We start from the raw sequence: 288358 nt of genomic DNA on the forward strand, positions 1-288358 counted from the left end.
AACCCTTATTCCTTCTAGGTAAACTAGGCCTTGGAGACCTGATATGTGTGTATTCGTTTTGAAGCGAATGTCACGCTGAACAATAAAATGGATATTCCCAATCTTTAAACAGTAGAGATCCAGAGATATGAATATGTATCATAAAGTGTACCTGGGACATGGTCATGAGTGTAGACACCTCCCAGCAACCAACCCCTAAACAAGATGACCCAACGATTGGTCACTGGTCACTTTCAACACCCCATTGATCTGAAAGAAAAGAGGAGATTCCAAGACAATGGTCAGTTCTCCTTTTACCATCCAAGTAGGGAAATCTGCCAAGTTTGAGAACTGATTAAACAGCTCATCAATCAAACTCTGATACCCTCGGACATTAATTTCAAGTATTCTTCTTCCCCGATTCTATCTTATTTCTTTGTGGCTGTCATTATCTCTTTGAAACATCTTTTTTCTGTAAATATTTTATTTGCATCAACTTTGACCTTTTTATTATTAAACCCTTATGTTGAAAAGTGTTAACCTTATCTCTAAAGCTCTTAATGCAAGCTATAAACAAACCTACCTCTTGAAGAGCACTAATGTTGTAGAGTAAGGCCTCTGAGCAGACATGTCTGTGGTGGCAGCGTGTGTTGCAGATGCTTATTCTAAAATCATAATTGGTTTTGCTAAAACCACAAGTCTCCCCGGGGAATGGTCTAAATGAGGGTGGTGGCAGTTAAAGGGTTAATTGCATAATTAGCCCAATGACCATCGCTAGCAGGCTGCTAGAACCTAGATTGTGGTCCTACAAGCTAGAAAATCTTTTTGCTGGGTGCAGCTGAGAGTGGCATTGTTACGTAAGTGACAGCGTGGTGTGAGGTTGGTCGGTCCATCGTTGTGAGTTAGCGAGAAGGGCAGGGATCTGACACCCGCGTTTGTCACCGCAGTCCTCTGCCAGGCTCCATCAAGAACAAGCAGCAAATGGCAGTCAAATGACTGTTTTATAAGCGATCATCAGATCACTGCATCACTTCCCCACCGTCCCAACAGAAAGCTCTGCACCTTACATGGAGCTGCAGCTAACAGCCAAACCACTTGCCTACATAAGTACTCACCTCTCCAGTGAGCTATGTAAATTCCAGCGTATTTCTCCTGTCTGGGAAGCCAAGACACAGCCACCCATACACAAGAATGGCTGTGCACAGCTGTATACTCGGGTATACACCAGCACACGCATAAACACTTGCCAAATGAAACTTTTCTATTCTTGTGATAAGCCTGTAGACAATACAAGTGTTTTTGTGTATTATCATATACCCTAATGCAGCTTTGTGCAGCCATTGATGTATATGGGCAGCTGTACACAGCACCTCGGCTTCCCAGGCAGGGGAAATTGGAATTTACATTGCACAGACTCAGCGTGCCCATGTGCAAGAGCCCTATATCCATTTGCTAGCTGCTGCATCACTAGAGGACATGGCAAGGACACAGTGACCAGTGGGTGAAACTACGGAGCGCAGAAGGGGACCAGGCACCCAACTCACCTGGAATTGAGTAAGGTTTGAAGATCTGCCTTCACCTCTCCATCTAATCCAATCATAGAACGCTTTGTATTCATTAAGAAAGTGCAAAGCATTCTCTGAATGGTGCCTGTGTCAAGCGTATGACCTCTTGTGTTTAGAATGCAGCAAGGTAGCTGCTTGGCATGGGACCTGGAAATTACAGGAGATCACTGAAACAGTGGTGTCTGCTTTATTAGTTTGCACTTTCTACAGGCATCAATCATGTGTGGTACATGCATAGTTACATTTGTCCAAGCTGGACCTATGTAACTACAGTATGTATAAAATATCCATACCTGAGATTACTCTTTAAGGTACTTTATATAAAGCTTGCCATTACCATACCTCCCAACTTTTTGAGATGGAAACAAGGGACGCTTATTAGCAAAAGTATGTAGGCATAGGACACCCCCCATCATGTCCTCTTAACCACATCATATGACATCCTCCCAGAAATGCACCCGCTGCAGAATGCACCCGACACATCCTGTGGACACAGCTGACCACAGATCGGGGTAAAGAGTCAATCTCAGGGCTCTTTACCACATGATTAGCTGTGTCCAATTACAGCTGATCATGACATAAACATTTGCTGGTTATCAGTATTCCTTTTCTCACACTGACACAGCGTGAGGAGAGGAGAGAGATGGTACCCGGCAAGTGTGAAAGGGGACATTTGCACTGATAATCAAGGCACCGATCATCAATGTCCTGATTATCAGTGCAGCCCCAACATTGCCCATCAGTGATGTCAATCAGTGCCCATCAGTGCTGCCAATCAATGCCAATTAGTGTTTCCTTATCAGTGTCACCTCTTAGTGCCTATCAGTGCCACTTATCAGAGCCCATCAGTGCCACCTATTAGTGCCCATCAGTGCCACCTATTAGTACTCCTCAGTGCTGCCTATTAGTGCCTATCAGTGCCGTATATACATGCAGTCTCATCAGTGCCCATCCGTGCCACCTATCAGTGCCCATCAGTGCCGCCTATTAATGGCCTTCAGTGCTACCTATTAGTAAGAAACCAAATGAAAGGCAGCGAAAAGTCAGGAATATTTCATTTCTATTATTAGGGAAACAGGGATCCTTTGCCTTTATTGTTGATTTAGCATTTTCTTTTAAATTTCTGTAGATGCAGGGTGTTCTTGTTTTCTGCATTTAAACTCATGTTATTCCCCTATGGAAGTCAATAGGAATTCAGTGCGAATGCATATGTAGTGGCGGCTCCTGAAGAGCACACGCTATGGGTTTTTCTAAAATTAAAGTTGCCTAAACTGCAGTTTGGTTTGGGTGTAATTATCTAAATTGGGCCTCAGCATCAGTCTGACTGGACTGGGAGATGTTCAGCCTGGCCACAGGGGGCACTATCTCTTCTAGCAGGCATGGAACTGTGGTCTGGTCAGGCGCTTAAGTTACTCTCTCTCGGAGCCCGCCCCAGTGGGAGTGCCGCTCTCGCTGTGCTTCTGGGAGAGGGTACTTAAGATGAGGACGTCACGTGGTCCGGGGTTCCGGTCCAGTATGATGTGCTGACTACATGGTCCTGGTCCTCCTGACCAGCCCCCAGGAAGGCTATGGCCTGGGGTGTGGATCCACCTGACTTTGATGTCTTGGGGCTGGCTAGCCCAAGGCAAGGAAACGAAAGGAGGATTCTGAGGTGGTTGGGTGCCGTTTCCGGTTCGGGAGAGACCCAGTGTACTTCAAGCATTCCAGGGGAAGACTCTTCAGAAGAACACCACGTACGGGTTGGTTTTCTTAGCAAGAGCCTGGAAGGGCTGAAGTAACCGAAAGAATCCAGTCTTGTGGATATCACCAATCAGGCTGAAAGATCCAAGTATCCTACAAGTGTTCTAAAGCTTAGTTTTCAGACGGGTTTTACAACGTCTGTGGCAGAGACATTATCTTGTACATTTCTACAATGTCTGTGGCAAAGACTTGTCCAACCTGAGTGATCATCCAGCTGCGAGTGGCTATTCTCTGGATGCAATCAAAGTAAGCAAGTTCTTCAATGTGTTTTTGACTTTGATACTAATGCCGCGTACACACGATCGGAATTCCGGCCAGAAAAAGACAGATGAGAGCTTTTCATCGCAAAATGCGACCGTGTGTATGCTCCATCGGAATTTAGGTGTCCGAATTTCCGGCAGCCAAAAATTTATAGCATGTTCTCAATTTTCCCGACGGAAAAACTTTCTATCGGTAATTCCGATCGTGTGTATGCAATGCCAACACGCCAAAAATCACACATGCTCAGATTCAACTTCGAGACAGAAGCTATTGGTTACTGGCTATTGAACTTCCTTTTTCTAGTCCCGCCGTACGTGTTGTACCTCACCGCAGTATAAACGATCGGAATTTGATGTGACCGTGTGTAGGCAAGACAGCTTGAGCCGAATTCCATCGGAATTCCGTCAGGAAAACCATCAGAGCTTTTTCCGACGAGAATTCCGATCGTGTGTACGTGGCATTAGAGTACCGGAACTTCCCTTCCAACCCTCTGAACCCAAGTTGAAAGACTGTTCAATTGTCTGAGTTTTGCAAATAAAATCCATTCAAGTGGATCTATTGTCAGTCTCAAGTTACTGGGCCATCTACCACGGGACATCCCCTAGATGTGCAACAAGGAGAAAGGAGGGTAACGGTAAGCCCAAAAACAACCAGCAGCTCCTTCGGGGGTTAGTGCTACACATAGTTGATGCAGGATCTTGCCTTCTTGTGGCTACATCTGATTTGCTTCCAAGTTTGATGCTTGTGTACACAAATGATAACTATTTTCTGGATTTCCATGTCAGAATAACGCACAACTTTTAGAGTTAAAGTTTCATATACCTCTCCTTTACTCAAATGGTCAGGGGAGGGTTGTAGTAGGTGACTGCATGCATCACTTCTGCTTTTTCTTTTTCTTTTATGTATTCACAAGGAGAAATGTTGATTGTTGGAAAGCACTCAAGCAGTGTTAATCAATAATGCTAATTATTAATATGTCACAATTTTATGGCACGCAATTATCCAGTTTAGTCAATGGAGTGATGCCTGCTGTAAAATATTTGTCTTGCTTAGACTTAGTGGATTTAAACCTTCTAATTTCACTTGCGGGATAAACATGAATTTGTTTAATATGACGGAAAAACAATTTAAGTATTTAATTAATCCACAGACTTTGGTCAAAATAAATTGCAAAAATCAACAAAGTGCTACATATAATAGTTTTGAAATGGTTATGAAATGAACTTTAATCGGGGGCGCATTCGCGCGAAGCTGACTGAGCAGGACATGTCCGCTTAGCTCTCCGCACACCGACCGGGACCCGTCTGGCAGATATTAACGAATTCCATCAGTCCTTAACCCCCCCACAGTGCCTGTCACATATCTGTGACTCCCAGGCACATTCTGACAGGATGCACAGTGTGAGGAAAATGAAGCTGAAATCACACCAAGACTCAGGAATCGCTGACTAAAACCGCAGCTAAAATGGCGGCATCAGCATCCCCTCATACCGTACACTCACATCCACAGCTGAAGCTCTGGTGTCCTTCTTCCCTGTGAAAAGGTGAGCCCCTTTCTGACATTGGGGTGACCCCCACAGATATACAGAATGTTACAAATGGCTCTGACTTATTAAATCAATTTGAAAGAATTCTCCATAGAGCCTTACAGAATACCTCAGATAATATCACAGACAAACTGACAAAATAAATTTGTGAGGTGGGCCGCCGCACCACTATCCTTGAACAAAGGATGGATGAGATAGATGTCAATACCTCTAACCAGAACTAGAATCCCTCAAAGATGAATATTCTCCACTTCAAAACCACATTGAAGACTTTGAGAACATGGCCAGGGGGTCCAACCTACGGATAAGCGGTATCCCTGAGGTAATTGAGGATCTTCAATCAACAGTTACAGCACTTTTTCAGGAACTTGCTCCATTTATTCCCATAGAACGCTTAGAAATGGATAGAATACATAGATCCCTGTTCCTCCGCAAGGATTCTGGACCACCCAGAGACATAATCATAAAGTTTCATTATTTACAGGAGCAAGGAGCATTTATTGGAAACTGCTTGCAATAAAGAATCCCTTACATTCCAGGGTCATAAATACCAAATTTTCCAAAATCTGTCTCAACAAACACTTATTAAACATAAAGCAATGAAACCACATCTACAAGTGCTCCAGCATCACCGCATATCTCATAGATGGGGGTTTTCCTTTGTTGTCCACTTTTCTTATAAAGGAACTTCATATGCCTGCAAAACAACTGATGACCTAATAAACATCATACAAGATCTTTGCCTGTCAACAACTGGAGCACCAATAGAAGACCCCAGATGCCAAGTGCCCTATGGCCCTCCTCAGAATTTACAAGACTCCCCTGATCATCAACCCCCCTCCAAGAAAAGTCGCATCGCTTCAACGCCCATTGAAGAAGGAGATCTAATGGACTGAAATATCAATAAACTGATGAATGCTGTATAGGTGATATATTCTATTAAGGGCTTACCCCTTTGACACCTAAAATACTATATCCCTTTGACAACATCTTCAAGGTTCATACTTTATACTTCCTCTATTAGTAAGTTTAACAATAACTAAAATTACTGATTGGGTTCTCTATATACTAAGTGTACCTCCTAGTTATTTGGTTCTTTCTGTTATATAGTTTCCCTGAAATCAAATGTAACCGGTATATCGAAATTAATTTATAAAACCTCTGATTTACTACTTTAGTTATGACAATCTTACTCTACATTATAACTTCCTTCCTGAAAGTTATTTCAAATGATATTAAAATGAGAGAATTGAGATTCGTTAGGCTTCTAACCTATTATATGTATAATTTATTTGTTGGCTGTCGTAGACCCGGAGCTAGCCACTGCGCCTCCGCAGTTTGCTCGAGTGCCCAACTGTCAGGGCTGGGCTCAGCCCTTCCTTCTCAAAGCTGGCCGCTCAGCTGTCGGATAATTCCTATCTCTCCACAGTGACCCACCTGTTGCTGATATCCTGCTCATCAGTCCTGCCTACTTAAGACGTCCAGCCCAGATGATCTCTGCCTTCGCCTTGGTCACATATCTAGAGACGCTCTCCTCTGTTATTCCTGTTAAAGACTTGCTTGGCTGACATTCCTTCTGACTCCAGATACTGCTTGCTGTTCTACTATGCTCATCTCTGGCTCCCTGACATTTTGGCTTGTTTTACAATCCGTTCCGGTTCCTGAACTCTGGCTATGTTTTGACTACGTTTACTCTGTTTACTTTTTTTTATTATCATTAAACAAGTGTGAATTAACTGTACTTCTGTCTCAGTCTGATTCATGGTTTCTGACAGTAGGTGAAGGCCATGAATTCAGAAGATGCAGAGAATCCACTTGTTGAGAAGGATCACCGCATGGATCAATTTGCCATAGCGTTACAAACGATCCTCAGTCGCTCGGCCAACTTGGAATTTCCCACTGTGACTGCTCCGGTACAACCTGTATTGCAGGCCGTCCCTGCTGCTGCTCCAGTCTCTGTGCAGGCAACTGCCTCAAGTATTACCTCTATTAGAAGTATGTCTGGTTCCACTCTGCTTCCCCAGCAATTTGGGGGTCATCTAGTCCAATGCAGAGGGTTTCTCAACCAGGTTGATATATACTCTGAGATGCTGCCCCAGGCATTTCCCACGGACAGAAGCAAAGTAGGTTTTGTGATATTTTTGCTTTCTGAGAGAGCCTTGGCCTGGGCAAACCCTCTACCGGAGACGCAAAAACCTGTTGTCTTGAGTTACCCTGAGTTTGTGATTTCTTTTAAAAAGGTATTTGATGTTCCCGCACTCTCCGCTTCTGCTGCCAAGTGCCTCATGTCCATCAAACAGAGTACAAGAGCTGTTGCTGATTATGTCATTGAATTCTGTACTCTGGCAGCAGAGGTTGCTTGGAACAATGAGGCCCTCTTTTTCTCATGGTCTCTCGGATACCATCAAGGATGAGATAGCAGCCCAAGATATACCCACTGAGCTGGAGAGGTTGATCACGTTTGCCAACCTCATTGACTCCAGACTCAGAGAAACACTCCCTTTTAGGGAGCGTTTGCGGAAGATTCCTGTACATTTGTCTCCAAATTTTGCAGTCCCACCCTTGCCTTCCTCACCTCCCATGCCTCCTGGTACAGAGTCAGTCTGTGAAGATGAACCTATGCACTTGGGCTTCACGTGTCTCTCTGCGGATGAGAGAACCCTTAGGAGGAAGGAGAGATTGTGCCTTTATTGTGGCCAGGCAGGTCACTTTTTGAAATCTTGTCCTACCTGTCCAGGGAACGCCCGAACCTTGAGGTCCTGTCACAGACAGACCTTAGGCGGCATTGTTTCGTCTCCAGTTATCCAGAAGGATAAGCCCCTGGTTTTGCTTACCGCTCCTTGGGCTGAGTCGCCCATCGAGATAAAGGCTCTAATTGACTCTGGGGCTGCAGGCCTGTTCATTGATGATGCCTTTGTATCAAAGCACTCGATTCTGCTGCAGCTGCATGACACTCCACTTGCCATTGAGGCTCTCGATGGAAGACCTCTACAGCCTGCCCATGTGACTCATGAGACTGTTCCATTGTCCATGGCTGTAGGGGCTCTTCACCATGAGATAATCCAATTCCAAGTTACCGTATTTCCTCACCTAAGTTTCCGGTGGTTATTGGTTGTCCTTGGTTACAGAGGCACAACCCATCTTTTGATTGGCTTCATGCTGAGATTCTCTCCTGGTCACCACAATGCAGTAAGACATGCTTCCAGAAGGTAAGCCAAGGTCCTGTGCTTCCAGCCAGAGGAGTACTGTGATTTTAGAGATGTCTTTGACAAAAGTCAAGCTGGTAGTTTGCCTCCACACCAATCATATGATTGCGCAATTGACCTTCAACCTGGTGCCATACCCCCTTGTGGCCGGGTTTACCCTTTGTCGGTCTTGGAGAATAAGGTCATGGAGGAGTATGTTGCAGACGCACTTTCTTGAGGTTTCATCTGCAAATCCTCGTCTCCTGCTGGTGCTGGTTTCTTCTTTGTGAAGAAAAAGAGTGGTGAACTGAGACCTTGTATTGATTATAGGGGTCTCAATAGTTCATGTTTAAATATGCCTATCCAATTCCATTGATTACGGAGTTACTTGACCACCTCAAGGGAGCAACAGTTTTCATGAAGCTTGATTTGAGGGGCATACAATCTTGTGAGGATTACGGAAGGCAACAAGTGGAAAACTGCTTTTAATACCAGAACAGGACATTATAAGTACCTTGTAATGCCTTTTTGCCTTTGTAATGCCCCGGCAGTTTTCCAGGAATTTATTAACGATGTCCTCTGAGATTTGTAGCAGTTATGTGTGGTGGTTTATCTCAATGATATCCTCATATTTTCCAAGTCCCTGGAGAGCCACCACACAGATGTCTGTTGTGTGCTTTAGAAACAAAGAGAGAACAATCTCTATTGTAAATTGGAGAAGTGCGAATTCCATTGTGAACAGGTTAAATTCCTGGGTTATGTCATTTGCACTGCTGGTTTTTCGATGGATCCAGATAAACTTTCAGCAGTCCTACAGTGGCCTGTGGGTTTATGTCCTCCGCAGCATTTTCTTGGCTTTGCCAACTATTTTATTCATAATTTCTCGTCTCTGGTCAAGCCCCTGACTGATATGACCAAAAAGGATGGTAACCTACAGAGTTGGTCTCCGGAGTCCATTAAGGCCTTTGAGAGTCTCAAAGCTGCCTTTGTTTCTGCTCCTGTGTTGGCACATCCTGATCCTATGTTTCCTTTTATACTTGAGGTTAATGGTTCTGAGACTGGAGTTGGCACCCTTCTGTCTTAACGTCCTACGGATGAGAGCACTATGCATCCTTGTAGCTACTTTTCCAAGAAATTGTCAGCTGCGGAGTGCAATTACTAGATTGGTGACAAAGAAATGTTAGCAATCATTTTAGCCCTGAAAGAATGGAGACATCTCTTCAAAGGTACCCCTGTGCCGGTTCTCATTCTTACTGACCATAAGAATGTCACATTCATGTCTGAGGCTAAACGCCTCTCTCCCAGAAGGGCGCAATTTTGTCTAGTTTCAATTACATTGTCTCATTCTTACCTGGTACTAAGAATGTAAGGACTGACACTTTGTCATGACAATTTTCCTCCACTTACAAGATGGAGTCGGTTCTGGTTCTTGTGATTCCTCCTGATCGTATTCTGGCTATGGTTCGCACCAGTCTCACTTCTCCTTTGGCTGACAAATTCTTCCTCCTCAGGTCCATGTTCCTCCTAAGAAACCTTGTGACCGCTGCTTTGTCTCAGAGAGTCTCCGTACTGCCGTGCTCCAGACTTACCATTCTCCCAAGGCTGCTGGCCACCCTGGGAAGAATCAACTCTTTTGGGCCATTTCCCAACAATTCTGGTGGCCTAGTCTACGTGCTGATGTAACCTCCTTCGTAGCTGCCTGTTCCGTGTCTTTGTTCCGTTATCAAAGACTCCTTAACCAATACCCTCTCTAAGACAAATGGAGAGAACATAATCCAGCCAGAAGACAATATACATATTATTCCCATCCCCACAAACAGTTTTACAGAATAGACCACCTTTTGGTGAACATTAGTACTGATTCTTAACTCAATTATTATGCCTTGTTCCTGGTCAGATCCTAATGCAGTTATAACAACTCTTTCTTCTTTGGTTCCCTGATCGAACCTCCACACTTGGTACATAAACTATAGTTTATTGACAAAACCCATGTATCGATTACAGATAGAAACAGCTATACAAGATTATCTTATGAATAACAGTACTACTGTTACAGACCCTCTAACCCGCTGGAAGCCCTCAAAACATATATTAGAGGGGTCTGCATTAGCCAAGCCTCTCACCAGTGTAAGATAAAACGTCAACTCCATAAACAATTAGAAGTCTATAAAACCTCTGAGAATTTCCAAATAACACCTTCTCCAAACAAATTAAACTATAACAAAGCATGTTAAGAACTAGATCTTTTATTGACAGAATCAGCAGAAAATATTCGTTGTAAATCCAAATATTCCTTTTATATGAAGGCAAACAAACCAGACCCATTTTTGCCCTAGCACTCCGAAAACTTGATCATACTCCCAAACCTATTTGATTAAAACTAACAAAAGATGACTATACCAGCAATAAATCAAAATTTCGAACGAATTCCGTGGAAAATTTGTCACGCTATACAAAAGTATAAATACATTTGATCAATCTCATTTGACCACACTGTTATCCTATATTAACCTTCCTTCCCTCTGGATCTATCCCTTTCAGACAAACTGGTGACAATATTTGCCGAGCTACATACACATACAGCCGGCTCTCGTCCTATCCCTACCTGTTTCCTCTCATTAGATATACGAAAAGCTTTCACTCGCTATCTTGGCCTTATCTACATACAATTCTCCAGCTCTGGGGATTCGGAGCAAGTTTCTTGCATTGGATTGATACTAGGGGTGCACCGAATGGCTTTTTTGGTGCCGAAACCGATACTGAAAATGAAAAATGCACTAGGCCAAAAACCGATACCGAAAATGGCCGATACCGAAAATGACTGTTTTTAAAAAATATTTTTATACAGGAAATGGTCAGAGACTGGGAATACAGGATATTTCTTGATAAAGCCAAGCCAAAAGAAGGAACTTGGCCCGGGTTTAGCCTCATTTATTCCCCCAGCTATTCTACAACACATTAACTTTATAGGTTCATTCACTTCTATTCTCTTTATAGATGACATGATTATATTATTTCAATCAACTTAATTTCTCAATTATTTGTTGTCAAATAGTTGCCATGAAGCTATGATTATGACACTTCATGTTACGTAATCTTATCCTACAACTCACTATGTTATCTATTTTCATTTACCTTTATAAGAGTTACTTTCCTGAACGATTACGCCTCTTTCTACTATACTATTGTATATGCTCTGTTAATGTAATGTCTAATCCTATTATATTACTGTACATGCTCTGGAATTTAAAAATTCAATACAGAAATTAACTTTAATCACAACTGATATTTTTACATTTGCTTAGTCACCTGTGAAGCTGAATGGCGTCCCTACTTGTTAAACAGATAACCCCTCCAAAACCACTAGTACTGCCCAAATGTGGTGGCCTTACAAAGTCAAATACTTCAGTAGGGATGAACCGAACACCCCCCCATTCGGTTCGCACCAGAACATGCGAGCAGGCAAAGAATTTGTTTGAACACGAGATCACCGTTAAAGTCTATGGGACACGAACATGAATATAGTAGTATGCCTGTAAAGGGGCGCATGTTTCCCATGTTTAGAACAGTCTGACAGCAAAATGACATTTCTAAAGGAAAAAAAAAGTAATTTAAAACTATTTGCGAGTATAATGAATTGTCGGTCCGCAATACACATAAAAGTTCATAGATAAAAACAGCATGGGGATTTCCCCACAGGGGAACCCCCGAATTTAAAAAAAAAATGCCAGGGGGTCCCCCTAATTTCCATGGATATTAAGGGGAACCCCACGCCAAAATTTTAAAAAAATATGTCATGGGGTCCCACCAAAAATCCATATCAGACCCTTATCCAAGCATGCAACCTGCAGGAAAAGAGGGGGGATAAGAGAGCGCCCCCCCTGCTGAACTGTACCAGGCCACATGCCTTCAACATTGGGAGGGTGCTTTGAGGTAGCCCCTCAAAGCACCTTGTCCCCATGTTGATGGGGAGAAGGGCCTCATCTCCACAACCCTTGCTCGGTGGTTGTGGGGGTCTGTGGGCAGGGGGGCTTATCGGGATCTGGAAGCCCCCTTTAACAAGTGGACCCCCAGATCCCACCCCCCCCCTGTGTGAATTGGTAATGGGGTACAAATGTACCCCTGCCATTTCACCAAAAAAGTGACAAAAAAGTTAAAAAAGACAAAAGACAGTTTTTGACAAGTCCTTTATTAAATTCTTCTTCTCTGCGCTTCTACTGGTCTTCCTTCGGTGTTGTTCTTCTTCTCCATCTTCTTTTTCATCTTCTTCTTCCTCCGCTCTTCTCATCCCGCATCTTGCTCCGTTCGCACGATCTGCCTCTGTGGGAGTCTTCAGCAGTGTGACATTCCTCTTCTTCTGACAGTTCTTAAATAACGGTGGACAAGGACTTCCCTATGGCTTTACGTAAACCACCATGACCCCGCCCCCCTCTGACATCACAGGGAAAGCCATAGGGAAGTCCGTTATTTAAGAACTGTCAGAAGAAGCGAAGCGTCACACTGCTGAAGACTCACACAGAGGCGGATCGTGCGGACAGTGTGGGCAAGAAGCTGGAGCAAGGTGCGGGACGAGATGAAAACTGTCTTTTGTCTTTTTTAACCCTTTTGTCACTTTTTTTGTGAAATGGTGGGGGTATGTTTGTCCCCATTACCAATTCACACGGGGGGGCATGATCTGGGGATCCCCTTAAAGGGGGCTTCCAGATTCCGATAAGCCCCCCGCCCGCAGACCCCCACAACCACTGGGCAAGGACTGTGGGGATGAGGCCATTCTCCTCATCAACATGGGGACAAGGTGCTTTGAGGGGCTATTTTTGGGGGGACCCCACGCCATTTAAAAAAAAAAATTGGTGTGGGTTCCCCTTAATATCCATACCAGACCTGAAGGGCCTGGTATGGAATTTAGGAGGACCCCCACTTTTTTTTTTTGGTTCGGGGTTCCCCTGTGGGGAAATCCCCATGCCGTTTTTATCAATGAACTTTTATGTGTATTGCGGAACGACAATTCATTATAGCCACAAGTAGTTTTGAATTACTTTTTTTTTCCTTTAGAAATGTCATTTTTCTGTCAGACTGTTCTAAACATGGGAAACATGCACCCCTTTACAGGCATACTATAGACAGCCCCCAGGTACGAAATTGAAAGGAATATTACACTTTTATTGTTTCACTTTAAGCATTATTAAAATCACTGCTCCCAAAAAAACATAAGTTTTAAAACTTTTTTGCACCGATACATATCCCCTGGGGCAGGGCTTAGGTCCCCAAACACTTTTTATGGCAATACCATGCATATAAGCCTTTAAAATTAGCACTTTTGATTTCTCCCATAGACTTTTAAAGGATGGTCCACAGCTTTCGAATTTGCTGTGAACACCCAAAATTGTTCGCTGTTCAGCGAACTGGGGAACAGCCAATGTTCGAGTCGAACATGAGTTTGACTCAAACATAAAGCTCATCCCTATACTTCAGTCAATTTTTTTATTCTGTTTTTCTACCCCCCCCCCCCTCTTCTGTGAAAGTTAAACAGGAAAGTTAGTGAAGCACTACTTACCTTCTTTACAGCATTGACCTCCATGTCCTCCTCTGATCCTGTTGGCTGGCCAGTTCTCTTCCCAGCATTATTCTATGCTCTTCCCGTGAGCCCAGTCTGTCAATCACACAACCACTTGAGGTCATACATGGCTTGAATTTCGGATACTTCCTGTTAATTGGCTGAAATTTAAGCCATGGGTGGCCCTGTCAACAGCACAAGGCTCGACAAATTTGAGAAATTGAAGGAGCTGAGCGTGAAATGGTCTAAATTGTCAGCCTGGCAATGTCTGCTCAAAACTGGAACATATAAAAGTCTTTTAACCGCCCCGGACCATTTTGCAGCTAAAGGACCAGGCCCCTTTTTGCGATTCGGCACTGCGTCGCTTTAACTGACAATTGCGCGGTCGTTCGACGTGGCTCCCAAACAAAATTGATGTCCCTTTTCCCCACAAATAGAGCTTTCTTTTGGTGGTATTTGATCACCTCTGCAGTTTTTATTTTTTGCGCTATAAACAAACATAGAGCGACAATTTAGAAAAAAAATGCAATATTTTTAACTTTTTGCTATAATAAATATCCCCCAAAAATATATAAAAAAAACAATTTTTTTTCCTCAGTTTAGGCCGATACGTATTCTTCTACATATTTTTGGTAAAAAAAAATCGCAATAAGCGTTTATTGATTGGTTTGCGCAAAAGTTATAGCGTCTACAAAATAGGGGATAGTTTTATGGCATTTTTATTAATAATCTTTTTTTACTATTAATGGCGGCGATCAGCGATTTTTATTGTGACTGCAACATTATGGCCCACCCGTCGGACAATTTTGACACATTTTTGGGACCATGGCATTAATACAGCGATCAGTGCGATTAAAAGTGCATTGATTACTGTAAAAATGTCACTGGCAGTGAAAGAGTTAATACTAGGGGGCAGTGTAGGGGTTAAGTGTGACCTAATGTGTGTTTTTTTTACTGTAGGGGGCGTGGCTTGGCGTGTGACATCACTGATCGTCGTTCCCTATGACAGGGAACAGACCATCAGTGACAAGCTCACTAGGAAGCAAGGGGAGAGGTACCTGTACGTGTTTGTGCCCAGCCGTGCCATTCTGCCAATGTATATTAGCGTGAGGCAGTCCTTAAGTGATTAATATTTACTTGTCCTATAGGATGCACTGCTTAGTTTCACATAGTGGCTGGTCATATGGCCATGTACCCAGTTTTTCGATCTTAGCTCCCTGGTGCCCAATCTGTGGCCCAAGGCCTTCATGTGCCCCTTAGTACTTATTGTGTGATTTTTGGGCCCCATTCAGTTTAGGGAGTGTTTGAGTACAAGTGTACAAATGTTTGTTTGAAAATGTATTAGTGTATGGTCAGTTTAAAGTAACATCAAAATTAAAATAACAAACACGGTATACTTACCTGATCTATGCAATGGGTTTGCACTGAGCAGCCCAGATCCTCTTCTTCTGGGGTCCGCCGTCAATGCCCCGAGCCTCTCCTGTTCGGCAAGTGCCCCCATGCAAAGCAGCCCTGTCTGCCTTGCTCCAAAGCTGCCCTGTCTACATCTATTGACACATAGCAGGTGACTAGGCCCTGCTTGCCCGGCACAGCATTTGATTGTGTGTTAGCAGGACGATGAAAAAAGTCCTGCTAGCCGCATCTTTGGAGTGGTGAAGGAGTGGTGTATTCACTGCTCCTAAACTGCTCCTACCCATTGAAATCAATGGGGCAGCGTGGCTATACCACCGGCAAAGTGCCACTGCAGCGGTGCTTTGCGGGGCAGTTTTAACCCTTTTTCGGCCGTTAACGGGGGTTAAAACCGACCCGCTAGCGGCTGCATACCGCCGCTAAAACAACGGTAAAGAGCCACTAGACATGTGCATTCGTTTTCGTCCGAATGCATTTTCGTCCAAATTTCAGCTATTTTCGTTTTCGTTTTGACAAACGATAACGAAAGCACAAAATCCGAAAAACGAAAGATCCGACATAAATAAATGCTTTATTTTCGTTTTCATTGTTACAACAGTTCGATATAGAATAGGAGATTCGACATGACTCTGACAACAATCTGTGTCTATAGAACCTGTGTTCGAATGTGCCTAACCTTACCTCTATTAGTCCAAGATTATATAGAGAAAATATTCGACAGAGAAAAAAGATTTGACAGAGAGAAAAGATTCTGCAAGATACTGTCCTAAAAAGTGTTTGGGGACCCGGGTCCTGCCCCAGGGGACATGTATCAATGCAAAAAAAAGTTTTAAAAACGGCCGTTTTTTCGGGAGCAGTGATTTTAATAATGATTAATGTGAAACAATAAAAGTGTAATATTCCTTTAAATTTCGTAGGGGGGGGTTGTCTATAGTATGCCTGTGAAGGGGCGCATGTTTCCCGTGCTTAGAATTGTCCCTGCACAAAGTGTCATTTATGCAGGAAAAAAAGTCCTTTAAAATCACTCGCAGCTATTATGAATTGTCGGCTCCGTAATACAGAGAACACTCATTGAAAGTCATTGATAAAAAAATAAATAAATAAATAAAAATAAAAAAGCGTGGGGGTCCCCCAAATTCAATTACCAGGCCCTTCAGGTCTGGTATGGATATTAAGGGGAACCCTGCCTCAAATTTAAGAAAAAATTTGACGTGGGGTTCCCCCTAAATATCCATAACCAGACCCTTCAGGTCTGGTATGGATATTAAGGGGAACCCCGCGTCAAATTCAAAAAAAAATTGACGTGGGGTTCCCCCTAAAAATCCATACCAGACCCTTTATCCGAGCACGCGACCTGGCAGGCCGCAGGAAAAGAGGGGGGGACGAGAGAGCGGCCCCCCCTCCCTCCTGAACCGTACCAGGCCACATGCCCTCAACATTGGGAGGATGCTTTGGGGGTCTGTGACCCCTCAAAGCACCTTGTCCCCATGTTGATGAGGACAAGGGCCTCATCCCCACAACCCTGGCCGGTGGTTGTGGAGGTCTGCGGGCGGGGGGCTTATCAGAATCTGGAAGCCCCCTTTAATAAGGGGACCCCCAGATCCCGGCCCCCCCCCTGTTTGAAATGGTAAGGGGGTACAAAAGTACCCCTACCATTTCACAAAGAAAGTGTAAAAAATGTTTAAATAAAACAAACACACTTTTGAAAAATTCCTTTATTAAAAATAAAAAAATAAAAAAAAGATTCCAGCGGCGGTAATCCACTCTTGCTATCCATCGACGGACGGTCATATCTCCAGCGATGTCTAATATCATCCAGCGCAGCGCAGCATCCTTCTTCTGTCTCCGTGGAGGAGACACTACAGGCATTCCGGCGGCTGACGTTTGTTATATACGGAGGGCGGGGCCACCCGTCACCTGACCCCGCCCCCCTCTGACGCAAGGGGAAACCCGGGGTTCCCTGTGACGTAGGGGTGACCCGCACCCCTCTGATGTAACACAGGCAGGTTTCCGTTACATCAGAGGGGGGCGGGGTCACCCCTACGTCACGGGGAACCCCGGGTTTCCCCTTGCGTCAGAGGGGGGCGGGGTCAGGTGACGGGTGGCCCCGCCCTCCGTATATAACAAACGTCAGCCGCCGGAATGTCTGTAGTGTCTCCTCCACGGAGACAGAAGAAGGATGCTGCGCTGCGCTGGATGATATTAGACATCGCTGGAGATATGACCGTCCGTCGATGGATAGCAAGAGTGGATTACCGCCGCTGGAATCTTTTTTTTATTTTTTTATTTTTAATAAAGGAATTTTTCAAAAGTGTGTTTGTTTTATTTAAACATTTTTTACACTTTCTTTGTGAAATGGTAGGGGTACTTTTGTACCCCCTTACCATTTCAAACAGGGGGGGGGTCGGGATCTGGGGGTCCCCTTATTAAAGGGGGCTTCCAGATTCTGATAAGCCCCCCGCCCGCAGACCTCCACAACCACCGGCCAGGGTTGTGGGGATGAGGCCCTTGTCCTCATCAACATGGGGACAAGGTGCTTTGAGGGGTCACAGACCCCCAAAGCATCCTCCCAATGTTGAGGGCATGTGGCCTGGTACGGTTCAGGAGGGAGGGGGGGCCGCTCTCTCGCCCCCCCCTCTTTTCCTGCGGCCTGCCAGGTTGCGTGCTCGGATAAAGGGTCTGGTATGGATTTTTAGGGGGAACCCCACGTCAATTTTTTTTTAAATTTGACGCGGGGTTCCCCTTAATATCCATACCAGACCTGAAGGGTCTGGTTATGGATATTTAGGGGGAACCCCACGTCAAATTTTTTCTTAAATTTGAGGCAGGGTTCCCCTTAATATCCATACCAGACCTGAAGGGCCTGGTAATTGAATTTGGGGGACCCCCACGCTTTTTTTTTATTTATTTATTTATTTTTTTATCAATGACTTTCAATGAGTGTTCTCTGTATTACGGGAGCCGACAATTCATAATAGCTGCGAGTGATTTTAAAGGACTTTTTTTCCTGCATAAATGACACTTTGTGCAGGGACAATTCTAAGCACGGGAAACATGCGCCCCTTCACAGGCATACTATAGACAACACCCCCCTACGAAATTTAAAGGAATATTACACTTTTATTGTTTCACTTTAATCATTATTAAAATCACTGCTCCCGAAAAAACGGCCGTTTTTAAAACTTTTTTTTGCATTGATCCATGTCCCCTGGGGCAGGACCCGGGTCCCCAAACACTTTTTAGGACAGTAACTTGCAAATTAGCCTTTAAAATGAGCACTTTAGATTTTGAACGTTGGAGTCCCATAGACTTTAATAGGGTTCTAAAGTATGCTATATACTAGCTCCGTCGAATCTTCTTTATACATTCGACAGACACCATAAGCCTTCAAAGACAGATTCGACCGTGATTCATGTGGATTTTCGGACGAATGCAATTTTTGAACGAAAAATGAAATAAATAAAAACGAATTTCGGGAGTAACTAAATAAATTAAGTTTTCAGACGAAAACGAAATTCCGAAACGAAATATTTTACTCTGCACATGTCTAAGAGCCACTAAAAATAGCGGCGCTTTACCGCCGACGCCTACACCACCCCAGTGTGAAAGGGGCCTTAAGCTTTTTTTTCCTTTAAATTTTGTATAGAGTTGGAAATTTTTAAAACCCCTGCCAGTTTCTTTTTTTTGCCATTTGCCATTACAGTGATTTGCCTTCAATTAGCAGCAACACTGTCAGCCTTCAAGTTGAGCATTGACTTCTTATCAGGTTTATCAGATAAGCAGCCCAAAGGTCAACTTAACAAGCGTGCACGGCAGGCTGGCAACTCTGCTGCCAATTGTGAGGCAGTGGTTTTATGTTTTCAGCCTGCAACAGGAAGTGCTGTTACTGGCAGGATTTCCAGGCAAGAAACTTTGCAACAAATCTACAAAAAATATTTAAAATACAAGTTCGCCTCCTCACAAAAAATGAAAAGGTGAACTAATACTGTGCACCCTTTCCCCCCTCTCCTATCCCCAGTGCACTTACCTCAGTAGTTTATTAGCTGCCGTTGCCCACTCATCCGGTGTAGTGGTCCAGGGAATTGAAAGCTGTGGGCTTCTTCCACTTCTTTTCTTAACCACTTGACCACTGGGCACTTAAACACCCTTAATAACCAGACCAATTTTCAGCTTTCGGTGCTCTCGCATTTTGAATGACAATTACTCAGTCATGCAACACTGGACCTATATGAAATTTTTGTTTTTTTTTTCACACAAATAGAGCTTTCTTTTGGTGGTATTTAATCACCGCTGGGTTTTTTTTTTTTTGTGCTATAAAAGAAAAAATACCGAAAATTCTGTAAAAAAACGAATTTTTCTTTGTTTCTGTTAGAAAATTTAGCAGATTAGAAATTTTTTCTTCATAAATTTTGGCCAAAATTTATACTACTACATATCTTTGGTAAAAATAAGTACAAATTGGTGGATATTATTTGGTCTTTGTGAAAGTTATAGAGTCCACAAGCTATGGTGCCAATATCTGAAAATTGATCACACCTGAAGGACTGACGGCCTATTTCAATTCTTGAGACCCTAACATGCCAGAAAAGTACAAATACCCCCCAAATGACCCCTTTTTGGAAAGAAGACATTCCAATGTATTTAGTAAGAGGCATGATGAGTTTTTTGAAGTTGTCATTTTTTCCCACAATTCTTTGCAAAATCAAGATTCTTTTTACTTTTTTTTTTTTTTTCACAAAATTGTCATATTATCAGGTTATTTCTCACACACAGCATATGCATACCACAAATTACACCCCAAAACACATTCTGCTATTACTCCCGAGTATGGTGATACCACATGTGTGAGACTTTTACACAGCGTGGCCACATACAGAGGCCCAACATGCAGGGAGCGCCATCAGGCGTTCTGGAGCACCCAGGACAATTCTGACATTTCTCTCCTACATGTAAAAATCATCATTTATTTGCTAGAAAATTACATAGAACTCCAAAACATTATATATGTTTTTTTAGCAAACACCCTGGAGAATACAATGGTGGTCTTTGCAACTTTTTATCTCGCACGGTATTTGCGCAGTAATTTTTCGAATGCTTTTTTTTGGAAAAAAAACTGTTTTGTGCTTAAAAAAAAAAAAACACAGTAAAGTTAGCCCAATTTTTGCATAATGTGAAAGATGAAGTTACGCTGAGTAAATAGATACCTAATATGTCACTCTTCAAAATTGCACACGCTCGTGGAATGGCGGCAAACGTCGCTACTTAAAAATCCCCATAGGCGACTATTTACATTTTTTTTACTGGTTATATGTTTTGAGTTACAGAGGAGGTCTAGGGCTAGAATTATTTCTCTCGCTCTAACGTTCACAGCGATACCTCACATGTGTGGTTTGAACACCGTTTTCATATGTGGGCGGGACTTACGCATGCGTTCGCTTCTGCATGCGAGCACATGGGGACAGGGGCGCTTTAAAAAAACATTTTTTTTTTATTGTTCATTTTACTTTATTTATTTTAGTTTGACATTTTTTTCCCCAAAAATAATTTTTTTGATCACTTTTATTCCTATTACAAGGAATGTAAACATCCCTTGTAATAGGAATATGGCATGACAGGTCCTCTTTACAGTGAGATGTGGGGTCAATAAGACCCACATCTCACCTCTAAGCTGGGAAGCCTGAAAAAAAAAAAGATTCTGGCTTTGATCGTATTAGCGATTCGGTAGAAGCACCGGAGGGCGGAGGGCGGCGGGAGATGTCTATGGCTGGGTATTGCAGGGTATCACCGACTATGGCTGGGTATCTCAGAGCATGGTGTTGCAGAGTACTGCGTTGCAGAGCATTGCAGGGTATTGGCGGGTGTTGCAGAGCATTGCAGAGTGTTGCAGGGTATTGGCGGGTGTTGCAGAGCATTGCAGAGTGTTGCAGGGTATCGGCGGGGGTTGCAGAGCATTGCAGAGTGTTGCAGGGTATCGGCGGGGGTTGCAGAGCATTGCAGAGTGTTGCAGGGTATCGGCGGGGGTTGCAGAGCATTGCAGAGTGTTGCAGGGTATTGGCGGGTGTTGCAGAGTGTTGCAGGGTATTGCAGAGCGTTGCGGAGTGTTGCAGGGCATTGCGGAGTGTTGCAGGGCATTGCAGAGTGTTGCAGGGCATTGCAGAGTGTTGCAGGGCATTGCGGAGTGTTGCAGGGCATTGCGGAGTGTTGCAGGGCATTGCGGAGTGTTGCAGGGCATTGCGGAGTGTTGCAGGGCAATGCAGAGTGTTGCAGGGCAATGCAGAGTGTTGCAGGGCATTGCAGAGTATTTGCAGGGAATTGCAGAGTAATGCAGAGTATTTGCAGGGAATTGCAGAGTAATGCAGAGTATTTGCAGGGAATTGCAGAGTAATGCAGAGTATTTGCAGGGAATTGCAGAGTAATGCAGAGTATTTGCAGGGAATTGCAGAGTAATGCAGAGTATTTGCAGGGAATTGCAGAGTAATGCAGAGTATTTGCAGGGAATTGCAGAGTAATGCAGAGTATTTGTAGGGAATTGCAGAGTAATGCAGAGTATTTGCAGGGATTTGAGGGGTTAATTTTCGGTGAGCAGCGATGTGGGCACTGCAGATGCAGCCCACATCGCTGCTGACACCGATCTCTTCCCCCTCCGCTGTACCGATCGGTACAGAGAGGGGGAGGGAGGAACCGGCGTCATAACATGACGCCGGCTTGTTTACAAGTGATCACTCCGTCATTTGACGGAGCGATCACGTGGTAAACGGCCGCGATGAGCGGCCGTTTACCGTGATTCGTGATGCGCCGGGTCCACTGGACCCAGCGGTCACGGATGCTCTCGTGTGCGCGCCCCAGGGGGGCGCGCGAGAGCAGAATTCTAGGAGGCCGTTAATTAACGGCCTCTTAGAGTTAAACAACCGCCCTGATGCCGTTAATCGGCAATGGGCGGTTGTTAAGTGGTTAAAGGGATAGTTCACGTTTACCACAAAACTGCCTATACAGATAAGGGATGTCTGTAGATAAAAACAAACTGTGCAGCTCTGACTAAAGTTGAATAATGCCCTTCCTATAGGTGTAGGCCTTTTACATACCTTATGAAGTCTGGCTAGAATACTCCCAGGACGTTGCTAAGTACTCCCAGGACGTTTCTAAGTGAGGCCTAGTCGTCGCTGCTCGCCTTCACCATCACAGGAGCAAACTCTCAAATGCTGAGCTCAGAGCTACCACATCAGGGCATAGAGAGAGTATGTGAGGGGGTTTGAATCAGGGAAAGAGCTCAGTTCTGTGATGGTGAAGGTGATGACTAGGCCTCACTTAGAAATGTCCTGGGAGCACTTAGCAATGAAGTCAGGATTCATAAGGTATGTAAATGGCCTACACCTATAGCAAGGGTATTATTCATCTTTAGTCAGAGCTGCACAGTAATAGTAGTAAGTAATGACATTAAAATATATGTATGAGGTTACAGAAATATAGTATTTTATTGTGTTCATTATGTGTATCAAAAAAACAGCAGTTAGAGCAACACGTTGAGGCATAGCATGGAGAAATATAAGACCCTCACATTTCAAAGGAGAAGATTACATGTAAACCTTGTGTATTACTACATTCACAGCTTGTTTTATTTCTACAAATATACTGTACATGCATAGGCAGGTTTTTTGTAAAGGTGAACCACCCTTTTAATATATCCGAGTGATTCTTGTTGGTCAAAGTGGTTACGTGCCAGTACATGACCAATCAGAATCCTTCTGATATATCCCAGAAGAAGACCCTGGCTTTCAAATCCCCAGACCCCTGCACCGTTTGCATGGGTGGTGAAAGTTAATCATCCACGGAGGTAGGCGCAGCAGGGACTGGGAAAGTTGAGTGTTAGTTCACCTTTTTATTTTTGTGAAGGGGTCAACTTACACTTTAAGAAAACTGTAAACAGTGAGACATGATGCTAAATAGGAGGGGCCAGTGACGTCACCTTCAGTGTTTCACTATACAACGTGTAATGAGGAGGAAAGCTGCGTGCACCACTGATCGTTTTAAGAGCATTTTTGAACTTAAAGAGGGATTTCACTGTGAAAAAAAATATTAAAAGCCAGCAGCTGGGGGCGTGGCCTAGCAGCGGAGGAAGATGGCAGCTTAGAACGAGAGCTCCTCCATCCAGACCTCCTATTTCGCCTTAATCAGCGGGAAGATTACCCCTTTCTGGCAGAAACGATGGCTGGGAGAAGCTCCTCTGTCTCCCGGTCAGCGCAGGACTCGTCCACGCAGCTCAGCCGCAACATCCCGGCGATGTTCCGCTCCCAAGCGGCAGACGTGCAGGCCGCATCTCAGACCTCGGACCACAGTACATCCGCAACCCCGTCGGATCTCCAGGGAGCCTCCGCGGTGTCAGGTACGCACCGTTCGAACGTCCCTCCCCCTCTGAATTTGGCAGACTTACACTTGGTGGCCACAGACATAAAGAACACCCTATTTGCTGCCATAGCAGACCTCAGAGCAGACATTAGGGCAGTTGCATCCAGAGTGGAGGCCGCAGCCATGACACATGGGGCAGCCATTCAACAGGTGCAGCAGGTCTCCAGTGTACACGGCCAGCATCTCCTGGATATGCATAGACACATGGAGGACCTGGATAACAGGGGGCGAAGGCGCAATCTTAGGGTACGCGGCATCCCGGAAACGGTGGCAGGTCCCCAACTACAAACTGCAATTTGGGCTATTTTTAATACGCTGTTGGGTAGACCTCCAGACGCGCCGGTGGAGATGGAGCGATGTCACAGAGCTTTAAGGCCCAGGGGCAGGGATACTGACCCCCCCCGGGATGCGGTGTGCTGCCTGGTAAGCTTTACTCAAAAAGAAGAAATTCTGAGGCTCGCGCGCAATCATGACCGCCTGGAGTATGAAGGGGCGCGTATCCAACTGTTCCAAGACCTATCTGCCATTACGCTACAGCACAGACGCGACCTTAGACCCCTGCTACAAGTTTTATGAGACCGGCGTATTCCCTACAGGTGGAAGTTTCCTTTTTGCCTGCAGGCCTCAGCTGGAAACCGTACGGCGCACTTGAGAGTTCCGGCTGACTTGAGACCCTTTTGTGATACCCTGGACATTCCATATGTTGAGGTACCTGACTGGTACAGTGCCTTCTTGCGACCAGACCCCTGGATTCCCACCCAGCCTGACTCTACGCCGCGATCACACAGGCACCGGCCAAGGAGAAGGAGGAATTCTACTACCTCTCCGCCTAGGAGTCGAGGCGACATGGAAACGGAAGATAGTCCACGGGCTTCCCCCTCATCTGTTCGTCGCCGAACCGACCAATGACTAGTTACTTGGGTGGGTGAGTAGTGTCTTGCCACCCCTTTGGCTGTTATCCTGATTTGTGTACTTGCACCTATATATGGCCATCCCGGAGGGCCCTCTGGGTGGTATCCCCTCAAACAGCCTATCTTGACAGTAAACTGGCAAAGTGGCGCTACTTGCATGTAAGGCAAAAGCAGCAGCAGCAGACTGTAAGTATTTTCCCCAGGCTTGGGGCTGAGAACTGCTATAATGCATTGTGTCTATTAGGGCAACTATGGGACTTTTCGCCTAGCATGGCCGGACAGAGCCCCTGACTTTTGGTTTTGCTCTCAAGGCAATTACAGGGGAAACTACTCTCTGGTTGGGGTTCAAATTTAACTTCACATGGATTGCTCACTGGTGCTATTGAACACTCTCCTTGTATGCCACTGTGTGCCCCCTCGGCGGAATGGGGGCCCTAGCACTGCCCCTCCAGTTGAGTGTATGGGCTACCTTGCCTACTACGGGACGCATGCCCTATTACTTTCTCCCTATAGTCTTACCCTTAGTTTCTGCTGCTGGGACTGATGCCTTTGCTCGCCACACTCCGCAAGGCGCATGATCTGACTTCAACCTCAGTGACTGTCACCATCCTTATACGCCTGCTGTTTGGGATGATTGCAATAATTGCTTTGGCTCAATATTCGATTGGGTGCCTCTTTTCAACATGCTGCTGTTCCCCGATAGGGGATAGTTACTGTTTGATTTATGAATGTAATGTTTGATGGTCATTTTCACATGTTTAATGTTGGGGCCTAAAACAATTTGTTGGGTAAGGATGCCTGGACGTTTTGCCCGGGCATTTTCGGTACTACCTTAGCTGCTCTTGGCCGCATGGAAGCATCGCTGCAGTATGGGGCGCTTCGCTTATCTGTCCCGCTCTTCCGGTCTCTGGCGATTGGACCGGAGGCGTCGCAGTTTCTGCGGCGGCTGGAGACGCGGAAGATTCTGCCTCGCTGCTCCATAGTGGCCAGGGTCATCGGGTAGGGGACCCTATAAATGGATCCATCTGATGTGAAGCCTACTGTTTGCCTACTAATGGGTATAAGTTATAGGTTGTTTTTTGGGTGCAGAATGGTACATTGTTCTTTAGATGCCGGCAGTACTCTTTTTTCACTCTATAATAGGGGTGCAGGCCGGATCAGGGTCCCTTAGGGACGTAGTTAAGGGGCGATGTGTGGGGTGGATGGTTCCCCAACAGATCTAACCCTTTAGAAAGGGGGTTCTTCCCATATTATGCGAGCTAGACAGGGAGTCACCTGGGTGGAGTTAGCTGTGTGTCTCCCTCTATTGCTCGGCTTCGTTCTCACATCAAGAAGGCAGGTTCCCATCTTGACCATACCCGGAATTGGTTGTTCCGTTTTCCCCTCCTTTTTTTTTTTTTTTTTTTTCTTTTTCTTTTTGTTATTGTAGGGCGACTAGGTGGGGTAGCAGGCCTATACTCACCTCTGGTTGATTTTCCCCTGGGACACCCCCAGGATACACACAGTACATTCAGTGGTAGCCCCGGCAACGGCTGGGATTCCCACTGGGGATTGATAGATAGCGGTTCCCCTCCTTCCCCCCCCTACCCCCCCCCTTTTTTTTTTTTGTTGTTATCCTCTTCTCTCCCTCACCACCCTCCTTCTCTTCAGTTCCCTCCCTCTCCCTTCCACCTTCTCCTTCTTTGTTGCCCCTTCTTTTTTCTTCCTCTCCAGACTCACCCTCTCCGTCCCGTTGTTGCGGGGCGTGGACTAAGGCGTATATCAAGTTAGTGTTGTGACCACTGTCTTTTGCCCACACTTTGTCTCTGCCACTGATCATGTCATCTGTGAAGCATGTCTCAGCTCCTCTATCGCTTAAAGTTTTCTCCCTGAATGCTAAAGGTCTCAATGTGCCGGAAAAACGGAGCAGTGTTCTGGCAGAAGCCCACAGACATAGGGCGCAAATTCTCTTTTTTCAAGAAACGCATTTCAAAACTGGCTCAATTCCCCGCTTGTCGGACAAGCATTTTCCGACAGTATTTCACGCAACCTCCCCTGACTCCAAGGCTAAGGGTGTCTCCATCTTGCTAGCCAAATCTCTCCCGTTTGTTCTGACTGATCAACTAGTTGACCCAGAAGGCAGGTACCTCTTTTTGAAAGGGACCTGGAAAGACAAACATATAACTCTAGCGAATGTGTACTGTCCCAATACTAATAGAATCCCATTTTTGAAAACCGTTCTATTGAAACTCACTACTTTCCAAACTGGCCTCCTTATTTTAGGAGGGGATCTCAACCTAGCGCTGGATCCCTTGTTGGATACTTCGTCTGGAACGTCTTCACTTCCTTTTTCGGCGCTACGGCAAGTCAAACTCCAACTTGCTTCTCTTGCGCTTCATGACACCTGGTGTACGCTCCACCCTAGTGAGAAGGACTACACCTTCTTTTCACATCCACACAATCGTTACTCGAGGCTGGACTACCTTTTCATACGACAGGCAGATTTGTCCCATCTAACTGACGCCTCTATAGAAGCTATGACACTCTCAGATCATCATCCCGTCACACTGACTTTGCAATTCCCACAGAGGGAGAGGCTGACCAGAATGTGGAGGCTAGATGCGTCCACTCTGTCAGACCCCGAGGATTCCACCCGCATAGAACAGGCCATAAGGGACTACTTTGCCACGAATGATACGCCGGATGTTTCTCCTATGATGCAATGGGAGGCACATAAGTGTGTGATTCGGGGGCACCTTCTGGCAATCGCAGCTAGGAAAAAGAGGGAAAGGCAGGAACTGATATCGAATCTTATACAGGAGATTACTAAACTAGAATTACAACACAAACGTACTAAAGCCACTCAAGTGGCGCAGCGATTGGCGGATGTCCGGGCCCAATTGGTAGAGGAATTGTTTCGCCGGGCGCGTAAACGCCATATGCTATCACAAAAGTTGTTCTACGAGCAGGGCAATAAACCTGGAAAATTACTAGCTCGCTGTTTACAAAAGCGTACTCTTGCCACGACGGTTCATCATCTGTCAGACGATGCCGGACGCTCCTTCTCAAAAAATGAGGATATTGCACAGCAATTTCTTCATTACTATAGTAAGTTATATAATTTAGATGAAGGCGGTCGTACCCCCGCGGAGGATGGGGCTCGCTCGCGATTGATTGGGGAGTTTCTGGGCAAATATAGCCCCAAAGCTTTGTCGGTTGCCGAGCGTGTTGGCCTGGAAGCCCCCTTGTCCTCTGAGGAATGGGAGGCGGCCTTGAAGTCGATGAAGCCGGGTAAAAGCCCGGGTCCAGACGGCTTCTCAGTACAGTACTACAAAATCTACGGGGCTTTATTGGTACCGCGATTTCGTCAAGCCTTTAACTCACTGGCTAAGGCCCCCCAAACCCCAGATACGCTTTTAGAAGCGTATATTACAGTGTTACCCAAAGACGGCAAGGATCCCACTGACGTTAAGAATTATCGCCCGATCTCGCTTTTAAACGTAGATCTGAAGCTGTTTGCGAAGATCATTGCGAACCGTCTGGCATTTTACGTCCCTGCCTTGGTGGGGAAGGATCAAGTAGGCTTCGTGCGGGGGAGGGAAGCGAGGGACAACACGATTAAGGCCTTAAATCTTCATCATTGGCTGACCTCCTCCCAACAGGAGGGTTTTTTTCTGGCCATGGATGCGGAGAAGGCGTTCGACAGGGTGGCCTGGGACTATTTACAAGCGGTGCTTCAGGCCCTGGGCCTGGGCAGCAATATGTGTAGCTTAATTGGAGCTTTATACTCTAACCCCAGGGCCAGGGTCAAGGTTAATGGTCACCTGTCGGACGCCTTCCCCATCCGAAATGGCACTAGGCAAGGATGCCCTCTCTCTCCTCTTCTGTACGTCCTCACCCTGGAACCCCTTTTGCGCTGCATTAGGCTTCACCCGGATATCAAGGGTATAACAGTGCGCCATAAGGAATACAAAGTCGCGGCTTTTGCAGACGACATCCTGCTTTTCCTCACATCTCCATTAACGTCCCTGCCAAATCTAATGCCACTCCTGGAGCAATTTAAACGTATAGCCAACCTAAAGCTTAATTACTCTAAATCGTTCGCGCTGAATGTTTCCCTGCCACATGGTCTCGCCCAACAATGCCAAGCCAACTTTCCTTTTAAATGGAGCTCAGATGCTATTACATACCTAGGCATACAGTTGCCTGGCGAGCTGAGTTCCCTTTACGAGAGGAATTTTCTCCCCGAGCTTAAATCTATTCAACAGGACCTGCAGAAGTGGGATGTCCCGACTTTATCGTGGTTTGGGCGAGCGGCTGCTCTTAAAATGACTGTGCTTCCACGACTTCTCTATAAAATGCAGACAATCCCCATACGTCTCCCTCCCGCCTTTTTCACAACTTTTAAAAGACTTTGTAGATCCTTCCTCTGGGGCTCTAAATCGCCTCGCATCGGGTGGGAAACCCTGGTTCGCCCCAAAGCTAAGGGTGGAATTGGCCTACCCGACCTTAAACGTTATTATTGGGCAGTACACATGGCCAGAGTAGTAGACTGGAAGATACATACGCGTTGCAAGGACTGGACAGAGCTTGAAAAGCTCATTGTCGGTCATGATCTGCAAGCACTGCCTTGGAGCACTAAACAGCCCACGGGGCACCAGCTATCGGCACACCCTCTTGTTGGGGCGACCCTACAGGAATTCACCAGGGCCTGCAAAGCCATGGCGCTTTCCCACACAGAGAGTCCGATTACTCCTATTAGGGGTAATCCTGACTTCCCACCAGGCCTGTCCGCTAGCTTCCTAGCTCAAGAATGGCCGTCTACGGAGATGGTGGCGAAGCAGTTTTTTAGGAGGGGCAGATTCTTGAGTCACCAAGACCTGGCTACGCTATCTGACACCAAGACGTTCCCGTACTGGCCCTACATACAGCTGAAACATTTCTTAGATGACCCAGGGAGGAGAGTGGGATACCTGACAGAGCCTACGGTTTTTGAAGCTCTGTGCTCCAGCAGGACCCCCCAGAATCACGTGATCTCGGCTTTGTATGCTTCTATGTTTAAAACTCAGCACCCAAGCAGGAGTCCGGATCGGGTCTTCTGGGGGTCTGTGCTGGATCGGGAGATAACGGATACAGAGTGGGACCGTATACTTCTATATATTCATAAGGGGTCCCAAAATGTACACACGCAGGAAAGTGGTTATAAATTAAAGATGAGATGGTATAGAACCCCGGACTTGCTTCATAAGATCTTCCCGACGGTCACTGATCGATGTTGGAGATGCGGACGTGAGTTAGGTACCCTTCTTCATGTTTGGTGGGGCTGTCCCCTGATTCAACCCTACTGGAGAGAGGTGCATAAGGTAATTTCGGAGGTTTCACCCTTGGCTTTGGAGTTTACCCCTGCACAATATTTACTGCATTTATCGAATATTCCCCAGAAGAAATATTGTAAATCTTTGGCGATACACATGATCAACGCTGCTAGGCTTTGTATCCCGGTACTTTGGAGATCTGTGTCCCCTCCCTCGATTAAAAGCTGGTTTCTTCGCATTAATCGTATAGAAGCGATGGAGGAGCTGATTCATACAGCGCAGGATAGGATTGATCGCTTTTCTGCAGTTTGGGGAGAATGGCGGACATTTAAACTTTCCCAGAGCTATCTTACACGGATGCAATCTTAGGAGACAGTGATACACTACAAGTGGGAATCTTCTCAACTGGCACTTTCCACGTGGGTAGTGCTTACAGCACGGTCTATCTGGACTTAGCTACAGTTCTGGAGTATAATGGTACCTTCCACTGTTGTTGGCTTCACCGGGACGGAGAGGGTAGCTGGTGGTTAACCCACCCCCAATCCGTTCAAAGGCTTATCTGAGCTTTATTCACTCCCTCCTTTCTCATTGTTCTTCCTCTTTCAGTCACGGCTGGCTTCCCCTCTTACACCCCCCCCCCCCCCCTTTTTTTTTTTTTTTTTTTTCTCCTTTCCCCTTCCCCTCCCGCTACCTTCTAGGAACTATTGGCGGTCTTTGCGCCATGGCCGTCAGTATTGCAACAGTTAATGGTGTCCAGGGGGCATGAGGCCACTTTGAACAAGATTGAATGTAGACAGGACTCTGCATGCTATGGGGTTTTTCCTTGGCAACTTAGTGTCTGCAATGTGCTTTTCTTGATTATTACAACTGCTGTTTATGGATGTTTATATGCAAAGTTGTATAGTTGGTTACCGAGACACTGTACGGTTTACTGTCCCTTCTTCTTTTCTCTTTTTCTGTAATCCTGTTTTTGCTTATTGTTATCTTGAAAATATAATAAAAAATTTTAAAGTTAAAAAAAAAAAAAAGCCAGCAGCTACAAATACTGAGGCTGCTGACTTTTAATAAATGGACACTCACCTGTCCCAGGACCCAGCGATGTCGGCACCCGAGGCCGATCGATCGCTCGGCTCTCGGCTGCTTCTGCCATTCTAGGTGAGGGAATCAGGAAGTGAAGCGTTGCGGCTTCACTTCCCGGTTCCCTACTGCGCATGCGTGAGTCACGGAGTGCAATGGGAATTGTCTGCGCTGTCTCTGGGACCTGTGTGTGTCCCAGCAGACAGCATGCAGGGACAGCAAGAGGCATAGACTCCCATGGGAGTCTATGCCCGGAAGTGGGTGCAAATACCTGTCTTTGACAGGTATCTGCACTCCCCTCCCCCCTGAAAGGTGCCAATTGTGACACCGGAGGGGGGGAGGGTTCCGATGAGCAGAAGTTCCACTTTAGGGTGGAACCCCGTTTTAACCAAATAAATCATCAACTTTGGAAGAAAAACAGACCATTTGAACCACTGGAATCCATAAACTCATCAGAGTGGGGATCCATGATCTGGAGAGTGTTATTTGATGCAGGTTTTTGATTTATCTATTCTCTGAAGGTGAATAAGAACTTTTCCTCCAGGTGGTGGTTCATCTCTGCTGGGACTTTCTCTCCATATATTTTATATTTTATTAGTATTGTATGCATATTTGGATTTTATTTCTTATCACAGAAAAAGGAGCACTAGTAATTGTTTATGGATTATAATTTTGGAGTATTGGATATTATATTGTTGGGCGGTACTTATTATTAGTTATATTTTTGTTAAACGCACTATTATTTCTATTTCTATTGTATGATGCTAAATATAATGAGTAGTAGATGTAGTGTTTACATATACATAATGGTTTTGCAATTGGGCCTACGACCAGCTCCAGGGGGGTGCGGGGGCTTCTGACTGGTTGCTAAGGGGAACTGCACTTTGCACACAATTGTTGTCATTTTGACCACCATACATGTTCACTAAACATTATTGCCACCCATAACAGATGATTTATATATCAATTGTTTAGTTATTATTTTCATTTTCTAAAACGGGTTTTATTACAAAAGGAAAAATATCAAATGACACTATACTAACACAGTTTGTGATCATTTTTCTAATTCGCCGCCAATCTTGACGAAATCTTGGCGAAAGCGGCATTAACATTTAAATCACAAGACCAACAAAAATCTGTTTAAAAAAAATGTTTGAAAAACTAAGACTAATACATCTCAAATTAGTCTCAGAAGAATTAAGTGTAATTAAGTCTAATGTAAACCGCTGCCACGTGGGACTACGGCTACCCGGGTTTGTTTTACCATTAATAATCCTTAAACACATGGCAAATAGCTATTAGGACGCCGTATTACTTAGAGCAAGTAAAAGTAGCCGGCGCTATGGTAATACAAGACAATTTATTTTTAAACGTAAACAAATTATACTTGTATTAACATGCTGTTATCGCTACCTTGTTAATTACTGGACCGGTAAAGGATAAAATTGTTTTGCTTTCTGCTTTCTGATTAAAAAAAAAAAAAAAATGCAACACATAAGTAGTTTAATAGGGAACTAATTATGCAAAAAATGTAGATGCCGAAAATGTGTTTGTACTATAATTACATAAAATGGAGTTCTGTTTAAATATTGGAAGGCCAGTTAATTGGAGGCTAGTGTGCGATTTGAATATTGCAAATCAATGACTCTTCGAAACAAGCGGATAGATCATTTCATAGTCGCCCGCGTGCATCCGAAGCGTGACGGGAATATTTAATTAGCCCGCGGAAGAGTTACTGGGAGTTTCACACAAGTAGAAAATAATGACATAGACATGCTTTAGATAGGATTGCCTCTCTTTTTTTTTTTTTTTTTTTTTTTTAATCTGATATAATATTGAGACGGATAGCTGAAAATTAAATTAAACCAGGTAGAGCAAGTTGGATGATATAGGAATTAGAATACTTTATACATTTCTATTTTCCTTCCCACAATAATTTACTATTCAAAGAAAAATTCCTGATATAAAATTTTTAATTTCTGTGTTAGCCTTAATACAATTTAATGTTATTTAAATTTAGTTTACCATTCAAACCTGTGGCTGTTTTATTTTATAAATGCAAAAAAAAACTCACTGCCTGTCTTGGAAGTCTTTGCAGAACTGGTATATCTAAAATGGCCCCTCTCATCCAAATCATACTCTCCTCTCCAGAGCTCCCCCACCTCTCATGCACAAAATTGCCAATGCTTTCTGGTATAGGAGAGCATTTGACCTTCTCCCATGTGCAGGGCTTTTTTCAGCAGGAACACAGGGGACCGCGGTTCAGGCACCTAAAGCACTGAATGTATGCAAGGGGTGTCGTGGTGTGCCAAAGGGTCTACTGATGCTGGCTCCTGGGGGACCTATTGTAGCTGGAGGGGATCTAGTTTTACATGGGGGATTCTATTGTTGCTGGGGAAGTCTATTGTTACTGTTGGGGGATCAATTGTTGTTGGGGAGCAGGTCTTATGTTGCTGGGGGGTCAGTTGTTCCTTGGAGAGATCTACGTTTGACAAAGGGTGTCTATTGTTGTTGGCTGCTGGAGGGTCTATGGATGCTGGCTGCGGGGAGATCAGTTATTGTTGCTGGAAGTCAAATGCTTGATGTGGGATGTTTTGCTGTGGGTGATCCACTGTTGTTGGGGGGATATATTGCTGCTGGAGGTTCTATTGTTGATGGTTGCAGGGAATCTATTTTACAGTTTTTTTTTGTTATCATTAACAAATTCCATACCAAGTACTTGGCACCAAAAAATTATGCTTGGTTCTGTAGTCTCTATAAAGGACAGTGCTGGGAGGTGGTCAGGGGGTGGAACCAAGGAACAGTCTTCTGAGGTGGGTAGGGGCAGAGAAAAGGAGTGATTCAGAAAGGGGGCGTTTCTGCAGCTATTCTTTGAGAAAAAAAAAGTTTGAAGGAGTAATGGTGATTTTTAAAAACACTTTCCCATAATTGGGCAAAGTGAACATGTCTTTTAAAGCAAAGGTCTGCCCCCCTGATGGGAAAACCCCTCCCTTGAGTGGATACTGTAGGTGGGACTAGTTTTGTCCCTTATATTCTAGGGACAGAAGAATAGAGGTCAGAGGTTGATATGAAAAGATGGCCTACAGAAGCTAGCATGTATAGTTACAGTTCCAGGAAGAAGCTTGAGGGGTGGTCCCAACAAAGGCCCTGTTGGAGAACCCATCAAAAAGGAAACCTTCAGTGAGGTCTGGAAGAGCTGGTAGGCATCCCTATTTTAAAGTTGAAACTGTGCAGTGTCATTGATGCTGGATATAAAGGGGCAGAAGTGAAGTTCTTTGAAGGCAAATAATGCTACATTGTGTGTTATTGTTACAACATTAAAGTGGTTGTAAATCCTTACAACACACTTTGACCTACAGGTAAGCCTAGATTAAGGCTTACCTGTAGGTCCAAGAAATATCACCTAAACCTACACGGTTTAGGAGATATTTGCCGAAAGACAGGCACGCAGGCACACTGAGCATGCCTCCGTCAACGGCGATATGCCGCGCGTGGCGGCTCCCGTGCGCACGCACGGGAGTGACGTCATGACAGCGGCGGAGCAGCGAGACCCACCGAGAAGATGGATGAAGCCGGACTACAGGGGACATCAGTGACTTCGCTGGCTCCTGTGTCAGGTAAGTGACACATAATGGACTACTATGCGATGCATAGTAGTCCATTATGCTTTACCTTTGCAGGGAATGAAAGAGGAAGTAAACTCATCAGGGTTTACTTCCTCTTTAAAAGGGCTGAACTTGTGGAAATGTATTTATTTCTGGTAGTGGGCCTCAGGCTAGGAAAATTCAAGTGACCGAATTCAAGTCCCTCAATATAAAGGTGTGTAGTACCCAATCTCCTTCTTGGCGCAGGAGGATGGTGGGAGTTTCCCTTGGCCAGCATAACTGTTGCTGGCAGCGAATCAGGGTCCTTCTAACAAGCTCAATATACTGAATGTGGAATCCGGCAATATATTTAGGTTTACTCCACTGGGAGTTTGATCTTTGAAGACAACATTTTCATGGGTTGCTAAACATCTACAAGGAGGCTATGGGAGTATACATTTGTAATGGATGTAGGTGCTCCCCTTCAGCACTAATATGAACAGTATGTGGACTGATGTGAGCCATCTATATACACATAAGAGATTAAGTTTAGCAATAGGGTGGGCTAAAATCCTTTAACACATTGTATACGGCTAATTGCTCTTATTTCTTAAAAACAGATGTTTGTTCTTTTAGGTTCTGTGTTGATGGGGTTTGGGCTTGTGTGTTGATGGAATCAGTTTGAAATCAGATTGAGATGCTTCTGAGGTCATTCAGAACTCATTGATTGTTGCATATGACTTACAGCTGACCGCTTTCTGATTTGCATTTGATCAGATATAAGCAGGTTTTGCATGGCCATAGACCTGCATGGTAAACCCCTTTGAAGATAACAAAAGCTTTTTGATGCACACCCTTAATTGTTTGCAAAAATGTATGCAAATATAACATGTCGCCATTTTGCTTTTTCCTGCAGCCTTTTGAACTCTGTAGAGAGGTGTCCCTTCTTTTCCCTGATAAAGCTCCCTGGAGGCTGATGCAAATACCAGGGCTTCTGCTATGTCGAAGAAGGTATCTCCATGATTACTTTAGAAGTGCATATTGCCAAGCCAATCTCACTATTGAGCAGCATGGATTTACATGGATCATGCTCATCTAAAGGATTGCTTGGGAGGGGAGGGGGGCTTTCTTTTATATAATACATTAGTTAAATGAAAGCACAACATTTATGGTAATACCATTTTTTTGACTAACTCACTAAAATATGATTCTTCAAAACACATTAAAGAGGAAGTAAACCCTTCCAAACAACTTGGACCTATAGGTAAGCCTAGATTAAGGCTTACCTGTAGGTCCAAGCAATATCTCCTAAACCTATATGGTTTAGGAGATATTTGCCCGAAAATGGGCACCGCTGTCTACGGCGCATGCGCCGTAGACAGCGGCGCGCAGGCGCACTAAATGCGGCAAATCCAAGAATGGATTTGCCTAATTTGTCGACTCCCGTGCGCATGCGCGGGAGTGACGTCATCGCGGCTTCGCCGTATGGCAGCGGCGGAGCTGCGAGACGCGACTCCCGTGCGCATGCGCGGGAGTGACGTCATCGCGGCTGCGCCGCTGTGATTCGTCGGAGCTGCGAGACGCCACCAGCAACATGGATGCGGCGGACTACAGGGGACAGCGGCGACTTCGCTGGCTCCTGTGTCAGGTAAGTGACACATAATGAGCTACTATGCGATGCATAGTAGTCCATTATGCTTTACCTTTGCAGGGAAAAAAAGAGGAAGTAAACCCATCAGGGTTTACTTCCTCTTTAAGTTTTTTTGTTAGGCTTTATTATGTTTTCAAAGCTTGTTTTTCTGTCTATTGGGTTAATCAATCCACACTACACAAGGGAAAAAAAAACTGCAGTCACTGTCTGCATATCTTTCTCTTGCAGAGGAGCCTTGGGACCATCCTAAATTTTATTAAACAGAATTCTGACTTCCAACATCACAATTCTGAGATTAAAAGTCAGAATTCTGAGTTTCAAAGTCAGATTTCTGAGATTAAAAATCTGAATTCTGACATTTAGGCTCCATTCACAAATGCCGCAGCTCCCAGATTAGTGTCCGGTCCATCCCTGTTCACCTATTCAGGTGCAAATCAGGTCGGAATTTTTACCTGAATTCGCACCTGAATCAGACCAGAAGATGCACAGAACCCTTTCCAAATGCGGACCGCGACCTCCCTTGAGAGCTGGTCCCACTCTTCTGCCAATTCTTATATACAGTATGTGAACCCAGCCTTAAAGTCTGAATTCTGAAATTAAAAGTCAGAACCCTGAGGCTAAAAGTCTGAATTCTGAGACTAAAAGTCAGAATTCTGAGTTTCATGTCAGAATGCTGACATTTAAAATCAGAATTTTAAGTTTCAACATCAGAATTCAGCTTAGGATGGACCCAAGGCTCTTCCATATCCCCTCAATGCATTTCTGCTTGTATGTGCTTCAGGACATATCACTGAAGGCACATCATGTATAGAAATCCTTATTTTGAAAAGAGGCAAAGTCCTCCTAAAGGCCCGTACACACGGTCAGACTTTTTGACAACAAACATGCAAATTAGCTGTTTTGGAGCAACATCCGACTGTGTGTACGCTCCATCGGACAAACTTTTTCTGTTTTCATCGGACTTTTGTTGGCTGTGCGAACGGACAAACTTTCTGGCAACAAAAGTCTGATGGAGCAAAGTCCGACCGTGTGTACGCAAAAGCATCGGACTTTTGTACAAGGTACAAACACGCATGCTCAGAACCTATGCAAACGATCAGACTACAATACAGAAGTTGACCAAAGGTGGCGCTGGAGTCATTGAACGTCCTCTTTTGAAGTGGCGTCCGTACGTTGTGACGTCACCACGTTCGTGTTTGTTGTCAAAAAGTCCGACCGTGTGTATGCAATACAAACTTGTGGACCACGCCCTTTGTACAAAAGTCCACGGAAAAGTTTGTACAAGTCCGACCGTGTGTACAGGCCTTAACTTTCACACCTGCAACAATGACTTTCTGCAGCTGCAGCAATCTGCATCGTTATGATAAGCAGTAAGAGGCTCACGGGGAAGAACTAGCATAGGGTGGTGTGAAGACCAAAGGTTAACCCCAAAGCTCTGGCTTTGAAGACTCAAATTTTTTGAATTATAGAGAGAGTTACAGTAGCGTTTGGAGTAAGGGGAGCAACCATTAGGGTTTAGACTAAAGGGAAGGTTAGTGTTAGGTTTGAACCACAGGGAGGATTAGTGTTATGCCCTGTACACACGGTCGGACATTCCGACGACAAAAATCTGTATAATTTTTTCCGACGGATTTTGGTCCAAACTTGTCTTGCATACACACGGTCACACAAAGTTGTTGGAAAATCCGATCGTTCAGAATGAGGTGATGTAGAACACGTACAACGGGACTATAAAGAGGCCAGTAACCAATAGCTTTCGTCTCATAATTTATTCTGAGCATGCGTGGCACTTTGTGCGTCAGAATTGTCTACACACGATTTGGAGTATATATGACAAATTAAACAATGTGCACTGCTACTTATAAATAGTAAATGGGTGTGCTACCTAAGGGGAAAAGCATAGCAGCAAACTACTACGATAGACAAATGTATAATAAAAGCACTACCACAGCAAAATTCATAAACAGGAAGGTACATATTTAAAGAGGAACTGCAGTCTGCTCACATAATTTGTAATAAAAACATCTTTGCCATTCTGAAGCTTCCCTCCAACCACTTTGCATATTATTTTATATATATTGTGATTCTGAACTTGCCAAATATGCTGCAGAAATCTCCCTCCACTAAGTCTGGCAGCATCCATCTTAACTGTGGGCAGCTGAAGCTGCTGGCTGTTCACTTCCTAGATTTACACCGACACACAGAGGCACACCTCCATCTCTACAGCCCTGCAGCTCTCATTGGCCCTCTTATGACTCATACCCCCTCCCTTCCTGGTAAACTCTCACAAGAGTGAGAGAGAGAGCTGTGCATGATGTCATAAGCCTAATGACCAGACAAGAAATAGGAAGTTGGCTGTATAAGGTATTTATTGGCAGAAAAAAATGTTTTACTATCAAAGTTAAAACAACAACTAGGGCAGAAGATTTAATAGATGGAAAGTTGAAAAATAGATTGAAGGTCCTCTTTAATGAACAGAATATGTCCAAAATGTCAAGCCTAAAAATATCCCACCCTACAAGAAATGTATCATAAGGTCCCGTTATCAGCTATGAGAACACAACAAAAAAGAGGGTAATTTTAATAAGGTCACTTATTCCTACATCTGCAATCCATCAAAGTCTCAGCCCTGTGAAGTTTCCTATTTTCCCAATATACATATTAATATCCTTATGTGTGAAAACTAATGCAAAGTACGGTGTCAGTTTTGTTTTATGCCACCAATAATAAGAGTTTTAATTACTGCATCCACGATTAATTCCATTGTATCGCTAGGACTGAAATACGTGATAGATGCTGTTTACAGTCACCCCAGCCCGACTCTTAATTACAAAGTGATATTAATGAATGGGTCAATGGGTGGACCTGTTCCAATAGAAGATTTTCAGTACACTCCCACCAAGATGGCTCTTATGTTTTCTGAAATAACATCATATGTTTCCTAGGGTGCCAGAAAGACAACAGATGTCCTCATACATGATCTTGTACTGCGGGCGCTGTTCTGTTGGTACTTAAAGGAAAACTCCACTCTTGTTTTAAAAAAATGATTTAACATATACAGTAAATGCTACAGCAAACAAATACAAAAGTGCAAATCTAATTCTGGCTGTATGATAATGATTAATCACAGGCTCTTGGTTTCATTAAAGTGGTTCTAAAGGCTTAAGGTTGTTTACCTTATAGGGGTTGCAAACCCTCTTTTATTTTTAACCAGTTCTGGACCAGCCGCCGCAGTTGTACTGCGGCAGGTTGGCTCGGCTGGGTGAATAGACGTTACCTTACGCCGGTCACGTGGCTGCCTAGGGGGCGCCCGGTCCCTAGGCGGTTGTGACGATCAGATTTGCTTCAGAACCGATCAGTCTCCGGGCCCAGGCAAATGATTTCTGGCCTTGACCTGGTGATCTGGCAAATGAAATCCTTCCCCTGCCTGTGTAAGTGTAAACACAGGCAGTTATGTCATCTCCCCTCGTGGAACTCTTTTCCGCTCCAGAGAAAGGAGAGAAGACACCTCAAAGTAAATTGCACCAACACTACACTGACACAGTACACATAGGCACACTTATCACCCCCTGATCACCCCTCGATCGCGCCCCCCCCCCAGTTAACCCCTTCACTCCTTGTCACTGTGTCACCCAGTGCAGTGTTCATATTTTTCTTTGATCACTGTACTGGTGTCATTTGTGACAATAATCAGTGTTAGGGTACTTAGTAGTAGGCCCAGATAGGTCTAGGGACCCCCTAAACTCCCCTAATAAAGGTATAACCCTTGATCACCCCCTGTCACCAGTGATTATTATTAGTGTCACGGGTGACGCTGGTTAGTTTGTTTTTATAGCGCCAGGGCACCCACTGTATATTACCTAAATAAAGGTTTACCCCCGATCACCTGGCGGGTGATATCAGTTAGGTTTTAGCGTCAGTCCAGGTCTGCGTTGCCCTAGGCAGGGTCAGATTAGTGCCAGTAGCGTTAACACCCACGCAAGCACCATACACCTCACTTAGTAGTATCATTTCTGAACAGATCAATATCTTTGATCTGATCAGAACTATATTGGCATCCTCAATAGTTTAGGGTTCCCCTAAATGCAGTGTTAGCAGGATCAGCCCAGATACCTGCTAGCACCTGCGTTTAGCTCCTCTGCCCAGCCCAGCCCAACCCACCCAAGTGCAGTATCAATCTATTACTGTCACTTACAAAACACTGAACACACTGAACACATAACTGCAGCATTCGCAGAGTCAGGCCTGATCCCTGCGAACACTAAAAGTTTTTTTGGTAGCATTTGAAGCAGTCGCTGACAGTCAGGTGCTCTTTTTTCCTGTGAGTCTAACTAGTGTACCAGTAAATTTAGAGCCCAAAATGTCCAATCAAAGGTATAGTAGTGAAAAGGTCTACACGTTTCTGAGCCTGACAAATGAGAGTGAAGAGGAAGTCACCCATCTGTCCGATTCTGGCTCAGAATACGAACCAGTAGACAGCAGCAGCACCCTGACAGATAGCTCTGACCAGGGTCAGATTAAGAACATCATGGACCTGGTGCTAAGGATTTTGGTGGGGCTTTTTATAGAATAAATAAATAAAAATGTAAAAAAAAGAAAGTGGGAGGATGAGAGAGAGAGAGAGAAAGGGGATGAGGGAGGGTGACGGGTACGGGAGGGAGGCTGAGAGAGAGAGGATGTGCATAAGTGTGGGAGTGACAGCAACACAGCCTGGCCAAGGTAAGGCACACAACCCGGAAGGAAGACTGGGTGAAGATGGAAGCACCTGGGACCCGCCGGATTCATCATAGCACAGCGTTGAAGGGCTCAGTGTGACAGGTAAGTGTACCCTAATATGCTGTGCATACTAGTGCATTATGGCATAACCTACCTCAGGGCCTCCAAAAAGTAGTACAGTTAGCAATGTTTACTACCGCTTTAATATCACAGGATCCCAGGAGCCTCTCATGGTTCCCCCTACTGACACATTGGCCCTTGAGCAGTGCCCAAGTGCATAGTTGCCAACATTTCAAAAATATTTTCAGGGGCACTTTTTTTACCAGTGGTATATTTAGAGTAGCTGACATCCCCTATGTTCCTGTATACATCACAGTAGTAATCAAAAAAATAAATGAGTATTAATAATGGGCAGAGCAAATATGAGGACTGAGAAGATTTCCTTTAGTTGAACAAACAAAAGTGTGTCCACTCTAGAGCTGGTAACATTGAGGATATTCAATATAATTTTAAAGAACTGTTTTTGTGGGTAAGAGGCATAGGGGAGGAGTGTGGATGGTATAAAAGTGGGAAGTATGTGCAGGTGAGAGAGAGGAATGTGGAGGGTACAACAGTGGGCACTATGTACAATAGAGGAGTGTGGAGGGAATGGCAGTGGACACTATGTACAGGAGAGGAGTGTGAGGGGTATGACAATGGGCAGTATGCACAGCAGAGGAGTGTGGTGGGTTGACAGTGGTAGTTTCTTGTGATGTGACCAAGGCGAAGGCAGAGCTCCCCTGGACTGGACAGCTTAAGTAGGCAGGACTGACCAGCAGGATCATCAACAACTGGGTAACTGTGGAGAGAGATGGGAGCTGGCAATTAACTGACAGCTGAGCGGCCAGCTCAGAGAAGGAAGGGCTGAGCCCAGCCCTGACAGTATGACTGGGAGCACTATGTATAGGAGAGAAGTGTGGAGGGTATGACAGTGGGCACTATGTATAGAAGAGAAGTGTGGAGGGTATGACAGTGGGCCCTATGTACAGGAGAGGAGTGTGGAGGATATGACAGTGGGCACTATGTACAGGTGAGGAGGATGAAGGAATCTGGGAAGGAAAAATGTAAAGGTTTGTGGAAGGATGTTTAGGGACTGCATAATGGTTAGGCGGGCTATGCATGGATTGAAAGCAGAGGCCAGCCATAGTCGATCTATGTATGGGCTAGCTGGTTGTACGAAAGTCAATCTATTAATTGAGTACAATCAGCCTGTCAGGTTTTTCCCAAAACAATCAGTGCTGCCAGCTATAGTTAGCAACACTGATCATTGTATTGTGTGGGTAGGGAAGGTTCCCCACTGGCAATAACACTGCGGAGTGATTCCCCCATCCACAGGTCAGCAGGTGAGAGGGTGTGTGGGGACAGGCTGGGGAGAGAGATCTGTCAGCAGGGGGGTGTGATGTGGTCATGGAGGGATATCAATCAGCGGGTGGGGGGAGTAACTGGGAGTGATATCTTTTGGAGTAGGGTCTGTCATCTGCAGGTTGGGAAATGGTCACCTGTGATATAAGTTAAAGGGAGGTGGCTCACATGGGAAGTGGCTGGGGAGTGACTTGGTTGGTGGGGAGTGTGAAATGGGCATTAAAATGGAAAAAAAAGTGTTTTTTTCCCAAAAAATTGTGTTCGAAAAATCGCTGCACAAATACTGTGTGAAAAAAAAAAATTAAACACCCACCATTTTAATCTGTAGGGCCTTTGCTTTAAAAATATATATAATGTGTGGGGTTTCAACGTAATTTTCTAGGGAGAAAAAAAATTTTTTTTTCATGTAAGAACAAAATTTCAGAAAGAGCTTTGTCTTCAAGTGTTTAGAAGAGTGGGTGATGTGTGACATAAGCTTCTAACGTTGTGCATAAAATGCCAGGATAGTTCAAACCCCCCCCCCCCAAATGACCCCTTTTTGGAAAGTAGACAGCCCAAGGTGTTTGCTGAGAGGCATGTTGAGACCATGGAATATTTTATATTTTGGCACAAGTTTCGGGAATATTACAAACTTTTTTTTTTTTTTGCACAAAGTTGTCACTAAATGATATATTGCTCACACATGCTATGGGCATATGTGAAATTACACCCCAAAATACATTCTGCTGCTTCTCCTGAGTATGGGGATACCACGTGTGAGACTTTTTGGGAGCTCAGCCTTGTACAGGACCCCGAAAACCAATCACCACCTTTAGGCTTTCTAATGCCGCGTACACACGATCAAACAAGCGGGTGGAAAAGTCCGGCAAACTTAAGTCCGCCGGACAATCCCCCCGTGTGTAGCCTCCGGCATACTTTTTTGACCCGAAAGTACGGCGGACTTAGAAAGTAGTTTTGCACTCCAATCTTCCCGCCGGACTCGCATTTCGGCGGACAATCCAGCCATGTGTGTGCCAGTCCGCCCTACTTTTGAAATGAGCAGACTTTTCCCGCCCGGAGAAAAGTCCGCTCATTTCGAGCGCGTCTCCAGGTAGACGGGGCCCGCGAAGGAGACGTCGCTGGCCCCGCAACCTGGTATGGACTTAAAGGGGAACCCCAACGCCGAAAAAAAATCGGCGTGGGGGTCCCCCCAGGTCCACATCAGACCCTTGTCCGAGCACGCTACCCGGCCGGACAGGAAAGGGGGGGACGAGCGAGCGCCCCCCCCTCCTGAGCCGTACCAGGCCGCGTGCCCTCAACATGGGGGGGTGCCTTGGGGAAGGGGGGCCGTGCGGCCCCCCCCCACCCCAAAGCACCTTGTCCCCATGTTGATGAGGACAAGGGCCTCTTCCCGACAACCCTGGCCGTTGGTTGTCGGGGTCTGCAGACGAGGGGCTTATCGGAATCTGGGAGCCCCCCTTTAATAAGGGGGCCCCGGATACCGGCCCCCCACCCTATGTGAATGAGTATGGGGTACAATGTACCCCTACCCATTCACCTGTAAAATAAAGTACAAAAAAAACCACAACACACAAGATAAAATAGTTTATTGCACAGCTCCGGGGATCTTCCGTCTTCGGGTGTCTTCTCACAAAAAGTGCCGTGTGTGGGCAAGTAGCCCGTTCGGAAAGTCCGACGGACAGTCTGGCGGGAAGTCCGCCAGACTAAGTCCGTCGGATAGTCCGCTACGTGTGTACGCGGCATAAGGGTGTAAAATGGTGATTTCACTTCCTCGCTACTTATCACACTTACGGAGGCCATGAAATGCCCAGATAGCACAACCCCCCCAAATGACCCCATTTTAGAAAGTAGACACCCCAAGGTATTTGCTAAGAGGCATGGTGAGTATTTTGCAGCCCTCATTTGTTTTTTTTTAAATGAAGAAAGAAAAGAAAAATGTTTTTTTTTCTTTTTAAAATTTTCAAAATTTTGTGACAAAAAGCGAGATCTGCAAAATACTCAACATGCTTCTCAGCAAATAGCTTGGGGTGTCTACTTTAAAAAATGGGGTCATTTGGGGGGTTTGTGCTATCTTGGCATTTTATGGCCTTCTAAACTGTGATAGATAGTGAGGAGTAAAATCAAAAAGTCCCACACATGTGGTATCCCTGTACTGGAGAAGCAGCAGAATGTATTTTGGGGTGTAATTTCACATATGCCCATGGCATGTTTGAGCATTTAGTGACTTTGTGAAAAAAAAAAAAGAATGTATTGTCATTTTTTCAGAAACTTGTGGAAAAATATAAACTATTCCATGGACTCAACATACCTCTCAGCAAATAGCTTGGGGTGTCTACTTTCCAAAATGGGGTCATTTGTTTGTTTGTTTTTTTGCTATCTGGGCATTTCATGGCCTCCGAAACTGTGATAGATAGTGAGGAGTGAAATCAAAATGTATCCCCTTAGAAAGCCCGAAGGCAGTGATTGGATTTCGGGGCACCGTACACGGCTAGGCTCCCAAGAAGTCGCACACATGTGGTATCCCCGTACTCAGGAGAAGCAGCAGAATGTATTTTGGGGTGTAATTTCACATATGCCCATAGCATGTGTGAGCAATATATCATTTAGTGACAATTTTGTGAAAAAAAGTTTGTAATTTTCCGGCAACTTGTGGCAAAATATAAAATATTCCATGGACTCAACATGCCTCTCAGCAAATAGCATGGGGTGTCTACTTTCCAAAATTGGGTAATTTGGGTGGGGGGGGGGGGGGGGGGGTTGTGCTATCTTGGCATTTTTTGGCCTTTGAAACTGTGATAGGTAGTTAGGCGTGAAAACAAAAATTTACACCCTTAGAAATCCTGAAGGCGGTGCTTGGTTTTAGGGGTCCTGTATGCGGCTAGACTCCCAAAAAACCTCACACATGTATCCTGCGTATCTCCATACTCAGTAGAAGCAGCAGAATGTATTTTGGGGTGTAATTCCACATAAAACCATGGCATGTGTGAGCCATATATCATCGACAACTTTGTATCATTTCTTTTTTTTTTCATTTTTCAATCACTTGTGACAAAAAATGTAATATTCAATGGGCTCAACATGCCTCTCAGCAATTTCCTTGGGGTGTCTATTTTCCAAAATGGGGTCATTTGGGGTGGGGGGGGTCTGTACTGCCCTGCCATTTTAGCACCTCAAGAAATGAGATAGGCAGTCATAAAGCTGCGTGAAATCCCAGAAAATGTACTCTAGTTTGTAGACGCTATAACTTTTTTTCAAATCAATAAATATACGCTTATTGACATTTTTTTTACCAAAGACATGTGGCTGAATACATGTTCGTTGAAATATATGACTAAAATTGAGTTTATTGGATTTTTTTATAACAAAAAGTAGAAAATATTTTTTTTTATATCACGAAAAAAAAAATTGCAGAGGCAATCAAATAACTTGAGAAGAAAGCTCTATTTGTGGGAAAAAAGGACACAAATTTAGTTTGTGTACAGCATTGTATGACCGCACAATTACCAGTTAAAGCAGTGCAGGGCCAAATTGTAAAAAGTGCTCTGGTCATTGAGCAGCCAAATCTTCCGGGACTGAAGTGGTTAAATAAAAATAACAAACATGCCTGTACTTACCTGCTCTGTGCAATTGTTTTGCATAGAGCTGCTTGGATCCTCTTCTTCTGGGGTACCCCACCAGCGCTCCTGGCCCCTCCTCTTCATTAGGTGTCCCCACGGAAAGCCACTGTCAGGATTCCAGGAAAAGGCCGATTGTTGAGAGGGCGCCCCTTGCGGCTAAGTGCAGTGTGTCCTTGGAAGTGATACAGGGAGAGCAGTGCCCAAAGGTGCACGGTTTGCCAGGTGTTTGCTTGTGATGAGCCGGCCACTGCGAGAGAACTGAGAGTCGCTGGGATGATCCATAGGGCCACTGAGAGCTTGGTGCAGATATGTATCTCCAGTAGGGCAAACTGGGAACAGAAGATGAAGACAAGCCAAGGGTCATACACGTGAGATCAGTCCACAAGTATCAGATGCAAAGTACAGGTGAGGGAGCAGACAAGAGCATAGTCGGTGGGGCAAGCCAGGGGTTAATCAGGAGAGGATTTGAAGATGATTTCAGATCAAGCTGGGTCGGTAACGGGGAATCAGAATCATGAAAACACAGAAGCTCAGGAAACACTGGAAAACTAACAATAATCCAGCAAGGGGCAGCTCCCACAGGAGGCTTAAATAGACCCGAAAGTACTGCCCACATCAGTCACACTGTGTGCCGTGGCGGCCATGATTGTCTTGGGCGTGATTGCCAGTCCTTCTGCCATTTCCCTGACAGACACTTTCCCTGGGGGCACTTTGCATGCTCGCTCCCGAGTCCTGCTGTCGCGTTTTTTGACACAGACAGTGGGATTCGGCCCGCCCCCCGTGTCATGGATTTGAGTGACAATGGCTCCTGCTGCTATCAGTCTGTCCAGTGAGGAGAAAGACAGCAGCTGGAGCTGCCGTGCTCGTGCACATCGCTGGATTGGGTAGGGCTCAGGTAAGAAAAAGGGGGGTTTGGGAGGGGAGAGCTGCAGCACAGAAGGTTTTTTTCACATTAATGCATAGAATGCATTAAGGTGATAAACCTTGAGGCTTTATAACCACTTAAATGCATTCTCTGCATTAAGGTAAAAAACCTTCTTTGAAAAGATTCCCCTTGCCCAGCCCCCTCAAATACTTACTTGAGCCCGATCTTGAACCTGTGCTTTGCCCAAGCGCAGTGGCTCTCCCCTCACAGCTTGCAAGGTATATAACATATGAGGCAGGTAGGAGTATATTCGTTGTTAAAAGGTACCACATATCTGGAAATATATCGAGTGGTTAAAACTAGTAACTCTATATAATAGCAATATTGTAGCAATATTCAAACCCTCATGTATAGAAATCATGGGGGATTGAGACATATATACAAAATGGTAGTAATTTAACTCACCCCAATACCAAGCAGGTGAAGGAAGGCTAGTAGAGTATCATGATGATGGGGACATGGTTCTAATCCTGCCTAGAGCCATATACTGTATCGGGATACAAGGTATATGCCTCATAGTTAAAAGTTGGTACCTTTTAACAACTACTATACTCCTACCCACCCTGCATGTTATATACCAGGGATATGCAATTAGCGGACCTCCAGCTGTTGCAAAACTACAAGTCCCATCATGCCTCTGCCTCTGGGTGTCATGCTTGTGGCTGTCAGAGTCTTGCTATGCCTCATGGGACTTGTTGTTCTGCAACAGCTGGAGGTCCGCTAATTGCATATCCCTGTTATATACCTTGGTAAGGGATTGCTCCTATCCATTGATGTTCAGCACTACTGCATCTATTTCACTACTGTTAGAACTGGAACCAACTCTATTTTCTAACTCTACTGTGCTGGTATATAGAACTGACATTTTAGTCCTTATTAGTTAATACTCTTTGTAAAATTCACAGGCTTTATTTGTATATATTTTTTCATGATTAATGGACTATACATATTTACATATACATATATACTTATGATGGCACAGTCCCAGAGGATGCTGGGACTGTGACATCATAATGGGCAGGGACATCACCCGGCGATGTCCCTATATAAGTCGCCGCATACCGCGTCCCTGTCATTGCGGCCAGAGAGAGCGACAAGTCAACATCTCAAGGAACAAGAAGAAGAAGAGAAGGTGGCGGCGATAGAAGACTGGGCCATCTATTGTAAAAGAGCTGGAAGAAGGCGCAGAGGCCCGGCAAGAAGAACCGAAAAGGGGGACAAGACCCTGGACGAGGAGGACAAGACCCCCGAAGTCGGAAGAAGACCCCTGGGCGGCGGCGAAGAAGAAATCCGGGCTCCTCCTCTAGCAAAAGAGCTAGCAGAAGATAGCGGAGAAGTCTGGCGAGAAGACCCCCAAAGACGGAAGAAGACCCCCGGAGCTGTGCAATAAATTATTTTTAACCATTGTGTGTTGTGTTTTATTTACATTTTTTTCGCAGGTGAATGGGTAGGGTTACATTGTACCCCATTCTCATTCACATAGGGTGGGGGGCTGGTATATGGGGGCCCCCTTATTAAAGGGGGCTCCCGGATTCCGATAAGCCCCCCGTCTGCAGACCCCGCCAACCAATAGCCAGGGTTGTCGGGAAGAGGCCCTTGTCCTCATCAACATGGGGACAAGGTGCTTTGGGGTGGGGGGCTGCGCGGTCCACCTTTCCCCAAAGCACCCCCCATGTTGAGGGCACGCAGCCTGGTACGGCTCAGGAGGGGGGGGGGGGCGCTTGCTCGTCCCCACGCCCTTTCATGACCGGCCGGCCTGCGTGCTCGGATAGAGGGAAAATCTGTCAATGGGGACACCTGTAATGTGTCACCTGTCTAAGAGGGGATTTCACAGTAATATTTGCGAGAAATGTAAAAAAATCGTCCTACTGAAACACAAACGACGAAACTAAAAAAAAGTTGGCTTTTAGATATAATGTAGCCATTACAAAGTCTTTCCAATTTTTTTATTTTTTTTACGTTTTAGCTCTAGCTATACTAAGACGTCAAATGCCATACACAAATAAACTGATAATTGTTTTTTACCAAGCTGATGTTTTCAAGACATTCCTCACCCAAATCTAAAATCTAAACTCAGGGTTAAACAAAACCTACTTTAGCCACTTGGATTGGAGATGTAAAAGCCTCTCTACTTTATTATCATACTGTAGATGTAAACCCTGCCATTATTCGTTAATCTCATATAAGCATTAACAAGTTTAAGTTTAGGTATGACAATGTCCAGCCTGGACAAGTGTAAGTATGTATGTATCTCACAAAAGTGAGTACACCCCTCAAATTTTTGTAAAAATTTTGTTAAATTTTTTCGTGTGACAACACTGAAGAAATGACACTTTGCTACAATGTAGAGTAGTGAGTGTACAGCTTGTATAACAGTGTAAATTTGCTGTCCCCTCAAAATAACTCAACACACAGTCATTAATGTTTAAACCGCTGGCAACAAAAGTGAATGCACCCCTAAGTGAAAATGTCCAAATTGGGCAATTTTCCCTCTCCGATGTCATGTGACTCATTAGTGTTACGAGGTCTCAGGTGTGAATGGGAGTCAGGTGTGTTAAATTTGGTGTTATCGCTCTCACTCTCTCATACTGGTCACTGGAAGTTCAACACGGCCCCTCATGGCAAAGAACTCTCTGAGGATCTGAAAACAAGAATTGTTGCTCTACATAAAGATGGCCTATTCTATAAGAAGATTGCCAAGACCCTAAAACTGAGCTGCAGCACGGTGGCCAATACCATACAGCGGTTTAACAGGCCAGAACAGGCCTCGCCATGGTCGATCAAAGAAGTTAATTGCACTTGCTCAGCGTCATATCCAGAGGTTGTGTTTGGAAAATAGATGTATGAGTGCTGCCAGCATTACTGCAGAGGTTGAAGGGGTGGGGGGGTCAGCCTGTCAGTGCTCAGACTATACGCCGCCCACTGCATCAAATTGGTCTGCATGGCTGTCGTCCAGAAGGAAGCCTCTTATGCACAAGAAAGCCCGTAAACAGTTTGCTGAAAACAAGCAGACTAAGGACATGGATTACTGGAACCATGTCGTGTGGTCTGATGAGACCAAGATAAACTTATTTGGTTCAGATGGTGTCAAGCGTGTGTAGCAGCAACCAGGTGAGGAGTACAAAGACAAGTGTGTCTTGCCTACAGTCAAGCATGGTGGTGGGAATGTCATGGTCTGAGGCTGCATGAGTGCTGCCGGCACTGGGGAGCTACAGTTCATTGAGGGAACCATGAATGCCAACATGTACTGTGACATACTGAGGTAGAGCATGATCCCCTCCCTTCGGAGACTGGGTTGCAGGGCAGTATTCCAACATGATAATGACCCCAAACAGAGGTGATGGACTGGCCAAGCATGTCTCCAGACCTAAACCTCATTGAGCATCTGTGGGGCATCCCCAAACGGAAGGTGGTGGAGTGGAAGGTCTCTAACATCCACCAGCTTTGTGATGTCATCATGGAGGAGTGGAAGAAGACTCCAGTGGCAACTGGTGAAGCTCTGGTGAACTCCATGCCCAAGAGGATTAAGGCAATAGTGCCCCATCATTGGTATTAGTGGGGACAATAGTCTTCCATTGTTGGTATCAGTGGAAGGAATGGTGCCTCATATCGGTGGTAGTACATACTGTAGTTAGTCTGGTTTAAAAAAAAGACACAAGTCTGTCTAGTTCAACCAATAAGTGGCAATAACAATGCCCCAAGAGCAGAATAAAGGCAAGAAAAGAATCACATGAGGCACAGTGTGCAGACCACTGTGTTAGGCTTTTCATGTATTGTAAAGTTTGCGCTCATCTTACTTTTGTATAGTGGCCTTCAGATCATTTCTGAAAACACCTCCACCACCACCAGGTGCCTTTTCACATTCCTAGGTTATCATATTTATTGTTATGCAATTATCATCCACGATTTCTGTAATCAAACTCTGGCCTGCCTGACACCACACCACTGTATTGACCAATGAGGCAGCTATTGGCATCTGACCAAGAAAAAGCAACAAAGGAGGAAAGAGGCAGGTCACAGCTTGCTTGGCTACAATAGGCAGTTCAAAGAGCAATGATTTTAGCATCCTGTACTAACATCATTTTAGAGATTTATTTTGATCTTTTTTTTTTTGCTTGTATAAAATAAGTCTATGTTAGCCATCCATCATAGCTGAATACATCTATGATATATATGTGCAGAATGGCATATTCTGTTATATTGTATTCTACAAAACCAATATATTCTCGTCTAGCCAAACATAATTGCGTTACCATATCATGTTGACTTGCAGCCTAAGCTCCATCTGGCTGCACATTCTGCAGAAATCTTTTGTGTTTTTTTCTGACTTTGTAATTTAATGTATTTCCAGCAGCATATGCAGAAGAGCATAAATGTATGTATAAAATGTGACTATTTTGTATGTCCTATAGGCTGGAATCCAGAGAGAAGAAAGCCTAGTTTGTGTAAGGAAAAAAATTTGAAATGCACCCTTTAAAGTGCAACTGCAACCAAAAACATTTTTTAAGCTATGGATGAAGAGACAATAAAACACCAGATTCATCCTCTCTTTTTGTCCTAGTGACCAATATTACCAAAAGCAAATGTGGAGGAAAATCACAAATTTTGAGTTGTAACAAGTACAGGAATGGCAGAGATGTCTTCCAAATCTTCTGATAATAACAGTCTAAGCCCTTGTACACACGGTCGGAGATTCCGACGGAATGTGTCCTATCGGACCGTTTTGTCGGATATTCCGACTGTGTGTGGTCTGTATCGGACTGTTTCCGTCGGAATATCTGACGGACCAAGTTTTCCAACTTGCCGGTAAAATTCTCAGACAAAATGCTCCTATCGGACATACTCCGATCATGTGTAGCCTACTCCGACGGACAAAATGCCACGCATGCTCAGATCAAATTCCTAGACCAAAGCTATTGGCTACTAGCCTGAATGTAGTCCCGTCTAACGAAATTACGTCATCACATTATGTACAATCGGATTTTCCGACAACTTAGTCCAACCGCGTGTATACGACATCACTTCTGGACCTCTTCCGGAATTAATCCGTCGGAATTACTCCGACGGATTTGGTAGTCGGAATCTCCGACTGTGTGTACAAGGGCTAAGAGAGGATTTCCTGGTTATGGTACAGAAAGTGAAGGAAAATCTCCCTACTCAGAGATGGTAAAACAAAACAAAATGATAGGATTTATAATTCTCCCCTACTATATCCAAAATGAAATGAAATTGGAATTAGTTCTACTTTGGGTTCTTTGGCTGTGCTGAAAATGCGAGGGCAGATATATACTTATGCTGCGTACACACGATCTGAATTTTGGTCGGAAAAAGCTCTGATGGTTTTTCCTGATGGAATTCTGATGGGATTTCGCTCAAGCCGTCTTGCATACACACCAAATTCCGACCGTCGATGCGGTGACGTACAACACGTATAACGGGACTAGAAAAAGGAAGTTCAATAGTCAGTAGCCAATAGCTTCTGTCTCGTAGTCGAATCTCAGCATGCGTGAGTTTTTCCGCGTCAGAATTGCATTTTCGGATAGGAACTTTTTCCGACCGAAAAATTGAGAACATGCTCTCAATCTTTTGCTGGCCGAAATTCAGCCATCAAAAGACAGATGGAGAATCGAACTGTATATGTTACATGTGCTATGAGACAAACGTCTCTGTTCAACATTTGTTTGTAATGAAAATCTTTAATAAAAATTTATTGAGAAAAAAAAAAAAAAGACAGATGGAGTATACACACAATCAAATTTTCCGACCAAAAGCTACATATGTATGTATGTATGTGTATGTAAATCCTAGATTACTGTCACCGTTAGCACATGGCTAGGCCTCACTCTGAATAAGTCCTAACATAATTCCTAACATTTTTCAAGTAGCCATTTTCAGGCAGGAGTGCAGTCCCCTCTGTGGTAGCAACCATTTTAGATGATAAAAATAGTTGGGCTAACTGAAACTTGGTGGACTACTGATCCCAGAAAGTCCGGTGCAAATCCTGCCAGCCCTCCTGGCTGCAGCAACTTGACTTCATCAACACCACAGTCTCTCCTTCTGGCTCCACATCCAACCCTGGCAGTGGCATGTCTCTCCCAGAGCATGTCACTGTGCTTCTCACTCACCGACCCCGACACGGATCCCTCCTGAATGACTTTCCTGGCAGTGCTTCCCACTGTCTTTATCCTGCTCCTGTTTCAGGACACCTCTCAATGACCTTGTAAAGAGAGGCTCCCTCCCAGCTCCTGAGCTCGAGGTACGAGGTCACCCCCCCAGAAAGGGATTCCCTCAAAGGCCACCTTAGGCCAAAGACTCCATCATCTCAGTTCTTCCACCCAAGAGCTCCACCCACAGCAGGCTGACCATGAGCATATACAAGAGGCCTTCCCCCTGCCAATCCAAGTTGGGGATTGGTCAGGGCTCCCAGATACACTCCATATCACTCTCACTTTTGGCCCTGCCTCTTTTCCAGAACCCTCTGGAAACAAAGGAGACGCCAGAGAGACAAAGTACATGTCAGTCACCTGCTCAAAACCCCACAGATCAAAAAGAAAGCCTACCAGCTCACAGGTAGGCTTGCCTAAATTTACCTGCACTGCCTGAAAAAAAACACAAACATGACTCTAGAACCTACCTACCTAGGGTAGAGGGTGCTTCACTTGTTTAGCTCATTACATGAAAATAAGGTTAATAATGTAACTTAGATTACAAAATCTTCAGTTTTACTCAAATTAGTTAATGCAAAAATTAATACACCCCACAGCAAAAACTACTACATCTAGTATTTTGTATGACCTCCATGATTTGTCAGGACAGTACCATGCCTTTAGGCATGGAATGAACAAGTTGGCAACATATTGCATAATCTATCTTTTTCCATTCTTCAAGAACGACCTATTTTAGAGCCTGGATGCTGGCTGGAGAGTGGTGCTCCTCTTGACTCTTCAGAATTCCCTATAGGTGTTCGACTAGGTTCATATCAGGAGACATATCCACTGAATCACTTTCACCCTGTTCTTCTTCAGAAATGGAACAGTGGCCTTATGCCCCATACACACAGATTTTCTGCTGTTTTTTTCCTTCAGGTTTACCAAAACCATGTAGTGCAAGGGCTTGCCTGATTGCATACAAATTGAAACTCCTAAGGTTTGACCTCATATTATATGGTTTTGGTAAATTTGAAGGAAAAACTCAGCAGAAAAAAAAACTGATAGTGTGTATGGGGCTTTAGATGTGTGTTTTGGATCATTTTCACGTTGGAAAAGTGCACTGCGACCAAGGGCATGGAGTGATGGTAGCATTTTATCTTTCAATATAGAGCAGTACATCTATGAATTCATGATACCATCAATAAAATGCAGCTGACACCCAGCAGCACTCATGCAGCCCCATAGAAGGACACTGCCATCACCATGTTTCACTGTAGGCACCATGCATTTTTCTTTTTACTCCTCACCTTTGCAACGCCATACAGTTTTGAAGCCATCAGTTCCAAATACATTTATATTGGTCTCATCACTCCAAAGTACAGAGTCCCAGTAGTCATCTTCTTTTTCAGCATGGGCCCTGGCAATTCTAGCTTCCTTTGTGGACGACACCCATGCATGACATTTCCCTGCAGTGTACGCAATATTGTGTAACGGGACACAATCACCCCAGTTTGGCTTTATACTTCTAGCTAACTGCAGTGAACTTGCATTTCAATTTTCTTCAACCCTTCCCATCAAAAGACGCTCCTGATGAGGTGTTAACATCTGTGGACAGCCTGCACTTCCACCATTGTTAAATTTTTTTATCACTTTTGCTACAGTATTCTGACTGCTAAGTGAAGCTATACTGATCTACTTGTAGCCTTCACCTTTCTTGTGTAAATAAATTATTTTCTTTCTCAGGCCTTGTGACAATTTTCTCCCATGTGGTGCCATTGCTGACAGCATGAAATGGGAAGGTATTTTCTTTGTTAAGTAACGCCCTTTTATAATCAACTGTCTGCTGGACACCTGTTTATTTGAATAATTAGGGCCACCCATAGTTCTTGTTAATTAGGATTTTGTTGTCTAAAATTTAGCTTTGCTCCTAATGCCGCGTACACACAATCGGACTATCCGGTGGACTAGGACTAGGAAATGAATGGACTTGCCCACACACGGAGAAAAGTCTGTTCATTTTGAACGTGGCTCCAGGTAGACGGGACTAGCGAAGGAAGTCAATGTTGCCGCCTCCATCGGTGAGATTGACACCTCGTTAGCCCCGTCACCTGGTATGGATTTAAAGGGGAAGCCCTATGCTGAAAAACGGCGCGGGGGTTCCCCCAAAGTCCATAGCAGCCCTTATCTGAGCACGCAGCCCGGCCAGTCAGGAAAGGGGGTGGGGATGAGAGAGAGCCCCCTCCCTCCTGAGCCATACCAGGCCAGGTGCCCTCAACATGAGGGGGTGCTTTGAACCTTGTCCCCATGTTGATGAGGACAAGGGCCTCTTCCCGACAACCCTGGCCAATGTTGGGGTCTGTGGGCAGGGGGCTTATCAGAATCCGGGAGCCCCCTTTAATAAGGGGGCCCCCAGATTCTGTCCCCCTACCCTATCTGAATGAGTATGGTGTACATTGTACCCCTACACATTCACCTTGTGAAAAAAAGCGTACAGAAAAAAATACAACACAGTTTTTTAAAATATTAGACAGCTCCGGTGGTCTTCTCTTCTTCCGTGTTCGGGGGTCTTCTCGCCAGACTCCTCCGCTATATTCTGCTCTTTTACTAGCAGAGGAGCCCGGCTTTCTCCTTCATTGCCGCCTCCATCCGGGGGTCTTCTTCCGACTTCGGGGGTCTTGTCCCACTCTTCGGGGGTCTTGTCCCACTCTTCGGTTCTTCTTGCCGGGCCTCCACTTTCTTCTTCCAGCTCTTTTACTAGCGTTGGCCTGGTCTTCTGTCACCGCCGCTGCCGCCTTCTGCTTCATCTTTTCTTCTTCTTCTTCCTGGTGACCCTGCCCCTTATGATGTCACAGTCCCAGAGGATGCTGGGACTGTGACATCATAAGGGGTGGGGTCACCATGTGACATCACCCGGTGACCCCGCCCCTTGTCCCTATATAAGTCACTGCACAGTGCGTTCCTGCCATTATGGCCAGAGAGAGCGTCGTGTCAACATCGGAAGAAGGAAGAAGAAGAAGTAGAGAAGAAGAAGCAGACGGCAGCGGCGGCTGGAAGAAGAAAGTGGAGGCCCGGCAAGAACAACCGAAGAGGGTGCAAGACCCCCGAAGAGCGGGGCAAGACCCCCGAAGTCGGAAGAAGACCCCCGGATGGCGGCGGCGACGAAGGAGAAAGCCGGGCTCATCCAGTAGTAAAAGCTAGCAAAAGAGCAGAAGATAGCGGAGGAGTCTGGCGAGAAGACCCCCGAAGACGGAAGAGAAGACTACCGGAGCTGTCTAAGCCCACGTACACACGGTCGGAGATTTTGCCAACCAAATCCGTCGGATTTTGCCCGTCGGATTTAGTCAGACGGATTGTGTCCGAAACTGTTGCATACACACGGTCGGGCCAAGTTGGCGAAAAATCCGATCTTTCAGAACGTGATGACGTGATTTCATTGGGACTACATTCAGGCTAGTAGCCAATAGCTTTGATGTAGGAATTTGATCTGAGCATGTGTGGCACTTGGTCCGATGAAAATGCTCTACACATGATTGGATTAGGTCCGTCCGGCCCAGTTGGTCAGGAAATCTTTCCAACATGTTGGAAAATTGGGTCGGACGGAGATTCGGACGGAATCAGTTCGATGCATACCACACACAGTCGGATTATCCGACGACACGGTCCGATAAGACTCATTCCGACAGATTCTCCGACCGTGTGTACAAGGGCTAATAAAGTATTTTTAAAAACTGTGTTTTGTTTTTTTCTGTACACTTTTTCTCACCAGGTGAATGGGTATGGGTACAATGTACCCCATACTCATTCACATAGGGTAGGGGGCCGGAATCTGGGGGCCCTCTTATTAAAGGGGGCTCCCGGATTTTGATAAGCCCCCCGCCCACAGACCCTGACAACCAACGGCCAGGGTTGTCGGGCAAGAGGCCCTTGTCTTCATCAGCATGGTGCTTTGGGGTGGGGGGCCACAGTGCCCCCTTTCCCCAAAGCACCCCCCCATGTTGAGGGCACGCGGCTTGGTACGGCTCAGGGGGGGGGGGCGCTCGCTCGTCTCCACCCCCCTTTCCTGACCGAGCTGCGTGCTCGGATAAGGGTCTGCTATGGACTTTGGGGGGACACCCACGCCGTTTTTTTGAAGTAGGGCTTCCTCTTTAAATCCATACCAGGTGACGGGGCTAGCCAGGTGTCAATCTCACCGATGGAGGCAGCGACATTGACTTCCTTCGCTAGTGCTGTCTACCTGGAGCCACGTTCAAAATGAACTGACTTTTCTCCGTGTGTGGTCCGTTCATTTCAAAAGTCCGCCGGACTAGCACATAGACGGGCACTTTCTAAGTGCGCCGGACTTTTGGGAAGAAAAAGTCCGCCGGAGCCCACAGATAATTCGATTGTGTGTATGCAGCATAAGGACTCATGCACATGAGCGGTTTTGCAGCCGCTTTTAGGGGTGTTTTTTTACAGCTTAAAAACACTTCTCCATGTTATATAATGGCCTCATACACACACACACACACACAGGCATTTTTGAGCTGTAAGTTACATAGGCGTTTTTAAGCTCCAAAAAAATCCCAGGCGCATTCTGAGGCTCCAGCTTTAGAGCTGTAAAAACGCCAGACGCAGGTTAAAGTTGTTAAACGTGGTTTAATGCTGCATACATGTCGTTAAGCCTCCTCAGGCATTTTTCTGCCTATATTCAAATCAATGGTTCCCTATGGGAGCCCATTGATTTGAATAGAAGTTGCACAAGAAGTCGGATCATGATGATCTGACTAGCGGTGTGACTTGTGTGCTGAGGATCTTGAAGGGAAACCCCCCAAAATCCATAGCAAAGGGATGGATGAACGAGCGCCCCCCCCCGGACCATACCCAGGCCACATGCCCTCAAAATGGGGGGGGGGTGGGTTCTTTGGGGCAGGGGGGCTGTGCGCCCCCACACCAAAGCAACTTGTCCCCATGTTGATGAGGACAAGGGCCTCTTCCCGACAACCCTGGCCAATGGTTGCTGGGGTTTGCGGATGGGGGCTTATCAGAATATGGAAGCCCCCTTTAACAAGGGGGCCCCCAGATTCCAGCCCCCCACTCTATGTGAATGACTATGAGGTACATCATACCACTACCCATTCACCTAAAAGAAAGTGTCAAAAATAAACACAGTTTAAGGCAACTCTGGCGTCTCTTCTGATATCTTCTCCCCTCTCCGGCTCTTCTCCCTCTTCTGGTGAAATTTTCTCTGCCGGGTCTTCTCTCTCTGCTGATTTCTTGCTCTTTTGCCGGGTCTTCTCCCTCTGTTCTTCATCTAATGTTGACTCAACACAATCTCTCGGTGTAATGCTGGGTCTGCCGTGTGCCATTGGCAGGGGGCGAGGCCACCCGCTAACATCATCCAGAGGCCCGACCCCCTTGTGACTTCACCACCCGCTCGTCCCCCCCTTTCCTGACCTGCCAGGCTGCCTGCTTGGATTCGGTCTGGTATGGATCTTGGGGGGGGACCCCCACGCAAATTTTTTTCATTTTGGCAGGGGGTTTCCCTTCAAAATCCTCAGCACACAAGTCGCACCGCAAGTCGGATCATCAAGATCCGACTTCTGATGCGACTTTTATTCAAATCAATGGGCTCCCATAGGGAACCATTGATTTTGAATAGAGGCAGAGAAACACTGCTAAAAGCTAGCGCGTCTAAACGTGCATTGATGTCAATGCAAAACTCTGATAAACGCTGCTTCTTTCCTGGTGTCGGTACTAGCTTTACATCTCATTTTTATAATGCCCGTGTGCATGAGGCCTAAGACTTTCATTGGGGTGTATTTATTTTTGCAACATGGTCTTGAATGAATCTGTTAGGAAAAATACTTTGTTTCATGCGCAAATGAACAAATCTTGGTTGCAATCAATGACCCGCATTTGTGGGAGTATTTTGTAGTACAGTGTCCCATAGAAAATGTTGATTCTGAAAGGAAAGGAAAGATTTTTTGACAAATCTGGGAGCACTCTAAGTAATAGGGGACTGTGCTGCTTGACAGGTAATGAGAGACATAAATAGGACATTGTGTGACCAATAAAATAACTGTACTGACCCAGGGCAAATATAGGAGTCTTAACTGAGCCCCATCATCAGTAGCCCAGTATCGTACAAAGCAGTCAAAAGTTAGAAAACCAAAAGTGGCTACATAGTGTGGGTTAAACAGGCCAATACTAAGCAAAGGGAAAGTTGTAGTAACGCATAGGACAAACAGCATAGCCTACAAAAGAAAACATTTTAAGAATCCTCGAGTGGTCGAAGAAAAAAAATCTCCAGAATGGATATGACCCAATCAGCAGTTAGTCCTCATGATATTGCAACTGGCAGGACACTTTATTCTCTGGATGGGCACTTTACAGTATTTGCTCACAGTAGGGTAGCTGCATGGTCTCTTTACACATGAGTAATGTCTGCAAGGGCGCTGTAGCACACCTTAGGGCTGCCCTTGACACAATCCTAAGACACAGTTGACATTCTAGCGAGCGACTTCCCATACTCAACCCACCCAGGAAGGGTTACCCTTGCTCAGCCTCTCACTGTTGTTAGTTAGACGACTATGCAAGAGCTGAAAAATACTTACCATATTTATCGGCGTATAACACGCACCCCAAGTTTAAGAGGGAATATTAAGGAAAAAAACTTTTAGGAGGGAAGTTTAAGGAAAAAAACTTAAGTTTAAATGCCCATCAATCCAGCCTTATCAGTGTCCATCTGCAGCCTTGTCCATCATTGCAGCCTTGTCCAGTGTCCATCTGCAGCCTTGCCCAGTGCCTTTGCAGCCATGCCCAGTGCAGCCATGCCCAGTGCAGCCTTGCCCAGTGCAGCCTTGCCCAGTGCACCCTTGCCCAGTCCCTTTGCAACATTTCTAGATTTAAAATTGGCGCGGACTGAGCGGAGAGGAGCGAGCGCCGACAACGTACAGAAAGCCGAGTGTACTTCGGCTAGTCTCGGCTCCTCGCGCAGTCCCACCCACCTCCATTGATTGCGAGAGAAGCAAGCGCCGACAACATACAGAAAGCAGAGTGTACTTCGGCTAGTCTTGGCTCTTCTCGCAATCAGTAGAGGTGGGCGGGACTGCGAGAAGAGCCGAGTAAAGACGAAGTACGCGGCTTTTTGTATGTCGGCTCCTTTCTTCAGAATCAGCAGGAGATCGGCGGGGATCGGTGTATAACACGCACCCACGATTTTCCCCTGATTTTCAGGGGGAAAAAGTGCATTTTATACGCTGATAAATACGGTATCTGAACTAAGGTACATTCAACCTCCTCAACAAAGGGTTTCTACACTCTACAGATGGCCTCCTAATATATTTTCTGAGCCACTTCTCCTTCATGAAGCCAGCACGTTCATTGTCTTGGAATGCCACATAATGTTGCTTCCTACCACTAATCTGCACATTTCCTCACACTTAAACCAACCTATAGGCCAGGCCCCATGCCCAAAAGACTTTTGCATAGATTGTCACCCATAATGAGTTTCTCCCTACTGTTGGCCCACACTAAACACCCACCAGTTACATATCTTGTAAAGTGGCCTTGCACCCTGAATATTCACCTTCAATCTGAAGCTGTCCTCAGAGTGCCTCTTCTAGCCCAGAAGATGTCCTTAGTCTTCTGGGTTGAATGATACCCAGGGTCACTTTCCCTGAAAAACCAAGAACTTTACTGTGAATGCACGGTGTCATGGGTCTGCCCACTGGGGGGAGCACCCTTCATTAAAATTGTATTAGTTTAGAAAGAAGCACTGACATCATCACATCTGCTCTTTAACATAGTTACATGGTTAGTTTGGCTGAAAAAAAAGACACAAGTCAATCTAGTTCCTTTCTGTATTTGGAGATTACATCTCTTTTCCTCCAAAATGTAAAGAGTGCCCCCTTGTCCTCTGTGATGACCTTAAAGTGAATAACACACCAAATTCACTATATGAACCATGTATGTATTTATGCATGTTGATCATATCCCCCCTTAATCTCCTCTTCTCAAGTGAGAATAAATTCTGTTCCTCCAACCTTTCCTCATAGCTGAGCTCCTCCATGCCTCTTATCAGTTTGGTTGCTCTTCTCTGCACTTTCTCCAGTTCCCCGATATCTTTTTTTTGAGCTGGTGTCCAAAACTGAACTGCATATTCCAGAAGAGGTCTTACTAATGATTTGTACAGGGGCAAAATTATATCTCTATCTCTGGAGTCCATACCTCTTTTAATATAAAAAGGACTTTGCTCACTTTGGAAACAGCAGCTTGGCATTGCATGCCATTTTTCGAAGCTTATGATCTACCAAAATACCCAGATCCTTCTCTACCATTGATTGGTACTTTTAATCCCAGACCCTATATCATTTATAAAGATATTAAAATGTAAGAGTCCCCACACTGAACCTTGGGGTACACCAAGAAATCAGATTTGCTTGACAACTTCTATCGTTTATAAATCCATGCTCTCTGTTGCTTAAAATATTTTGTTCCAGCAAGAACTCATCTATACGGTCTTTTGTTAAACTCTCCAGTATCTTCCCGACTTTAGAAGTTAAACTAATGCCCTCTACACATGACTGGTTTTCCCCACTGAATAAACTCTGAAGGTTTTTCTGATGGACTTCCGACAGAATTCTGATGAAGCTGCCTTGCGTACACATGATCACACCAAATTCTGACCATCAAGAACGTGGTGACGTACAACACGTATGATGGGACTAGAAAAAGGAAGTTCAATAGCCAGTAGCCAATAGCTTCCGTCTTGTACTTGCTTCAGAGCATGCATAGTTTTTGGTACATTGGAACAGCATACAGATGAGCAGTTTTCTTGATAGGAATTGGTTCAGTCGGAAAAATATAGAACATGTTCTCTTTCTAGGTCCATCAGAATTTTCTGACCTAAAAAGTCAGATGGGGCATACACACGATCGGAATATAAAAAGCTCCCATCTTTTTCTGTCGGAAATTTCTGCTCGTGTGCACGGGGCATAACAGTTACTTGGTAAAGACTTTGATCCTTTTTTAAGTATAGGCACCACATTGGCCCTATGCCAATCCAGTGGTATTCCAGTCATTAAAGAGTTCATAAAAATGATAAATAATGGCTTTGAAATGACAGAGCTCAATTCCTTAAGGATCCGTGAGTGAATGCCATCTGGTCCAGGTATTTTATTCATCTTTATTCTATCAAAATATTTCTGGAACATATCAATTTTCTGTCTAAATATTTCTGGAACATATCAATTTTGAGCCATTGTGGATCATTTGCACGTGTAAGTGCAATACTTTAATAAATGCAACCCCTAAGAGGTTTTACACTATCTAGCATTCTGTTTTATTTTGATCTGGCTATATGGTCACTGTTTGGGTGGAGTTCCCTGGATACTCCGAAGCTGTTCCTGGCATGGTTCCTTTACACATCCCCTGTTGATGTTCTCCACCGGGATATATACACAACAAGCCTGTTTGACCCTTGGTAATAAAGGGTCCAGGCTCTTTGGTAAGAGTCCAACTGATAGTGGTGGTGACATATTCACTTGGTGAAGGGATTGGAGACACCTTATCTACAGTCAAATCACAGAGTTTGCTTTTTGACCACTATGGTCCACTTGAGAGACCGACCCCCTTCTTTTTGGACTATTTATTCTTTTGCATATTTTTTTATTTTTGATATATTAAAGTGGAAGTCCACCCTAAAGCCTCGTAGACATAATCAATTTTTCGGCAGGGAGTTGTGTGATGACAGACTGTTGGCCTAAAATCCCACTGTTAGTATGCTCCATCAGACAATTGTTGTCCAACTTTCCACCAACGAATGTTGGATGGCAGGCTAGTAAATTTTCGGCGGACAGCGGTCTGTTGTCAGATTTTCCTATCATCTGTACACAAGTCCGTCACTCAGAAGTTGAAAGTACAAACACGCATGCTCGGAATTAATGCTCACCAAATGCGACATTAGCAGAAGGTGCCTAAAAGGTAGCCCTCATGAGCTGAAATTCCTCGTATGTACGTCACTACGTTCGTGTTTGTTGGCCGACAATTGTGTACCATTTGTATGCAAGGCAAGTTCCTGGCACACGTCCTTCAGACAAAAGTCTGCCGTTTTGTTGGCCAACAATTCGATGGTGTTTACGAGGCTTAACACTTAAATTCTCACCTGCAATCATTAATGTGAGCTAAGTTCAGCTTTATGTCTCAAAATTAAAAAGATCCCAGTTTTTCAAGCTTTATTTTGCAGAATCCAGAGCCGACACATAACTTCAATTTTACTTCCTTCTGAGCCTAAAAGCAGCCAATGGTTGTGGTTACTGAAAGCTAGTGACATAACTTCCAGGGAGGGCCACTGTTCCAGTGTAGCCAGTGGGTGTGGTTACTGAAAGCTAGTGATATCACTTCCAGGGAGGGACACTGTTCCACTGTAGCTAGTGGGTGTATACAGGATGGGAGAAGCTCATCATAGGTTCCCGTCCATTGTTCTCTCATCAGTAAGGACGCATTGTACATCCTAATTCATGAGAAAATTAAGAAATAAAAAGCCCCATCCACACAGGACACAGGGGAGAGGTGTGGTGCACATATACAGGATAGCTGTGCTGGGCTTTGAGTGAAGAATATAACAGGATAAGGGGGACTGTCAGTGTAGCTGGAAGTGCTCTGGGGTCTCAGCTCACAGTCTACAGTGATCATAGTGCAGGCAACCACACTAAGGCTCTGTTTCCACTAGTGCGACTTATCATGCGACTTTGGAAACATAAAGCCTCGTGACAAGTCACAGCCCATTGATTTCAATGGCACCCGTTCCCATCTACAGTAGGTGACTTTGAAAACCAGCGACTTTGAAAAGGTACCTGCAATGCTTTGATGCAACTATGATCCAAAGAGTGTAAAGTTGGATCAAAGCTGCACTCAAAGTTGCAGAAAAGTCGCACTCCAAAGTCACACTGTAGCCTTAGGCTACGTTTCCACTAGTGCGACTCCAAAGCTGTGGGATTTAAAGTGCGACTTTGAGTGCAGCTTTGATCCAACTTTACACTATGGATCAAAGTCACATCAAAAGTTGCATCAAAGTAGTGTAGGCCCCTTATCAAAGTCGCTGATTTTTAAAGGCGCATAGATGGGGAAAAAAATACATTTTTGACTGGACTTCCACTTGAAAGTTGAAGCCATATAACGGTTTGTAAGAAGTGTGTGTGTGTGTCTCTGTGTGTGCCACATGCTGCAGTGAGCAGAACATACTTACCAGGCTTGCCTGTTCTGCCTCTCTCAGGCAGCTAGGTACCAAAATGAGGCTGTGAAGACAGGAAGTTCTCCGTCTCTGTCTGACTTTTGATAGGATAGATGGTGGCAGGGGCGGGGCAAGACAGGAGTGGTTAGAATGAACAGTAGGCATGCTTAGGTAGGAGAGAAGGACAGTGTTTTTTAGGAAGTGAGGCGTCAGCATGCAGAATTCATATAAAGGGAAATAAGGTTGTCCCTGAACAATAGGAAGAAGCTGATTATCTGGCTTTGAGACTTTCAAAGCTTGGCAATCAGCTACACAGAAAATGAATAATGTCAAAGATTAAGATATTTTACTTATAATTAATAGAAAATGTTTCCTTTTTGATGGACTTCCAATTTAATCACTGTAGCGCAATACACATTTTTTCTTATGATAAATATGATTAGCATCAGCATGTGCAAATAAACTATTTCATATGCATCCAAGGAAAATCAATTAAAGAATAAAAAATTCACAGTGCAAAACAATCCATCAGTGCAGACAGTCCATCAATAAATGAATGTGTCGGCTAAATCCAGTAATTCTGTATAAATATACACCACTCCACACCCTGGTGCTCACCCCACTCACAAGCTGCTCACCAACAGGTGAGACCTCAAAGATGGAGGTCTGGCTGCACTTTTTTGAGAGAAATGCCCACTGGGATGGATGGATGGATGGCACAATCCAGGACTCAGGAAAGGGGTTTTCAAATTAACCAGAGAAGTCCACAAAGGGATACATGTAAAAGAGGGACTCATTGTGTAGTAGTATAAAATTCCACCATTTATTAAGATAAAAAAAAAAAAAATACTCACATAAGGCAGGTAGAAAATTGCATGTAAAACAGACATGATCAGCACCCCGGTGGGCGTGACTAAGACACTACTGTAGTTCTACCTGACACGTTTCATCCAATAGGACGTTATCTAGGTGTTTGGGAGTAAAGTGGTGATAATATTCCACAGTGTGTCCTCTCGCCCTAGGCGGCCCCTACCTGCCAGCAAACTTCTGGGACACATCACAGGTTCCAGAATATTGCCTGGCCAATAGCAGAGCGCAGACGGTGTCACGGAGAGGAGGGGGAGAGGAGCGAGGCTCCGTGCGCCCGCATCGCTGGACCGTGGGACAGTTAAGGGTATGTTTATTAAAAGTCAGCAGCTACACTTTATGTAGCTGCTGACCTCTAATAAATATAAAACGGGTGGAACTCTGCTTTAAAGACTAGTAAGGTACTGTTACTTTTGCAGTATGATTATTAATGCAGTGTGTAATATTTTATTTATGCTAATAATTTTCATTCTGAAATTTCTAGCACAAAAATGACATTGCTAAAAAATAAACAAGACAATTTCAGAAAGCCAAAAACAAAAAAATAGAACAACCTTTATATGTATATGTGTGCATTTATTGTCTCTAGATTTATTTGTGTATAATAATTAATATTATTACTTAAAAAAATTATATATTGACAAAGCTGGATTGCACACCAATGAAACATTGGATATAACAAACCCCTCTTGTATGGACATGTTCACCAGTATATATATATATATATATATATATATATATATATATATACACATATATATATATATATATATATATATATATATATATATATATATATATATATTGTTAACCAGTATATATATTATACTTTGTGTATATATATATATATATATATATATATATATATATAGATAGATAGATAGATAGATAGATAGATAGATAAATAGATAGATATAGATATATAGATATAAATATATGTAGCAGCGGCTCCTGAAAAGCACGCGCTATGCGTTTTTCCAAAGTTAAAGTTTTGCCTAAACTGCAGTTTGGTTTGGGTACAATTGTCTAAATTAGACTTCAGCATCAATCTGACTGGACCGTAAGATGTTCAGCCTGGCCACAGGGGGCACTGTCTCTTCTGGCAGGCATGGAACTATGGTCTGGTTAGGTGCTTAAATTACGCTTTCTCGGAGCCTGCCCAGTGGGATTGGCACTCTCGCTGTGCTTTCTGGGAGGGGGTACTTAAGATTCGGACGGGGTTCTGGTCCGAAATGATGTATTGACTTTATGGTCCTGGTCCTCCTGACCAGCCCCCAGGAAGTCCTCCTGACTAGCCTCCTGACCAGCCCGCCTGGGGTGCGGATCCACCCGACTTTAATGTCACGGGGCTAGCTAGCCTGAGGCAAGGAAACTAAAACAAGGATTCTGAGGTGGTTGGGTGCCGTCTTCGGTTCGGGAGAGACCCAGTAACTTCAAGCATTTCAGGGGAGAACTCTTCAGAGGAAGACCACGTACGGGTTGGCTTCTTAGTAAGAGCCTGGAAGGGCTGAAGTAACCGAGAGAATCCAGTTTTGTGGATATCGCCAAGCTGGCTGAAAGATCCAGGTATCCTACAAGTGTTTCAAGTTTAGTTTTCCTTCATATTCTACAATAACGTCTGTGGCAGATGCATTATCTTGTATGTTCTACAACAACGTCTGTGGCAGAGACTTGTTCCTGAGTTAAGCACCTTGTTGGCTGCTAGGCCTTGTGAGAGAAGGACTGTCCAACCTGAGTGATCATCCAGTTGCGAATGGCTATTCTCTGGATGCAGTCAAAGTAAGCAAGTTCTTCAACAAATTTGACTTTGACACTAAGAGTACCTGAATTGCCTTTCCAACCCTCTGATCCCAATTCAAGACACTGTTTCATTGCCTACTTTACTGCAAATAAAATCCATTCAAGTGGATCTGTTGTCAGTCTCTAAGTTACTGGGCCATCTACCCTGGGAACCCCTAGACGTACAACAAGGAAAACAGGAGGTAACAGTAAGCCCAAAACTAACCAGCAGCTCCTTCGGGGGTTAGTGCTACATATATATATATATCTTTCTTTCTTTATTTTTTATAATTTTTTTTATTAATATTAAATATTGATATTTTACATACCGTATGTTGTGTGTGTGTATTTATTTATATATATATATATATATATATATATATATATATGTATATATATATATATATATATATATTATTTTTTTTAAATTAAAAACAGGTACAGATTGCACACCAATGAAACACTGGATATAACGTATGCTTTATACAGTATTATATATATATATATATATTATACTGTGTGTATATGTGTGTATATATATATATATATATATATATATATATATATATATACACAATATACTGTATATAAAATATCTAGATTTAATATTAATAAAATAAATATAAATATAAATATATATATATATATATATATATATATATATATATATATATATATATATATATATATATATATATATATATATATTTTTTTTTTTAATTAAAAACAGGTACAGATTGCACACCAATGAAACACTGGATATAACGTATGCTTTATACAGTAATATATATATATATATATATATATATATATATATATATATATATATATATATATATATATATATATATATATATAATACTGTGTGTATATGTGTATATATATATATATATATATATATATATTTATTTTATTAATATTAAATATAGATGTTTTACATACAGCATATTGTGTGTATATATATATGTATATATATATATATACACACAATATACTGTATGTAAAATATCTAGATTTAATATTAATAAAAAAAAAAAATATGTATATATATATATATATATATATATATATATATATATATATATATATATATATATATTATTTTTTATTTTTTTATTAAAAACATGTACACAGTATGTACATATATTTATACTGCATATATAATTTACACAGACAAGTAATGCTCACAGATTGCAAAATCTCTAAATGAATAAAGGCGTAATATAATATGTCTAAATAACTTATAAAAAAATAGTAAATAAAATTTAAATTCCACGGACACAATTTTAATTGTTCATAGAAGCCTCTGAGCAGGTGGTGGGAGTAACTGTACACCAAGGAATTTGTGCACAGTGCGAGCTTAATGCTGCTCTTCTAGAATTCAACTTCCCTTTTCATTTAGAAAAAAAAAAAAGGAACAGCTTAAACCAAAACATCCAACAATGCAGGAAGGCTATACTGTCGCTTTAAAAAAAAGAAAAAAAAAACCTTAAATATGAATTAGAAAAAAAAAACCTTGCCATTTCCATCCTGGGCTTGATTAATGATTTTTCTGTCTAATAAAAGGTTCACAAACCATCTGTTTTTCTCCCTAATGCCTTGCCCAAAGGTTTTCCGTTCCTATTTTGGGCTCCCGGCCAACTGACATTCCTCTCTCTCTCTTTTTTTTTCCTAGGCCTTGTAAACAAACCCTTCTCTCTTTTTAATCTTCCAGTGCTGCGTCTTACCCATCGTTATACATATTCATTGCAAGTAAACAGTTTTAGTGTCTACACTTAATCTCTTCCACTGGCAATTACTGTTCTATGCTGTTTTGTAATGCAGAAGGGCCTAGGCTTTCGCTTCTAATAACAGCTGGGCCACAGATGGGGCCCGCAGTCATTGTAGAAAATAAAAATTTACAAGATGTCACTGAAATTTATTTCGGTTTTATGGAGTCACAAGAGGAACCTTTCTGTTATCTGCCTTCAGTGAAAATTTGCAGGCGAGCACCAAGCTCCTGACATTTAATCAAAGGGGGGGTCAGGTGGGGTCGCCAGCGCGACTCGCGGGAAGGCAGGTGGACGGCATTAGGCAGTGCCATGGTTAATTTATTTAAAAGTGATCGGTTTAGAGGCGGGCAGCGACTATCTGGCGTGTTTGGATATACCTTGCTAGGAAGGCCGCATTAAAAAAAAAAATGCTCCTGACGCTACAGTCCAAGTTATTAATTTGACGGCGGACCAGGGCAGGTGTTTCCTTTCTGCGGCGGTGGCTAAATCAGTTTGTGTGTTCCAGTAAAAGCACGATGTTTTCTCTGTAAATTATTAATTTGCGGGGAAGCTTGGTGAATTCTAAATAACTGGCAAATTTCGAATTTCTTGGCTTGAATGGCTTTGTTATTTTTGCAGCGTTAAAATGAAACCCTACTTTGGAAAATAATAATAAAAATAAAATAAAACCAATAAAAATGTTAAAGCTGAACTCTAGGCAACCGCTTAAAAATACAGAGTAAATACATACATGTGAGCTGTTTTACCTGCCACATAATTTTGTATTTATTTCCATTAAATTCTGAGATTAGCACAGTCCTATTAAGCAAGTCAGGATATCAGATTTTTTTTCTTTCTTTTTTTTTTTTGTCAATACATTTTTATTGGGTTTTTACATTTAACACATGTATATAAATACGGTTAATGCAAGAGTAAAAGAGTAAGAAAACATTTGTTCTTCGAAAGGCGGTAAAACAACGCCTTGTGCTAGTTTTGAGAAAGGTGATTTTTTTTTCGTAATATTTATAGTTCTTGGCCTTTGATTGGCTTGTGAAAAGATAAAAAGAAAACTGATTTCATCTCTCTATCATCTCTCTATCACTCTTACTAGAACTCACTTTCTCCTACTGTCAGCATGGTCCTTGCACGTTACAACAGCCAATTGGCTCCTTGTGCTTCTTCTCTCTCCCCCAGTCTGAGCGCTGCTTGTAGGGAGGTCCCTGGTTGGCCCTGGGTACCTCCCTTCATCTTCCTGAAAAGGAACAAGGTGGGGCACCAAACACCTGAATTATGGGGGAATTCCACCATCTTGGTTACTCACATACTCCTGGCCCGAGGAATACTTCCAATACTTTTAGCATCCTGTCAATAAACAATTGTCCACATGGTCAGACTTTTCAGATGTCTTACTAGAAAACAAAAGGGTGTAACAACGATACAAATCGAATCCAATATTTTTTCCTTCCACTGCTTCATAAACGTTGGTAACTTTTAGAATCAACCAGGGGAAACCATTCAGCCTGCCAAATTCAATACTAAAGGAATGTCCATAGTTCAGACCCACCTTTTTTATAAGTGTCCTGAGGTCTATGCCAGAGGTGGTATCTCCCCAAGTTTTTGTCCCTGCACATATTGGTAGCGACAGGTCACCAAACTTTATATCTGACCTACTTCCTATCTTAGAGGAACAATATACACTACATTGTCAAAAGTATTCTTATACCTGCCTTTAGATGCACATGAACTTTAATGGCATCCCAGTCTTAGTCTGTAGGGTTCAGTATTGAGTTGGCCCATCCTCTGCAGCTATAACAGCTTCAACTCTAGTGGGAAGGCTATCCACAATGTTTAGAAGTGTGTCTATGGGAATATTTGACCATTCTTCGTTGCCCTCACAAATGCTCTTCTGGAAGAATAGTCAAACATTCCCATAGACACACTCCTAAACCTTGTGGACAGCCTTCCCAGAAGAGTTGAAGCTGTTATAGCTGCAAAGGATGGGCCAACGCAATATTGAACCATACGGACTAAGACTGGGATGCCGTTAAAGGTCAAGTGCGTGTAAAGTCAGGTGTTCCAATACTTTTGACAATATATAGTAAATTTTTCCTCCAAGATAGTGTATAAGCAAAAAGGTGACCCAACCCCTGAAACCATTTCCAGGGGTGGGACTTTCATATAAAGGGCTTTAAACCCCTATCTGACATGCTGTGTACTGGTCTGCATGAGGCTGATGCCTAGTCAAATTCAAGCAGTCATTCTGCTTGCATAAAAATAAAAAATAAAATAAAGCCCAGCGCTGAGCTTGTTAGTCTATCCGTTCCCAAGTGCCCTTTCCTCCCTTTGGAGCACTCTTGTAGCATTAGGAAAGACAATCTCTATTCATACCTTTGTTGTAGCAATCTTTTATCTGGCCTGGTGATGTCACATGGCCTCTTTGAAGAAGGGTTAAGGCATTTCCTAGCAAAAACTACACATCTTAACATGTGAGAATATAGGACTATAAAGAGATAAAAGGATGTACAGCAACTGTGGTGTAGAACAGTGCTTCTCAACCTTTTTTCAGTCAAGGCACTCTTTAAAATTCCGCACGAGACACCCCACTCTAAATGTTAAAAACAAAACAAATAGTTTACATAAGGCAGCAACAACCACACATGTAGGATGCCCAGCGCTAGAGGAGATTATCCTTCCAAAGGACACACACCTTTGCACACTGGTATTGATTAGTATTCCAATGTTTCTCTTCCCCACTCAGCTAATGTGACGCTAGAGCTGATGGAGAGGGGCAGAGGAGGGGCAAACAAGGATGCTTTGCAAGTGCCTAACATCCTCCTTATCAACCGATGATGTCATTGGTTGTTAGGACACTGGCGGCTGGAAGGTTCAGGTTGTAATGGTCCACAATGAAAACTTGTGGAATTAGGTAACTAATATGCAGGCTTGATCTGCCCACTGCCTTGTAACCAATTTTTGGGCAATTTCTGGGCACTTTGTCAAGGCATCCCTGAAGACACCTGAAGGCACCCCAGGGTGGTTGAAAAAGGGTGGTGTAGTGAGCAAGGCATAGATATAATACTGTAACTGTGTTTAGATTTTGTATCCTCTTATAGCAGATGTTCACTATCTGCTCCCTGGTACCTGATCTATTATCTAAAGCTATTGATCTTGGTGCTGATTAGGGATGAGCCGAACACCCCCCGGTTCGGTTCGCACCAGAACTTGCGAACGGCCCCCGCGTTCGTTACGAACGTTAGAACCCCATTGAAGTCTATGGGACTCGAACGTTCGAAATGGAAAGTGCTAATTTTAACAGCTAATATGCAAGATACTGTCCTAAAAAGGGTTTGGGGACCTGACTCCTGCCTCAGGGGACATGGGTCAATGCAAAAAAAAGTTTTAAAAACGCCGTTTTGGCGGGAGCACTGATTTTAATGACGATTAAAGTGAAAAAAAAAAGTGAAATATTACTTTAAATATGGTGCCTGGGGGGTGTCTGTAGTATGCCTGTGAAATGCCACATGTTTCCCGTGTTTAGAACAGTCCCTGCACAAAATGACATTTAACGGAAATAACACCATTTAAAACTGCTTGCGGTTTTAATGTTATATCTGGTTCCTGCAATATGGTTGAAAATCATTCAGAAAAATGGCATGGGTAGCCCTCCCTGCCCATTACCAGCCTATTTGGGTCTTGTACGCATATTAAGGGGAACCCTGTACCCATATTAAAAAAAGGAAATGCGTGTGGCCCCCAGGCCCTATATACTCAGAACAGCAGTATACAGGCGGTGCAAACAAGACAGGGACTGTGTAGGTTTGTTGTGTTAAGTTGAATCTGTTTGTAATTTTCAACTGGTACATTTTTAAAGTGTAGCTCCAGTCAAAAAAAATATTTTTAAGCTTTTTGGAAAACATAGGGAAGGGTTATCACCCCTGTATAATTTGTTTTGCCATCCATCTTTTTTCATCTCACTTGCTGCTGTCTCCTTCCGTTTGCAAGTAGGAGATGTTTTTAAGTTGGATGTTTGAAAGTAGGGGCCTGCCCTATATTATAGCGGTATGTACTGGGTACAGAGCACGCAGACAGCACGCACTATCTCCTAACACTACTGACTGCAAGCTCTATTATTAACCACTTGACCACTGGGCACTTAAACACCCTTAATAACCAGACCAATTTTCAGCTTTTGGTGCTCTCACATTTTGAATGTCAATTACTCAGTCATGCAACACTGGACCTATATGAAATGTTTGTCCTTTTTTTCACACAAATAGAGCTTTCTTTTGGTGGTATTTAATCACCTCTCAGTTTTTTTATTTTTTGTGCTATAAAAGAAAAAAGACCGGAAATTCTGCGAAAAAATGAATTTTTCTTTGTTTCTGTTATAAAATTTAGCAGATTAGTAATTTTTTCTTCATAATTTTTTTTTTACTGGTTACATGTTTTGAGTTGCAGAGGAGGTCTAGGACTAGAATTATTGCTCTCGCTCTAACGTTCTCGGCGATACCTCACATGTGTGGTTTGAACACCGTTTTCATATGTGGGCGGGGCTTACGCATGCGTTCGCTTCTGCATGCGAGCACATGGGGACATGGGCGCTTTAATTTTTTTTTTTATTATTGTTCATTTTACTTTATTTATTTTAGTTTGACATTTTTTTCCCCAAAAATATATTTTTGATCACTTTTATTCCTATTACAAGGAATGTAAACATCCCTTGTAATAGGAATATGGGGTGACAGGTCCTCTTTACAGTGAAATCTGGGGGTCAATATGACCCCACATCTCACCTCTAGGCTGGGAAGCCTGAAATAAAAAATAAAAAAAAGATTCTGGCTTTGATCGTACTGGCGAGTTGGTAGAAGCACCGGAGGGCGGTGAGGGGTGGGGGGCGTCTATGGCTGGGTATTTCAGGGTATCACCGAGTATGGCTGGGTATCTCCGAGTATGGCTGGGTATGGCAATTTATGGCAGGGTATTGCAGAGTATTGGCGGGGTATTGGCGGGGTACTACAGAGTAATAGCAGGGTACTGCAGAGTATTGGGGAGTACTACAGAGTAATGGCAGGGTACTGCAGAGTAAAGGCAGGGTACTGCAGAGTAATGGGGGGTACTGCAGAGTAATGGCAGGGTACTGCAGAGTATGCACTGGTATTGCAGAGTATTGGCGGGGTATTGGCGGGGTACTACAGAGTAATAGCAGGGTACTGCAGAGTATTGGGGAGTACTACAGAGTAATGGCAGGGTACTGCAGAGTAAAGGCAGGGTACTGCAGAGTAATGGCAGGGTACTGCAGAGTAATGGCAGGGTACTGCACTGCAGAGTAATGGCGGGGTACTGCAGAGTAATGGCGGGTACTGCAGAGTATTGGGGGGTACTGCAGAGTAATGGCAGGGTACTGCAGAGTAATGGGGGTTACTGCAGAGTAATGGGGGGTACTGCAGAGTAAAGGCAGGGTACTGCAGAGTAATGGGGGGTACTGCAGAGTAATGGCAGGGTACTGCAGAGTATGCACTGGTATTGCAGAGTATTGGCAGGGAATTGAGGGGCTAAATTCAGTGAGCAGCAATGTGGGCACTGCAGATGCAGCCCACATCGCTGCTGACACCGATCTCTTTCCCCTCCGCTGTACCGATCGGTACAGAGAGGGGAGGGAGGAACCGGCGTCATAACATGATGCCGGTTTGTTTACAAGTGATCACTCCGTCATTTGACGGAGCGATCACGTGGTAAACGGCTGCAATGGGCGGTTGTTAAGTGGTTAAAGATAGATCACTAGCTAGCTATATAGGTGAGGTGAATATAGTGTAGTGGTGTATACTGCGGTCAGGGCACAGACAATAACCACTACACAAGAGCAAGATAGGAAATCAGCCAAAAACTATTGGTGTGTAACTGTGTTGAAGGTACACAGAACACCCACTGCTTCAGATTCAAACACACTACACGAGGCCGCATCAAAGGCGGCCTTATATAGTGTGGGGCGTGCACTAGACAGCCTGAGCTATGATTGGCCACAGGCAGGATGCCTGTGGCCAATCATGGCTCTCCTCGCTGCTGGCGCTGCGATTGGCCAAGCATGCGGGGTCACAGTGCATGCTTGGCCAATCATGAGCCAGCAATGCACTGCGCCATCGCAGTGCATTGTGGTCCGCGCGCGCCATACGAATTTTGACGCGAACGGACCAAGAGTTCGGGTTTCGCCGAACGCCCGAACAGCCAATGTTCGAGTCGAACGTACGTTCGACTCGGACACGAAGCTCATCCCTAGTACTGATGATCGTGATGATGTTTAAAGGGGAACTAATGTCAAAATATTTTCTTTTTTTCATTTTGGACAAACTGCAGAAAGAGTAGAACCTCTGTCATGATTTACTGCTGTATATCTCCAGTTTGCAAGATTTCCTCTCATTTCTTGTTTGGTCACCGGGACAGGATGTGAAGGGAAATCTCTCCAAGAGGGCCTTACAGAGCAGTTTGCAATTTTATGGTAGAGTGGAGAAGGGTCAGAACTTCTGCCAGATCAATATTGCTATCTGTGCCTGTGCTGGAAGGATTTCCTCTTAGGCCGCGTACACACGCGGGGACTGTTCGCTCAACTTTGTCCGCTGAACAGTGTTTCGGCGGACAGTCCGCTCGTGTGTGGGCTTTCAGCGGACAGTTTCAGCGAACAGTCTGCTGAACAAAGTTTTTCGGAATTTCTGAAAAACTGTCCGCTGAAACTTTGTTTGAGCGGACAGTCCGCCCGTGTGTAGGCTTGTTCATCAAACTAAGTTCCGCGCATACTCAGAAAGAATTTACAGGGCGGAAGCGCTCGGTCTTGTAAAACTAGTGTTCGCATTGAAGCTAGCATATTCGTCATGCTGCTAATTTTGTGTTTTTTTAATATAGCCCGTTCTTTTCTTCTTCGTAATGCAAGAAAAGTGAAGTAGCATTGCTGCTTATATTCACACAGAGTTATACTACATGTTTTTATTCATCCTCATCCTATGATTAATCTTCCAATTATAGAAAAAATATATTCCAAATTAAAAAACAAAACATAAAAAAACCCTCTAAAAAAAAAGAAAGAAAAAAAAATTATATATATATATATATATATATATATATATATATATATATATATATATATATATATATATATATATATATATATATATATATATGTATGTGTGTCTATCTTAAAAAAAAAAATATATAAAATAAAAAAAAAAAAAAAAATGTATATATATATTTTTATTTCTGAAAAAAAAAATATATAGAATTTATCTATTACTATATATTTTTGGAACTACTATTGTCATATATTTTTTTTTTTTTTTTTTTTTTTGGGGGGGGGTTTGAAACAAGATGGACTTGCATTTTTTTTTGGGCCAAGCAGGACTATGCAAGTAGAGATAGATAGATAGATAGATAGATAGATAGATAGATAGATAGATAGATAGATAGATAGATAGATAGACAGATAGATAGATAGATAGATAGATAGATAGATAGATAGATAGATAGAACTGGGAAACATTTAGTGTAGTTTGGGACATCATAGAACATTTTTTGACATAATCACACACAGGTACTCCAGGGGATGATTCGAGTGTGTCCGTCTGTGAAACTTGGACAAAAGATATACAGTATCACAGTTTGGTTAAAGGCTAGGTTCACATTGCTGCAATGTACGAGATCAAATGTGATTTGCACCGCACTGCAGTGCAAATCACATGTGATCTCTGTGTGATGCGATTTCAGCCATACATATAGTATGGCTGAATTTGCATCGCATCCGGCCCAAACTTGTACATGGCCCTTTTTTTAGTCCACAGCCGAATCGGATCACATGGGTATTCACACCATGTGGTCCGATTCCTGTCCGAGTTTAAAGATTGCACTGTGAAATGAGAACTAATTCGGAGGTGTCAATAAAACTTTACACTGATACTCCCAGCAGGTCACATAGGGCAGTGCGAACTGCGCATTCGATGCGTGAAACCACAGTAGATTTGCTGCGTTCGCACATCGCACCAATCTGAACACAGCCTAACTAAAAAAAAAAGTCATTTTAAGGATGTATTAAACTAGGATCTTGTAATAACCAGCTAATAATTGTACACCACTTCAAACCAATGTTTCATATTCAAATTTCTGAACTCAAATATCACTATGCTTAAAAGTATCTTTTATTTTATTTTTATTTTTTCTTTTCATTCTCATAGGGGAACAAAGACTCAGACAAGAGGCGGAGCAGCCCATGACCCCCCGACCTCGCCAGCCTGATTGGGCACTTAGCCCCAGCCCTGCGTCGGTATTGGAGCTGCCCAGTCCTGTGTCTGCGAGGGAGCAGCCAAGCTCGGTATCCTCCGCTGGACCAAGCTCCGTAGCTCCACTGGATGAGCCGAGCCCAGGGCTAGATGTGGAGGAGGAAGAGCAGGTGGAGTTACACACCCCACAAAGTGAGTGTCTGACAACCCAGCTTAAGGTAAACAATTAATGGCTGTATATTTTAACCAATTTTTTATCTACACATGTTTTTAGGTGATCTGGTTGTGGTAGAACAAGTCGCGGACCCATTTACCAGTGATAGTGCCCAGAGGATGATTGGTGACATCATGGCCTGGAATGGCCAGATTGATCGGATGGAGAACCAGATTCTAAACATCCAAAGAGAACTGGTCACTATGAGGCAGGGAATGAAGAACATGATCGATGTTTTAGGGAGAATCTAAGCCCCTTTTCCCTAAAACCCAATCGATCATGTTCTTCATTCCCTTTGAAAAAAGTTTTTAATGTTTTTACATCCTTGTTTTTAGAGGCCAAATTTTGAAGATGCACACGGTGTGTCAACATGTGCTATGTGCCATCAGAGGATCGCAATGTATGCATTTGGTGTTTGCAAACCCTTCCTCATTCTAGTATGTGAGAGGAAGGGATTGCACACACCAAACACGTCCATTGATTACTCATGATGGTACATAGCACATGTTGACATTACCATTTTTTGGTGTGCATCTTCAAAATTTGGCTTTACCCCTTGTTTTATGTAAATAGTTAAAAATCTGATTTTATTTTTTTTATTTTTGTGATAATTGTATTTTAGATATTTCTATATATTTCTATGTTTACAAAAAAAAAAAAAAAAAAAAAAAAAAAGAAAAAAAAAAATAAATTCCAAAAAAACAAAAAACAAAAAAAACAAACGATTTCCAAAAAATAAATAAATAACAAAAAAACACAAAAAAAAATATCTAAAACAGAGGCACTAGTTGGCATGTGCACTATTAAAAAATCAAAAAAAAGATGTGTGTGTGTGTCTACTTCTTTCAATACTCAATACCAGTTTGGGAAGTCATTTTGTGTTTTCTGTCACAAAGGGCCTTATTTCCTATTGTCAAAAACCACTTTGCAATACAAATGCACTAGGACAGAAATATGCAATTAGTGGAAATCCAGCTGTTGCAGAACTACAAGTCCCATGAAGCATAGCAAGACTGACAGCCACAAGCATGAGACCCAGAGGCATGATTGACTTGTAGTTTTGCACCAGCTGGAGGTTGGCCAATTGCATATCCCTGAATTAGGACAATGTAGGAGACAAGCAACGTGAAAAGCAAACAAGAACCAAACTTAAAAATTTGAACAGACAAGATATATTTCAAGAAAAATACATTTTTATTGCTCAGCTGGCATTGGAATAGCCCCCCTACCATTAAAATAGCTGACATAGCGGTCACGCACCTCACGTGCTGTTTGGGGGGCTAAGCCAGGAAGGGCATGATCCAGCCCTGTCAGTTCTGGAAATATGAGTCCGGCCTCAGGCCCAATAGGCTGCAGGTACTGGTTACCTGAACATTTACGTAGACAATTGTGCAGAATGCAGCAGCACAGAATCACATAGTTCAGTTTATATTCTGAAAGGTTGATGGCTGTCAGTAACAGACGGAACCGGCTGGCCATAATGCCAAAGGCACTCTCCACAACCCTTCTTGCTCTGGCCAGCCGGTAATTAAAAACCCTCCTCTCCGGGGTGAGGGTCCTTTGGGGGAAGGGTTTCATAAGATGTTCACTCAGACCGAACGCTTCATCAGCCAGAAACACAAACGGTAGACCCTCCACATTCTCGGCATCTGGTGGCAAGTCCAGGCCACCAGTGATGAGACGGTGGCAGAACTCGGTCTGCCTAAAGACTCCTCCGTCAGACATCCGGCCGTTCTTCCCCACATCCACATAAAGAAAGTCACATTGTGCCGACACCACCGCCATTAGCACCACACTATGGAACCCCTTATAGTTCCAATAGTAGGACCCCGAATAGGGTGGGGGCACAATCCTCACATGTTTCCCGTTGATCGCCCCTCCGCAGTTGGGAAAGTCCCAACGGGCAGCGAATTGGGAAGCCACAGTCTGCCATTCCTGTGGCGTGGAAGGACACTGGGGAGTCAAACACAGGGGGAAAAAAATAAAATAAAAAATAGTCATTAAATAAAAACAATTCATAACAACTAAAACACCAAGCCCCAATATAGCACGAACTCGTTCCCGAGTACGTCCACTCTCCATGGCTTTGAAACGGTCGGCTGGACAGACAAGCCCAACTGAACGCACTGAAGAACAGCCAGACCTATGAAGAACGACCTGAAACACAGAAACGAGCGGACCAGAAGCGCCTAATAACAGGTACAACTGATCCACGCGTACCGAAAGGCAGATATAAACCTCACAGGTAGACTGCGCCGCAGTGAACGGACAAATTAAGCTGAAGTCTAAAAAGCGCGAATCGTCTCTAACCAAACTTCTACTAACGCAAAGTCAGCAGAAGGAGCCCAAAGGGTACTTTGCTGTGTCTTGTACTTCCTGTTTCTAGTTCCGTCGTACGTGACGTACGTCATCGCGCACGGTTTCAGCGGACTGTTCGTTCGTCGTGTGTGGCCATGTCCGTCCATGCTAATTTTGAGCGGACTGTCCGCTGAAACTGTTTGACGAACAAAGTTGAGCGAACAGTCCCCGCGTGTGTACGCGGCCTTACTTATTTTGTGGTCATTGAGGCAACAAATGGGATTAAACCTTCCCACAATATCCAAAACTACAAAGATTTTTGGATGACGTGAACTATCTTGTTATGAAAAGTTGAAATAGATAATCCAGATAATTTTATAATACAGGACAGTACACATGGAATGACTGCATGGCTCAAAACTGTAACTAGGATTTAAAGTACCTTGAAAAAGGATTCATACCCCTTGACATTTTTCACATTTTGTCATGTTACAACCAAAAACGTAAACGTATTTAAGTGGCACAAAGTGGCACATAATCGTGAAGTGGAAGGAAAATTATAAATGGTTTTCAAAATTGTTTACCAATAAATATCTGAAAAGTGTGGCGTGCATTTGTATTCAGCCCCCTTTACTCTGATTCCCCTAACTAAAATCTAATCGAACCGATTGCCTTCAGAAGTCAGCTAATAATAGAGTCCACCTGTGTGTCATTTGACCTCAGTATAAATACAGCTGTTCTGTGATGCCCTCGGAGGTTTGTTAGAGAATCTCTTATCTTATCTCTTATCTTATCTTATAGAGAATCTTATACACACGACCGGACTTTTCGTCAGACTAGGTCCAACGGAGTTTCAACGGACTTTCCGAACAAACGGACTTGGCCACACACAAGCACTTCAAAGTCCGACCGAATTAGAATGTGATGACGTACAACTGGACTAGAATAAGGAAGTTCATAGCCAGTAGCCAATATCTGCCCTAGCGTCGGTTTTCATCCATCTGACTAGCATACAGACGAATTGATTTTGCAACCGGACTCGAGTCCGTTGGAAAGATTTGAAACATGTTTTAAATCTAAAGTCCGTCTGATTTTTAGACAGCAAAGGTCCGGTGAAGCCCACACATGATCAAATTGTCCGACGGATTCGTTCCGTCTGACCTAGTCCGTCGAAATGTCCAGTCGTGTGTACGTGGCATGAGTGAACAAATAGCATTATGAAGGCCAAGGAACACACCAGACAGGTCATGGACAAAGTTGTGGAGAAGTTTAAAGCAGGGTTAGATTATAAAAGAGAATCCCAAGCTTTGAGCATCTCACAGAGCACTGTTCAATGCATCATCCAAAAATGGAAAGAGTATGGCACAACTACAAACCTACCAAGACATGGTCATCCACCTAAACTGACAGGCCGGCCAGGGAGAGCATTAATCAGAGAATTAGCCAAGAGGCCCATAGTATCTCTGGAGGAGCTGCAGATATCCACAGCTCAGGTGGGAGAATCTGTCTACAAGACAACTATAATGCCCCGTACACACGATCGGACTTTCCGCCAACAAAACCGTGGATTTTTGCTTTGAGGGTTGTTGGCTCAAACTTGTCTTGCATACACACGGTCACACAAATATTGGCCAACAATTCTGAATGTGTGAACGAGGTGACGTACAAGACATACGACGAGACAAGAAAAAGGAAGTTCAATAGCCAGTGCGGCACCTTCTGCTTTATTCGGAGCATGTGTGAACTTTTGTGCGTCAGACTTGCGTCCACACGATCTGACTTTCCGACAACAAAGTTTTGTTGGCGGAAAATTTGAGAACCTGCTAGCAAACATTTGTTGGCGGAAAGTCCGACAGCAAATGTTCAATGGAGCATACACACGGTTGGACTTTCTGACAACAAGCTCAGATCCAACATTTTCCATCAGAAAATACGACCGTGTGTATGCGGCAATAGTCGTGCACTCCACAAATCTGGCCTTTGTGGAAGAGTGGCAAGAAGGAAGCCATTGTTGAAAGAAAGCCATAAGAAGCCCAGTTTGCAGTTTGCGAGAAGCCATGTGGGGGACACAGCAAACATGTGGAAGAAGGTGCTCTGGTCAGATGAGCCCAAAATTGAACTTTTTGGCCTAAACGGAAAATGCTATGTGTGACGAAAAACTAACACTGCGCATCATCCTGAACACACCAACCCCATCGCGAAACATGGTGGTGGCCGCATCATGTTGTGGGGATGCTTTTCTTCAGCTGGGACAGAAAGCTGGTCAGAGTTGATGGGAAAATGCATGGAGCCAAATACAGGGCAATCTTAGAAGAAAACCTGCTAGAGTCTGCAAAAGACTTGAGACTGGGGCGGAGGTTCATCTTCCAGCATGATAATGACCCTAAACATACAGCCAGAGCTACAATGGAATGGTTTAGATGAAAGCATATTCATGCGTTAGAATGGCCAAATCAAAGTCCAGAACTAAATCCAACTGAGAATCTGTGGCAAGACTTGAAAAATGTTGTTCACAGATGCTCTCCATCCAATCTGACTGAGCTTGAGCTATTTTGCAAAGAAGAATGGGCAAGAAATGTCACTCTCTAGCTGTGCAAAGCTGGTAGAGACATACCCAACAAGACTTGCAACTGTAATTGCAGTGAAAGGTGGTTCTACAAAGTATACAAATGCATTCCACAATTTTCTGATTTTTATTTGTAAAAAAAAATGAAAATCATTCATCATTTTACTTCTACTTCACAATTATGTGCCACTTTGTGTTGGTCTATCACATAAAATCCCAATAAAATACATTTATGTTATTGGTTGTAACATGTGGAATGTGGAAAATTTCAAGGGGTATGAATACTTTTTCAAGGCGCTGTATCTGTATCCAGTGCAAAGAGATTTCCAATACTACATGCTGTTTGAATTGCTATCATTAATGTCCTCCTTATCTTGGTTGCAACCCATATTCTTCAAGTCAGAAGCAGTTTTACATACAAGAATATTGTAAATGTATAGAGGTTGACAGTTTGAGAAACACATACCGTACATTGACCTTATTGCCAGTGACTTAGCATTAGTGGTCACAGTTGTAGATGGCAGTTGGAGTAACATTAAAGCTTTTGATATAATCACTGCCATACATTCTAGTGTCACTGATTGCCATGCCAACATAAGGGCTTTTGAAGACGGGCTTTGCTGGCAAGCACTGGCTTTTACATTGCAGGCAATGCAGCTCAAACATGTGAATTTGAATGCAAAATGCAGCTGACCTGCTTTGCTGGCATTGCAAAAACATCTCCAAATGAACCTGCTGCGTTAAATGAAAGCAGCAGAAGGCAGTCTCAGAACTCTCATCCATGCTGTAGAATTGGGGTAATTGGAGTAGTTCCTTTTTCAATGCATGTAAACCACATCTGCATACAAAAGTTCTAAGCCCTTGTACAGACGGTCGGAGATTCCGACGGAATGTGTCCTATCGGACCGTTTTGTCGGATAATCTGACTGTGTGTGGTCTCCATCGGACTGTTTCCATCGGAGTATCCGACGGACCAAGTTTTCTAACTTGTCCATAAAATTTTCCGACAAAATGCTCCGATCAGACATACTCCGATCATGTGTAGCCTACTCCGACGGACAAAGTGCCACGCATGCTCAGATCAAATTCCTAGACCAAAGCTATTGGCTACTAGTCTGAACTTAGTCCCGTCGTAATGAAATAACGTCATCACGTTATGTACAATCGGATTTTCCGACAACTTTGTCCGACCGTGTGTATGCAACAGTTTCGGACAAAATCCATGGGACAAAATCCGTCGGACAAAATCCAACGGATTTGGTTGTCAGAATGTCCGACCATGTGTACAAGGGCTAACAGTGCTTCGTCCATCCACTCAGCATCCAATGCACCATGTCATAACCATTGACCCTGAATCCAAGGAAAACGGTAAACTGAACCCTTTGCTTTGTTGATGCAGGGAAAGCCTACAGCAAGGATTTAAGGCAACCTATAGTGGAGGCTCCCTTTCACAAGTCAAAACTTTTCACTAAAATGTTAGAAAAAACTGCGCAAAATAAGTTTATAAACTTACCTTACAATAGGCTTCTCCAGTGCAGGAGGTGACATCCAGTACTAGGAAAAGTGTACATGTTCTGTATTAGAAAAACATATTGTCGACATTAATATCAACTTTTTTAGCCTCTGTAATATGGCAAAAAATTGTTTAGATCAATCAAAGTTACATTGTAGATCAGGGCATAGATCCAAAACCTCTGAACTTTTTGGCACAGTCAACATCTGTGGAACATGTTCCCTAGACTGAACACACTCAAAAATGTTAAATTATAAAAGATACAACCTTCAACAGCAGTCTAAAATTGTAAAGGCTTATGTGAAAATGAACCTGGTTCCTTTGGTGTAAAGTCTTTGATGACCTGACATATAGGTCTTTATAGGTTTGTGGAAAATTAGTTTTTTGGAAAATGATGGTCAGTATGTGTCAACCATCTATTATTCCCTGTACACACGGTCGGACATTCCGACCACAAAATCCGTCAGAATTTTTCCGACGGATTTTGGCCGAAACTTAAAGCATAAAGTTGTTGGAAAATCAGATCGTTCTGAACGAGATGACGTCAAACGCATACGTTGGGACTATAAACGGGCCAGTAGCCAATAGCTTTCGTCTCTTAGTTTATTCTGAGCATGCGTGGCACTTTCTCCGTCGGAATTGTCTACACGCGATCGGAATTTATGCGGATCGGATTTTGTTGTCGGAATATTTTAGATCCTGTTCTCAAACTTGCGTTAGAAAATCCAACGAAAAAAAGTCAGATGGAGCCCACACACGGTCAGATTTACCAACAACATGATCCGATCGCACATTTTCCGTCGGAAAATCCGACCGTGTGTACAGGGCATAACAGTTTTAAAAACAGACATTTAATTATATATTTAGATGACAGTCTGCATGGATTGAGAGTCTGATTAACTAAGACAATGAGGATCACTGGACATGCAACATCCCTAAATAATTATTGTCCTCATATGGTATGTATACTGTATCTACTTTTTGTCTAATAACCTAATAATCACATTTGAAATGGTTGCATTCATTTTTTCTAGACCTCAGCTGATATGATAAGATGATTGGGTAATCTCTTTTTTGGTTTTGGTGGAGCTTTGGACAGTATTACCAGAGACTTCCTGGGTTGTAGTATCCACTGGCTTCTCGTCATATCTTTGGAGAACCTCAGAATTAAAGTGATTGCAATAGTTGTCTTATTTCATAGAGCAGCACAAACCTCCTCTTCTCTGGACTTCCGCTGGCACTGCTGGCTCCTCCCCTCTGTTCAGTGCCCCCACGGGAAGCCTCTTCCCATGGGGGCACTCATGCCCCCCCCCCCGCTGTTGCGTCTATTGACACAGACTCGCTCCATCGTCACTAGCTTTGATTGACAACACTAGGAGCCAATGCTCCCATTGCCCCAGCAAAGCCAGGAGCTGGCTCCTCCTCTCTGTCCAGTGCCCCCACGGGAAGCCGCTTCCCATGGGGACACTCATGCCCACCCTCCGCTGTTGCGTCTATTGACACAGACTCACTCCTTTGTCACTAGCTTTGATTTGCCAACACTGGGAGCCAATGCTTTCATTGCCCCAGCAAAGCCAAGGAGACCAGGAAGTGAGGGGGGAGAAGAGATGCAAACGTGTATGGCGCTGGATCAAATGAGGGCTCAGGTAAGTATTGGGGGGTGGATGAATGGCAAAATCAATACCTAAACATTTTTTACTTTAAAGCAGAGTTCCGCCCTACCCACCAAAGATTGAAAGTCAGCTGCTACAAATACTGTAGCTGCTGACTTTTACAATTAGGGCACTTAACTGTCCAGGCACCCAGTGGTCCCCTCACCCGAGCTGATTCTTGATGCTGCCACCTCAGCTAAGGGAAACTGGCAGAGAAACCGCTGGTTTCCGACTGCACATGCGCAAATCACGCAAATTCACTCTGTGAATGGGCCGGCTGCAAAGGGAAGGAGCCGGGGGCTGAACTTTCAGCTCACTTCACTTTAGCAAACTCAGTCAAAAGTGGGAGTGGGAGCAGGTACAAAACCAGGAACATGGTTCCCCCCCCCCCCCCACGAGGTATTAAATGTGGCAGCGGAGGGGGGGAAGCAGATGAGCGGAGCTTCCCCCTTTGGTTGGAGCTCCACTTCAATGCAAGGAATCCATTAAGGTAAAAAATGTTTAGAACCACTTTAAGATTTTCTTGCTGGAGTTGGAAGTGAGGGAATAGCTTAATCAGGGACTACAGTAGCTACAGGTATAAGGTTTGAAGTTGAAAGTCATGAAGAATGATCAATAACTCAGCGGCCAAGGGTCAGCACACAAGTAGTAGTAAATAAAGACAAAGATGTAGCAAAAGCAAGAAGAACAAGATACTGGCAAAAGCACAATAATCTGGCTAACAGGAGGTGCAGAGGGATGGTTTAAAAAGTAAATTCAGGGGAGCCGCAAGGACTTCAGCAAGAAACTGGGTATTAAAGAAGAATGACCAAGAGTACAAGCAAGGAGCTATCCAGATTTTCTGGTAACTCAATAGGAAGAGTCACCACCAGGCACAAAAGAGACCCTAAGTTTGGATCCCAATAGACTTTTTTTCCTCCACTGTCAGAATTAATCTGCCATTTAAAGTCTAAATAGAATTAAAATGAGGATAGATTACCCTTCATGTACTGTAATTTTTCATTGTTATTTATTATGTTACAATTATTCACCCCACCATTCTTTGAAATACCTGGAATAGGTTGGTGCCAAGTGATAAGTAATTATTAGGTAATACCTTATGCGTCAGTGATGTCACAAGTTCATAGGGACACAGTAGACTTTATCCCTAAGAAAACTGATATGTAAAATACCATTGTACACAGAAGACAGACACACACTTTAAACAGACCTACCTAACGACCTCAAATGCCCTCCAGCATCACATCACATTCTGTCTCCTGATCAGCCCAGAAATTCTGCCATTCATTTGGGCACATTTCTAATTACTATCTAAATGAGAGATGTAATGGCTTAGGAAACTCCATCTGGCAGACTAGTGTTCTTTCACAGAAAGCTTGCGAGGACAGTGATTTTAATTAATGGTATTAATAATTAAATGGTTAATTCTGTAGAAACCAATTCACTTTCTACTTAAAATGCAGACTAACAATGTATCCAACAATTTCCCATGTACCGGTTCTCAGGGATTGTTTTTGCACTCAGTCAGCTCTTACCGTCTAAACAAGAGTAATTGTGAGGTTATTTTAGTCCTGTTGGTTGAGTTTTTATAAATTAAAAAAAAAGAACAATGAAAACTATGTTTCTTTGAGCAGAAATTAGTTTGACTTTTTTTTTTAATTACTCTGAATTGAAGTCAGGATTGTGAATTGAAGGGAAACCCTGACCAGGGAAAATATTATGCTCCACTAAGTCTGCTTAGCGCCTGCTATATAGGTGTTGTTTTTGTATGCCAATGTCCCAACTATTGTGGTGACGTCTGGCATGCAATAGTGTTCATGATCACACACCCGCATACCACACTGAAAGGCATTATTGACTCACCTGTTCCATGCTCCAGAGCTGGGTCATTCCCTCTGCATGCAATTGTCAACACTCAGCCAATCACAGAGGGGCAATATCTTAAAAGGCTAGAATGTGGCTTGCTCAGTATTTGAGCAATGTCCCTACATGCTATCAGCCAGACCCCTGTGTTCCCCAGTGTTTTATACAGTGTTTTCCCAGTGCTTCCCTGTATTGACATTCAGATGGTAGGGTTAGAATTTAGCATAAACAACATGAAAGCATGGATCCATCCTTCCTTGCATCAGCGGTTCAGGCTGGTGGTGTAATATGTGTGTGGGATATTTTATTTTCTTGGTACACTTTACATAGTTGCATAGTTAGGTTGAAAAAAAGACAAAAGTCCATCCAGTTCAACCTTAAAAACAATAAATAAATAAAATATCGTACAATCCAATATACCCAATTTTATACCCACAGTTGATCCAGAGGAAGGCAAAAAACCCTAGCAGAGCATGCTCCAATTTGCTACAGGAGGGGAAAAAAAACTCCTTCCTGATCCACCAAGAGGCAATCGGATTTTCCCTGGATCAACTTTACCTATAAAATGTTAGTACCCAGTTATATTATGTTCATTCTTTTCCTCTAGACGTAAAGATTGCCCCCTTGTCCTCTGGGTTGACTGTAAAGAGAATAACTCAACACCAAGTTCACTATATGGACCCCTTATATATTTGAACATGTTGATCATATCCCCCCTTATTCTCCTATTATCAAGAGAGAATAAACTCAGCTCCTCCATGCCTCTTATCAGTTTGGTTGCCCTTCTCTGCACTTTCTCCAGTTCCCGATATCCTTTTTGAGAACTGGTGTACAAAACTGAACTGCATATTCCAGGTGAGGTCTTACTAATGATTTGAACAGGGGCAAAATGATCTCTCTCTCTCTCTCTCTCTCTCTCTCTCTCTCTCTCTCTCTCTCTCTGGAGTCCATACCTCTCTTAATATAAGAAAGGACTTTGCTCGCTTTAGAAACCGCAGCTTGGCATTGCATGCTATTATTGAGCTTATGATCTACCAAAACCCCCAGATCCTTCTCCACTATGGATCCCCCCAGTTGTTCTCCCCCTAGCATATATGATGCATACATATTCTTAGCCCCCAAGTGCATAACTTTACATTTCTCAACATTAAACCTAATCTGACACATAGTTGCACAATTAGACAGAGCATTGAGGTTGGCTTGTAAATTGGAGACATCTTGTAAGGACGTTATTTCACTGCATAACTTGGTTTCATCTGCAAAGACAGAAATGTTACTTGGGGCCCCTTAGTACCAAATGAGCATTGTTTAAATGCCACGGCCTACCTGAGTATTGTTGTTGACCGTGTCCATCCCTTTATGACTACAATGTACCCATCTTTTTATGGCTACTTCCAGTAGGATAATGCACCATGTTACACAGCTCAAATCATCTCACCACTGGTTTCATGACCATGACAATGAGGTCACTGTACTCCAATGGCCTCCACAGTCACCAGACTCAAACCAACAGAGCACCTTTGGGATGTGGTGGAACAGAAGATTCACATCATGGTTGTGCAGCTGACAAATCTACAACAACGGTTCGGTACTATCATGACCAAAATCTCTGAGGAATGTTTCCAACACCGTGTTGAATCTATGCCATGAAGAATTAAGACAGTTCTGATCCTAACACTGAAAAGTGGATGTGCCAACTGCCATCTGATACTATCCACCCAAACTTGCCATAGTGTTTTGTTTTAGATAAACTGAAATTGTTTAGCTGTTGCAAGCCAAACAATGATGAGGCTTACTATTTTCCCGCTTTACAGGGAATATACTGTTCACACAAGATGAGAGACAGGAGATACCAGCCCTACATTGAACTCTGTACCATGGCTGTAAAAACACAAAAACCTCACCTAGCAACTATGTTTGGCCCTCAACATACTACATTCAACCGTGCGGATCTCATGTAGGATCTGATCATCAACAACCACTGCCACATACACTAGACTGGATATCCTTGAAATTCCAACCCCATATCATTAACCAGGCACTAAGGGCGTTATCACACCACCTGAATGCAAAAAGGACTACTATGCTCATATGCTGAAAGACACTCCTTCTTCTCAACCAGCAATACTGATACTGTGAATATGAATCAACTCATTGTATTTTTTCATCCTTAGGGGTTATACAATCTGGAAGACTCACAGGTTCTATCATCAAGTACCACTGAAGTAGCATAGTAATTTGTATTTACTGCTAACTCTCCACCATGAGACAAGGTAATACCTGCTCCATTTATGCCCTAATGGATACACACACACTATGCCTCTATACCATTCCAATCCCGAGACGGCAACTCTTATTATGTTACATATGGCATACTGGTAAGTAGACTTGTGCACAATGGAAAATTTCGTTTAGTTTCGGTTAGTTGTCATTCGTAAAATACATAATTTCGTTCTGTTATATTCGTTATGTTACGTTAATACGTTTTCGGATAATTCGTTATTATTCGTAGAGTGTCGAATTCATTCGTTCGTATTCGTTGAAATTCGCTATTTATGTATGTATAGACATTCGTGATAATGATTCGTAGTTTGGAAAGTCGTTTGTTTATTGAATCTTTTAACACACACAATGACAACATCTCTTCTCCTCGGCTCAAATACAATACAACACCCTTCTAACTCAGTTCTCAGGAATGCACTTTGCCAGTAATCCAACCTCTGACACAAAATTAATTAGCTGATTGGACTATAAGATTTACTTTGAGCTGACCTTTTGTTTCATTAGATCTTTAAAGAATTACCAAGTTCATTTGAATTCATTCAAATTCATTCATATTCGTTGTTATTCGTTATTTTTTTATTCGTACATTCGGATGCATCGATTCGTAGTTTGGAAAGTCGTTTGTTTATTGAATCTTTTAACACACACAATGACAACGTCTCTTCTCCTCGGCTCAAATACAATACAACACCCTTCTAACTCAGTTCTCAGGAATGCACTTTGCCAGTAATCCAACCTCTGACACAAAATAAATTAGCTGATTGGACTATAAGATTTACTTTGAGCTGACCTTTTTCTTTCATTAGATCTTTAAAGAATTACCAAATTCATTTGAATTCATTTGAATTCATTCGAATTAATTCGTTATATTTCTTTCGTATTCGTTGTTATTCGTTATTTTTTTATTCGGACATTCGGATGCATCCGAATGTCCGAAAGATGCAAAATTCGGCCGAATTTAGATTCGTTACGAAACGAATTGCACAAGCCTACTGGTAAGCAAAACCCCCGTATGAACCTGTGAACCATCCCTGAAGCTATACCCTAATAAAGAATACCCAGCTCAACTTAGAAGCGGACCTGGAAGAGGGCGCATTCTTAGACCCCTCTACCCAAAGAAGTCTGGGATGACAAGTAACCATTCCAAGGCCTGGGATCTAAATGTTCAGAACCCGAATGTTACTCAATTTAGCATTGTATGTTTGCACTAGACATGTGCATTCGTTTTCGTCTGAATGCATTTTCGTCCGAATTTCAGCTATTTTCGTTTTCGTTTTGACAAACGATAACGAAAGCACAGAATCCGAAAAACGAAAGATCCGACATAAATAAATGCTTTATTTTCGTTTTAGTTGTTACAACAGTTCGATATAGAATAGGAGATTCGACGTGACTCTGACAATAACAATCTGTGTCTATAGAACCTGTGGTCAAATGTGCCTAACCTTACCTCTATTAGTCCAAGATTATATAGAGAAAATATTCGACAGAGAAAAAAAGATTTGACAGAGAGAAAAGATTCTGCAAGTTACTGTCCTAAAAAGTGTTTGGGGACCCGGGTCCTGCCCCAGGGGACATGAATCAATGCAAAAAAAAGTTTTAAAAACGGATGTTTTTTCAGGAGCAGTGATTTTAATAATGATTAAAGTGAAACAATAAAAGTGTAATATTTATTTAAATTTCGTAAAGGGGGGTGTCTATAGTATGCCTGTGAAGAGGCGCATGTTTCTGGTGCTTAGAACTGTCCCTGCACAAAGTGTCATTTATGCAGGAAAAAAAGTCCTTTAAAATCACTCGCAGCTATTATGAAGTCGGCTCCGTAATACAGAGAAAACTCATTGAAAGTCATTGATAAAATAAATAAATAAATAAATAAAGCGTGGGGGTTCCCCTAAATTCAATTACCAGGCCCTTCAGGTCTGGTATGGATATTAAGGGGAACCCCCGCGTTAAATTAAAAAAAAAATTGACATGGGGGTCCCCTTAAAAATCCATACCAGACCCTTTATCCGAGCACGCAACCTGGCAGGCTGCAGGAAAAGAGGGGGGACGAGAGAGCGCCCCCCCTCCCTCCTGAACCGTACCATGCCACATGCCCTCAACATTGGGAGGATGCTTTGGGGGTCTGTGACCCCCAAAGCAGACCCCCACAACCACCGGCCACGGTTGTGGGGATGAGGCCCTTCTCCGCATCAACATGGGGACAAGGTGCTTTGAGGGGTTACAGACCCCCAAAGCATCCTCCCAATGTTGAGGGCATGTGGCCTGGTACGGTTCAGGAGGGAGGGGGGGCCGCTCTCTTGTCCCCCCCTCTTATCCTGCGGCCTACCAGGTTGCATGCTTGGATAAAGGGTCTGGTATGGATTTTTAGGGGGACCCCACGTCAATTTTTTTTTAAATTTGACGCAGGGTTCCCCTTAATATCCATACCAGACCTGAAGGGCCTGGTAATTGAATTTGGGGGACCCCCCACGCTTTTTTTTTTTATTTATTATTTTTTTTTTTTATCAATGACTTTCAATGAGTGTTCTCTGTATTACGGAGCCGACAATTCATAATAGCTGCGAGTGATTTTAAAGGACTTTTTATCCTGCATAAATGACACTTTGTGCAGGGATAGTTCTAAGCACCAGAAACATGCGCCCCTTCACAGGCATACTATAGACACCCCCCCCCCCCAACTACGAAATTTAAAGGAATATCACACTTTTATTGTTTCACTTTAATCATTATTAAAATCACTGCTCCAGAAAAAACGTCCGTTTTTAAAACTTTTTTTTGCATTGATACATGTCCCCTGGGGCAGGACCCGGGTCCCCAAACACTTTTTAGGACAGTAACTTGCATATTAGCCTTTAAAATTAGTACTTTAGATTTTGAACGTTGGAGTCCCATAGACTTTAATAGGGTTCTAAAGTTCACACGAAGTATGCTATATACTAGCTCCGTTGAATCTTCTTTAAACATTCGACAGACACCATAAGCCTTCAAAGACAGATTTGACCGTAATTCATGTGGATTTTCAGACGAATGCAATTTTTGAACGAAAAACGTAATAAATAAAAACGAATTTCGGGAGTAACTAAATAAATTAATTTTTCGGACGAAAACTAAATTCTGAAACGAAATATTTTACTCTGCACATGTCTAGTTTGCACTATAGCATATTCCTATTATATGTAACCTTAACACCTGCCAACTAACCCACAATGTCATCACAAATTTTAACATTATATGAGCTCCCCTCTACCCCTTCAGAGGTGGCACTTACTGAACTACAAATCTAACAGCCATTTGCTTCTAGGGGATTATACCCCCTATCATGGAAATGATTCTCTATGCATACCAACCTTTATGGCTTTAATGTACTCACCATAACAGTGCTTACCGGAAAGAGTTTAAACATATTGAAGACTAAACTTCCTACCATAACTTTGGTTAACTCACTCTAGAATGCTTCCTCAACCTCACCCTTTCACAGAAGCACAGTAATACCTAGAAACCTCTCTTTAAAAATGCATAGAACTTAAAGAATGGAAGTTTGCTTACTCCCACATGACACTTGGCGCACTATGAATCTAAACACTAGTGACTATACCTATTTTTCAGCTCCACACCAATGGTACAAGAGACTCGACTATCTCTTTATCTCTCAGAAAGACTTGCCAATGATTACACCAACATCCATTGACCCATTGTTTCTATCAGACCACCATCCCATAACATTGTCCTGAGAAATCCCGGAAACCACCGCCCGCCCTTCAATATGGTGCTTGGATCCATTTTTATGTTTGTTCTTTTGATCAGATCATTAGGCAAGCACAAATTGCTTTACACCTTAATCCACCTCAATCAACCTTGGGTGGGGGTGGCAGCCATGCCCGAAGGTGATTATTGGCTATGCCCCCACCTGGACACGGTTTGTTCCCAATAGGGGTGTCCAGGTGGACTGGTGGTAGGTCTGATATCACCAGTGGACACAGATCAACCAATACACAATATTAATAAGGTTTTACCTATACTGCTTCTGTCATATCAACGTTGAATATGTTAAGTCACACTCATATGAACATATCCATGTAAGAACAGAAAAATGGACAAATGTTTTATGTAAATGTGTGAATGACTGTAACTCTTATCTTAATCTTCAATAAAAAAGAATTAAGGCGGTTCTGAATTCAAAAGTGGTCCAATGTGGTACTTGCAAGGTGTACCTAAAAAAGTGGCCGGGGAGTATATATTATATATACTGTATATGTACTATATATAACACGTGAGGTGCATGTCTTGCAAAACATGTTCAAGCTGGCCAACTGCATTAATTCAGGACCTACACATGAGTGCTCGTTCACATAGGAAATCTAGGCATAGGCAATCTAGGGTGCATAGGTTGCTGAGTTCAGAGGTGAAAAAATACTGCAACTGCCCAGCAACACTCTGTGCAACTGGCAAATTAGCTGTGGCCAGAGTCTCTAATAACATTGGTACCTGGCATTGATTGGTACAGGCAGCTCACCACTGCTGTTTGTGCTGTTTGCGAGTGGATGTTTCTCCACTGGCCCTCCATAAAAATTCAGCCCTAATCTCCCGAGAAGCAGCATCATTATCTGATGGATAGGCTTAATTTGTTCTTTGGTTACAATGAACACTGACTTTATTTTGCAAAAAGTAATTTGGGACACAGTTGGAACAGTCATTGCTGTGTCATATAATGCTGCAGTTGATTAATATGGCAGTGCCATCCCATTTTCAGCTTGAATGTTATAAAAACAGGCACAGTAACTTCAACTATTACAGCTGGGATCCATTTTGGACAGACCTTGTAATTCCTGGCATACATAAGAGCATCTAGAATAAAAAAATGGAAGCTCTTGGAGGATCAACACTGAATCCAGGGTCTGTTTTTGCTTTTATTCCAATTCTTGCATGAAGGCAGACAAGACGAGTTTTAGGTTGGTCTCCTATAAGGAGCTCAGCATAACTGATGTCAGGCTAGGGGTAACACACTGATATAAAACAAAATATGCAATTCTTGTTATTCATCACTCATCCTTTTCTGTGTATCTTTAGCTGTCTGAGCCTGTCTGCTTATCTGTTACCTCGGGGGTGACGTGCCCAAATGATTTGATTAAGTTATTATTGAAACTCTTGGATTTCTCAGAAGTAAAAGCAAACCCATTGTCAGATACAATAACACCTGAAATTCCTGATGATGCAAACAGTTGTCAAAGGGCTGCAATAGTCATAATAGATGTCTGAGATGAGACAATGAATACCTTTTCCTATTCTGTGTAAGAGTCCTCTACTATGACAGTAGGTCTTTCCTTGTAGAACTAATTAAGTCAAATAACCTACGTGTAGAGAAGCTCCCTTTTAATGTGCCTCCTCCCCTTGGGAGAAGGTTAGGAGTTTAAGCAGGGCCAGGGATGGAGATAGGTCAGACTGGAGAGAAAGAAGAAGAGGCAACATCTAGTAGCTGTTGCCCTGCTCTTCCCACTTCGGGGGGGAGGACAGGGTGCCCCAGGATTCCCCACCGTAGCCCCCAAGGAGAGCTCCAGTGGGTCAATTCAGGTCCAAAGGACGACTGTGGAAGTTGGTCCACCCTTGTGTACTACTGTAACCTGATGTAGCAAACTCAATCTCCACTTCTTCAGACTATTCCTATTTCCCCCCAGTGCTGGATTCAGATCAGTTGTATCACACTCCTGAGCCAGTAAAGGTGAGCATTGTGGGAATTGTAGTCCTCTGTGCAGCCATCACTGTACTGCTGAATCCTTAGCAGACTACATCCCCTAACAATCCACCCACTCCAAGGGAGAATTATGGGAGAAGCTATAAGAGGAACCTCCCAGCAGGCCCACGCTCTCTTCTTCCCGGGGCCCATAGTGGGAGCACTGGTCTCGCCACCCCGCTGTGGGATTGCAGCTTACCACAGCATCAGAGGTCACCGCTGTTTCTGTTCACACAGATCTGCTGTGTAGCACCATGCTGAAGAATTCCTGCGACTTCTGCCAGTGACAGGAAGACAACGTAGCGGGTGACAGCCTAGACCGCTGAATCCACCCGATCCAGCTCCTGCTGATCGGTGTACAGACTTTGCATCGCTTCCTGTGTGTGTATCAGCCAACCCCAGGATCCGGTGAGCGGGTTCATGCCCAAATAATCTATAGTCTGTCAGTAACTAGCAACATATGGACACTGCATGCAGACAACATAACCTGGATTACTAAGGGATTTGACACAGTGCCATACCTAGCATTCCTCTGCTGTTTATTAACCCCCCTTATATTACACATTGAGGATTCCCTGTTCACATCTAAGCTCCAATGCTGCCGGTGAAGACAACCCTCATGCCTAACATTTGGACTATTTTCACTGTCTTGCTTACAAAGGGTAGAGTGACTGGTTCCATTATAGCTCAAGAGTCCTTTTAGGTGGACCCTTTCCCTTTTAGTGGTAGCATAATCAGCTAAAGTCACTCTGATAATCTCATTGCTAAGTGTCTTTATTGCTTTGTACATTGGAGTTTTTCTGTCATCCACTGTCATTGTTATTTATACATAACAGACTGCTGAGTGTTCAATTCAACCAGATTTTGGGGTTCTTTCCCAGGATTTGGCTGATTGACGCTCTTATACACCCCCTTTTTGGAGTTTTTCTGTCATCCACTGTTATTGCTATTTGTACATATCAGACTGCTGAGTGTTCAATTCAGCTGAATTTTGGGGTGCTTTCCCAGGATTTAGCTGATTAACCCTCTTATACACCCTCTTTTTGCCGTCTGTTTAATACAAGTACTGTTGCATTGTGTCTGTGTTTTGTTTAAAAAGGTATACACTATGTCAGAACCTAAATTGTCAGATAAGCTGGGAAGTTCCCAGGGTTAAGGCAGCACAGGAGTACAAGAAATATATAGCGGCCCCCACAGGGGTGGCGCTACACTTGGATTCCTTCCCTCCTAGCCCAAGTGGAGAAGAGTAGCAGAGCTACAGGAAGTGAGTGCCCTTAGCAGAAGATGCAAGCAGCCTCAGGCAGGGCTTAATGTCAACTGTTCCTCACATTTTGCCTATAGAACTGTATTGGGGTCTGTGACCCAGGAAGAGCCATGTATTGCCTGAGGCTTTTCAGTAAAAGCACTTTAACCGCATCCAGCCTTGTGGTGCCTTTATTTGGATGTCATTCTGCTCTGAAGAGAGAGAGAGTGCTGCTGGTGTCCCCTGGCTGTAAGGCCTGGAAAGATAGGCCAGCAACTGGAACCCCTGGGAGTGAGGGGGTGAAGCTGTGCAACAAGGAGAGTGGAAAGGGGGTCAGTTCCAGCCCACCATCCACCCATCAGCGGTAGTCAAGGGCAAAGGTATCATATTGCCCTGAAGTTCACTTTATGTTGGGGGTTAGCTCAGCTGCTCAATATGGCCATGGATGAGGAAGCCTGCCACCCATCAGCATATGGATCTCTTTCTGGCATGTTCAAAATGTATTCAGCAATACAACTCCACAAAAAAATGGAGATCACACTCCTTAAAAATCACACAGCCAAAATATTATTGAAAGAATCCATAGACTGACTGCTTTTCAAATGTCTCTTTAGTAAACTGCATTTATGTTACTGCTGTTTCACATCCATCTGTAACCATGTTCACATTATTGCGATGTTTATTTTGTTTAAGTCTTACCTAAATTATGGGTCCCCTTATCTTTACAATTCTGGCCTTTTGGTCCTCTTGCAGTTTGACTGTGGTGTGAAAATAGGACAGTCCCTTTCCTTTTTATTCCCCCCCCCCCTTTTTTTTCTCACTATTCATCCTTATCGTTCTCATTTTCTTCCTCCCCTCCTCATTTTTCCATCCCTGCCCTTTTTTCCCTTCCCTCTGCCCTTTTCCCTTCCTCCGCCTCCACTTGGCCTTGATTGTCCCTAACGTTTCATTGAGTACACTTTGTAATAATACAGGAGGGAACTTCCCCATTACGGTACTTTATTCGTTCCATATATATTATTATTAATTTATCTTTTTGGCACCATAAAAGTCCCCTTCTCCATTTTTATACCAATTTCCTATTTGGGATGAGGCTGCTTTGATCTTTTTAGGTAGTGTTCTCATCTCAATTCTCTCTTATTTTCAATCTACACCTAGCATCGTATACTAGCACATTATGAAATACTTAACTTAGAACTAAGCCCTGCAGCGGTGTCTGATCACTACTGAGGGAGCTGACATGTTCCCTCTGCATTTCTTCCAGGATCTCTGGCTCCGGCGCTGTGAGTGGCCGGAGCCGCGATTATGTCACTCTCGCACAAGCGCGCGGGAGCCCTCCTTTTCGGCAAGATCTGCCAGGATACGCCGGACCTGCAGAGCACATGCGCCACTGACATCAGGGGTTGCTTGCAGGGTCAATATCTCCTAAACCATGCAGGTTTTGTAGATACTCTTTTATTATAGGCTTACCTGTAGTTAAAGATGTCCAAGCAAACAATACAACCAGTTTAAGTGTATGTACTATGTCTTATAAAACTTTGGGTACAGTTTCAGAATTAACCACTTGCTCTCTAATTGCCAAACAATTTTTGAGAGCTTGTTGGTGATCAGCAAATGGTCTAAATTGGTCGAGTCATTTTGCAGTTGGCCATTCCCTCCACATACAGTTAGGATCACATGACAACACTGAATCTACTGCAGGAATTTTAATATGCAACTAGTGATGGATCAGGAAGGTACACTAAAGCCGCATACACACGGGCGGATTGTATGGCCTACTTAGTCCGCCGAAACACATTTCAGCAGACAGTCCGCTCGTGTGTGGGCTTCAGCTGACTTTTTCAGCGTGCAGTCTGGCGTACTAAGTATTTCGGATTTTTCTAAATACTGTCCGTCATACTTTGGTTTCAGCGGACAATCCGCTCGTGAGTAGGCTAGTTCGACGGACTAAGAATGGCGCATGCTCAGAAAGGATTTACCCGGCGGAAGGTTGCATTGCTGTGTATTGGACGTCCTATTTCTAGTCCCGTCGTACGTGCTGTACACGTCATCGCGCAAGTTTTCGACGGACTGTTTGTGCATCCGTGTGTGGTCAAGTCCGTTCATTCGAAAGTAGGACGGACTGTCCGTCGGATTGTATGACGGACTAAGTAGGCCATACAATCCGCCCGTGTGTACGCGGCTTAACATTGGAGCTTAAAATAAGGTTGGTACTTGGCAGTCTGGAACTTGCCAAGTCACAAGGCTCAGAGCACCCTGGTTTATAAAGAACGGTGTAATCCTAAGTACTCAATGTGACACTTTTACAAATCATGTAAAAAAAGACAACAGTCTAATAAGGATTATTTTTGAATAGCGATTCCAAAAGTAGCTTATTATTATTATAATACAGGATTTATATAGTGCCAACAGTTTGATCAGCGCTTTAAAATATAAAGGGAGACAATACAGCAACAATACAATTCAATACAAGAGGTTTAGGAGGGTCCTGCTCCTGCAAGCTTACAGTCTAATAGCGAGGGTCTGGTGAAACAAAAGGTAGTAACTGCAAGGGATAAACTGATGAGGGAAGTAGAAGATTTGGTTGTTAACTGAAGGCAGGATAGGCCTCCCTGAAAGATGCGTTTTCAGGGATTGTCTAAAAGTGGACAGAGTAGGAGATAACCAGACAGATTGGGGTAGTGAGTTCCAATGGATGGGAGATGCTCTGGATAAGTCCTGGAGATGAGCATGGGCAGAGGAGACAAGGGAGCTAGAGAGCAGGAGGTCTTGGGGAGAGTGGAGAGGACAATTTGGATGATATTTGGAGATAAGATTGGTGATATAGCTCGGGGCAGAGTTGTGAATGGCTTTGTATGTTATTGTTAGTGTTTTGAATTTTATTCATTGGGCAACAGGAAGCCAGTGAAGGGAATGGCAGAAAGATGTGGGGGACACTGGACAGTTGGTAAGGTGGATGAGTCTGGCAGCAGCATTCATGATAGACTGAAGAGAGGATAGCTTGCAGAGTGTTAAGCCAATGAGGAGGGAGTCACAATAGTCAAGGAAAAAGGTAACAAGAGAGTGAATAAGTTGCTTAGTGGTTTCAACGGTTAGAAAGGGGTGTATTTTGAAGATGTTACAGAGGTGAAGTCTGCAAGATCTGGACAGCGATTGAATATGGGGCTGAAAGGACAGGTCAGAGTTCAGGATTACACCTAGTACCCTGGCATGAGGCAAGGGACTGATGGTTTTATTATTGATCTTGATGGAGAAGTCGGGGGGGCATGGGCCAGAAAAGTTATGAACATGAAATGTTTTAGAAAGATTGAGTTGGAGGAAGTAGTGTGACATCCATGCTGATATGCTTATGATTTATATGAATTTAAAATATGCATCCATTCTGAAGTTCCTCTAAACCAAGTCCTGACCACAGCTCCTCTCCTGACAGCTGATAGTACATGCTCACTTGTCGCAGAGATGGGGATGAATGGGATGCTTTGTGTTGATATGACTGCATATAAATAATCAAAATAAGTGTATTTATGTGGTATATTTATCAAATTCAAGCACAGCCTGACAGCACAGTTTAGGAGGTGGCATTTTGGCATTTAGTAAGTGCGGCCATGCCTTCTAATTTATTGGTCAATCGTCATCATAATTGACAAGCAGTAAGTGTGGTCAGTAACTGTTTAACTTTTTGGAAAATCTGAGAATTATTTGAAATCCTGTCTATTGAACCCTGTTGCAGGCAATGAAGAGTTTCTGAAATGTTTGTCTTGTGGGTAAGAGGAAGTGCTAAAACCGATAAAGATAATACATATTCAGATATCTTAATGGGACTTGGCTCAGAAGCACAGTGAATAGTTTTTCACTTTGCCTTCTCTTAAACAATATTTGGCACCAATAACATATCCTAAGAAAGTTACATCGTTAAATCTCAACTCACACTTTTTCAATTCATCTCAATGCCTGCCAAGTGTTCAGCAAGCATATTCTCACATTAGCCCATAATAAGGATGCTCTCAAACAATGCTACAACACCAGAAATCAGAGTTTTCATGCATTGCTGAAATATGCCACCTGAGGGCATTTGAATTGAATTGCACCCCGATGAGTGATAATTATCTGAGCTTCTACAGCACCATAATTCGGAATCAGCTGCTATGATGGGCAACAAAAATGTATTACCAACGTTCAATAGCAAAAATGACCAAATGGATAAATGCAATTTACTGCTAACTGTTGCAATTGATTTAATTCAATGATGTTAAGTGTTGGTAGTAGGCTGCCTCGATCCATTTGGTTGGTTTTGGAATTTAAAGCTGGCTAAATTGGCCTGACAATTACCCAGTGTGTGAGATCAGTACTAGGGTGCTATCTGAGAGCATTTCTTACAGCAGGGGTGCTCAACCTTTTGAAGAGTGTGCGCCACTTAAGTAATTTGGTAACAAGTCGCAATGAAATCAAACAACAATTAGGGTCATCTTTTTTTGTGGGATAAATCCCTGTTGGATGTTTACCCACTGTTTATTTGCAATCACAAAACTCAAATTTTTTATTAAGGGACAGTTGCCGTGGCTGACCATGGATATATACCTATCAAGTAGATTGATCCTCTACTAGTTTCGCGGATTGAAATCGCTTCTTCAGGAGGAACTGTCTTTAAAGCAGAAAATACAGTAAAATATACAATAATTACATCATCAAAAGCATAATTAAACAGCAAACATTATATTTAGAAGATCTGCTCACCCAGAAGTTCATACATCGATACGTAACCAAAGTTCCTCCTGAAGAAGCGGTTTCAATCTGCAAAACTAGTAGAGGATCAAATTGTCCATATCCCACATCAACCCAGGGGGTCAGCCACAATAGCAGCTTGTGTATAACAGCCACCAAGATTACGGAGGCCTGGCAATCATTCAGTAGTACAACATGCATCCAAAGGAGGATGTGTGGGTTGCCATATCTATGAGGTCACAGGCCACGGGTTGAGCATGCCTGGCTTACAGTATACTGTATTTATAACCTCTGACTTTAGGGGACACTCAAACTACCTGTGCAGTCATTACTTTAAATAGTGTGCGTACATTGGTGTCAGGTACATGAATTTCTTCAGCACATAACTATGTTAATTATTATTTGGGGTAAAGCTAGTAAAAGTGGTGTATTATTTGCATTTTAGTACTTTGATTTTCTGTTATTTTTTAATCTGTGTTGTTTATTCTATGTTGTATTTTAATTGTATGGGTGGTTTATTATAGTATAGTATAGTATCGTTTTAACCACTTAAGCCCTGGACCAATTTGCAGCCAAAGGACCAGGCCCCTTTTTTGGCGATTCGGCACTGCGTCATTTTAACTGACAATTGCGTGGTCGGGCGACGTGGCTCCAAAACAAAATTGGCGTCCTTTTTTTCCCACACATAGAGCTTTATTTTGGTGGTATTTGATCACCTCTGCGGTTTTTATTTTTTGCGCTATAAACAAAAATAGAGCGGCAATTTTGAAAAAAATGCAATATTTTTTACTTTTTGCTATAATAAATACCCCCCAAAACATATATAAAAAATTGTTTTTCCTCAGTTTAGGCTGATACGTATTCTTCTACATATTTTTTGTAAAAAAAAATCGCAATTAGCGATTATTGATTGGTTTGCGCAAAAGTTATACCGTTTAATACACTATAAGCCCTGCCACAGGCCAATGATAATGATACTTCTCTCCCGGATGCACTCAACCATTTTTATGCATGGTTGAGATGCAGAACCAAATACCTTCACAAAAACTACTCATATCCCAAAATGACCAGGCGCTCTGCTTTTTTCCAGCCGACGTAAGGAAGACACTGTTCAGGATCAACCGTCAGAAGGCTACTGGCCCTGATGACATACCTGGACATGTGCTGAGAGACTGTGCTGTACAGCTGACAGATGTCCTTACAGATATCTTTAACATTTCGCTGAGTCAGGTGGTTGTCCCTATGTGTCTTAAATCCACCATCATAATTCCAGTGCTAAAAAAGACACCTGTGTCCTGTTTGAATGACTATCTTCCCATAGCACTAACTCCAATAATGATGAAGTGCTTTGAGAGGTTAGTCATGCATCACATTAAGTTCAATCTTTCAAACACGCTGGACCCATATCAGTTTGCATACCGTTCAAACCGTTCCACGGAAGATGCAGTATCTTCTACTCTTCACTTGGCCTTTACCCACTTAGAACAGAAAGACTCTTATGTTAGAATGCTGTTCATTGACTTTAGCTCAGCATTTAATACAATAATTCCTCAGAAACGTATCACTAAACTGAACTCGCTGGGCCTCAACCTGTCCCTCTGTAATTGGATCCTGGATTTTTTAATCGGAAGACCTCAGTTCGTGTTGGCTGCAGCACGTCGAGCACTACCACACAGCACGGGTGTCCCACAGGGATGTGTGCTCAGTCCACTTCTCTTCACACTGCTGACCTACGACTGTACTGCCAAGTTCAGTTCCAACCATATCATCAAGTTTGCTTATGACACAACTGTGGTAGGTCTCATCAGCAACAATGATGAAACGCTCTACAGAGAGGAAGTGAAACAACTGGTTAAATGGTGTAGTACAAACAACCTGTAAACAAAACAAAGGAGATTGTGATGGATTTCAGGAGAAATTCTGTTGATCACTCCCCATTGACCATAGACAACTTGACTGTGGAGAGAGAAAGCAGTATTAAATTCCTGGGAGTGCACATATCAGAGAATCTTACCTGGACAACTAACATCACGTCACTAACTAAGAAGGCACAACAGCCCCTATATTTTCTCCGCCGCCTTACTACATTCTATAGGGGAACCATTGAAAGAGTGCTGACCAGCTACATCATTGTCTGGTATGGGAACTGCAGTTCTGCTGACCGCAAAACCCTTCAGCGGCTAGTGAAGATGGCAGAAAAGATTATTGGTGTCTCTCTCCCCTCCATCCTGGACATTTTCCATACATGTTGCTCCAGCAAAGCTATCAGTATTGTAAGGGATCCTACCCATCCCTCCCACAGTCTCTTTCAGCTCTTGCCATCAGGTAGAAGGTACCGGAGTATCAAAACCAGGACTGTGAGACTGCTCAACAGTTCTTTCCCCCAGGCTGTGAGAGCCCTCAACTCCAATCCTCTTTGAAACCTCTTCTACAACCTATAAATTGTGACCAGGAACGTCTCACGTCCCCTCCTTTTTATTCTTGAATATGCACTAGACACTTTTATAAAAACTTGCTGCTACAAAGACTGGTGGAAACATATAGTATAAGTACAGTTATGCAGTTCCCAGATGTGTATGGGTTTTCTTTTATTGGTGTTTTTTTTATTTTCTGTTTATTTATTTATAATTATGTTTAATTTGTATGTAGCAGCGTGGTCCTGTGAGATACGACATTTCGTTCTACTGTATGTTCTTATGTATAGTAGAATGACAATAAAGTTTGACTTGACTTGACTTACAAAATAGGTGATAGTTTTATAGCATTTTTATTAATATTTTTTTTTTACTAGTAATGGTGGCGATCAGCGATTTTTATTGTGACTGCGACATTATGGCAGACACATCGGACATTTCTGACACATTTTTGGGACCATTGTCATTTATACAGCAATCAGTGCTATCTAAATGCACTGATTCCTGTGTAAATGACACTGGCAGTGAAGGAGTTAACCACTAGGGGGCGAGGAGGGGTTATGTGTGACGTTATGTTTTTTTTTAATTGTAGGGGGCGTGGCCTGGCATGTGACATCACTGATCGTCTTTCCCTATAACAGGGAACAGACTATCAGTGACAGGCTCAGTAGGAAGCATGAGGAGAGGTTTGTTTACACATACCTCTCCTTGTTCTTCAGCTCTGTGACCCGATTGTGGGACACCAGCGGTGATCGGGTCCGCGGGTCCCGCGGCCATGGTCACGGAGCTCAGGACCAGGCCACGGCTGGGTACTTAAAGAGCCACGTACAGGTACGTGATTGTGCCCAGCCGTGCCATTCTGCCGACGTATATGTGCAGGAGGTGGTCCTTAAGGGGTTAAAGTGATTGTAAAGTCTAGTTTTTCTTTTCAATAAAAATAACAAACCTATCATACTTACCTGCTCTGTGCAGTGGATTTGCATAGAGCAGCCCAGATCCTCCTCTTCTCAGGTTCCTCTTCTGTGGTCCTGGCCCCTCCCTCCTGTTGAGTGCACCCAAAGCAAGCAGCTTGCTATGGGGGCACCCGAGCTGAGTCACAGCTCCGTGTGTTTATTCAGACACGGAGCTGCAGCCCGACCCGGCTCCCCCTCTCTCTCCTGATTGGCTGACTGACTTTGATTGACAGCAGCAGGAACCAATGGCGATGCAATGCTGTTGTGTCTCAGCCAATGAGGAGGGAGAGTTTTGGACTTCCAAGACACCCGTGGACATCGCTGGACAGGGATGTGGCTCAGGTAAGTATAGGGGGGGGGGGACGAGGGACGCTGCTGCACACAGAAGGCTTTTTATCTTAATTTATAGAATGCATTACGATAAAAAAAAACTTGTGACTTTACAACTCCTTTAATTTGTTTTATGGGTGCTAATCGGTGCTATTGATAATTTTGTTGTGTCATTGTGTTTTGTTCTGTTCATTTTTGGGATCTTGGGTTTGTCTTTGTTAAGTGTGGCTGTGGTGCACTAATTTACTGTACCTTTGGGATTTACAAAGTATTCTGATTTCGAAGAGTGTTGTTGTTGGTGCTAAGGCCTTTTCCTATGCCATTATATTAAGAATAGGCTTAACAAGCTAGCCTTGTATAACCACATTAGGAACACCGCAGATGACTTTGTCTGCCAACATTTTATTTGAGAATTCTCTAAAAACTTCTGTACTCTCTGCACTTCTAAATGCCTCACTCCTGCCATACATGTAGATATTGATTCATTTGCACATTGCTTTCTTTTGAGGAACTGAAATCACTGTATAACAGCTAAAGGTGTTGGAGAAAATGTGCCTTTAACATATCTAGTAACACCTGATAACTTTTGGTTTTGGAACGAGCTGAAGCAGTGAGGAATAATTGCAAACATTTTAGCACCATAGTTTGTCAGCAGTACTCCCTATTTCTGTTCAGGGTCATCAGTTTGGTTTGCTCCTAAAATCTTCTGAATATGAATTCCAGAAAGCAGGATCATATACCGTATGGTAAATTTTATTATGTGTCTCAGGGCAGCTCATTATCATTTGCTCCAAACTACTTTTTGTTGCTTCCCATCTTTTTCCTCACAAAAGTATTGGGTACTCCGTGGAACCCATGAAAGAACTTCAGACACTGCTTAATTGGAGAACATACGAGGTGTGACCATTTAATTCCTGGAATGCCAGCGTTATAGCACTACCGAGCCATTGTGTTCCGACATGTTCTAACTTGCACTCTCCTGGGTTGCAGACCAGGTGACCTAGTCTTTACAGAGTAGTAGAAGAAATAACACTTAAGTGCATTGTGCTGTTGGTGGAAAATGAGCAACAGGAACCTGGAGCAGCAGATTAAGTTAAAATTTTGTGTGAAAATTTGGCAAAAGTGCGAGTTAAACTTAATTCTGTTACAACAGGCTTATGGTGAACATTCCATGAAGAGATCCAGTGTTTTTAAATGGCATAGGTGGTTTAAGGAGGGGCTGGAAGATGTCCACGACGATGCAAAAAGTGGGCAACCGAAAACACAAAGAATGGATGCAAATGTGGACAGAGTGCAAACCCTCATATGCTCAGATTGAAGAAGATTGAGTGTGTGAATAATGGCAGAATAATTGAACATGAAAGGGAAACAGTATGGCAGATTGTAAGGGAGGATTTGGGAATAAGAGAGATTTCCTCAAAGATGGTGTCTCGATTCTTGACAAAAGATGAGAAAGAACATCATCTTCAAATTTCATCCAATCTTTTGAAGAATACAGATTTTTTTATAGTTTTAATTCTAAGATTTAAATTGTCATATCTCGTACATAAATCTCCCTAACCACTTTTTTCATTATTTTTTCAAGACTGAACATAGCTGCAGATTTCCTACTGCCTATGCTACAGTATACCGGCCTTTCTCAAACAAGGTTCCATGGGACCGTTGGGATCCTTTCAGAGACTGCTAGGAGTTGCTGGAGCAGTGAGCAGTGGTGGATTGACTTCTCATCTGATGGCGCGTGCATCATTCTAGTCGCAAGATAGCTCAACAGAAGGTGATACACTGATCAGGACTGTTTTTTAGGCAGGGCAAAAGGGCAGCTGCCTTGGGCCCCATCATTGTTGTGGGGCCCTAAGCAGCTGCCTCATACTTGCTTAAATTTCCTTTTTCTCCTAAAGATTTAGTCCCGTGCTGTGTCTCAATAGCTCAGTGTGACGTTCTGTTACTAATGCTGCTCAATTCTGTCCTATTGCTGTGTACAGATGACTCACCTGCAGATCCTGAGACTACATATAAATAACCTGCATTAATATGTAAAAACAAGGAGGTGACATTGATATGTAAATAGCCCCCTCAGGTCATATTCCCCATCACTTCTGCTGAATGCTGCTTACTGGGGAGGTAAAGGGACATGCTGGAAAGTCTTGCCTACAACTGTGCTCATTAAGCCTAACATCAGCCTTTTTTTAAATAACGTGGTGCCACAGCAACCTGAATTTTGGTGTATGTGAATATGCACATCTAAGCAGAAGCGTGAGGGTGTCATTAACAATTAATGGCACTGCTGTGTATCTGCTAAAGGGCACCACATTTCTGTGGTGTCAGGAAATGAATTTTGCATGCTTTCCCGTTACATTGGGGCTTGATGTACAATCCTTTCATTCACACTAGTGGCCAGTGTGAAGGTCCCCCCTTACACTGGTGGTCAGTGTAAATCCCTCTTTACATTGGTGGTTACTGTGAATGCTTCTATTACATTAGTGGGCAGCGTAGAAACTCCTCTTTATATTGGTAATTGGTAAAAAAAAATCCAAACTTGCATTTGTGGTTTAACCTCCCTGGCAGTATGATTATTTCAGATTTTAGATGCTGAAAGAGGTACAATTATTTTGCATGGAAATTTGGTGTTTTATATTGTAGGCCTGTAATTCTTAGAAATAACTCACTTAAATCTGTCCAAACAAGAGTCTAGTAGACATCCCAGGTATTATAAAGTTTGAAACACAAAATCATAAATAATAATATAATAAATAACTATAAATAATTATAACAAATAATAATATAATAATTATTATTATTCAATAATGTAATCAAATCAAAAACACTGACATTTTATCAGTTGCAGAATTGTCGCTGTCATTACTTTCAGTGTTTGATAACGGATTTCCCCTCAACTCACTATCGCTCAATTCTGCAAGTGATTTTAATTTATTATCGTTGTTTTCTAGCTGGTCTAAAACCACTTTTGACGTAAAGGGACGCTTTTTGGTTGCTATGGAGGAAGAAAGAACAGTATTTATAATTAAAAAAAAGAGCATGCAGGGCATTGGACAGACCGCTAGGGACAAAAGGGAGGTGAAATAAATTGATACAGTAATGTTACCTGTAAGATTACAGTGTACTGTATATGTATTGTGTTTTTTACTTTTTGAATTTGGCACAGTTCTCCGTGCGTCCATACGGAGCTTGGCACTGTAATAGATCCAGCGGATGACACGGCTCGCACACAGAGCGGGGAGACATCGCAGGATCCTGGGGACAAGATAAGTAACTTTGCCTGGATCCTGCAATGTGATCCCAAGGGTGGCTCGGGGTTACCGCTTTTGGTATTGAAAATTCACCCCGAGCCACACACGGGAATACCACCAAGGAGGTTAAAATCCTTCCTTACATTGGTGGGCCATGTAGAAGCCCCTTTTAAATTGGTGGTGAGTGTACATTAGTCGTCAGTGTAAATTCTTCATTACATTGGGGATCAGTGTACATTTTCCTTCACATTGGTGGTAAGTGTAAATCCCTTATTATATTGGTGGTCATTGTAAATTCCCCCTAACATTGGAGGTCAATTGGAGATCATTGTATATTCCTCCTTACACTGGTGGTTGGTGTAAATGCTCCTATTACATTGGTGTCAGTGTAGAAATCCCTCTTTAGATTAATGGGTAGTGTAAAATTAGCCATTACATCGGTGGCCAGTGTAGAATCCCCCACTGCAGTATATACTGTACTTGCTAAAAACAGGTGGAACACGTAACATGTTCCCATAGGTGAACTTATCCTTTAAGTGGAGCGGAGGAGTGATACTGTAGATCTATGATAGGTGTGCGTCAAGTATGAAGACTCATCAAAAAATCGAACAAACAGGTCGATTTTTTAACCTCTTTTTTAACTAAAGGGGTCATGGCTAGCTAATGATTGTCATTCCAATAGGGCACATCGGGGGAAAATGAAATTGGTGATCATGATATAAACGTTATTTTCATTAAGAAGCTTTTTATTTAGAAGAACACTTATTAACTTTATTTGAAACTCATCAATTTTTTTGGCACAATTGTTTCCTGATTTTCTGTTGTTTCATATTCACTTTGCATTTTAAAATTAATTAACACTGGACTTTTATCAAACACCTTTATAACACTTTTAATCTATTTTTAGTCACTGTTTGGAGTATTGATTTGAGTTTAGCGCTCCCACATTAAAATTTTTAATGCATAGTGATTTTTCATACTTTGGAGTAGCAGCTTTACCACTAAAATTATTATTGAGGTTTAATTCACTTAAAGTGTAAGTAAACCCCCCCCCCCCCCCATTCGTTTTCAGCCAAGGAAGCTGCCATCTTTACCTTTGTTTAATCTACAACTGCCAGGATGCTGCACATGTGATCAGTTATGGTACCAGCCATTGGATAGTTTGCAGTTTGGTTAAGTGCACAACCAATGGGAGTGTTACATTTCCAGCATGTGCCGTTAATTTCACATTGTTTAAAGTGATTATAAATGATCACCTTGTAAAACAACCCATACAGTTTAAAATAGAAATGAAAGGAAAACCATTTTTGTATAGATACAGTGGTGTGAAAAAGTGTTTGCCCCCTTCCTCATTTCCTGTTCCTTTGCATGTTTGTCACACTTAGGTGTTTCGGAACATCAAACCAATTTAAACAATAGTCAAGGACAACACAAGTAAACACAAAATGCAATTTGTAAATGAAGGTGTTTATTATTAAAGGTGAAAAAAAATCCAAACCATCATGGCCCTGTGTGAAAAAGTGATTGCCCCCCTTGTTAAAACATATTATAACTGTGGTTGTCCACACCTGAGTTCAATTTCTCTAGCCACACCCAGGCCTGATTATTGCCACACCTGTTCACAATCAAGGCATCACTTAAATAGGAGCTGCTTGACACAGTAAGGTCCACCAGAAGATCCTTAAAAGCTACACATCATGCCGAGACCCAAAGAAATTCAGGAACAATTGAGAAAGAAAGTAATTGAGATCTATCAGTCTGGAAAGGGTTATAAAGCCATTTCCAAAGCTTTGGGAATCCAGCGAACCACAGTGAGAGCCATTATCCACAAATGGCGAAGACATGGAACAGTGGTGAACCTTCCCAGGAGTGGCCGGCCAACCAAAATTACCCCAAGAGCGCAGCGACGACTCATCCAAGAGGTCACAAAAGACCCCACAACAACGTCCAAGGAACTGCAGGCCTCACTTGCGTCAGTTAAGGTCAGTGTTCATGCCTCCACCATCAGGAAAAGACTGGGCAAAAATGGCTTGCATGGCAGAGTTCCAAGGAGAAAACCACTGCTGAGCAAAAAGAACATCAAAGCTCGTCTCAATTTCTCCACAACACATCTTGATGATCCCCAAGACTTTTGGGACAACATTCTGTGGACCGATGAGACAAAAGTGGAACTCTTTGGAAGGTGTGTGTCCAAGTATATCTGGCGTAGAAGGAACACTGCATTTCATAAAAAGAACATTATACCAACAGTAAAATATGGTGGTGGTAGTGTGATGGTCTGGGGCTGTTTTGCTGCTTCAGGACCTGGAAGACTTGCCGTGATAAAAGGAACTATGAATTCTGCTGTCTACCAAGAGATCCTGAAGGAGAATGTCCGACCATCTGTTCGTGTACTCAAGCTGAAACGAACTTGGGTTCTGCAGCAGGACAATGATCCTAAACACACCAGCAAGTCCACCACCGAATGGCTGAAGAAAAACAAAATGAAGACTTTGGAGTGGCCTAGCCAAATTCCTGACCTGAATCCTATTGAGATGTTGTGGTATGACCTTAAAAAGGCCGTTCATGCTCGAAAACCCTCTAATGTAACTGAATTAGGACAATTCTGCAAAGATGAGTGGGCCAAAATTCCTCCAGAACGCTGTAAAAGCCTCATTGCACGTTATCGCAAACGCTTGGTTGCAGTTGTTACTGCTAAGGGTGGCCCAACCAGTTATTAGGTTTAGGGGGCAATCACTTTTTCACACAGGGCCATGATGGTTTGGATTTTTTTTCACCTTTAATAATAAACACCTTCATTTACAAATTGCATTTTGTGTTTACTTGTGTTGTCCTTGACTATTGTTTAAATTGGTTTGATGTTCCGAAACACTTAAGTGTGACAAACATGCAAAGGAACAGGAAATGAGGAAGGGGGCAAACACTTTTTCACACCACTGTATAAAAAAACATTATAAATACCTTTTTTTCCCCAGGCTAAACAATAGGTGCATATGGTTAAAGACCAACAAGACTAATTTAAAGGTATATGGTCAGGTTGGATGTATTATTCCTCAGAGATCTCTATTGATTAAATGCCATAATCGTACATTACCCCAATAGTGTATGCATTACCGCATATTTCCCTCACAGATGCACCTACTATTGCCAAGAACTGATTTTACTTCTTTGCTTTTGTTTTCTCTCCGTCCATGATGTATAGTAAACCGTGAGACATGTTTGTTAATTATTTGCTTTCCATATTTCTCAGGCAGGTGTAGAACCATGTACAAATTAATTTCTTAGGTGGTATTCTGGGTAGTACTCGCCTGCCCTGCCGCACCCGTGTTGATGATGGTGCCGGGTCGGGCGGGGTGCAAAGGCATCCCTCCATTGAATGGCTCCTACTTACCTTACCTACCTGGAATTTTTGTATTGACTTAGCACCAATATTTAAAAAAGGGCCAAGTTACATCCCTGGGAATTACAGACAAGTTAGCCCAATATCAATTGTATGCAAGCTCTTGGAGGGGATGATAAGGATTTATATACAAGATTTTAGTAATGACAACTGTATCATTAGCAGTAGTCATCATGGATTCATGAAGAATCGTTCATGCCAAAATCTTTTAATACTCTATGAGGAGGTGAGCTGCCATCCTTATAATGGAAGGCCTGTAGACGTGGTGTATCTGGATTTTGCAAAAGCACTTGATACAGTTCCCCGTAAACGTTTACTGTGCAAAGTAAGGTCCATTGGCATGGACCATAGGTTGAGTACATGGATTGAAAACTGTCTACAAGGGCGAGTTCAGAGGGTGGTGATAAATGGGGAGTACTCAGAATGGTCCAGGATGGATTTTGGGGTCCCCCAGGGTTCTGTGCTGGGACCAATCCTATTTAATTTATTCATAAACAGGATGTGGAAACCTTGCAAGAAGATCTGAACAAATGAATGGGGTGGGCAACTACATGGCAAATGAGGTTTAATGTAGAAAAATGTAAAAAATAATGCATTTGGATGGCAAAAATATGAATGCAATCTATACACTGGGGGGAGAACCTCTGGTGGAATCTAGGATGGAAAAGGGCCTGGGGGTCCTAGTAGATGATAGACTCAGCAAAGGCATGCAATGCCAAGCTGATGCAAGCAAAGCAAACAGAATATTGGCATGCAGTTAAAAGGGGAATCAACTCCAGAGATAAAACAATAATTATCCTGCTCTACAAGACTCTGGTCCAGCCACACCTGGAATATACTTTCCAGTTCTGGGCACCAGTACTCAGGAAGGATGTGCTGGAACTGGAGAGAGTCCAGAGAAGGGCAAAAAAACAAATAAAGGGACTGGAAGGCCTTAGTTATGAGGAAAGGTTTTTGAGCACTGAACTTATTCTCTCTGGAGAAGAGATGCTTGAGAGGGGATATGATTTCAATGTACAAATACCGTACTGGTGACGCCACAATGGGGATAAAACTTATCCATGAAAGGGAATTTAATAAGACACAAGGCCATTCACTAAAACTAGAAGAATAGCGGTTTAACCTTAAACTGCGTAGAGGGTCCTTTACTGTAAGAGCGGTTAGGATGTGGATAAGCACCTGAACGTCCACAACATACAGGGATATACAATGTAATATTGACACATAATCACACACAAGGTTGGACTTGATGGACTTGTGTCTTTTTTCAACCTCACCTACTATGTAACTCTGTAACTATGTTTGTCTTCAAGATGTAATCTCAATTTTACTTGTAAGCTCTTGCTTATGGACAACTTTTGTTATGTTCATTACATATGCCTTTTTTCGGTACTCTTTTGTACCCCTTTTTCTCCTTGTATACTTCAATAAGAATGTAACTATACATGATCACATTTCCTTTGTTCTCAGCTGCATAAGCGCTGGGGGGGGGGGGAGGAGAAGCAGCAGCAGCAAACTAAGCTTCCCAGTGAATGGCTGTGCAGCGGGGGGCGTGTCAGGACAAGTCTGACTATTGGAGGAGAGCACACTGAGTTCCCAGCATAACTACAGAAGTGACCACGATGTGCTCTCCTGCTTAGTGCACTTAGTGTGGTCAGATTTTTTTTATAGGAAAGCAAGAGGACTAGAAGGAACACCAAGGATTTCACATAAAGGAAGCAATACAAAGAGAACATAAATACATGGTACAGCAGGCACATATCAGGAATATGAAGTGTTTGGGTAACAAACACTTTAATGATAAATGTGGTCTAATGTAAATATACAAATAATAACAATCTCAGGGAAGTATTTTAAAACAAATCTATTATGGGGACAGGAGGTAGGAAATTGGGGGGGGGGGGGGGCTAGTAAAACCATGGCTTGACCACCTTTTTTAAGGGTCCTATCCGAACCGAAAGCGTATTGAGCTCTAACAACCCGCTGGTTTAAACTTCCATTGTTTTTCTCCCCACGATTTTCCCATAAAAGCAAGAACAAAGTGCTGTGTTCTAAACAAGCAATACAGAACTGCTTTTCAAAGCCATAAAGCTTAGAATTATTCCATTCATGATCTGCTCTGTTTACTCTGGCAAAAATAAACAGCAAGTAGTGAGAGAGAGGTGATCCAAGTTTCTACATGTGTTTTATATTCCAGAGGAAGTTTCTATATCCCTGAGAGAGGGCCGAATATGTTAATGGAGCAGAGGGTGAGGGTGTGGACAGGAAGAAACAACCAAACTCGTTTATTGAGCTTACGATGTGAGGTTTTTACTTATTTACCCTTTTAATTGATCAATTAAAAATATATATTTTTTATATAAAGATTGCTTTAAGTCTCCCTGAGGAACACCTGTAAATGTGATTTAATAAGCAAAAGGAAAATATGTAAAAGCATTATAAAAACCAAGTTTAATTTTAACAGATGTGCGCTTGCTCGTACGCAAATCCTGAACAAACAATTAATAAAAAAAAAAATAGGCTTTAACCCATACGTTTCTCTTTTTCTCAGGTTGAATGTTAAGTCAGGTGCAAGCCCGCCTTGGACAATAATTTCCATGGTGTTGTTGATTGAATGAACTTGACTTAATAAAGTTTCAGAATTGATCATGCGCATGTAGCCACAATGTCATCAGATCTCTAGTAAATTTAGCTTTACTGGGTAGTGGTTTGAACAGGCCAATATGTAGCTTTTATCACTTGGTTTCTCCTCTAGGTTGAGGGTTTTTACTGTTCCCTGGTGCCGCCACTCTGTGCCATTGGCACCTAGGGCTATAGTCAAGGGGGCAGTAACAATCTTGAGTTTTTTATCATTTATGTCCTTTATAGGAACCACAAAGAGGTTCATTGACAGTGTTGCATGCTGGAGAAGGGATAAATGTTTGGGAAGTGGCCTGGTGAGCCCTCTTTTACCTCAGGGCTGTAGCCTGGTGTGCAGTGGTTTGTGCTATGTAGGCTGGTTGAGGCCTAGCCCAAGATTCCTCAAGCTGCCCTGCCTGGTTGAGGAGGGTACAGCACATAAGGTGGGTGATCCAGAGGATGACTGAAAGACACAAACATTTGTGCTTGTGCTCAAGAGTTAAAAATATAAAATATGAAGGTAATAAATGTAGCGGGTGCGGCTCAGCCCTCCCGCGGCCCCACACCTCCCGCTTGCCGCCACCGGGATGCTCACACTGCCTGGCTCTGAGGGACACAGTAGCCTGTCCTTCTCCCAATGAATAGTGTGTGAGCGGCACTTGCACAGACCCAGCCGTCTGCTCTATTACCTCACCTGCTTCCTCATTGGAAGTGGGAGGGAACCAATAGGATTCCAGCACAAAAGCAGGGGATCATGGGGCATGTAGTCTCCAACACAGACGACCCCAATGTAAACTCCTTGAGGGAAAACTACACAGGCCAGCATGCTCTGGGAGGAGAGAGAAGTAGGACACCAAGAGGCTGCTTGGAAGTGGGGCAGGAGACCCCGAGATGAAGAGGCACCAGCCATCCTGAGTTGGTGTAACTGTTCCTGCCACAGCTCCAAGGTCGGTGATGGATATTCCGCCAGAAGGAGGACCCCGGGTGCATCTCCAGGCATTCCTGAAGGCGTGAGGCGCTCCAGTTTGTGAGGTAGCCAGTCGGGCCACCAAAAGAACCTGCATGCAAGGACATCCCCTTTTGGTCACAGGATTGATGAGACCTTAAAGACACTGCATGCAGACAATGTTGCCTTACCTGTGCCTACACCTGTAGAACCTGTGTTGCATTTACACCCTGCTAAGCAGTCACAGTATCTAGCTTACTTACCAGGACACTGCCAGCATAATCTCCATCACTTTTGTCCACCAGGATATCTCATCCTGCCAAACAGGACACCAAGTGCACCAACGCAGAGCTAGCTATAGATACCAGACATTTCCATTGAAAGGACTTTGCCATTTCTTCTTCATTTAGCAGTGACTCAGTGGTCATAGTTATACTCATTAAGCAGGAACTCTAACCTTAAGCCTGAAGTTGATAATTCATATTATTGCCTGTTGCATCACGTGTTTACTGCCTGGACCTGTGATTTCAAGATTTTAGGGAAATAGACCTACTGTCAACATGTCAGTACTGTTTCCCTTCATGCCTGAGCACATAGGCCACCATTAGAACCATTTAAGTTGTTTTAACTGTGCTATTTGAAATCCGCAGGAAGCCCTGTGCTATACTGTTATCAATCAGAGTTTTGCCGTTTCTGACTACTGGGTTTGTTGATGGTGGATAGTCTCCTAGTAAACAAACTATCTTGTTCACCACAGTTTGTGTCTATTTACTACCGTGCTTGCACTAACACTGTTTACTAGGTGTGCCAGAGGGGCTGGGACTGTTCTTGGGGTTGAGAGGCAGAGAACAGAACCAAATATATTGAAGCAGCTCCTTCAGGGGTGGCGCTACATAAATAAAAAGCGGCTAGCACAATATGTAGGCAAAACACTTCATATGAAATATAATAACAGTGTTATCAGTATAGAGATGGAAAAATTAATAAGCACATACAGTATCTCACAAAAGTGAGTACACCCCTCAAATTTTGTAAATATTTTATTATATCTTTTCATGTGACAAAGCTGAAGAAATGACACTTTGGTACAATGTAAAGTAGTGAGTGTACAGCTTGTATAACAGTGTAAATTTGCTGTCGCCTTAAAATAACTTAACACACAACTATTAATGAAAAAAGGGGAAAAAACTGCGCTACGGAATACAAATGGTATTGAACGGAAGCTGCAATTCAAAATGTACACCAAAAATACACCAAACAGAAATAGACCATTTTGTATGGAAACGAGGTATGGTCTACAATCATAGGACGTTCGTTGCAGACACGTACATCTGACGTTCGTGATTGATAGTGAGGCTTGGCCCATGGTCATTGATTCCTAATGCTTAAGTGATATCTAAGATGGCCGCTGACCCAAAGCGAGGCTTGGTTAAGTTGATTGTTATAAAAGGGGTGACGTCGCACGCCGCCCGTGCCCCTGGACGACGTAAATTATTACGAAACGCGTAGGGCGGTGCGAACGTGTCGACGTCACCCCAGTCGTGTTCGTGCTTTTTGGACCAGGAAGGACGGGTCGGTCTCTGCGTTGGCGTGCATCCGGCCGGTGCACGCTTCTGTTTTGAACCTGCTTTTAAAGTCTTTTATGTAAGTGTACACGTTCGTTTTTGCAAATTAAAGTCTTTTGGTTTTACACTATCTGGAGCCTATGTTTTTCCCTATGTGATACCACGTTGAGTTGGGAGTGATATGTGGAATAACAGCCATAACCCTACCGCGTGAAAGATCCAGGATCGCTTGAGGAGGAATCGCTATCCGGATACTCTTTGACTATTGTCGCCTGTGGTGACCCTCTGTAACGGGGGGTCGCTTGGATCTGGTAAGAAGCCAATTCACTCATTCGGTGTTGGGAAAAGCACAATACATCTTTGGAGAAGATTTCATTTTGTGTACTTATAACTCAGTTGTTTGAAGTTTGCCCTTCACTGCTGCACTCCACTTCAAGCTTTACTTCACTGGTGTTTGTTTACTATATGGACATTTTATTATTACCCCTTGTTTTTTTGACATATAACTATATGGACATTATATAGGGTGTCTCTAAATATAATTTTTTTCTTGATATTTCATTTATGTAAAAAAATTGCAAATATTTTTTTCATATTCTATTCTATTTTTTAATTTTTTATTTTTAGAGGTATATGCACTGAGTTTGATTTACTCATACTGTGTTTGGGGAACTCACACTTTTGACACGTAGTTATGGTTTGTTTTTGCATTTAAATTGCACTTATTCGCATATGGTTTTCATTATACTTTGGCAGGTGGTCTTGGAGATATTAAGACACTAAGACCCATATCGTGGGTCTGGCACATATACATACCCTACTCACATTTGGGTATTCGTGGTTAGCGCAGTTCTTTCTTTTTTCTACACAACTATTAATGTCTAAACTGCTGGCAACAAAAGTGAGTACATCCCTAAGTGAAAATGTCCAAATTGGGCCCAATTAGCCATTTTTCCTCCCTGGTGTTTAGTGGCTTGTTAGTGTTACAAAGTCTCAAGTGTCAATGGGGAGCAGGGGTGTTAAATTTGGTGTTATCACTCTCACTCTCTCATACTGGTCACTGGAAGTTCAACATGGCACCTCATGGCAAAGAACTCTCTAAAGGATTGGAAAAAAATGAATTGTTGCTGTACATAAAGATGGGCTATAAAAAAAATTGCTAAGACAATGAAACTGAACTGCAGCATGGTGGCCAAGACCATACAGCAGTTTAACAGGACAGGTTCCACTCAGAACAATCCTCGCCACGGTTGACAAAAGAAGTTGAGCGCACATGCTCAGAGTCATATCCAGAGGTTGTCTTTGGGAAATAGATGTATGAGTGCTGCCAGCATTGCTGCAGAGGGTGAAGGGATGGGGAGTCAGCCTGTCAGTGCTCAGACCATACACTGCACACTGCATCAAATTGGGCTGTATGGCTATCATCCCAGAAGGAAGCCTCTTCTAAAGATGATGCACAGGAAAGCCCACAAACAGTTTGCTGAAGACAAGCAGACTAAGGACATGGATTACTGGAACCATGTCCTGTGGTCTGATGAGACCAATATAAACTTGGTGAAATGCTGTAATGACATCTCAAAGGTGTGTAAAAGTGCAAACAAATAAAAACAAATTATTAACAAAAGTCCATGCAAATGGTCATAGATCCATAGGGACTGGTGCTTAAAAGGTGAGACCAAGATTAACCCCTTTGCAACCAAGGATAAAAAAAATCTTAATGCCTAAGCACAATTTTGCAACTTTGACATGTGTTAGTAAAACTGTACATATCATCACAACTGCTTTGCGCATCCAGGTGGATTTTACCTTTTTTTTTTTCAGGACAAATTTGCCATTGGTCGTAAATGGTAATGGATATTACCATATTCTATTTTTTATTTAATATCAAAGGGAAACTGGCCCAAAGTAGTAAAAAAAAAAATGTTTACATATTTTAATTTAGCTGTATATTAACCTTCCACCAAAGAACAACCCAAATTAAATTCTCCTGCTTCTGATGATCGCAGTGATACCACATATGTGTATGTTAGTTGCCCGTAGTACATCCCAAAAACAATAGTGCACATGGTACTTTTTTTTATCCTACCTAATGCCGCCTACACACGATCAAACAAGCGGGTGGAAAAGTCCGGCAAACTCAAGTCCGCCAAACAATCCCCCCGTATGTAGCCTCCGGCATACTTTTTTGACCCGAAAGTAAGGCGGACTTAGAATGTAGTTTTGCACTCCAACCTTCCCGCCGGACTCGCATTTCGGCGGACATTCCGGCCGTGTGTATGCCTGTCCTCCGTACTTTTGAAATAAACGGACTTTTCCCGCCCGGAGAAAAGTCCGCTCATTTCGAGCGGGTCTCCAGGTAGGCGGGGCCCGCGAAGGAGACGTCGCTGGCCCCGCCACCTGGTATGGACTTAAAGGGGAACCCCAACGCTGAAAAAAATCGGCGTGGGGGTTCCCCAAAGTCCACAACAGACCCTTGTCCGCGCACGCTACCCAGCCGGCCAGGAAAGGAGGGGCGAGCGAGCGCCCCCCTCCTGAGCTGTACCAGGCCGCGTGCCCTCAACCTGGGGGGTGCCCACCCCAAAGCACCTTGTCCCCATGTTGATGAGGACAAGGGCATCTTCCCGACAACCCTGGCCGTTGGTTGTCGGGGTCTGCGGGCGGGGGGCTTATCGGAATCCGGGAGCCCCCTTCAATAAGGGGGCCCCCGGATACCGGCCCCCCACCCTATGTGAATGAGTATGGGGTACAATGTACCCCTACCCATTCACCTGTAAAATAAAGTACAAAAAAAACACAACACACAAGATAAAATAATTTATTGCACAGCTCCGGGGGTCTTCCGTCTTCGGTGGCCCGGTCTTCTGTCGCCGTCGCCGCCACCGCCTTCCATTCTTCTTCTTCTTCTTCTCCTGGAGATGTTGACTCGACGCTCTCTCCGGCTGCAATGACAGGGACGCGCTGCGACTTATATAGGGACAAGGGGCGGTGTCACATGGGTTGGTCACATGGGTTGATGTCACATGGCGACAGTCCCAGCATCCTCCGGGACTGTGACATTGTAAGGGGGCGGGGTCACCATGTGACACCAACCCATGTGACATCAACCCATGTGACACCGCCCCTTGTCACTATATAAGTCGCAGCGCAGCGCGTCCCTGGCATTGCGGCCGGAGAGAACGTCGAGTCAACATCTCCAGGAGAAGAAGAAGAAGAAGAAGAACGTAAGGCGGCGGCGGCGACAGAAGACCGGGCCACCGCCTGTAAAAGAGCTATAAGAAGGCGCGGTGGCCCGGCAGAAGAACCGAAGAGGGGGGACAAGACCCCCGAAGTCGGAAGAAGAGGGCGGCGGTGAGGAAGAAAGCCGGACTCCTCCGCTAGTAAAAGAGCTACAAGAAGATAGCGGAGGAGTCCGGCGAGAAGACCCCCGAAGACGGAAGACCCCCGGAGCTGTGCAATAAACTATTTTATCTTGTGTGTTGTGTTTTTTTTGTACTTTATTTTACAGGTGAATGGGTAGGGGTACATTGTACCCCATACTCATTCACATAGGGTGGGGGGCCGGTATCCGGGGGCCCCCTTATTAAAGGGGGCTCCCGGATTCCGATAAGCCCCTCGCCCGCAGACCCCGACAACCAACGGCCAGGGTTGTCGGGAAGAGGCCCTTGTCCTCATCAACATGGGGACAAGGTGCTTTGGGGTGGGGGGCTGCGCGGTCCACCTTTCCCCAAAGCACCCCCCATGTTGAGGGCACGCAGCCTGGTACGGCTCAGGAGGGGGGGCGCTCGCTCGCCCCTCCTTTCCTGGCCGGCCGGGTAGCGTGCTCGGACAAGGGTCTGTTGTGGACTTTGGGGGGACCCCCACACCGATTTTTTTCGGCGTTGGGGTTCCCCTTTAAGTCCATACCAGGTGGCGGGGCCAGCGACATCTCCTTCGCAAGCCCCGTCTACCTGGAGACGCGCTCGAAATGAGCGGACTTTCCTCCGCGTGCGTGGGCAAGTCCGTTCAATAGGGCGGATAGTACGGCGGACTTAGTACGCCGTATTAGTCCGCTGAAAAAGTGCCGTGTGTGGGCAAGTAGCCCGTTCGGAAAGTCCGATGGACAGTCTGGCGGGAAGTCCGCCAGACTAAGTACGTCGGATAGACAGCTCTAAGTACGTCGGACAGACGGCTACGTGTGTACGCAGCTTTAAGCACACCGGCACTGACACTAACTGACAAAAAAAAAAACCTGTCCAAAAAAATACTGACCCTGACCTTTGACCCTAACCTTGACCCAAATACTAACCTTAGCACTGACCTATATCAAACCTTGATCTAGGTATTTTTTTATTTAATTTTTTCATTATCATTATTTTTATTTGTTTTAAATTTTTTACACACACTTTTTTGTTTCTCTGTGAGGAGAGAAAGAGATACAATGTATCTCTCTCCTCCATTCACAGAGAGAGAAAACACAGGGGTGGGCTTCATATTGACTGATCACTGTGATAGTCAATCACAGGCTATCACAGCGATCAGATGACCCGAAATCGGGAGCTTGGGGCTTGGGTCTCTCGGTCAGACCCTGGTCTCTGTGCTGGGAGATACGCAAATATGCGGCCCCACGGAAAAAATCCCAGTCCAGTTTGACCTCATGTTTGCGTACGTTCAGCGTGAAGGGGTTAAGAAAGTCCAACCTCACCGTCACCTCAATAATGCTGCTTCTTACCGTAAGGATTTAATCATCCCAAAGAATGGTCAAATAGTGCAGCTTTAAACTTCCAGATAAGCGTTATCGATTGGTTCTCTTTGTATACGCTACTGTTTCCAGATCCAAAAATAGGAAAGCCAGATCTCTTTCAAAAAAAAAAAAAGCATTAAAAAGAGAACATGATCATCTCATAGTGTAGTAATAACCGCAAAGAGATAATTTATTGAAATTATTCCACTTACAAACATCAGTAAAAAAGGCAGCATATACAATAGGGGTATTAAACCATCAAGATGGTGCCATGCCAATGCGCGTTGATGTTATGCGCCATGCCTCCCCTCACCAGAGAATGTTAGTCCTGCTAGAGGGAGATCTGTGTCTGACCTCATAGGACCCAGACACTCTCTTGAATGGAGGAGAAGCTGGTGGAGCCTGGCGCTCTGTTGCTGGAGAAGGCCTGCACCCTAATTCTCCCTCTCCCTGTGAGCTGGGGCAAATAAATCTTTGAAAAGACTAAAGTAACTTGCACCCATCATTGTTATGACTATCTCCACTGCAGCCATGGATCTACCCTGGGGTAATGTAAGCCCGCCTCTGCTCTTGGGGTCTATTACGTACCTGGTAACAGAGCCTGAGATCATGAGGAATACCTCTGACTATGGGCCCCTTATACTGTACACAGGAGAAGCAAGAGCACAGAGTGGCATGAGTGCCTGTAGGTCTTGCTAGCAGCAGGGCAGGTGTTCAGGCTGCACAGGAAAAGTCATCAGATGGCTTCAGCAAGCAGGCAGGCTGTTGGTACTGGCGACAGTAGATAAAGTAGCAGAGTCAGGCAGGCCAGAACATTCACAGATGGCATGGATCAGGTACAGGAGCTGATCAGTGAAGCAGGAACGAAAGGAGCACACAGAAGCAGAGATAGGGGACAAGCCGAGGTTGATGCACGTGGAGTTCAGAGAATGGTCAAGACAAGCTGGGTCAGCAACTGGAAGCAGGGTACAGATTCACAGGAACAGCGCGTTTGGTGTAGTCTGTCACAGGTGCACGCAAGCTCATGCGTGTGAGTTTGCCCATGCCCATATGCATTAACCAGTGCCCAGACTTGTGAGCATGAAAAGGAATATTTGTTAGCCTGTGCACAGAAGTCTGTCTACTGGCATGTCCATCCTGACAAGTTCACTCTCCTTTTCTCAGTCGGGGAAGGGGCCGCTCCCAAGCCGCGCTCTATGTCTCCATTGACATACAGAGCTCAGCTCGACCCAGCCCCCTGCTTCCTCCTTACTGACTGTGATTGAAAGCAGTGGGAGCCTATGACTGGATCAAGATCAGGCAAGTATGGGGGGGGGGGTGGGGAGCTGCACTGGGAAGGTTTTTTATTTTAATGGAGAGACTGCATTAGGGTAAAAAAAAAGTACTGTCACTCAGCCTTTAGAACCACTTTAATTCTACATTCATGCCAATTGTAGTATTGCTGTTGCTGTCCTGGACCAAATATGCAGATCAGTCAAAGAAAAGTCAGAAGTCCTCAATCTGCATACATGTTTCAGTGCAGTGACTCAAAGTACTGAATCCAGCAGTCCAGCATTGCTAGACACCTAGCATTTTGAGAAGGGGTCAGCAATGGCAGCCTCCATACTTCTTACATGATTAGTTACCTTTAAGTGCCATCTTCTTTGAAATGATAGGTGCAATTTTGTTCTTCAGAAGAAAAACATGCAGCTTTGAATCCACTGTTGTTATATTATGGGTAGAATTGAAAATGTCTACTCGTTCATATCTAAATGTGACTGAATTTTATTTGGATGATCAAGCATTTTTCCATACGTTTTTATGAATTGAACATTTACGGCATAATTCTCTAAAATACTGACGATGTAATCAGCAACTTGAAATCATTAAGCAATCAGCGCCTTTAAACATGAATGCCGTTTGCAACTTCACCAATCACATCATTTAAAACAAGTGTACAATCAGCATTTCAAAGTCATTACCCAATCAGAGGAGTGGTTGCAGGGAGCCTTTTTTTGGTTACTGCTGCTGTGACACTTCTAAAGAGATACTTAATGGAAGAGTTAATGCTAAATTCCAAAAATTGCAGCCACTTTGTAAAATGGACAGGTATGATATGAGTTAAGTCCAAGGAGGTGCATGATCTCTATTATTTATGTCTGACAGGTTTATGGCTCTGCTGGAGCATACACTGACACTTGTGAGAGAGGAGAGGGAGGCATACAGAGCAGCTATGCCTGCCCCTCCGCTAGAGAGAAGAGGGAGGCACACAGAGCAGCTATGCCCGCCCCCTCCACTCTGCTGTCCATTCAGAGAAGCCTTTTTTATTTTGTGAATGAGTTCACAAAGTGCAAAGGCTTTTGTGATTGGGCAGGAGGAGGGTAAGGGGAGGGACAGGCATAGCAGCTTCTCCAACTCCAAAGTTGAAGATACTTGGGCCTGAAGCATCAGCAGCGGGCTCTCGGAAATACAGCGATAGCCATCTTCCGGTAGTGCACTAAAACTGTTAGATGTAAATAATAGAGGTACGCTAAGGAGATGTCATGCAGCTCTTTGGACTTAACTCATAGTGTGCCTTCACATTTTACAAAGGAGCTGAATTCCTGGAATTCAGCTTTAAAGAAAGAGGTCCTTACAAATAAAGATTCTTGGTGGTGTGATTTGGACTTTGCTAATGACTTAATAAAATAAAAAAACAGTTTCAGCTATTATTATTAGGTGCTGTCAAGTTGATTTGGACAAATTTTTCTCAAAATTTTTCTGTTTGGGTCTTAAGTCTTCGAAACATCAAGCTTGAAATCGTGAGTGCATGCTTTCTCATCAACGGAAATGTTGGATGTGAGCTTGTTGGTGGTAAGTCCAACCATGTGTATGCTCCATCGGACATTTGTTGTCAGACTTTCTGCCAACAAATGTTGGCTAGCATGCACTCAAATTTTCCGCCAACAAATGTGTGTTGTCGGACTTTCCAATCGTGTGTACACAAGTCCGCCTGACAAAAGTCCAAAGTACAAACACGCATGCTCGGAATCAAGGACAAGTCATAAGCTCTCTGTCTTGTAAAACTAGCATTCGTAATGGAGATATCGCATGACTGTTGAACTTCCTTTTTATTGGCTCGCCGTACGTTTTGTATTTCACTACGTACATAATTGTTGGCCAACATTTCTGTGACCGTGTGTAGGCAAGACAAGTTGGAGCCAACAACCTTCGAACAAAATTCCATGGTTTTGTTGTCGGAAAGTCAGATCGTGTGTACAGGGCATAAGTCTGAATGTAGTTTCTGTTCAGATATATATATTCATTTAGGTCTGCACACAATTTTAAGGACTTTCAAACAAAATTAGTTGACTCAATGATGGCATGAACTTTTTTCAGAATTTCTGTAGGCAGATTAGAATGCAATTCTACTGGTGTATGGGCAGCTTAAGAGAAAATGCCATAGCCTGGACAATTCTGACCTTTGTAGTTGAAGACATATCAGTTTTTTTGGAGAACTTTCCTCGCTCTACCAAAAGTCAGTCTGTGTTTTTTTCTTGACTGTTGACATTTTTGTTGTTATTATAGATCCAAGGAGACAAAAGCTATACTATAGCTAAATTAGTCATTACCTTTAGGCCGCGTACACACGCGGGGACTGTTCGCTGAAACTGTCCGCTGAAACCAAGTTTCAGCGGACAGTCCGCTCGTGTGTGGGCTTTCAGCGGACAGTTTCAGCGAACAGTCCGCTGAACAAGGTTTTTCGGAAATTCCGAAAAACTGTCCGCTGAAACCTTGTTTCAGCGGACAGTCCCCGCGTGTGTAGGCTTGTTCGTCAAACAAAGTTGCGCGCATGCTCAGAAAGGATTTTCACGCCGAAAGTTATAATGCAGTGTATAGGACGTCGTATTTTTCGTCCCGTCGTACGTGCCGTTCACGTCATCGCGCACGGTTTCAGCAAACTGTTCGTCCGTCGTGTGTGGCCATGTCCGTCCATGCTAATTTTGAGCGGACTGTTTGCCGAAACTGTTTGACGGACAAAGTTGGGCGAACAGTCCCCGCGTGTGTACGCGGCCTTAGGCTGTGTTCACACCTATGCAAATTGGATGCGGGTTTCCCCTCTCTATGGAGCCGGTTCACATATCTCCGCTGTGGTTCCGGTGCAAATTTGCACAGGGGTCCTGTGCATCTTTTGGTCTGCTTCAGGTCCGAATTCAGCCCAAAAATTCAGCTGAAATCAGACCTGAAATGGTGAACGGGGACTCACTGGACCCCTGCTGTGAGCTACATGTGGCATAGTTTGAACCCAACCTTAAAGTGTACCTTCACCCAAACATCAAAGTGTACTTATTAGCAAGGTGTACCTAATGGCTGGTGAGTTTATATTTAAACAGGTAGCATCACTGCATTGATCCAATTACCATGGAAAGGCAGATGTTGTTACTAAGGATAGGTTGAGAAGTGTGAAACATGTGGAATCACCCAGTTCTAGTGACATCATTTCATTCTTGGTGTCAGGAAGGCTTCATACTGTAAATGTAATTCTTTGATTTACATCTACCTTTCAATGGTAATTGGATGAAGGTATCTGTGACACTTGTTTGTATATACATGTGTATCTTCCTGGCACTCACTAGAACTGAAAAAGTTGCTTGCAGAAGCTATGAAACATCTTCATCATTACAGAACAAGCCCAGTTGAATGTGACTAACTACTACTAAGCATGCTGCCGGAGCTACCCAACCACCCTGTTCTCCCATTTACACCATATGTCTTTAATTGGTCAGTCTCCCTAACTATAGAAGTGCCTTGAAAGTAGGCATACAGGTAAAGCCTGCTAAAGTAAGTCCAAGTCCATTTACAACTAATCAAAGTCCTGTGTCACCACAGGGTGTCTTCTACTACCTTAGCCAAAAAGTGTTACTTTAAGTGTTTCTCTAAAACTAGTTGTGCTTTGCTACTAAGAAAATGATTGTTAAACCTCTCCAACTACCATCCACTTCCACAATGAGGGTGCCTCACTGTCGAATAAGGACTGCCAGATGTTGGGGTCTAGAGCTAAAGTCAGGTAGGTCAGCACCTGTGAACAAATAGAAACTATTTTTACAAGGCATATAGAACTTTCTACCCATTAAAGGTAAGAGCAGACATTTTGTGGGTTTAACCGCAAAATATATCTATTTCAATTATTGTTTTAAATAGAATACAGCATGAGTAGAACCATTGTGAAGTTATGTATGCTCTCTGTATTCAACTAAGGAGATACAGTATTCTTTCATGCCCTGTGCCCATAGATGGAACAGGAAGTGAAAGAAAATTACTGCAAAGTTAGGGGAATCCCCTTTTAGAGAGTTGTCTTGTTAGGGTCCTTTCACATGGGCTTTCCAGTCGGGTCCGTCTGTCAGTTTTTTAGGTGGAAATGATTGGACCCTCCAGTCTCCCCTATGGAGCGGCTATTGTTGGCAGACAGATGTCTGCTGCTACCCGCCGCCATCAGATACAATGCTGCCTGCAAAATCCAGAAGGATGGTGGTCCTTGTTTCCATCCATCTGCTGAATCGGATCAGATAAAAAAGGACAGGTGGTTAGTTTCTACCCGATTTCCCTATAGAGGAGAGCAGGACGGTGTCCACTCTGCACAGCAGAGCAGACAGGACCCGTCAGCCGCCTGCTCAGCAGGAATCAGCAGAGCGATCCCCCACTGAGCAAGCGGAATCCGAAAGACGGAGGCGCCCGTGTGAAAGGGGCCTAACAGTTCCCTTCACCTCCTGTTCTGACAACTGTGAAATGTTTGATTCCCTATCACTTTATTTTTGATTACAGACAAACAGAGGTTGAATCTAAAAAAAAAAAAACTGGGGTTCCGATTGTTTTCTTTAAATATTTAAATTGGATGGTGGGTTTATGTTAAATGGTTAGTGGTTGTTCTCTAGCATCTGTGGCTACAAAGCTTTATAGAGACCATACCATTAGCTAATGATTCACCTTATTGAGATGCCAAGACATTGCTGCTATGAATTTCTGTTTGTACAGCTTCATAGTAAGTTTAACAATTTTCTATACTGCAACCTTTTCAACCAGGGTGCCCAGGCACAGCAAAACTGGAAAGCAAGGAATAAAGAAGATGTTTTATTCAGATTTTATTACCGCTTCATTGGAGAAGCTATAACAGGTATTTGGACATGAATGTATACACCTCTATTTTATTTTTTAATGCTCTGAGAGCTCTTCTTTTTTTTCAATCAAATTTTTTTTTTTATTGTTTTTGCAAAAAACGCAACAGAGAAAAACACACCCACTCACATAACATTTCCCAATTTCCCACTTATTCCCCCACCCAAATAAACAACCCTAAAAAAAAAAAAAAAAAAAAAAAAAAAAGGAAAGAGTCTATCTCCTCATTTGCACTCACCAGTTTATGTTTCCTTCTCTACTCGAATACCCTCCATCACAATATTAAAAAATAAAATAAAATCCTGTCTCATTATTGATTTTCCTTAGTATCATTAGTATTCTCAGCTGGTTGCTCAGATAAATTAGAAACCAGCCAACAATGCCAAATTTTTACAAATTTTTTAGGACTCCTCCTATTTATATTCTAATTTCTCTCGTCTTAAATTAAGATGAATTGCTTTAATCCATTGATCTATCGTTGGCAGGCATTTTGATATCCATTTTTGCAATATGAGTTTACGTGCCATATACATAGTTTTCAACTACACCACATGCATTTCATCTGGGAGGGTATCTTCTAGTATAATCCCTAACAATGCTATTTTTGGATCAAAATGAACCCACGTAGAGCTTAAGGCATTTAGGGTATCAAATACAACCTCCCAATAACAATGCAATTTAGGACGTCGCCACAACATATGTATAATGCCACGTACACATGACTGGACTTTCCGGGAAGACTAAGTCCGATGGTCTTCTTCGGTGTTCCGACAGACTTTCCTGGACGAACAGACTTGGCCACACACGAACGGACTAAGTCCGTTTGAAACTCTGTTCATTTTGAACGTGATGGGACTAAACAAGAAAGTTCAATAGCGTGCAGCCGATAGCTTCCCTTGCGTCGTATTTGGTCCGTCGGACCAGCACACAGACGAACGGTTTTCCCAATTTCAGTCTGTTGGAATTGAGGCTGTCGGGTAGATTTGAAACATGTTATATTTATAGGTCTGTCTGATTTTTTTTTTTCGAAAAACCTTCGGACTAGCCCACACACGATCGGATTGTGTTAGTTATAAACCTTGGACAATTTCATGTATCTGTTTTTCCCCAGGAATATAACTTTGATGGAGTATAATGGACTCTGTGAATGATAACTAACTGAGTCAAACATTGTGAGGAGGATAGGGATACCTCAAAAAAAATGTTAAGGCTTGTTCCCACTCCTCATCACTAAGTGGCTCTAAGTTTCTACACCACCGCCCAAAATGTCCTTCTTGTGGGTTAGTTCTAACTGTTGTTTGTAGAGAAGAGTATATACTCCCTATAAGTCCCTGTTTTGAGATTTTTTTTTACAGTTACTGCCAAGGCTAAAATTGATGAAGGATTATATTTTAACAGGAAAGTCCTTGCTTGGCTCTGCAAAGCAGGATCCTTGCTTGGCTCTGCAAATATTGAAAAAAAATATTTATTAGGCAAATAGTAACTCTCTGCCAATTTATCAAATGGATGCAAACCCTCATTATCGAAAAGTTGACAAAGAAGCTGAATGCCAGCCTTCTTCCATAGATCAACATTTGCATGCTTTGCCACCTCAGGTAATTGCAAATGTCTATTTCATGTAGACATATATTGAGTATATACCTCATATTGGGTATCTTTTTGAATAGCTGTCCAAATCTTATATATTAAATTAAATGTGGGATAACTACGCTTGCTATGAAAATGATGGGCTACTATAAGCTGTACCTGTGGATCTATAGGCAATTGAGAAAATATAATTTGCTGTATGAGATCCTCACAATCTATAACATTCCAACCGTATAATTGCTGAAGTTGGGATGCCAGATAATACAATCTGGCATTAGGGATAGCCAAGCCTCCTTCATCTTTAGGCAACTGTAATATTTCAATCTAATCTGAGGGTGTTTATATTTCCAAATAAAAGCTCTCAACAGAGTGTATATTTGTTTAAAAAAAATTCAGTGATAGCCATACTGGGCAATTATGCAACAAATATAATTATGGCATCCATATCATCTTTACCAGATTGGCTCTACCCATTATTGTTAAAGGCAATTTACTCCAAATTTTCCCCAATTGTTTAACCACTTCAGCTCCGGACCAATAAACACCTTAAGGCCCAGAGGTCTTTTTGCAATTTCGCACTGCGCTGCTTTAACTGGTAATTGCGCGGTCATGCAATATTGCACCCAAATGAAATTTGCGTCCTTTTCTTCCCACAAATAGAGCTTTCTTTTGATGGTATTTGATTGCCTCTGCGATTTTTTTTTTTTGCGATATAAATGGAAAAAGAGCGAAAATTTTGAAAAAAAAAGATATTTTCTTCTTTTTGTTATAAGAAAAATCGAATAAACTAAATTTTAGTCATACATTGAGGGCAAAATTTATTCAGCCACATGTCTTTAGTAAAAAAAATGTCAATAAGCGTATATTTTTTGGTTTGCGCAAAAGTTATAGCGTCTACAAACTAGAGTATATTTTCTGGAATTTACACAGCTTTTAATTTATGACTGCCGATCTCATTTCTTGAGGTGCTAAAATGGCAGGGCAGTACAAATCCCCCCCAAATGACCCCATTTTGGAAAGTAGACACCCCAAGGAAATTGCTGATGGGTATGTTGAGCCCATTGAATATTTATTTTTTTTGTCCTAAGGGATTGAATAATGACAAAAAAAAAAAATATATATTTTTTTTACAAAAAGTTGTCACTAAATGATATATTGCTCACACATGCCATGGTTATATGTGGAATTGCACCCCAAAATATATTCCGCTACTTCTCCCGAGTATGGCGATACCACGTGTGTGGGACTTTTTGGGAGTCTAGTCGCGCAGGGCACCCCGAAAACCAATCACCACCTTCAGGATTTCTAAGGGTGCAAATTTTTGATTTAACTCCTCACTACCTATCACAGTTTCGAAGGCCATAAAATGCCAAAATAGCACAAAACCCCCCAAAATGACCCCATTTTGGAAAGTAGACACCCCAAGCTATTTACTGAGAGGCATGTTGAGTCCATGGAATATTTTATATTTTGCCACAAGTTGCGGGAATATTACAAACTTTTTTTTTTTTGCACCAAGTTGTCACTAAATGATATATTGCTCACACATGCTATGGGCATATGTGAAATGACACCCCAAAATACATTCTGCTGCTTCTCCCGAGTACGGGGATACCACATGTGTGGGACTTTTTGGGAGTCTAGTCGCGCACGGCACCCCGAAAACCAATCACCACCTTCAGGATTTCTAAGGGTGCAAATTTTTGATTTAACTCCTCACTACCTATCACAGTTTCGAAGGCCATAAAATGCCAAAATAGCACAAAACCCCCCTAAATGACCCCATTTTGGAAAGTAGACACCCCAAGCTATTTACTGAGAGGCATGTTGAGTCCATGGAATATTTTATATTTTGCCAAAAGTTGCGGGAATATTACAAACTTTTTTTTTTTTTGCACAAAGTTGTCACTAAATGATATATTGCTCACACATGCTATGTGCAGAAGTCAAATTACACCCCAAAATAAATTCTGCTGCTTCTCCCGAGTACGGGGATACCACATGTGGGGGACTTTTTGGGAGCCTAGCCACGTACGGGACCCCGAAAACCAAGCACTGCCTTCCGGATTTGAATATAAAATGCTATAAAAAACAAACTAACCAGAGTCACCCGTAACACTTATACGGTGATCAGTGGTGAAAGGGTTAACTAGGGGCAATCAGGGGGTTCAAATTTTTATTAGGTAGTATATGGGGGTCCCTGGCGCTATATAAAAACCTGACGGGGAACCTAAATAACTAACTGGCTAACCAGCGTCACCAGTGACACTTATACTGTGATCGCTGGTGAAAGGGGGTGAAAGGGTTAACTAGCAGCAATCAGGGGGTTAAAGCCATTATTGGGTAGTATATCGGGGTACCTAGCGCTATAAAAACCTGGCGGTGAACCTAAAAAAATAACTAGCTACCTAGCGACACTAGCGACACTGATGCAGCGTTCAGAAAAATTATCGCTTAGTGACACTGGCAAAAGGGGGTGAAAGGGTTAACTAGCGGAAATCAGGGGGTTAAAACCATTATTGGGTAGTATATCGGGGTACCTAGCGCTATAAAAACCTGGCGGTGAACCTAAAAAAATAACTAGCTACCTAGCGACTGTAGCGACACTAATGCAGCGATCAGAAAAACGATCGCTTAGTGACACTGGCAAAAGGGGGTGAAAGGGTTAACTAGCGGCAATCAGGGGGTTAAAACCATTATTGGGTAGTATATCGGGGTACCTAGCGATATAAAAACCTGGCGGTGAACCTAAAAAAATAACTAGCTACCTAGCGACACATGCAGCGATCAGAAAAATGATCGCTTAGTGACACTGGCAAAAGGGGGTGAAAGGGTTAACTAGCGGCAATCAGGGGGTTAAAAACATTATTGGGTAGTATATCGGGGTACCTAGCGCTATAAAAACCTGGCGGTGAACCTAAAAAAATAACTAGCTACCTAGCGACTGTAGCGACACTAATGCAGCGATCAGAAAAACGATCGCTTAGTGACACTGGCAAAAGGGGGTGAAAGGGTTAACTAGCGGCAATCAGGGGGTTAAAAACATTATTGGGTAGTATATCGGGGTACCTAGCGCTATAAAAACCTGGCGGTGAACCTAAAAAAATAACTAGCTACCTAGCGACACTAGCGACACATGCAGCGATCAGAAAAATGATCGCTTAGTGACACTGGCAAAAGGGGGTGAAAGGGTTAACTCTAGGGGCAATCAGGGGGTTAAATCTTTATTGGGGGGTGATAGGGGGCTACCCTGGACCTAACACTAACTGTCCTGACAGTTTTTACTGTCACAACTGACACTGAATGCATTGATCAGTAAAGAAATGATCAATGCAATCAGTGACACTGTGACTGGGGGGGGAGGGGGGGCGGGGGGGGGATCGGGGGGCGATCGGGGGGGGTTTGTGTGCCTGTGTGTACCTACATGTCAGTGTAGTGTTGGTGCACACTTACTTTTACTGTTCTCCTCGTAGTCCGGTCAAAAAGACCGCCCCGAGGAGAATGACATCACTTCCTCCTTCCTGTGTAAACAATACACAGGGGAGGAAGCTTCTCATTGGCCAGGAGCGATCCAGAGGGGGTGGCCGAAAACCAACGGCCATCCCCTCATCACGGAGCGCTCCTGGACCGAATCGGACCGCCGTATCCAGCGGGAGGGGGTCCGATCGGACCCCCCACCCGCTGGAAGGCAATCACGTAGATGTACGTGATTATGCCTGCCTGTGCCATTGTGCTGACGTACAATGGCAATACGGCGGTCCTCAAGTGGTTAAACCATTTAAATAGTGGACTTAAATTCCACTCCACATATGTATTCACTTGTGATGTAACTTATACAGCTAAATAGTTAAACACAGAAACCACATCTATCTGTGAGGCAGATGTTGGCAGATTGGCCACCAAGGGGTCCACAGGTAAAAGAACCCGACTTATCCCAATTAATTTTAAATCCTGAGAAAGAGCCATACATATTAATTAAAGACATCACTGCCCTTTAAAGAAGATGATGTATCTCCCAAAAATAACAATGTATTGTCAGCATATAAAGTAATCTTATCCTCTCCAACGAAATCCAACAATATTAGAGGATTGACTAACAGCTGCAGCTAACGGTTCCAGAGCTAAAGCAAAAAGTCAAGGTGATAATGGACATCCTTGTCTTGTTCCTGTTTGCAGTGAGAAAGGTGCCGATATAAGCCCATTTACCTGCACCCGTGCCACCGGGGGAGCGTAAATGAGTTGTATCCATCTTATAAACTGGGATCCAAAACCAAATTTTTTGAAACAATGCCATAAATAGTCTCATTCTATGCTATTAAACACTTTTGTCGCATCCAGCGAAAATATAGCCCTATTACCCAAGTTTTCAGATGGGTCCTGCAAATTAAGAAATAGGCACTTTGAATTCACTGCAGTAGATGTTTCTGGTATACAACCAGACTGATCTATATGCACTGGATTGATCTATATATCTTGGATATTACTTTCGTTAATCTATTGGCTAACACCTTTGCCAATAACTTCACATCCAATGCAAGTAATAATATTGGGCGGTATGATTCAGGGTTATTCAGAGTTTTATCTGGTTTTAACAAAACTATAATAATTTCTTCATTCATAGTAGGTGGAAGATGACCACATTCCATTGCTGTATTAAATACCTCCAATAATTCAGAGCTTTTCTCGAAAGTGTATGTTACCCTAAGGTAAGGAAGATTATTTCTGAAACTAAGAAAAAACTGTCATGGTGCCTACATAGCTATAGCTGTATTAGAATGTGTCTATAACATTGTATGTTCACAATTACTTTAAAGTGTTACTAAACCCAGGACCCTGCATTCACTATATCTGGTCTCCTATAGTACACAGAACATGTAAATGCAATTATTTTAGTAAATATAAACTGCTAAATACCTTTTCTCATCAGCTGTATATAGCAGTCTTGTGACTTCTTTCAGTGTCCAGTCAAGCACTGGTTAAAGCTTGTAGGAGGGGTTTTCTGTCTGTCCTATGAGACTGCAAGGCCCCTGACTCTCTGTGTGGACAGTGCTGATTGGCCCTGTGCTCATCACATGCGCTCTCCTAAGAAAAAAAAAAAACTTCTCTAGCAATACACACCAAACTGAGTATGTGCAGCCTGACTCCATAGACTCTGTGTTATCAGGAAATTATTAGGGGACAGTGGAAGAAGGAAAGGATCAGGTAAGACAGGATCTAACAGCCTTTTTACACAATGCGGAGAATTAACCCCTTAGGTTCCACAGTGAGTATAACAAGCATGCTTTACTGCATATACAGACTGATTTTACTGTTGAGTGTTAACAAGTCACACACGGCAAGGTAGGCTAACATGTTCAGAGCTTCAATTACTGAACAGTAAAAAAAAAAACATGCAGCTAACAGCAGTTCTTTTTAGAATTTCGGGATATAATTATACTTTTGTTTGTTTAATTTAATTCATGACTGTAAACCTCCCAGTGCTACAGCATTCTTCTCGCATGCAGCTCTTCCAAAGTGTAAGACAAATACACAACACTCATTTTTATCTTTTTAATCAATACAAAGAAGTGTGCAGGCTTCACAGTGAACCTTGTTGTGTGCTTCATGAGATATGTTAGGTTCGGAAAATATGTCTTAGTGGTAAACATAAGTGGGAGGACAGCTGTTACATTTTGCAGCCAAAGGAAGAGAGGAGACCATAGCTCTTCACTTCATGTGGCGTTTTTACTGAAGCCAGGCCAGAAAAAACTGCAAATATTTCTATGAGGAGATGAATGGGAAATGCTAGAAATGAAGACATGTAGTATCATTCAGCTTTGTAATAATTCGGATTCCGGAAATCTTTTTTAAATGACGGCTACAGCCAAACAGCTAAATAAACAGTTGAAACAGATAAACAGGAATCTCCTAATCTGCCAAAAGATTACATAAATTTAGCATCGGTATGGTAAACGATTTTCTGAGTTTTCTATTCCCCATGCTCTGAATCACTCCTATCTGAAACACTAACGGACATTAGATATGAATACCCCAAATATCTAAGGGTAACAGTGCTACCTTCCCTTCTCCAATGTGTATCAAAAATATAACCATACAAATACAAAATAACCACACAAATAATTCAGAACATATAAATAAAGTCCACCTAATATTGTCCATGCTTTGTGACAGTTCCAAACAATGACACACAATGCCTCTTTAGGATCAAAAGGTGCTCCAGAGTATTGACCCTCCAAGAAAGACAGACCACATGGATTTCACCACACACTCACCAGGTGGTTTTGACCCCTTAGCAAGTGATTCACAATGGCATGTATACACATGACCAAGGTATTACAGCTTTAGTTTTCCCATAAAACTTCCTCCAGCTCTTCAAAATGAATACAGGATCTCCCCTATATGCAGCTCATCGTTATTAGTCCACCTAATAGTGCACATGCTTCATAACAGTTCCAAACAATGACACACAATGGCACTAGGAACAAAAGGTGCCCCAAAGTATTGATCCTCCAAGAAAGACAGGCCACATGGATTTCACTCCACACTTACCAGATGGTTTGGACCTCTTGTGTTAGCAAGTGAGTTAAAACGGCATGTATATACAGGACCAAGGTATTGCAGCTTTAGTTTTCCCATATAACTTCCTCTCCAGCATTTTAAAATTAATTTATGATCTTCCCTATATGCAGCTCAAAGTTATTCAATAGTGTCCATGCTTCATAACAGCTCCAAGCAATGACACACAATAGTGCTTCAACAACAAAAGGTGATCCAAAGTATTGATCCCCCAAGAAAGACAGACCACATGGATTTCACCCCACACTTACCAGAGGGTTTTGACCCCTTGTGTTAGCAACTGAGTCAAAAAGGCATGAACATACAGAACCAAGGTATTGCAGCTTCAGTTTTCCCATAGATCTTCCTCCAGTACTTTAAAATGAATGCAGGATCTCCCCAATATGCAGCTCAAAGTTTGTCCTCCATATATGTGCAGAAGGATGAAGAGAAATCCCACATAGTGAAAGTACCATTCTTTCCTTAAATACAAATGTATAAATTATACTGATGCCGTGTACACATGACCGGACTTTCTCCGGCAGACTAGGTCCGATGGTCTTCCTGACGGACTTTCGACTGACTTTCCGAACAAACGGACTTGGCCACATACAATCACACCAAAGTCTGACAGATTCGAACGTGATGACGTATGACCAGACTAGAATAAGGAAGTTCATAGCCAGTAGCCAATAGCTGCCCTAGCGTCGGTTTTCGCCCATTGGACTAGCATACAGACGAACTGATTTTTCTACCAGACTCCGGAAAGATTTGAAACTTGTTCTAAATCTGATTCAGTCCATCTGATTTTTCGACAGCAAAGGTCCGATGAAGCCCACACATGGTCGAATTGTCCGGTGGATTCGTTCCATCGGACCTTTGCTGTTGAAAAATCTTGCTGTGTGTACACGGCATTACACTAATAAAAACATGCATCTGCCTTATAAAACTTGGAAAGCATCCTCATCAAAGATGGCCTCTGTGTGCTTCTGGTTGTGACGTCAGCTGGAAGTTTCATCCTACGCGTTTCATCATCAAAAGTTGATGGCCTCAGGAGCTAGCTGTGGAAAGGTAATTTAAGCATTTACATTACCTGAAAAGAATAAATACAATTGAATGAATACAATAGAATGAATAAAACATTTGAATTTTGAAGAATGATATTGTAATTTTTTTTTTTTTCCATTTCTACATTTAATCTAAATGTAGTATTTAATGTTGCATAGTTACAGGGATATTTATAGCCCTTTTACACTGGCCATGTCCTTTTCAATCAGCAGGGGATCTGGGAACAGATCCCCTGCCTAATCAGAGCCAAATGGTATGGATGTCAGCCATTCATGATATGGACTGCACAAAACCCCCATATTAGATCTATGGGCAGGGGGATAAAAAGGGAAATGCTTCCATTTACATCCGCACATGTCTGATCTGTCACATTTATGTCTGAAAAAATAGAAAAGGATGCAGACTTTTCTGGGGGGGGGTTTCTGGACCTAGACGGACTTGTAGGTAATCAAATGTAAATGGGCACATGCCAAATTACATCTCCCTACCCATATATTTAACATGGAGCTTTCATTAAGATCCACTTGGAAAACTGGCAGTTGGATCTGAGTGGAAGACCCATGAGAAAGCAGCTTTAAACAAAAACAAGGGTCCACCGCGTTCAGTTTTTCGAAGAGATAGCCGAATACTTTAGAAGGAGGAATGAGGGTGAGCTGAGCTGCTGAGAGAATTACTTGAGCAAGAACTTGGGATACACCACCTGCTTTGGAATTTTTCCTGGAACTTCTTCATGCAGAGTAACATATCCTAAACAGCAGATAAATAAATACTTTCAAAACATTAAAGCTGAACTCAATAAGCAAATATTGTCTAAATATAAGTGTCATATGTATTCTTCTTTGAATCTTGATGTGCTTTGTGTATTTTTTCCAGATCTGTGCAGTAATCAAGTGTGCGGAAATTTCCTTTTCCTAAGACAGGTCACTTCTGTTCTCTTCTTGTGCAGAGGGACTGGTCTTGTATGTGCCTCCTCCTGTAGTTAGGTCACCTAACAGGTATATATGGATGCAAAGGTGCACAGATGCTAACGGCAGACATGTTGATTGACTATAGTAGACTGAATGGCAGTGACTGCAGCAGACTGGAGTCTGTAGCAGGTTGGGTAAACTGTAGCAGGCAGGTTGGATTGGGCAGACTGCAGCAGGCAGGCAAACTGGGGGAGTTGGGTGCACTAACCACTGTCAGACTCAATGCTTGAGTTTAAACAGACTTCCTGGTCATGTGACATGTGGCGGTGGTCCTCAGGGTTCACGTGGGGTAGAGCTGAGGGAGTAGGACAAACCAAGGTATCTACTGAAACAATAAGAGGAGAAACAGGAGAGCCCCTATAGAGTAGTATGTAGAGCTGATAGTTACGATAATAGTGATTTATAAGTATTCAAAATGTCCATTTACCTTTGGTGAGGTTGTGGTGACTCTGTCGGGTAAAACATGCAACCTTCCTGGTCCCAAGTAGGGAATATCTCTGTCCCTATGCAGGATAAGGCTGGTCGCTCTCTGTGCCTCAGGTCCCAGTCTTAGGTCCTTAAAGGGGGCATTGGGGGGAGATATCTGGCTTGTTTGAGAAGAAACAAAAACCCATCCATAGATCAAATGGCAGAGGTGCCCACAGGAATGTATGGTGTGGTATGTCTAGAAATGGATTAAGGTCAGTGTGTTGAATAAATATCAAATTTCTTTATGTCAGCAAAGATATGTTTTGTGGCTCACACTTACCACATGAGTCGAGGGGTTACCAGCACTGGAGAATGGAAGGTAGCTTACCGTGACAGTGGCTTTATTTCTTCTGTGGTTATGGAAAAATAGCTTTGCCAGTCTCTGGTTAGAGCAGGCCTTGATATCTTGCAATATAGTATAAGCTATATTAAGGAACTTTAGGAAGAATCACGAGACAGGGTGACTTGACACTGTTTTGATATTGTAGAAAACAACTCAATAGACTGAATAGTTTCACACAGGGGCAACACGACTTTCAACACGACTTTTGGAGGCAACTTGGACGTGACTTGGACGCGACTTGGATGCGACTTGGACGTGACTTGGACAGACTTGGACACGACTTACAACACTACTTAGTCGCCCCAGGCCAGGTGACTTGCCGTGGCCAATCAGAGAATGAGCTCTCGGGGGGGACTCCTTTTGAGAGCTGATAATTCTCTGAGAGTCGCCTCCGTATAGACGGAGACCCGACTTGGAGGCGGCCTCCATTGAAATCAATGGGTACCAGTCACCTACAAGTCGGATTGAAGTAGTACAGGAACCTTTTCTGAAGTCGGAGCGACTTCAGTAGTGTGCATTAAGACAGCTCTCATTCACTTACATTGATTTCTACATGTTGTGCGACCTGAGGTGACTTGGGGCAACTTGAAGTCGGATCTGAGTCGCCCCTGTGTGAACCGGCTCTTAGGCTCGGTTCACACAGGGGCGACTGCGATCGGACTTCAGGTCGCCCCTAGTCGCCTCAGGTCGGACAACATTTAAAAATCAATGTAAGTGAATGAGAGCCGTCTTAATGCACGCTACTGACAGTCGCTCCGACTTCAAAAGAAGTTCCTGTACTACTTGAATCCGACTTGTAGGCAACTTGTACCCATTGATTTCAATGGAGGTCGCCTCCAAGTCGGATCTCTGTCTATACGGAGGCGACTTTAACAGAATTATTAGCTCAGAAGGGGGAACTCCACGCCAAATTTCTGAAAAAAAATTGGCGTGGGTCCCCCCTCCGAGAGCACACCAGGCCCTTAGGTCTGGTATGGATTCCGAAGGGGAACCCCCTACGCCGAAAAAACGGTGTGGGGGTCCCCCCAGATCCACACCAGACCCTTATCCGAGCACGCTACCCGGCCGGCCAGGAAAGGGGGTGGGGACGAGCGGGCGCCCCCCCCTCCTGAGCCGTACCAGGCCGCGTGCCCTCAACATGGGGGGTGCCTTGGGGGAGGGGGGGGTGCGGCCCCCCCACCCCAAAGCACCTTGTTGATGAGGACAAGGGCCTCTTCCTGACAACCCTGGCCGTTGGTTGTCGGGGTCTGCGGACGGGGGGCTTATCGGAATCCGGGAGCCCCCTTTAATAAGGGGGCCCCCGGATACCGGCCCCCCACCCTATGTGAATGAGTATGGGGTACAATGTACCCCTACCCATTCACCTGTAAAATAAAGTACAAAAAAAAACACAACACACAAGATAAAATAGTTTATTGCACAGCTCCGGGGGTCTTCCGTCTTCGGGGGTCTTCTCGCCGGACTCCTCCGCTATCTTCTTGTAGCTCTTTTACTAGCGGAGGAGCCCGGCTTTCTTCCTCGCCGCCGCCCTCTTCTTCCGACTTTGGGGGTCTTGTCCCCCTCTTCGGTTCTTCTGCCGGGCCACCGCGCCTTCTTATAGCTCTTTTACAGGTGGTGGCCCGGTCTTCTATCGCCGCCGCCTTCCATTCTTCTTCTTCTTCTTCTCCTGGAGATGTTGACTCGACGCTCTCTCCGGCCGCAATGCCAGGGACGTGCTGCGCGGCGACTTATATAAGGACAAGGGGCGGGGTCATGGGTTGATGTCACATGGGTTGATGTCACATGGCGACAGTCCCAGCATCCTCCGGGACTGTGACATCGTAAGGGGACGGGGTCACCATGTGACATCAACCCCATGTGACATCAACCGATGACCCCGCCCCGTGTCCCTATATAAGTCGCTGCGCAGCGCGCCCCTGGCATTGCGGCCGGAGAGAGCGTTGAGTCAACATCTACAGGAGAAGAAGAAGAAGAAGAACGGAAGGCGGCGGCGGCGATAGAAGACCGGGCCACCGCCTGTAAAAGAGCTATAAGAAGGCGCGATGGCCCGGCAGAAGAACCGAAGAGGGGGACAAGACCCCCGAAGTTGGAAGAAGAGGGCGTCGGCGAGGAAGAAAGCCGGGCTCCTACGCTAGTAAAAGAGCTACAAGAAGATAGCGGAGGAGTCCGGCGAGAAGACCCGCGAAGACGGAAGACCCCCCGGAGCTGTGCAATAAACTATTTTATCTTGTGTGTTGTGTTTTTTTTTGTACTTTATTTTACAGGTGAATGGGTAGGGGTACATTGTACCCCATACTCATTCACATAGGGTGGGGGGCCGGTATCCGGGGGCCCCCTTATTAAAGGGGGCTCCTGGATTTCGATAAGCCCCCCGCCCGCAGACCCCGACAACCAACGGCCAGGGTTGTCGGGAAGAGGCCCTTGTCCTCATCAACATGGGGACAAGGTGCTTTGGGGTGGGGGGGCCGCACGCCCCCCTCCCCCAAGGCACCCCCCCATGTTGAGGGCACGCGACCTGGTACAGCTCAGGAGGGGGGGCGCCCGCTCGTCCCCACCCCCTTTCCTGGCCGGCCGGGTAGCGTGCTCGGATAAGGGTCTGGTGTGGATATGGGGGGACCCCCATGCCGTTTTTTTCGGCGTAGGGAGTTCCCCTTGGAATCCATACCAGACCTAAGGGCCTGGTATGCTCTCGGAGGGGGAACCCACGCCAAATTTTTTTCAGAAATTTGGTGTGGAGTTCCCCCTTCAGAGCTCATTGGCCACGGCAAAAGTCGCCTGGCCTGGGGCGACTTGTAAGTCACCCCAGGTCATGTCTAAAAGTCGTGTTCAAGTCGTCTCCAAGTTGCCTCACAAAGTCGTCCTGAAGTCGTGTCGCCCCTGTGTGAACCGAGCCTTAGGGTATAGGAGTCCACTATAGCATTGACACCACATTAGCCATGAATTATAACATGTCTTTAGCTGCAGAATACTGGTAGTGTAGACTTGATTGAGTAGTCCAAAAAAAAATCCACTTACATTGTCACAGTGCCTGAGAAGTCCTCCATTTGACATTTGGTGCTAATGTTACACTGGATTCTATTAGGCCTTCTCAGTATATGACAGTCAGATCGGCATCGATGCAACGGAAACACCCTGAAAAGGAAACCTGCACATTCCTACTCGTCCACAACCTCTCCCTGCACATTCGCCTGCGCCTTCCCTAACCAGTGGGGCTTTTTCCCTACCTTCTGCCTGGCACACCAAGTGGCATCATCCCCTACACCTATGCGGACTGTTCTCCCCAAGATGGCAAGCTGGAGCCAATGAAGGTAGGTATGTTCTCTCCATCAAACCTCTGCCAACATGAAAGAGCACACAGTGCCACTTTCAGACTGAATGACATACTGCATCCTGTCCCTGCCTACATGTTAATTGCAATGACCATCAAAAATGTCAAAGTCCTATGTAATTTAGCCAGCTAGTTTCTGAGTTGTTAAAAAAGATAAGGAACTCCAGTTTGGGGCTTTTCAACCACTCACCGACCGCCCTATAGCTACAGGGTGGCTGTGCAGCGCAGGATCACATTTACACGACTGATCCTGAACTTCTGGGTATCAGACGAGTGAGTGCACAAACAAGGCCCATAAAGACATGGATGGGCGAATTTAGGGTGGAGGAACTTGACTGGCCTGACCTCAACCCGATAGAACACCTTTGGGATAAATTAGAGTGGAGACTGCGGGCCAGGCCTTCTTGTCCACATCAGTGCCTGACCTCACAAATGCGTTTCTAGAAGAATGGTCAAACATTCCCATCGACACACTCCTAAACCTTCTGGACAGCCTTCCCAGAAGAGTTGAAGCTGTTATAACTGCAAAGGGTGGGCCAACTCAATATTGAACCCTATGGACTAAGACTGGGATGCCATTGAAGTTCATGTGCATGTAAAGGAAGGTGTCCCAATACTTTTGGTAATATAGTGTACATACCTTTTGTAGTCAAAAACAAACAAGATGAAACCAACTGGATGACAACACATTACCAAGTATAGGACTATTCTAGTAACACATTTTACACCCTCTCTTCATTTCTCAGTTTGTTTAAATTCATAACTGTACTTTTTCGAAAAAAAAATGATTTGTTGTCGATGATCACAGCTCTCATCTCTATTTTTCAATTACGACATTTCACAAACAGAAAAAATTTAAAAAGAAAAATGAGAAAAAACATTATCAAAATGACTCCGATCATGTAGAAAGCATGAATTCAATAATAACAGACAAACAGGAATGAAAGAAAAATAAATAAATAAATAAATCAAAATAAAATAGAGGGCGAACATATAGCTATTCAGAACGTTGTTGAGTGAGTGAGTGAGTGACTTGTATAGCGCTACCTATGCGAACTGAATCGCCTCAGGGCGCTTTTTCTTGCCACCATCTGCGGCTTTGCGTTGTCCTTTTACCCCGTAAGGTCCTGACATGCTTACAAATACATACAACATTGACATACACATACACATATTAAGGCCAATTTTTTTTTAGACAAGGTCTAATTAACCTACCAGCATGTCTTTGGAGTGTGGGAGGAAACCGGAGTACCCGGAGGAAACCCACGCAGGCACAGGGAGAACATGCAAACTCCAGGCAGATGGTGTCGTGGTCAGGATTTAAACCAGCGACCCTATTGCTGCTAGGTGAAAGTGCTAACCACTACACTACTGTGCTGCCCTGTTATACATATAATGCTTGCAAAAAAAGTTTTATATTGAACTTTTACTATAGTAACTGGAACTTTTGTAACATAGTTTATATTATGCACTATTGTCACTTTACTCTATTTGAAACCCATATAGATATGGATAATTTTGCAAGCACATTTATGTTATGGGTGTCTGGAGGAGGGCATGGCAGAGGTTACCTCTGAAATGGCATCTACCTTGGAGGTACACATTCACATGAGCTCTCCACTCTTCCCAAGACCTCCTACTCTCAAGCTCTCTCGTCTCCTCATCTCCCATGCTCGTCTCCAGGATTTCTCCAAAGCCTCTCCCATCCTCTGGAACTCGCTACCTCAACCTGTCCAATCTCCTACTCTTGTTATCCCTGAAAACTCATCTCTTCAGGGAAGCCTATCAGGTCTCCAACTAATCTTTTTGCCACTTCCATCAGCTCATTCCCCACAGCTACAAGCTTTTGTACCACCTGCCCCACCCTATTAATTGTAAGCTCTTCTGAGCAGGGCCCTCTTAACCACTTAAGAACCAAGCTTCTTTCTGAGATGTGATGTTTACAAGTTAAAAACAGGTTGTTGTTTTTTGCTAGAAAATTACTTAGAACCCCTAAACATTATACATTCTTTTTCTACCGTCCTAGAGAATAAAATTGCGGTTGGTGCAATACTTTCTATCACATTATATTTGCGCAGCGATCTTACAAGCGCACTTTTTTTGGAAAAAATAAATGTTTTTAATTATGAATTAAGACAACAGTAAAGTTAGCCCAATTTTTTTTTATATTGTGAAAGATAATGTTATGCCAAGTAAATTGATACCCTACATGTCACGCTTCAAAATTGTGCCCGCTCGTGGCAAGGCAATAAACTTTTGCCCTTAAAAATCTCGTTAGGCGACGTATATAAAAAAATTCTACAGGTTGCCTATTTTGCATTACAGAGGAGGTCTAGGGCTAGAATTATTGCTCTCACTCTACCGATCATGGCGAAAATTCACATGTGTGGTTTGAACATATGCGAGCTCTACTCACATATGCATTTGCTTCTGCACGCGAGCTCGCCAGGACTGGGCAAGTTTAAAAAAAACATTTATTTTTCTTATTTATTTTACCTTTTATTTTTTATTTTTACACTGTTTTAAAAATAAAATAAAAAATTGTGTCCCTTTTATTCCTATTACAAGGATGTAAACATCCCTTGTAATAGAAAAAAAGGCATGACAGGACCTCTTAAATATGAGATCTGGGGTCAAAAAGACCTCAGATCTCATATTTACACTAAAATGCAATAAAAAAAAAAATGTTGTCAATGTTGTCATTAAAAAAAAAAAAAAAGGTCTTTTAAGAGCTATGGGCGCAAGTGAAGTTTTGACATCGCTTCTGCCTTGCATTGTTATGGAGAAGGGTGGGGGCCATCTTCCCCTCAATTCCTCTCCATGCCCAGCAAGGAAAAAGATCCAATCGCCTCTCCCGCCGCCGATAAAAGCGATCTTGCGGTGAATCCACCGCAGAGACCACAGCTATCTGAAACCGGACAGCTCACTGAAGAAGAGGATACCGGGGTTATGGCAGCTAGCTGCTGCTATAACAACGATACTCCTCTTCAAAGTTCCGCCGTATAATGACGGTGGCCGGTCCGGAAGTGGTTAATCTTCTTGTATTTATTGTATTATAACTGTATTGTCTCCCTTTTATATTGTAAAGCGCTGCGTAAACTGTTGGCGCTATATAAATCCTATATTATAATAATAATAATAAAGGAGGTATTTCAATGGATGTTGACACATTGAATGCATGATGAGAGATTTTCGAGACATTGCAGACAGGAATTTTGACCACAGATGTGGAAACCCTCGATACACGGGATTTAATAGTGTTAAAAGATCTAGAAATGTTATGAACAGAAGCTTCCATTACAGATGTACAGCTGGTCTCTGGTTCCGAAGTTTAGGATTAAAACAGGAAAAATGTCCAGTGGAGAGGAGGGGGGGGGGGGGGGGGCGGGGGGCTTTAGATGAGTTTCATAAGCCTACTGAGATCTTTTGAATTTGGCCAGGAATACAGAACAGGACATTTCCCTAAGAAATGAAAAATTAGCCGGACGTGAGAAGAAAGCTTTAGCATATGTAAAACGTAACCCTAGTATAGCCCAAAAAAATAAAAAATTGGCAAAGGAGGTGCAATCATGGTTTTGGAAACAAATAAGTATTATGATGAGGCCATGAGACAGCTGAATAATGAGAGAACTTATCAGTGTATTTGTTCTGATATGATATGAGTTTTATAAAAGATAATTAAATAACTTTATCTCCTGTACAAACTTATTAGGAGATTTAAGAAAAATATTACATGGAAAATATTGTTTCAAAGCATCCAGTCATTTCAATCCATCAGAATAGAATATAGAGCAAAGAACTGGCCACCCAACTGAGGCCAATATAGGGCCATAAAAGTGTTACTAAACCCAGGAGCCTGCATTCACTATATCTGGTCTCCCACAGCACACAGAACATGGAAATGGAATTATTTTAGTAAATATCAACTGCTAAATATTTTAGTAAATATAAACTGCTAAATATCCTTTCTTCTGATTCAGCAGTATATAGCAGTCTTGTAACTTCTATCAGTGTCTGGTTAAAACCTGTAGGAGGAGTTTTCATTCTACTCTGACTGTCTTAAGAGGTTGCAGGACCCCTGACCCTCTGTCAGGACAGTGCTGATTGGCCCTGTGCTGATCACATGCACCTTCCCAAGAAAAAAAAAACTTTCTAGCAATACACACTAAACTGAGCATGTGCAGAGAGACTCCAGGGGCTCTTTCTTTTCAAATATAAATTTTGATTAACTTAAAAATTTGAAGATTGTCATCATTGAAAGTAATATTTTCATTGCACACACATATACCAGCAGAATAACATTTTTAATTGGATGTATCCCATTCTATAATTGTTTTTTCTGATCGCAATTAATATTTTGTAATTAGTTTATTAATGAATTATGATATTTGAAATCTAAAAATGAATGCTTTAGTTGAAGTTTAAAATACGCTTCATTCAGTTTTTTTGATATCTAAAAAATCATATGTAACAATTGTATCTGTATTTATATATGTATATATATATAACAATTGTATCTGTATTTATATATGTATATATATATATATATAACAATTGTATCTGTATGTATATATGTATATATGTATATATATATATATATATATATATATATATATATATATATATATATATATATATATATATATATATATATATATATATATATATATTGACACATCTGTACATGCATATTTTTTTTTAAATGTCATTGAAGAATAGGGGCAGGGAAGGTCATTTAAGAACTGTTTGAGAAAAAGTTCCTTTTTAAGCACTGCTTTTTAATGATACAAGGTTGAGATTCAGGCCTTATTCGCACTGTTGCAATTTCAGATGCGATTTGGGTCACACTGAATCGCATGACAATGGAAATAACATTTTTTGCAATGTTGCCCATTTGCATCAATGCAGCGCAGTTGCAATGCGACTGTGGGGAGGGGTACTGTGCTACTTTGTTGCAATTCAATGTGACTTTGTGGTCCACAGACTTCAATGGAAATGTACCAAAATCGTATCTACACATGCTTTTTATGTGTTATTGTGTGTGATTTGTGCTGGTTGTTAGGAGCCCGCACCCATCAGCATCCTAACAACCAGTGACTTATTTCTGCTGTCAGTAGCAGGGATGAGTCATTGGTTGTTAAGGAGCTGGCACCCGCCAGCATCCTAACAATGATCCCTGTTGTCAGCAAGTCTGGTATGCATTTTAAGGGGGACCATACCCTAAAAAAGAAATGCATGGGGTGCCAGCTCCTTATCAACCAATGACTCAGCAGCAGGGATGAGTCATTGATTGATACGGAGCCAGCACCCGCCAGCATCCTAACAATGATCCCTGTTGTCAGCAGGCCTAGTATGCATTTTAAGGAGGACCCCACCCTAAAAAAGATGCATGGGGTGCCAGCTCCTTATCAACCATTGACTCAGAAGCAGGGATGAGTCGTAGTAAAACATGCATTTAAAAAGTATGAAAAATGCACCAAGTCGCACTGCAGCTGCAGTACAGAATCGCATCAAAATCAGATCAAGATCGCACTGCCCTAGTGTGAACCTAGCATTAAAAATAAAATAAAAAATCTGCTGTCACAGTATATCATGATACATCAGGAATTTATTGATGCACACTTATCAAATGATCCACTTTAATAGCAGATAACATTTTAGGAAAAAGTAACCTCTTGAAGGTTGATTTAAGACAGATACTAAACAATAAAGATCAGCAGGTAAAGGTCCACTTCAACAGTCAGGGTAGTTTTACAAGATCAACAATGAAATAGGTTTTTCATGTGAAAAACAAAAACAAACAAAATAATAATTTTCAGAAGTCCAGAATATGACCATCTGAAAACCACATAGAATACCATTAAAATAGAACGTGATAAATGTAAAATAAATTATTAAACATCAGACAGAACAGTGCATATCAAACGGTCGTCATGTGAATGTCTGATAATGGGTCAGGAAAGGTGACAACAATCCTTCAGGTCCCACTGGGTGCCTAAGGAACAAATGAATTATCAGGCAAATTACCATAAACATTTATGTCAAGAACTAATTGGAGCAATAATTGTTTAACCACTTGCTGAACGGGCCTTTTTCTGAAATCTGTTGCTTACAAGTTAAAATCAGTAGTTTTTGCTGGACAATTAATTAAAAGACCCCAAATATTTTATATATATATATATATATATATATATATATATATATATATATATTTTTTTTTTTAGCAGAGACTCTACAGAATAAAATTGCAGGGGGTTGACATTTTTCATGTCACACGGTTATTGCGTAGCAGTTTTTCAAATGCAATTTTTGGGGAAAAAAATAACTTGAATAAAAAAAAAACCCAGTTAGCCCATTTTTGCTTTTTTTTTTTTTTTTTTTTTTTTTTATTACAGGTTACTGTAGCAGTTTAGAGTTACAGAGGAGGCTAGAAGTATTGCTCCCACTCAGATGTTACCTCACATGTGTGGTGCAAACACGATTTACATATGTGGGCGTTACCTACGTATGCATTCACTACTGCGTGTGAGCATGCAGGGATGGGGGTGCTTTTAAAAAAAAAAATGTATTTCAACACTGTAAGTCCTTGACTATTCATTTGCCAGAAGCACACCAAAATGACATGTAGTCCCGTATTTAAAAATTTTCCTCACCCAAGATGGCCGCCAAAGTCTCTCAACAGTTTTGTGTCCAGTCAGACTACTTTCCAATCTCAAGGCATTGGATGGGATTTCTAAGGGACCAATTCCCTTACGAGGCTCCCCTTTCCGTGCAACAATGGCACTAGGTCAACTACAGGTAGGAAGGCTAACTGCACTTGCCCACATGCAGTGAATAGAGTTGAAAGAAAAAAGAAACAGCACAATGTGTAGTATCAACTCATTGTACCATACCATACAATGGACTCTAGTATGTATGCATTACACAGAGCATAACGTATCTCCACTGGTGTGACCGGGCCCCCAATGTCCATGGAAGATGTCCACCCAAGATGGCCACCAAAGTCTTTCAACAGTTTTGCATCCAGTCAAATTGCTTTTTTGTCTCAAGGCACTGAACGGAATCTCTAAGGGACCATTCCCCTTAAGAGGCTCCCCTTCCCATGCAACACTGGCACTAGGTCACTTACAGGTGGGAAGGCTATCTGCACCTGCCTACAAGTGGTGTATAGAGTTACAAAAAAAAAAGAAACAGAGCAACGTGTAGTAACAATTCATTGTAACATACCATACAATGCACTCCAGTGGGTATGCATTATACAGAGCATAAAATATGCCTACTGGTGTAAATGGGCCCCCAATGTCCATGGAAGATGTCCACCCAAGATAATTATCAAAAGACTCTCGAGAGTTTTGTGTCCAGTCAGACTACTTTCCAATCTCAAGGCATTGGATGGAATTTCTAAGGGACCAATTCCCTTACAAGGCTCCCTTTTCTGTGTAACAATGGCACTGGGTCAACTAGAGGTTGGTAGGCTAACTGCACTTGCCCACATGCAGTGCATAAAGTTGAAAGAAAAAAGAAACAATGTGTAAAACTGACTCATTGAACCATCCAATACCATGCACTCTAATAGGTATGCATTATACAGAGCATACAATATGCCCACTGATGTAAACGAGCCCCCAATATCCATGGAAGATTTCCACCCAAGATAACCACCAAAGTCTCTCAAGAGTTTTGTGTCCAGTCAGACGACTTTCCAATCTCGAGGCATTGGAAACATGCCAACTGGTGTGAATGGGCCCCCAATGTCCATGGAAGATGTCCACCCAAGATAACCACCAAAGTCTCTGGAGAGTTTTGTGTCCAGTCAGACTACTCTCCAATCTCAAGGCATTGGATTGAATTTCTAAGGGACTAATTCCCTTACGAGGCTCCCCTTTCTGTGTAACAATGCCACTAGGTCAACTACAGGTCGGAAAAGGCTAACTGAACTTGCCCATATGCAGTGCATAAAGTTGAAAGAAAAAAGAAACAATGCAATATGTAAAAACGACTCATTGAACCATCGTATACCATGTACTCCAGTAGGTATGCATTATACAGAGCATAACATATTCCCATTGGTGTAAATGGGCCCCCGATGTCCATGGAAGGTCTACTTTAAGATAAACAAACAAGAGACAACCTGTTGCCTGCCTCCACACTCCAACCCGAAATGTTGTTACCATCGGCCACAGCTTTCCACCAAACCAGGCCAGATTGACACTTTCTATAAGTGAACCTTATTGCATTAGTAACATATTTATAACTTTTCCGCAGCAAATTCGCAACTGACATCTCAATCTTTGTTGCATTGTGGAACTCCAGAACTCCAGTGATTTATCACCGAAAACATCTGAGACAGAAGCATGTTCAGCTCCTCCGACAAGGTAATGATCTATTGATTTACACATTAAGGGATTCAAGGAGGCTCAGGACGAAAGTATATTCAGTGGAATAGGATTGTCTAAATCAAAGGTCACGATCCGGATGTTGAGAGAGCAGAAAATTAGGTGGAAATATAACCGCTGCAGGACGCAGTGTCTGTCATCAGGAATGGCGGAAGGTAATTCTCCTAAGACATCCAACATTAAAGTATATAAAAATATACCAACCCAAAAAATTATAAATAGCCACATCCATCAAACACAATTATTAACGCAGCCGAGTGAAAATCGTAAGGGATAAAACAAGAGCAGGGCAGCAACAGGAAATTTAAGCTACAGAAAGTAAAACATTTATTGGTGACCGGTTAAAATGCGTAAATAGACAAAATAAAATATAATATAAAAAAAAAATATATATATATATATATATATATATATATTTTATAAATTGTAAATAAGTAAAAATAATTAAAAAAAATCATAAATAAAATGATATAATACAAAATAATATATATATATATATATATATATATATATATATATATATATATATACACACATTGTAAATAAATAAAAATAATAAAAAAATGTAATCATAAATGAAATGACATGCACATTTAAAATACAAATCTGCCACAAAGCACAGCCCTGCCCAGTAAGGCAGTAGAGCTGATTTTTCTATGCTGCAGTTCAGTAACACAGATCTCCTCCTCCTCACACCCACCATGTGACTGGACAGTGAAGCAGCAGACTGATGAGCTCATCTCCCTGTCACTCTGCTCTCTCCTCCTATCAGCGTATTTCTTGTACTGCAGCACAACCAATTGGCATTTTTTTTGCTGTTGCTGCTTTTCCATCCCCTGCCAGGTAACTTAGCCACATTGGTTACCTGACTTTTCACTACTGTAGTTAGGCAATATCACCTCCTCATCCCCAAGCTGTGATTGGGCAGCAGACTGATGAGCTCATCTTTTTAGATAAGGAAATTAAAATGATATTAAAGTCATATTTCATTTTTTTATATACAATCTTTATTTTTGGTAACAATATAACCAATTTGCACGAAGTCACATATTTTAAAACTAAAAAAAGAGGTTTACACTTACAATGGTATTGCATAGAACGGTCCCATATGTCTTTTTTTTACGGATCCCCCTTAAGCACTGTCTCCTCTTCCTCTTCTCTGAGTACCCCCTCAACAAGCCATGAGCTACGTATGGGGGCAATCGTGCAGGCTTGATCCTGAGCCAGACTGTGTGTGTCCATAGATACGCACAGCACTGCTCAGCCCCACCCCCTGCTTCCTTCTGACAGAATTTGACTGACAGCAGCAGGAGCCAATGGCTCTACTGCTCTCAGTGAGACCAGAAAGAAGAGAGGAGAGTCGGGACAGTGCTGGATCTTGAGTGATTTCAGGTAAGTTTTTAGGGCAGGGGGAAGGAAAGAAGTGCTATGGGAAATTTTTTTTAAACACTTGACCGTAGGAAAATGTATCCCCCTCCCCCCTCCATGACCAGGCCATTTTTTGCAACACGGCACTGTGTTACTTTAACATACAATTGTACGGTTGTGCGACGCTGTAGCCAAATAAAATGTATGTCATTTTTGTCCCCACAAATAGAGCTTTCTTTTGGTGGTATTTGATTACGTCTGTTTTTTTTTTATTTTTTTGCACTATAAACAAAAAAAGAGTGACAATTTTGAAAAAAAATATATATATTTTTTTTTTACTTTCTGCTGTAACACTTACCACATTCATATAAAACATATCCAATAAAAAAATTAAAAAAATCAAATTTTTTGATCAATTTAGGCCAATATGTATTCTGCTACATAATTTTGGTTAAAAAAACAAAAAACAATAAGCATATATTGATTGGTTTGCACAAAAGTCATAGCATCTACAAACTATGGCATATATTTTTTATTTTTTTTACTAGTAATGGAAACAATCAGCAACTTATAGCAGGACTTCGATATTCCGGCAGACAAATCAAGCATTGATTGACACTCTTGACACTTTTTGGGGACCAGTGACATTAATACAGTGATCAGTGCTAAAAATATGCACTGTCAATGTACTAATGTGACTTTCAGGGAAGAGGTTAACATCAGGGGTGATCAAAGATTTAAAAATCCCCATAGGCGACAATTTAAACTTTTTTAGTGGTTACATGTTTTGAGTTACAGAAGGAGGTCTAGGGCTAGAATTATTGCTCTCACCCCAATTTTTGTGGCGATACCTCACATGTGTGGTTTGAGGACCGTTTTGGAGGAGAAATTTTTCAGGCACCATTACATGCAACCTTTGATCTGTAGATGAAGAAACAGAAAGATACAAAAAGAAACAATGTTTATTTTTATTTTAGTGTTTCAGCGGATTGCTTTTTTTTATTTATTTTTTGACAGCTCCAATTATGGACTTCTTTAGCTGTCAACAGGGGAGACCCACTGACAGCCAAAATGTTAAAAAACAAATGACAATTATCAGTAGTTAAAGATTAGGGCCGCTGCGTCCTTAACAACTAATGACTCATTCAGCTGTCAGTGGGATTGCCTTAGATCTGCAGATGAAGTCAGTTTTAACTGGTTCCCAACCAGCGCACGCCGATGTACGTCGGCTGAATGGCACGGGCAGGCATATTGGCGTACAGGTACGTCCAATCTCTAATGCCGCCCTGCCATCGCGAGCGTAAATGTGTGCCTAAAGGGTCCCCAGTAGAGCTGAGGAAATTAATCACATAATATGTATTCAAATAGGCTGTTTCTAAGTGTATCATTTTATATTAAATTTCCCATACAGTACCTTAGAGTCCTGCTTGATAAAATAGACTTTATATTCCGAATCCTGATAATCCAAAAAGGACATGACAAGGACACTCATTTCAAAAATCCAATACTTCCAGAACTAAATAGATCAGTGTCTACATAAAAAAAAATAAAAAAAAATAATATATATATATATATATATATATATATATATATATGTATATATATATAGATATATATTAGCGTCGCACAATACCGGTATCAGTGCCGATACTAAGCATTTGCACGAGTGCTTGTACTCGTGCAAATGGTCCGATACTAAAACCGATACTTTCAAGTGTGCAGACTGTAAGACCGGGTTCACATATATGTGGGGTTGGTTTCAGTGAGACTTGTAAAAAAAAGTCCAGTGTGATTTCTTTCGGGTGCGGTTCAGGTGCAAATTTTTAAAGTGTGGGACTTTAAAAAATCGTACCCGACTCTTTTACAAATCGCACTGCAGCCGACCCACACATATGAACTGGCTCAGTAGAATGCTGGTTTGGTTCATGTGTCATGCAAAGCGAATGCGCCTCAAAAGGCATTCGATTCGCATATAGGTGAACCAGGGCTAACTGCCCTCTTAAGTAATAATTTTTCATTAGTGTGAAAAACTGTCACACGACACAAAAAATTGGTATTGGTAATTGATGATGGCGACTACTTGAGAAAAAGAATTGGTACCCATACACGGCCTTAAAAAATTGGTATTGGTGCATCCCTAATATAGCTATCTATCTAGATCGATCTATCTATCTATCTATCTATAGATAGATAAAAAGATATGCACACACCAACCAACCCCCCCACTATTTCTCTCTCTTCGTGCCTTTAGGTAGGAAATCCCATTTTTCCACTTGTAATCACCTCTCAATGGGTCCGCTTATCCACTCAGAACAAATTGCATGTAAGTGGTTCCAATAATGAAGTTGCTGTTTGCCAAGAGACTATATATAGAGGTAGAACACTTAAACAATGTGACATTAATTGCAAATTATAAAGTCGCTAAACCATTCACACCCAACTTCCACCCAGTCTCCGTGGTCCTGCATGTCCGAGTGGAGGGGGAGGTCACATACGGCACAGTCATATCCAGCTCCAGGACATCCCGGGTACCAGAGATACGCAGCATGCTGTATGGACATATGGGCCCATCCGGATGTATGGGCCTGTCCGTATGCATGAAGCCATAAATATATGTATGTATATAGAGAATAGAGTATATATATATATATATATATATATATATATATATATATATATATATATACACAACGCACAGTATCTCACAAAAGTGAGTACACCACTCACATTTTTGTAAATATTTTATTATCTCTTTTCATGTGACAACACTGAAGAAATGACACTTTGCTACAATGTAAAGTAGTGAGTGTACAGTTTGTATAACAGTGTAAATTTGCTGTCCCCTCAAAATAACTCAACACACAGCCATTAATATCTAAACCGCTGGCAACAAAAGTGAGTACACCCCTAAGTCAAAATGTCCGAATTGGGCCCAATTAGCCATTTTCCCTCCCCGGTGTCATGTGACTTACAAGGTCTCAGGTGTGAATGGGGAGCAGGTGTGTTCAACGTGCCAACTCATGGCAGAGAACTCTCTGAGGATCTGAAAAAAAGAATTGTTACTCTACATAAAGATGGTAAAGGCTTTATGAAGATTACCAAGACCCTGAAACTGAGCTGCAGCACGGTGGCCAAGACCATACAGCAGTTTAACAGGACAGGTTCCACTCAGAACAGGCCTCACCATGGTCGACCAAAGAAGTTGAATGTACATGCTCAGCGTCATATGCAGAGGTTATCTTTGGGAAATAGACGGATGAGTGCTGCCAGCATTGCTGCAGAGGTTGAAGGGGTGGGGGGGTCAGCCTGTCAGTGCTCAGACCATACACCGCACACTGCATCAAATTGGTCTCCATGGCTGTCATCACAGAAGGAAGTCTCTTCTAAAGATGATACACAAGAAAGCTCAAAAACAGTTTGCTGAAGACAAGCAGACCAAGGACATGGATTACTGGAACCATGTCCTGTGGTCTGATGAGACCAAGATAAACTTATTTGGTTCAGATGGTATCAAGCGTGTGTGGCGGCAACCAGGTGAGGAGTACAAAGACAAGTGTGTCTTGCCTACAGTCAAGCATGGTGGTGGGAGTGTCATGGTCTGGGGCTACATGAGTGCTGCCGGCACTGGGGAGTTACAGTTCATTGAGGGAGCCATGAATGCCAACATGTACTGTGACATACTGAAGCAGAGCTTCAATACCTTCTCTATTTGATCAAGCATACAGATTAGATAAATCAAAGTTAAATCCCTCTCCTTCCAAAACATTTATTAGTTATGGATGTGACCATAAACGGTTATAACTTCTGTCAGATTTTTGTTATAATTTGTGCCTTTATTATGAAGACAAAATCAAAACATACATTACAGTAAAACCTTGAATTGTGAGCATAATTAGTTCTGTTCAGCTTGTAAAACACACTTGTAATTTCCCCATAAGAAATAATGGAAACTCAGATGATTCGTTCCACAACCAGGAGAAGTGCTCTCCCTGGGGGTTACCCTGCAGGCGTGCTCCCGAGTCCAGAATTTACGTCCATAGACAAAGAATGCCAGACTCCCCCCCCCCCCCTAGCGCCCGTGTCATTGGATTTGATTGACAGCAGCAGGAGCCAATGGCTACGCTGCTATCAATCTATCCAGTCAAGAGCCGAGAACCCAGAGGAGAGAGCTAGAGCGCGTCTCTGCTGAGGGAACGAACTGGCTCAGGTGCTGGGGGGGCTGGTCAATGACAGAGGTTTTTTCACCTTAACACAAGGTTTTACAACCCCTTTAACTTCTTGATGCCAGTCGCGCATATACGGATCTGTAAAAACAACTCACTGCACTGAGAGCGCGCTCCCTGCATGGTAGCTGGTGGGGACTGATAAGCTCTGATGCATACTTGCGATTGGGAGCTTTCCTATCATATGATCGTTCTAACAGCCAATCACAGCAGTCACATGACCCGAAATGCCTGCCTCTGCCTCCCAGCTTTTATAACTCTTAACGGGCCAAAGGCCAGTCGGCGCGAAATAGTTAAAAAACACTGCTTATACAAAAGTTGATCTTTTTTTCAGCACCTCTTAGTAAACCTATGTGTGCACGCACACTAGATGCATAAAACATGTATGTATAAATGCATTCCAGTGCCTAGGATAAATTAATATTCTGGCTAGTGGAATGCATTAATGCTCAAATGCTAGACACACATAAAAGCATGTGCAACACACAGCTTTTAGTGCATATTTTAATGCATGGAATGCATTAAGATTAAAAGAAACCTTCTGCCTTTACAACCACTTTAAATACTTTGGCGCTCAGAGGTTTAAATGACGAAATAGAAGTTTGTTGTTTATTAATTAAGGCAAAAAATGAAGATGTTTTTTGTTTCTTAATTCACATGATGAAGTGGGGCACTGTGTCACGGGCAGTAGAGAGGTCATCTAGGAGTAAAAGTACGAAATAGTGCTCATTGGCTTAAGCCCTTAGCAGATCGTTAGTGAGTTTTATATATAAATATATCAACAGGGCTAAGAGAGTTCAGTTGCAAACAGGTGAGGGTAATGTCAGTGACAGTAAGACGATTAAGCACAAAGTCAAGATTGAGGATAATTAACGGGGTCAATAAACCACTCACCAGCTAAACTGGGCCATAAAAGCAGGCTTCCTTTCGTTGCTTGGGGGCCCCAACGTGGTGTTGTCTCCCAGGCAAATTCCTGTATCAATCTGAAAACAGATGGATTCTGCGATGCAGCAGGCAAACCTAGTTAGCCAATCTGAGTGCCATGTCCTGGATCCACTGGCGGCACAAACAATAGGTCTCACTGCTGAACTTGTCCACATTAAGTAGTAACAGATGAATACCCCAATGCTCTGGAGCTGAAAGGTCCTACCAACATAGCAGCTCCAGGCCTCTAGTCAATCTAATTAGGTTTCTCTTTACACATACAGGATCTTTACTTCCTCTCAATGCAGTGGCTCTCTCCCAACTGCCCAAAGCTTTCCCGGGCTTTTCCTTTACCTGGCCCCTCCTGCTCTCAAGTGTTCATGGACATTGTAGTTTATTTTGCTTGCAATGACATTGGCATCTATTCTGGCCCAGACTACATCTCTCAGCATTCAGTGCCCCTTAAAAGAATCGAAAGCTTGTAGTCTGAAGAAGCTCCATGCAGTGGCGAGAAAAGGGAACTACATTCAGGAAATATTTACCAAAATAATGCATTATAAGGCCTGCACATTCCAGTAACATTGATTCTAGCTCCCTGAACACTCATGGTCGCCCACAGAGAGTCCCAAGACTTGCACATACTGGTGCACATCAGCACACATCGGTGCATACTGATGCACATCGGGGCACGTTGGCACATCGGAGCACATTGGCACATACTGGTGTGCATCTGCGCACATCGGTGCATACTGATGCGCATCGGCGCTCATTGGGGCATACTCGTGTGCATCAGCGCGCATTGGTGCACAGTGATGCGCATCGGCGCACACTATACGCAATACTGCGTGTGCGCAACGGCACACATCTGGCGTGACTAACGCTGGCGCCAGTGGCCCTATTTAAGCCAGCCTGCAACTACAGGACCTTGCTGGATTATCTCCTCAGCTGCCTTGTGTACCTTGACCTTGATTCCTGATCTGTAACACTCGTTGTGACCCAGCTTGCCTTTGACCTTGCTTCATGATCTCCTAGTCTGACCCTTGGCCTGTTCCTGGATTCCACTTTTGCTTCCTGATCTCCCGGCTTGACCTTTGGCTTGCATCTGAACCCTGCCTGTGTTTGACCTTGGCTCGCCCCTGAGTATTCTTTGGACTGATCTATCCGTGCATGACTTTTGGCCTGGCTCCTGATTTCCCTGTTCATCTGAACACAACAAATTCAGCTCCACCTGCTTCATCCACCCTGCAGCAGCCAAGCTCATCTAACTACAATCAAGCACCCGACCACCCGTGCTTCTTCGGGCACCGCGCTTCCTGTTGCCAACTTCAGGAGCGCGCTGCACCTAGCCGCAAGGAGAGCCCTCTTAGCATCTTGATCTCCATACACGTTCCTGACAGTTACATTGGTGGTCATTGGGAAGAATGCTCCTTACATTGGTGATCAGTGGGAAGAATGCTCCTTACATTGGTGATCAGTGGGAAGAATGCTCCTTACATTGGTGTTCAGTAGGAATAAAGCTCCTTACATTGGTGATCAGTGGGTAGAATGCTCTTTACATTGGTGATCAGTGGGAAGAATGCTCCCTACATTATTGATCAGTGGGAAGTATTCTCCTTACACTGGTGGTCAGTGGGAAGAATGCTCCTTACAGTGGTGACCAGTGGGAAGAACGGTCCTTACATTGGTGATCAGTGGAAAAAATGCACCTGATATTGGTGATCAGTGGGAAGAATGGTCCTTACATTGGTGACCAGTGGGAAGAATCCGCTCCTTACATTGGTAATCAGTGGGAAGAATGCACCTTACATTGAAGGTTATTGGGAAGAATGCTCCTTACACTGCTGGTCACTGGGAAAAATGCTCCCTACATTATTAAACAGTGGGAAGTATTCTCCTTACACTGTTGGTCAGTGGGAAGAATGCTCCTTACATTAGAAGTCACTGGGAAGAACATTCATTTAGTTGGAGATCAGTGGGAAGAATGCTTCTTACCTTGGTCGTCAGTTGGAAAAATGCTCCTTTCATCGGCAGACAGTGGGAAAAATGTTCCTTACATTAATGGTCAGTAACAAAAATTTCCTCTTACAAATAGTTAAAATTATTATTGATGTTAGTAGTTACTTACTTGAGAGGCAGAAATTAGTGATAATAGTGATATTAAAGCTTCTGTTTTTTGTTTTTTTTCTTAAAATAAGAAACATGTCATACTTACCTGTTTTGTACAATGGTTGTGCACAGAGAAGCCCCTCATAGAAATCTGCTTTTTGTGGGGACACTCCTGCTGGCTCACACCTGAGCTGACCTGTTTGCGTCTATTATATTAGCACAGACAGTGTGTTTTGATCCAGGCTGGGAGTGGCTCAGGGTAGTGCTGGATAGCATCACTAGGACCTTCCACTTATTTCTAGAACGTTCGAGTATTTTCTAGAAAGAGAGGCTGGAGGAGAGGTGGAGCCACCTGGGGTGTTCTAAGGAGCCCTGACCAATCCCCAACTTGTATTGGCAGGGGGCAGGTTTCCTTAACCCTTTCATGCCTAATGCCGCGTACACACGAGCGGATTGTATGGCGTACTTAGTCCGTCGAAACACATTTCAGCGGACAATCCGCTCGTGTGTGGGCTTCAGCGGACTTTTTCAGCGCGCAGTCCGGAGTACTAAGAATTTCGGTTTTTTCGAAATTCTGTCCGTCGTACTTTGGTTTCAGCGGACAATACGGTCGTCAGTATGCTAGTTCGACGGACTAAGAATGGCGCATGCCCAGAAAGGATTTACACGGCGGAAGGGTGCTTTGCTGTGTCTTGGACTTCCTATTTCTAGTCCCGTCGTACGTGCTGTACACGTCATCGCGCAAGCTTTCGACGGACTGTTTGTGTATCCGTGTGTGGTCAAGTCCGTTCAGTGGAAACTACGACGGATTGTCCGTCGGATTGTATGACGGACTAAGTACGCCATACAATCCGCTCGTGTGTACGCGGCATAAGCCTATTTCTGATATTTGTTGCTTTCAAGTTAAAATCCATATTTTTTGCTAGAAAATTACATAGAACCCCCAAACATTTTATATATATTTTTTAGCAGAGACCCTAGAGAATAAAATGGTGATTGTTGCAATATTTTATGTCACACGGTATTTGTGCAGTGGTCTTTTAAATGCAATTTTTGGGGAAAAAATACACTTTCATGAATTAAAATTAAACAGTAAAGTTAGCCCAATTTTTTTATATAACGTGAAAGATGATGTTACGCCAAGTAAATAAATACCTAACATGTGATGCTTTGAAATTGTGCACACTCATGGAATGGCGGCAAACTATGGTACCTAAAAATCTCGTCGGATCGTGGATCGGGTCTTCCGGTAGGACGGGAAGCCCGGGAAGAGTGGCGGAAGGCGGCGGGAGGAGTGTAAAAAGTGTGTGCCTGGCTGGGCAGGGTGACAGGTGGACTACTATATTCAGCTGCCACTACACCTTAATGTATAGAATTCTCGTTTCGTTTGGCTGTACTTCTTCTGTGGATCACAGAAGTGACGTTCGTTCTGCACTCCTTTGACCCGTTTTCAGCAGACAGTGGGCTGACGTCACAGAGCTGGTCCAGGCTGGGGCAAGAACACAACAATATGGTCGGGATCTGCTCACAACCCTGGACCGGCACCTGGCTCACCCATTCAGCGAGCTGGTGAGAGCCTGAGCCAGCCGGTCCCTCCACAGCCCAGTGCTCAAGGAATCGCGGCTCTCTGCTCATGGAGCTCTGAGAACCAAGAGATCAGTCTTTGTAAGAGTTTTGAAAAAAAAATCCTCATCAACTTCTCTTTTAAGGAAAAAATCTTAAGGCTTTAGAACCACTTTAAGTGTTCAAGGGACCCCTAGCATTATCTAGAGGATTCCTAGGATTTCGCAGAACCCTGGTTGAGAATGACAGCTCTAGGCTATTGTGGAATATATTTAAACTAAAGATTTGTGAGCCAAGAATTCAGCTTTAAAATTGATAAAAACACATACAACTCAAAACAAAGTCCACCAGCCAAAGATATTTTCTATCTGAAATGCCTCTTGAAGTGATAGTAAAATTGTAGGTAATTTATAGCACACAAACGAAACGTGTTTGTAAAAAGTAGTCTCCATTTATAAGTTAATAGCCAATTTACCTTCTCTCCAGGACAGAACACCGTACAGTGGAGAGGACGCTGTTTGATGTGGGGGTTTCTTTGTTGAGTGCTGATGCTCTCATGTAGTCCCTTTGAAATATGCATTTGTTAGATGTTTGTACACAATAAGTCACTATGGAAACAGGCTGCTTATTTTTAGATTGAACTTGAAATTATTATATTTTTATAGATACTTCACGATCAAAGCCTGAAGTTCACTTTTAAGGCCTTTTTTCTAAAGGAAGATGGTTTAAGATGCAAAAGTGGTTATCGAAATGTTGAATTGTTCTCCAGAAGTGAGTTTTACTCGCATAAGTTTCCTAACTCAATTTGGAAAAAACTGCTGAATGGCTAAAGGGGCTTTCCATTATCATTATACAGCATTTATGTGTATAGCACCCATAGATTATCCAATGCTACAGAGTAAATGATCCCTATAAAATTTAAAGATTGATTAGCCCAACTTTGTGCACAGCCAGTGAAAGTGACACCTGAGAGGCATTGCCCATAGAAGGAAAACATTTACATTTAACAACTTCCCGACCAGCATGCACCAATGTATATCAGCAGAATGGCACGGGCAGGCATATTGGCGTACAGGTACGTCCAATCTTAAATGCCGCCCTGCCATCGTGAGCGCGCCACCGCGTGCTGGTCACGGGTCCCGCGGACTTGATCGCCGCGGGCATACCCACGGTTGTCTCACTGGACGGCTGAACTGGGAGATGCCGTTGTAAACAGCATCTCCCCGTTCTGCCTAGCATTAAGTGACGCTGATCTCTGCTCCATGTGATTGGAACAGAGATTAGTGTTCACTAAAAGAAAGCACAGCCCCCAACAGTTAGTAACACACCCCTAGGAACACTTAACCCCTACACTGCCACCCACTGGTTAACACCTTCACTGCCAGTGATTGCTGTATAAATGACAATGGTCCCAAAAATGTGTCAAAAATTTCCCAGTCACAATAAAAATCGCTGATCGCCGCCATTACTAGTAAAAAAAAAAATTATTAATAAAAATGCCATAAAACTATCCCCTATTTTGTAAACGCTATAACTTTTGCGCAAACCAATCAATAATCACTTATTGTGATTTTTTTTTACCAAAAATATGTAGAAGAATACATATCAGCCTAAACTGAGGGGAAAAAAATGTTTTTTTATATATTTTTGGGGGATATTTATTATAACAAAAAGTAAAAAATAATGTGTTTTTTTCAAAATTGTCGCTCTATTTTTGTTTAAAAAAATAAAAACCGCAGGGGTGATCAAATACCACCAAAAGAAAGCTCTATTTGTGGGAAAAAAAGGACGTCAATTTTGTTTGGGAACCACGTCGCATGACCACGCAATTGTCAGTTAAAGCAACGCAGTCTTGAATCACAAAAAGTGGTCTGGTCTTTGGCCAGCAAAATGGTCTGGGGCTGAAGTGGTTAATGTAAGGCGATATATGGCAAACTAAGTATCCTCAGAAATGACAATATTCTTGCTTTTCAAGTTCCTACCTCACTCTGTCTAGAATTGACATGTCCCTAGTTAACAGTGAAGCATCAGTACTGCTAAGGAACATAGAGTATGGTCCAAAAGGAGTTTCCCCACTTGCGCTGACAATAAATGCAGGGGGTAAAGCCCAGCCAAGAGAATGGAAAATAATACTTGCTGGTTGGAACTGATTGGTAACACTGGAGAAGTGGAGGCCAAATTAAATGAATTTATTCAAATAAATACAGGTACGGCACCATCTGGAGTGGTCTGGGACTCCTTGAAGGCCTACCTTAGAGGACTTCTGATCCAACAGGTGGCAATGGTCAAGGGGAAATCTAGAAACTGGGAAATGGAAATTAGAAAGAGAGATGATATATAGAAGACCAAGCCCCAGGTAGACAGAGGGAATGGTTAGAAAAGCAACAAGCTTATAAAATAACCACTATGAGAAATATAGAGAACAGACGAATATTCCAGAGACAGTGCCAATTTGGATAAGGTGAGAGAGTTGGCCGTATGTTATCCCTATTGACTAGATCTAAAACACTCCCCTCTACTGTCTCGTTGGTCAGAGATTTCTCCTGAGAGATTTCTACCGAGGTAACTGTCAGGGCTGGCTTAGCCCTTCCTTCTCTGGGCTGGCTGCTCAGCTGTCAGCTAATTGCTAGCTCTCTCCACAGTTACCCAGCTGTTCCTGATCATGCTCGTCTGACCTGCCTACTTAAAGCTGTCCAGCTGACTTCATCTCTGCCTTCATCTTGGTCACATCACAAGAAACTATCTCCTGCGTAAAGACTGGCTTGCTGACATCCCTTCTGGCTCCTTATCCTGTTTGCTGTTGCTCCACTTGGATCCCTGACTTCTGGCCTGGCTGATTACCCGATCTGGTTATTGAACTCTGGACTGGCTGACTACTCTATCCGGTTACTTGACTCTGGCTATGCTTTGACTACGCTTACTCTATTTACCTTTTTATTTATTTTTAATAAACAAGTGTGATTTAATTGTACTTCTGTCTCGGTCTGATTCATGGTTTCTGACAGTAACAGAGATAATACATACATTCAGTGAATATTATAGGTCCCTTTTATAAGTCTAATAGGGGAAGTGGGAGGGATAAAATGGATGATTTCTTGCAGGAAATAATAATTCCAACTTTGACAGAAAAGGACAAAATGGAGATAGATACCCAGTGACCTTGGACGAAGTGCGGCAAGCAGTAGCCGAGAATCATAAGTCGCCAGGCCCAGATGGGCTTCCAATAGAAATTTATAAACAATATGGAGAGGTATTGCTCCCGGAGTTGCTGAAGACATTGGGATGGGCATCAACCAACAGGAGATTGACCACTTCAATGTCGGAAGCTACTATCGTTGTAATACACAAGAAGGGGAAAGTCCAACTGGATGCCGACTCTTATCGCCCAATTTCATTACTATGCACGGATGTAAAAATCTTGGACAGAGTACTAGCAACTCGTCTAAATAGATGTATTCAAAATCTTATACACCCTGACCAGTCAGGGTTTATCCCAAATAGGTCAACTAGTATCAATATTAGAAGAGTCCTTTTGAATATGCAGATTCCAACAGACAATCGGGGCTCTAGGGCCATATTGGCCCTGGATGCAGCCAAGGCCTTTGATAGCTTGGAATGGGACTACCTATGGAGAGTGTTATGCCACGTACACACGATCAGACTATCCGGCGGACCAGAGTCCGCCGGACAATCCGCCCATGTGTGGTCTCCGGCGGACTTTTTCTTTCCAAAAGTCCGGCGGACTTAGAAAGAAGTTTTGACTCAAAATTGTCCGCCATACTCGGCAGTCCGGCGGACAATCCGGCCGTCTGTGTGCTAGTCCGCCGGACTTTTGAAATGAACGGACTTGCCCACACAAATTCTGTTCATTTTGAACCTGGCTCCAGGTAGACGGGACTAGTGAAGGAAGTCAATGTCGCCACCTTCAGCGGCGAGATTGACACCTCGCTGACCCCGTCACCTGGTATGTACTTAAAGGGGAAGCTGGTGTGGTGTGGGGGTCCCCCCAAAGTCCATATCAGACCCTTATCCGAGCACGCAGCCCGGCCGGTCAGGAAAGGGGGTGGGGATGAGCGAGCGCCCCCCCCTTCTGAGCCGTACCAGGCCGCATGCCCTCAACATGGGGGTGCTTTGGGGAAGGGGGGCCTCCCCACCCCACAGCACCTTGTCCCCATGTTGATGAGGACAAGGGCCTCTTCCTGACAACCCTGGCCGTTGGTCTGTGGGCGGAGGGCTTATCGGAATCTGGGAGCCCCCCTTAATAAGGGGGCCCCAGATACCGGCCCCCCACCCTATGTGAATGAGTATTGGGGTACCATGTACCCCTACCCATTCACCTGGTGAAAAAAGTGTAAAGAAAAAAAACACAACACATGTTTTTAAAATAATTTATTGCACAGCTCCAGGGGTCTTCTTCCATCTTGGGGGGTCTTCTTGCCGGACTCCTCCACTATCTTCTGCTAGCTCTTTTACTAGCGGAGGAGCCTGGCTTTCTTCTTCGTCACCACCACCATCCGGGGGTCTTCTTCCGACTTCGGGGGTCTTGTCCCCCTCTTCGGGTCTTCTTCCCGGGCCCTCCGCTTTCTTCTTCCAGCTCTTTTACTAGCGGTGGCCCGGTCTTCTATCGCTGCCGCCGCCTCTTCTTCCGACTTTGGGGGTCTTGTCCCCCTCTTCGGTTCTTCTTGCCGGGCCTCTGCTTTCTTCTTCCAGCTCTTTTACTAGCGGTGGCCAGGTCTTCTGTCGCCGCTGTCGCCGCCTTCTCTTGTACAAGGATTTCGGAAGTGGACAGAAGAAAATAGGATTGCACTGTTCGCAGACAACTTCGTTAAAGGCAGTGATACAAATTGCTGGGGAGTTCGGACGATTTTCTGGTCTGGTTATCAACTGGGACAAATCCACTTTGCTACTTGGTAACCAGACACCGTCTGGAGCCCCCAACCTAAAAATAGTTGGAAAACTGAAATATCTGGGCGTTTGGTTCGCTAATGACATAAACCTATACTTTAATGATAACCTAGCTCCACTATTACTCAAGTTATAGCAAAAAAGGAGATATTTGGCGCCGACTTCCATTGTCTGTAGCAGGACGCTGCAATTTAATAAAGATGATATGGTTACCCCAGATACTATATCTCTTCCATAACTCCCCAATCTGGATAGGCCAAAAGTGGTTTAAAAGAATAGAATCCCTGTTTAGGGACCTAATCTGGAAAAAGGGCCAATCTAGAATTAGTCTGCAAACTATGCAGTTACCGATTAAAGAAGGAGGCATGGCGGTTCCACACCCGAGGTCATACTTTCTTGCATCTCAGCTTCAACCTCTAGGGGGCTGTGGAGCTCTTGGAGGAGGGAACTCCAGCGGTAGGATGATGAGACTGGGGGCCCCGCATAGCACACTAAAAGAGGATTTATCCATAGATGCCGTTGATAAAACAAATTGGTAAAGTATGGCAGACAACAAAAGCACTGCTGGGGTATAGAGGGATATCAGAATATGCTCCTCTAAGGAACAATAGAAACCTAGTGGAAGTAAGGGATATAGAGAGGAATAGGAGAGACAAGGCATCAACCGTCTAAGCTAATTATATGGGGGCAATGTCATGAAAACATTCTTATGCCGCGTACACACGATCGGAATTCCGGACAGAAAAAGACCGATGAGAGCTTTTCATCTGAAAATGCGACCGTGTGTATGCTCCATCAGAATTTAGCTGTCCGAATTTCCGCCAGCCAAAAATTGATAGCATGTTCTCAATTTTCCAGACGGAAAAACTTTCTATCGGAAATTCCGATCGTGTGTGTGCAATTCCGACACGCCAAAAATCACACATGCTCAGATTCAACTACGAGACAGAAGCTATTGGCTACTGGCTACTGAACTTCCTTTTTCTAGTCCCGTCGTACGTGTTGTACGTCACCGCATTCTAAACTATCGGAATTTGGTGTGACCGTGTGTAGGCAAAACAGCTTGAGCGGAAATCCATCGGAATTCCATCGGGAAAACAATCAGAGCTTCTTCTGACGATAATTCCGATCGTGTATACGCGGCATTAGACTTATAATGGGAATTCAATATACCAAATAATTCATTCTATAAATACCTCCAAATTAGACACGTTATCCAGGCTCAGATTAGATTGAATGGACCCAGATCTCCACTCTCACAAAAATAAATAATTCAGACACATCTAAAGGACTAATCTCTGAGATATATACTAGACTGGAATCTAAAATAATAAACAGAGCAGGTCCTTCTAAGAGTAGAGAGGGATGGGAGAGAGATGTGGGGTCAATGACCACAGAACAATGGGATAGGATCTTGCAACAAGGAACACTGGTTTCGATCTCCCCCTCACAGAAGGTATCCCACCTGTTCCTTAAACATAGGGTATATTATACCCCTAAAAAATGTTTAAATTAGGGTGGAGACAAAATGATCAGTGCCCCAGGTGCAGTGCATCAGGGGACTTTATCCATATGGTATGGAAATGCCCGAAGCTATTCAGGTACTGGGTAGAGATAGTAGATAGGATAAATAAAATCTTTAAGACAGCAATAGAATTGACAGCCAAGACCTGTCTACTGGGGGGCACGGAGGGGGGTAGAGTCTTGAATGATAACACCGAAGTGGTGTTAAGATGCCTATTCCAGGCGAGAAAACTAACTGCATAAAAATGGCAGGCACACAACCCCCTGTCTGTGGAGAACTGGGTCGAGACCATTAACTCAATAGTTAATTGTAGTTAACCATTAACTCAATAGTTAATGGCAGGGTACTGCAGAGTAATGGGGGGTACTGCAGAGTAATGGCAGTGTACTGCAGAGTAATGGCAGGGTATTGCAGAGTAATGGGGGTTACTGCAGAGTAATGGCAGGGTACTGCAGAGTATTGCAGGGTATTGCAGAGTAATGGCAGGGTATTGCAGAGTAATGGGGGTTACTGCAGAGTAATGGCAGGGTACTGCAGAGTATTGCAGGGTATTGCAGAGTAATGGCAGGGAATTGAGGGGTTAAATTCGGTGAGCAGCGATGTGGGCACTGCAGATGCAGCCCACAGCGCTGCTGACACCGATCTCTTTCCCCTCCGCTGTAACGCCGGTTTGTTTACAAGTGATCACTCCGTCATTTGACGGAGCAATCACGTGGTAAATGGCCGCAACGAGCGGCTGTTTACCGTGATCCGTGATGATGATGGTCACGGATGATCTCGTGTGCGCGCGAGAGCAGAATTCTGGGAGGCAGTTAATCAACGGCCTCTCAGAGTTAAACAACCGCCCTGAAGCCGTTAATCGGCAATGGGCGGTTGTTAAGTGGTTAAAAGAATGTGAAGACCTTGGCTGGATGAGATAGGGCAGTGATGGCGAACCTTGGCACCCCAGATGTTTTGGAACTACATTTCCCATGATGCTCAACTACACCGCAGACTGCATGAGCATCATGGGAAATGTAGTTCCAAAACATCTGGGGTGCCAAGGTTCGCCATCACTGAGATAGGGTATCCTCTATAGGGGGAGGTTAGCGAACGAATAGAGACTTTCCCCACTTTTTTTTCCTTTTTCTTGTTTTTTTTTTCTTTTCCTTTTTTTTATCACCTTTTTACTCATCTCTTGTTGTTCTCTTGTTGAGGACTTTGAAGGCTTCTTGCTCAGGTACTTTTCTCTCTGATTCTTTGTAGTGCTTTTTACCCATTTCTCCATACTTCTTGATGGTTTTGTTATCAATAGAATGTATATATAGCTAGAGACTGGGTTGTGTGAGTGAAAGGGTGGGTGATGGGTTGGGAGGGGGGAAGGGGGTAGGTAAAATAGTAACAGCACTACGCACGACAAACGGACCAACTAAGATTGACTGTCTTCTGAAATGATTCAGTGTGTGTTTCTCTCTCGTAAGTGAAAGTAAGTTGGCTGTACGTGTGTACTTAGTTCTAGCTATGTTACCGCTCCTCTTCTTTGGTTACAATCAGCCAATAACATTCATCATCATCATTATATTTATTTTACTTCCACCACCCGATTCTAGCAGAGATCTTTTCTCTCTCTGTCGAATCTTTTCTCTCTCTGTCGAATCTTTTCTCTCTATTTCGAATCTTTTCTCTCTGTGTAGAATAATCTTGGACTAATAGAGTTAAGGTTAGACACATTCGACCACAGGTTAGATAGACACAGATTGTTATTGTCAGCATCATGTCGAATCCCCCATCTATATTGAACTGTTGTCACAATGAAAATGAAAATAAAGCATTTATTTATGTCGGATCTTTTGTTTTTTGGATTCTGCACTTTCGTTATCGTTTGTTAAAACGATAACGAAAATACCTGAAATTCGGACGAAAATGCATTCGGATGAAAATGAATGCACATGTCTAATAAATAGCAGTAGGAGTTAAGCCCCATACACACTATCAGATTGTCTGCTGATTTTTTCCTTCAGGTTTACCAAAACCATGTAGTACAAGGGCCTGCCTGATTGCATACACATTGAAACCCCCAAGGTTTGACCTCATATTATATGGTTTTGTTAAATCTGATGGAAAAAATCAGCAGACAATCTGATAGTGTGTATGGGGCTTTATGCATACAGCATACGGTTGCAGCCAATAATAATGCATCCCACAGCCGTGCTTTCCTTTCTGACACTGTAGGTTGTGCTGTAGGCTGTAGTTTCATGGGAGGTGAGGGTGCTCATAGAAAAGCAGATGCCTTCTCCAGTGGTGGGGAGATGACTACCTGCTCTCATTCATGTCAACACCCACTGAGCTTTGTCTTCTGATTCAGCTAACAGACAAATGCAGCATATGCATATAGCTGGAAGAAAGAAAGATTAACCATGTTCTATGTTGTGCGATGACCGCCAGACACCCGCGATTACTGGTAACAGAGCGAGAGAGCGGAGAGGAGAGAGATCGTGTGTTCATACTAAGTATGAACACCGAGCTGTCATATCCCCTAGCCAGTCCCACCCCCTCCACAGTTAGAACACACCCAAGGAACACACTTAACCCCCTAATCACCCCCTAGTGTTAACCCCTTCCCTGACAGTGACATTTATACAGTAATCAGTGCATTTTTATAGCACTGATCGCTGTATAGTTGTCACTGGTCCCAAAAATTTGTCAAAAGTGTCCGATGTGTCTGCCGGAATATCGCAGTCCTGATAAAAATTACTGATCACTAAGGACAAGCTTCGTGTTTGAGTCAAACCCATGTTCGACTCGAACATCGGCAGTTTGACCGTTCGCCGAATTGCAAATATTATGGGCTGTTCGCGACAAATTCCAGTGGAGCGTCATGGCCCATAATTCACTGCGGCATCGCAGTGCATTGCTGGATGATGATTGGCCAAGCATGCACTATGACCCACATGCTTGGCCAATCACAGCGCCGTCTGTCTAGCGAGCTGTAATTGGCCAAAGCCATTACAGCCATAATGTCAGTGTCTGGTGGGCTCTGTAACATGCCCACCAGGTGGAACTCAGCGTTGGCCATGCTGCAGTGGCTGCACACGCAGAAGAGGGCCATCAATGAGTACCTGTGCGACTATGACACCAGGACAGGGTCAGTGGAGCTTGTTTTTTTCCCCATGCCAGTAGGCCATGATCAGGGATGCATGCACTGTCCTGTCACCATTTGAGGAGGCCACGAGGATGGTGAGCAGTGACAGTGCATGCATCAGTGATACAGTCCCTCTTGTCCACCTGTTGGAGCACACGCTGTGTGGAATAATGGACAGGGCACTTGAGGCAGAACAAAGGCCCCCTTTATCCAGACAATGTTCCTGCTGCCCTGCCGATCACACAGAAAGAGGATGAGGAGGAGGAGGATTGTGTCAGCATGGAGGTGGAGCCTGGCACTCAGCATCAACAGCAGCCTTTTAGGGATCTTTTTTACAGTCCCAAGAAACCCGTGGACTTTTACGTGGCTGGGAGGAGGTGGCTGTAGATTATATCATCCTAAAGCCCCGTACACACTATCAGATTGTCTGCTGAGTTTTTCCTTCAGATTTACCAAAACCATATAATATGAGGTCAAACCTTAGGTCAATATTAGGTCAATGTGTATGCAATCAGGCAGGCCCTTCTTCTACATGGTTTTGGTAAATCTGAAGGAAAAACTCAGCAGACAATCTGATAGTGTGTACGGGGCTTTAGTGACCCTGAGGACTCCAGACCGAATGCCTCCGCTAACCTACGCTGCATGGCCTCCCTGATCCTGCAAAGCCTGCGGAAGGATCCTTGTATTTGTTGGATCAAAGAGAGAGATCATTACTGGCTGGCAACCCTCCTTGATCCACGTCACAAGGGTAAGGTTGCAGAGGGAGCAGAGGATGAAACATCTTCAGGAGGCCTTTCAGAAAGGTCTGTGCAACGCGTTCCCAGAGACTGGGAGGTTACAAATTCCTGGTCCTGGACAACGTGTTACCGAGGGTTTCAGTTAGTCACAGAAGGAGCGGTGGAGAAGGTGGACATCTGACCGATGCATTCAGACGATTTTTTAGTGCACAGCCCCAAGGTATGATCGCTTCCAGCAACCATCGCCAGTGTCTGATTTACAAGGTGCAGGAATAACTAGGGGCAAGATCAGACTTGGACACCTTTCCCCCCGAAAATCATCTGGGTTACTGAGTCTTGAGGATGGATCACTGGCCAGAGCTTGCACATTATGCAATTGAGCTACTGGCCTGTCCTGCATCCAGTGTTCTTTCGGAACGCACATTCAGTGCTGCTGGAGGCTTTGTAACCAATCACAGGTTATGCCTGTCCACTGACTTGGTTGATCAACTGATCTTCGTAAAAAATGAATCAGTCTTGGATCACCACCAGCTACCAAGCACCTAATGCTGATGTAACCAAATTATTTTTTTTTAAATGTCAGATCCCTTCAAGACTGCCTATGCTGAGTGACTAACCTCTTCCTCCTCAATGATCATGCTGATAGCTTTTAAGAACATTTTTGGTTCTGGGCGCCACCACTAGTGGCTAAGGCCCAATTTTTCAGGGATGAGCAATTACATAGTTACATAGTTAGTAAGGTTGAATAAAGACACCAGTGCATTCAGTTCAACCTAAGTGAGTTTCTACAATTGTCCCTATCCCTGTACATTGCACACTCACATCAGTCCCTACCCTCAAGGAGCCCACAATCCAAAGTCCCCATTCATATACTAGGGTCAATTTCGGACAGAAGCCAATTAACCTACCTGCATGTCTTTGGAATGTGGGAGGAAACCGGAGTACCTGGAGGAAACCCATGCAGGCACAGGGAGAACATGCAAACTCCAGGCAGGTAGTGTCGCGGTTGGGATTTGAACCAGTGACCCTTCTTACTGCTAGGTGAGAGTGCTAACCACTACACCACTGTGCCGCCCTTATTACAATTTTTGATGCAATACTTTGCAGCAGGTCTCATTCCTGCCCTCCAACTAGAGTATCTGTGACGGGTTGCAGTGTTGTGGCACCAGCACCAGTGCCTAAGGCCCAATTTTTCAGTCCCTGTTCAACAGGGGCGTGTAATTCCAATTTTGGTGCAATACTTTGCAGCAGGGCTCATTCCTGCGCTGCAAATAGAGTATCTGTGACGGATTGCAGTGTTGTGGCACCAGCACCAGTGCCTAAGGCCCAATTTTTCAGCCCCTGTTTAACAGGGGCATGTAATTAAAAATGTTGATGTGATACTTTGCAGCAGGGCTCATTCCTGCACTCCAACTAGAGTATTTGTGAATGGTTGCAGTGTTGTGGCACCAGCAACAGTGCCTAAGGCCCAATTTTTCAGCCCCTGTTTAACAGGGGCATGCAATTACAATTTCTGATCCAATACTTTGCAGCAGGGCTCATTCCTGGGCTCCAACTTGAGTTTCTGTGAGGTTTTGCAGTGTTGTTGCACCAGTTGGAAAAAAGAGAGAAACTGCGCTATTCAAAGAAAACTACCTGCTAAGCGGCAACTCAAATCGTTTTACTAACGACAATCAAAATTTGTATACAATGGGGAGCTGCGCTAAATGTGTACAAAATAATTAAAATGTGACCCCAAAATATTAATGCACCAAAAAATATATTAATATATTTTTTGTTAAAAACCCAACACTAAAAAATAGATCAAAGTGAATTAAATAAATATAAATAAAGTATAATAATTTAGTGTAAAAAAATAATGTGTCCTATAAATAAACAAACATCAATTGATATGTGAAAAAATAAACCCAAATTGCACTAACATAATATTATCACACATACGTGAAATAAATATACATAAATAGTACATAAGAAACCACTTCACTAAATAAATAAATAAATATAAATAAATAAAGATGTATTTACAAAATTAAATTCCATGCAGTGTATATAACGTAAATATCAAGTGAATACAAAATAGTCCACATAAATCCCAAAAGGTTTGTTCTTATTAAGCGAACCAACGTGCAGTAAGACGTGACACCAATGAGAAATCGTGTGACCAGGATTCCACTGAAGCACCTCCACCAATAGGTAATATGGGCCCCTTACCAGAGCATAAGATCTCAGTATTAAGTGAGATCAGAAACGCATTTGCAGGTACTCAAGATAGACAGTCCTGGAAACCACAGCGAACCTCTCTCTCCAGACACTCCACCAGTTAGGACTAGGGATGAGCTTTGAGTTCGAGTCGAACTCATGTTCGACTCGAACATTGCCTGTTCGCCTATTCAGCGAACAGTGAACAATTTGGGCTGTTCGCAGCAAATTCGAAAAGCCGGGACACCCTGTACAAGTCTATGGGAGAAATCTAAAATGCTCATTTTAAAGGGTAATATGCAGGTTACTGTCCTAAAAAGTGTTTGGGGACCCGGGTCCTGCCCCAGGGGACATGGATCAATGCAAAAAAAAGTTTTAAAAACTGACGTTTTTTCAGGAGCAGTGATTTTAATAATGATTAAAGTGAAACAATAAAAGTGTAATATTCCTTTAAATTTCGTAGCTGGGGGGTATCTATAGTATGCCTGTGAAGGGGCGCATGTTTCCGGTGCTTAGAACTGTCCATGCACAAAGTGTCAACAGGGGCGTCTAATTACAATTTTGATGCAATACTTTGCAGCAGGGCTCATTCCTGCGCTCCAAATAGAGTATCTGTGATGGATTGCAGTGTTGTGGCACCAGTGCCTAAGGCCCAATTTTTATGCCCCTGTTCAACAGGGACATGTAATTACAATTCTTGATCTAATATTTCCCAGCAGGGCCCATTCCTGCGCCCACCAAGAGTAACTGTGAGGGCTTACAGTGTTGTGGCAACACCACCACCACCACCATAGGCCCAATTTTTCTGCCCCTGTTCAACAGGGGCATATAATTACAATTCTTGATATAATATATCACAGCAGGCCCGTTCCAGCGCCCACCAAGAGTAACTGTGAGGACTTACAGTGTTGTGGCACCAACACCACCACCAAAGGCACAATTTTTCTACCACTGTTTAACAATGGCATGTAATTACAATTCTTGATATAATAATTCACAGCAGGGCGTACCAGCGCCCACCAAGAGTAACTTTGAGGGCTTACAGTGTTGTGGCAACACCAACACCTTAGGCCCAAATTTCTGCAGAACATATAGGGCAGGCCCCTACTTTCAAACATCCAACTTACAAACGTCTCCTTCTTGCAAACGGAAGGAGACAACAGGAAGAGAGATAAAATCTACCCCTAGGAAGAGAAATTCTCTCCTGTAAGAGTTGATATGGGAAAAACGTGTCTCCTCTCCACTGATGCTTTATCACCAATCCTTGTTTCACTAAAACCCCCAAATTTTCAAAAAACATTTGTCATTGGGACAGAAAGTGATGTGAAATCTTCTGAAGAGGTGCACAGACAGCAAAAAAATTTTTACAGGGGTGATAAGCCTTCCCTATGTTTTCCAAAAATCTTAAAAATAGTTTTTTTGACTGGAGCTACACTTTAAAAATGTACCAGTTCAAAATTATAAACAGATTCTACTTAACAACAAACCTACAGTCCCTGTCTTATTTTCACCACCTGTATACTGCTGTTCGGAGTATATAGGGCCTGGGGGCCCCACGCCTTTCCTTTTTTTCATTTGAGTGCAGGGTTCCCCTTAATAGCCATAATTGTCTCACTGATTTTCTTCCATATTGCCTGGACCAGACATTACATTAAGGCTGGGTTCACACTGCTGCGGGGGGAGATCCGGATGTGATTCGCACCGCAAATCACATCCGATCTCCGTAGCGATGCGAGTTCAGCCATACAGATAGTATGGCTGAATTCGCATCGCTCCCGCAGCAAACTCGCACGGGACCCTTTTTTTGGTCCGCAACAGAATCGGATCGCATGGGGGTTCACACCATGCGATCCGATTCCTGTGCGAGTCGGCAGATCGCACTGCGATATGCGGACGGATCTGGGGGTGTCATTAACATATCATTGACACTCCCAGCCGTCCGCATAGGGCAGTGTGAACTGCCGGCGGGAGTAATGCGATGTGGGAAAACGCCGCGGATTCACGGCGTTCCCGCATCGCAGCGGTGTGAACCCGGCCTAAAGCCGCAAGCAGTTTTAGATGACTTTTATTCCTTTAAAAATGTCATTTTTTGCAGGGACTGTTCTAAGCACAGGAAACACGTGCCACTTTACAGGCATACTTTAGACATGCCCATCCACAATAATTAAAGGAATATTTCACTTTTTTTTCACTTTAAGCATCATTAAAACCACTACTCCCAAAAAAACTGCAGTTTTTAACACTTTTTTTTACAGACAGAACCCTGGGGCAGGAGCCTGGTCCCCAAACCCTTTTTAGGGTAATAACTTGCATATTAACCTTTAAAATTAGCACTTTTGATTTCGAAAATTCGAGTCCCATAGACTTTAATGGGGTTCTAAAGTTCACACGAATTTTCAGTCCGTTCGCAGGTTCTGGTGCAAACCGAACCGGGGGGTGTTCGACTCATCCCTACTGATCACCACCAATACTAGTAAAAAAATATATAATAATAAAAATGCCATAAATCTATCCCCTATTTTCAAGATTTAATTTTTGCGCAAACCAATCAATATACACTTATTGCGATTTTCTTTTACCAAAAATATGTAGAAGAATACATATCGGCCTAAACTGAGGAAAAAATGGGTTTTGTTTTTTTACATTTGGGATATTTTTTATAGCAAAAGGTAAACGATATTGGGGTTGATTTACAAGGCAAATTCACTTTGCACTGCAAGTGCTCTTGGAAGTGCAGTCGCTGTGAATCTGAGAGGAAGATCTGAAATGAGGGGAAACTGCTGATTTTATCATCCAATCATGTACAAGCAAAAATGCTGTTTTTTTTTTCCTTGCATGTCCCCCTCAGATCTACAGCGCCTGCACTTCAAAGTGCACTTATAGTGCAAAGTGGAGTTGCCTTTAGTAAATAAACTCCATTACGTTTTTTTTTTTAAATTGTCGCTCTTTTTTTGTTTAAAACGCAAAAAATAAAAACCGCAGATGAGATGATCAAATACCACCAAAAGAAAGCTCTATATGTGGGAAAATAAATATGTAAATTTTGCTTGGTTACACAGCCGCGCAATTGGCAGTTAAAACAACGCAGTGCTGTATCGCGAAAAATGGCCTGGTCATTGAGCAGCCAAATCTTCCGGGGGTGAAGTGGTTAAAAGTTTTTCTCTGTTGACATTAAAGTTAGATTACTCAAAAATGTTTGTACGCTTGGGATCCCCTGTTTCATTCTTTCTCAACCAGGGTTCAGTGAAACCTGATGCCCTGTACACACAGTCGGACATTCCGACTACAAAATCCAGATTTTGGTGCAAACATGTCTTACATACACACGGTCGCACAAAGTTGTCGGAAAATCAGATCGTTCAGAACGCGGTGACGTAGAACACGTAGGACAGGACTATAAAGAGGGCAGTAGCCAATAGCTTTCGTCTTGTAATTTATTCTGAGCATGTGGGGCACTTTGTCCGTCGGAATTGTCTACACACAATCGGAATTTAAACGATCGGATTTTGTTGTCGGAAAATTTTAGATCCAGCTCTCAAACTCTGTGTGTCGGAAATTCCGACGGAAAAAGTCAGATGGAGCCCACACACGATCAGATTCTCTGACAACACGATCCGATCGCACATTTTCCATCACAAAGTCCGACCGTGTGTACAGGGCATTAGGGTTTCTCCAGAGGTTGCTTGGAGTTACCTTCGGATAAGTTCCCACTGACGACAATGATTTCAGCTATCTGAAGGGGAATTCCTTCCACTGAATAAAAATGAAGGAACATTCTTCCCAGTGGCCATCATACTAATATACAGTGAGTCGTAGATTTATGATTATAAGCATGGGTTTTCTGAAACTAGAAAGTTAAAGAAATGGTTCCTCTGTTTTAAAAAAAGATTTTTGAGGAAAGCTGCCCTATGCATTTTATGTTCTACCTGAAAACTGCCCTCTGTCTCAGCAGTAGCTCTAAGCCCTTGTACACACGGTCGGACATTCCGACAACCAAATCCGTCGGATTTCATCTGTCGGATTTTGTCCGACGGATTTTGTCCGAAACTGTTGTATATACACGGTCGGACGAAGTTGTCGGAAAATCCGATCGTTTAGAACGTGATGGCGTTATTTCGTTACGACGGGACTACGTTCAGGCTAGTAGCCAATAGCTTTGATGTAGGAATTTGATCTGAGCATGCGTGGCACTTTGTCCGATCGGAATTCTCTACACATGATCGAAGTAAGTCCGATCGGAGCATTTTGTCGGAAAATGTTACCAACAAGTTGGAAAACTTGGTCCGTCGGATGCTCCGACGGAAACAGTCCGATGGAGACCACACACAGTCAGAATATCCGACAAAACGGTCCGATAGGACACATTCCGTCGGAATCTCCGACCGTGTGTACAAGGGCTTAGCCTATCTAGGCCACCACGAACTAACCTTTTCTGCTTGACAGGTGATATAAATTCTGGATTGAAATGCTCCCTACAGGACTTACTTAACTGCTCCGATGACAGCCCTGCTAAAAACAACGCAAATCATCACCCAGGTGTAGCATCAGGACCTTCAAATTCATTTCAGGACTGGACAGTTTATGACCACCATAAGGGTCTGAGAATCACAAAGATGTCCTTGAATGCTCCTCAGAAGTTCTTGTAAATGACAAAAATGAAAATCTCCCACAACGGAGGAAGCGACGATAAATAATAAATAACAACCTCTTATCCGCGGCAGATAAAAATAGTACATCTCACAACGCATTATCAACAGGCACGCTGATGTTTAAAACTACATGTAGACTAAAGATTTGCATATAAAAATTATTTTATTTTTTTGGGGAAAAAAAAAAGATCCAATTATAAAGGCAGGAAAGCAGTGAACAGACGGGATATACATACTCAGAGGAATAAGGTTTTATGCCAAACATCAATCAATCCCCGCTTTAGAGGACTATTTATAATACTGTGGGGGTTCTGTCCGTGAGCATTTCACACTGCGAGGATCAGTCCATGACATTATCTTTGTGACAATTGAAGTCTATACCAATAATTAAAGCCGTGTTTGAAAATGTGTGTTATCATCAGCTGTTTTCATTCCTGAACATATATTGAAATGTCAGCATTGCAAGTGACTGTCAGACAGGTTTTTTAATAGCTGTAAATGATATGATGTCATGTAAGCGATACAACGTTCAGTTACATGTAGGGGTGAGGATAATGTGCCTAATATTTCAGGAGGTCTGGTGATTTCCAACAGACCGTAGGAAATTCTACTGTACTGATTTGGTTGATAAATGACAATCTGTAGTAATACAACATATTGTTACTATCTGCCGTATTTATTTATTTTTTATTCAGTTAAATTTTTTTTTTTTTACAAATTTTTATCTTTCTTTTATTTATGATTTTTATATAGATAATATTATGTTCATAAGAAAATTGTTTTTTTTTGTTTTTTAAAAGAAAAAGAAAAAAAAAAAGAAGGGAAAAAATAAGCAAATTGTTGCTATTTTCTTATTACTGATCATTTTTCTTTTCATCTTGCTTTTTTTCTTTTTTCTTTTTTAATTGAATGTATGATATTGGACTCTTCACAAAAGCACCTTGCATGCAGTATCTAAGTGTCCAGACACATTTTCCCTAAATATCACACTCCATCCCATCCTAAAAACTGTAAATTCACTATACCATTTTTGCAGAATTTACCACAAAAAAGCTCAAAACTTTCAGTAAATACCACATGAAAAAGGGTTAAAGTCAATTCACATAAGGAAATAAATAATTAAATGCATGCGGTAATTAAGTAGTGGTCAAGGCATGCGGTATTTAAGGAATTTAAAAAATATAATCGCCAATTTTAGATCAGTTCTCTCAACAGTAATGTATAGAGACCTAAATATTCATTTATAACTAAAGGAAAAACATATTGTTATTATCTGCCATATTTTTCTAAAATTCAGTTTCATTTTTTTTTTTTTTTATTTACAAATTTGTATCTTTCTTTTATTTATGATTTTTATGTAGATATGGTTATGTTCATAAGCAAATTGTTTTTTTTGTTGTTTTTTTTTAAAAAGAAGAAAAAAGAAAAAAAGGGAAAAAAATAAGCAAATTGTTGCTATTGTTTATTACTGTTCATTTTTCTTTTTATCTTGCTTTTTTTTAATTTATTTAATATATTATATTGGACTCCAATCACAAAAGCACCTTGCATGCAGTATTTAGGTGTCTGGACACATTTTCCCTAAATAGCACACAGAAACTGTAAATTCACTACACCATTTTTGCTGTGTTTACCGCAAAAAAAGCTCAAAACTTTCAGTAAATAACACACGAAAAGGGGTTAAAGTCAATTTGCAGAAGGAAATAAATAATTAAATAAATGCGGTAATCAAGTAGTGGTCCAGGCATGCGGTATTTAAGGAATGTAAAAATATAACCGCCAACTTTAGACCAGTTCTCTCAACAGTAATGCAGAGAAACATAAATATTCCTTTATAACTAATGGAAAAACATATTGTTACTATCTGCTGTATTTTTCTACAATTCAGTTGAATTTTTCTTTTATTTATGATTTTTATATAGATACTGTTACGTAAGTTCATAAGCAAATTGTTGCTATTGTCTTATTATTGTTCATCATTTTTTTTATTTAGCCTTTCTTGTTATTTTTTTTTTATTTAATATATGACAGTGGGCTCCATATTCACAAAAGCATCTCGCATGTATTTAGGTGTCTGGATACATTTTCCCTAAATATCATATGCGATCCTGAAACTGTCAATTCACTGTACTGTTTTTGCTAAAAACTCTCAAAACTGTCAGTAAATAACACATGAAAGATAGTTATAGTCAATTCACAGAAGGAAATAGATACCTAAATGCATGCGATATTATTTTTTATTTATTGATATTATTTATTTATTTATTTATTTTTATGGTTGAAGTAGATTTTTTTTCAACATGATTAACTAGGCAACTATATGATAATTAGGTAGTGGTCCAGGCATTCAGTATTATTATTTATTATATTATACAAAATCTAAAGTGGAGTTCCGGCGAAAAATTTTTTTTTTAAAGTCAGCAGCTACAAAAATTATTAATCGGACACTCACCTGTCCCGCGGTCCAGCGATGCAGGCAGACAAACCCCAGCTCCTTTCCCCCTCCTCTCCACGGCGCTGGCATTCTTACTGTGGGCACCCGGCCGTGGCTTCATAGCCGGGCACACACTGCGCATGCGCGAGCCGCTCTGCGCATGCTGGAGCCGCGTGTGTGTGTGCTGTGAATTGCCGGAGGCAATCTTCCGGGACCTGTGATGTGTCCTAGAAGATTGCAGGGAGGGAGGGCGAAGAGGCAATCTTCCTTTCCGGCGCTGTGGAGCCCCGGGAGGAAGTGGGAGCCGGATGTCTCTAAAAAGAGGGTATCTGCCCCCCCCCCAAAACAAATGACATGCCAAATGTGGCATGTCAGGGGGTCACCGTCACTTAAAGCGGAAGTTCCATTTTTGGGAATGTAAAAATATAATTGCCAATTTTGAGTAGCCTCTGTCTGTTTGGATCAGTTCTTTCAACAGTAATCAAATAAAAAAAGAGCGCAGCAGTAAAAAACGTAAAAAAAAAAAAAACTCAACTCTCAACAGTAATGCATAGAAACTTAAATATGGAAATCATTGAGGTTGATTTACTTAAAGTATAACTAAAGGAAAAACTTTTTATTTAGAGGTGGATTAGAACACCTGTCAGGTTTTTATTGCTGTCTATGCCCCATTAGGTAGATTTACCCTCTCTATTCGTCCTGTTTCCATTATCATGGAAAGTGAAAGTAAAATGGGAAATCACAAATTTTGGGTTGTCCGCAGAAAAGTAATAGAGAGAAAATCTTCTAATGGAAAATAGCAAAAAAACAAAACAAAAAAAAACTGACAGGGGGTATAACCCTCCCTTATTCTATCCAAAATAAAAAAAGATGTGTCTATAGTTCTACTTTAAAGTAAATAGACTGAGACTTTTGCAAGCTGCTACAGAGCATAACCTCCCTGGCGGTATGATTATGTCAGATTTTTGCGTCTCAAAGCAGTACATTGTTTTGCATAGAAATTTGGCGTTTTATATTGTAGGCCTGTAATTCTTAGCAATAACACTTAAATCTGTCCAAACAAGAGCCTAGTAGACATCCCGGGTATGATAACGTTTGAAACACAAAATCATAAATTATAATATAATAAATAACTATAAATAATTATAAAAAATAATAATATAATAATAATAAAATTAATTTCCCCACAATTCACTATCGCTCAATTCTGTAAGTGATTCTAATTTACTATCACTGTTTTCTAGCTGGTCTAAAACCACTTTTGATGTAAAGGGACACTTTTTGGTTGCTATGGAATATGTCTAGTTTCCAGGCAGAAAGAACGGTATATATAATATAAAACTGCATGCAGGGCATTGGACAAAGCACTAGGGACAAAAGGGATGTGAAATTATTTCATACATTAATGTAATCTGTAAGATTACAGTGTACTGTATGTGTTATGAATTTTCACATTTTTGAATTTGCCACTGTGCTCCGCCCCATGCGTTGCGACGCTCACAGGGAACGGAGCCCAGAGGTTACCAGAGGAAAATGGTATCAAAATGTACACACATAAATACATACTCTTCTTCCATCAATAAAAAAGACAATGTTGTATTTTATATTGGTGGAAGGAGTGTATATATAATGCCATTTTTCATACTATTTTCATTCAATATTTGACATTTGACTCATATTTGCCATCCCACTGGATATCGCATGAAATAAAATACAGAATGGTTTTAAGAGATAAATACCGCGTATTTCAAACGAAATAAATACCATATGCGTTATTTTAGTAGTGTTTTGTAATGTTTCAAAATTTGAAAAACACTATGAGCAATTTTACCACAAATTTTAAAGAGAAGAATACTGCTTTGTGATTGGAGCCCAATAGACAGAAATGCAGTGTTAATATATGTTATATTATATATGTTATATTTTAGATATAGAGATAGAGATAGAGATAGGGATAGATAGATAGATAGATAGATAGATAGATAGATAGATAGATAGATAGATAGATAGATAGATAGATAGATAGATAGATAGATAGATATAGATAGATAGATAGATAGATAGATAGATAGATAGATAGAAAGATAAGGATAGATAGATAGCTAGATAGATAGAAATATATAGATAGATAGAAAGCTAAAGATAGATAGATAGATAGATAAATAGAGCGATAGATAGAGCGATAGATAGATAGTTAGATAGATAGAAAGAAAGAAAGATAAAGATGATAGATAGATAGATAGATAGATAGATAGATAGATAGATAGATAGATAGATAGATAGATAGATAGATAGATAGATAGATAGATAAGGATAGATAGATAGATAGATAGATAGATAGATAGATAGATAGATAGATAGATAGAAATATATAGATAGATAGAAAGCTAAAGATAGATAGATAGATAGATAGATAGATAGATAGATAGATAGATAGATAGATAGATAGATAGATAGATAGATAGATAGATAGATAGATAGTTAGATAGATAGATAGATAGATAGATAGATAGATAGATAGATAGATAGATAGATAGATAGATAGATAGATAGATAGATAGATAGAGCGATAGATAGATAGTTAGATAGATAGAAAGAAAGAAAGAAAGATAAAGATGATAGATAGATAGATAGATAGATAGATAGATAGATAGATAGATAGATAGATAGATAGATAGATAGATAGATAGATAGATAGATAGAGCGATAGATAGAAAGAAAGAAATATAAAGATGATAGATAGATAGATAGATAGATAGATAGATAGATAGATAGATAGATAGATAGATAGATAGATAGATATCTACATCGTTTATAAGTTTGTAAAAAGACACTGAACCATCAAGTTTTTTGAAGTTGTTGACACTCTCGGCTAGTACCACTTCCTGGAAGAGGGATTTCCACATTTTTACTGCTCTAACAGTAAAGAACCCTTCCTGCAATCTATACAGCAGATATAAAAGTAAAACAATATACAGTAGCATTTACAGTAATTATATTATATAAGAAAAAGAAAATGTGAACTGCGCTAACCTGTGCTGAATCAATAAATTGGTTAGAGACCTCACCAATTGGGGTCAAACTTCTCCTCCCCACCAACTGTGATATTCCTGAGTGAACCACAAGAGTGTTTGTACACTCCAAAATTGCAATATGTGTGAAAACTAAAATAAACACAAATTAAATATCTAAAATATCAAAAATACTGAATAAATCCTAACCCAAAGTGTAATAATACAAAAATTATACTCTAGATACATACAGATTACTTTGAACCTGTGAACATAAATGCAATTATATTATATAGTAGTTCAATTATTTGGTTTTGATTGAAATTCTCTGCCTTATTGGACAGGTTTATACTTCATCATTACAAACATTTTGAGACATACAGTATATTTCTTTTTTAGTCCAATGGACTTTTAGGATCTTCTCAAGTATACAACTAGAATGTTTTAAAAACTAAATTTGCGCATGTTACAGTTTTTTTTAACATCTAAAGCAGGGGTGTCCAGCCTTTTGACCTTCTTGGGCCACATTGGAAGAAGAGGAAATGTCTTGGGCAACACATAAAATACACTAACAATAATGATAGGTGATGAGCACTAAGAGTCGGGCAGATCACAAGTTAATGATCACTGGTATAGATAATGTACCTCGCTGAATAATAAAACTTCATTTTTTTGTATATCTCCGTCGACTTCAAAAGTGAAAGTAAAGTGCAGGAGAGTGTGCTGTGCTCTCTGCTTCCCCCTATAGTGCAGTACCCGGCTGAATGAGGAAGCTGGAAAGGTACAGTACTGTGCTACAAGCTAGATTTGTTTTAAAAGGGCTTTATTTATGTGTCTGTGCATGTGTGTGCATGTATGTCTGTATGTATGTGTGTGCATGTGTCTTTATGTACGTGTATGCATGTGTCTGTATGTATGTGTGTGTGTGTGTGCATGTGTCTGTATGTATGTATGTCTGAATGTATGTGTGTGCATGTGTCTGTATGTATGTCTGTATGTATATGTATGCATGTGTCTGTATGTGTGTGCTAGCCTCTTTCTGATTCTCATTTTTTTTCGAACACCCTAGACAATAAAATACGATACTTTCTGTCACACTGTATTTGTGCAGCGGTCTTACAAGCGCACTTTTTTGGAAAAAATACACTTTTTGAATTAAAAAATAAGACAACAGTAAATTAACCCAATTTTTGTTTATATTGTGAAAGATAATGTTACACCAAGTAAATTGATAACCAACATGTCAAGCTTCAAAATTGCCCCCACTCATGGAATGGCGACAAACTTTTACCCTTAACCTCCCTGGCGGTATGATTATTGCAGATTTTAGGTGCTGAAAGCAGTACAATTATTTTGCATGAAAATTTGACGTTTTATATTGTAGGCCTGCAATTCTTAGGAATAACTCACTTAAATCTGTCCAAACCAGAGTCTAGCAGACATCCTGGGTATGATAAAGTTTGAAAAATGGAATCGTAAATTATAATATAATAAATAACTATAAATAATTATACCAAATAATAATATAACAATAATAAAAAATATTCAATAATGTAATCAAATCAAAGACACTGAAATTTGCTCAGTTGCAGAATTGTCACTCTCATTACTTTTCAGTATTTGATGATGGACCTCCCCACAAATCGTTATCGCTCAATTCTGCGAGTGATTCCAATTTATTATCGCTGTTTTCTAGCTGGTCTAAAATCACTTTTGATGTAAAGGGACAGTTTTGGTTGCTATGGACAATCTCCAGTTTCCTGGGATAAAGAACAGTTTTTATAATATAAAATTGCATGCAGGACACTGGGCAGAACACTAGGGACAAAGGGGATGTGAAATAATTACATACAGCAATGTAATCTGTAAGATTACATTATACTATATGTAATGTGTGTGTTTTACTTTTTGAATTTGGCGCCGTTCTCCGTCCCCATGCGTCGCAACGCTCGCAGGGAACGGAGCCCGGAGATCTGATACATCGAGCGGAGGATGAGCCGCTCGTACAGCGGGGGGACATCGCTGGATCCAGGGGACAAGACGCAATCGCATCTGCCGCTGCTGACGGCTCCGGTAAGCCACGGAGGGCACTGGATCGCAGCGAGAGGGGGGGCCCTCTCCCGCCACCGATAAGAGTAATCTTGCGGCGATTTGCCGCAGGGACCACTTTTATCTTGTAGCAGACAGCCCACTGAAGAAGGGGATACCGGGGTTATGGCAGCTAGCTGCTGCCATAACAATGATATCCTCCTTCAAACAGCTGCCGTAAAACTGCGGCGGGTGGTCCGTAAGTGGCTAAGGACTGAGCCTCTTTCTGAGATTTGTTGTTTACAAGTTAAAAACAGTTTTTTTGCTAGAAAATTACTTAGAACCCCCAAACATTATAAAATTTTTTTTCTAACACCCTAGAGAATAAAATACGATACTTTCTGTCACACCGTATTTGCGCTGCAGTCTTAAAAGCGCAATTTTTTGGGAAAAAATTAACTTTTTTAAATTAAAAAATAAGACAACAGTAAAGTTAAAGCAACTTTTTTTTTATTGTGAAAGATAATGTTACGCCGAGTAAATTGATACCCAACATGTCACGTTCACAATTGCGCCTGCTTGTGGAATGGCGACAAACTTTTACCCTTAAAAATCTCCATAGGTGAAGTTAAAAAATTCTACAGGTTGCATGTTTTGAGTTTCAGAGGAGGTCTAGGGCTAGAATTATTGCTCTCGCTCTACCGATCGCAGCGATACCTCACATGTGTGGTTTGAACACCTATGCGGGCACTACTCACGTATGTGTTCGCTTCTGCACACCAGCTCGATGGGACAGGGCGCGTTTAAAAAAAAATATTTTTTCGTATTTATTTTACCTTTTATTTTTACACTGTTCTTTTTTTTTTTTTATGTAAAAATCCCTTGTAATGGAAAATAAGCATGACAGGACCTCTTAAATATGAGATCTGGGGTCAAAAAGACCTCAGATCTCATATTTACACTAAAATGCAATAAAAAAAAAATGTCCCTTTGAGAGCTATGGGCAGAAGTGACGTTTTGACATCGCTTCCGCCCTGCAATGGTATGGAGACGGGTGGGGGCCATCTTCCCCTCACTCTTCTTCATACCCAGGAAGCACAAGCATCCGATCCTCTGAAGGCTCTGGTAAGCGGTGGAGGCCACCGGAGCATGGCAAGAGGGGTGGGCCTCTCCCGCCACCGATAAAATTGATCTTGCGGTGAATCCGCCACAGGGACCACTATTATTGGAAACCAGACCGCCGGCCAAAGAAGCCCATACCTGGGTTATGGCAGCTAGCTGCTGCCATAACAATGATATCCTTCTTCAAATTTAGGACGTATATAGGCGTGCAGCGGTCCGGAAGTGGTTAAAATAAGAACTGGTGGCGTCACATACCTTGCTACGCAGCGTGGCTGAGGCTTGTACATCAAAAAATCTTTTTTGCAGGTAAAACAATAAGCAAATCTGTATCTCAACTGTCAAATTCGCTGCTTGCCTGGTGTTCCACTTTAATTGAAAACACTGGCAGAACACCGAGGAATGTCTTTTTATCTAATTGGTTCCTGAATTTTGTATTTTCCTCACCACAATTTACATAAGCAAAATATGGATTTTGAATTGAATAACCACAGCCTACCCAGTGTTAATTAGATTTAGTGTAATTTTTTTTCCTAATGCAATCAGACTATGCTAATTAAGAATACGTAAATGATCCGACTGCGATAAAGTAAAAATTATTATCATATACATTGGTATTTGAAATTGTTCGGTGGTTTTGGACTTTTTTTTTTTGTGAAACGGCTTTGCGGTTGACTGATTTTATAGGAACATCAGAACGCACATGTGACTCCAGTAAACTGTTTGTTATTTGTGTGCTTCTATCAACACATGTGCTACTGAGCTGTAAAAATGGAGAAAAAAATTGGGAAAATGTATTATTTTGTAAGTATTGCAGCTCTTTGTGTGTGCATGGGTGCGTGTATAAATATACTGTATATATGTATATATATATATATATATATATATATATATATATATATATATATATATATATATATACAGTATATATACTGTATATATATATGTAGCACTGACCCTCGAAGGAGATGTTGAGCTTGTTTGGGCCTGTACTTTGCTATTAAACCCCCACTGAATTGGCTCAATCCCCTTGACACAGCTGTGGTGCGATGTTGGTGTGAAGCTAATAGTAAAGGATAACCCCACAATGTGCAGTATAACAACAATATACCTTTTTTTATTACCTGGGTATCCGATGTTCCACCTGCTGGAAAAGGAACAACACTCCACACCAATGGTACTTAAACAAGAACGTATATTTACTGAAACCAGTGTATAAAGTAGTAGTAATTACAGTGATTGTACTATCACACCAACATAGTGTAACAGCACAATAAACATTTACAACAGTTTGTACATTTACAGTTGTCTATGATGGTCTCTGAGAATGTGTCTCCAATTGGGACTAATGCTCAGGGTGAATACGCCTTACCTTCCCACTTCCAGCACACTCTGGTAACCACAGGAATGCAGGGTTAATAATGAAGTACAACACAATTACTAGGGAGCTCCCCCTCCTTTAAATGGATGCAAGGCCTTGCAATGAGAAGTGCAGTCTTTGATCTTCTTTCTTCTGCTAGCTATTTGTGTTGTAATAATTGTAATCCAACAGTGGAACAACAAGGGTTAACGTAAGGAGAATATTTGAACTGTAGTGTTAAACACCTGCAACTGCCTCCGGTGTAATTGGCTTTGTATAACATAGTGTTGGTAGTAAAGTGAAGGGTAGGATTGAGGCCTGCTTAACCACTTGCCGACCGCCGCACGACGATGTACGTCGACAGAATGGCACGGGCAGGCATAAGGGCTTACATGTACGTCCTTGCCTGCCCGCCGGTCGGGGGCCCGATCGGGCCCCCGCCCGGTGCCTGCGGCGGTCGGTATTCGTTCGGGAGCGATCCCGGACGAGGGGACGGCCATTCATTCATGGCCACCCCCTCGCGATCGCTCCCGACAAATGAAAATGTCCCGTGACATCATTTCCTCTCCTGTAATGTAAACACAGGAGAGGAAGTGATGTATTCTCTCCTCCGTGTCGGTATTTTTCATTCCGGCACCGAGGAGAGAGCATCGGTGAGTTGCACAAGCACTACACTACACAGTAGAACATGCCAGGCACACTCACACCCCCCCTTTACCCCCCGATCACCCCCCAATTACCCCTGCCCCCCCAGTCTCAGTGACACCAATTGCTTTTTTTTTTTTTTTTTTTTTTTTTTGCATTGGTGTCATTTGTGACTGTAATAACTGTTAGGGCAGTTAGGGTTAGCCCCCTTTAGTTCTAATGTGCCCCCCTAACCCCCCCAATAAAGGTTTAACCCCGTGATCACCCCCCGTCGCCAGTGTCACTAAGGCTGGGTTCACATTGCAGCGGTTTATGAGAACGAATGTGATTCGCACCGCACTGCAGTGCAAATCACATCCGATCTCTGTGCGATTCGAGTTCAGCCATACAGATAGTATGGCTGAATTCGTGTCGCACCCGCCGCACCCGCCGCAAATTCGCATGGGACCCTTTTTTTGGCCCGCAGCAGAATCGGATCGCATGGGTGTTCACACCATGCGATCCGAGTTTGCAGATCGCACTGCGATATGCAAACTGATCTGGGGGTGTCATTAACATTTCACTGACACTCCCAGCAGTTCGCATAGGGCAGTGTGAACTGCCGCCGGGAGGCATGCGATGCGGGAACCCGCCGCGGATTCATGGCGTTCCCGCATCGCTCCAGTGTGAACCCAGCCTAATAAGCGATAGTTTTTCTGATCGCTGTATTAGTGTCACAGGTGACGCTAGTTAGGCAGGTAGGTATTTAGGTTCGCCGCAGCTTTTTATAGCGCCAGGGACCCCCATATACTACCGCATAAAGCCCCCTGATTGCCCCCTAGTTAACCCTTTCACCAGTGATCACCATATAACTGTTACAGGTGACGCTGGTTGGTTAGTTATTTTTTTATAGTTTCAGGGCACCCGCCATTTATTACCTAATAAAGGTTTAACCCCCTGATCACCCGGCGGGTGTCATTTGTGACTGTAATAACTGTTAGGGCAGTTAGGGTTAGCCCCCTTTAGTTCTAAGGTACCCCCTAACCCCCCCAATAAAGGTTTAACCCCGTGATCACCCCCCGTCGCCAGTGTCACTAAGGCTGGGTTCACATTGCAGCGGTTTATGAGAACGGATGTGATTCGCACCGCACTGCAGTGCAAATCACATCCGATCTCTGTGCGATTCGAGTTCAGCCATACAGATAGTATGGCTGAATTCGTGTCGCACCCGCCGCACCCGCCGCAAACTCGCACGGGACCCTTTTTTTGGTCCGCAGCAGAATCGGATCGCATGGGTGTTCACACCATGCGATCCGAGTTTGCAGATCGCACTGCGATATGCGAACTGATCTGGGGGTGTCATTAACATTTCACTGACACTCCCAGCAGTTCACATAGGGCAGTGTGAACTGCCGCCGGGAGGCATGTGATGCGGGAACCCGCCGCGGATTCGTGGCGTTCCCGCATCGCTCCAGTGTGAACCCAGCCTAATAAGCGATAGTTTTTCTGATCACTGTATTAGTGTCACAGGTGACGCTAGTTAGGCAGGTAGGTATTTAGGTTCGCCGCAGCTTTTTATAGCGCCAGGGACCCCCATATACTACCGCATAAAGCCCCCTGATTGCCCCCTAGTTAACCCTTTCACCAGTGATCACCATATAACTGTTACAGGTGACGCTGGTTGGTTAGTTATTTTTTTTATAGTTTCAGGGCACCCGCCATTTATTACCTAGTCTCACTAGTGTACCCCTAAATTTAGGGGTGTCTACTTTCCAAAATGGGGTCATTTGGGGGGGGTTTGTGCCATCTTGGCATTTTATGGCCTTCAAAACTGTAACGCCCTTAGAAAGCCTGAAGGCGGTGCTTGGTTTTCGGGCCCCGTACGCGGCTAGGCTCCCAAAAAGTCCCACATATGTGGTATACCCGTACTCAGGAGAAGCAGCAGAATTTATTTTGGGGTGTCATTTCACATATGCCCATGGCATGCGTGAGCAATATATCATTTAGTGACAACTTTGTGAAAAAAAAAAAAAAAAAAAAAAAGTTTGTAATTTTCCCGCAACTTGTGGCAAAATATAAAATATTCCATGGACTCAACATGCCTCTCAGCAAATAGCTTGGGGTGTCTACTTTCTAAAATGGGGTCATTTGTGAGGGTTTTGTGCCATCTTGGCATTTTATGGCCTTCAAAACTGTAATAGGTAGTGAGGAGTGAAGTCAAATATTTACGCCCTTAGAAAACCTGAAGGCGGTTCTTGGATTTCGGGGCCCCGTACGTGGCTAGGCTCCCAAAAAGTCCCACATATGTGGTATCCCCGTACTCAGGAGAAGCAGCAGAATTTATTTTGGGGTGTCATTTCACATATGCCCATAGCATGTGTGAGCAATATATCATTTAGTGACAACTTTGTGAAAAAAAAATAAAAAAAAATGTAAGTTTGTAATTTTCCCGCAACTTGTGGCAAAATATAAAATATTCCATGGACTCAAAATGCCTCTCAGCAAATAGCTTGGGGTGTCTACTTTCTAAAATGGGGTCATTTGTGGGGGTTTTGTGCCATCTTGGCATTTTATGGCCTTCAAAACTGTAATAGGTAGTGAGAAGTGAAATCAAAAATTTACGCCCTTAGAAAGCCTGAAGGCGGTGCTTGGTTTTCGGGGCCCCGTACGCGGCTAGGCTCCCAAAAAGTCCCACATATGTGGTATCCCCGTACTCAGGAGAAGCAGCAGAATTTATTTTGGGGTGTCATTTCACATATGCCCATAGCATGTGTGAGCAATATATCATTTAGTGACAACTTTGTGTAAAAAAAAAAAAAAATTTATTTTTTGTCATTATTCAATCGCTTGAGGCAAAAAAATAAAATATTCAATGGGCTCAACATGCCACTTATCAATTTCCTTAGGGTGTCTACTTTCCAAAATGGGGTCATTTGGGGGGGTTTTGTACTGCCCTGCCATTTTAGCACCTCAAGAAATGAGATAGGCAGTCGTAAACTAAAAGCTGCGTAAATTCCAGAAAACGTACCTTAGTTTGTAGATGTGACAACTTTTGCGCAAACCAATAAATATACAATTATTGACTTTTTTTTTACCAAAGACATGTGGCTGAATACATTTTGGCCTAAATGTATGACTAAAATTGAGTTTATTGGATTTTTCTAATAACAAAAATTAGAAAATATCATTTTTTTTCAAAATTTGCGGTCTTTTTACGTTTATATCGCAAAAAATAAAAATCGCAGAGGCAATCAAATACCATCAAAAGAAAGCTCTATTTGTGGGAAGAAAAGGACGCAAATTTTGTTTGGGTACAACATTGCATGACCGCGCAATTACCAGTTAAAGCAGCGCAGTGCCAAATTGTAAAAAGACCTCTGGTCATTTACCAGCAAAATGGTCCGGTCTGAAGGTGGTTAAACTCAGTCTTTTATCAGGTTCTCCCCTGTGGGAATACAGTTCCCAGCAACACTGTGTTAAATGTCTAGGTGTATAAAGGTGTGTCAGAAAAACTGTGGGCAGCAGCATTCTCACCAAACTGGATCTGAAGAATGGAACAGCTCCGCTCCGGTGCACTCAGTCTTGCTTCTAGCCGGCCGGCTCCATCACACCACTCCGCTATGCAAGATGAACCGGGACCCTCCGATGGCTCGGACAGGTGTCTCTGGATCCTTCCCGATCTGGTCACACAGTCTGTCCAGCAATCAGGTAATAGACAGAGTCTTTGGTTGTTCCGCTCTGCAGTGGCTGTAGGCCGCTCTCTCTGGAGACCTCCTCACAGGTCCTTGTAGGCTGGCCACACGTCCAGAAGAGAAATAAAATGGCTGTGTGTGTCCTTTTAAAGCCTACCCAGCATGCAGTTCAGTCCAGAAGAATCATGGGTCAGTCACCTGGCATTCTGGGTAGGTAAGTCATAGCAAAAATTTAAACAACAGTCACTTCCTGTTATATTTCTAGTGTTATAGAAAAGAAAATACTAAAAGTCCATTGCTTGTATTGGCCACTAGATGGTGCCAAATACTGAGCTATAACAGTGTTGATAGACTTACATTGCATTATGTTGGTAGGCAAAATATCAAGCTACATATATATATATATAACATGTGTGTGTGTGTGTGTGTATGTATATATATATATATATTCTGAGAGACACTGCTTTGTGAATCTCATCAAAAACTGGTTGTTATTATTTTTTTTTTTTTTTGGCGAATATTAACTACATAATTTAACCAGTGAATCTTTGATCAATTGTAAATAATAAAATAAAAATAATTGCAAAGGGCTCTGACACCCTAAGGCCTCATGCACACGAGACGCAGTTAAACGCGTGTTCAGATGCAGTTGGACACTTTTTTCAACTGCCCCTGAACTCATTCAATGTTATCTTATGTGTCCATGCACACAGTCTAGTTTTTTGCAGTTTTTATGCAGTTGCGTTTAACCTCGTTTTTCCAGAAGCAAAAAAATGGGTTCAGACGCAAAACTTTCCATGTTTCAGACGCAAAACGCAGCTAAACGTGGCAAAACACGGCACCCGTGTTTAGCCGCGTTCGCGTTTATAAGCGTTTTTTAAAGAAACCCAATTTTTTGGACCTGAAAACTCAGAAATATAATCTGAGAATGACATTTTGTGACCCGAAATTGGGGGCCAATATATTGGGGCCACTTATTGCCAGGAACCCCAAATTTAGTATGCAGACACCTTGGAACTAGCACTACAACATATCCAATTTTGAGATTCCTATTACTAAGTGACCCCGAGATAGGGGGCCCCAAAATTGGGTCGCAAAATGTCATGCACTTTTCTGCATCAGAGAATGACATTTTGTAACCCGAATTTGGGGGCCCATATCTTGGGGCCATTTATTGACAGGAACCCCAAATTCGGCATGCAGACACTGTGGAACTAGCTCTATAACATATCCAAATTTGAGGTTCCTATCACTAAGTGACCCCAAGATAGGGGGCCCCAAAATCGGGTCGCAAAATGTCATGCACTTTTCTGCATCAGAGAATGACATTTTGTAACCCGAATTTGGGGGCCCATATCTTGGGGCCATTTATTGCCAGGAACCCCAAATTCGGCATGCAGACACCTTGGAACTAGCACTACACCATATCCAAATTTGGGGTTCCTATCACCAAGTGACCCCGAGATAGGGGGCCCCAAAATCGGTTCGCAAAATGTCATGCACTTTTCTGCATTAGAGAATGACATTTTGTAACCCGACTTGTCGGGGTCGGTACGCAGCTGCACATACATGTTTGTGAAATATCAAACAGACATTCGCTGTCCCATCAATGGATGGGTCCAATATCGACGAGCTCTGACTCTGGACCTCTCACGAAATTTGCGACGACGTTGCTGTCTCATCAAGAGCAACATCAGGAGCATTTCCTGACATATATTCAATATGGGATCCATTTCAAAATATATACCACATAAAGAGAGGCAAATGCAAGTGTACAACTGCTCTCTATGCTGCTGCTGCTCACTCTGATCAAAATAGCAGAAATAGTTAAAAAAAACATGCTTTGAGAGCTTGGGGAGGGTCTAAATGATGTTATCTTTATAAACGCTTATAAACGCAAACGCGGCTAAACACAGCTAAACGCGGCATGTAAACACGCGTTTCAGCTTTTTTTGAGCAGAGTTTTCACCTGCGTCTCGTGTGCATGAGCCCTAAAATGTTCCCAGGCACAAAAAGAAAGACATTCAAAAATTGAGAATTATCATCAGCGCCTAGAGGCGATTCAGTTCGCATTGTGTGCTATACAAGTATTTCATTCATTCATTCATAAAATGATAAATAGCATAAAGAGAAAGTGTATTCAGTTCTTAAAAAAAGTCTATATAAAAACACTGTGACATGAAGTTACGCTATCTAAGTGTAGCATTTATTAACCACTTTTTTATGGTATATTTTTTTATAGAAGAAAGGAAAAAAATATTGTTTTCTTTTCAAAATTGTCAACCTTTTTTTTTTGTTTATATCGAAAGAAATAAAAACCCCAGAGGGGATCAAATCCCACCAAAAGCTCTATTTGCGGGGAAAAAAAGGATATACAATTTATTTGGGTACAGCGTTGCACGACCACGCAGTTGTCAGTTAAAGTAACGCAGTCCCGTTGGCCTGGTCATTAAGGGGGTAAACTCTCTGGAGCTGAAGTGGCTAAAAATTCCTGTGCACATTTCAACTTTCATAAAGTCAAAAATTGTCAAAAACTTGCTCAAAGCTCAGGGCCCTGAATGTTCCCCTATACCAGTGATGGCGAATCTTGGCACCCCAGATGTTTTGGAACTACCTTTCCCATGATGATCAACTACACTGTAGAGCACATGAGCATCATGGGAAATGAAGGTTCCAAAACATCTGGCGTGCCAAGGTTCGCCATCACTGCCCTATACCGATATGATGGCACTTAAAGCCCAACTTTTAGGCCCCTTTCACACTTGCGCAACCTGAAAGTTGCATGACTTTGACGTGACTTGAAGCAATGCCTGTGTATTCTTGAGGTCTATGGACCTCAAGTAGCATCAAAGTTGGACCAATGTGGTGCAGGGATTACTTTGAAGTCGCACAGATATGAATGGTACTCATTGGGAATCATGGGGTACGACTTGACATTCCACTTTTCAGTCCCAAGTCGCAGGACAAGTCGCACAAGTGTGAAAGTGTCATTTTAGAATTTAGCAAACCTTCTGCATTTTATAATTATAAAATAACAGCAAATAATAAAATGAAAAATAATAATAAAAACATTAGCTCTTGCTGCAATATTGACCGCCTCTCCAGTGCTATCTCTGCATGCCCACTGCTTGTCCAGTACCAATTCTCTTCTGGGTTCAATGATGCCTGGCATCGTTTGGCCTACTAAGTGTAGGGAGTCACTACAGTGCCCTGGAATCACAGTGTAATCATGGAGAAAATAGCAATGGCATCATCATACCGGCGGCGCATATTTACATCTTTGAGGACCACCCAGCATCGGAGAAGAAGCTAAGAGGAAGAGGACCCTGCATTTCATGTGAACAGTCTGAAGATTTCTGAATATAATAAGTACAAAAAAAATACCTAATTTACTTGCAGCGGGAGCACGGAGCACAAGGGGAAGACTGGCGGAAGACTGTACATGGGATTTTAGCCTGATAATTGGTCATTCAGGCATCATGCATGGCATTAGGATATAGAGGAAATGTCCCCTTTCACTGGAATAACAGATTTGCCTCCTGACTTGCCTTACTTACTCACAGTGCACAAAGCAAGGTCCATAAAGACATGGATGAGTGAGTTTGGGGTGGGGGAACTTGACTGGCCTGCACAGAGTCCTGACCTCAACCTGATAGAACTCCTTTGGGATGAATTAGAGCCGAGACTGCGAGCCAGGCCTTCTCGTCCCCATCAGTGCCTGACCTCACAAATGCACTTCTGGAAAAATGGTCAGACATTCCCATAGACACGCTCTTAAACCTTGTGGACACCATTCCCAGAAGAGTTGAAGCTGTTATGGCTGCAATGGGTGTGCCAACTCAATATTGGACCCTACCGACTAAGACTGGGATGCCATTAAAGTTCATGTGTGTGTAAGAACAGGCGTCCCAATACCTTTGACAATATTATATATATATATATATATATATATATATATATATATATATATATATATATATATATATACAATTTACACCTCTTCAGAGCTGTAATGTGTCCTTTCTCAAACTTTTAAACTTAAAGTGATTCTGAAGGATAAAGGTCTTTTTACCTTCATGCGTTATATGCGTGAAGGTAAATAATGCTTCAAGCTAAAAACATTTTCAGTATGCAGCCCCCCCAATACTAACCTGAGATCGAACTCGATCCAGCAATGTGCACAAGATCAGCTGCTCTCCTGGCTCTCCCTGTCCTAATTGTATCAGAGACAGCAGCGACCATTGGTTCCTGCTGCTGTCAATCACAGCCAGTGTTATGGACACAAAGAGCGGGGTTCCCGAGTGAGCACACACAAGTTCCCCCACAGCAATGGGCTTGCTCTGGGGTACTCAGCAGGAGGAAGGAGCCAGGTGGGGCGCCCAAGCAGGAGGAGGGTCAGGCTGCTCTATGCAAAGCCATTGAACAGAGAAGGTAAGTAATACAGCCTTAGCCTTGAGATCATTTTCAGATTTTGGGGGACCCCTGCTAAAACCTATTCATTGGGTGTCAGTGGGAAGAATACGCATCACATTGGAAAGAATGCCCCCTTATGCCGCATACACATGACTGCACTTTCTGGCAAACTAGGTCCAACGGTGTTCCCGAGGGACTATCAGCTGACTTTCCGAACGAACGGACTTGGCCACACACAATCACACTAAAGTCCGACGGATTTGACCGCGATGACGTATGACCAGACTAGAATAAGGAAGTTCATAGCCAGTAGCCAATGGCTGCCCTAGCGTCGGTTTTCACTGTCAGACTAGCATACAGACAAACTGATTTTTTGACTGGACTCAAGTCCCTTGGAAGAATTTGAAACATGTTCTAAATCTAAAGTCCATCTGATTTTTCAACAGCAAAGGTCCGATGAAGCCCACACACACACAATCAAATTGTCAGCCGGACTTGTTCCGTTGGACCTTTGCTGTCAAAAAGTCCAGCCGTGTGTACACGGCATAAAGCTCCATTCAAATGTGTACGACTCCAAAGTTGCATGACTTGATTTTCACATGTCATGCAACATGAGCCCCCAATGTCAAAGCGTTTGTCTTACCAGTGTGAACCCAGCCTTAGATAGAGCCTGACGAGCAGAGGAAGGTTTCTCGTACACCCCCGGTTCAAGGTTCACTGAGGTTACAACAGCGGCTGCAAGAGCGCGGTGTTCTCCGTTAGTAGATGTATAGGAGAAGCAGGTAGCAGCAGTGGCAGCGGGTGCTGGTTGACTTTGAATGCTAAGAGGATGCAGATGCCAGGTGCTGCGGAAGCAGTTGTGCTGCAGATGCAGGGATGAGGCAGGTGCCGGGTGCTGTGGATGCAGGTGTACTGCAGATGCAGAGATGATGCAGGCGGGTGCTGGTTGACTTTGGATGCTAAGAGGATGCAGATGCCAGGTGCTGCGGAAGCAGGTGTGCTGCAGATGCAGGGATGAGGCAGGTGCCGGGTGCTGTGGATGCAGGTGTACTGCAGATGCAGAGATGATGCAGGCGGGTGCTGGTTGACTTTGGATGCTAAGAGGATGCAGATGCCAGGTGCTGCGGAAGCAGGTGTGCTGCAGATGCAGGGATGAGGCAGGTGCCGGGTGCTGTGGATGCAGGTGTACTGCAGATGCAGAGATGATGCAGGCTGGTGGGGTTAAGAGGACTGGTGCAGAGTCAGACAAGCCAGGGTCATACACGGGAAAGCAGATATAGCAACAGGTTAGGCAAAGAATAGTCAAAGTTCAGGCAGAGGTTTGGCAGCAGGAGATTAAGCAGAATAGCAGTATCAGAGTCAAGACAAGCCGGGGTCAGGTTTGGAGATAATCAGGATGGTCAGGAAAAGCCGGGTCAACAAGATCAATGATAGGCACAGGATACAGGGAGAAACTGCAGATCAGACAGCAAAGCCACTAGTGCAATTGTCATCCTTATATATGCCATTTGGTGCCGATGTTAAAGGGCCGAGCGCAGGGGCGGACTGACCATTTGGCCACTCGGGCACTGCCCAAGGGCCCTGGGCCACTAGGGGGCCCCATCAGGGTTGCCAGCCTCAGTAAAACCAGGCACAGTATGTAAAAAATCAGTTTTTTTTTTTTACATGTCTCTGAAATGCCCCATACCAACATCCTTTTGGTCAAAAAATCCAGAGTTTATATCTGCCCCACCTCTCCAGTACTTTCTCAGCCAATAGAAACTCTGTGTCTGTGTATACTGTGTGTACATGTATGTGTATACTGTGTGATTGTATACTGTGTGTGTATACTGTGTGGCCCCATAATATCTGATTGCCTGGGGGCCCCATAATCTCCTATTGCCCGGGGGCCCCATGAGTTGTCAGTCCGCCCCTGGCCGAGCGGCACATGCGCGCATTCACATAGGCGTTCCCATCGTGCGAATCCTAGTGCACATGTGCTGGCTGGCATTTCCCTGACATTGCTCCCAATTAGTACTGGTTCAGGAGCCCCTGATGCCCTGTCAGGAAAGGGATCTTGTACTTGAGGCTTAAGCAGTGACACATGACACACTGTGTGGATTCTAAATGAATCCGGCAAGGATAATTCATAACATGCTTCATTTAATTTTCTTCTTACCCGAAAAGGACCCACAAACTTGGGTGCCAGTATCTTTGATGGGCATGCCAACCTGAGGTTTGTAGTGGATAGCCATACTCAATCTCCTGGTTGGAGGTTCAGCTCTCCTCTTCTCTTCCTGTCGAATGCCCGTTTGTTGTCCAACTGTGCCTTAGCCACTGCTTCCTGTAGTATCCTGTTGTTGTGGTTGAGGAACCCCATCCTCCCATCCTGGCTCTCTCTCCCATCCTGGCTCTCTCTCCCATCTTGGCTCTCTCTTCCTGGTGTGTGCAGCCTGCTGTGGAGTGGTCGGAATGAGATGGGCTACACTACACAGGTAAGGCTGAGCTGCAGGAGTGTCAAGAGGTCATCTGTCATGTGGGGGACAATGTATGTGTCAGGGGGGTCAGTGTAGGTTTCAGGGAGGTCAATGTAGGTGTCAGGGGAGTCAGTTTAGGTGTCAGGGGGGTCAGTGTAGGTGTCAGGGGGGTCAGTGTGGGTGTCAGGGGAGTCAGTTTAGGTGTCAGGGGGGTCAGTGTAGGTGTCAGGGGGGTCAGTGTGGGTGTCAGGGGGGTCAGTTTAGGTGTCAGGGGGGTCAATTTAGGTGTCAGGGGGATCACCACCTGCCCCTGACTTTGTCATTGGTGCCAACATGCACCATGACAGCTGGGTCTTCCCCAGCCCCTCCCAGTAATCTGTCCACCAGATCCGTGATGTGCCGAACTTGAGCGCCCGGTAGACAGCATACAGTTTGGCACTTCAGGTCTTTGTTACAGATTGCCCTCTCTGTTTTTCTAAGAATTGAGTGCCCTACCACCAGAATCTGTCTTTCCTTTCCCTTCACTTCCCCCCCACTCTCACTGGAGTAGTTCTTCCCCCAGCAGCTAGTAGAGTCCCTCACCTCCAGCAGCGCTGGTCCCTGACTGGTTTCACCAATGTCACTCAATGGAGCGTACTTATTGGGATGCTCCAGCTCTGGATTGGCCTCCCTGGCACTTCCTCCTCTATCCTTCCTGACTATCATCCATCTACTCGTTTCTAGTGCCTGCACCTCTTTGTCCCCACCCGCCTCTCTGCTGGCCCCTGCCGGCACCTGCCATGTACGTTCCTGACTCTCCTTTAGTATGGAGGGTCTTCTCAGTGCTGACAGTTGCTTCCCCAGATTCAGAACCTGGGCTTCCAGGGAAACAATGTGCTTACAATTTACACAATGGTATTTGCCCTCAATCAGATGATCAAGGAACGCATACATGCCGCAAGATGTACAACGAGTCGCCTCTCCACACCCGCTGGGCATTGCGCCTATTAAATTTAATGAGGATTGGGGATTATACCCTGTCCAAATTACCTAACAACTAGCTTCCTGACACTAATACTCAACAAGGCAATACACAGGTACTCAACAAGGCAATACACAGGTACTTAACAAGACAATACACAGGTACTCATTGCCCACATACACTCTCAGTCCACGTGCACTCACAGACCACTTGCACTCGCAGACCACATGAACTCACAGACCACGTGCACTCGCAGACCACGTGCACTCGCAGACCACGTGTACTCACAGACCACGTGCACTCGCAGACCACTTGCACTCCCAGACCACTTGCACTCCCAGACCACATGAACTTACAGACCTCGTGCACTCGCAGACCACGTGCACTCGCAGACCACGTGCACCTGCAGACCATGTGCACTCACAGACAACGTGCACTCACAGACCCCGTGCGCAGACCACTCGCAGAATATGCGCTCCTGACTCCTGCACTCTGTGTTATGCACTCCTGATCCTTACACTCTCTGTATGGCATTCTCTGTGATATGCACTACTGACTTCTGCACTCTCTGGGGTTGATTTACTAAAGGCAAATAGGCTGTGCACTTTGCAAAGTGCAGTTGCTCCAGAGCTTAGTAAATGAGGTAAAGCTCCTTTTGCAAAAAATACCTAATCACATGCAAGAAAAAAAAAAGAATTTTTGCTTGCACATGATTGGATGATGGAAGTCCGCAGATCTTCTGCTCATTTACTAAGCTCTGGAGCAACTGCTCTTGCAAACTGCACAGTCTAATTGCCTTTAGTAAATCAACCCCATTGCGTTACACACTCCTGAGTTAAAAAACAAACAATGCAATGTGCTGACATGTGTGCGTCAGTATTGTGTACCCCACAGCACACACTATTGGCTGCGTTATAAGGCAGCTGCTGGTGTAAAGAGGCCCTTGTTAAATCACGGACAATGACTTTGATTTGAAGGATATAACGTCTTGTGAATGAATCCATAACTCATCTAAAGGTTCTTTCATTTGCCTGGAGCTGTTCTTAAAAAAAAAAGTCACACTGTGAGCTCTGTTGACTGTTACATTGCTATTTTTTTTTTTTTTTTGGTGACTAGGGCTCACCATCTCTCCTTTGTATTTACCTTCAGTTGCAGGAAGCAGAGAGAGTTGCGGTGAAGTATTTGACTGTCTGAGCCGGTTGACACATGCTGTGCCCCATAGGACACCACTGATTCCTATGCTGGAAAAGGGACAATGCAACTTAATCAGGCTGACAGGAAACAGACAGCGATTACAGTGTGCGGCTACATCTGCTGGGTTCCACTTCAGTGAGCGAAGAGTTATCTGCGTTTTTATGTACATCCTTTTTCATGTTTCATTGAACTTATACTGTATTATTAAACACATCAAAATATAATGACGCTCATTAAAGGCAAGAAAAGAGTACGTTTGGGTATAATACTCAGAGGCGCATTCTATTTCTTTTCACTTTTGCATCCTCCAGCAGTTTTTCAAGGTGTAAAAAATATTATAAAAGAAAAAAAAAAGATAGCATTATAGCAAATAGGAAGCTTTAGATGAGAAAACATTAGAATTGTCGGAAAAGAGACAGACAGGTGATTATGATAAATTATAAGAACCTACAGCAAAGGAAAATGGTTATGATAAAAAAAACCTCCATAGGAACGAGGGACTTTTTAAAATAGATGTAAACCTCGTCACAAATAGCTCATTGAAGCTTTTACATGGTAATGTAATTTCAAAAGCAAGGTTTATTGATTTTTTATTTTTTTTATTTACAGCTTTTTTAAGGCCTCCTGCATACGGTGTAAGCATTTAAATCTGTACAGATCCAGTTGTGGCTTTTTGCTATAGCCGATGAGTCCAGGTTTTAGATCCATATTCTAGAGCAGGGTTCAGGTCTGTACAAAAAAAAGGCCAAATCCTGTGTTCAGAGATGTTTGTGTATTTTACAGTGTACACATATACGGTCAGGGCAGGACTTAGGGTGGTGGGGGCCCCTGGGCTTGATCCACTTTTGGGCCCTACCTTGTATACATTACCACATTTATCGGTGTATAACACGTGCTGGCGTATAACACGCGTCGGCGTATAACACGCACCCCAAGTTTAGGAGGAAATTTTAAGGAAAAATCTTTTAGGAGGGAAGGTTAAGGAAAAAACTTAGATTTAAATGCCCATCAATGCAGCCTTATCAGTGTCCATCTTCAGCCTTGCCCATCCATCTGCAGCCTTGTCCAGTGTCATTGCAGCCTTGCAGTGTCATTTGCAACCTTGTCAGTGTAGCCTTGTCATTTGCAGCCTTGCCCCAGTGTCATTTGCAGCCTTGTCATTTGCAGCCTTGTCATTGCAGTCTTGAAGTTTAAAAATGGCGCCGCTGAGATACAGAGTCCTGTGTATCTCGCCGGCTCTCAGGTCCTCTCGGTGGCCCTCGGCGGCTCTCAGGTCCTCTCGTAGTTCCGAGCGGAGCCGAGAGTAGCCGAGTGTACTCGGCTCGGCTCACAGTCATGCCCAGTCCCTGTATTATGTCCATCATAGGTGTGGAACTGGGCATGACTGGGCATGATTATGAGCGGAGCCGAGCTGAGCACACTAGGCTATGTATCTCGGCAGGGCCCGCGGGGCCCCCTATTGGGTAGGGCCCATGGGCTTGAGCCCAGTCAAGCCCAATGGTAAGTCCAGCCCTGTATACGGTAATCATTTGCCATTTTACATGCATATAGCGTAAAGCACAAATAAATTCTGTTGCAGTTGCCTGCCTCCTAGCAACCAAGTACACTAGGTGGTGGTACTAGGAGGCAGGTGGTTTACACCACCTAACCCCCATTGTTGCTAGGAGGCAGGTGTTTTCATTTCGGAGGGACTTGCTGAGCTTACGCCCACTCCACCAGTCCAGCTGGCCTCTGTTGCCTCACTTCCAGTAATAGAATAGGGTCTCACCAAGCACATAGCGCACACCTCATATATGCTCTCACTTAACTCTTTTCTTCCTGTAACTGGTGACCAGGCCATAGATCTCCGTAAATGCTAGTCTGCTCCTGGTTGACATGGGAGAGGGTCTGCAGGGCCAGAATATTGACCCCCTTGCTACGGAAGCACTTGCCACTTTACCAGGTACCACGCCTAATGACTGGTTGCTAGTAGCTTGTTCCTTCACTTGATTACCCATGGTAGCTGCACTCTTCTTCCTTTTCTTGCTGAGCTTTTGTAGTAGTGTTACTTCATACTCCATAGTGCTTTGCAGACTCAGGTTCTGTGGAATAGGCCAGAACCAACAAGCACCCCTTTGAAAAACTTCAGACTAGGCTCATAACGGTTAATATACACTATATTACCAAAAGTATTGGGACACCTGCCTTTACACGCACATGAAATTTAATGACATCCCAGTCTTAGTCTGTAGGGTTCAGTATTGAGTTGACCCTACCTTTGCAGCTATAACAGCTTCAACTCTTCTGGGAAGGCTGTCCACAAGTTTAGTAATGTATCTATGTGAATGTTTGACCATTTTTCCAGAAGCATATTTGTGAGGTCAGGCACTGGTGTTGGACAAGAAGGCCTGGCTTGCAGTCTCCGCTCTAATTCATCCCAAAGGTGTTCTTTGAGATCAGGACTTTGTACAGGCCAGTCAAGTTCCTCCATCCCAAACTCGCTCATCCATGTCCTTATAGACCTTGCTTTGTGCACTGTTGCACAGTCATGTTGGAACAGGAAGGGGCCAACCCAAAACTGTTCCACACAAAGTTGGGAGCATAAATTTGTCCAAAATGTCATGGTATGCTGACGCCTTAGGAGTTCCCTTTACTGGAACTAAGGGGCCAAGCCCAACCCCTGAAAAACAACCCCACACCATAATCCCCCTTCACCAAATGATTTGCACCAGTGCAAAAAAGCAAGGTCCATAAAGGCATGGATGAGTGATATTGGGGGGGAGGAACTTGACTGGCCTGCATAGAGTCCTGACCTCAACCCAATACAACACCTTTGGGATGAATTAGAGTGCAGACTGCGAGTCTGGCCTTCTCTCCAACATCAGTGCCTGATCTCACAAATGTGCTTCTGCAGGAATGGTCAAACATTCCTATAGACACACTAAGAACCTTGTGGACAGCCTTCCCAGAAGAGTTTCATGTGTATGTAAAGGCAGGCTTCCAAATACTTTTGGTAATATAGTGTATCTGTACTGTAAAAATGCAGCACGGCAAATACGACAAATAACGTATTGTCACTTAACTAATGTAACGAAGTGGCCCAGGCATACCTCTCTGAGACGAGAGTCCATAAAGACAAAGTCCATAGCATGGATGGTGTTCATGATTCCTGGTTTCTTCAGCCCCACACCACACCACACCACAACGCGTTGACATCATTTCCTGTGCTTTTCCAAACTACATCACTTTCAGTTTTGGTTTTTCTCAATAAAAACCTGTCAACTGTACTTCACTATTAGTCCCCTTTAATCTTTTTTTTGGTGTTATTACCTACATATGACCATCATGTTGGGGGAGATCTCCATTGGACCCTTCTGTGAATCGCCATTTATGGCCAGCGATTCAGCTTGAATGACCCCTGGACTGAAAAGCTAGGGGTCCATTTCATTAGATGAGTGGGGACACAAAAGCACTTTATAAAAGGGGACGTTTTACATATTTTCACATACCGGTAACTATTTGATTGATTTTTTTTAAATAATTTTTCACACCCTTTTGATAATTATTCATGATGTATATCATTTTGTGAGCACTGTAGTTATTTTATTTTCATTCAGGAACCCAGGGAGGCTATTCTTGTAATTATATACATTCATGGGAATACCTAATGTGATTATTACATATACAGGCTGTGCTTCCTACTTGGTAATACTTTACAATGGTTGTGCCATACTCATAATTTAAGTCTATCAGACGGGTCAGATTTAAGATATTTGAGATTTGAGATCTTGGCTAAGAGTGTATGTTTATTGGGGAAACTGAGTAATTGTAGAGATAAATTAATACAAAATTTGAGTTGTTTATAGCAAGCAATTGCTATACAAAGCATTTTCTTTACTGTTCTGCTATTCGGTTTTATTTCATCCGTACCTACAGTATATCCTGAAAAAGAATTGCTAGATGGCAAAGCAAGGTATGCTAACAACTTAAGTCTTGTACACACGATCGGATTTTCCGACGGGAAATATGTGATGACAGCCTGTTGGCGGAAAATCCAACCGTCTGTGTGCTCCATCGGACAATTGTTGTTGGATTTTCCACGGACAAATGTTGGATAGCAGGTTTTAAAATTTTCCGTGGACATATGTCTGGTGTCGGATTTTCCAACAATATTTACCCGGTCATACCCGGCCATAGTAAAATGACGTCCTTGACTTTGGGGGGGGATATCTGAATGATGCCTGCAGCTAGAGGCATCATTCAGATATCACAGATATCATTATTTCCAGCCACCGATTCTGTCCACCGCTTGATCATCATTCTTATAGGCGACGGGAGGGGACGCCCCCTCCTGCCGCCAGTGCTTCTCCAGGCTCTCCCGTGTCATCGGGGACCGGACGAAAGAATCGGCCGGCGCCGGATGATGACGATAGAGATTTCCGGTGACTAAATGGCCACCAGTCATCCCTATGACCGCCGGAGGCCCGGGGGCGACGTTATGACGTCACGCTTGGGTACCCGGAAATAAACTAAGCTGAAATCACGTCTGTCCGCATGAGATCGGTGAATTTTTTCCAGCCTGGAGGAGAGATGTGAGGTCTTAATGACCCTGCATCTCTCCATAAAGAGGACCTGTCACAATACATTCCTATTACAAGGGATGTTTACATATCTTGTAATAGGAATAAAAGTGATAAAAAAAAATGTAAAGAAAAGTGTAAAAATAAAAAGATTCATAAAAAAAAATTAATAAAAAAAAAAGTAAAACGCTCCTGTCCCCGGTAGCTTACACTCAGAAGCAAACGCACACGTAAGTCCCGCCCACATATGTAAACGCCGCTCAATCCACACATGTGAGGTATTGCCGCGTGCATTAGAGCGCGTGCAACAATTCTAGCACTAAATCTCCTCTGTAACTCTAAACTGTAAAAAAAATTAAAGCATCACCTATGGAGATTTTTAAGTACTGAAGATTGGCGCCATTCCACGATTGTGCGCAATTTTAGTAACATCATCTTTCACATTATACAAAAAATTAGGCTAACTTTACTGTTTTGTTATTTATTAATTCATGAAACCGTTTTTTTTCCAAAAAAAGGAGTTTGAAAAATGATTGCGCAAATACCGTGTTAGATAAAAAGTTGCAATGACTGCCATTTTATTCTCTAAGGTGTCTGCTAAAAAAAAAACCATATATAATATTTCATGGTTCTGAGTAATTTTCTAGAAAAAAATTATGATTTTTACATGAAGGAGAAGTGCCAGAATAGGTCCGATATTCAAGAATATTCAAAGGCTTTTTTTTAGTGATATCAAAAATAATATCATTATGCTTCTTTTTTTTTTATTTGGGCAAGTTACCACAACACCATTATCCTATATTTTTTAAGATCAAAGATACAACTATGTTGGTGTCCCTTGTTAATTTTACATTGTATTTTTTTTTTATGTAACTGCCTACTCCCAAACTGTCATTTGAAGTAAAACACATAGCCAAGTATTATTCTCCACAATTTTTTATATCTATCTTTCAATAGAGCTTAACCAAAAAGTGCATTCTATGCATCCAAAAATATAGAAAATATACCAAACCAAATCATTATTATTCAACTAAAAATAAAATCCTCATGCATGTGTCCTGCTTTTTAATATAAGGGGTCAACAATGCCAAGAGTTGGTGAAAGCAGAGGTCTGTCATCTGGAGATAATTCCAAAAAACATACGGATTTTTCTCCTGGAGCTCCCGCAGCAAAGGCATATGACATAATTGGTCACAATGAATAAAGCAACCAAATTTTAGTCTAAGAACTCCTCCTCCTTCTGTTCCTGGACTGGACTTGGGTCCAGGCAATAACTCCAAGACCAATAATAAATAACATGTTATCTCCTCCGATTCTGCAACATGTCTGGTTGATGAACGGCTGATCAAAAACGAACTGAAAAGCACGAAATGAAAAGCGCAAATTGAAAAGCGCAAAATGAAAAGCACAAAATGAAAAGCACAAATTAATACTCACCAAACTTCTACTAACATGAAATTAGCAGAAGGTGCCCAAAGGGTGGCGCTAGAGAACTGAAAAACCAGGTAGTACCTCACTACATTCGTGGTTGTTGGCCGACAATTCCTTGCCATTTGTACGCAAGACAAATTCCAGACTCATGCCTTCAGACAAAAGTCTGAGGTTTTTATTGCGGAAAATCTGATCTTGTATACGAGGCTAAAGGCTCCATTCACACTTGGGAAGAGGGCTGACACTGATTACATGAAAGAACCCCAGTGGGAGTTCCCACCATTTAGCCAGGGCTGATCACTTGCAGGTGCTGCGGGAGCTGGCAGTCTACCATTGCTTTCAATGGGGCTGCCACCCTCAGCTAAGAACCCTTGCTGGGGTTTTTGCATGTGATCAGCATCGCTCCCATTCGCAAGTGTGAATGGGGTCTTAGTTAGTATAGTATGCTAACATTCATGTCTCCTTGAGTATGCCCTTTTTAGGATGAAACGTGTTGGAGTGGGAGGAGGACAGGTGAGACATCATATTATGAATCATCTATTTATTCTAAAGCTGATTTTACACTGGGGATGGGATAGATAGATAGATAGATAGATAGACAGACAGACAGACAGACAGACAGACAGACAGACAGACAGACAGATAGATAGAAATTTTTATAATTCCTCAATAATTATTATTTTTATGCTTGCAAATTCCAAGCACTGTACTCCTCTTTCCCTTTGGCCATTTCCATACATACACGTTGATAATGTGGTCATTCCAATATTGCATTGCAATCGTGTGGGCTCCATGGTGTAAGTGTTGGTGTGATGTATGTAAGCACAGAGTCCACAGGGAAAATCCAGTCCCAGGGCGACAGGTAGTGCCAGGAAAAGGTTACTCAGTGCCCAGGGCAAAGATGCCAAACTGCATTCATGATGTGCAAGCTTAGAAGGCTCTACAGCCAGTAGTCTCTCGCTTGTCACTGCTGCTGTCATTACTCCTGTCACTACTCCTGTCAGCCTTGCAACAGAAGGAAGGCACCCAAATCCTAACAGTAAACCTATGGTGCCCAGGGCAACCATCCTCCCTGCCCACCTCTTGGTAACAGGGACCTGTCCAGGGAGCACTGACAGTATAAGACTAGTAATGGAAGAAATATCAAGATTGCTGGGAATCACTAGGTAAAAAAACAAACATAAATTAAAGTGCTTGCAAACCTCAGGCATGAAATATGAACAAAGCATATTCCTCTATAGTGTGTTCCAGTCTCAATTAAAAGAGAAGTGTAGGATTTGTTTGTGTTTTTTAGAATCATACTTATCTAGCTGGATGCACCTTTGGTCCCTCGTCGGCTCTAACACTCAGAACTGAGTGATCAAACACTGCCGATTGCTCAGTACTCACAGCTTCGAGAGCAGAGAGCTAGTGACTGTCAGTCTCTGCAACACCCCCCCCCCCCCCCCCGCGCGTGCTCGATGAAGCGCCGGGCTGTGGAGGGGGCAGGAGTGGCCGGCTCAGCCTCTCTGATAGGCTGAGCCAGGTGCCGATCAAGGCATGTGGGCGGATCCCAGCAGGTCGCCATCCTTCCTGAGCCTGGACTTCAGCCCGCTGTCTGCTCAAAATGGGTCACAGGAATGCAGTAAGGACTGCACTCCTGTGATCCACCTTCCATCCTCCTTTAAGAGCACTAAGTGTAATTTCTGTCTCCTGCTTTGTTCATCTGCTTTCAGCATGAGTCACTTCTAAAAAGTTTTCCTGACACCAAGAGAAAAATGGTGACAGGGCAGGGTCCCCCCAGCTGTTAGACAGCCTCAGCTCTGTTCCTGTGTGCTGTGTGAAGGGGGTGTGTTTCTTTCCTCCAATCAGCTCTCAGATCTCTCCTCACTGAGCTCTGCAGAGTGTAACTTCAGCTCCTGCCCCCTTTTCTTGGCAGCCCAGAGAAGCTTTATAAATTCAGCAGTTTGAATGAATGTAGAGTAGAGAAGAGAAGATATCAGATAAACAGGTACAACTTGAAGATTTGTCCAACCACTTCCCGCTCAAAGACATCATATGACTTTTTCAACTTTGAGTGCGGATATCTGAATGATGCCTGCAGGTACGGCACAATCATAGTACTTGATCATTTTACAGGCAGCGGTAGGGGACGCCCCCCTCTCTCGCCACTCTCTGGTATTTTTCCCGCCTCGCCCTTACGATCGGCAAGAGGGAGAAGGAATCAGTCCATGCCGGAAGTTTGCCATAGAGAATCCAGCAGGCCAGATGGCCCCCGGATGAGCGAATTCAATTCAGCATACTAACCACAGCATACAACGCCATTCACAACTCTGCCCCGGGCTACTTCACCAATCTTGTCTCCAAATATCACCCAAATTGTCCTCTCTGCTCCTCTCAAGACCTCCTACTCTCAAGCTCTCTCATCTCCTCCTCTCATGCTCGTCTCCAGGATTTCTCCAGAGCCTCTCCCATACTCTGGAACTCACTACCTCAACCTGTCTGGCTATCCCCTACTCTTGCTACCTTCAGGCGATCCCTGAAAACTCATCTCTTCAGGAAAGCCTATCATGTCTCTAACTAATCTCCTACCACTTCCATCAGCTCATTCCCCACAGTTACAACCTTGTGTACCACCTGCCCCACCCTATTAGATTGTAAGCTCTTCTGAGCAGGGCTCTCTTAATCCTCGTGTATTTTATTGTATTGTAACTGTATCGTCTCCCTTTTATATTGTAAAGCGCTGCGTAAACTGTTGGCGCTATATAAATCCTGTATAATAATAATAATAATAATAATGATCTTTTGGAGGCCGGGCGCGATGTTATGACATCACGCCTGGCTTCTGCATTTGAAAAAAATGCCACCGCCTCGGCTGGGAAGCCTGGATAGTTTATTTTTCTTTTTTTTTCAGACTTCCCAGCCTAGGCGGTGAGATGTGGGGACTTATAGCCCCCAGATCTCGCTCTAAAGAGGACCTGCCACCCATTATTCCTATTACAAGGAATGTTTACATTCCTTGTAATAGGAACACATGTGATAAAAAAAAGTAAAAGTAAAAAGAAAGTGTCAAAATAGAAAAATAAAAGTAAAATAAACAATACAAGAAAAAAACGCATACATAGGTCACGCCCACATATGTAAACAACGTTCAAACCAAACATGTGAGGTATCGCCGCGAACATTAGAGCATGAGCAATAATTCTAGCATTAGACCTCCTCTAAAGTGTTGCCTATGGGGACTTTTAACCACTTGCGTACTGGGCACCTAAACCCCTCTCCTGCCCAGACCAATTTTCAGCTTTTAGCGCTGTCACTCTTTGAATGACAATTGCGCGGTCATACAACTCTGTACCCAAATTAAATTTTTATCATTTTTTTTCCCAAAAATAGAGCTTTCTTTTGGTGGTATTTGATCACCGCTGGGTTTCTTATTTTTTATTAAAATTACTAAAAAAGACAGAAAAAAATAAATTAAAAAAATACAAAAACCGTGTTATATTTTGTTAACATTTTTTGCAAAAAGGTAATTTTTCTCCTTCATTGATGTACGCTGATAGAGGCTACACTGATGGGCACTGATAGGCTGCACTGATGGGCATCGATAGGCTGCATTGATGGGCACTGATAAGGTGACACTGATGGGCATTAATAAGGCGCCACTGATGGGCATTAATGGGCGGCACTGATGGGCACTGATGAGGTGGCACTGGTGGGTACTGCTAGGTGGCATTGGTGGGCACTGAAAGGTGGCACTGATGGGTAGCACTAATGGGTGGCACTGAAGGGCACTGATTAGCGGCAGTGATGGGTACTGATCGGTGGCAGTGATGGGCACTGATCGGCACTGGTAGGTGACACGGATAGGCAGCACTGCTAGGTGGCACTTATAAGGCACTGAATAGCACCACTGGTGGCCATTGATAGGCGGCACTCTTGGGCACTTAAAAAGAAAGAAAGAGCAGCACTGTCGGAGGGAGGGGGGATAAGCTTCTATTTTATGAATTATTATTTTTAGGTCTGGTTACACTGATGTTAACCCCTTCAGATCCGCGCTATAACCAAATGATGGCTACAACGTGGATCTGCTTTGCCAGGAGGGCCTCAATAGACTTCCTCCTCTTTGCATGCTCGCCACCCTGAAGGGCACGTGCGGTGCGCGCTGTGATCACCCGAGTCAATGAGATCCCAGTAAGGGGTCAATCCCAACCCCTTACCATGTGATCAGCTGTCAACCATTGACAGCTGATCACGTGATGTACACAGAGGATCGGTAATCGTTTTTGTTTTTTTTCTCATGCTGACAGCGCAAGGAGAAAAAGGCAATCACCGGCCTCTATTGAAGGGACATCTGTCCAGAAGAAGAAGAGGCGAAGCTGCCTCACATGTGCCCACCAGTACTACCTGCTAGTGCCACGAATCAGTGCCCACCAATCAGTGTCCACCAGTAAAAAAGTGCCAGCAATCAGTGCCACCTATCAATGCCCACCAGTGGTGCCAATCAGTGCCTCATCAGTGTCACCTATCGATGCCCACAAGTCCCACCTATCAATGCCCACCAGTGGTGCCAATCAGTGCCTCATCAGTGCCACCTAGCAGTGCTGCCTATCAGTGTCACCTACCAGTGGCGATCAGTGCCCACTGCTGCCACCCATCACTTCCTCCCATCAGTGCCCATCAGTGCCAGATATCAGTGCCCTTCAGTGCCACCTATTAGTGCCCATCAGTGTCACCTTATCAGTGCCCATCAATGCAGCCTGATCAGTGTACATCAATGAAGGAGAAAAATTACCTGTTTGCAAAATTTATTAACAAAATCTAAAATGGTTTCATATTTTTTTTTTTTTTTTATTTGATCTTTTTAATTTTTTTTAACAAAAAATAAAAAACGCATAGGTGATCAAATACCACCAAAAGAAAGCTCTATTTGTGGGAAAAAAACAGTAATTTGGGTACAGTGTTGTGTGACCGCGCAATTGTCATTCAAAGAGTGACAGCTCTGAAAGCTGAAAATTGGTCTGGGCAGGAAGGGGGTTTAGGTGCCCAGTAAGCAAGTGGTTAATATTAATAGATGTTGGGAGGGCCATGATAATAATAATAATAATAATAATAATGTATTCACAAAAGCCCATCTCCACCTCGCCAGGAATTGTTTCCCTGCCGTCCAATCCTCGGTACATTCCAATGACGTACAGACGGCTTCGTGTTTTTTTGGCTGGCAAGCGGCAGGAATGCCACTGTGCGCTCCAGTGTAATTTTATATCAGCGACTTCTCCAAACAAATCTAGTTGCTGGTTTATATTAATGGACTGTCACAGTCCTCATTGTTTTCCCAGGGTCTTGCAGCTGCATTCTCTCACAGGTGCTTGGCAAATGAAAATGATTTTTGGTTTGGGGTTTCAGCCTGATACAAAATGACTCCTTCAGCAGATTGTTAGGAAGTTATTCATGCAGGAAGCATGTCGCGTATTTCCAGGCTCTCCACTCCGCTATCTCCTGACGAGACACGAGAATCCTGCGAGGAAAACACGTCCAACCTGCGCTAAAAGATTGGAAAGGCATTAAAATTCATCCAATATCACCAATCGCAGGGAAGATAAGCCGTTTCCTGTACTACATGCATTAACCTGTTATGTAACATTAAATGTCACCCAACGTTTTCTTACAGAACGAGGCAAGACCCCCCCGTGTGTGCGCACATGTGTATGGACACGGAGAACAGATGCAACTTAAAGTGAACCTGTCACTTAGGCATATTTAAAGCCGTATTAATCCCAAATGCAAACATTTATTATATTGCAGCTTACCAATTCTTTTTTGGCATTTTTTCTTTTATTCTCACCTGTTGATCCTTGATCAGCAGAACAATCTGTCATGTAGATGTAGCAGTTACAGGTTTGAGATAAACCATTTACTACTGACAGGGGTGCTTACAATGAACAGCTTTTTATTTATTTATGTAAAACCTTTATCCCAAATGGAAAAAAACAAAACTGTTTGCTGTAGCAGCTTATAAAGTTCAAATTCAATGTGTTAAAGCAGGGGTGGGCAACCGTTCAGAGGTTGAGATCCACCTGGAAAGCAAAGATGGGGGGGGGGGCATTTGGAAGGTTGCTGTTTACAACATCCTCTGCCCCCCACAGCAGTGTGCACTGCCCCCTTCCTCCCCAGTAGTGTTGTCTACCCTCTTTACCTCACTCTTCCCCATTGTAGTGGCCTCTGCCTCCCCCCCCCCCACAGTTGTGTCCTATACCCCCCAATGCTATGTCCTCTGCCCCCTTCGCATCACCCCCAAACTGTAGTTTCCTCTGCCCCCTCCCCCCACAGTAGTGTTCTGTACCCCCCAATGGTATGTCCTCTGCCCCATTCACATCACCCCCCACTTTAGTCTTCTGTACCCCCCCAATGATATGTCCTCTGCCCCCTTCACATCACCCCGCAACTGTAGTGTCCTTTGCCCCCCTCCCCCCACAGTAATCTTCTGTACCCCTCCAACACCGTGCCCCCTTCTACCTTCATATCCCCTGCCACTGTAGTGTCCTCTGCCATCCACATCAGTGTCCTCTGCCCCTCTCCTCCCAGAGTAGTGTTCTATACCCCCCCACAAAGTGTTCTCTGCCCCTCCACATTTCCCCCCCCCACTGTAGTGTCCTCTGCCACCTCCCCCCACAGTAGTCTTCTGTACCCCTCCAATGCTATGTCCTCTGCCCCTTCACATCACCCCCCCCCACTGTATTGTCCTCTTCCTCTCTCCCTCCACAGTAGTCCTCTGTACCCCTCCAACGCAGTGTCCCCTTTCCCCTTCACGTCACCCTCCCACCATAGTGTCCTCTACCCCCCCCCCAATGCTGTGTCCTCTGCCCCTTCACGTCACCCCCCCCCCCACTGTAGTGTCCTCTCCCTCCCACCCCCCAATGAAGTCTCCTGTACCCCTCCACGCAGTGTCCCCTTCCCCTTTCACATCACCCCCCACACTGTAGTGTCCTCTGCCCCCCATAGCAGTGTCCTCTGTCCCCTCCCCCACAGTAGTGTTCTGTACCCCCCTCCAGCAAAGTGTTCTCTACCCCCTCCACATCTCCCCCCCACTGTAGTGTCCTCTGCCCCTTCCCCGGCCCACAGTAGTGTTCTGTACCCCCCAATGCTGTGTCCTTTGCCCCCTTCACATCACCCCCCCCACTATAGTGCCCTCTGCAACCTTATAGCAGTGTCCTCTACCCCCTCCCCCACAGTAGTGTTCTGTATCCCCCAACACATTGTTTGCTGCCCTCTAAACATCACGCCCCCAATTTAGTGACCTCTGCCCCCCCCACAGTAGTCTTCTGTAGCCCCCATTGATATGTCCTCTGCCCCTTCACATCACCTCCCCCACTGTAGTGACCTCTTCCCCAGCCCCCCAACCCCCCACAGTAGTGTTCTGTATCCCACAATGCTGTGTCTTCTGCCCCCTTCACATCATCCCCCCTCATTGTAGTGTCCCCTGCCCCCTTCCCCCACAGTAGTGTTCTGTACCCCCCAACGCAGTGTTTCCTGCCCCCTTCACAATGCCCCCCCACCCACACTGTAGTGTCCTGTACCCCCCAATGCAGTCTGCTCTGCCCCTTCACATCACCCACCGTAGTCTCCTCTACCCCCAATGCAGTGCCCTGTGCCCCCTTCACATCTCCCCCTGTAGTCTCCTCTACCCCAATGCAGTGTCCTCTGCCCCCTTTACACCCCCCCGTAAGTCTCTTCTACCCCCGGCGCAGTTTCCTCTACCCCCTTCAAATCACCCCCCCATCCATTGTAGTGTCCTCTGCTCCCTCCCCCACACAGTAGTGTTCTGTAACCCCCAATGCTGTGTCCTCTGCCCCTTCACATCACCCCCCAGTAGTGTCCTCTGCCCCCCACAGTAGTGTCCTGTACCCCACAATTCTGTGTCCTCTGCCCCTTTCAGATCACCCCCTCCCCCACTGTAGTGTCCTGTACCCCCCAAAACAGTGTTGTCTGATCCCATTCACATCAAGCCCCCCCATAGTGTCCTTTGCCCCCCACCAACAATTTACCCTGCCCCCCCCCCCCATACCACGTAGCACTTACCTGCCAGCATGTGTTCATCGAAGCTGAGATCAGGCGATAGCACAGTGCTGGGTGAAATGTGGGAGCGAGAGCTACTGGAGTTCATAATAGCAAGCTGGCGATTGGTTGCTAGGACCGCCTAGGAACCAATCACTGAGCAGCTCCCACCCCTGCCCTCAATCCAGCTCCAGCCTCCAGCTCTGCGCTCTGCAGTTAACATGAGGACAGCAGAGGCTGGGGGGGTGGGGCAGAGCCATGTTCACGATCCACCTGTTTGCCCCCCTCAGTTGACCAATCGATCACAATCGACAGCTTGCCGACTCCCCTCTTAGCGTATCTGAGCCCTGGTTCACACCAGTGCGGCTTTAAAATCATGCTTTTTTTGCCGGCAATGGGATTTGCCTTGTCATGCGATTTGGAATGGTCAAATTGCACCAGTGTGAACGAGGGCTAAGCCTGCTAGTGCATCTAAAACCCCCAGATTAACAATGTTGCCATCCAAAGGTGCCGCCTGTGCTCCTTCATCCAGATTGGGGGTACTCTAATACAGGAGGTGTGTTACTGGTCAGGTCAGCAGGTCAAAAGGGGGAGGGGAAAGCCTAAAAAAGAAAATGAATGCCCCACCACATCTAATGATTTTACCAATATGTAAAATGTAAAATGCAATAGCAATATGCAATATGTAAAATTTTTGGGTTTATTACTGCTTTAAAGGATAACTGTAAACGTAAACCCATGCAGTCCAGTGAACTTCATGGGGGCTGTACATGCCAGCCTGGCTTCATGGGAAGTAATCAGCAGTTCATTCAAACAGTGAGGACGTAGGTTGCTGCAGCGGGGAGACGGCACATCAAAGGAGGAAATAAAACATTAAACTGGAGAGAGGATGTCCTACTCAACTTAAGGCGTATCCAAAGCTTAGATCTATTCTTCATTTTAGAATGGTTAAAACCCCTTCAATTGTTTCTGTGTCAAACTGGGGAAATTTCCCTTCACTTCCTGTGCTGTAGACTCACCAGGAAGTGAGAGGAAATCTTTTCAAAATTAAGGCTTAGACCAGCCTTTCTCAACCTTTTCAACACAGAGGATTCATTGAAATAGTTCTCTGGTCTTGGGGAACCCCTGCTAAAAATTAGAAATCTACAACGCATGATACATTAGTGTGATGGTCAGTGGGGAGAATGGTCATTACACTTGTAGTCATTGGGAAGAATGACCTCCTTACAGATAGCTAAAAAGATCAATGGTGTCAGTGGGAACCTACCCAAAGAGGCAGAAATTGCCCAATGCTGAAGGAACCCCTAGCAACCTCTGCAGGAACCCTAGGGTTCCACGAAACCCTGGTTGAGAATCACTGGCTTAGACAATTGTCACCAGAAAAAAATATCCTCATTGGAATCTCCATATTGGAGACACAGACAGCAAAAAAAGAAAAGAACAGCTGACAGGTGTTCTAACCTATCCCACTCTAACATAAAACCCTCTCTGAGCTGCATACCCACGCCCAATTGTCTTCTTTTTTGATTATCTTTTTCAGAAGTCTTCTAGTCAGTCACATGAAACTCTGTGTGCTCCTCCTTTTTGGCAGCAGGTGGTCTTGGATAATGCAGAGAGTGGCACTGATATGATGACATTGGTGCAGCTGTCCCCATCATTACGGTTCTTCTTGCCGGGCCACCGCGCCTTCTTCTAGCTCTTTTACAGGCGGTGGCCCGGTCTTCTGTCGCCGCTGTTGCCGCTGTCGTCGCCGCCTTCTGTTCCTCTGTTCTTTTGTTCTTCTCTTCTTCTCTTCAGATGTTGCCTTGTCGCATCCTCCGCTCACAATGGCACGGATGCGACGTGCGGCGACTTATATAGGGACATCACCGGATGATGTCCCCGCCCATTATGGTGTCACAGTCCCAGAGGATGCTAGGACTGTGACATCACCTGAGCTGGCTGATCAGAACTCCCCCCAGCATTGCCACACATCCCAACTCCCCGCCAGCACTGCCACTCATCCCATTCCCCCCACCAAGGAGTAAGAGAAGGAATATAAATAGAGAATACATGGAAGAGAGAGGAAAAGAGGGGGAGGAACAAAGAAAAAGGGAGAGAAAGAATAAGAGAAAGAAGAAGAAAAATGGCTAGAGAGAGGGATGGGGGGGGGGGGGAACAAGAATTTAGGGTAGAGAGAGATAAAAGGGAAAGAAAGAAGAACAAAAGAGTAAGAGTGGTACATCCTTAGCCCTTGTACACACGGTCGGAAATTCCGACCACAAAATCCGTCAGATTTTTTCGAACGGATTTTGTCCGAAACTGGTGTTGTATACACACTGTCGGACAAAGTTGTCGGAAAATCCGATTGTTCGGAACATGATGACGTTCGTTGCGTACGAGGGGATTACGTAGAGGCTGGCAGCCAATAGCTTTGGTCTTGTAATTTGATCTGAGCATGTGTGGCACTATTTTCCGATCGGAATTCTCTACAAACGATCAGACAAAGTCCGATCGGATCATGTTGTCGAAAAATTTTATATCCAGCTCTCAAACTTTGTTAGTCGGACATTTCGACAGAAAAAGTCAGATGGAGCCCACACATGGTCGGATTATCTGGCAACACGGTCCGATCTGACATCGGAATTTCTGACCGTGTGTGTACAAGGGCTAAAATGTTCCATAAGGGGTTTTAATATTGTACGAGTGGAAGGAACACAAGGAGCACTAAATGTCCCTGGGTTATGGGAGCAAATTACTTGTCTTGCCTTGGGTGCTGACAACCCAGGCTATGAAAATAATTTTACTGTTAGGGGTCCCCACAACTTGGGAAATTTTATGAAGGTGTTACGGCACTAGAAAAGTTGAGAACCACTGTGCTAGAGGCAAGGTCTGTAAATCAGACCTCATTAGGTATTTATCTCCTTTCTAGTAGCGTACGTGGAAAACAGTGGGGGGAGGGAGCAAGCTGTCCAACCTTGCTGCTCTGCAAACTGTATATCAGAAAGGGAAAAATTGAAAAAAAGTTATCAGTATATCCCATTCACCTGTAATATAATCTAAGGGAAGGGTATCTAGACCTCAGATGATGATTGTAGGTGAATGCAGGATCAATCGACTCACATATAACATAAGCAGGAATGCTCTACTTGGAAATTGAACCCAGTTTTTTTTTAACATACTTGATCAATGTTCTGCCATAAAAGTAGAGGAGTGACACGCTCCTGACGTACCTCAGACAGTAGATCGTTGACCATTCTGGACAAAAAAAGTTAAAAAGTAAAGCCTAACAATGAATTTCTCTTATTTCCTGCTTTAGCGCTATTGGTAATGAGACCTAATGGATGTGAGTGAATTTTGATTTTCAGCAAATGTCCTAAGTGTACAAACTTTGCCATAAAGTGCCAGGCACATTCTTCTCATGGAGTGGTTCTTGTCTCAGAGTGTACAGAATAATGGTTGACAATTACTTTAGTTAGGGTTTTTGTAGTTTTATTTCCCTGGTGCAAGGGTCTCCAATGTTTTCTGTACAAGGGTCACGCCATATACCTTACAAATACTTGCAAAACTGTAAAAAATGTTTTATAATTGAGCAAATCAAATAAAAAAATCATTGTTTTTTGAAACAAAGCAAAAAAATTTCAAAGGAACTTGAGCTCATCATAATACTACATACAACAGTCCTCATCATAGTCCCGTCTTATATCAGAGGATCACATAAAATTTTGCAGCAAAACAGATTTGGCCTGTAGAACACGAAAGAGGAAAGGGAGCACAATATACCTGAAGGTTTCTGCTCAGAACACAATCTCTGGTCTTCTGCACATCTTTCTAAACCTTCTGGGCTCCTGTCTCACAGGACTATGCTGGCTGGACACTAAAACTCTACATATGGCTCCTTGACAACTGAGGGTCTAGCGGAAGCCCAATAGTTATATTTCAAGGCAGGACAGCATGCAAGGGTTCCTGCATGGCTTTCCACTTAGTCACTAATCACCTCCACTGTAGGAGACAACTCAGGGGTCAAGTCCTGGGGGAAAAAGTGTGGGAACTCCCACCCAAGATCCACTCCCCCACCAAAAAAAATTATACGCTCATATGCACGAATGCTTCAAAAGTGGTATTTTTCATCCAATTTTCATATTGTGTGTATGAAGCTTAACTGTTAGTACATAAAGAAAAAACAATTCTCAATAAACATAAATACGGTAATTCTCTGAATAATCAGCATTCATTCAATTGTGCTTCCATGCAAATGTGAACATCATGTTCTGATCTTTATTGGGGAATTTTATTTTGTATATAGAGTGTTTATGTGGTGAGTTTACACTTTTCATTGAACAGAGTTTGGATAACACAGGGTTAAACGGAAAGGTCATAAACTGCACATTATCTGGGCAGAATGTTTGGGGAGATAGTGATGTGTTACTGCTTAGGAGATGTATGTTAGCTTGGGGGGCTGTAAACTCTGCAGGGCTCCAACACACACTCGCTGCTATTCCAACCCTTCACATATTTCCACATAAACTTCCCTTCTGGCATTAAACTTTGCCAGGTATTGTGCTCAGCTTACCACCCCAAACTGATGTTCCTCCCTCAGCTCACCTCTCTCCCTGCATGTCCTGTGAGCTGAATAGCTGTGCTCCTCCTCTGGGTTCTCTCATCATATGGCACTGAAGATAGAGGAGGGGGGATTCAGCGGGACACACAGAGCAAGTATGCAGGAGACTGGGGGGGGGGACGGAAAATAAGGAGGGGCCGGAGGGGAGGATCGCATCACGAGAGTTCTGACTAAATACAATCTCTTAGCAGCAGGGACCTGATCTACCCATCAGGTAGCTGTGATTGACAGGTAGATCGAAGCGGCAGCTGTCATGGGGCCCCCTACTGGCAATTCCTGAATGGTCAGGTGTGCGGCACTCACTATTGCGTGCTGTGTCGGTGGCTGCTGGTGTAGCACGTACCACACAGCTCGCATACTTCAAAGTCTTGCAGTGCGCGGCTGCTAATGGGAACTGAGTTCCTGTTGTGGAAAAGGTACAGAAACTCCGTTCCCATGCGTTCCCGCAGGACTTGAGCCCTGAGACAACTGTAGTTTTCTTCTTCTAGATCCAAAGTAGAACATCCATGGCAGCCAACATCTTCAAGGGTTTCTCCCAAGAGGGGAGATCCTTTCAGCACTCCACTTCACCAGGCCCAATAAAATTCGGAACAATACTACAGTATGTACCTACACTTTATTTTGTTCTGTTAATATCTAAAAAATTGCTTTATTATATCAGTTATATTTTTGCAAAAAATGCCTGCTGATCCTGCCAAAATTCTTGTGAGCTGGTAACTTCTTGAGATTTCTACCTCTGCTGACTGTTACATTGTCCCTAGTTATCTGTGTACCACAGAACACCTACACCTTGCCTTGAAAAAGTATTCATACTCCTTTAAATTTTCCACATTTTGTCATGTTACAACCAAAGACGTAAAAATCTATTTTATTGGGATTTCATGTGATAGACCAACACAAAGTGGCACATAATTGTGAAGTGGAAGGAAAATTAAATATGGTTTTCACAATTTGTTACAAATAAATATGTGAAAGTGTGGCGTGCATTTGTATTTGGCCCCTTTATAATACTTTGTAGAACCACCTTTTTCTGCAATTACAGCTGTAATGCCGCGTACACACGGGCGGACTGTATGGCATACTTAGTCCGTCGAAACACATTTCAGCGGACAGTCCGCTCGTGTGTGGGCTTCAGCGGACTTTTTCAGCGTGCAGTCTGGCGTACTAAGTATTTTAGATTTTTCGAAATTCTGTCCGTCGTACTTTGGTTTCAGCGGACAATCCGCTCGTCAGTAGGCTAGTTCGACGGACTAAGAATGGCGCATGCTCAGAAAGGATTTACACGGCGGAAGGGTGCTTTGCTGTGTATTGGACTTCCTATTTCTAGTCCCGTCGTAAGTGCTGTACACGTCATCGCGCAAGCTTTCGACGGACTGTTTGGGTATCCGTGTGTGGTCAAGTCCGTTCAGTCGAAAGTATGACGGACTGTCCGTCGGATTGTATGACGGACTAAGTACGCCATACAGTCCGCTCGTGTGTACGCGGCATACGTCTTTTGGATGGAGAGCATCTGTGAACAACAATTTTCAAGTCTTACCACAGATTCTCAATTGGATTTACGTCTGAACTTTGACTGGGCCATTCGAACACATGAATACTTTCTTTGATGTAAACCATTCCAATGTAGTTCTGGCTGTATGTTTAGGGTTGTTGTCCTGCTGTAAGGTGAATCTCCGCCCCAGTCTCAAGTCTTTTGCAGACTCTAATGCCGCGTACACACGATCAGACAACCCGCCGGACTTTGCAGCGGAGGTCAGCCGGACTTTCCGAACGAGCAGACTTGCCCACGCATGCCCACACATGACCAGACTTTTCCGGTGGACTAGGTCCGGCGGACAAGCCGCCAGACTAGGGCGGGGGTCTGCCGGAATTTTGAAATGAACGGACTTGTCCACACACGGAGTAAAGTCCGTTCATTTTGAAGGTGCTCCAGGTAGACGGAATTAGCGATGGAAGTCAATGTCACCGCCTCCATCGGCGAGATTGACACCTCGCTATCCCCGTCACCTGGTATGGATTTAAAGGGGATCCCCTACACTGAAATAACGGCGTGGGGGTCGCCCCAAAGTCCATACCAGACCCTTATCCGAGCACACAGTCCGGCCAGTCAGGAAAGGGGGTGGGGACGAGCGAGCGCCCCCTCCCCTCCTCCTGAGCCGTACCAGACCATGTGCCCTCAACATGGGGGGGTGCTTTGGGGAAGGGGGGCCCTTCCCCAAAGCATCTTGTCCCCATGTTGATGAGGACAAGGGCCTTTTCCCGACAACCCTGGCCATTGGTTGTCGGGGTCTGCTGGTGGGGGACTTATCAGAATCTGGGAGCCCCCTTTAATAAGGGGGCCCCCAGATTCTGGCCCCCTACCCTATGTGAATGAGTATAGGGTACGATTTACCCCTACCCATTCACCTGGGGAAAAAATCGTACATAAAAAACACAACACAGGTTTTTTAAATACTTTACTAGACAGCTCCAGGGGTCTTCTTCTGTCTTCGGGGGTCTTCTCACCGGACTCCTCCACTATCTTCTGCTCTTTTGCTAACTCTTTAACTAGGGGAGGAGTCCGGCTTTCTCCTTCGTCACCGCCGCCATACGGGGGTCTTCTTACGACTTCGGGGGTCTTGTCCCGCTCTTCGGTTCTTCTTGCCAGGCCTCCGCTTTCTTCTTACAGCTCTTTTACTAGCGTTGGCCCAGTCTTCTGTCGCTGTTGCCGCCTTCTGGTTCTTCTGCTTCTTCTTCTTCCTTCTTCTAGGGATCCAGGCGCTACCTTAAAAATATATATGTTATATAGCAGGGATATGCAATTAGCGGACCTCCAGCTGTTGTAAAACTACAAGTCCCATCATGCCTCTGCCTCCGGGTGTCAAGCTTGTGGGGAGTCTTGCTATGCCTCATGGGACTTGTAGTTCTGCAACAGCTGGAGGTCTGCTAATTGCATATCCCTGTTATATAGGGTACACCTTAATCATATAAGGTGATCTGAGGTCTGTCTGTTATGTTAAACCTATATCCCGTAAAGAACGGGGGAAGAGAAACCGCAGAATCCTCCACAGTAAAAACAGAGAAGCCAAACTATATAGTCCAAAACAACTGGAAAAATCTCTAAACTTATATATAGAAAGCTTAGGTGTATAGTAACAATCACAGGGTATAAAAAAAAAACTATTGTCTATATACGCCTACTAGGTCTATGAGGGTACTGTATAATAGGTATATTACATCATTAGTACATAGTTAAACATAGCCAAGCAATAAAGTTTAAAGCGACAATAATGAACCTATATACTACAGTATAGTTTCACATTTATCTAACTCTATATAATTTGTTCAATCCTCATTACGTATGGTGCAATCAGTCCACATCTCCACAAATATACCAGGTGTCTCAGTCCGATTCACTGGAATAGTTGGTTATTAGGTAAAGTCCACATCAAAAAATATAAAAAATGCAAGAATATGATGAGTGTGCAAAACACAAAAAATCTAAAAAAAATCTAAAAAATCAAAAATCAAAAATGTGTGCAAAATTCAAAAAAATTACAATAAAAATAATAAATAATAAATACAAGTATGAGTGATGAATAAACTTGTGCAAGACCAAAGTGCAAAAGGAGCATATGCTCAAAATTCTTTATACTCTAATGTGCAAAAATCTGCAAGAAACCCCAAAAAGTTCCTTAGAAGAAAGTTCTATATGCAGCGCATCTCCATACGGCTGAACCATCTATATTTTACATTTTATATATATATATTTTTTTTTGGATAGTAGTTTCTGTTTAGTTATGCTGATTACCAGTAAATGAAATAATCCTTAGTCATTACCGTGCCATTCTTATGGGACTTACGGGGCTGACGTTTGTGGCTAAAAACTCTACAACGGTAGCATAATAATGCACAATCAATATTGATATATTTGCCTTTTTACAAATATGAGCTGAGAGTTGAAAAAACAACATAATAGCAAATTATTCAGGGCATATTAAACTAAAAAGAAAGCCGTTTCTGCAAAAGCTGGACAGGGAAAGTCAGTTGTAAATTGTATGCATTTTTCTCCGCTTTGCCAGAGATTTGGAGTGTGCATGCCAAAATATTACAGCATATGTAAGCTGAGCATTATACGAGGATCAGGAACCAGTTAACCAGATGTTGTTTTGATTTGGAGTTAATTATCAGGTGTCTTTTGTAATCCCTTTGCACTTTTTGGTATGTTTCCACCGCACAGCCATCCAGGTTTGGCCGATCTTCTCAAAACTGACTGCTGCCTTGACTGTAGCGGGTTATTTTGTGTATTTTTCCTATGTGAATTATTAAATGTTTAGTGAAGGTCTGTTACTGCGTTATTACCACATGAGAAAGTAATCTCCCCACAGTGTTACTTTTTTTACTTAGGCACAATAAATATAATAAAGGAAATATTTGTGAATGGGTTCTCACAACTCTCTCTATTACAGCAGTCAGGGTTGGATTTTAGATTTGTAGTCTTCCCCAAGCATACTTGAACTTATCCAGCAGGGGTTCCATGTTCTCCTTGTGTGATTATAATTAGATTGCAGTGGGAGCAGATTTTTGAACAGATCCTGCTAACTCCATTCCCAGGGTTCCATGAAATCCTAGGGTTCCTCCAGAGGCTGCTAGGGGTTTCTTAAGTTGTGACTGATTGGCCTACCATTTAATGGTTTCTGCATAGTTCTGAAGCCAACATGGCTTGAACCTATGAAGAACATGGCTATAGGATCATCCAGCGGTTCCATCCTTTTTTTTTTTTTAATGATTATAATTAGATCACAGTGGGAGCATGTTTTTTAACAGAACCCTCTAACTCTCTAGCTGTTCTCAACCAGGGTTCCATGAAATCCCTAGGTTCCTCCGGAGGCTGCTAGGAGTTCCTTAGGTCGAAGCCGATTGATCTACAATTTAATGGTGTCTGCATAGTTCTGAAGTCACCATGGTGTCAAACTATCCAGCACAGGGCTGGAGAAACATCCAGAAGTTCCATCCTTTTCTTTATGTGATTATAATTAGATCATATTGGGAGCAAGATTTTAAACAGATCCCTCTAACTCAGCCAATTACAGCCAAAATTCCATGAAAACCTAGGGTTCCTCCAGAGGCTGCTAGGGGTCTCTTAAGTTGTGACTGATTGACCTACCATTTAATGGTGTCTGCATAGTTTTGAAGCCAACATGGCTTGAACCTATGAGGAATAGGGTTATAGGATCATCCAGTGGTTCCATCTTTTTTTTTACATGATTATAATTAGATTGCAGTGGGAGCATGTTTTTTAACAGAACACTCTAACTCAGCTGTTCTCAACCAGGGTTCCATGAAATCCCTAGGTTCCTCCAGAGGCTGCTAGGAGTTTCTTAGGTTGAAGCTGATTGATCTATAATTTAATGGTGTCTGCATAGTTCGTAAGTCACCATGGGGTCAACCTATCCAGCACAGGGCTGGAGAAATATTCAGAAGATCCATCCTTTTCATTATGTGATTATAATTAGATCAAATTGGGAGCAAGATTTTAAACAGATCCCAATTACAGTCAAAATTCCATGAAAACCTAGGGTTCCTCCAGAGGCTGCTAGGGGTTTCTTAAGTTGTGACTGATTGACCTACCATTTAATGGTGTCTGCATAGCTCTGAAGCCAACGTGGCTTAAACCTATGGAGAACAGGGCTATAGGATCATCCAGTGGTTCCATCCTTTTTTTTTATATGATTATAATTAGATTGCAGGGGGAGCATGTTTTTTTTTTAACAGAACCCTCTAACTCAGCTGTTCTCAACCAGGGTTCCATGAAAGTTCCCCCAGAGGCTGCTAAAAGTTTCTTAAGTTGAAGCTGATTGATCAACAATTTAATGGTGTCTCCATAGTTCTGAAGTCACCGTGGCTTCAACCTGTCCTGCACAGAGCTAGAGAAACATCTAGAAGTACCATCCTTTTCTTTATGTGATTATAATTAGATCATATTGGGAGCAAGATTTTAAACAGATCCCTCTAACTCAGCCAATTACAGCCAAAATTCCATGAAATCCTAGGGTTCCTCCATAGGCTGCTAGGGGATTCTTACGTTGTGACTGATTGACCTACCATTTAATGGTGTCTGCATAGTTTTGAAGCCAACATGGCTTGAACCTATGAGGAATAGGGCTATAGGATCATCCAGTGGTTCCATCTTTTTTTTTACATGATTATAATTAGATTGCAGTGGGAGCATGTTTTTTAACAGAACACTCTAACTCAGCTGTTCTCAACCAGGGTTCCATAAAATCCCTAGGTTCCTCCAGAGGCTGCTAGGAGTTTCTTAGGTTGAAGCTGATTGATCTACAATTTAATGGTGTCTGCATAGTTCGTAACTCACCATGGGGTCAACCTATCCAGCACAGGGCTGGAGAAATATCCAGAAGATCCATCCTTTTCATTATGTTATTATAATTAGCTCAAATTGGGAGCAAGATTTTAAACAGATCCCAATTACAGTCAAAATTCCATGAAAACCTAGGGTTCCTCCAGAGGCTGCTAGGGGTTTCTTAAGTTGTGACTGATTGACCTACCATTTAATGGTGTCTGCATAGCTCTGAAGCCAACGTGGCTTAAACCTATGGAGAACATGGCTATAGGATCATCCAGTCATTTCATCCTTTTTTTTTTTATATGATTATAATTAGATTGCAGGGGGAGCATGTTTTTTTTTTAACAGAACCCTCTAACTCAGCTGTTCTCAACCAGGGTTCCATGAAAGTTCCCCCAGAGGCTGCTTGAAGTTTCTTAAGTTGAAGCTGATTGATCAAAAATTTAATGGTGTCTCCATAGTTCTGAAGTCACTGTGGCTTCAACCTGTCCAGCACAGAGCTAGAGAAACATCTAGAAGTACCATCCTTTTCTTTATGTGATTATAATAAGATCACAGTGGGAGCAAGATTTTAAAAAGAACCCTGTAATTCAGCCAATTTCAACCAAAATTCCATGATTACCTTGGGTTCCTCCAGAGGCTGCTAGGGGCTTCTTGAGTTGTGGCTGACTGACCTCCCATTTAATGGTGTCTCCATAGTTCCAAAGGCAAAGCCACTTGGCAGAGCTAGAAACATGAACCAGAGACCTTCCTAGCTGTCTGTAAGGGTGGCAACCAGACCGCCACTGTGAAAAGGGCATTGTTCCAACTGGCCAACAATACATTTGGCATTTTTCCCACTATCTTCTAATGAGCTGGTTTTAGCAGAGGTTCCCCAAGAACTAGAAATCATTTTGAAGATTCTTTTAAAAAAAGAAAAGGTTGCTCTAACTGCATGAACACCAGTCGACGCAATATTACAGGCATGTTTAGACTTATGTTTGGTGGGGGTTAAAAACAAATGGTCGAGCCAAAATTTTTTGCACCCCAAAACTGCCCCCTTAAGCTGCAAAGGCAGTGGACTGGGGTATTCAAATTCCATAGTCACAATACTTTGCATTGTCCCCATTGCAAAAACGATCACACTGACAAGTTCAAGTGAGTTGGAACACACCACAAACGCCCCACAACTGCATGAAATGCATGCGATTGCGGCATATTGTTGAGGCGTTTACTGGGGCAACATATCGAATCCTCGCCGCCTGTCAAACGCCTCTGAAAAGCCATCCAAATGCCACAGCCAACGAAGACCAAGGGAAAGTGAAACCTTTTGATTTGCATAAATTCAGGTCAGGAACTCAAAAACTTTTGGATCTACATAACAGCCAGACAAACAGTATTTCCCGTCGGAATTCCGATCGAATTTCGCTCAAACTGTCTTGCCTACATGCGGTCACTCCAAATTCCGACGGTCAATAACACCGCGACATACAACACATTCGACAGCACTATAAAAGGGAAGTTTAATGCTTCCGAGCATGCATCGAATTGTTTCCGAGCATGAGTCGGAATTTTCCATGTCGGAATTGCATACACACGATCGAAAAATCCGAAAGAAAGGTTAGGTTCTCCGTTGGAAAAATTAAGAACAGGCTCTCAATCTAAAAACTGTCGGAAATGCCGACAGAAAAAGACTGATTGGCATACACATGGTCGGAAAATCTGATGTAAAGCTCCCACCGGACTGTTTCCATGAGAAATTCTGCCCGTGTGTACGCGGCATAACAGTTTATTTTCCTACTAGTGGATGCCTTTTAAAAAAAGCTAACAGGTATGTTTTTTTTTTACATTTTTTTTACAAACGTTCTGACAATTTCAAACAGCTATTTCAATTCTTTACCTCAATTCAGAACAATAAGCGTCTTGTACAAATCAGACAGTCAAGCCAGTGTTCTTACATATACATCACTATGGAAATTTAGAGGCCGTGTTGACAGCCTGGCTAGCAGGCTCAATAGACATATAGAAATCCCTTTTAAATATTTCACTGAGTGTTTTACCATATTTGCTGATGATGAGCAAACATCTGCTCTGGATTTGGCCATAGCACAATTATAATTTATGGAGGAAAAACTGAATGAATAATTTAAAGTTGTAATCTACTGTAGAATGTTACATGACAAAACATTCCGTCTCCATTCTAAAATGTTACTTCCTCCCAAATGGCTTGCAAATTAATAACAAGTTGGATGAATGTACTTCATTTTAGTTAGAGGCTTGTTGCAGTCATTAATTATTTACTTTTCTCATACCACAGTGCTGCTCCATCAACAGCAAACCCTTCTTAAGAACTTCTCCTTTGCTTGCCTTCTTGCCATGGCGCCTTTTGGGGAGAGGTTGCTACCAATGGGTATTTACAGGGCATGCGGTTTTGCCTCTGTTTTTCATCACATTTTAACCCATGTAATAACCCATGTAAAGGATAACAATTCCCCTAGTAGTGGGACTTTGAAGGCACTTCAATCATAAAACATATAAGGTTAATAATTATAAAATAATTTTTATTAATACGTCATTGGATAAAAAAAAAACCACAAGAACGGTGTATACATGGTATTGACAGCTATAGCTGCACCAACTATGAGAGATAACGATGATGTGGTGTAGCTTCCTCCACCCGACACATTTGAGAGAGTGTGTATCTCCTTCATCAGGGGCATGGGAGGTATCATTTGTAAACAATCAAATGGCATTACAGATGGACATTTCATGTAGTCATTAAAAACAAAGTTTGAGAGTTCAGCTCATCCGCCCAGCCTTCCGAGTAATATGTATCATTATATATCAAAAAGCAATAAGTGTATCAGTAAGACCTTGAAGACTCAATCCTGTATCTAAGTCCTGGACCTCAAAATTTAACCACTTGAGACCCGTGCTATAGCCGAATGACGGCTACAGCGCGGACCTCCTTTGCCGGGACGACGTCCCGTGCGGCGCGCTCTGTGATCGGCGAGTCTATGAGATGGAGGGTGTTTGTGCTAGGGGGAGGGATGGTGGGGGTATTTATGGTAGGAGGAGGATTTGGAGTAGGGGGAGAGAATGTGTACTCGGAGGGGAAATTTGAGGGGTGGAGGATTTATGCTAGGAGGTGTGATTTGGGGGGGGGGTACATTTGTGCTGGGGGATTTGAGGGAAGGTGGGGGCAGAGATTTGTGCTGGGAGGAGGGATTTAAGCAGGGGGACAGATTTTTAGGGGGAGGAGAGGGAATTTGTGCTTAGGGGTAATCATGCAGATTAGTGCCCTTTTTTTTTTTCGGGGGAGGGAGATTTTTGTTGACACATTATGCTTATACATCTTGGGGGGGGGGGGAGCACAGTTTGGCATGGTCTCCTTGAGTTCTTGGTGACCTTGTCCCATGACACTTTGCTACAATGTAAAGTAGTGAGTGTACAGCTTGTATAACGGTGTAAATTTGCTGTCCCCTCAAAATAACTCAACACACAGCCATTAATGTCTAAACCACTGGCAACAAAAGTGAGTACACCCCTAAGTAAAAATGTCTATATTGTGCCCAATTAGCAATTTTCCCTCCCCGCCGTCATGTGACTCATTAGTCTTATAAGGTCTCATGTGTGAATGGGGAGCAGGTGTGTTAAATTTGGTGTTATCGCTTTCACTCTCTCATACCAGAGGTTGTCTTTCAGAAATAGACGTATGAGTGCTGCCAACATTGCTGCAGAGGTTGAAGGGGTGGGGGGTCAGCCTGTCAGTGCTCAGACCATACGCCGCACTCTGCATCAAATTGGTCTGCATGGCTGACTTCCAAAAGGAAGCCTCTTCTAAAGATGGTGCACAAGAAAGCCCGCAAACAGTTTACTGAAGACAAGCAGACTAAGGACATGAATTACTGGAACCATGTCCTGTGGTCTGGTGAGACCAAGATAAACATATTTGGTTCAGATGGTGTCAAGCGTGTGTGGCGGCAACCAGGTGAGGAGTAGAAAGTCAAGTGTGTCTTACCTACAGTCAACAATGATAGTGAGAGTGTCATGGTCTGGGGCTGCTTGAAATATTTTCGAATTTGGTTGAAATATTTTCGAATGTGGCAGATTTTTCGAATTCGGTAGAAAACTAAACGAAATCCGAAAATGAATTTAAGGAAGTTAACGAATATAACTAAACTAAATTAATGAATTAACGAATTAAAACGAAATGAAAATAAACACATTTTTTCCTTTTGCACATGTCTAATAGATAGATATAGATCAGGGATATGCAATTAGCGTACCTCCAGCCACTTCTTCCCCCAGCATGTGCCGCTGCCGATGGCTCGAGTGACGTGACGTGACTCCGGCCAGTCACAGAGCCGAAATCCGCACCCCCCGCAAGGAAGGGGAGCAAAGATCCTGCACAGGGGACAGCGATGGACCTCGTTTGCAAGTAGGTGTCACATAATGGCCTAGTATGTGATGCATACTAGCCCATTATGCTTTTAATTTGCAGGCTTTGTAGGGAGCAAAAGAGGAAGAAAAACCCATCAGGGTTTATCCTCCTCTTTAACTGGTATATGTTTGCATCTATCAAACAGATATAACAAACACTTTCAATGGTATAGTTAACAGACCAAAAGAACACAAATAAGAGTCATTGTTAGGGTTGACTTACCCTTTAACCATATTACACAGAGATTACTAGTTTCCCTTCAAAGAGAACATCTGACAGGGACCACCAATAGAATTATTATTTCATAAACATGAATGAGACATTCACATTTTTTTTATTATAAGGTGTGCAAAGACATCTTGTTTCTGGAATCATTGAGAGGGCTTTGAAGGATAATACATATTATGAGTTTTCTCCTTATCTCCCATGCCATTGGTTTGCCGCATGACATGATAACGCAAGAGATTATCCTCCATCCAGGTCTCACTGCGCTCTTGTCAGGCAATATCTGCAGGAAACTAAGACAAAGTACCAGTTGTTGAAAGCTGACATTTCATTAAGACTGATGAATATAAACGTTCAGGTGTTTTGATTCCGAAGAAGAGACTCCGGTGATGACAAATTGTTCATTGTGAGAAAGCTACGCCAAAAAATCAACCATAAAAAAATCGTACAAAATGCCTGTGAATGTCAATAAAGAAATCCCTCTTAGGCCTGATTCACACCTATGCATTGTTAGTGCTTTTTGCATTTTTCAGATTCGCACTACAGCCCATTTAAAGCGGTAGTAAACCCGCATTTTTTTTATTTTATTTTTTTAAACCTGCAAAGCAAAAGGCATAATGAGCTAGTATGCACCGCATACTAGCTCATTATGAAATACTTACCTTAGAACGAGGCCCCGACATCTCGCCCGATCCACGCCGAGGAAGCCGACATGCTCCCTCGGCGTCTCTTCCGGGTATCGCGGCTCCGGCGCTGTGAGTGGCCGGAGCCGCGATATCGTCACTCCCGCGCATGCGCGCGGGAGATTTAAATCCGGCCGGACGAGCGCTGCCGGATTTTCGCGGAGAGAACCCCCTTGTGCGCATGCGCCGCTGCAGTCAGCGGCGCATACCGAGGGGAATATCTCCTAAACCGTACAGGTTTAGGAGATATTTTTTTTACCTACAGGTAAGCCTTATTATAGGCTTTCCTGTAGGTAAAAGTTAAAAAAGTGGGTTTACTTCCACTTTAACATGTGTAGCGGCGGGCTCCTGAAGAGCACGCGCTATGTGTTTTCAAAGTAAAATTTTACCCAAACTACAGTTTGGTTTGGGTCTGTTTGCCTAAATTAGACTTCTGTGTCAGTCTAACTGGGCTGTAAGATGTTCAGCCTGGCCACAGGGGGCACTCTCTCTGGTGGCAGGCGTGGAACTATGGTCTGGTCAGGCGCTTAAGTTACTCTCTTTCGGAGCCAGGTCAGTCCGAGTGGCCCTCTCGCTGTGCCCTCAGGGAGAGGGTATTTAAGATACAGATGTCACGTGGTTTGGGGTTCTGGTCCAGTATGATGTGCTGATTACATGGTCCTGGTCCTCCTGACTAGCCCCCAGGAAGGCTATGGCCTGGGGTGCGGAACCACCCAACTTGAATGCCTCGGGGCTGGCTAGCCCAAGGCAAGGAAACTAAAGGAGGATTCTGAGGTGGTTGGGTGCTGTCTCCGGTTTGGGAGAGACCCATTGTACTTAAAGCATTCCAGGAGAGGACTCTTTAGAAGAACACCACGTACGGGTTGATTTTCTTAACAAGAGCCTGGAAAGGCTGAAGTTACTGAGAGAATCCGGTCTTGTGGATATCGCCAAGCAGGCTGAAAGATCCAGGTATCCTACAAGTGTTCTACAGCTTAGTTTCCCTACGTGTTCTGCAACAACGTCGATGATAAAGACTTTGTTCCTGAGTAAGCACCTTGTTGGCTGCTAGGCCTTGTGAGAGAAGGACTGTCCAATCTGAGTGATCATCCAGCTGCAAATGGCTATTCTCTGGATGCAGTCAAAGTAAGCAAGTTCTTTAACATTTTTGGACTTCGATATTGAGAGTACCAGAACCTTCCTTCCCAACCCTCTGATCCCAAGTTAAAAGACTGTTCAATGGTTTAAGTTTGCAAATAAAATCCATTCAAGTGGATCTATTGTCAGTCTCAAGTTACTGGGCCATCTACCACGGGACATCCCCTAGACGTGTCACAAGGAGAGTGAAAGGTAACGGTAAGCCCAAAAATAACCAGCAGCTCCTTCGGGGGTTAGTGCTACACATGGTTTCCTATGGAACACGTTCTGTAGTGCAAATCTGCAAAATGCAAAAAGTACAAAAAATGCATAGGTGTGAATCAGGCCTTAAACCAGTTCAGGAATAAAGGTTGGGTACTCAATGTAGACCGTAGCATGCTATGTGCATGTTGATTTAGAAACAACTTTACCATACCTGATGATACCCCTGCCATGTGTATATTAAACTGATATTAAAGGCTGTTTTTTGAGGGGTTTTAAAATAAAAAAAGAGGGTTATACTTACCTGTTCTGTGCAACGATATTGCACAGAGAGGTCCCTTACCTCCTCCTCTGGCAGTTCCCTGCCGGCGTTGTCAAATTCTCCCTCCTCTGGGTACCACCTTAACAAGCCAGGTGATTAGGAGCCAACTGTGCACACATGCTCCGGAGCTGGGCTGTGTGCATCCATAGACACACACAGCGCTGGTAAGCCACACCCCCAGCTCCCTCCTCTCAGAAGTTTGACTGATGGCAGCAGGAGCCTATATCTCCCACTGCCCTCAATGTCTCCCGTGAGACCAGTGTAGCATTACCCCTGTAGGAGACGCTGGTTATTCTGGGTCCTCTGCTCCTGTCCAGCCCTGAGTGAGGCCTCAACTTCACTGAAGACTTTAATGAGCATACAAGAATTAGACTTATGACTCTATGTAATATTAACAGAATATATTAGCAAGTTAGAGTCAACCAGTATGAAACATAATGAGTATACAAGCAGCTTCACAAAGTCCCTTGCAAAGATTTTAACCACATGCCGACCAACGCACGACCAAGCTGCATCGGCACAATGGCACGTATGGGCTAATGGGCGTACAGGTACGTCCCCTTTATATCGCAGCATTGTGGGCGCACACACCCACCAAATGGGCGGACAGGTACGTCCCCTTTATATCGTGGCATTGTGGGCACGCGCACCCACCAAATGGGCGGACAGGTGTGTCCCCTTTATATTGTGGCATTGTGGGCACCCGCCAAATGGGTGCACAGGTACGTCCCCTATAAATCAAACCATTGTGGGCACGTGCCCGCCACGTGATCATGCCCATGGGTGCCGCCGGGGGCCCACGATCGTGTCATGGAGTGGAAGAACGGCTATGTAAACAAGGCATTTCCCTGTTCTGCCTAGTGAGATGGCAGGGATCTACTGCTCCCTGCCATCGGGAGCAGTGATCGCTGTCATGTCCCAGTTAGCCCATCCCCCCCACAGTTAGAATCACTCCCTAGGACACAGTTAACCCCTTGATCGCCCCCTAGTGTTTAACCCCTTCCCTGCCAGTGTCATTTACACAGTATTCAGTGCAGTTTTATAGCACTGACCGCACAATTGTCAGTGAAAGCGACGCAGTGTCAAAGCGCAAAAAGGGCTCTGGTCAGGAAGGGGGTAAATCCTTCCGGGGCTGAAGTGGTTAAACTCCAGCATATACCGTGACCCAAATAGCATAAACAGTAGCTCTCCTCATCGGGTGAACTGCTGCAAGTGTCCAAACAAGTGACAACAGGGATCAGGCTATGTCACTTGAGAGCTATCCTGACAAGGGACTAGGTTTAGGCATGATTCTGCGTACACACGGAATTTTGGTCGGAAAAAGCTCTGATAATTTTGGAATTGCATACACACGAACGCATTTTTGGATAGGAACTTTCTCTGACCAAAAAATTTAAAACATTCTGTCAATCTTTTGCTGCCCGAAATTCGGCCAGCAAAAGTCCGATGGAGCATACACACGATCGCATTTTCCAACCAAAAGCTCTCATCAGTCTTTTGCTGGCCGAATTTCTGATCGTGTGTATGGGGCTTGAGAGTATGAAGTTATCTGCCCTAATATCTGCCCTACTTACTTACCACAAATTTGGCAGTAAAACACCGCTAAAAATAGCGGCGTTTTACCGCCGACGCTATGGGCGGTGTGGTGTGAAAGGGGTCTTTGGGTTTAACCAATCTTGTTTTTTTGTAAAACTCTCATTTAAGGGGGCGTGGCAAGGGGTGTGTCCTATACCTGTATACTTTTGCTGATAGGTGTCCCTCATTCCCATCTCAAAAAGTTGGGAGGTATGTGTGCAGCAGAGCTCAGGAACAGGGAGGGAAAAGCAGCACAAGGAACCAATCAGTTGTGATGAAGTGCAAGCAGCATGCTGACAGATGGAAAGAGCAGAGTGACAGAGAGATGAGCTCATTAGTGCGCTGTTTCATGTTTGTCTATTATTAATATGCAGGACCTTATATAGCACCCACAGTTTGGAGTTTGTATAGTTACAATACAATTCCCCAAAAGAGAATGACAAGGGCCTTACTTGTGGAAGACTATTCCGTCACAAGATAGGTATGGGGGGGGGTGCTAACTGTAAATGCAGATCCCCTCCTCTGCTAGACAAAGCTGTGCTATGTGGCAGAGCTGTGTAAATCAGGACTGGATGGTCAGAAATGCACATCCTTTGACAGGTAAAACAGCTCCCATATAGTTTATTCAGCTGTTTGCCTGGAGTTCAGCTTTGATATTTTTTTCCTGCATTTTTTTATTTTTATTTGCATTGGTCAATACAAGGACCGATATTGAACAGTCGTTTTTTTATGTGTCCTGTTCTCACCATCCATGTTGTTACCCATTTACTATATTTGAGATTTAATATCTCACAGATATGATCTGGATTAAATGAGAGTTCTTTGACCAAGAGTGAAAACTTTAACACATTAACAAAAATGTATTGGTATATAGTAAAGAAGGCCTAGACTAATACACACAATCTGTCTATTTGTACAGGGAAAGGGTAAAAATCGAGGATTACATGAAGGAATACAGAGTATATTCCTTAAAACATTCATCTACAAACAGCAGGACATAAAAGACTTAAGACCAGCATATTTAGATACAAGTACAAGGGAGATTTCTCATCTTTACCATTCCCATAGAACAGCTGTTTTCAACCTTTTCAACACAGAGGAACCCTTGAAATAGTTCTCCAGTCTCGGGGAACCCCTGCTAAAAATTAGAAATCTACAACTCATGATACATTAGTGTGATGGTCAGTGGGAAGAATGGTCCTTACACTTGCGGTCATTGGGAAGAATGGTCCTTACACTTGTGGTCATTGGGAAGAATGGTCCTTACACTTGTGGTCATTGAGAAGAATTACCTCTTTACAGATAGCTAAAAAGATCAATGGTGTCAGTGGGAACTTATCTGAGAGGCAGAAATTGTCCAATGCTGAAGGAACCCCTAGCAACCTCTGGAGGAACCCTGGTTGAGAATTACTGCCATAGAGGTTTCATTCACGTGACCACTCTGCCATACAGTATGTGTTTCCCTCCCATCTAGTCTGTGTATATCATTACAGGCTGATGCCTCATTGGTTGGCACGGCATGGTTCTGATTGGTGGGCTTCACTATTCCTGGTTAAGGGCTGGCTACGTCTCCAGTCCCTATACTTTGCATAAGTCAGCCCCTTTTAATGCAAATCGTTGAGACTATTTTAAACAGGAGATTAACTTGACCTTTTCCCGGGAAGTTAAAGCAGAGTTCCAATTAAAAAAATAAAATTAAAAGTCAGCAGCTACAAATACTGCAGCTACTGACTTTTATTAATCAGACACTCACCTTTCTCGGGGTCCAGCAATGTGGGGGAACGAAGCCCCGCTTGTCTCCCCTTCCTCTCTGTGCCACCGACATTGCTACTGTGGGTGCCCGAGTGTGGCTTTACAGCCAGGGATGCACTGTGCTTGCTTGAGCCGCATGGAGCACTGTGACTGGCCAGGCAATCATCTGGAACCTATGAGGTGTCCCAGATGATTGCCAAGAGGGAGGGGGGAGAGGTGATCTCCCTTCCAGTGCTGCGGTGCCAACGCTGTTCAACTGCCCAGACACCAGACATGGAGATAGTCTGTTCCCCCAGCAGCACAACATAAGACCTATGCGCGGGTTTGATGCGGGTCACCTATGGGTTCCTAGCACTTTCTGGCTGTGCATCTCCGTGGGGTGATCTATCAATAATTCTGGCAGACAACATTTTTGATATACATTTATATATATATTCACACACAACTATTTATTCTAGATATGAGATTTATTCTCAGTAGTTTTGTTCATTTACAAATAAATGATTACAGCTATTTGTTCTCCTTAGATATGCCTCTGAAGAAGGGAATGTTTTCCTGAAACATGTCAGGCATTTTGAAGTTCACATTATAAAATCATATATGAAACCTTTGATGTTGTGTAGACTATATATTTACATGTATGATTCCACGCATTGATATATGTATGGATTTTTATACTGTCCTGTAAAATGATTTTGTGTATTATTTTTGTGAATAAATTTGTAATATATTTTTACTCATACTCTGGTCTGCCTTAAAGTGGTTGTAAACCCTTACAAACCACTTTGACCTACAGGTAAGCATAGATTAAGGCTTACCTGTAGGTCCAAAAAATATCTCCTAAACCTACACGGCGCGCAGGTGCACTATTGCTGTTAGCGGCATGCCGCTGCTAACGGCGATATGCCGTTAGTGGTGGCTCCCGTGCGCATTCGCTGGAGTGACGTCATCGCTGCTCCGGTGCTGTGAGTGGCCGGAGCAGCGATACCCAGAAGAAGATGGACTCTCCGGACTACAGGGGACAGCGGTGACATCACTGGCTCCTGTGTCAGGTAAGTGACACATAATGGGCTACTATGCATAGCATGCTTTACCTTTGAAGGAAGACAAAGAGGAAGTAAACCCATTAGGGTTTACTTCCTCTTTAAAAGTCCCGCTGTACCGGGGGGTACTGTGATCTCCTTGTCAGGGGATCTTTCTATTTACATGTTTTGGGATGTCGGCGGCAAAGATATTGGAAAGTTTGATGCTTTCCTTTATGGTTCATCTCTTATATAACGATAGAACACCTTTGGGATGAATTCGAGCGGAGACTTTGAGCCAGGCCTTCTTGTCCACATCAGTGTCTGACCTCACAAATGCGTTTCTGGAAGAATGGTCAAACATTCCCATAGACACACTCCTAAACCTTGTGGACAACCTTCCCAGAAGAGTTGAAGCTGTTACAGCTGCAAAGGGTGGGCCAACTCAATATTGAACCCTACGGACTAAGACTGGGATGCCATTAAAGTTTATGTGCGTGTGTAAAGGCAGGTGTCCCAATACTTTTGACAATATAGTGTATATGGGGTTCAGAGAAGGGGGTACTTAAAAAAAAAAGCACACACTTTTCAAGGTGCAGTTTCAGGGTCACTTAGACGATAAGCATACCACCATCTAAGGGTAGTCAGCCAATAAGCATCGTAAAAGCAAAAATTGGAGTATAAATTCCTAAAGTTTAACTACAGACAAAACTTTTGTTTCATTTTGAATACAGTAGAGAGGGATTAGAACCCCTGCCAGTTGTATTGCTGTCTGTACCCCTGCTAGGGAGGTTCACCGTCTCTATTTGTCCTGTTTACATTAAAAAAAAGAATATTTACAGTATTTTCAGTTGAGAAAAAGGAAGGTGGGTTTAACCACTTGATCTCCCTTCGTGACCAGGGAATTCTTTGCTTTTCAGCACTGCGCTACTTTAATAGGAAATTGCATGGTCATGCAACACTGTACGCAAATTAAATTTATAATTTGTTTCACAGAAATTTAGCTTTTCTTTTAGTGGTATTTAATCACCAATTACCACTTGGTTTTTTATTTTTTACTATATAAAAGTAAAAAAGACCCTCTACTTTCTGTTATAAAACACATCAAATAAAATAAAATTTCTTCAGAAATTTAGGCCATAATTTATTCTGCTACATCTTTGGTTTGGTGAAAAAAAAAAAGGAAATACCAACAGATGTACCGTATATACTCGAGTATAGGCCGACCCGAATATAAGCCGAGGCCCCCAATTTACCCCCAAAAAAACTGGCAAACTTATTGACTCGTGTATAAGCCGAGGGTGAGACATGCCTGTCCATCCCTGTGTGTGTGTCCGTCCATCCCTGTGTGTCCGTCCATCCCTGTGTGTCCGTCCATCCCTGTGTGTCCGTCCATCCATCCCTGTGTGTGTGTGTGTCCATCCATCCATCCATCCCTGTGTGTGTGTGTCTCCATCCATCCATCCCTGTGTGTGTGTGTCTCCATCCATCCATCCCTGTGTGTGTGTGTGTCTCCATCCATCCATCCATCCCTGTGTGTATCCATCCATCCGTGTGTGTGTGTATCCATCCGTGTGTGTGTGTGTGTGTGTGTGTGTGTGTGTGTGTGTGTGTGTGTGTGTGTGTGTCCAGCCTACCTGTGTCCCGAGCCTTTGTCCCGAGCCTCCGTCCCGTGCCTTGCCTCCTTGCCTCCGTCCCGTGCCGTGCCTTGCCGCCGTGCCTTGCCTCCGTCCCGTCCCGTCCCGTGCCGTGCCGTGCCTTGCCTTGCCTCCGTCCCGTGCCCTCTTCGTCGGCGCCTCGGCGGCCATTGTAAAATTCAAAAGCTGCGCCGCCGCCTTCGCCTGTGATAGGCGGAACACTGAATTTCCCAGCAGCCTGTGTTCCGCCTATCACGGACATCGTATCATCCTCGTCCGTAGTACGAGGATGATACGATGTCCGTGATAGGCGGAACACAGGCTGCTGGGAAATTCAGTGTTCCGCCTATCACAGGCGAAGGCGGAGCCGGAGGCGCGGCTTTTGAATTATAGAATGGCCGCTGTCTGTCTGCTCGACACGCTGATCGAGCGGGCAGACAGCGATGACTCGAGTATAAGCCGAGGGGGGCACTTTCAGCCTCAAAAAAGAGGCTGAAAATCTCGGCTTATACTCGAGTATATACGGTATGTTAAATGGTTGTGTGAAAAATTGATTGCGTCCACAAACTACGATATTTATATTTGAAAATGAATCAATTCTGATTTACTGATGGCCTATCTCATTTCTTGTGGCCCCAAAATGCCAGGACAAATACCCCCCAAATAACCCCTTTTTGGAAAGCAGACATTCCAAAGTATTTAGTAAGAGGCATGGTGAGTTTTTTGAAGTTGTAATTTCTTGTCAAAATTTTTTTGAAAAATGAAGAAAACCAGATGACTAGTCCATTTTTTGCGATACGGCACTGCATTACTTTAACTGAAAATTGTGCGGTCGTGCGAATAAAATTTATGTCATTTTTTTTCCCACAAATAGAGATTTCTTTTGGTGGTATTTGATCACCTCTTTTTAGCGCTATGAGCAAAAAAAAAAGGTGGATAATTTTGAAAAAAGAACAATATTTTTTACTTCTTTGCTATAAAGCACATCCAATAAAAATTTGTAAAAAATCAAATTTCTTCATCAACAGTATGTATACATGTATATATCGAGTCCGCTGCACCCACTGATCTGCTTCCAGCATCACACATACGTGCTCACTACCTGGAAGTGTAGGATAATGTATATATATATATATATATATATATATATATATATATATATATATATATATATATATATATATATATATATATATATATATAATTTATATATATATATATATATATATATATATATATATATATTTATATATATATTTTTATATATTTTAATATATTTTTTGGAGGAGATATTTATAGCAATAAGTAAAAAAATCTGCTTTTTTCTCAAAATGGTCACTCCTTTTTTGGTTATAGTGCAAAAAATAAAAACCGCAAAGGTGATCAAATACCATCAATTTATCTTTAGCTCTATTTGTGAGAAAAAAAGCAGGTACATTTTTTAAGTATTTTTTACAAAGTATTAAAACCGTGAGCCAATAGCTCTACTTACTAAAAAGTGTTCACTGTTGTAGTTTGAATGTATTTTTTAAAGTATTTTTTAAAACAAATAATTTTTAAGTTTTCAATGGTTTGTTATGGTTTTTAAGGCCTTATTGTCTGATGTCTCAATACTTCAATAACTTTATATTTTAATGTTTCAACAGTTTAACATATTAATACTCCAATTATACGTCTCTTGTCTGTAATAACAATGTATAGTGTATAATTCCTACACTTTCTATATATGTGCCCTCTACTATAACCTTAATTATACACACATACATTTGGTATTTATTCTATCTAGAGTGATGTGATGTGGATACTTCTAGAGTAAAGGAGAATACATCGCTCACCATGTCATTCACCTCCAAATCAGCCACTCCTCTCTATGTTGGTTTACCACTTTTCATTAAAAAAATGTTGTTTTCCAAGGCTCTGATAAAGAGGGAACCCATCAAAATGCCTACCATTGAGTATTTGGCCTTGCATGGGCATGATTAATTCTTAATGAATATTTTGTAACCTAGTTTTTATGAATACATAGTAACTTTTTTGTACTCATCTACTTTGTTTAAGAATAAACTGTATCATTTTGATTCATGCGTTAGATCACACGCCTTCCACCAGTATTTTTGAAGCCCCTGATTACAGCCATAGGGTCTAATAGGCTTCAAAATAGAGTGGACTCGGAGCACAGAGCATTTCTCTCCAAGTCCACCCAGATGTGTTAGAAAAGCAAATTAATATTTGCTTTTCTAACACTGAATTGCCTCTCTGCCAATCAGGAAGTGCGGGTCTGTTACCCGTTTCCCGACTGGCTGAAAGGTTAGGCAAACCTATTGGACTCCTAGGAGGAGGGGAGGTGACGCACAGCGGAAGCCACCGTGATCTCAGAAGGTAAGAGGACATGGAAGACGCTGCAGGAAGCCTGCCACAGTCAGTCCCCCTGCCCGATGTGCTTGCCAATCGGGTAAGCGCTGGTGGACCGGCAAACAGCGAGGGGGGAGGGGGGGGGTTGAGGTGCCACGCGAGGGGGTGTGGTTGTTTGCCACCCTCCCCAAACAAATAAACACCAGCCGCCACTGCATCCCTATCCAAGTTTATCCCCCAAAAAACTAAAAACAAAACAAAGAACTCTGGACCAATGTTTGACTACTGAGTGGATGTAGACAATTCCTGTTGCTTGACAGCGCTTGCTAAGGGGAATCCAAAAATCCAGCGAACCTTAACTACTTCCTGCCCAAGGAACGTAATAGGACATCCTTGACTTTGAGCGGGGATATCTGAAAGATGGGTGCAGCTACAAGCATTTCAGCTGGCAATTCCCTACACCATAAGAATGATCATAGCGGCTGTTCTACCACTTGATCGTTCTTACGGGTGGCGAGAGGGGACTCCCCTCCTCCTGCCACCCTCCACCGCTTGATTGTTCTTACGGGCAGTGAGAGGGGATGCCCCCCTCCCTCCCGCTGTCCTCCGGTGCTTCTACGGACTCACCACTTCCTCCGGTGAGTTGGAGAACGGATCTGCCGGCCCCGGATGTTTACAATAGAGATTTCTGATGGACCAGATGGTCGCCAGAGTCCCTACGATCGTTCCGAGGCCAGACGTTATGACATCACGCCCAGCCTCTGCATTCAAACAAATGGCGCTGCCTTGGCTGGAAAGCCAAGATCGTTTATTTATTTTATTTCAGGATTCCCAGCCTAGAGGTGATATGTGGGGTCTTATTGACCCCATATGTCACTGTATAGAGGACCGATCGTGCCATATTCCTATTACAAGGGAATAAAAGTGATCAAAATTTTAAATTTTTATTATTATTATTTTATTATTATTGTTTTATTTTTAAAACTAAAAAAAGAAAAGTAAAATTATCAATAAAAAAAAAAAAAGTAAAAGCGCCCCGTCCCCATGTGCTCACACGCAGAAGCAAACGCATACGTAAGACCTGCCCACATATGAAAACGGTGTTCAAACCACACACGTGAGGTATTGCCATGAACATTAGATCAAAAGCAATAATTCTAGCCCTAGACCTCCTCTGTAACTCAAAACTGACAACCTGTAAAAAAATTTAAAGCGTCGCCTATGGGGATTTTTAAGTACCGAAGTTTGGCGCCATTCCACAAGCATGTGACATTTTGAAGCGTGACATGTTAGGCATCTTTTTACTCGGTGTAACTTCGTCTTTCACATTATGCAAAAAAATTCGGCTGACTTTAATGGGTTTGTTTTCTTTGTTTTTTTTAAAGCATTCGAAAAATTGCTGCGCAAATACTGTGCGAGATAAGAAGTTGCAGCGACCGCCACTGTATTCTCCGGGGTCTTTGCTAAAAAAAAACAAAAAAAACACATATATAATGTTTGTCGGTTCTATGTAATTTTCTAGCAAAAAACTGATGTAGGAGAGAGATGTCAGAATTGGTTTGGATGGAAAGTGGTTAAGGAGGTAGTTCTACAAATATATATGCAAAGCACTGCGTAAAAATTGACAATGCTATAGAAGTACCTGCAATGAATAAATGAATGGCTGCACGCAGTTATACACTGGGACTTGCATAAACATGCACATCTGTACAGATGTATGACTCTGGACGCAGACCATCTGCACCCAGGGGTGTCTGTATACATGCAGGTACTGGTGTATACCTCCATACAGCCATTAATTTCCATGCTTGGTTATATGTGGTTCCCACATATATGTGGGGAAATATGCCCAAATTTTATGTCATGAGGCTGCAGGCACCTATGTAAATGAGGCCTAATTTGTCTCACCGCTGTTCATCATTGTCTTGCTGTACAACAGAATTGACAGTAGTGTCCCGATGGTTGTACAAAACCGATAAAAGCAAGTGATGCGCCTATTTGATAAGGCTGTAGAGGAGACACAGTTTTCCAATTTTCCTTTATTGCATGAAGAGATTTTCCAGCGTTTTGGATAAAAAAAAAAAAAAACATCTCTGTGACTAATAGCCAATCATAACCTTCTCAATGCACAATAACAGAATGGCACGGACATCGAGATTGGGCCACTAACATCCCTCAGGCAAATCGGGAAGAAGACCACAGCAGGTCCCAACAGAGCGCGACTCCTTCAAAGATAGACATCCACCACCTGTTCTTCGCGAGACATCTGCCCATACGTGACCGCCCTGTGCCTGACTAGCTAAACACAACCCGCAAAGTGTAAAAAAAAAAAAAAAAAAGAGACAATATGACTAGAAATTTGATGGGAAAAAAGACGGATGACATGCATAAAATCTTGTCTTTAACTCGAAAAAGTCAAAAGAAAAAAAAAAGAAAAAAAGCTGTGAAAATATGTTTGACATTGAAGGTTTTATGCAAATCCTAGACTGCCTTATACAAATCGAGAAGTATCTAACACAGTAATTTAAGCATCTGATTAGCTGATGCATTTAATGATTTATTACAGTGAATTATCACCTGCTGCAATTCTATTTTGACTTCCGTGTCATTCAAATGAGATCTTTCTACAAATATAATAGCATCATCTGCATACATTTGGATTTTAGTTAGTAAGCATATTAGACGTTATTTATACAATTTACACTATTTAAAACACTGGTGTTCATGCAAGAACATTTAGAATCAGATAATAATTGGAGCGTTGACAGATGTAATAATAACTATATGAGTATTGGTTGGAACTTCTTCAGCAAGCAAATGTCATGTCTGTTGTTCATCGCTTGCTTGGGTAAATTCGGACCACTTGCGTACCCATGAGTCTGTAGGACTTGTTTGCCGGAACTGCCAACATTGCTCCTTAAAGCGGAACTATAACCCTAAACATTGCTGGTAGGTAGGCTTTGTATTGCAGTGGTGATTCTGTGGGGGATATTTACTAAGGCTCCATGCACGCTGAAGCTCATAAATGGCTGTTTTTGGAAGTTTGGGCTTTTTTTTTAACAGTCCATAAACTCTGCTCTATCAAAAAGGGGGGGGGGGGAGTTTGGGACTTTAAATGAGGCACATTATATGTACCTCCATCCCGAATATGAATACGAAACCAAAAAGGGGGGGTGTGGGACTTTAAATGAGGCACATTATATGTACCTCCATCCCGAATATGAGTATGTAACCAAAAAAGGGGGGATGTGGGACTTTAAATGATGCACATTATATGTACCTCCATCCCGAATATGAGTACGTAACCAAAAAAAGGGGGATGCGGGACTTTAAATGAGGCACATTATATGCACCTCCATCCCGAATATGAGTACGTAACCAAAAAAAGGGGGATGTGGGACTTTAAATGAGGCACATTATATGCACCTCCATCCCGAATATGAGTACGTAACCAAAAAAGGGGGATGCGGGACTTTAAATGAGGCACATTATATGTACCTACATCCCGAATTCGAGTACGTAACCAAAAAGGGGGGGATGTGGGACTTTAAATGAGGCACATTATATGTACCTCCATCCCGAATTTGAGTACGTAACCAAAAAGGGGAGGATGTGGGACTTTAAATGAGGCACATTATATGTACCTCCATCCCGAAATCCCGAATATGCGTAAGTAACCAAAAACAGGGGGATGCGGGACTTTAAATGAGGCACATTACATGTACCTCCATCCCAAATATGAGTACGTAACCAAAAAAAGGGGGGATGTGGGACTTTAAATGAGGCACATTATATGTACCTCCATCCCGAATATGCGTAAGTAACCAAAAAAGAGGGGATGCGGGACTTTAAATGAGGCACATTATATGTACCTACATCCCAAATTCGAGTACGTAACCAAAAAGGGGGGATGTGGGACTTTAAATGAGGCACATTATATGTACCTCCATCATGAATTTGAGTACGTAACCAAAAAAGGGGGGATGTGGGACTTTAAATGAGGCACATTATATGTACGGTCATCCCAAATAAGAGTATGTAACCAAAAAAAGGGGGGATGTGGGACTTTAAATGAGGCACATTATATATACCTCCATAACGAATATTAGTACGTAACCAAAAAAAAGGGGGATGTAGGACTTTAAATGAGGCAATTGACTTGAGGAGGTAGAGTGGTTGGTAAATAATATTTATTAGTAACAATAATATAAAACAGATTAAAAAAAAAGTATTTTCATATATCTGCACATACATATGCCAAAAATGGAATAGATACATATATGTCAGCTTGGCAGCACATAAAGCCCCGTACACACGAGAGGACTTATGTCCGACAGACTTCCGAAGGAGTTCCGTCGGAGTTCTGCCGGAATTCCGACGGAGTTCTGACGGACTTTTCGGCGGAGCGGACTAGGCCACACACAATCACACTAAACTCCGACGGATTCGAACGTGATGACGTACGACTGGATTCGAATACGGAAGTTCATAGCCAGTAGCCAATAGCTGCCCTAGCGTCGGTTTTAGTCCGTCGGAATAGCATACACACGAGCGGAGTTTTCGAAGGGACCGGGTCCGGCGGAGTTCCGTCGGGAAAATTTGAAGCATGTTCCATATTCTAAAGTCCTTCGGACTTTGGCGAGTCAAAAGTCCGTTGCAGCCCACACACGATCGAATAGTCTGACGGACTCAGTCCGTCGGACTTTGGATGTTGAAAAGTCCGCTCGTGTGTACGCGGCATAAGAGATAGTAGGTAATGATAGAGTATAATACAAGTTATTTCCTATTAACAGGCATTGGTAACCCATATGCAATAGAGCTGCTATAAGATAGATGCACATACACATGAGTGGTTACAAACTACTCAATGAATTTTAAATGTATAAAGGATATATATGGGGCATTCCACATGTGTAGGGAGGATTGCAAGTATGGTGTTCTGGAAAAAATATATGTAAAAAGAAAATGTGAAAAACATATGTGAGAAAAATATAAAAGGTGAAAAAGTGTGAAAAGTATAGCCGCCGGCGCTGCCCCATTGATTTCAATGGGTAGGAGCGGATTAGGAGCGGTGAATACACCGCTCCTTCACCGCTCCAAAGATGCTGCTTGCAGGAGTTTTTCCACCGTCCTGCCAGCGCACCACTCCTGTGTGAAAGCCCTCCCGCTTTCACACTGGAGTGAAAGGGGCCGGTTTTTATATACAGGCGCTATTTTTAGCGCTGTAGCGCCTGAAAACCGCCTCAGTGTGAAAGGGGCCTAAATCTCCCCTTGTATGTCTATTCTGCAATACACTTCTGCCTGCCAGCTCCTCTTCTCCTAGATGTAACGGAAATGAACATGAGCAGCTCAGTACATTCTCAGCAAGCCTTGGTGTGCCGGGAAGGTTAACCCATGTGTATGCGCAGGAGTTACATCATTTTAGGTCGGCCACTTAAGATATCCAAGGACACTGAACCTGAAAGAAGACTGAATGAAGATCATTTCCAACAAGGAAGAGGCAAATCTTTTCAACTTTAGTTCTGATGTAATGTAAACCCTACTCAAGAAAAAACCTTTAATAGTAGTTATATAATTTCAACAGTCATCTTCAATACTGTTTAATCTGAAACATTCATCTACAGTATGAACACAAATGATGAGCCTCTCTAGCTTAAGCTCACCTGAGATTGCCCTCCTCTCTCTGCTCCTGGGATCAATATCACAGGCCAAGAAGAGTCTCCTTAGTTTATTTCTAATAGCAGCTAGAACAGTGATACCTAGACATTGGAAGCAAAATAACCCCCCTACTATTAAGATATGGGTTACCAAATGTACTCATCTGCAATGCATTGAAAAGCTAATCACCCGACTTTGTGATCAATTTGATCTATATAAAATCTACCTGGAGCGTTTTGATTCACTACATGCTGACTGTTTTAGCCCTTGTACACACGGTCTGAGATTCAGACGGAATGTGTCCTATCGGACCGTTTTGTTGGATATTCCGTGTGGTCTCCATCGGACTGTTTCCGTCGGAATATCCGACAGACCAACTTTTCCAACTTGCAGGTAAAATTTTCCGACAAAATGCTCCAATCGGACATACTCCGATCATGTGTAGCCTACTCCGACGGACAAAGTGCCACGCATGCTCAGATCAAATTCCTAGACCAAAGCTATTGGCTACTAGCCTGAACGTAGTCCCGTCCTAACGAAATAACGTCATCACGTTATGTACAATCGGATTTTCCGACAACTTTGTCCGACCATGTGTATGCAACAGTTTCGGACAAAATCCTTCGGATTTAGTTGCCGTAATTGTCCGACTGTGTGTACAAGGGCTTAGAAGTCATCTACAACATCATGGACCACCAACCCAAGGAATAACTGCAAAAATACCTCCTCTAAGTAACTACTCAATACAACCCCTCCACCTTATCCTTCCTGTCTCTGGTCTGTCTGTCTATGCCAGCCTTTATCAAACTTTGTACCACAGGTGAAACCTTAATTCATTGGGGGTCAGTGGAAAGAATGCCTCCCTTACAGGGGTGGTCAAAATGCCACCTTCAGAGACAGCAAATAAAATCATCGGTGTCACACTGCTGGCTCTGAAGCTATGCACCATCAGATGGGAGGGCAATCAGCCACAGCTCAAGGAACCTCTAGCAACTTGTGGAGGAACTCTACAGAACCTTGGTTGAGAATGGCCGATCTATGCTTTTTTTTGTTACGCAATGCTCTGTCTTCGAATGGTTTCTCATAGAATCAGTGTCCCCACTGGTCACAGAATACAGTACTAGAATACAAAACGCTATTTACTCACGATACCTTACACAGAATCAAGGCATAGCATGGACTTGTATTGGACCACATTTACCATATTAATGAGGTGGTTGAAATACTCTTTCAATGATATATATCACTGAATGCTTAATGTAACAAACTCAGATTTACTGTACTGCAGTGCCTTGCAAAAGTATTTAACCCCCTTGCCATTTTTCATGTTTTGTTGCCTCACAACCTGGAATTACCATGGATTGTTTGAGGATTTGCATCATTTAATTTACAGAACATGCCCACAACTTTTTTTAAGTTTTTTTTTTTTTTTATATTGTGAAGCAAACAACAAATAGGACACAATAACAGAAAAGGTCAATGTGCATAACTATTCACCCCCCTAAAGTCAATACTTTGTAGAGCCACCTTTTGTGGCTATCACAGCTCCAAGTCGCTTTGGATAAGTCTCTATGAGCTTGCAACATCTTACCACTGGGATTTTTGCACATTCCTCCTTGCAAAACTGCTCCAGCTCCTTCAAGTTGGATAGTTTGCGCTTGTGAACAGCAATCTTTAAGTCTGACCACAGATTTTCTATTGGATTGAGGTCTGGGCTTTGACTAGGCCAATCCAACACATTTTTTACATGTTTCCCCTTAAACCCCTCAAGTGTTGCTTTAGCAGTGTGTTTGGGGTCATTGTCCTGCAGGAAGGTGAACCTCCGTCCTAGCCTCAAGTCACACGCAGAGTGCTACAATTTTTGCTCAAAAATATTCCTGTATTTAGTGCCATCCATCTTTCCGTCAGGTCTAACCAGTTTCCCAGTCCCATCTGCTGAAAAACATCCCCGCAGCATGATGATGCCACCACCATGTTTGTTGTGTTCTTTGGGTGATGTGATGTGTTGGGTTTGTGCCAGACATAGCACTTTCTTTGATGGCCAAAAAGTTCAATTTTAGTCTCATCAGACCAGAGCACCTTTCTCCATACATTTTGGGAGTCTCCCACATGCCTTTTCGCAAACTCAAAATGTGCCATTTTGTTTTTTGCTGAAAGTAATGGCTTTTCTTCTGGCCACTCTGCCATAAAGCCCAACTCTATGGAGCGTATGGCTTATTGTCGTCCTATGTACAGATACTCCAGTCTCTGCTGTGGAACTCTGCAGCCCCTCCAGGGTTACCTTAGGTCTCTGTGCTGCCTCTCTGATTAATGCCCTCCTTGCCCGATCTGTGAGTTTTGGTGTGTGGCCGTCTCATGGCAGGTTTGCTGTTGTGCCATGTTCTTTCCATTTGGTTATGATAGATTTGATGGTGCTTCAGGGATCATCAAAGATTTGGATATTTTTATACCCTAACCCTGACTTGTACTTCTCAACAACATTATCTCTTACTTGTTTGGCGAGTTCATTGGTCTTCATGGCAGTGTTTGGTTAGTGGTTCCTCTTGATTAGGTGTTGCAGCCTCTGGGGCCTTTCAAAAAAAGTATGTATATGTAATGACAGATCATGGGGAAGGGAATTCCACATCCTTGCCTCACTCTTCCACATCCTTGCCTCACTCTTAGCCCTTGTACACACGGTTGGAAATTCCGACAACCAAATCGGTTGGAGTAATTCCGACGGATTAATTCCGGAAGAGGTCCGGAAGTGATGTTGCATACACATGGTCAGACTAAGTTGTTGGAAAATCCGATTGTACATAACGTGATGACGTTATTTCAGTACGACGGGACTACGTTCAGGATAGTAGCCAATAGCTTTGGTCTAGGAATTTGATATGAGCATGCGTGGCACTTTGTCCATCGGTGTAGGCTACACATGATCGGAGTATGTCCGTTCGGAGCATTTTGTCTGAAAATTTTACCCGCAAGTTGGAAAAGTTGGTCTGTCGGATATTCCGACGGAAAGAGTCCGATGCAGACCACACACAGTGGCAATATCCGACAAAACAGGAAACATTCCGTCGGAATCTCCGACCGTGTGTACAAGGGCTTACAGTAAAGAACCCTCTACATTCTAGGCACTGTATCTTTATATATCTTTATATATCTTTATACTTTATTTTTCAAGGAAATTGCTCAATTACCTATTATTATTTTTAAAAAAAAATTGCAATATTGAGTAAAAAAGAACTTGGTCATCCCGCCATGAAGTTCTTTGTTTAGGCACTTCCTGTTATAGGATGACAACGCTTTATCTGTCTCCTAATTGTGTTCTTACTTTGTTATCATTCATGTCACATGGACTTTGATGGAAGCATGGTCTACTGTTGCACCCATCAAGAAGCTTGCCCTGAGAAATGCCATGCAGTCACCATTAGGGTGCATGTAGCTATGAATTGGCTGCATAGAGGCTGCAGGAGGTCAGCAGCACTGAGGTGAAGCATAAGATGAAAAAAGGCAAAAACAAGAATGTTGTTTATGTTCCATAGTGCTTTAGCACATTGAAGGTCATTCAAGAAGAACTTCACCTATGTCCATTTATTTTACTTTCTATATTCCACTTACATTTGACATTCCTATTTGCAGAATAAACCCATTCAAAAGTCCAGCAAATCCTGCATTGTCCTTTTCTTACCCAACACACTTGTGCTGCATATCCCATCCTGTGCCGCCATTTTGAATCAGAAACCAGCCGTCTTCCTCCTTTTCATAGCCAGCTCCTTAGTGATGCTCCCTTGATCATGTGCAGATATGCTTCAGGTCTTGAATTGGGTTGAAGCTCCACAGCCTGCTAACTTAAAAAAAGTTTTTTGATTAAAAAAAATTATAATAATTTCAAGTTGTGAAAAAGGGAGGTGGCGGGGAGCATAGGAGGGAAAGTTAAGTTAATGAGTGAAGGTCTGACTTCCGTAAACTACTTCAATTACCATATATTTTTTAGTTAAGTACAACATCACAGAATCAGTTTACAGAGGTAGCTTGATAAGGAGCAACTTTGGAGGTAAATCACCACCAGAATAAAATGTTCATTCCAAGCGCATTGGCCAAAAGCTAAATTAGCGTGTCGTATTCTGTGTTCTCCATAAAGTAAATAACAGGGAAATGGTCTTGTGGAAGTGATTGGACACAAAATAGTGCATGGGAATCTTACCACTAGAGTTCAGAGCCTGAAAAAAGTATGGGATAAATTTAACGGACCAAAAAGTTTGCCTTGCCTTCCAAGATACATTGACGGACAGCCGTACTTCTGAGTTGGGGTTGAAAATTAAAGCAGGACTTTTAAGCTTTGGATACAGTGGGTGGGGAAGGGTTAGAACCTCTGTTTGGGTTTTTACTGTGGTTTGTGTACCCAATGAGGAAGTTTTCCATCACAAAGCTTTCTAACAGTGACAAGGACAGTTATAAACTCTTCTTTATAAATGTCTCCAAACCTCCCTGTTTATTCAAAACTGGGGATGGAGAAAGACCCTTTGAGAGTTGAATGTATTTGCTAATGCTCATAAAGGTTTTTCAACATGCATGTCTTCCCCATCATTCCATAAAAAAGGAATTCCATTCTCTATATGTGCAGCACACCCAGATGTTCAGTCCAGGGAGAAGGATGCCCCAGACCCCCAATTTTGGGACTGGGTCATCATTCTCAGGAAACAATCTGCCTCTTTATGTTTAGTTAGAGGGGATTGTATCCGTATTAGTGAACTAGCGACAGAAAAAATTCAATACCGTCCATGATAATTTTTTCAGGACAAGCTTTTGGGCTACGAACCCTTCTTCAAGAGTATTGCTTGGACCTTGAAGAAAGGGACATACCTTGAAAGCTTGTCCTAAAAAATTGGATGTTAGCTCAAATAAAAAAAGTTTAGTACTCAGTTGTTTATGTATAACTAAAAAATTGATTTGTGCTTTAATAGAGGTAAAGTGTATTTACAGTGAGTATATTTTATGTCTTTCACATTTTTACACATTTTTTTTTTTTGACACTCAGCAGCACAGATGATGATGACAACTCACCAACACGACACGTCCACTCCGGAGTCCCAATGACAGTCTCTCCCCACCCCAGGTGGTCCCTTCAGTCCACTCCGGTCAAAAAAGCATAGACAGTTCCTTTCCCTTGCACCATGACATTACAGAATACACACTCAGGCACCGCCTCTGCCAGACCCGCCCCCATCACGACTTAATTCCCACCCCCTTGTGACTTTACCAACCCAGCATGCAGCAGTCTGTGATGTCACAAGGGAGCAGGGCCACCAGGTGACATAGCCAGCTGACTTATATAAGAAATATCAGACAGTGAAGCCTGCAGTAGGCAGCCAGCCTTTGTCGACGGTGGGAGCGTCTTTGTTATTTTTTTTCTTTTCCGGGTCTGGGGTGATTGATGGTGGATTTACATCTGGGAACACAATTTTTTTTATTTTTTAATAAAAGAAGTGTCGAAGCTGTGTGTGTGTATTTTATTACCTTGTGATGCTTTTTTGGAGAATGAGTAGGGGAACAATGTACCCAATACTCATTCACCTGGGGAGGGGGTCGGGACCTGGGGGCCCCCTTCTTAAAGGGGGCTTCCAGATTCTGATTGGGCCCCTACCTGCAGACCCCCGCAACCACCAGTTGTGAGGATTAGGGATGAGCCGAACACCCCCCCCCCCTCGGTTCGGTTTGCACCAGAACCTTAGAACGGACCAAAAATTTGTACGAACTTTAGAACCCTATTAAAGTCTATGGGACTCGAACGTTCGAAATCAAAAGTGCTCATTTTAAAGGCTAATATGCAAGATATGCAACAGACAACACCAGCAATAAGGGGTATCTTCACGTATGTACTGTGCTGGAGGCACACAACACCCACTTTAACTTCTGCAGATGCCTGTATTAGAGAACACCAGCAATAAAGGGTAGATACAGGTGTATACTGTGCTGTGCTGGAGGCACACAACACCCACTAATTCCTGCAGATGCTTGTATTAGAGAACACCAGCAAAAAAGGGTAGATACAGGTGTATACTGTGCTGGAGGCACACAACACCCACTTTAAAACCTGCAGATGCCTGAGAAAAGAACACACTGTCCCTGCCTATCTTGCTCTTTCCCTGCATGCCGGGACACACTACACAAGGCGGCTGCGCTGGCAGCCTTATATAGTGTGGGGCGTGTACTAAACCCCCTGAGCTATAATGGCCAATTATGGCTCTCCTTGCTGCTGGTGCTGTGATTGGCCAAGCATGCGGGGTCACAGTGCATGCTTGGCCAATCATGAGCCAGCAATGCACTTCGATGGCGGTAGTGCATTGTGGGCCATTCGTGCCATACGAATTTGGTGCGAACGGTCCACAAAGTTCTGAATTTGCCCAACAGACGAACGGCCGATGTTCGAGTTGAACAGCGAGCTCATCCCTAGTGAGGATGAGGCCCATGTCCCCATGCACATGCACAGTTCCAAACCGAGCTTCACAGCCATATTTCTTACTGGCAACCTTTTCCTGTCCCTGGCAGGAGAAAAGTGCTTGTTTTTTTACTGGCTGCCAGTAAAAAATACAGTTGGCAACACTGTGGGCATGTGTCCACAAACTTTTGACCATATATCAGGGGTGGCCAACCAGTGGCCCGCGGAGCCCTTTGATGTGGCCCGCGACCTCCTGCTCTGGAATGGCGGGTTAGCAAGCCAAGATCACAGGCTGCCGACCCGTCATACCACAGCATCAGTGTTGTAAATGAAGCTGGTGGTAGAGGAAGAAAATGGCTGCAGTGCAAAGCCCATAAGCCGATGCTTCCTGTACAGTGCCAGCTTTTGCCACAGGCAGAGTCTATGGCAAAGTACAGTTAACCCGCAGCACTACCCTGCACCCACGGTGTGGGTAATCATCAGTGTGAAAGCAGTTTAGGCCATTATCACAAGATCGGCCCTACCCAATCGGACCCTCAATTCACCTCTACAGAGTCCGTTTACTCCCGTCTGCCTCCAATACGGTCCTAAAAATCTGATAAAAAAATGGAAGGGCGTTTGCCCCCTTCCATCTGTGTGGATCGGATCGGAGGGGCTATAGAGTAGCCGTGACCTGTCATCCGTCCTCTCTGCTCATTGTAGCCCGTGACTGGTTACCAAGTTGCTTAAGTGGCCCTCGCTCTTAAAATGGTTGGGCACCCCTCCCATATATTGTACTTGTATAATAGGCATCTGCAATCAGCACCCATGCTGCACAAATTCTGAGATCAAGTCAACCACTGAATAAACCACCTGATAAAATCAATCACTGTATAAGCCACCTGCAGATTGTATGCATTCCGCCAATCATTAGTGGTCTGAGACAACCCACAGACTGGTAGTGAAGCATAATGACCGTGCTGCCTTCCTAATCTGGAAGCACAACTTGTATATGTAAGCAGCAAACCTATATGATTATAACCATAGAAACAGAACAGATTAACACACATCAAGACAGCTATTTACATTAACGAGATCACAGCCATACACATCGCTTGCAATTTGAATTTGCCTTTGGTCATTTGAAATGCTGAGAGGTTTCCTCCTTTGTACGTAACGGTATATCAACATTCGCAGACTTTGTGTATCAGCGATGATTTTTAAATTCTAGGTTGCTGGCTTAAAATCCATATTTGCCTAGTGTAAAATTACAGTACAGCAACCGTGCTTATAATAATTGATGCACACTCTCGGGTATAAACGGTGACTGCACAAAGACTTATAATTACAGCATACAGCACAACTTTGTGATAAAATTATACGCTGTTCTATTTGTTTGACACAGTGCTGATTGCATATTATGTACTTTCCATGATCCATGCAGGTAAAATAACAATACCCAACTTTGTGGATCCCTCCAGCCTTGGAAGGGAATTTATGACACTGGCATGGGTGAGTGAAGAGGGAGAGCAGCTGGAATGCAATTTTCCTAAGATAAGTGGAACAATTATGCTTATCACATTTTACTTTATTACAAAGCAGTGGAAAAGATGGACTACCCCATGCCATATTCTCTTGCACTGCAGTGGCTTCAGCATCATCGCGGCTTAAGGCTGTTAACTCAGTATGGCGCGGTCCCTTTTAAAAAAAAAAAAAAAAATCAGCACTGATGTTTCCACAGGTGTGAGTTCTTGTCATCGGAGGAGCTGCCGACATATTCAACTTCCACAGATGGAAAAGAAAAAAGAGTTGCTAAAAGAGCTGAACTCTGCGCTGGCCAGCAAATGGAATTGGTGTGTGTCCTTCCCCAGTATATGCGGGTATAATGCTTGTTTTGTCTAATGGAGAGGTTCACTTACTTTAAAGCAGAACCCCGGCATTTTCAAACAATCCCCCCTTAGTACACCCCCCTGCACACACACACACACACAAAACACTAAACAGTTCTAAATGTAAAGCACTTTAATATAAATGCATACTAATATGAAAAAAAAATTAATGCATTTAATAAATACATTTAAATTACATTTATAAATGTAATGTATTTAATATAAATGCAAACCAGTGCAGCTTATCAGTGTTCACCAGTGCCGCTTGTCAGGGACCACCAGTCAGGGACCACCATGTCAGGGACCACCAGTGCCAAATGTCAGGGACCACCAAAGCTGTTTGTCAGGGACCAGTCAGGGACCACCATGTCAGGGACCCCCAGTGCCGAATGTCAGGGACCACCATGTCAGGGACCACCAGTGCAGCATGTCAGGGACCACAAATCAGGGACCACCATGTCAAGGACCACCAGTTCCGCTTGTCAGGGACTACCAGTCAGGGACCACCATGTCAGGGACCACCAGTGTCGAATTTCAGGGACCACCAGTGCTGTTTGTCAGGGACCACCATGTCAGGGACCACCAGTGCCACTTGTCAGGGACCACTATGTCAAGGACCACCAGTGCCGCTTGTCAGGGACCACCAGTGCCACTTGTCAGGGACCACCAGTCAAGGACCACCAGTGCCGAATGTCAGGGACCACCAGTGCTAAATGTCAGGGACCATCATGTCAGGGACCACCATTGTCGTTTTCCAGGGACCACCATGTCAGGGACCACCAATGCCGCTTGTCAGGGACCACCAGTCAGGGACCACCATGTCAGGGACAACCATGTCAGGGACCATCAGTGCCAAATGTCAGGGACCACCAGTGCCATTTGTCAGGGACCACCAGTCAGGGACCACCATGTCAGGGACAACCAGTGCTGAATGTCAGGGACCACCAGTGCCGTTTGCCATGGACCACCATGTCAGGGACCATCAGTGCATCATGTCAAGGACCACCAGTGCATCATGACAGGGATCACTATGTCAGGGACCACCATGTCAGGGACCACCAGTGCCGCTTGTCAGGGACCACCATGACAGGGACCACCAGTGCAGCATGTCAGGGACCACCATGTCAGGTACCACAAATCAGGGACCACCATGTCAAGGACCACCAGTGCAGCAAGTCAGGGACCACCAGTGCCGCTTGTCAGGGACCACCAGTCAGGGACCACCAGTGCCGAATATCAGGGACCACCAGTGTGGAATGTCAGGGACCACCAGTGTCGTTTGTCAGGGACCACCATGTCAGGGACCACCAGTCCCACACGTCAGGGACCACCAGTGTCGAATGTCAGGGACCACCAGTGCCGCTTGTCAGCGACCACCATGTCAGGAACCACCAGTGCCAAATGTCAGGGACCAGCAGTGCTGCTTGTCAGGGACCACCATGTCAGGGACCACCATGTTAGGGACCACCAGTGCCGTTTGTCAGGGACCACCATGTCAGAGACCACCATGTCAGAGATCACCAGTGTAAAGCCGGGATTATTATCAGTAATCACTTGTATGACACAGTGGGGATCTCCCGCTGTGTCAGGTACTGTATGTAAAAACACAGAGCCCTGATGCCCCGCCCCCGCCGTTATTATGATTGACAGCGTACTGTTCCTATAACGGTGTGGGGCGGCAGAACACCACAGTGGGGCAGTGTTCTCATATCATAATACCTGGCATCGCGAGAGATCCCTGCTGTGTCATACAAGTAATTACTGATGATAATCCTCACTCTGCACGGAGATAGCAGGCGGGTGGTGGCGGGGGGGGGGGGGGGTGGAGCGCGGGGGCGGATTGCTGGCAGGAGTAGAGGAGGAAGAGGGAGGGGGGAGGAGGGAGGAGAAGGAGGACACCTCCCCATGGGTGGAGCAGATTGGGGTCTGTGAGACCCCTTCCCCCCACAACATGTCTGCTTCCTCCCTGCTCATTTTCAGAGGACTACAACGTTCTTACAAACAGGAAATCAGCAGGCAATAATGATTTTTCAGCAAATTCAGCAGCCTATTACAGAGGAACTACAGAGCTTAGAAGAACATGGATGGCAAAGTTGGTGAAGGTAGGAGATCAGCAACAAGGACATGGAAAAAAAATTTGGCCGGAGTTCTGCTTTAACCCATAGCACTACCCATGGCCCAACAGGCCCTACTGGTCCTGCATTGTAATGTGATGATCAGGGGCGGACTGACCATTTGGCCACGTGGGCACTGCCCGAGGGCCCGGGCCACTAGGGGGCCCCATCAGGGTTGCCAGCCTCAGTAAAACCAGGGACAGTATGCAAAAATCTGTGTTTTTTTACATCTGTCTCTGAAATGTCCCTTACCAACATCCTTTTGGTCTAAAAATCCCGAGATTATAGCTGCCCCACCCCAGTACCTTCTCAGCCAATAGAAACATGTCTGTGTATACTGTGTGTGTGTCTACTGTGTGGTCCCATAAACTCTGATTGCCTGGGGGCCCCATAATCTCCTATTGCCCGGGGGCCCCATGAGTTGTCAGCCCGCCCCTGGTGATGATGTTGAGGGTGATATTCTGGGGAGGGAGAAAAGAAGATCAAAGCATCAGCTACTGCTACTTTGTGGACAAAAAGGATGTGACCTGACACGGTTGCAATGACAAGCCTCCATCCCTAATAAACATTTGTACAAAGAAGAGAAAAATAGTGGGACTTTAAGACCTTTTTCACACTGGGGCAGTTTTCACGTGCTTTAGCCTCCCATTCACTGCACTGTGACCTTTCATACTGGGGCAGTGCCCTTGCGGGACGTTACCAAAGGTCCTGCAAGCAGCATCTTTGGCGCTCCCAAAACGCCCTGCACATTGCAATGACTGGGCATTGAAAGTGCCGCAAAATGGACGTTTTTGAGAACTGGTGCCCAAAACTGGACTTCATATTCCAGAAGAGGTCTTACTAATGATTTGTATGGGGGGGGGGCAAAATTATATCTCTCTCTCTGGAGTCCATACCTCTCTTAATACAAGAAAGGACTTTGCTCGCTTTGGAAACCGCAGCTTGGCAGTGCATATTATTATTGAGCTTATGATCTACCAAAACCCCCAGATCCTTCTCCACTATGGATTCCCCCAGTTGTACTCCCCCTAGTATATATGATGCATACATATTCTTAGCCCCCAAGTGCATAACTTTACATTTCTCAACATTAAACCTCATCTGTCACATAGCCGCCCAATTAGACAGAGCATTGAGGTCGGCTTGTAAATTGGAGACATCCTGTAAGGACGTTATTCCACTGCATAGCTTGGTGTCATCTGCAAAGATAGAAATGTTACTTTTGATCCCAGACCCAATAACTGAACCTTGGGGTACACCACTGATAACCTTAGACCATTCAGAGTAAGAATCATTAACCACTACTCTCTGAATTCTGCCTTTTAGCCAGTTCTCTATCCATTTACAAACTGATATTTCCAAACCTGTAGACTTTACCTTACACATGAGCCGTGTATAACGAGCTTCACAGGCATCGTCAAAAAGGGAAAGGGGTCTTAATGAGGCATGTCCCTGCAACAGATAATGCATAGAGTATGCATATAATTAAATTTATTTAGGAAAAATTTTGACTTTCTATAATCTCAAAATACATGATATGTTCTGAAATAATGAAAAAAACATATGCAAAAGAGCTGACATGTAAAAATGTAGAAATACACATAGACATGAACAATAATTCAAATATGTTTATACATAAAATGCAAACACGAGCAGATACATCATGGAGGTAAATTAAGAGCCAAACTTGTCTAAGCACCCTAAAGAAACTCTACACGTTTCATGGCTCTAGTCCACTCATCAGGAGTTTGATGCAAGCATAAGCTATAGATGCAAATAAATAAAAAGAAAATGTCTGTTAATAAATGAATAAATAAAATAAAAATATTTTAGGGAGCAAGGGATCCGATTGGATGGGGAAAAGGGACATGGGATGCCCAAATGATGAATACTTCTAGTTGAAATAAAGGTAATTGAAGCCAAACTGACAGTCTCTTCTACTGCACATCTCCTCCAGCACACTACTTGAGATCACTTGCTTTCCTTCACTGTCCAATTCTAGATTCCCGTCACTGGCATGTCGCTCCCAGAGCTTCTCACTGTGCTTCTCATTCACTGACCCCGGCAAGGATCCCTCCTGAATGACTATCCTGGCCATGTTCCCTGCTGCCTTCCTCCTGCTCCTGTTCCAGGTCACCTCTCAATGACCGTGTAGAGAGGCTCCGTTCCAGCTCCCGAGCTCCAGGCCTGAGGTACACCCATAACTCCCAACTTTTTGAGATGGGAGTGAGGCACACCTATCAGCAAAAGTATGCAGGCATAGGACACACCCCTTGCCACGCCCCCTTAAAGGAGAATTTTACAAAAAAACAAGATTGGTTAAAACCACAAGTGCTTTTTTTTACCACTACTATTCCTTTATATTGGCTTTTAGAATTTAAAAATGCAGCAATTTACAAATCAGATGAAAGGTTTAGCACTGGGAAATACTTTTTGATAGATAAAAAGTGCATTTTATATACCTCTATATAGATTAGACCAAAATGTGGGACAAATGAGGAGGAATGAGGGACAGAGGGACATTGCTCCAAATCAGGGACAGTCCCTCGAAATCTTGGACAGTTGGGAGCTATGGTACACCCCCCCCCAAGAAAGGGGGTCCCTCAAGGGCCACCACAGCCTAACATGCCATCATCTTAGTTCTTCCACCCGACAACTTCTCCCACAACAGGCTGTCCATGGATATATATAGGAGGCCTCCTCCCTGCCAATCCTAGTTGGGGATTGGTCAGTGCTCCCAAATACACCCCATCTCACTCCAGCACTCTGCCCTGCCCCTTTTCCAGAACCTTCACATGTCACATGTCAATCACCTGCTGCTACACTAAACCACTCCCCTGCCCCCAGATCAAAAACAAACAGGCCTAGCTCACAGCTAGGCCTGCCTAAATTTACCTGCACTGGCAGTAAAAACACAAACACTACTCTAGCACCTACCTACCTAGGGTAGAGAGTGCTACATACACAATACAGTTATAATCATGCATTTCCAGACACATATAAAAGGTTAATTTAGCAAACAAGAAATTACATATCTTTTAAATATATCTCCACAATGTTTCCAAACGAAACTACTTCCTAGGGCTCATTCACAGTATTGCATCACACATCATATTCAATGCTATTCATTCTGAACACATCTTGCCAACAGATCTGCACTTCCAGCACAGATACATGCACCTTTTTTATGTGTTCTGTTCCATTAGACGAGGCCATTCAAATTACATCCATTTGGGTACGGGTGCGTGTCCCCGAATTCACATTGTCTGCATGCGGGGATACATGCCCGCATCCACTCGGATGTCAAACTGGGAGCAGCAGCTTTGTCCTTGCAGTCACTGTGTCCCAAATGGCATCAAGGAGATTGCCTGTATGCGGATACACCACCTGTCTGTGCATCCTGTGCAGGCAAAACATGGCCCTTGCATGAATGCATGTTTAACTACACCCGTGTGAACAATACCTAGATTCCCCCAATACATTGGTGATCCCTGTAAATGCCTCTGTTACATGGGCAATCAGAATAAATTCCCCCATTACATTGGGGGTCTTTATTAATACATCAGTTACATTTGTAGTGAGTGTAAATGCCCCTACTACATTGGTTGTCAGTATTCATTTAGCTTCTAAATTGGTGGTTGGCATGAATGTCTTCATTACTTTGGGGTCCAGTGGCAAAGAGTGAAGAGCCCCCATTACTGGCATAAGTGGGAAGGGGCATTGGATGGTCAATAATTACAATACTTACCTGAAACAGTCTCTCCTCTGAACATGCTGATTTCCACACCCTTTGCACCAAATGTATGATCAGGATACCTCCCAAAAATCTAGAAGCCAATCAAGGCTTTTATTCACTGAAATTACCCTGTCCGTCATCTGGTCACTAAGTGTTCTGGGGGCCCATTACAGACAGTCCTAGGACCTCAGTGGCCCCTTTTTTTGCCTGTATAGTTTATATGCCCACCACTCCAGCTGCAAGCAGATTCAGCAATCAATGTCTTATTTTTATCAATCAGTTTTTATTGGATTTAAAGCGGGAGTCCACCGGGACTCCGCGTTTTTTTTTATTTTTTTAAAGCCAGCAGCTACAAATACTGCAGCTGCTGACTTTTAAAATAGTGACACTTACCTGTCCAGCGCGCCCGCGATGTCGGCACCCGAAGCCGATCTCTAGGTCGTCTGTCGGGTCCTGCCGCCGCCATCTTGGGTATGGGAATCAGGAAATGGAGCCTTTCGGCTTCATTTCCCGGTTCCCTACTGCGCATGCGCGAATCGCGCTGCGCAATAAGGACGCTCCCCGCTGCCTCTGGGATCTGTGTGTTTCTCAGCAGGCAGCGGGGCACTTGCGGGAAGGGGCGGGCACTTGCGGAAAGGGGCGTAAGTTACGCCCCTTTCCGCAGAGAGCTATCCCGGAAGTGGGTGCAGTTACCTGGATTATCCAGGTAACTGCACCCCCCTCCCCCCTGAAAGGTGCCGATTGTGGCACCGGAGGGGGGGAGGGTTCCGATGAGCGGAAGGTCACCTTTAGGGTGGACCTCCGCTTTAAGAGAATGCATAGAAGATACAAAGTGTACAATGTATGGCGAAATACAAGTTAACATAAAATGACATTTATGGAATGTCAACTTATCTAGTAGTTGTGCATTTTATACAGGAAACAAGATATCTGCAAGACGGTGCAGTAAAAGAAAAGGCAAAATCAACTGGTATTTATAATACTGTAGAAGTGTTTGCCTCCCCTAGACACCCCAATGGGGGCTCAACTGTGTCTTGGGGGAGGGTGTTGTCGCAATAGTTGTGTAAACCCAAGTACCTATAACCACAATTCACACTAATAGTGTACAACACAACCTGAGGACACAGTAGAAGTATATCAAGATGTCAATTAAGATTGTTTTAGAATATCAGCGGTTCTCGACCACCTTTTCCACGGTGCCCACCTAGTTCTTTCTTTTGGTAATGTACCCTCACTGGAGGCCATCATCAATTCATAACTGTAGTGCAGGTATACAGTTTCCAGAAGTTGGTGAGTGGAGGGAAGCATGTCTGATTTCCATAGTCTGGTTATGGATAGTCTAGCTGCCAGGAGGATATGTGTCGTTATGTGTCTAAAGGGGTTGGGTATGTCTTCTATGGTCAGGTTTAAGAGAGCTAGACCTGGGGTAGGTGGGATTTGTAGTTGGGTTATGTCTGCTATTATAAGAAAGATTGTTTTCCAGAAATTTTGGAGTTGGTTACAGTTCCAAAAAATATGGAGCATATCACCTTTAGTAGAATTACATCTCCAACAAGTGTCCGGTATTTTTGAATAGTATGATGTTAACCGTGATGGAGATATCTTTTGAGTTAGTTCCCATAGTGCAGAGCTTTTCGTGGCTTTGTAAATGCATTTTAACGCTTGTTCCCATTGTTGTTCTGTAAAGGACATTTGTAAGTCATTTCCCAGTGTGTATGAGATGTTGATTTTGTGAAAAGACGTTTTAGGTGTAGGACATTGTAAAGGGATATTCCTTTTTTGTTAGAGGAGGAAGCATTCAGATACTCCCATATTGCTGACGAAATAGTGTATAAAAGGAAGTTTGAGTTTGTTGAGGCATTGTAGACTAAAATGACTAAAACACTTTAGTCGACTAAATGAATACTATTTTAGTTGACTAAAATACAACTAAAACTAAAACAATTGAGATGACTAAAATACGACTAAAATTGAATTTTAGTCAAAAGACTAAGACTTGAAATTTGACTTCAAAATGAACACTGGTCTGTAGTGCATGTTCCTACCTCAATACCTTAAATAATATGAGATTTTTCATTACAGCAGTTTATAATGAGTTTGGAAATTGGAGCGAAATGTTAACTAATGCATTATAATTTAATTACACCCATTTGATTTTAGATGACTAAAATTTAGATTTAGTCAACTAAAATGTACTGGAGATTTAGTCGACTAAATACGACTAAAACTAAAACAATTGCAGAAGACTAAAACTAAATTGAAATTTGCTGACATAATTAACACTGCCCTTCACATCAGAGACCTTCTTCACATCAGAGGCCCCCATCACATCAGAGACCTCCTTCACATCAGAGGCCCCCATCACATCAGAGACCCCCTTCACATCAGAGATCCCCCCATCACATCAGAGACCCCCTTCACATCAGAGGTCCCCCCATCACATCAGAGACCCCCTTCACATCAGAGGCCCTCATCACATCAGAGACCCCCTTCACATCAGAGATCCCCCCATCACATCAGAGACCCCCTTCACATCAGAGGTACCCCCATCACATCAGAGACCCCCTTCACATCAGAGGTCCCCCCATCACATCAAAGTTCCCTTTTACATCAGAGGTCCCCCTATAAGTCAGAATCCCCCTATAACATCAGAGTCCCCTGCACATGAGAGGCCCCATCACATCAGAGTGGCTTCATGACAAACTCCCCCATCACATCAGAGTCTCACCATTACTGCAGAGTTCCACCCTCCTTCCTGAAACACAGAGTCCTCTCATCCATCTCTGATCCAGGGAAATCTGGGTCTCGTGTTTGCAGAACCCTGGGGGGAACCCAAATGGCACCCTGGTTAAGAAACACTGATCTAGGCAATGGGGTTGATTAACTAAAATTGAAGAGGGCAAGATCTGGTGCAGCTTCCAGTTTTTTTTTGTCAGAGCTTAAAAAAGCTGAACTTCATTCTCTCAATCAACATTGATTATTTGTAAATTTGTAAAATAAACGTAGAGGGTTCTTTACTGTAAGAGCGCCAAGGATGTGGAATTCCCTTCCACTGGCGGTGTTCTCAGTGGGGGACATCAATAGTTTCAAGAAACAATTATGCCCCATACACAAGATTGGCTTGCATACACATGGGGGGTTATTTATGAAAGGCAAATCCACTTTACACTGCAAGTGCACTTGGAAGTCAAGTCGCTGTAGATCCGGGGGGGGACATGCAAGGAAAAAAAACACAGCATTTTAGCTTGCACATGATTGGATGATAAAATCAGCAGTGCTTCCCCTCATTTCAGATCTACCCCTTAGATTGAGGGCGACTGCACTTCCAAGTGCACTTGCAGTGCAAAGTGGATTTGCCTTTCATAAATAACCCCCATGGTCACACAAAAGTTCTCTGAACTTTCGACCATCAAGAGCGCGGTGACATACAACACTACAATGAGCCGAGAAAATTAAGTTCAATGCTTCCGAGCATGCGTTGAATTGTTTCTGAGCATGCGTAGGAATTTTGTGCGTCGGAATTTGTACAGACGATCGGAATTTCCGATCAGAACTTTTTCCGACTGATAAATAGAGAATCTGCTCTCAATCTTTTGCTGGCTGGAATTCTGCCAGCAAAAGTCAGACGAAGCATACACATGGTCGGAATTTCTGACCAAAAGCTCACATCTGACTTTTGCTGGCAGAATTTCTGATCGTGTGTACGGGGCTTAAGATAAGCACCTGAACGACCGCAACATACAGGGATATACAATGTAATACTGACATATAATTACACACATAGGTTGGACTTTATGGACTTGTGTCTTTTTTCAACCTCACCTACTATGTAACTATATATATAACTATGTATATTATATTTACTTGTGTTAAATTTTTTTTTTTTTGCCATTTATTCAGATACTTCCTGGCTTCTAGGCCTAGGCAAATGATGCCATACATCCCAGGAGTCTTCAGGAGCAGAGGAGGTGTTTAGGGTCAGATTAGGTGACCAGTCAGATCTGGCAATGGAAGTAACGTTCCATCATGGCCATCTTGGTACACCCCGCACTCATTCGCAGTAAGCCTACAGTCAGAAGGTGGCAAGTGGACATCTTTTTACACCTACCGGAGTCTTGCATTTCACACTTATTTTTACCAGTAAACTGAGCTTATATAGTGAAATGCGTTTTTTCAGCTGACCCTGAACGGGACAACGCACTGATGGTCTTGGCTCCCCCTTGCACCCTGTCCCCCCATGTCACCACCATGCCTGTTTCCCCCCTCCCTCCATGTCACCACCATACCTGACCCCCCCCCTGTCAAAACCATACCTGCACTCCCCTCCCCCCATGTCACCAAAATACCTGCACTCCCCTCCCCCAAAGTCACCACCATACCTGTCCCCCCCCGTGTCACCACCATACCTGCACTCCCCTCCCCCCCTGTGTCACCACCATACCTGAACCCCCCTCCCCGGATGTCACCACCATACCTTCACCACCTACCCCATGTTACCACCATACCTGCCCCCCCCCCCCCGTGTCACCACCATACCTGCTTCCCCCCTCCCCTTGTGTCACCACCATACATGTTCCCCCCTCCCCGTGTCACCACCATACCTTCACCCCCCCATGTCAACACCATACCTGCACCCCCCTCCCTCCCATGTCACCACCATACCTCCTTCCCCCCTCCCCTCTTGTCACCACCATACCTGATTCCACCCTCCCCCATGTCACCACCATACCTGATTCCCCCCTCCCCCATGTCACCACCATACCTGTTCCCCCCTCCCCCCGTGTCACCACCATACCTGTTCCCCCCCTGCCCGTGTCACCACCATACCTTCACCCCCCTCCTCCCGTGTCACCACCATACCTGAACCCCCTCCCCCCAGTCTTACCACCATACCTGTTCCCCCCCTCCCCCAGTGTCACCACCATACCTGCTTCCCCCTCCCCTCCATGTCACCACCATAACCTGCAACCCCCCCATATCAACACCATACCTGTAGCCCCCTCCCCCGTATCACCACCATTCCTTACCCCCGCCCATGTCATCACCATACCTGTTCCCCCCATGTCACCACCATACCTGCACCCCCTCCCACCTTGTCAACACCATGCCTGCACCCGCCTCCCCCCATGTCAACACCATGCCTGCATCCCCCTCCCCCCATGCCTGCACCCCCTCCTCCAATCACCACCATGCCTGCACCCCCTTCCGCCTAGTCACCACCATGCCTGCACACCCTCCGGCCTAGTCACCACAATGCCTGCACTCCCCAAATCACCACAATGCCTCCACCCTTCCCCAAGTCAGCCTGTAACACCCCAAGTCACCATGCCTCCGCACACACACACCTCTCCCCCCTTGTCACCACTCTTGAGGAGATGTAGCTAGACTGCAGCCAACACTCCATCTGCAACCAACACTCTGCTGGGGGCACTGATTTGAGGCACTCCGCTGGGGACGCCTGATGTAAGAGGTACTGTCCTGGGGACACCTGATGTAAGGAGGCACTCGGCTGGGAATGCCTGATGGAATGAGGCACTCCGCTGGGGGCACCTGATGTAAGGACGGACTCTGCTGGGGGGCACCTGATGTAAGGACGGACTCTGCTGGGGGCACCTGATGGCATCTGGTTATATTTAAAAATGCTTTTAACCTCAACTGCTGCTAAACACTCATAAACGCAGTATGTAAAAGCTGTAAAATGGACATTTTTCACTGTGGTCCATCAGCTGTGAGTTTACAGCGTTCAGAAGAGGTTTTCAACTGCCTCGTGTACATGAGGCCTAAAAATAAGTGTGTAATGCAAGACTTCGGTGGGTGTAGAAAGATATCTGCTTATCGCCTTCTGACTGTAGGCTTACTGCGGATGAGCGCGGGGTGTAGCAAGATGGCCGTGACAGGACATGACTTCCGTTACAAAATCTGATGGGTCGCCTAATCTGACGGAACCCCTGAGCTAAGGGCAGATGGATTCCAGGAAGTAAATGCTGCATGAATCATCTGCCCTTACTCAAGATGGCCACAGCCAGAAATGCTAGGGGCTGTTTTTCAAATTGATTTTTCAACAAGATAAAGCATGGAGTCATAGATGGATTTGAAAGTATGATTTGAATACTAAAAAAAAGAATTAAATAGTAATTTTTTACTATTCAGATTCAGTGTAGATCCACTTTAACTGAACAAGCTGAAGTTAGAAGCTGATTGGCTACAACGCACAGCTGCACTGGATTTTGCACTCTCCAGTTTTAGTAAATCAGCCCCTGTGTGTGTGTCTGCTTGTAGTCACCATGGGGGGGCTGAATGTTCCAGGGAACAATGCAGGGGTACAATCGGACAGTTGCCACCCAATAAAAGGAAAAGCCTTAGCAAGAACCTTCACTGCAATCAGGTGTTCTTTTAACGAAAAACGCATATAAAAATAATAAAATAGAAAAGTATAAATTATATTAATGTTAAAGCTTATATGAGATTTTGGTCATTGTCATTAGATCTACATTAACTCTTTGCGGACCAGCCTGCCAGTTTAACTGCGGCAGGTTGGCTCCACTGTGCAAAATCACGTTATTGTACATGATCTCCCGAGGCTTGGATAGCAGGCACCCACGCACCGCCGGCTCCGTGAGTCCGACCTGCGGGTCCCGCAGACTCGACGTCCGCAGGGATACCCGCGATCGTCTCACGGAGAGGAAGAACGGGGAAATGCTAATGTAAACAAGCATCTCCCCGTTCTGCCTAATGTCACTGATCACAGATCCCTGTAATTGGGAGCAGTGATCAGTGTTGTGTCACGCATAGCCCCTCCCCGCCACAGTTAGAATCACTCCCTAGGACACACTTAACCCCTACAACACCCATAGTGGTTAACCCTTTCACTGCCAGTCACATTTACACGGTAATCAATGCATTTTTAATCGCACTGATCGCTGTATAAATGTGAATGGTCCCAAAATAGCGCCAAAAGTGTCCGATGTGTCCGCCATAATGTCGCAGTCACGATAAAAATCGCTGATCACCGCCATTACTAGTAAATAAAATAAAAATTAATAAAAATGCCATAAAATTATCCCCTATTTTGTAGATGCTATAACTTTTGCGCAAACCAATCAATAAACACTTATTGTGATTTTTTTTTTTTTTAACAAAAATATGTAGAATATGTATCGGCCTAAACTGAGGGAAAAAAAGGTTTTTTATATATTTTTTGGGGAGATTTATTATAGCAAAAAGTAAAAAATAATGCGTTTTTTTTCAAAATTTATGCTCTTTTTTTGTTCATAGCCCAAAAAATAAAAAAGGCAGAGATGATCAAATAACACCAAAAGAAAGCTCTATTTGTGGGGAAAAAAAGACATCAATTTTGTTTGGAAGCCACGTCGCACGACAGTGCAATTGTCAGCTCAAGCGACGCAGTGCTGAATCGCAAAAAGTGCTCTGGTCTTCGGCCAGCCAAATGCTCCGGGGCTGAAATGGTTAAGGAACAATGTGTCCCACCAGAATGATCGAATGACCACGCTTGTATAAATGAGAGCCAGAAGATTGTCCAACCTCAGTCCATAGTAAATCAATAGCAATATGCATTTATACGGGCACGTCATACTAAATTCTGGCTGCGCTAGAGGGAGCCAATGAGTCAGCAGCTGGGAACTTGACCAGCAGAGCTGGGACATCCAGAACAATTCACAGACAGATCCTTCAGTTTTATAGAGCATCAGGGAGGAAATTTGTTTCTTAAATGTCTTGCTAAATGTCTATAGTCTGTAAATAGGCTTTCCCATTGAAAAAGGGAAAACAGCATTGCAGCTAAATCCCTATACTTTGGCTTCAATACTAAACCTCTGACCTGGAGCATAAACAAAGAAATGGAGTTAAGACTTGTTGCTAACTTTTATTTGTAGCATGCTTGTTCCAGGGCTATGACTCGGAACCGATGAAGCCAGACACAGCCAGGCAACAAGCACTGCAGAAGGAGACTAAAGAATGGCCGTGCCCATGTTTCTATTGCGACACTAATCACTAGTTAACCACTTGCTTACTGGGCACTTAAACCCCCCTCCTGCCCAGACCAATTTTTAGCTTTCAGCGCTGACGCACTTTGAATGACAATTGCGCGGTCATACAACACTGTACTCAAATTACATTTTTATGATTGTTTCCCACAAAAGGAGCTTTCTTTTGGTGGTATTTAATCACAGCTGGGGTTTTTATGCTTTGTTAAACAAAACAAAAAAGACAGAAATGTTTGAAAAAAAAAAAAAAAAACGTTTCATAGTTTGTTATAAAATTTTGCAAACAGATAATTCTTCTCCTTCATTGATATTCGTTGATGAGGCTGCACTGATGGGCTGCACTGATAGGCACTGAATAAGACGGCACTGATGGGCAGAATTGGTGCTAAGATTTTTTACACCCTAGGCGAAGCCTCATTTTGCCACCCCCCCCCCCCCCCTTGGCTCCACCCCTGACTTCACCCCCTTTGCCATGTCCATGTATAGCCCACCTTTTTAATGAAGTGCCCATCAAATGCAACCCACCAGCGCCCATTAATGCAGCCTCACCAGCACCCCATCAATGCAGTCTACCAGCGCCAATTAATGCAGCCTCACCAGCACCCCTATCAATGTAGCCTACCAGCACCCATTAATGCAGCCTAACAGTGCCCATCAATGCAACCTCACCAGCGCCCATCAATGCAGCCTACCAGTGCCCATTAATGCAACCTCACCAGCGCCCATCAAAGCAGCCTCACCAGCGCCCATTAATGCAGCCTCACCAGTGCCCATCAATGCAGCCTCACCAGAGCACATCAATGCAGCCTACCAGCGCCCAATAATGCAACCTCACCAGCGCCCATCAATGCAGCCTCACCAGCGCCCATCAATGCAGCCTACCAGCGCCCATTAATGCAGCCTCCCTAGCACCCATCAATACAGCCTACCAGTGCCCATCAATCAATGTTTGCTTGCTTCCATTCATTCAGGAGTCGGGACACAGACATAGTCCTCCACCACCGCTGTGCCTCTGACACTATGTGCGAATGGACTGGTGTCTGCCTGCTGATGCTGAGACTTAGTTGCTTGCTGCAGAGAGAAGAGAGTAGGGACACAGTGGCTGGGCACCTCCAGGCAGCAGGCGCTGCCTAGTTTGCCTAGTGGTAGCACCGTCACTGCTAATGGGCCGAGATGGGTGGCACTGATGAGTGGCACTGATGCGTGGCACTGATGGGTGGCACTGATGGTCACTGATAGATGTCACTGGGAACTGGTAGGTGGCACTGATGGGCACTGGTAGGTGGCATTGATAGGCAGCACTGGTGATGAGGCACTGATTGGTGACATTTATAGGTGGCACTGTGGGCACTGTGGACACTGATAGGTGACACTGTGGGCACTGATGGGTGGTATTGTGGGCACTGGTAGGTGGCGCTGGTGGGCACTGCTTTTGGCAAGTTCGGGTGCGACTTGCATAGACATCTGTGTATGAAGACGCACAGATGTCTTCCAAGTTGCACCTGAAGTCGCACTGACATGTGGCTTTGAAATGTGCGATTTCAAATGAAGTCATGCTATTTCAAAGCTGCAGTCAATGTGAACGAGTGTTAAGAGGTTTTGTGTGCATAGAGCAGTACACATGACTGCAGCTAACATGCTCTTTTTGTCCCAAACAAATGCAAGTGAGGGGGGAAAGAAGGTACAGGAGCTCACAGAGAACATTACAAGGAGGCAGAAAAATATAGTATGGAACCATTTCATGAAAAATAGATTACAGAGCCATCAAGCAGTGGATGTGTATGGATTATTTTTAGAGAATAGGGATATCGTTTATTGTCACAGCACAATAAATATATGGGTATGTGTGTGTGTACACTCACACACACTATATTATCAAAAGTATTGGGACGCCTTGCTTTACACACACATTTATTGGCATCCCAGTCTTAGTCCATAGGGTTCAATATTGAGTTGATCCCCCCTTTGCACAAAGCAAGGTCCATAAAGACGTGGATGAGTTTGGGGTGGAGGAATTTGAATGCCCTGCAAAGAGTCCTGACCTCAACTCGATAGAAAACCTTTGAGATGAATTAGAGTGGAGACTGCGAGCCAGGCCTTCTCGTCCACATCAGTGCCTGACCTCATAAATGCGCTTCTGGAAGAATGGTCAAACATTCCCATAGACACGCTCCTAAACCTTGTGGACAGCCTTCCCAGAAGAGCTGAAGCTGTTATAGCTGCAAAAGGTGGGCCAACTCAACGTTGAGCCCTACAGACTAATGCCCCGTACACACGATCGGATTTTCCAACAACAAATGTTGGATGTGAGCTTGTTGGCTGAAAGTCTGACCGTGTGTATGCTCTATCAAACATTTGTTGTCTGACTTTCCGCAAACAAATGTTGACTAGCAGGTTCTCAAATTTTCCCCTATTGTCATAGCTGCAAAGGGTGGTCCAACTCAATATTGACCCCTACGGATTAAGACTGGGATGCATGTAAAGGCAGGTGTCACAACACTTTTGACAATATAGTGTATATATATGCAGGGCTTTTTTCAACGGGAACATTCTAGCACCTCCAGAACTGAATGTATGTAATGGCAATGGGAGAGAAATCTGTTGTTGTTATTGGGGGTCTACTGTTGCTGGGGGGGATGGTACTTTGTTGCTGGTGATCCATTGTTGCTGGGGGGTCTATTGGTGCTGGCTGCTAGAGAGTCTATTGGTGCTGGTTGCAGGGAGATCTGTTATTGCTGATGGGGATCTTTTGTTGCTGGGGAGGGGGTATTTTGTTGTGGGTGGTCCATTGTTGCTGGGGGAATCTATTGTTGCAGGCTGCATGGGATCGATTTTACTGCTTTTGTTGCTATCATTAACAAATTCCATACAAATTATATAGTACCACAACTTTTACTTGGTTCTGTATACTCTAAAAGGGGCAGTTCTGAAAGGTGAAACCCCTTCTGGGGTTTGGTTGGTTTCCCCATGGGCCTGGCAGCTATTTCACCACCAAACAATTTATGTACTTGCTTACAGTACTTTATAAGAATCCGAGGTCCTGAGGAAGCCTGATTGCCCGTGAAACACGTTTGCCGAATAAACAGGTCCTAAGGCCAGAAAACACACTATCCTGGACTTGGACGGCTTACCTATGAATATGTTTTCAACCCTTTTAAAGACTTGTGATATTTCTAATAAAATGTTTTATTTATATATATAATCTGCTTGTTCTTGTTTGTATTTTAGTGGAACCTTGGTTTATGATTAACGTGGTTAACAAGTGTTTTGAAAGACTAGCAACTTTAAAAAAAAAAAAATTCTGACTCGGTTTACAAGTGTTGTCTCGCAAAACGAGCAGAATTCAGGCTAACGGGGTGTGCAGTACCACATTTGGCCAGAGGTGCGGGGGCGCCGCGAACACTCGGAACTTCTGAGCCGTTTGGAAATACTTGGAATCACTCGGAAATACTTTGATTCCGAGCCTTTCCGAGCCGCGCTGTACCCGAGTATTTCCGAGGCTCTCAGGCGCCTCCCCCCACCTCTGGCCACATGCAGTATTGCATGTAATAGAAGTCAATGCGGAACGAATTATCTTCATTTCCATTGACTTCTATGGGGAAATTCACTTTGATATGCAAGTGCTTTGGATTACAAACATTCTCCTGGAACAGATTATGCTTGTAATCCAAAGCTCCACTGTATAAGCAAGAAGGTATTTTCAATGATCTCTTTTAGCTATCTGTGGGAGGCATTTAACCACCGCTGTAAGCGGTTTAATTTTTCTACTTTCATACTAGCAAAATATAAGGCATTTTTCCCACCACCTGCCATCAATATGGGTTCTCCAAGATCTGGGAGTTGCTAAGAGGTTCCTCAGGGATAAGAAGGTTCAGAAAGGCTGAGCTAGATGATACTTGCTGAACTGATGTCCTCTAGCCAATAAATGCGACAGGCTCTAACTGACTTCCTGCAGCTTCTACTGTATACTGTGAGAAGCTCACAGTGTGCAGTGAAATTTGAATAAGCAAGGTTAGTACAGGAGAGGAGCCTGAAGAACCATACAACTGTAAAGGAAAGGCAGGAACTCAGCTTTAAGAAGTGAAGGATCAAGAGATTGAAGTGTAGTAGAAGATACAACATACCCTGTGACATATAAGAAAATTCTGGGAGACTGGGGTAAAGTGAAATTTTCTTTGCCAAGTTTCCACAATATTAATTAAAACTGGATAATAACTAGAAAATGTCAGTTTTGAAAAGTGAAAATAAGATTTCATTTCCTGGCCTGCCATTTCTTTAGCGTGCCTCAAACTCACTGAAGGACGTCCCTCATGTCTATGACATTATGCTGATTGTTCCTAGAGATTCTGAATAATCTACATTTCAATTCCCTAGGACGTCAACCTGCAGTAAGGAGCATCAGCGAGATAAGGTGCTTGGCCACCCCCTTCCTTAGACAACATTAAAGTAGAAGGATAGAAAGATGGACAAACCAATGTGCTGAGCCTTCTTCAATTCATCTTCTCCTGAAAACCCACGAGTGGTGGCTTAATTAGCTGTCACCATATATGTCATTCCTCACCGGAGAGCAGGGGTGAGCTAGGAGTTGAGACTTATATTACAGTGAAAGTAGGTGAAGATATAGCTCCACCATACACCGAAAAGCACAGTTGCATCAGCTGTGTGTATGGTTGGGCACGTTGCTTTCATAGATGAACACAGGTTGATACAAGTCGATAAGGCTTGTTTTATTGCCTTTGTATCACCTTGTCTTCAGGACTGCACACAGGTCCTGTGTACACAACAGGCTGCTAGAGTATAGTGATCCATCTACGCAGTGTCAGCACAGCTGTATTTGAGGTACAGCAAGAGGCTAAGCAGGGCTTTAAAAAAGAAAGAAGGTGGGCATTCCCCAAGTAACCATGTACATTAAGCATAAGACTAATTGCAGAATTGTTTATTTAAAATAATATGAAGGTATGGTCTCTCGGAAATCAAACTTTTTTTTGTAGAACCAACCCCTGAAGCCGCGTACACACGGGCGGATTGTATGGCCTACTTAGTCCGTCATACAATCCGACGGACAGTCCGTCATACTTTCGAATGAACGGACTTGACCACACACGGATGCACAAACAGTCCGTCGAAAGCTTGCGCGATGACGTGTACAGCACGTACGACGGGACTAGAAATAGGAAGTCCAATACACAGCAATGCAACCTTTCGCCGTGTAAATCCTTTCTGAGCGTGCGCCATTCTTAGTCCGTCGAACTAGCCTACTGACGAGCGGATTGTCCGCTGAAACCAAAGTATGACGGACAGTATTACGGAAATTCCGAAATACTTAGTACGCCAGACTGCACGCTGAAAAAGTCAACTGAAGCCCACACACGAGCGGACTGTCCGCTGAAATGTGTTTCGACGGACTAAGTTGGCCATACAGTCCGCCCGTGTGTACGAGGCTTGAGGGGCTGTGTGAAGATGACTGTCCTCAGAGGTTGCTTTGACCTTCCAAGCCTCCTGACACCTCTGACACCCTGGGTTCTTAAAAAAGTCAAAGAGAGAATGCAAATGCAAAAGACAACAATGAAAAACAGAGATTGGAAAAGGACATTTTACTGAATATTTTTGAATTAACAGGGGAAAGAAGAATGTGAAATGTGGCTATTCCCCAAATTGCAATGTTAGCATAAAACAGAATTATAGAAATATGCAATGAAATTTCAATAACACTGAAAGTGACGATACTGTAGAGTCCAACAAATCTTAAAGAAGAAGTACAGCCAAAAGTCGTTGGGCTGTACTTCTCTTGTGGATCACAGGAGTGCAGTTCTTTCTGCACTCCTATGACCAGTTTTTAGCAGGCTGAAGCCCGCTGTAGGCTGACGTCACAAAGCTGGTCCAGGCTGGTCCAGGCTCGGGCAAGATCAAGACAATGAGGTTGGGATCCGCCCACATGCCTGGACCGACACCCAGCTCAGCCTCACAGCGATCCAGCAGTTCCCACCCCCTCCACAGCCCAGTGCTCCAGCTAGCATGGGAAGGCAGAGCAGAGAGCTGGGGACTGACAGTCTGCAGCTCTCTGCTTGGGGAGCCCTGAGAACTAAGCAGTCTATGGTGTTTGATCGCTCTTTTCTTGGTTGTCGCCACCGGTGCTGCATCCAGCTAGGTAAGTATGACTCTGCAAAAAAAAACATACTTCTCTTTTAAGGTTGGACCTTTAACCTAGGTACAAGAGAGGGAGGAGAATACTTTTTGTCAATCAGCTCCCTCTATGCACTGATGCCACAGGTGAACAGAAATAACAAAGGACAATATGTAAACCTGAGTCCTGAGTCCCCTTTAATATAAACAGGTGTTATAGGCTGATTCCTTTGTGTGAAGAAGTCTTTAAAATAAGGGTGTCCTGAATCTTCAGCTAGCTATGAAGGGGCCCAAGGATGATGCTGTGCAGTGGCGACCAGCAAAGGTGGATAGGACCCAGGGGTTCAACAGTGTCTGCGTGGGCATAGGTGAAAGTGGCCCTAAATAGCCACTCTGCAGATGAAAGGGCGGTGGCTGAGGATCTGCCTTCAGAGATAAGGCTCGCTCATGGAAAGGCCTCCAGGCTGCTACTCTCACTCACATCAGCCAGGGGAGCCTTGCCTCTCACTCCTGCAGCTGTACATGTCCCAAGAGAGTGAGCCCATTCCCAGACCGTTCTTTTTATCTGCTCACCCAGAATTCTTTCTCTCTCCAGCCAGCTGGTACTTGTAGTTTGCAGCAGTATTAGATCCATTGGAATTGAGATGTTGTTTCTGGGAGCCAGTTGTATGTCTGGAGCCACAGCTGCTGAAAGTCCTGTGCCCACATGCTGTTGCTGTTACTCGGCTGCAGTGGAGAGACTGTTTGACGTCCAGAGTGCTAACCACCTGGAGGTAAGAAACTGATTTTCAGAGGCCAGAGAGGTGAAAAAAGAAAATCAAACAATCTAGTGTCTCCTATGTGAAAAGCACTACAAATGGGGGCTCATCCGGGATCCATTCTGACTCTGTGTCAAGTTAGGTAGCCAACATGGACCCCTGCCAGGTACAGCGCAGTTCACAGTGCACACAGTCACTGCACCCATTAGTGAAGTAAATAGTTTTGACCAACATGGTCCCAACAATATATTTAAAGTCCACTACAACCTAGAGATCAGTTTTAAATATGGACAAACCAAACTGCACTGTTTAGAATATCTGGAGGTGCTTTGAATGCCTAAGGATGGGTGGAGAACTGTGCTTTATTAATTTATCTGTTCAAGCAAACCTTGAATTGGATAGATGGAGCCAAGTGCTGTGAATCAAGCTTTATGGACTCATTTCAAAGGGGAGCAACCCAGTCCCAAAGAACAGCTACTTACATAGAATCTGGTCAACATCATGATGCTGCATCAATCTGTTCAACATTAACAAATGCAGGGACAACGGGAATAGTGGAAAATAACATGCAAAATCAGCTGGCTTAGGTGATACAGGCTCAGTTGCAGAGGATAGTGATGCAAGTAATGCAGAATCAGGCAGAGATGCTGCAGACTCAATCAGAGATGCTGAGATCTCTCAATGAGTTTTGGAAGGGGGTGGCAGCCTTGCCCTCAAAAGAGAAGGCTTTTAGGAGAAGATGATACAGGCAATGGATACAGTAGAAGAGATCATAGAGACCATGTGAGAAATACAGCGTTGGGGGCCAGTAAAGTGCTCAACCACTTTAGCTATCTACCCCCCAAACAGCGAGTCCGAGAAGAAGGGGGCTCAGAGTCTCACCTGATTCTCCACAGAGACAGACCTACGAAATTTTGCTTGTGGTATTTGTTCAAGTGAAAGGTGCAAAAGTGACTCACTGTGCTGGGATAGATATCTTAGATATCTACTCTTCAAAGAGAAAAGGATTTCTTGATTTGATGCAATCGGGCAGAGAAGTTCTCCTACGGGGTCCACAAAGAGCTCTTTGATTTTGGGGACAGGCACAGATCCAGTGAGATGGCTCTTGGCCCCCATCATTTCTAAGTGTGACTCTTCATCCGAGGGTGTGCACCCCATGGTGTGGCTGGAAAAGGCTGAGAAAGCTCCACAATGAATAGAGGTGGCATTTCTCTGAACTTCAGGGACGTCGGGCTGGGGACAGTTGGGGGCTTGTGCTGTATGGGAAATAGGCCAAGAAGAAGAGAAGAATTATAGAAGAAGGTTGATCCCTGAGGTAATCTTGATGAAAGTGATACAGGGAGATCAAGGAAGAGTCCCAGTCAGTGTCCACAACTCTACTGACTCTTTAGTGAAACTACAGACCTGAAGGCTGCTTGAGACCAGCTACTCCTATTTGCCCAGCTACTCCTACTTTATCCTTTGTCTAAGTTGAGGGGGCAGAAGATGTGATCCCCGAGGAGCGCCTCTATCAAGATGATACTTCACTATCTTTAGATCAGAAGAGCAGACATCAGATCCAGCTTTTGAGAAAACAAATCCAACACACCATGGGTGTGGATTTCCCCTGCCTGTCCTTTGTGTTAGGAAGTTCCATCTGTCACCTGAATATGTGTAGTTTAGCTATGAAACTTTCACTTTTCCCTCTGTAATGTTTTATGTTCAGCTAAATTTGGAAGGAAAGTGTAGCATCCACCGGTGGTCCCTTTTAGCTGCCTGGCAGTATTCCTTTTCCAGCCACAGAGCTCATTCTCCTTCTCTGGTGGTGAACAGTACAGTAAACTGAATATGAATGGAAGCATTTGGAATGAGAGAGAAGACCTATCTTCAGAAATCAATTTTTAACATGAAACCCAATATTGCTGCCCCCTGCTATACAATCTTATTCTTAAAGGGTAACTCCACTTTTGCGGGGGGAAAAAGTAGCAAATAAAGAAAAAATAATATAGCATATACAATTGCGACACAAATCCTTTTGTAATTGAATGTTATTAAAATTTACCTTTCCTTTTCAATCTGCAGCTCTGTAATTTTCTGTAAAATGCAATGCAATATGGCTGCCTGGAGGTGTTCTGTACACAGAATGTGTACAGAACGCCCCACCCTCTCAGAAACGTCATTTCCTGCTTGTGTGATTGGCTCACTGATTTTCCCAGAAGTCTACACTAATATACCAGTCAGATTTCAGGCATCCCCTGCAACAAAAATGAAATTTTTGGTGAGATACTCCCAATAGGAAATCCCATCCAAAGGGATGCAGGCCCAGCAGCTTTCCTCATTAGTGCCCTGCAGGTGCAGCAGCTAAATGATAATTATGTAACCACTCCCGTTAGATTTACTTTTCCATATGGACACAGACAAACAATCAGGAATTTCTTCAGAATAACAAAAGGTAAGAATCTGCAACAAAGTTCGGTAAAATCCTTGCATTGTACATAGATCACCCAGAGGGGAATATTTTTTCTCAACAAAAGTGGACTTACACTTTTAAGCCCATCTACAGAAACATTTTTGTTTTTTATTGGTAGATCTGGGTGCAGTACTCAACTCCTTTCTATTTTTCTCTGTCACTTATAGTACTTTCATTCAGTGCATAATGTCCTCAATTTTCCTGGGCAGGACCTGGAAGGTTAAGGCATAGTTTCCAACTGTCCCTGAATTCGAGGGACTGTCCCTCATTCAGAACAAAGTCCCTCTGTCCCTCTTTCCTCCTCATTTGACCCTCATTTTGCTCCAATCTATATAGTTGTATATAAAATGCACTACTTATCTATAAAAAAGTGTTTCCCAGTGCTAAACCTTTCATCCAATATCATTGATTTATTTTGTAAATTCTAAAAGCCAATATAAAAGAATGGTAGTGGTAAAAGGGAACATTAATAAGGCCTCATGTACACGGCTGTTGGTAAACGGACGTTCAGAGACAGTTGGATATTTTTTTCAGCTGCCCCTGAACTCATCCAATGTAATCTTATGTGTACATGTACACAGGTTTGTTAAATGTCGTTTTTAGGCAGTTGAGTTTAGAGGCCTTTTTTGGAAAGAAAAAAATTTGTTCAGACGCTGAGTTTAGAGGCACTTCAAGCGCCAAGCGCTTCTAAATGTGGCTAAACATGGTAACTTGCGTTTTGTTACAGGCTTTTTTAGTTTTTGGCAATTTTAAGAAAAAAAAAGAAATACATTTTTTTCAAACGCTTCTAAATGCAAATGCGGCTAAACAGCGCTAAAAATGGCATGTAAATGCGGCAAATCATTTTTTATATACATATGTAGCGGCGGGCTCCTGAAGAGCACGCGCTATGTTTTTCAAAGTTAAAACTTTACCCAAACTGCAGTTTGGTTTGGGTCTATTTGTCTAAATTTGACTTCTGTGTCCATCCGACTGGACTGTGAGATGTTCAGCCTGGACACAGGGGGGCGCTGTCACTGGTGACAGGCGTGGAACTATAGTCTGGTCAGGTGCTTAAGTTACTCTCTTTCGGAGTCAGGTCAGTGGGAGTGGCCCTCTCGCTGTGCCTTCTGAGAGAGGGTATTTAAGATGCGGACGTCACATGGTTCGGGGTTCTGGTCCAGTATGCTGTGCTGATTACATGGTCCTGGTCCTCCTGACCAGTCCCCAGGAAGGCTATGGCCTGGGGTGCGGTTCCACCCAACTTTAATGCCTCAGGGCTGGCTAGCCCAAGGCAAGGGAACTAAGAAGGATTCCAAGGTGGATGGGTGCTATCTCTGGTCCGGGAGTGACCCATTGGACTTCGAGCATTCCAGGGGAAGACTCTTTAGAAGAACACCACGTGTGAGTTTGGTTTTCTTAATAAGAGCCTAGAAGGGCTGAAGTAACCAAGAGAATCCGGTCTTGTGGATATCGCCAAGCTGGCTGAAAGATCCAGGTATTCTACAAGTGTTCTACAGCTTAGTTTCCCTACACGTTCTGAAACAACGTCTGTGATAAAGACTTTGTTCCTGAGTAAGCACCTTGTTGGCTGCTAGGCCTTGTGAGAGAGGGACTGTCCAACCTGAGTGTTCATCCAGCTGTGAATCACTATTCTCTGGATGCAGTCAAAGTAAGCAAGTTCCTTAACGTTTATAGACTTTGACATTGAGAGTACCTGAATTCCTTTCCCACCCTCTGATCCCAAGTTAAAAGACTGTTCAATTGACTGAGTTTTGCAAATAAAATCCATTCAAGTGGATCTATTGTCAGTCTCAAGTTACTGGGCCATCTAACATGGGACATCCCCTAGACGTGCAACAAGGAGAACGGAAGGTAACGGTAAGCCCAAAAATAACCAGCAGCTCCTTCGGGGGTTAGTGCTACACATAGTTACATAGTTAGTTTGGTTGAAAAAAGACACAAGTCCATCTGGTTCAACAAATAAAAGGGGGACAAAAAATATCCTATACCCATGGTTAATCCATAGGAAGACAAAAAACCCCAGTAACAATCAATACCTATAAATGTCAGTACCCAGTTATATTATATACACTTAGGAAAGAATCCAGGTGTTTTTAAAGCTATTCCACATTTTTGCAGCTCTTAGCCCTTGTACACACGGTCGGAGATTCCGTCTGAATGTTTCCTATGGGACTGTTTTGTCGGATATTCCGACTGTGTGGTCTGCATCGGACTGTTTCCGTCGGAATATCCGACAGACCAATTTTTCCAACTTGCCGGTAAAATTTTCAGACAAAATGCTCCTATCGGACATACTCCGATCATGTGTAGCCTACTCCGACGGACAAAGTGCCACGCATGGTCAGATCAAATTCCTAGAACAAAGCTATTGGCTACTAGCCTGAACGTAGTCCCGTCGTAACTAAATAACGTCATCACGTTATGTACAATCGGATTTTCCGACAACTTAGTCCGACCGTGTGTATGCAACATCACTGCCAGGACAGGTGAGTTAGGACACTCACCTGTCCTGGAATCCAGTGATGTCAACACCCCAGCCAATGTTTCCATCAGCTCTCGGGTGCTGCCCCTGCCAATCCTCGTAGGGGAACCCTTTCAGCTTCACAGCCGGTTCCCTACTGCTCATGCGTGCCACGCTTTCTGAATGGCCCAGCGGCAGGAGAAGGAGGAGCTATGAGTAAGCACCTGGTTTGACAGTGTGAAACGCGTTAGCTGTTTTTCTTTTATCCCTGCTGTATGGATTGATATCAATAAAGAATTTATATTTCATCGAAGTGCGGCCATCCGGATTGGTCAGTTAGACATATTGTTTAGTACATCCAACACTGACCACAAACATTATTATTATTATTATTACTATACATGATTTATATAGCACCAACAGTTTACGCAGCACTTTACAATATAGATGGGGGGCAGTGCAATTACAGTACAGTTCAATACAGAAGGGACAGGAGGGCCCTGCTCGTAGAGCTTACATTCTAAATGGAGGGGGTGGTGGTACAAAAGGTAATAGATGCGGGGAATGATTTGATGGGGGTGGCTCGGGGACAGTTGTTAGGTGGGTGTGGGATAGTCTTCCCTGAATAAGTGAGTTTCCAGGGATCTCCTAAAGGTGGACAGGTTAGGGACTGATCGGATATAATGGGGCAGGGAGTTACAGAGGATGGGAGAGGCTCTGGAGAAGACTTGAAGGCCAGCATGGGAGGAGGTAACAAGGGAGCTAGAGAGCAGGAGGTCCTGGGAGGAGCGTAGGGGACGATTTGGGTGATATCTGCAGATGAGGTTGGTGATGTAGATGGGGGCGATGTTGTGGATGGCTTTGCATGTTATGGTTAGCATTTTGAATTTTATACGGTGTGGTAGAGGAAGCCAGTGATGGGATTGGCAGAGAGGGGCAGAAGTCACGGATTTATTAGTGAGGTGTATTAGTCTAGCAGCAGCATTCATAATAGACTGAAGGGGGGATAGCCTGCGTAAGAGTAGGCCATTAAGGAGAGAGTTGCAGTAGTCAAGGCGGGAAATAATCATAAGTTGAATAAGTAGAATAAGTTGCTTTGTGGTGTCATTAGTCAGGAAGGGTCAAATTCTGGAGCTGTTGTGGAGGTGAAGGCGGCAGGATTTATCATTGCCAATCTTTCAATGGCACCTAAAACGCAGTGCGGTTTTGCCTCGATCATCGCACAAATCCCAATGCATGAAGCTCGTCGTCCAAAAAGGAGCAGGAGCTTCTTTTGGCGACAAGCTTCACGTTATGCGATTTATTGCACGATAAATCGCCTAGATGTTAATGGAGCCTCAGAGTGCTCAAACACATGAGAATTATCTGCAGAGAAGATGCATTCAGCAGTTTCTGGGCTGAAGATTGGCGCGTGTATAGATTCCCCCCCCCCCAGCTTTGTTATCAGATATTTACTGTATATAGTGCAATATAGGCAGGTTTAGGCAAGGGTTATAACTAGGTATATTAGTTCTAAAAAAACGTATTTCAAGGGCCAGTCAACCCCTCAACCCCCCTTTAGAACAACTTTCTAATTCAATTAAATGGCAGATGGAGCCCACACACGGTCGGATTATCCGACAACACGGTCCGATCGGACATTTTCCGTTGGAATGTCCGACCGTGTGTACAAGGGCTTACAAGTGCAATGTGTGCTGCTTTTACTTACTGATCTGCCTGTTTTTTTGTCCCCGCTTGTCTTTGTTAACACAGAACTCTGTGCTATGATTGGACAAAGTCAAAATCATTAGCTAATATCTTCTGCCAAAATCGTGCCATGTCCAATCACAACACAGGTCAGCAGGGGGCGCACGCAATGGCAACGTACATTTAGGTTGCCGAGCCTGCACTTGCCACAACCTTGCAGTATATTTACTATGAGCAGTTAGCTTGCAGCTAAAGCTGGCCTAATGCCCGGTACACACGAGGAGATAATCGGAAGAATGATTGTGCTTTTTTTTTTTTTTTTGCATGCTAATCTCAGATCGAATCTGAAGAGTTAACTAAAGTCACACAAATTCTCATACGACAGAATAAAAATTCTGAAGTGATGTCATGTGTTGTAATGTATTTGTATTGCATTTTCGAACAACAACTGTACTGATTAAATGAAAATCATATGATCTGGCATTGTATAAAAAAAATTGTTTTGTGCATGTCCGATCAAATAATATCGGATGAACTGTCCTGATCGGCTCTCGAAAGCGCTGTACTAACGATCCGATTATCGCACGGTCACTTTGAAAGCGGTATTTTTCATCCTATTTTCTGATTGTGTGTACGAGGCTTTAGACGAACTGGTCGAAATTTCAATCCGTCTATAGCCAGGCTGATTGTACTGAAGTGATCCATCGATTGACTTCAGTACAACCAGCCTGTGAAGTTTTTATTCGCCCGACCACTGCTGGTGGCTATAGCTGCCAGCAGTGATGGTTGTAAATTGTGGGTGGGAAGGCTTCCCATGCTCTTTGCCAGCAGAACACAATAGAGCTGCAAGAGGGGTTCCCCCATCAACACTGACTGCACTCAAGGAATTAAAGAACAGAAAATTTGCCTGACCTGCCTTATAAATTTACATGACCTGCCTTATAGCCAGCATATTGGGAGGTCAAGCAGCTGCCTAGTGCGCCAGGATGGGGGAGGCAGGAAAATTTAAACAAAGTACCCAGGGTAAAAGGAGCCTCCAGGGTAAAAGCAGCCTCTAACTGTAGCATAAAAGCAAGAATGTTCATTAGAAAAACAAAGCTGTGCGGAAAATGACACACTGCACTGGGATCCGGAGGAGAGCCGGCCTCTGTCAAACAAGGCCCCGCCTCCTGGATCCTCTGCTACGATGGATGGCACACTGTTCCAATGCCAAGAAATTGGTCCAGTATGTTGTCATCATAGGAGCCTAACCAGGAGGTGGGACCTTGTATGACAGCGTCCGGTGTCTCAAGCAGTGAGAGTCACAGTGGGAGATCCCCTGGTTGCTCTGACCGGCTCTCCTCCTAATCCAGGCTGTAATCTCGCATAGCTCCCAACTGTCCTTGATTTGGAGGGACTGTCCCTGATTTGGAGCAATGTCCCTCTGTCCCTCATTCCTCCACATTTGTCCCTCATTTTGGTCTGATCTATATAGATGTATATAAAATGTACTTTTTATCTATCAAAAAGTGTTTTCCAGCACTAAACCTTCCATCTGCTTTCTAAATTGCTGCTTTTGTAAATTCCAAAAGCCAATATAAAGGAATAGTAGTGGTAAAAAAAAGCACTTGTGAGTTTAACCAATCTTGTTTTTTTGTACAATTCTCCTTTAAGGGGGCGTGACCAGGGGTGTGTCCTATGCCCGTATACTTTTGTTGATAGGTGTCCCTCATTCCCATCTCAAAAAGTTGGGAGTCTCGGAGCAGGGGGGTTGATTTACTAAAACTGGAAAGTGCAAAATCCGGTGCAGCTCCGCACAGAAACCAATCAGCTTCCAGGTTTCTTGTCAAAGCAGAACAAGCTGAAGTTAGAAGCTGATTGGCTACCATGCACAGCTGCACCAGATTTTGCACTCTCCAGTTTTAGCAAATCCACCCCCAATGTGTCATCTTCTACACAGCTTTATTAAACCAGTTACCGACGGCGCCCACCGCATTTATACTGCAGCAAGGTGGCTGCTTTGCACTGGATCATGTATCTGGTACGTGATCCGACACTTCCAGGGCTGAAGATTGGCGCATGTATAGATTCCCCCCCCCCCCAGCTTTGTGATCAGATATTTACTGTATATAGTGCAATATGGGCAGGTTTAGGCAAGGGTTATAACTAGGTATATTAGTTCTAAAAAAAACGTATTTCAAGGGCCAGTCAACCCCTCAACCCCCCTTTAGAACAACTTTCTAATTCAATTAAATGGCTACCCCCCCCCCCACCCCCTCTCCTCTGTTTCTCTTCTTTGATGTATTATTAAACCCTTTAGCGCTAATGCACGGGTGGCCCCAGTGTGAAAGGGGTCTTAGTCACTTATAGCCACCAAAAAAAAAAAATCCATAAATATATCCCAAAGTTTGTAGACGCCATAACCTTTGCACTGATTGGGTTTTTTTTTTCTTTTTACCAAAAACATGTAGCAGAATACATATAGGTCTATGAAGAAATTAGATTTTTAGAATTTTTTATCAGATATGTTTTATAGCAAAAATGAAAAAGAATATTTTTTTTTTTTCAAAATTGTCGGTCTTTTTTTGTTTATAGTGCAAAAAAAAAAAAATAGCAGAGGTGATCACATCATCAGAGTTATATATATACTCTTGTGAGCAGGACCCTAAAATCACAACAGTTGTCCATATATAATCCCTTAAAAGACAAGGTGTGTATTTTTGTGCTTGGTTGGTTATTTCCATTTACATAGAATGGTTTACACATCATAGCACCGTTAAACTCTTACTTCGCACACTTTGTTTACTCACCTCTTACACAGCCGCATTCACTTAGATATTTATGGCACTCGTTTCTTTTATTGTATTTATTTTTACTTCCCTTGCACATGCATTACTTTTTTTATTTTTACACATATTTTTCACACATACTCCATATACCAGGAGATACCCCACACCCAATCCTCACATTCAATCCCCCCCCCCCCTTTATTAAACTTAACACAAATTTTAACAATTTACAATCAAAATTCCAATAAATAATATTTGACTAAAAAGAAAAAAAATCCAAATTTGGTTCTCATTAAAAATAACAAAATGCTAAAATAAAAACCAAATAGTATACAATTAATAAATAATAATATACAATTCTAAAATAACTAGTATACACAGACACTAACCAATTCGCCATTTTCCATTAGAACTGCAAATGGACAGAATTATCTTTTTTATTTCATTATATTCTTACAATTTCATTGATTAATTCATTGAAATTATTGTAAAACATCACAGGTGCTGTACATTCCCCCCATCCCAAGAAGGTCCACATGCGTGGCTCCTTGCAAGCCTTCTGGACCCGGACTTCATCTTGAGAAGGTGGCAACGATGTGTGGAGATCACTGGATCGCTGGGATATTTTTAAACAAATTCTATGGCTATAGTTCAATTTCCTGAGTGGTAACTATAAATTCACTACAATATATCACATGCACAAATGCTTATAGATTATGAGGCATTGAACATATGGATGTTTTGATATATCTTTTTAGAAGCAAAAAAAAAAACCCTGAAGAAGACTACGACCAAATAAGCCGAAACGCGTTGGGAGGCTCATATGGATATCAGTTTTGCAATGTATTGTTAATTGATAATTGTATTGTGTAATATTTGACAGTTGTAACATGATTGCATACACCTGTAGCCAGAACTCATTTTAATTCCTATTCCTATTTTTGTATTCATTTTTTACAATAAAGATTTTACAATAATATAAACTATACAAACTTCCGTGATTGGAATACCTAGCTGCTAAAAGAAAAAAAACCCCTTGGGGGGAATCTTTCCATTTTGCAATTTTATGGGGTGTGCAGCCCTTTAAACTCTCTGACATGCGTTTTTCTATTTTATATATATATATATATATATATATATATATATATATATATAAAAATTACATTTGGGTACATATTTGGGTACAGCATTGCATGACCACACAATTGTCAGATAAAGTAACGCAGTGCCCTATCGCAAAAAGTGGCCTGGTCAGGGAGTGGGTAAGTCTTCCAGATGTCAACTAAGTCAGTGCTGCACAGTTTGTTTTAATCTACAGACGCCTCTTACCTGCATAGGCAGTTTTTGGCAAAGGTGAACTAATCCATTAGCCACAAAGTTATGTAACGTTGATTCGCCCTGTGGCCACTAGGGCCGTGCGCACCCGCTGCCCTCCTCGGAGCTGATGCAAGTGCCTGACGGCGCGATGACCGCTGGGCTTCAGTGATCGCTCGTGACACACTGAGAACTGGGATCTGTGTGTGTAAACACACAGATCCCGGTTCTCTGAGGGGAGAAGAGACTAATCGTGTGTTCATACAAAGTATGAACAGCGATCTGTCATCTCCCCTAGACAGTCCCCTCCCCCTTCAGTTAGAACACAGAGAGGGAACAAAATTAACTCTTTGATCGCCCCTAAAGTTAACCCCTTCCCTGCCAGTGACATTTTTTACAGTAATCAGGGCATTTTTATATCACTTATCGCTGTATAAATGCCAATGGTCCCAAAAATATGTCAAAAGTGTCCGATCTTTCCGTCATAATGTCGCAGTCCCAATAAAAATCACAGATCGCCGCCATTATTAGTAAAAAAATAATAATAATAAAAATGCTATAAATCTATCCTCTATTTTGTAGACGCTATAACTTTTGTGCAAACCAATCAATATATGGTTATTATTATTTTTATTATCAAAAATATGTAGAAGAATACATATCGGCCTAAACTGAGAAATAATTAGCTTTTTTAAAAAAAAATGGGAATATTTATTATAGCAAAAATTACAAAATATTGGAGGTTATTTACGAAAGGCAAATCCACTTTGCACTGCAAGGAAGTGCAGGCGCTCTAAATTTAAGGGGCGATCTGAAATGAGGGGAAGCTCTGCTGATTTTATCATCCAATCATGTGCAAGCTATAATGCTGTTTTTTATTTTCCTTGCATGTCCCCCTCAGATCTACAGCGACTGCACTTCCAAGTGCACTTGCAGTGCAAAGTGGATTTTCCTTTAGTAAATAACCACCATTGTGTTTTTTTCAAAATTGTCGCTCTTTTTATGTTTATGGTGAAAAAAAATAAAAACCGCAGAGGTGATCAAATACCACCAAAAGAAAGCTCTATTTGTAGGAAAAAAGGACGTCAATTTTGTTTGGGTGCAGCGCCGCGCAACCCTGCACTTCTCAGTTACAGAGACGCAGTCCCGAATCTCAAAAAATTGCCTGGTCATTCAGCAGCCAAATCTTCTGGGGCTGAAGCGGTTAATGTATTGAAAGGAGCTGTTTGTGACACTTATTTTGAAGGAATTATTGGAACATTTGGAGCAATGGTATTTTTTGTTATGGGTTTTCACTATTGCTAATGGTTGGTAGGATGATAGCAAGGTATTCAGTATTTGTGAAATGTTTTATCTATATGTTTGATATTTATCTGTTATATATTCTGTGTTACGTATACCATTACTGTTGTTATTATTTTGGATATACATTTTTTGCGCTGCAACATTTCAGTTCTAATTAATTTCTTTGGTTATAAAATGAAGTCCTCGAGAACAGGGGAGTATTAAAAAAAAAAAAAAACTCCTATGTACGCTGGATTTTCCTGCTAGGCCACTGGAAGTGTTGCTAATAGGAGGTGTCCACATCAAGCAGGCAGTGATGAGAACACCTGAAGAAGGACCCCAGGAAGTAAACAGAGGAGGAGAGAAGGGTAGTCCTGTAACCATGGTTTCAGGTAGGAAAAATGGGCATCTGGATAGTTTTTTTTTTGTTTTTTCATAGTTGAGGGGGGTGATTGCTAATATTTAGGATTTTGCCTTTAAAAACAAAATTAATACTATACTATGAGGTTAAGGTTTAGCCAAGTGAAAAAGCAGTGACAGTGACATCTCTAATGGTGTAGGCCATCTATGTATCTCCTGAAGCCTGGCTGAAAAACTCCACAGATGGAATCCCCCCTTCCGGCTTTGTTGCTAGGATGTTTAGGGTTGATTTATTACTAGAGTTGCCACCTCATCCCTTTAAAACCGAACACATGTGAATTACACAGGTTCTGAGGCTGATTAAGGTGGTAATTAAACCCTCTTGGCGCCTTATCTGCATTAAATTAGCCTCAGAAGCTGTGTAATTAATATGTGTTTGGGTTTAAAGGGATGAGGTGGCAACTCTACATGTTACATG

The sequence above is a fragment of the Lithobates pipiens genome, unplaced genomic scaffold, assembly GCF_037356315.1.
Source record: "Lithobates pipiens isolate NorthernLeopardFrog02 unplaced genomic scaffold, aLitPip1_a1.2 Scaffold_3, whole genome shotgun sequence".
Taxonomy (NCBI): Eukaryota; Metazoa; Chordata; class Amphibia; order Anura; family Ranidae; genus Lithobates; species Lithobates pipiens.